The sequence below is a fragment of the Pituophis catenifer genome, unplaced genomic scaffold (assembly GCF_029215685.1).
Source record: "Pituophis catenifer annectens isolate HBS135680 unplaced genomic scaffold, rPitCat1.0.hap2 SCAF_4, whole genome shotgun sequence".
NCBI classification, from domain to species: Eukaryota; Metazoa; Chordata; class Lepidosauria; order Squamata; family Colubridae; genus Pituophis; species Pituophis catenifer.
Genome location: NW_027256884.1, coordinates 76,832,652 through 77,053,743, shown reverse-complemented (window position 1 = coordinate 77,053,743; position 221,092 = coordinate 76,832,652). Strand labels below are relative to the sequence as shown.

The 221,092-nt window shown below is 42.6% G+C and overlaps 1 protein-coding gene across 3 annotated transcripts; it reads left to right on the top strand.

The window, feature by feature from the left end:
• The first annotated feature begins 14,353 nt into the window (after positions 1 to 14,353).
• On the top strand, positions 14,354 to 220,805 carry DYRK1A (dual specificity tyrosine phosphorylation regulated kinase 1A). 3 transcript variants are annotated; one of them, XM_070944306.1, is made up of 12 exons: positions 14,354 to 14,783; positions 72,646 to 72,715; positions 156,328 to 156,527; positions 201,111 to 201,203; positions 202,651 to 202,839; positions 203,485 to 203,632; positions 209,993 to 210,279; positions 213,813 to 213,959; positions 214,062 to 214,202; positions 215,967 to 216,273; positions 216,492 to 216,616; positions 217,575 to 220,805. In XM_070944306.1, the coding sequence occupies exons 2-12, from the start codon at positions 72,706 to 72,708 to the stop codon at positions 218,199 to 218,201; spliced, it is 2,274 nt and encodes a 757-aa protein (XP_070800407.1). In that variant the 5' UTR covers positions 14,354 to 14,783; positions 72,646 to 72,705; the 3' UTR covers positions 218,202 to 220,805. The 3 variants fall into 3 exon arrangements, with proteins under 3 accessions (XP_070800407.1, XP_070800408.1, XP_070800409.1); XM_070944307.1 differs by lacking the exon at positions 14,354 to 14,783 and adding an exon at positions 26,336 to 26,381; XM_070944308.1 differs by lacking the exons at positions 14,354 to 14,783; positions 72,646 to 72,715 and adding an exon at positions 76,388 to 76,448.
• Positions 220,806 to 221,092: the final 287 nt, after the last annotated feature.

Below are 221,092 nucleotides of genomic sequence, written 5' to 3'. Positions count from 1 at the left end.
TTGAAAACAGATCTCTTCGTCGGTAATCGTGGGCAGGATTACGCTGTAAAAGGCTATAGCTGCAGCCTTAGACGGATTTACCTAGAAGCAACCTTTGTGACCTGTGCTACTTCATGCAGAAAGGAACCTAAAGGAAACATTTGCTTTAAAATGCTTTTAAAGGATTTGCGTTTGTTCTTTCAAGAAATCTGATTGGATTAATTCCTATATTTTATTGTAAGTTTCTGAAAAGACCTTTTCTGGATGATTGACAGAAATTAATTTTAGGCTTTTGCGGTTCTTTTGCGTTTATTCCTAATCCACTGGTAGCAGCATGTATACAGGTAGTCCTCGATTTACGTTTGTTTAGTGACCAAAGTTATAACAGGACTGAAAAAAATGATTTATGACCGTTTTAACAACTGTTGCAGTATCCCCATGGTCACGTGATCAAAATTCAGATGTTTGGCAGCTGACTCATTTATGATGGTGGCAGTGTCCTGGGGTTGTTACCGTATGTAATCACCATTTGGTGACCTGTCAAGCAAAGTCAATGGAGAAGTCAGATTCACTTAACAACCATGTCACTAGCTTAATAACTGCAATGATTCACTTAACAACTATAGCAAGAAAGGTCGTAAAATGGGGCAAAATTCACTCAACAGATATCTTACTTAGCAACAAAAATTTTGGGCTCAACATAAGTTGAGGACTACCTGTGTAACTTTCTAACAGTGATAGGACATATTCTAGCAATATTGAATATAAATTAGAAGACATGTTGGACAGTTCAGTGGAAAGAGATGGCTGCTTTAAATTAAATGACTGTTCCAAAATGACCACCAGTTTATGTATTGAAAAAAATGACACGCCTGAATTCCAAATATGTTAAGAGATGTTTAGAATAATACTTATTAGACAATATGTATTTTAGTAAGTTCTTGAAACATAGTAATCTTAAGAGTTCAGTAAATATAAGGATGACAGTGCCTTTACCAATCCAGCTTTCACATACAAGAAAAAAAAATATACAGTTGCTAATGCTGTAAAACTGTTTCCTGTCCAAACTCACATCAGTGTGTGCTGGCATCTCAAATGGAAGCTATCAGCTAAAAAATCAGAAGACTTAAGTTACAGACTCTATAATAAACCACACAAAATGTATAATAAGCTCACAGAAAGGATCCTACTAGGTCAGCCAAAGCTTATCAGGCACAATGTTTGCCGTAGTGGGCATAGATGAGCAAATGATTTGCTTTGAGATCTGGTGTTAATAATTTTTTTAAAGAAATCTATCTTGGACAGCAGCCATCTTTGATAGTTTTCTAAGCTACATTTATCCTATGTATAGGCTGTCACTTCCTTATTTTTAGATAGGATTGTTATGGTGAACTAAAAATCTGAGGAACCATGGATAAGGTTAGAGGGAGATTTTCTGTTCCTGTTTCATACATGGTCTGGATACAACGAGTAAGTCATAAATTACAATAGTATTAGGGTAGCAGGGAAGAAAGGCGACATCCTTGATTTTGCAGAGTATCTTTTTTTAGTATAAATTTGGGCTGCAAAAATTTGGAAGATCGTAGAGATTTGCTGCCATCTAGTAGTCTCCTGGATTTTTTCAGTCCAGGTCTGGTAAACTATACTCAAGCCTCCCATTACTAGCAATCATAAGAAAGAGATAACTTTAAAGTTAGACTTTTGTTTGACACAATAGCTTGAATACTATGTTTTAGTCCTTTAGCCATATAAATGTCATTGGGATTTAGAATAATGCCCACAGATTTTTTTGTTGTTAGAAATGCCTGGTAGGGCAGACCTCAATTTAACTCTTTCCTGTAATAGGAATAGGGAAAATAGCCTTCTCTTTAGTTCAACTACCGTTATATTTGACAGGTCAGAATGGATTAAATGTGATTAATATTCATTATAGTGTTTAAAATTTAGGATTTTGAAATCATTTAATAAAGATATTGGTCTACAAGTAGAACAATATATTGGATGCAAATATGTTGCCCAATCTTCCAATCTGAAGTAGTTTAAACTTATGAGACAAAATATTAGTTGAATTGTAAAATCCATTCAGAAAACTAATAAGCAAAACTATTATAAAATAGATGTAAAATAAAGAAGGGTCTCATCAAAGCAGAATAAAATTGAACTGTTATTGGCTAATAGTTGTCCTTTGCACTTCGTTCAAAGGTAGTACTTTTCAAGATGGATGGCATTACTTAGTGAAACATTGACAACTTCCTAGATTCAGCCCTTAATTATCCATTTGCTGAAGGAGCCAGGTCATATGACTGAGCTTCTGCTATGCAGTACCCTATTCAGTTCCTCAGAATTCAAACGGTGAAATTAAACTCGGAACATCACAAGGCTTTACCTCTGTTATTTTCATAGATCCTGCCCATGCGAAATGTCCGCATTTCCAAATAGTTGATCATCGAAGAAGAATTGTATCCTTCTCTGCCTGATAGATAATTAATCCAAGAAACAGCTCTTGCTGACATATTCTTGGTCTTGACAATCTTTGTAGCATATCCATGTGATAAATCTTTTTTAGCTAATGGGCGGAAGGAATAACCTTGAGGAAATGGCAGAAGAGCCACAATCAATACAAAGGTCAAATAAAAGAGAGCTGCATGCAGGGCAGAAGTTCTCTAACCCGAATAAGCATCTCAAACAAGACCCACCTAGTTCTCACGAAGATAAAGGAAAGGAGGGGGAAAACATATCCAGACTTGCAAGATTCTGTTTATGTAACCTTATAATAAAAATATATTAGCATGTATGATTTTGGTTTCCTAGCCTGGTCTTTTGTAAAGGGCTGACACATTTCCATATTGCTGAGAATTCCCTTGCCAGGGTTCTCATAAATTCTTGTCTTGCTACTTCAGTCTTCTTCCTCTTTATGCTGATGCTGATGTAAGTCTCCTTTTGTTTTAGTGTGTTTTTGAATTCCCCTGTAGTGGTTTATAATCAGTATTTTACGGCTTAATAGTATTATGCAATCTCAGCTAGTTAGATTGGATTCAGACACATAATTTCAATGCCTCAAACCCCCCCCCCAATTTAAAAATGTTTCATAGATGCTGTCAAAAGTTATGAGATACAGTATCAAAATCTGGGTTAAATAGTTCAATTATTATCAGTAATAAATTGATTTTTAAACCTACTTTCCAAATGCAGCAAGAGCTTCGGGAATTAAAATATGAAAACAAAATAAACTAGAGGATTGAAGTCTGAATAAGAATGAATAAGGTCCTAATAAATGGTTTTTGATCATAATATATCATCATTACAATTTTAACATTATTTTGTATTGCTGGATTTACTGAGGTTCTTATGTTTACATGTCTTTGTAATGTAAACTATGTAATATAAGAAAGTCATTTACAGCCTTCCTCTTCTTGTTAGCTGGTTATAGAAATTGAAGTAATTTTAGTCACTTTTGTGGGGGATCAGGGTGACTGATAAAAATAAAACTAAACAGCTTGATCTTCTCAAATAACCTTCTGGCTGAGTTTATTACTCAAATATGGTAGGAGGCAAATAAGCTATCACCAGAAAAAGATCATGTTAGATATACCATAGATTTTAATAACATACATGATATTGAGACTAGAATGGTTACATTTAAAATAGAGACAGTGAAAATACTTGTTTATTGTTATAGTCAAGTGGATCTTCTCATTTAATAACATTATTTCAGAAAAGTTTTGGTAACATGTCGTACATTGTACTTTTCTGGCTGCTTCAAAACTATTAAGGCTGGAGTCTCCAGCTACTACTAGCAAGAGAAAGATGTTGTTAAGGTAATTTTTAAAGGTATCATAGTAATTGAAAATATTTCTGATAAACAGAAATTAAGTGAAGAAGTAAATGGAAACTGCTTGGGATTTTAGGTCCTTGACTGATGACTAAAATTCAGCCCAAAATTTCTGTTGCTAAGTGAGACAGTTGTTAAGTGAGTTTTGCCTCATTTTGTGACTTTTCTTGCCACAGCTGTTAAGTAAACCAATGCAGTTGTTAAATTAGTAATGTGGATATTAACTGAATCTGGTTTCTCGTTGACTTTGCTTGTCAGAAGGTTGCAAAAGATGATCACATGACTCTGGGACACTGCAACCATCATAAATATGAGTCAGTTGCCCAGCATCTGACCACGAGGATGCTGCAATGGTCGTCAGTGTGAAAAGGGTCATAAGTCATTTTTTTCAGTGCCATTGTAACTTCAAATGGTCAGTATATAAACTGCTGAGGACTGCCTATACTTGAAAAAGATGTGGCAATGTCAGTTTCACTTTTACCTTTCACCCAATTTGAACTTTTTAATGCATATTTAGTTTAAGTTTTTTTCCTTAATATACTGAACAAAGAAAATGAAATCACCATGTTATATCAGACTTTAAAACCACATGCATTAAAGATGCTAAAATTATATAATAGTTTTAATTTTGGTTTAATGGTGACTCAAGCTATTATGATTTATAAGCTATGGTTTCTACCTCTGGATATTATGCAAATGCACCCAGTGAAGGTATATTTAGTAAAAACATATATTAATTAATGTATGGTTTACTACAAAATACAAACCATCTAAGCAATGACTGAGTTAATCACAATTTGTTAAATAAGCAAGAATGATTGTTGGTGTATAGATTGGGCATAGCTGCTGAAATCTCATAAATATTTATGGGACATTTTGATTCAGCAAAGAATTAGCTGGCAGAATAAAGGCTCATATTTCAATGCGAATTTAATTTAAAATGTTAAAATATTTGTCTTTTATTTCAGCCTTTCAGCCTAACTGTTTAAATCAATAACTATGGCTACAGAATAATGAGATTTGTTTGTGGCTTAATATGGTCTATGTATAGTACCTTGCTAATTGGGTCTTGTTCAGAAAATCATTATAAAAATCATGGGTTAGCACCACACATATAACCCACCAAAGGGCAATGTGCATATTATTAACTGTCAACTAGAATAATGTATGAATATATACATAAAGTAATGTAAACCTATCCAAAATAATTTAACATAAAATAGTTTAGTGTGGACATAAATGTAGACAATTTAGAATGATATTTTTAACAATAGAAAATATTTTAGATTGTAACCCATCTGAACAGAAGTTTATAACCGTTGCAATATTGTGATTTATCCCCCTAAATTCTATATATTACTGATTTGTTTTTGTTATATTTAGAATAAAAACATTGATAAACCAGTTTTGCATGACTCCTTCACCATTTGTAAATTTTTATTTACACATACTATAGTCTTTGTTAATATACATATTTTCTTGCAGAATGATCTAAGTAAACATTTTGTCCTGAGCTACCCAAAATAGTTTAAAAATAAAAAGATAAAATATTAGTATTTTTAGAAGCAATAAATATCCTAAATGAACTTCATTGCTTGAACTCTTCATGAAATCCAGGGCATTATTATGCTATAAATCTGGGTTCCTTAGTAAATGGATAATATCTGGTATGACTGCTTTGCCTGTTTTAGCTGCTGTTTCAACAGTATTTGGGCAGCCAGCTGCTCTTGCAAAAAAAATCCACAGCTGATGGAATGGAATACTCCTCCCTCAGGTTCTCTGGTGAAGCTCTAGTATGCATGCCATACAAAGCTTGAAAGTGAGAGGGATGGGGGTCATAGCAATTGATGTGTGGTGAGAGTTATTATATGAAAATTCTGCCAAGCACAGTAATGAGGACCAGTTGCTCTATGCTATAGATACAGTAACATCTTAAGCATTGTTGCAAGAATTGGTTAATTTTTCCTGCCTTTCCATTCATAGCATGGTGGTAGGCTGAAGACAAGTTGTAACATTCAAAAATTGGAACAGTGTCCTCCAAAATCTGGAAGCAAATGGACTTCTGTCAATTTAATACCATGACTCTGTGATGAAAAACATGATCTAAAACAGCGGTTCTCAACCTGGGGGTCGCGACCCCTTTGGGGGTCGAACGGCCATTTCACAGGGGTCGCCAAAGCCCTCTCTCGCCCTCCCCCACGCCTTCACTCACCCTCACCCTCTGCCTCTGTTGGATCGCCGGTCGCTTACCCCGCCCACTCCCAATCTATTGCTGCCTCCTGAGTCCCAGCTGATGGCTAGAGGGAAACAAACCATTTAAATTCTTGCCGCGGGGCTTCAAAGGGCTGCCCTACAGCTGATCAGTGTTAAAAGGAAAAAAAAAGAGAAGACCGGTGCCTGCAAAAATAGAAAAAAACAGCCCCTTTCAGCTTCAGCATAGATTAATTATCATAAGTTGATTTGATCAGCCTAGGACTCTCAGCTGATTTGCTCACAGCTGTTTTGCGGAGGGCTCTGTTGCTAGCTGCAAAGAGAGGAGCAGATTTTTTTCCCTCCTAGCTATGCTGAAAAACAAAACTGAAAGTAAAACAGGGTCTTTGCTGCAACGTGACAAAATGAGGCAGAGAGGTAGGTGCAAAACTGCAAACATGGGAAATTTAGGGCAAAAGAGGAGGTTCAAGATTTTAAAACACAAAAGAAAAAAAGCTCTATTTAACTAGGGAATTGTAATAATTGAGATACTATTAATTGTATATTGTGTTGAAAGCAGAAATGGTTAAGTTGTGGTTTGGAGGAATATATGGGGGAAATTATTTGGTTTATTATTATTGGTAAATATAATTAATTGATTTGTAAGAAATTGGATTGCCTGGAAATAATTGGAATATTCATGTTCATATTGATTAATATACAAAAAAGATAGTTATATAACTAATTGATTTATATTAAAATGTTGAATTTGTATTAAACAACTGTATTACATAATTACATAATTAACCAATGTGAGGATGGATATAAAAATAGATGACAATGGGAAGGGTATAATATAGAATAGAAGGGAAAAATTGAATTTGATTAAGATTAGAAATGAGGATGAAGGGTAATATTGGCTTTTTTAAAAAACATAGATGAATAAATATGGCAAAAAGGAAATATAGAAATTGTAAATTTAATTGAAATGACTAAACACTGGTTAAATTTGTGAACCGACCAAATACTCTGTTCAAAGAAAATACATTGTATGTTTGTATGAGTGTTTCTAATTATTGCTATTTATTCATATTTGTTCTCTTTTATTCTTTAAAGTTTAACACTTCATTCTTTATCTTAATATCTTTATATTTGTTTGGGGTTGGTTTTCTTCCCTTTCATCTTTTTTATTGTACAGCAATCTTTCTCCTCAAACCTACCACCTCTCTCTTTTCTTTCCTTCTTACTTTCTCTTCCCCCCTCTTCTTCTCCTTCCTACTTCCTCTTCCTTTCTCCTTCTCCTCCTCTCTTCCTCCCTCTCTTACCCTCACTCCTACTCTAATTTCCCTTCCCTTCCTTCATCCCTCTCTATTGCTGTATCCTTTTATGCATATGGACTACTCAGAGGGCTGAAAAAGTTATTTTTGACTGGTCCTCACACTTTTGACCAGTCCTCAAACTTACGACTGTCCTCACAATTTACGTTTTTTGCCCTATTTTATCACCATGGTAAAGAGAAGCAGTTGTGAAATGAGTGACACGGTTGTTAAGAATGCTGCATGGGCATAAATGTGAGGATGGTCATAAGTATGAGGACCAGTCAAAAGTGCGAGGACCTGTCAGACCTGTCAGAAATGACTTTTTCAGCCCTCTGGTTAGTCCTTTTGTGCATATGGACTAGTCAGAGGGCTGAAAAGGTTATTTTTGACTGGTCCTCGCACTTTTGACCAATCCTCGAATTTACGACTGTTTTCACATTTTACGTTTTTTGCCCTATCTTATCACCATGGTGAAGAGAAGCAGTTGTGAAATGAGTGACATGGTTATTAAGAATGCTGCACGGGCATAAATGTGAGGATGGTCATAAGTGTGAGGACCAGTCAAAAGTGCGAGGATCTGTCAGAAATGACTTTTTTCAGCCCTCTGAGTAGTCCCTATACACATAGCTATGGCCACCCGGTCACATGACCAGCTAGCCACGCCTACCCAGTCACATGACCTCCAAGCCACGCCCACAGAACCAATAGTAAAAAAATTTAGAACCCACCCCTGGTTGGGGGTCACCACAACATGAGGAACTGTATTAATGGGTCGCGGCATTAAGAAGGTTGAGAACCACTGATCTAAAAAGACCTGAACTATTTCCTTGGCAGTGGGCAATCCTGTTCAAAGGATGAAATGACCCATTTTTGTGAAAAAAACCCTACTATGATTAGTATGGATGTGACGCTGTGGACTGGATCAGATAACTCAGTAATAAAATCCAGAGACTTATGCCAAGAATGGAGAGGCATAGGGTTGTAACAGCCCTGCTGATTTCTGATGGTGGAACTTAGCTCTTTTGAGCTGTGGCAAAAGCCTACATAGCTCTTGATGTCTGGCCCTATTTTAGGCCACCAAAAGTCTTTTAACATTCTGTGCAATGTTTTGAACACTCTCCCCATGCCGTGCTCTCTATTGTGGCAATGCTGCAAAATTTCTGTCAAATATGGCAGTACCACTATTTTGCCTTGTACTTCAATGCCTATCTCTCCAACAAATATAGGAATATAGTATTTGGTGGATGCCCCTGGAGGTCATCCATCTGAACTCTCAAGAATTGGTCTAGTGGTTGCTATCTCTTAATCCTGGTGAGCAAATCTCTATGTGGTTGTGTTGCCCCAACAATTCAGTCATCATTTGCACAAGTACACATCAGAAATTAAAGGCTGTAAAATGCTTGCAGTTACTGGAGCTTGGTGCACTAGTAAGTATTCCAGTTTATGGGACAATATATCTGGCATCAGATTTTTTGAGCCTGGGACATACTGGATGCAAAACTCATGAGAGAAAAACTGGCTCCATCTCACTTCCCTGGTGAAAATTACTTGGTCTGGTGCAGCATTTTAGGATTTTCATTATCAATGTTGACATCTATGGATTAACATACTGCTTCAAAAAAAAAAGTATTATTTAAAAACTGACTTGATTGCTAATAGTTCTTTGTTGAAAATCTCAGTTTCTTTCTGGAGCAGTCAAAGCCCTTGAGAAAAATGCAGTTCCCCCCTCCCAGTGCTTCTTGTAAGATAATGGCCCTGAGAACCACATCAGAGGCATCAATCTGAATGGGTTAAGGTGTTGAAGGTGGGGTGGGGCACAAAAACTTGTTTTAACTCCTTAAATGCTGTTTGCTGGGCATCTATCGAAACAAACTTTCCGCAAAGAGTGGGATGTGGGGTAAACTTTCTGTACAAGTTTGCAAAGCCTAAGAAATTCTGAATGTCCTTTGCTGTGCGGGGAACACTACTTGCATTTTCTGGGTATCCATTTGAACTTCTTATGTGGAAATGCAGTAACCCAAGAAATCTAGCTGTTTCAACTCAAAAGCAATTGTTCTAATTTAGTAAAAAGGTGGTTTTCCCTCAGTCTATTCAAGACACTCTACTTGGTGGTCATACTGAGATTCGTCTTCAGAATACATCAGGACATCATCCAGGTAATAGCAATAATACTTAGACTTATATACCACTTCATAGTGCTTTACACCCCTTTCTAAGCAGTTTACAAATGTCAGCCTATTGCCCCCAACAATCTGGGTTCTCATTTTACTGACTTCAGAAGGATGGAAGACTGAGTCAACTTTGAGTCAGTCACAATTGAACTGCTGGCAGTCGGCAGAATTAGCCTGAAGTAACCTGAAATACTGTATTCTAACCACTGCATCACAACAGTTCTTAAAGTACCATAAACTTGTCAATCATATCACTTCTTCCTGCCCATGGGGTAGGGTCAAGGCAACAGAAAATTTTAATTTCTTGATGGAGAAATCTTTCTTAATCTTTCAATAGCTTTTTCTGTGAACTTTTGTGAGAGGCTATTGTCATTTTTCTGATTCTGGGCTGTATTCATATGGTATTCTGCTGCACCCCGGCTGGGGAGGGCTACTTGCTTATGGTAGGGCGATTCTCCACAGTAAAAGCAGAGTACCAAGTCTTTGCACCTATCTTTCTTCTGTGGTGGTTAATTTCTTGTCCCTATTGGGAGAGGACTCCTCCTTTTATATATATATAAAACACCATACAGCACTTTTCAGCCTTTCCTAATAGAGATTTCCAAAGTAGAGTCCAATTTCCTAGGGAGGGCATGAACTCTTCTTTGCTAGATGTATTCAACTCTCTATTAAGAATGTTTCAATATGGAAATTTACACCGACGGTGCAGTTATCCATATTAAATATCCTATTCTAACTCTATGATGGCATGATTCTAATATTTTAGTTGCATGAAGTTCTTTGGATTGGAATATTAGTTATAGAAAAAAATGGTAGCCAGATCTGAAATAGATTGATTTTTCTCTGTGAATTCAAAATATTTTCCACCTAAAAAGACATGGCTGAGACTTCAACATTCAGTAATTAACTCTAAATTTACTTTAGTATTATTTGGGTTTACATCCTGTTCTCAGGAATTTTTTAATTTATCACCTTCTATAATGTGGTTCTTTTAAACATTTCTTATATTTTATTATACATTTATGTGTCAAATTGCAAAAGTTGAATTTTGGAATAATATTCTGATAAAATTCAGCATGGAACATAGTCCAAATATCCAGAACGAATTGTTTATTCTACAATAGGTCATGTTCTAGATACTGTACAAGATTTTGTTTACCTATGGATAAATTAAGTAGAGGTCATTTACCCACTATATGCTGCACAACACATTGTACTAGACCAGGGGTGTCAAACTCACATCGTCACAGTCACTCAGCAACTAGATCCATAGCAGCAAGAGTCACATTAGATAGAAACCATGAATTGATGGTTCAGAAATAGAATTCTCACCTGCCACATTAGATAGGACCTGAAGTGAAGACTATGCAGAAAGGCGTCAGAGACAGTCCAACACAGTGGCAGGGAATAAGATACAGGCAGGAACATTGAACGGCACAACCAAGTATGTAGCATTGTGTACAGGTACATCTGTATAGTGTATAGGTTAGATCCTCCCAAGCCCAGATGGGAGATTGCACAGAATGTTGTGGATAACAGAGCTAAGATCCTGTGGGACTTCCATATCCAGATGGACAGATAGGTAACAACCCAATGAATCAAACATTGTGGTAATATACAAGGAGCAGTGGTGGTGATAGATGTAGCTGGTGCCAAGTATAGCAACATCAGGAAGAAAAATATGGGAAGCTGGAAAAATACTGGGGCCTGAAGGAGAAACTGAACATGTGGAGACTAAATGCCAAATTGGTGCTAGGACCACTCGGGGCTGTAACCCCTAAGCTGGGGTTGAACATCAAAGATGTTTGTCCAAAAGAGTACAGTGCTAGGAACAGCTAAGATGCTGTACAGAGCCCGCAAACTCTCAGGCCTCTGGTAAAGAATTTAAGATTGAGAAGGCACATACCACCCACAAGGGGTGAGAAAAGGAATTTTTTATTTGGGTTGCATGAATTTCCTATACAGCAATATTTTTATTATAATTTGCTTGTAGTAACCAGCCTGTCAAATGGTTAGAAAGCTTCTAAAGTAACAATTGTTAAGAATGTTAATAATGGAAACTGAACTCAGCACAAACACATGTATACATTCAAATGTATCCACAACAATTTAGGATAAGTAGACATAGGTAACAAGCAAGGTAGACATGCAATATTGCAGATGAAGAATCCTCTTTATAGCAGACTGGATAGAATTTGCTCCTCTCCATAATACTCCATTCCATTTCCTCTGTCAGTAGTGTAATCAGTCAGCATTCTGTAATCATTCTGTATTGTCAGTCACCATTGGGATGTTTTTGAAGTTCTTCCGCTAGGAAACATTTGCATGTTTTTAGTGTACTGTTGTTTTAATGTATTCATAACTGGAAATCCATGTTTTAACAACTGATCTCTCCTTTTCAAGCAACCATTCATACATCTGAGCATGAATGGAAGCTGCATTGGTCTGTCTAGTGGCTGACTTGGGAACGGGATGCCCCGGTAAATCCCCTGGGCATGAGATGCCCTGGTGGAGCTCCTAGACATGGGATGGAAACTGTATTGTTGCCCTGGCTGATAACTTGTTTTAGGACAGGGATGGAAGGAATGTACTCCTCCTCCTTTTGGGTTTTTTCAAGGCATCCTTCTGGACAACCTATGAGGGTTACAATTGGGCACATTGGTTTACAGTTGTTACTGCTCCTGTCCAGAGTCAGTTAGTGATAATAGGGAGGAAGTCATACCATGTGTTTGATCATTTGAAGTTGCTACAGTGTTACCTTTTTCTCTACCTCCATGTAATTTCTACATAAAGCCACTGGAAGTGGCTCAGGATGAGGTATCATTGGTATGCCAATAGCCAATTACACATTGGCACTCTGGGCTGCAATGCACCTGATCTAGATTAGGTGTCTAGTCTAGATCAGAGGTGTCAAACTGGCGGCCCCCGGCCGGATGCATCATATACATCCCTGCCAAAATGATAATTCAGCATGGGGAAACACACCCCACAAAAGAACGTCCACAACTGGGTTGTCCTCCTAAATTAACAGCTAGTATACCAGCTGAAGCTCTTCTTGAAGTATAATTGAGAAATATCACTGATAAATATCTTCATCACCACTGAAGCTGAGTATTGCAATGTGCTTTAAATTGGGCTTAAAATTTAAAACTATAAAGAAGCCACAACTGGTGCAAATGCAACATTCCATCTATTAGTGGGTGCCCTATATCACTGGTTTTGTGAAAACTACACTGGCTACTGTAAGGCTTCCAAGTACAAAATACTGGTTTTGACCTATAAAGTATTTTATGGCTTGGCCTCCAAGTATCTATGGGGTTGCCTATTTCAGATAGAACTAACTCACCTGTTCTGAAAGGATAAGTTGTGTGTCCCGTCCACCCCAGGTGAGATAAGACGAGTGGAGTTTGAAGTTCCATTTTTCTAGCTCACCTTCAGTATTATAGAATTTACCTCTGAATATTCAAATGATATCTCCCTAACATTTTGGGGGAAAATGTCAAAAGTTGTTTTGTTGGGGACATGTTTTTGTGGTTTTATATTATTAACCTGATAGGACTTTTTGTTAAGCTAGCGATATAGAAATACCATAAATTAAGACAGCCAATTAGAGCAGAAATTAGAAGTGTGGTCCTCCAGATGCTACTGGATTTCAAAACATCTCACCACATTGTCCATGCTGGCTTTTGTTAACAAAAGTTGTGTGCTCAAGGGATATGAGGTATCTATAGAATTATTTGCACATAAAAATAAAAAGTTCAATGATGAATTAATTCCAGTTGTAATCGCTGATGCATCTTCCAGACATTCCCAAGTTTTGTACCATTATCAGTTGATTTCTTGCAAGAAGCCTGAAGTTTATATACAGAAATTATATTGGTCTCCAGCAAAAATATAGAGTCCCAGGGCCAGGCAATCAATCGTTTGCGCTTGTATAAAAGAAATTGGCCTTCGCAAACAGAGGAACACAATCCCGCATCTTGGATTTACTTAGGTGGTAGTCAGACAGAAAAGATTGCACTCTCCTGCTCCGGACTTGATCTACAAGTACGACGGATATTTGTGCCTGAAGCTATTTTGACTGCTTCCCACCATCTACATCCATAACAAATCCAAAAGCAGACGAAAAAAGGTAGCAGCTATTGCTTGTGCCGAACAGGTTCAGTTCTAACCTTGGAGCATTTTTCCCAGATTAATATTGAAAAGATTTAAGTCCTCCTCATTCGGTCCATTCCGAAAGAAATCCACTTAGATGACGGAACCTAGCGACCGCGTTCTTCCACCAAGGGCTAATGATCACGAAAGCAACCCGTCTCGGAATTTATATCACAGAATTGGGAACGGAATGAAGCAGCAGTCGCCAAGGCGACCAAGCTCCGCCTTCGGCCATGCCTTTCTCTCCTCTCTTCTCAGCACGGATTCCCGCCTGGCATGGGCGGGACTCTTGTGGAGTGATTGACAGTTGCTATAGTAACAGGCTCTTCTCGTCGCCATTTTGTCAGTTGGGCTTTTTTAAAAATAATTTTTCTTCCCGCCCGAATTATAACTTTACGTGGATTATTTTTCCTTCGGATTTCGGTGGCGGAGGGGTACCTTCCCTTTGGACAGTTGCACCGGAACGAAGCGGGACGACTCCGGGAGCACGCGTGTGCGGTCTGAAGTGATCCAAAGCGCAGTTCCTGAGAAGCCGGTTCGGCGGCGGCGCTCAGAAAGGGGGAGGAGAGCAGGCGGCTGGCTGGCTGGCGGCAAGCAGGCAGGGAGGGGGCGCGAGTGAGTTCCCGGGGGCTCTGTTCGGCGCTGCGCCGCGTTCCCCTCTCGCCCGTGCCGCTCTGACTCTCTCCGCTCTCCCTGCCCTGGGCTCAAGCAGCAGCTGAAGTCGCCACCACCGAGCTCTGCCCGTGCCCCGCTGCCGATCGCTGCGCAGGTTTGGAACGCGCGCCATTTTGTGAGCGATAGAAAATCTGCCCGGCCAGGAAACGCCGCGGATCCGCCCGCCGGGCCGGGCTGCCCTCCTCCAGGAGAGGGAGGTGCGCGATTGGCTCCGCTTCGGGGCCAAGGCCCTGGTCCCTTTTGCACGGGCCCCGAGCGTGTCGGGCGAAGTGATCCACGCCGGGTGGGAAAGACTGCGGAGAGGCTGCTGGGCTGGGCCGCTGGCTGAGGAGGGTAATGAACTGAACCCAGCCGCTGCTCACTCCCCTCCTGAATCCCGAGACAGGAGGGAGGCCTTGGTCAGTACAGGACAACTGCGGCAGCCCGGACAGTAACCAGAGGCGGCCACCGCCCCGATATACGGTAAGTGGTAGAGCCTCTAGCAGTGGGCCGCCGGCTCAATGGCATTGGGAGAGAGGGGCCGCTGCCATCTTGAAGAGGGAGCCTGGGCCGCTTCGGTGGTTAGGCAAACGAGGAGGCCGACCTAGCGGAGGGAAAAGCAGACACCGGTTTCTTGTACCCTTTTATTCCCGGTTAGCTTTGCAGGGAAGTTCTGTTCTAAGTTGTGAAGGTGAGGCTGAGGCCTTTTCCCACCTGGGTAATGGATTGGTTCTGGTAACTCGGCGTTGCTCTTACCTGGCCCGAGATGGTGGAGGAGGAAGAAGTTCTGGTCTTTCCGCAACCTTTCGGGCAGGTAGGCAGAAAAATCGGCAGGTTTGAATTAGCACCTGTTATAAGAAGAGACGAATGTAAGGACTAGTCTGTTAACCTCCTAGGTACTGGTATAATCACAGCAAGTCTTCTATTTTTATTCATCTAGGGTCATTGCAGTATATACATATTCTAGAGTCTTGTCACAGGAAGGTCTTAATTTTAATATAAAATGAACTAAAAATAAAATAGATTTAGCAACAAATATCAGCTAAAAAGAGAATTTCACTAGAATAAATGCATTCAATTGATTTCTAAAGTACATTTTATCTTGAACTACACCTACTCAGAGATAAGCATTGATTTTTACAGAATTCTGTAATAAGACTGGACATTCCAGTCAAATCAGATTATTTCTCCATGGAGACTAGGCTATTTATTATACTTTCATTAACTTACCAGAAAACATAAAATATACTTTTATCTTCTGTAAACTCTAAATCAATACTCCATGGTTTTGCCTTACTATTTATACTGAATATATTGTTTAACTACACATACAGTTTTATGTAAATTCTATCCCTGGATTCCACATAAGCAGAAATTGAACTCATTAAAGATACACTTATCAAGGAGCAAATCCTGTTGAAATGAAATAAACATCTGAATATGAATCCTGTACACATAGGAGTTGGATATGTCTTGATTTCCAAATCAATTAATCAATTCTTTGATTAGAACAAAAATTGAACCTCTTCCGGTGTAACTTCATAATAACTGATTAGGACTATGGGAGAGCAGTAAAGAGAATTGATTAGGACATGTAAAAAAGATTCAATCTCAATTCCAAAGAATTGTATGTGTGTAGTTTTCATTCTGAATAATTTGCTAAAAGAAGTTACTGTAGCACAACAATCATTTTATGACATCCTAGATTACATTTTCTTGAAAGTAAAATTTTAGGATGGGTACATTGCATAGTATTTCTGGTTAAAAAGAAGTCTAGAAAGTGGTGTTCTTCGGAGCTGTATTGTTGGAAAATGTAGGTTTTATTGCAGTAAATGCCTTGTATAAAATTATGTGCATTTCAATATTTTAAGTCTAAAGTTGACTTAATTCTAAAAGTGCTATGTCAGTGGCATGCACTATTGAAAATTGCAGCTATTTAATTCTCAAGATCACTTCCACTAATTTAGAGTTTGGTTCATCTTGCAGTTCTAAATATAGTAGACATTATTAGATTTTTAATAAAATTATGTTTGTTCAATTTAGGCTTACTTGATTTTGAACTAAATTTATAAATTCTTTAAATATTTGTTTTGTAGAAATGCAAGAAGAAAAAAGTGCTTGCTATGTGTGCTTACTTAGCAATATATCAAACTTTTAAAAGTGCATTTTTCTTCTTAGTATTGTATTTGGAATTGGAGCCTAACTTCCCAATCTTGTCTGCATGTGTTAGAAGTAAATCAGTTGAGCTTAGTGTACTAACTAAACTAAAATAAAATATAGGATTGAATTTGTAGTATAAACCTAGACTATCTTCCTTTGGAGTAGGCTGTTCTATTTTATTAGACAAAAATGCTTTAATATTGTTTTGAAGTATGTAAAACAAGGCATGTTACAGTGAAATGTAAATAATAACTCAATTCCTTTTAGATTTCCTAACCAACTTTGCTAGAAGTTGCTTTTCAATTGGTTATTTATTATATGTATAATGAATGACTTACATATTAAAAGATTTGTTGCCGATATCTTACATTGTTCAATTATTTTATTAATGTAAACTATCTGGAGTCCAATGATAATGGATATTATTAAATTTTAGCCCTGTCGCTTTATGCAAATATTATAATAAATGTTCTTTATCTTTGAAATATGTGATACATATCTATCGAGATATGTGTAAGAGTAAATTAAGTCTTCAGAGTTAAAAGTTCCTTTCCTAGTACAGAATAATATGATTAAATGCAGAATATAGATTGATATTGATGCTATATTGTAGCTACTTGCACTTGTTTAAAAGTATTCTTAATTATAGAGTGATGAAATACAGAAGAAATCATTTTTATATGGGAGACGTTCAAAGAAAATTTTTCTTTGAACATTTCTATAATATGTACATGTGTGTGTATATGTACATATATATCAGGAATTCAAATTATTACACATTTATACAAGGTGGAATAGTGACAGACGTTATTCAGAGGCCAGCCTAATATATTTTTATTCTGAAAGTAAGTCTTAATGAATTCACTGGTCTCTTCCCTCTCCCTGTAAAAGTGCATGATTTATATTGAATGTTAACTGCACAATCCTGTATTTGTCTTTTCAGAAGTGAATTTATTTATAATCAGAGAAGCTTATTTTCTAGTAAATGTGTAATGTTGCATCCAAGCAGGGCAATCTTAAAATTTCTGTTAGAGTGCTCCAATTTGGAGGAATCTAGCAGATAGTTTTTACAGCTGGATTTTCCTATTTGAGATTGAACCTGTTTCTGTAATAATTTACAGGAGAAATCTGACAATGCTGGGAAGTGTAAGACTGCAATCTAAATACAATTTTTAAAAATGCTTATAATAATTAAATGGCTATTACTCTTGTATTACTTTCAAAACATAGCTTGACAGCCTAATTGGCATAATGTGGATTGAGGCTTTTATATTGGTTATTTATAATACTTATCTTCTGGTTCTTATTAAATATATAGTCAGATAAAGTTTCTTTTATTTAACTTGACATTGAATATGAAAATATGAGGCAATGAAATAATTTAGTTAATTTTCCTATTTTAAATTTTTCATGCTCTGTTTAGAAATATTTTCTTTAATGTGGAAGAGTATGCTATAGCTAGTGAACAGCATGGATTGCAGAATTTATGCATCACAACTGGTTTACTGTATAAACCAGTTACAGTAAACTAAATTGAATACACTATTGCCTTTCTGGAGAATGAATTCTGGCAGGTTATTTATTTAATGTATTTATTTGTTTGTTTATATCTTGCATTTATTATAAGCGAATATATCCAACACTCCTTTTTATTACCTCCTATTAAGTGGATATAGTTGAAACCTTAATGTTTAAAATTTGGAATACTTTGTTTAGTATAATTGTTTGTAAATAAACGATATGAAAATTTGAAAAATCAGTTTTGTAATGCTGATTCTGAAAGGGGTAAATTATTTTTCACAAATACTTTAAGTGGTGTAGGAAAATAAATAAGTTTGTTGAACAAGATATTTCCTGTTGTCTGATAGTCATATATTTTAAATTCTGAATTTTGAAAACTGAGTATAATAATTAAGATTCTGTAAAAATAAACCAAGATCACTACAGAATCAATTTCACTTTTAAAGTTATTGCTGATATATATGTGTGTATGTATGTATATGTATATGTGTGTATGTATGCATGCATGCATGTATGTATGTATATGTTTATTAAAAGTTTCAAATAAAATTCTAATTTTCCTAAAGTCAGAGATTATTTTTCTATTAGGTTGGAGCCAGACTAAATTCCTATTCATTACTTCATTTAAATAATAACTTATTTGTTCTGAGGATTTCAGTATAGGCAAAGTAAACTAATAGGCAGAGCAATTGTTTGTGGTCCCAGGAATGAAAGACTTTCATCATCAGTAGAGGAACATCCCTGGTGTATGTCAGTCTGCCTTGCTATACTTTTAAACTAGCTTTAACCTTTGATTCAGAAGTGCTATATTGTCTTACAACTGCAGGTGGTCCTCAATTTACAAGCATTCATTTAGTGACCATTCAAAGTTACAAGGGCACTGAAAAAAGTGACTTATGACTGGTTTTCATACTTACAGCTGTTGTAGCATCCCCATGGTCATGTGATCAAATTTGGATGTTTAGCAAGTGATTCATATTTATGACAGTTTCAGTGTCCAGGGTCCTCTTGATCACCTTTTGCAACCTTCTGACAAAGTCAATAGGGAAGTTAGCTTCATTTAACTGTGTATTAACTTAACTACAGTGATTCACCTAACAGCTGTGGCAAGAAGAGTTGTATAAAATGGGGTAAAACTCACTCTTGTTTAGCAACATAAATTTTTGGCTTCATTGTGGTTATAAGTAGAGGAATACCTGTAGTAATAAAGTGTTAGTGAAGATTGTACTTCATGTAGATTCAACTGTAATAATGCTAGTTGAGGGAGAGATTTTTTGAGCTTGAGCAGAGATTCTTTGAGCATTTGAAAAGCTGCAAATTTGGACCATTATGTTTGAAAGGACATTATACTGCTGACAGATGCAACAAAGTGCATTATGTTTCAATAGTATCTGTTATATTTGCATGTTTTTGATCAATAATTTTGGCTACTATGACTAGTATATATTATTATCAATATTAGTATAAAGTATTAAGTATTAGTAATAGTTAAAAACAGAAGAGAATAAATTGGAAAAGAAAATTAAACCCTATAATATTATTTTGATCAATTACATTTTGAATAAATAACATACAAAATAGAAAGTGTAAGCTTTTCTCTAACAGATATTTAACACCTCAGTCCTAAATGCATTTTCTTGTAATCAAATCTGTAGCTTTTATCTTGTGATTTTATTTGAAGTCTCTATAAAGAACTCAGTTGAGCAGTGTTTCCCAGACATTGTTCAGAGTAGAGTTCCACAAAAATTGAATAATGATTGTATGAAAAAAAAATCATTGGTTATGTGGCTTCTTGCCAACTGTGTCAAGAATTTATTCTAGAATTTCCTGTCCCAGTCCAGTCTGGGACTGATCTGGTCCAGTCCAATGGTTCTAAAAGTTGAGAATATGGTCTTCTCTTGGCAAAGACAGTTTGCTCCAGAAAAAAATGGTTACTGAGTATAGACACAGGGAGGGAGAGAGAGAGAGAGGGAGGGAGGGAGGTTAGAAAGATGACTGGTTGCTGCCATCTCTTGTGAAGCAGCATCAGTATTACTCTCTTTCCAGTGTGCAATAAGGGTCTGGTACATAAATTTGATCATAAGTGCATGCATTGGTTGGAAAATGATTTTTTAAAATGTTTATTACTGTCTTATTTGCAAATGGTTGCTACTGAAGAAGTTGCTAAACAAGGACTGATTGTATTAGCAGTGCCATTTTAGGGTATCTGCATGATTTCTGCTTTGCTCTTTTTAGGATATTTGCCACTGACAAACAGTACTTGAGTGCAAAATGTATTTGTAATTGCTCTTAGACCAGCTTGCTTATTGAGAATCAAACTTAATTTCTAATGCTCAGCTGAAGAAACTGAAGAAACTTCCACTAAATGAATTTTGGAGTAACCTAATTCAAGAGCGTACAGATAGTCCTTGCATAATAACAGTTTGTTTAGTGACCAAAGTTAAATGGCACTGAAAAATGTGACTTATGACCGTTTTTCACAGTTACAGCCTTTGCGACATGTGATCAAAATTCAGAACTTGGCAATTGATTCATATTTATGATGGCTGCAGTGTCCCAGGGTTGTGTGATTCCTTTTTGCGAACTCTGACAAGCAAAGTCAATGGGGAAACTAAGATTCACTTAACAATCGTTTTACCAACTTATCAACTGCAATGATTCACTTAACAACTGAGGCAAGAAAGGTTGTTAAATGGAGCAAAACTCACTTAACAAATGTTTCACTTAACAGCAGAAACGTTGAGCTCAATTGTGGTCATAAATTGAGGATTACTTGTATAGTAAAATTTGCAGCTTGAATGTTTTTCGTTTATCATGTATAAATACATGAAACAGGATTTTCATATTTTCTTCTAATAGGAGAAAAAAGAAATAAATTGACTTAATGCTATAGGATTCAACTTTCCATCATTACTTATAACATTAAGTGGCTTGTGATCAACTGAAGTAAGAATAGTCATCCTATTCAAAATTATTTGTGCAAAGAAATATGGAGTCAATACTGTATTCTTTTTGAATTCAAACATGAAGTAGCTGTTGTGAGGAAAAATGCTTGTAAAACTAATTAAGGTTTATCAATGTTAATCACTAATTCAAGTTTTTCTTGGTAACTTTTAAAATCTTTAACATTCTATTCAAAATTTTCATTATAAAAATCTATTTCTGAATTTAAACCTACAGGTAGTCCTCGGGTTATGACTATTTGTTTAGTGATTGTTTAAAGCTAGTCTTCGTAGTTCACACTGTCACAATGTTCCTGCATCAAATGATCATGTTTTGTGATGTTCTCTGCAGAATTCTCAGAAGCAAGTCAGTGGGAAGACTTGTCAGGAAGTTGGTAGTCATGGTCATGTCAGATCCCCATTTATTGACCTGTGTGGTTCTCATTCAGAAATTGGCAACTATGACTGCTGGGATTACTATTGCTAAGCAACCTGGTCATGTGATATCACACTTTACAACTGTGGCAGTTACTGATAGTAGTTATGGTCCCAGTTGCCATCGTAACTCATGGAGTACTCTTACCTGTATGAGTTTTAGTAATTTATTTGAAGCTCCAAATTGCTCTGTTGCAAAATAAATTTGGAACCACTATAGTTTAGTATATAAGAATAGAATTAGAATAGAATTCTTTATTGGCCAAGTGTGATTGGACACACAAGGAATTTTATCTTCAGTGCATAAGCTGTCAGTGTACATAAAAAATACATTCATCAAGAATCATAAGATACAACATGTAGTGATAGTCATAGGATACTAAATAAGCAAATCATACTAGGAAACTATCAATTCTAAATACATTTACTTGATATGAAGTGATAGCCAAACTTCCTTATTTAAAATCTTATGGAACTCAAACTAATTAAATTCTGAATAATGTACCATTGAATATCTCTCACATGAAGTTCTGCACATAAAAATTTATGGGTTACATGGCCAGAAAAAGTGATGATGATGGTAGCAGTTGAAATTTTTTAAAATTGATTAAATTCAGAGATCCAAAATAATTCATCCAAATAAGTGTGATGGAAGAGTTTCAGATTCCAATACTTACATTTCATACATCCTGTTAGACATAGTCATAGAAAATAGATTGATCTGGAGTTATGACTAATGACAGTAACTAATCTTAGTTTAAAAAAAAACACAGTTCAGATTATCAATTTTAGCAGAGCTATTGCATCTATAGAAAAGAGATGCTGGAATAAGTAAACATTTGATCTGGGATAGCAATACTATGTAATAGGAATATTTGAGTTGCAGTTTGAAAATATATTCTATGTGTTTAGAAATGAAATTAATAAATGTATGCTAACTGAAGAAGAAATAAAGTTTGATTATGTGCCATCAAGTTTCTAGTTCCTAGTGACTATTTATTTATTCTCTTAACAATCTGTCCCCAATCTGATCTTTCAAAAGTTCCAGTCATCACTACTGTAAATAAGTCTTGCTACTAGTTGTCTTTTTTCTTCTATCTTTCCTAGCATTAGGACCTTTTCCACAAAACTAGGCTTTGCATTATGTATATGCAAAGTAGCATAATGTGTCATTTGTGGCTCAAATGAGAACTCAGGATTGATTTGTTCAATGACCCATTGGTTTGTTTTCTTGGTTGTCTATAATATTCTCAGGAGTCTTCTCTAACACCAAAGTTCAAAAACATCAATATTCTTCCTATTCTTCAGTTTTCACTTCCATAGGGTGTCATGGGGAATTCCATGAGCTGTATGATCTAATCTTTGTAGGCATAGATACATCATAGGTTTGAATATCTTTTCCAGGGCTCATGCGGCTGCTCTACTAAGTTCTTTATTGTTGTTAGTTGTGAAGTCGTGTTTGACCCATCGCGACCCCATAGACAACTTTCCTCTAGGCCTTCGTGTCCTCTATCATCCTCTGGAGTACATTTTATTTAGAGACCAAGTTCTAGTCTATAGTATATTTCTTGACTGCTGCTTCTTTGATTGTTGAGAGTTGATCCAAACAGGCAGAAGATATCCACCACTTAGTATCTTTATTGTAAATTCTAAGGCTGATTATTCTACCTGTGGTCATTAAGTTAGTCTTGTTTTAGTCTCATTTTTAAAAATTTGGCCTTGACTTTTATTACTAGAGCTTGTAGATCTTTTGCATTTTCAGCTATCAGCATAGTGTCATCCGCATAGTACAGGTTATTCATGTTTCTTCCTCCAGTTTTAAAAACATATTTTTCCAATCCTTCATCTGCATATAGGATGTAAAAATAAGGAGAGAGTATGCAGCTTTGTCTCATTTCTTTGGAGCCAGTCTGCTGCGCCCTGTTCTCCCTGTACTTGCTTTCCTGACCTGTGTATAAGTTTCTCATGAGGACAATGAGAACTTCTGGGATTCCCACTTTTCTGAGCAGATTCTATAGCTTAATGTGATTGACGCAATTGAAGGCATTTCTGTTCTCTATGAAGCACATACTGATTTCTTTCTGGTATTCTCCGCCTTTCTCAATTATCCAGTGTGCATCAGCAATAATGTCTTGTGTTTTCTAAAGCCGACTTGAGCATCTGGCATCTTTTTACCCATGTATGGCTCTAATCTGGTTTGACGATCCTAAGCATTATTTTGTTAGCATGTGAAATTAAGAATATTGTCTGATAATTTGAACATTCAGTTAAATCTGCTATTTTTTTGGTGTTGGAATGTAGATTGACCTCTTCCAGTCTGCTGACCATGACGTCATTTTCCAGATTGCTGGCATAGCATAGTTAGAACTTTTATTTATTTTTTTGTTGCTTGCCCTAATTCGGTGAATTCCATCAATTCCTGTAGCCTTCCTACTTGGTAATGACAGTGTTGATTTAACTTCACTTTCTAGTACTAAAGATTGTTAAAAGTAAAGAAATACTTTCTAGGCTATTGTTTCTTAAACTTTTTGCTCTCAGGACCCTTTACCATTTCTAAAATTTATGGAGGATTCCAAGAGAGCTTTTGTTTGCATGAGTAATATTTATTGATATTTACCATATTAAAAATCAAAATTAATGCATCCATATAATTTACTGACTCATGTAAATAACAATTTAAACTATATTAGATATTAATATTAATACAATATATGTTGTGAGAAATCCCTATTTTTAATAAATTAGAAATTTGTTACAAATTAAATTTGTTACAAGTTGAAAATTTACACTGAGAAATGTGACATTGTTTTAAATTTTGTCAAATATCTTCAATATCTGACAAATTTTAATCTTGTGGAATCCTAAGAGTGTCTTGGGGGGACATCCAGAAAAACAGGAGGGGCGGGGAACAGATCCAGGAAATTACAGACCAATCAGCCTGACATCAATACCTGGGAAGATCTTGGAAAAGATAATCAAGCAAATTTGTGAATACCTAGAAACAAACAAAATTATAACCAGTAGCCAACATAGGTTTATCAAAAACTGGTCATGCCAAGCAAATATTCTTTGACAAAGTGACTAAATTAATGGATCAGCAAAATTCTATAGACATAGTATACTTAGATTTCAGTAAAGTACATGATAAAGTAGACCACAACCTACTTCTAGGCAAGCTAGAAAAAGTGGGATAGACAAAACCCATACCAAATAGATTGATAAGTGGCTGACAAATTGTATTCAACCTGAAGTCCTCAAAAGAACTACATCCACATGAAGGGAAGTAAACAGTGGGGTACCCCAATGTTCCGTTTTAGGCCCAGTACTCTTCAGTATCTTCATAAACGATCTAGATGAAATAGAAGGGAAACTCATCAAATTTAAGAATAACACAGCTGGTGAGAACAGCCAACACCCCAGAAGACAAGCTCAAAATCCAAAAAGATCTTGACAGACTTGAACACTGGGCCCTATCTAACAAAGTGAAATTCAACATAGATAAAGTAAGGTTTTACACTTAGGCAAGAAAAACCAACTGTATAGGTGTAGACCAGTTGAACTTGGCTTAATGCCAGTAACTCTGAGAGAGATCTTGGAGTTCTAGTGGCAATCATTTAAATGTGAACCAACAATGTGCAGCAGCAGTTTAAAAAGCCATTCTTTATAAAGCCTTAGTAAGACCACACTTGGAATATTGCATCCAGTTTTGGTCACCACAATATAAAAAAGATGTTGAAACTCTAGAAAGAGTGCAAAGAAGAGCAACAAGAATGATTAGGGGGCTGGAAGCTAACATATTGAGAACAGTTACAGGAATTGGGTTTGTCTAGTCCGGATGTCGGCAACCTGCGGCTGTTTGGGCCCTTTGCTGTGGCTCCCTGTCGGGTGACCCCATCACTGACTGATCCCACCCCTCGCCTTCCAGTCACTTCTCACCTGAGAAGGTAAGGGTTAGGGTTTAACAATAATCAATTTGATTTCTATATACTATACCTGATGATATCCATGTGTAAAGGCAGTGTTTTGGCTGTAAATAATGATTGAAGATAATAAAGTTAACTATGAAAAAATCATGGAATTACAGAAATTGATACGTTGATATTTTGCCTCGTTTTTGTTTCAAGCCATACGCTCCAATTACATTTTTCTCCTTTATGTTTCTAACTTTAGGATTCTAGTCTCCAGTCACAAGCAGCAAATATTGCTTGCATGTTCTGTCAATTTGAAATTAAACTTGGTCATAAACTTGATCTCTTTTTTTGCATTGGTGGTTGGACCATAAACTTGAATTATCATCATATTAAAGGATTATCCTCCATGTCTAACCAATATTATTTGGTTATTGATTACTTTGTAGCCAAGTACTGTTCTTGTTGTTTCCTTCCTAAATATAAAAGCAATACTATTCCTTCTTTGTTTTTCATGTCCTGAGTAATAATCAGTGTGGTCTTCTGACTGAAAGCATCTGGTCTCAGGCCATTATTTGTTGATGTCTAAGATTAATTTATAGCTGTTTCATTTCATGTTTTGTTGTGTTGAGCTTTTCTGTGTTCATGTTTCTTACATTCCATGTTCCAACTGTAAAATTCTGTTTTTGCAGTTCAGATTTTCTGTATGGCAACATCAGCTACTAAACCATTCTGAAGGCTTTAATCTAACCATGTCATGAACACCATTAGTCTGAAAGAAGCATGTTGAGTGCCATCTGACTTGAAGTACCCATTATCTGGCATTATATTATTAATCTTTTTATATTTTCTAACAATGTGAATTTTTTTTCATAAAAATACAGGAGTGTTTTACCTCTGCCTTCTCCTATGTAGTATAAATGTAGCCTTTGCCATTGTCAATAAAGTTATAATCAGTCTCCAACAACTTCCTATAAATGTGTTCTTTTTGATGCTCTTTTTGACATACCTTTAATGACTGCTAATATCCTTCTAACTTACACTCCTGACACTTTTCACTCATCCCTCCCAGGAATATCTGTCCACCGCAGTGTGGCAACACATCAGAACTGGAGGTGAGGGATAAAGTTAGCAGGCTTCAAATTGATAATGCTTTATTATGTAAGTGTTTTGTACTCAATGATGAATTGCTTGTATTATTATCATGGCCTCTGTTCCTCACAATTACCTATGTTTGTATTCCTGGTTCTGTTACAGAGAGCCCTTGTTTAGTGACCATAATTGGAACCAGCAGGTTGCTAGTGCTATAGTTGCTAAACAGAAAATCATGTGACTGCAATGTGCTTACTACCTAGTTCTTCTTTGACCATTAAGCAAAATGCTGCAGTTACTAAGCAAAAAATTGTATTCACAAATTAACAATTTTACTTCTGCCTTCTCTATTAACTGCTTGTTGCAAGGTTGTCTGCAAAGCATACGAATGATAATGTTGGATATTGGAATGATTGTAATTGCAGAGATTGGTTGCACAGATAGAATAGAACTGCATTTTAGGTTTAAATACTGCCTGACAGTACTTTACAGCACTTTCTGGGCAGTTATTATTTGTACATTACCCCCGACAGTCTGGGTTCTCCTTTTACTGACCCTGGAAGGATGGAAGGCTGAATCAACCTGAATCAATTGGACACGGCTCCCTTGTCTGGTGCCTCCCCTGATTTCAACTCAGTCTTCTTGAGTATTTATTTATTTATTTATTTATTTATTTATTTATTTATTTATTTATTTATTGCGATTTATATGCCGCCTTTCTCCCTAGGGACTCAAGGCGGCTTACAAAATGACAACTTCAATACAAATCACAATACAATACCAAATTAAAATCAGTAACCCAATTAAAAAACAATTTAAAATTATACCAGTGTACCCCCAAACGGATCAGTTTAATTGGCGGAAGAGCCACGTCTTCAGCTCGCGACGGAAGGAAAGAAGGTCGGGGGCTGTCCTGAGCTCAGTGGGCAATCCATTCCAGAGGGTCGGGGCTCCCACAGAGAATGCCCTCCCCCTGGGGGTCGTCAGCCGACATTGTTTGGCCGACGGCACCCTGAGGAGGCCGACTGTGAGAGCGCACAGGACGATGGGGGAACGGCTGGAGATGGTCCTGCAAGTACCCCGGGCCTAAGCCATGAAGGGCTTTATAGGTGAGCACCAGCACCTTGAAACGTATCCGGAGTGCCACCGGTAGCCAGTGCAGCTCACGCAGGAGAGGTGTTACACGAGAGTATCTAGACGCCCCCGTAACTACCCGCGCGGCTGCATTTTGGACTAGCTGAAGCCTCCGGACACATCCCAAGGGCAGCCCCATGTAGAGGGTGTTACAGTAGTCCAACCTAGAGGTAACAAGGGCGTGAGTGACCGTGGCGAGGGCATCCCGGTCTAGGAACGGGCGCAACTGGCGCACAAGACGGACCTGTGCGAAGGCCCCCCTGGTTACGGCTGTCAGATGGTCATCTAAAGACAGCCGAGAATCCAGGAGGACACCCAAGTTGTGGACCCTATCGGAGGGAGCAAGGGTTTCACCTCCGATCATTAAGGATGGAATGGAACCTCCAGATCCCGGGATGCCGGCATCCACAGCCACTCAGTCTTGGAAGGGTTGAGTCTAAGCCTGTTCCTCCCCATCCAAACCCGCACCGCTTCCAGGCAGTGGGACATCATGGAAAGGGCATCCCTAGTGTGGTCAGGGGTGGAAATGTAAAGCTGGGTATCATCAGCATATTGATGATACCTCACCCCAAAACCACGGATGATCTCACCCAGCGGTTTCATATAGATATTAAAGAGCAGAGGGGAGAGAACCGAGCCCTGAGGCACACCACAAGTGAGAGGCCTCTGGGAGGATCCCTGACCCCCCGCCCAAACAGACTGCAGACGGCCCGAGAGATAGGAGGAGAACCACTGTAAAACAGTGCCTCCTAACCCTATCCCCCTGAGCCGTTGCAGCAGGATACCATGGTCGATGGTATCGAACGCCGCTGAGAGGTCAAGAAGGACCAGGATGGAGGAGCAACCCCCATCCCTGGCCCGCCAGAGATCATTTACTAGGGCGACCAATGCCGTTTCCGTGCTGTGGCCACGCCTGAAACCAGATTGGTAAGGATCCAGGTAGTCAGTTTCCTCCAGGAATTGAGGGAATTGTTGTGCCACCACGGACTCAACAACCTTCGCTAAAAAGCGAAGGTTGGAGACTGGACGGTAGTTGTTAAGTATGTCAATATCCAGGTTAGGCTTCTTAAGGAGGGGTTGAACCACCGCCTCTTTAAGCGCAGCGGGAAAGACCCCTTCCTTTAGTGAAGCGTTGACAATAGCCTGGATCCAGTCTCCAGTCACCTCCCTGGCTGCCGAAACAAGCCAGGAGGGACAAGGGTCCAGTAAACATGTGGAAGACCCCAGCCTACTCATAATCCTGTCCACGTCATCCAATGAAACAGGCTCAAACTCAACCCAGATGTCTCCACCGAGACTAGGCTCTGTCACCTCAACGGACTCTGTCCAGTCGGAGTCCAACCCGGTCCGAATCTGAGTGATTTTATCTTGCAGAAACTGTGCAAAGTCCTCAGCACGGCCCTGTAAGGGGTCCTCCCTCACTCCCTGATTAAGGAGGGAGCGGGTCACTCTAAACAGGGCCGCTGGGCGATTTTCTGCAGATGCAATGAGAGTGGCGAAATAGTTACGTTTCGCTACTTCCATCGCCACAAGATAAGACCTAATATGGGTTCTTAGTTGTGTTCGGTCAGACTCGGATTGGGAGGATCTCCAACCACCCTCCAGGCGTCTTTTCCGATGCTTCATTTCCCTGAGCTCCGCGGTAAACCAAGGAGCCGCCCGGGATCTGCGTTGGATCAGAGGCCGCAAAGGCGCGATTTGATCCAGGGCCCCCACCGCAGCCTGTTCCCAGGCGGCGACAAGGGTCTCAGATGAATCGTGGGCTAAGGAGGCAGGAAATGACCCAAGCACCATCAGGAAACTTTCGGGTTCCATCAGGTGCCTGGGGCGGAACCATCTTACTGGTTCCGCACCCCTGCGACGGGGGATGGCAGAGGAAAAGTCGAGTCTAAGGAGGGAATGATCGGTCCATGACAGAGGGTCAATAGATAGAGTCCCCTCCCCACGTTCATTTATCCACTGTCCAGAGAGAAAAATAAGGTCAAGTGTGTGTCCTCCAATATGAGTTGGGCCCTGTACAATCTGAGTCAGGTCCATGGCCGTCATGGAGGTCATGAACTCCCGCACCAACTCAGATGACTCACTGGCCGATGGCAGATTGAAATCTCCCACAACCAAAAGGTTGGGGAGTTCCACCGTCAATTCGGCTAAGACATCTAGTAGTGCGGGCAGGGCTGAGGCCACGCAGCTGGGGGAGAGGTACGTGATCAACAGCCCAGACTGAACTTCAGGGTCCCATTTCAAAAGGAGGAATTCACACCCGCCAACCTGAGGAACAGTGACCTCCCTAGGCCTAAGACTTTCCTTAATAACTACCGCCACTCCTCCGCCACTCCCCTGGAGTCGTGGCTGGTGTAGTATCCGGAAACCTGGGGGAGAGTAGAGACATTGAAATAGATTTGGCTTTGTAGAATTTATTCCTGGATTCTCTTCCAATGACTGTGAGGAAAAAATTGTGATATTTTTGCTAGGAAGCGATTTCGGTGGCTCTCCGGTCTGTTGGGAAGCACCCCAGCGGCCATTTCAAAGAGCCCAGTCCCTGCCGTTCCTGCGCTTCAACGGAAAGGGGTAAAGCGCTTAGGTGGCTCAATGCCATTGAGCAGAGCCCCTGGCATTTCCCGCTGCACAGTGGAGGGGACCCAGGCCCTGACCAGTACTCCTGGTCACACTGACAGCGGACAGCGCGCAAAGTGCAGATCCAAGCTGCGGCAGCTATTGCTCATTGCGAGCCTATCTATCTATTGAAGTGCTGGAAAATGGAGGCTTCTGAGCCACCCACCAGCTTTAGGAAGTAAGTGGGGACAGTGGGGTTTCCCCTATTCAATCCCCAGCCTGCGGACAGGGATATTTTAGCCAAGGAGCGGTTGTTACAGGCGCAGCGGCTAGAAGCTGCGCTAAAGCCAGTTCAAGCTCAAAAAACTCAAAGGCAGCGGAAAAGGATGCCAGGAAGCGCCAGAAAGCCATTGAAAGACAACTGGCTAAAATGGAGAAGGCGGCAAAATCCCAGAGCCTGGGAAGCTCTCCCAAGGGAGGTGCTGTCACTTCCCGCCATTTTGCCTGTGCAGCCTTGCAATGCAAGCCTATTGCAACCTACTTGTTATAGCGCCTGGTCACCGGATAGCGCCAGAGAGCAAGTCTCTCCATTTCAAATAGGCACAAATGACAGGAATGAGGTTTTTACTAATGCATCCTGTCTGTCTGCAACATCAAGTAGCTATGCACCTCCTGAAAGAGCTAGACCTCCCTCTGTAGCAACCTTTTCTCCCACAGCGGTGGGGCTCCGTCCAAGGGAGGATCAGGGGCCAGAATTACCTGATCAACTGAGATCAATCATTTCCCAGGCTATAATTCAGGGAATAGCCATAGGTATGCCCTAAGGGATTCAATCCACTCCGCTGCCCTCCAGCGTTCTCTACTTTCAAGCCCAACAGTTGGATGGAGTATCAGAGCACCCCTCCAGGGCTCCTTCCATCCAGAGCAGAGATTCTTCTGGGGAAGAAGATCAGTTCCTGGCTCTATCTGAAGATGAAGGTGTGGCTCCAGAGCCAGCACCTTTCACAGTCCTGTTTCGCCCTGACCTATTTAAGTCCTTGATGCACAAGACCAAGACCATGGCCAATTTGGGACCTGACCCCATTCTTCCAGAGTCTTCTCTGGGGATGGTGAACTTTGGTCACATGCTCTTTTCAGAGCCGACCATTGGGTGTGAGGTGATTCCTTCACCCAAACTTTTCCTGGATGTGGTCCAGAGGCAATGGACCAATCCAGTGACAGGACTATCCCTAACTGCAACCAAAAAGAGGCTCTATAACGTAGCCACAGATCTTTCTGAGGTCCTGCAAACTCCAACTGTTGATGGACCGGTGGCAGCTTTGGCTTCAGCCACGCTTCACTCCACCGATGCAATCAATACCCTCAAACCAGAGGATAAGAAATCAGAATTTTCTCCTGTGCGCTGCTTGGAGAGTCCAAGCATGGGTTAAATCCGTCTGTTCTCCTGCAGGACGCCCACGGCAGTCATGCCTGGGTAGTGACACGGCTGTCATCCAATGACCGAGTCTCCTGGAACTTTCAGCACCGCCCCTTCCTGCTGTATTCCAGTTTTTCGACTCGGTCTGTTCCTGACAGTCGTGTCTGTAGACTTTCTTATAAATTTTAGCTATTTTTGGACAATTACTTCTGCTGCAGCTTCGGGGCTTCTAGGACTGCCGGCTGGCAGCTTCCTCTTATCTGTATGCGCACGAGCTCGCCTTGCTTGCTCCGCCGCAATTTGAAGCGCCCCCTTCGCTCCGCTTCACAGCTGACGGGCATGCCTTGCATTCCGCACCAATTTGCCGCCTCTCAAACCCGGATGGCATTTGAAGAGCGTGATGTGCATTCCGCGCCATTTCCTTGCTTCCTGTCAGTTCCGGACGGCATTGCATAGCACAGTGAGCAGCTTCTCGGCCGGCCAGCGCTAGGGCGGACCCTGCGAATTACGGAGCACCTGGGCAAGCCGCTTTTCAGGTATTGACGGCTTATATTGTCGGCCTTATCTCTGCTCCCCAGCCGATTAGCGCGAGAGCAATTCCGGGCTTATTGCCCCTCTCGTGCTCAAGCCACAAGGCTAGCGAGAAGCCAGTCAACCAGGAGATCGTTTCTCAGGGATCTGGGTGCCATTTTAAGAGCCACATCATTCAAAATGGCGGACATTCCCTCTCAATCAAAATCCAAGGGCAAATGTCGCCATAATGAGGATCCTGAGGAGGGCTCTTCTTCCGGCCACAGGGGCAAGGTCAGGGCTGCTTCCCCCCACCGCTCTGCCCCCCCTGAAGACCTCAGCCCTTACCAGGGATGAGGGCAGGTGCCACAAGGCCATAGAGAAGGCCTTTGAGAGGGCGCACTCCAAAGCAGTTCAGAGTCAGCCTGCTCCATCCTCTCCCGCCCTCTCCACTCAATCTGGGCCTTCTCGGGATTTGTCCCCTGACAGGTCCATTCAAGGGGATAACGTTTATACTACGGAGGTGGCATCTGTTTTTCCATCAAATCCTGGGGATTATCAGGCGCAAGGTCAGCGGTCTCCGAATCCTGCTCAAGATCTGCAGGGCTCGTGTCCTCCAACCGCTGTTTCTCAGCCTTCCCTGCAGGCAGCTAATCTGCCTCAGGACATGCAAGCTTCCCTGGCTGACCTCATCTCAGAGGCTATTCGCCAAGGCATCGCTCGGGGCCTTCAACAGCATCAATCCGTGGCACATTCGTCAGTCAGCAAAAAATCTGAGAGAATGGCCTCTCGCTCCCGTATTCGATCTTCTCCTGAGGAAACCGCTGCTGAGGCCTCTGACCGAGATTCCATTAGTCAGGATTCTCTGTCTGAAGAGGGGGAGTTGCCAGAGCAGGACCTATCAGAAGACGAAGGTCTGGAACCGGATCAGTCAGCATTTGTTGGGCTCTTCAAGCCCCATATGTTTCGGTCTTTGCTCTATAAGGCTAAAATAACCACTCGCCTAGGGATCGAGGACTCATCCTCTTCGTCACTTCCTGTTCTGGCTGATCCTACGTCTGCCCTGTTTCAGGAACCCAGGGTGCAGTCTGATACTGTTCCGGCTCCTAGGTTGTTTTCCGAGGTCTTGAAACGCCAATGGTCCTCTCCCAGCTCAGGATCAATTCCGAACAATTTAGATAAGAAATTCTACAACATGGCATCGGACTTCTCCTCCCTCTTGCAGATACCGACCATAAACTCTCCCATCGTCTCTTTATCTACTCCATCACCTCCTACAGGCCCTTCGGAGGAGTATTTACGACCTGAGGAAAAGAAGGCTGAAAGGACCCTCATCAAGGGTCACCAAGCATCTGCTTGGTTTATCCAAGCTTCCTCGGCTGCATCTTTGTTTAACCGTGCATCCATCTTGTGGTTACGCCAGCTGCAGGATCGCATCCCTGCCTCGGACCACCGTTCCCACCAGGACATTAATAAAATCATCGCAGCAACCGAGTTTTCCGCTGATGCGACACTTAATGCCACCCGATTCTCTGCCAAGGCCATCGGCACTTCTATAACTTCGAGACGCCTCCTGTGGCTCTGGAATTGGCAAGCAGATGCCAGGAATAAATGGCGCCTGGCCTCTTCGCCATATGCAGCTGACAAATTATTTGGTGCTCCACTGGATCCGCTGTTAATTGAGACAAAAGACCACCGTAAGATCCTTCCCTCCAAAACCCGTCGTTCTGATCACCGATCTCAAGGCTCCTTTCGTCCTTCCTCCTTTCGAGGCTCTGATTCCAACTACTTCCAGCACCGCGCTCACCGCTCCTCTTCCTCCAGGGCTCCCCAGCAATTTGGAAACCAGGTCAGACAGGGGCCTCGTTTTGCTTCCAGAGCTTCCTTTAGAGGTGGGAGAGGTTGTCCCTTTAGACGGGCCCGCTAGGGGTCTTTCTGATTCCTCACTGGGTGGCCGATTATCTCAATTTTCCGACCAGTGGGATTTTTCTGTCTCTGATGCTTGGGTCAGGGACACAATTAGATTTGGCCTTAAACTCGAATTTCATTCATCTCCTCCCACCCATTATATCCGTTGTCCCGTTTCTGTGGACCCCGTTAAGAGGGCTAGAGTTTCTCAGGCCATTAACCACCTCCGGTCCATTCGGGCCATTCAACCTGTTCCGTCTCATGAATGGGGCCGGGGTTTCTATTCCCGCCTTTTTCTCGTTCTGAAATCCTCTGGAGGTTGGAGGGCTATCCTTGATTTGAAGTCCCTAAATCGGCATATCAAATACCGCCGTTTTAAAATGCAGTCTCTCCGAACTATTCTGCTCTGCATTAGGAGAGGGGACTTTATGTCCTCCATTGACTTAACGGAGGCCTACCTCCACATCCCCATCTTCCCTTCCCATCGCAAGTTCCTTAGGTTTTCGTATAATGGTCAGCATTTTCAGTATGCTGCCTTACCCTTTGGCCTTTCCTCCGCTCCCAGGGTATTTACTAAGGTGATGGCGGCCCTTATGGCCCACATTAGTTCTATCCCTATTCGTACCCTTTTTTATTTGGATGATATCCTCATCCTATCTAAATCTCTATCTTCGGCCCGTGAGGACATAGCTTTGGTTGTGTCCATTTTACAAAAGCATGGCTTCTCCATTAATTGGTCCAAGAGCCATCTGTCCCCTTCTACGTCCCTGCAACACCTGGGGGCCGTCATTAATTCAACCACACTGCAAGTTGCCCTGTCCCAAGATCGACAGACAAGTCTCTCTGACATGGCTTCCAAGTTTCGGAGGCGGGGCTCCACCTCTCTCCTGGATCTCTCTAGCTTGCTAGGTAAAATGGTTTCCACTTACGACATCATACCATGGTCTCGACTCCACAGCAGGGAGCTGCAGTGGCTGTTACTCCCTTACCAACGGTGCTCCAACAGCACCTCGGCCACCAAAATTGTCCTTTTGCCACCGGTTCTAGACTCTCTGACTTGGTGGACGTCGTCAGCCATTTCCCGGGGCTCTTCGATCGGAGACCGGCAAAGGATTGTTGTCACCACGGATGCCAGCCTTTCGGGCTGGGGGGCTCATCTGGAATCGCTCCTGGCTCAGGGCCTCTGGTCCCGAGAAGAACGAGCCATGAATATCAACATCCTGGAATTGAGAACTATCCGTCTAGCTCTCCTCAAATTCGAGCCTCATGTCCTTGGTCAAGACGTCCTCGTCTTCACGGACAATGTCTCAGCCAAGGCTCATGTCAACCGTCAGGGGGGGACTCGCTCCCGGTCCCTAATGCAAGAGTCCTTCCAGCTGGGTCTCTGGCCGGAGGACCATCTGTCGTCGCTTCGGGCCGAGCACATTTCGGGATAGGCAAACGCCCAAGCGGACTCTCTCAGCCGCTCCCTCATCGATCCGGCTGAATGGAGCCTGAGCCCCCTCCTGTTCAAGGATCTGTGCACCCGGTTCGGCCTTCCGTCAGTGGACCTGTTTGCGGCTCCCGGCAACCAGCAGCTTCCTCGCTTCTTCTCTCGCTTCCCCTGCCCGGGAGCGGAGGCGGTGGATGCCCTCCGGAGTCCTTGGCCGAAGAATCAACTGCTCTACGCCTTTCCTCCTCTGCCCCTTGTTTCCAGGGTCTTGCGGAAGATGGTAACTGAGCGGGCAAAGGTCCTCCTGTTGGCACCACACTGGCCTCGCCAACTGTGGTTTGCCGACCTCTTGGATCTCTCCATCGCTCCCCACTGGAGAATTCCCGACAATCGGATCTCTCTCCAACAAGGCCCTCTTCTCCATCCGGACCCTCGGTCCTACCAACTGACCGCATGGCGGCTAAGCGGCTCCTTTTAGCGAGGGCTCAGGTTCCTCCCGAGGTAATCCCCATCATCCAAGCCGCTCGCCGTCCTTCGACACTCAGGATCTACGGCTCCACCTGGCATGTATTCTCCTCTTGGTGTCGTAAGAAAGGGATTTCTCCTACGGAGGTGTCTATTCCTCATCTGCTGGATTTCCTTCATCAAGGTTTCGAGGCGGGCCTAGCTCCTAACACCCTGTGACGTCAAGTGGCTGCCTTATCGTCGATTCTTTCATGTTCCTCCTCCTCACCTATTACCACCGATCCCCTCATCCGATCCTTTTTGAAGGGTGCTACCAATCTCCGTCCACCCACGGTTCACTGGTTCCCTTCTTGGGACCTGAACAAAGTTCTCTCTGCCTTGAAGGGTCCACCATTTGAGCCCTTACGAGAGGTTGGTCTAAAGTTTTTATCGTTCAAAGTTTCGTTCCTGGTTGCTGTTACCTCCGCTAGGCGGATCTCTGAGCTTGCCGCCCTGTCGGTGCGTTCCGACCTCTGCATCTTTCACACGGACAGGGTGGTTCTTCGCCTTGACCCGGCGTTCGTGCCGAAGATCAACACCATCTTTCACAGGTCACAAGAGCTCACTCTTCCGAACTTCTGTCCCTCTCCTCGCTGTCGCCAGGAGTTCATATGGCATAAGCTGGACGTCCGCAGGGCGCTCAAGATTTATGTGGCTCGTACTGCTACCTTCCCGAGGTCGGAAGCTCTTTTCCTGTCTTTCCAACCTTCAACTATGGGTTCCCGTGTTTCATCGGTTGCCATTGGACGGTGGCTAAGAGCTACCATTGCATTGGCCTACGAGGTTCAGTCCCTGCCGGTTCCTGCAAATATTACGGCACATTCGACAAGGAGCGCCTCCACCTCTGCTGCCTGGTCCACGCAGGCTCCTTTCGATGAGATTTGCCATGCCACAACGTGGTCGTCGGTCTCCCCTTTCATACGGCACTACCGTTTGGATACCTACGCGTCGGCAGATGCTGCATTTGGCAGGAGTACTACAGCAGGTCCGGCCTCTCCCTCCCTAGGAGACATCATGCTTTGGTATGTCCCAGGTATGACTGCCGTGGGCGCCCTGCAGGAGAATGGGTGTTGTACTTACCTGATACGCCTCTTCTCTGTCTGGCGCCCACCGCAGTCAGCCCCACCCGTTCCGGCCGTCCCTGGATTCCGGGGGTGGGAATTTTTTTACTATCTGCTTTATCTCTACAGACACTCCAGTCTTCTGGACAGCCTCGCCTCAAACTGGAATACAGCAGGAAGGGGCGGTGCTGAAAGTTCCAGGAGACTCGGTCATTGGATGACAGCCGTGTCACTACCCAGGCATGACTGCCGTGGGCGCCAGACAGAGAAGAGGCGTATTAGGTAAGTTCAACGCCCATTTCGTCAGAAGCTGAGTTGGGAAATTCTTTGGCCACGCCTCCTCCCGGCCAAGCCTCCGTTTTTTTCAACTGCATCTGGAAGAGAGACTTGTTGAGTTGGCTCTTCAAATTATTGATTAATTTGCTCATAATTGGTTATTTAAAAAAAGAAGAAGAGGAAGGAAAAAAGGACAGCCTCTTTAAAAGTTTTACTGGCAGGGACTGCATGAGGAAGTGAGTCAGCGCTGAGTGCTGCCTTACAGTAGCGATCGGATCGCTACTAAGGCAGCATTGCCACGTGGATCGTTTTGGTGCGGTGAGGTGGCAGAGGCTTGAAAAGGCCACCGCTGCTGTTTGGAGAACCAAGGCTTCGATTCTCCGTCCTTTCCTGGCGCGAGGGAGCCGCAGCAACATCGCCACAGGGAATCACACTTTTAAGCAGGGTGGATAAAAATCAATGATTTTTTAAAAAAAAATCAAAAAAATCAGATTTTTTTTATTTAAATTGGATTTTTTAAAATAAAATGCTTTTTGAGGAAAATATATTACCATCCAAAGGTTATTCCATCATGAAATAAAGATTAGTTTTTTAATTATGTAGAATAAGGCTGTATATGTTTAATTTTTTTGGTGAATAAATTCCATTAATCCATTCACAATGTCATGCTCTTCCAGAGGTTTTTGTAAGATTATTGGGCAGTTTCTCTGCCTACAAAATATTGTCACAGATGTTTGGTTTACTTTTGCAGTTCTCAAAACTGAATTTGACTCAGCAGAGATCACATGCCTCTTCTTCACAGCAAAAATGTTATAACATGAACAGAGTTGAGAAAAAGACCTTAATCCTATTGTTCTACAAACCTATGAATACAGAATCAACCCCTTCAGTGCTAAATTTCAAGAAGTTCAGTGAATAGAATAGAAACAATATTTTTCTGATTGTTTGGAGTGGTATAGATCTGCACAAGAAGAAAGTGAAACTAAGTATGAGGAGGAAGGGGCAAGCAGACAAGCAGTACAAAATGAAAGTGAAACTTTCTGAGCACAATACTTGCACAGCCACAAACAGACAAGTCTTTGGATTTTTTTGTGTGTATGACCTGAGGTTTATCACATTCTTTCCTTGGAGGAAAAAACCTATAATGGCAGCAGGCCGTAAAAGAGACCCAGTTTGGCAATATTTTAATGAAGTTCCTTTACCTATCGGTAAGGCAGGCATGCGTGCAACTGCAAACACTGCAACAAAGAAATGCAAGGCCTGGTGGCCCGAATGAGGCAACATCATGAGAAGTGCTGTGATGAAGATGACCAAAGAAACACATTTGAACAGGCAGGATCTTCAGGTTGGTAAACATTTTTATTGAATCATATTTCTAAAGACTGCCTTGAACTGTCATGTTTGAGCAAAATTATATTTCTTATTACTGCATGTTACTGTCATTTGGTACAGTTATGAAGAAAAGCAAATATTCCTTTTGGGGCAGTGCTGTGTACAATAAGCAGAAATTGTATAAACAATAAAATAACAGCATTGACTTTTTTGTTTAGGGGAATTCACGGATTCTGGAAACTATCCACCTTCAAGATCACCATCCTCCTGTTCTACAGTTTCAGAGTTATCCATCCAGGATAGTGCTTCATTAGCATCATTATCATCAGACACCCACAGCCACATATCACTATCACCTAAAAGAAAGAAAAAACCCTTCCCTCCTGGAACCACCATAGATAAGTTTGTGATAAAAACTAGCAGATTAGAAAAAGAGTTAATTGATGCAAAAATTGCCCAGTTTGTTTATGCAACGAACTCTTCTTTCTGTCAGACTGAGAACCCACATTTCATTAATATGGTTCAGTCACCGAGGCCAGGATACAGTCCACCCCGCAGAGCAGATGTTTCAGGGAAACTGCTGGATAAAATGTATGACAGAGAAATGGAGCAATGTGCAACAGCTCTGGAGGGTAGAATTGTTAACCTAAGTATTGTTGGGTGGAGTAATGTCCACAATGATCCTATTGTATGTGCTTGTATAACAACAGAAGAAGGGAAAGTCTTCCTTGCACAAACAATTGATACGTCAGGAAATGCACACACAGCAGAATACTTACAAGAAGTGGCAGTAAAAGCTATAATAATGTGAACAAAAATTCAAATGTCTAGTACGCAGTTTGGTCACAGACAATGCTTCAAATGTATCCAAGACGAGAAGAAATTTAGAAGAGCAGGAAGGGAATACAAAGCTAATAACATATGGTTGCAGTGCAGTGCAGTGCAGTCTTAGCCAAAGACTTAAGCGTTCCAGAAATAAAGACTAATGTTGTTGAAATTGCTAAATACATTTTGCTGCAGCAGTTCTGAAAAGGATGGGTGGAACCAAGCTAACGCTCCCACAAGATGTTAGATGGAACTCTGTGGTGGACTGTTTTGAGCAGTATATCAAGAACTGGCCTATTCTGATGACAGTTTGTGAAGAAAATCGAGATAAAATAGATGGCACTGTCACGGCCAAAATCCTCAACATTGGGCTTAAGAGAAATGTTGAACATATGCTGAGCATCCTGAAACCCATCTCTGAAGCTTTAAACAAAATACAGAAAAATAGCTGTTTTATTGCTGATGCTTTTGAAATTTGGAAGGAACTGAGTGAACACTTAAAAACAGAACTACACATGGACAGAATTAAATTACAAGCATTAAAAAACGAATGGGACAAGTACTGTCTCCAGCTCATTTTTTTTGGCAAATATTGTCAATATCCAGTATCAGGGTCAAAACTTAAGTGCTGAGGAAGAGGAGTTAGCTATGACATGGGTATCCAGCAATCATCCATCTGTAATGCCAACTATAATAAACTTCAAAGCTAAGGGGGAACCATTCAAGAAATACATGTTTGCTGAAGATATTTTAAAGAAAGTCACACCAGTGAACTGGTGGAAGTCACTTAAGCACTTGGATTTAGAGACTGTTCAAGTAATGATTTCACTTTTAACAGCAGTAGCTTCTTCTGCAGGTGTTGAAAGAATATTCTCTTCCTTTGGACTCATTCATTCTAAATTGAGAAATCGTTTGGGACCCGATAAAGCAGGAAAGCTTGTTTTTCTTTTCCAGATTATGAACAAAGAAGAAGATGAAGATGAGTGAGCTACAGAGGACAGTATTTAAGTTTTTCATGTGTAGGCTGGGCTGACAGTCTGAGTTTCTTAAGATATATATATTTTGTTTAGCCAAATTAGTTAACAAACATGGATGTTTGTTTAAGCAAATAACATATGCTGTAATGTTATTGTTTCAGTTGAATAAATCTATTTAAATTGTTATTATTAAGGTAATGATTATTTTTTTCCTTCCTAAGTACAACAGAAAAGTTGTCCAAATATGAATGATTAACCTATTAAACGGGGGATTAAAAAAAACTAATATGAAAAGTTGTTATTCTAAAAATCTTCATCTACTTGCATATTAAAGTTATACCAGCAAAAATTAGTCTTTATGTAGAAAACTATGATTTAAATCAAGCCTTACTGACTAGTGATTTAAATTGTGATTTAAATCAGTTTGATTTAAATCAAATCCACCCTTCTTCTTAGGGCTGGAGATCGCTGAGAAGCCGTCTAAAGTGCAAGTAGACCATGTTGCCGGCTTCTAGGCACTGATTGCTGGCGTTTGTGGCCGTGTTGTCGGTCTCATGCCATTGCTAGCACGTGGGGTGCTTGTGCTGCTGCTGCTGCTGTTTGCAACTTATATGCATTACAAGCTGTGTTGCCGGTTTGGCGTTAAATTGGTGACCTCAGCTGCGCGGTGAGTAATAAGTCTAGGATTTTCTAGCACAATTCCATTTTAAGTCACCTTTGAGTAATTTTTGGCCTTGCAATTACTTCAGTAATGGCAAATACTAGTGATTCAGAGGGGTCCTCATCCAGGCACCATCAGGCAGGGTGTTCTGCACCTAAAAAACCCAGATTACGTTCCAGCAAGGTTGCTGCCAGTTCTCGGGCTAAGCAGGCCAAACCCTCATCTGCAGCAGTTGAGAAAGATGCTCAAAGAATGCAAAGAGCCTTGGAGAAGCATTTTTCAAAAGCCCAGAAAATAGCTGGCATTTCTACATCTCCAGTACCTTCTGGGAGTCAAAGTGGGCCTGATAAGGAGTTGAATCCAAGTTCACAAGAACAGGTGGATGAACCTAACTGGTCCCCTAATGTGCCTCAGGAGTCATTGGGATTTCAGGCTATTCAGGCAACCATCTTACCGGTGAAGGACCTGTTCCCCTGTCTCAACATTCAAGGGTCCACAGCTATTTGAAAGAAGCTGGCAAGTTATTACCTCCGATGGTCCACAGATACCCAACCTGGGATCTATCAGTGGTTTTACAGGCACTCACATTACCACCCTTCTAGCCTTTAAGGACCACCACTCTCAGACTGTTCACATTCAAAGTTGCCTTCTTAATTGCGATTACATCTGCACATAGAACATCTGAGCTTGCAGCTCTTTCGGTGCACCAAGATTTGTGCATTTTCCACCCAGACAGAGTCATTCTTTGTTTAGACCCACATTTGTGCCAAAGGTAAATATTTGTTTGCACCGGGCACAGGAAGTTATTCTACCAGTCTTTTGCCCCAATCCAAGACATCCGCGTGAAAAATGCTGGCATACTTTGGATGTACGCAGGGCTTTAAAGAGATATATTAAAAGCATGGTCTCTCTCTGACAAACGGAATCCTTATTCGTATCGTTCCAGCCCATGTCTATGGGGAAGAAAGTGTCACCATCTACCATTGGACATTGGCTCAAGGCTTGTACTGCCTTAGCTTATGAACAACAGGCCTGTCCCGTGCCTCGTCGCATCACAGCGCATTCTACCCATAGTGCCGCCTCACAGCGGCCTGGACGACACAGGCATCGATACTGAAAATTTGCAGAGCTGCCACTTGGACTTCTCCTTTTTCATTTGTGCGGAATTACAAATTGGACCAGTATGCATCTGCGGAAGCAGCATTCGGGAGAAGTGTATTGCAGAGAGTCCTGTTGACCGAGGAGACCCTGGACCAATCTGTCTCCCACCCTGTAACAATTTAGTTTGGGTATATCCCATGCTTGGACTCTCCAAGCAGCGCACAGGAGAATGAACGTTGGACTTAGCTTGAACATTCTTTCTATGTGAGCTGCTGGAAAGTACAGTACCACCCTGGCTTGATATGGTCCGGGGTCCAGAAGTGGTCGATTCTTCGGTTGGATTGCGTCTTCTGTTCCTGGTTTCGTTGAAAAAAACTGAGACTTGGCTGGGAGAAGGAGGCATGGCCAAAGAATTTTCCAATAGTCTCTGATGAAACAGACGGATTTAACCGATGCTTGGACTCTTCTGCAGCGCACATAGAAAGAACGTTCAAGTTAAGTCCAATGTTCAATCTCTCCATAGAGTCCATCAGCCTGGGATGTTAAGGCCGCAACTACTGCTTCATTTTTTAATAGGAACTTCTTGCTCTGGCTTCGCCAGTTGCAAGCGAGGATCCCTCCTAACGATGTCAGATCACATCAGGACATCAACAAGCTGGTGGCTGCTGCTGAATACTCAGCTGATGCCATCCTGAATGTGGCGAAGTTTGTGTCTAGATCCATAGCCTCTTTGGTGTCGGCCCGTCAAGTGCTATGGTTTCGCCATTGACAAGCTGATTACAAGAATAAATGGAAATTAGCATCTGCTCCCTTTAAGGGAGGTAACCTTTTAGGGAGGCTCTGGACCCCATCTTGGTTGAGATCAGAGATGAGGGCAAGGCCCTGCCTTCTCTGTACAGGCAGGTTGATTGTCGGGCCTCGCCTTATTTTGGGAGGTGGTCCTTTCGGCCTGCTGACATGGGGCTTGACCCTAATCAGTCTCAGAGATCTTACACTAACAGGCAGGACAGGTCTGGGTTCCAGAACAGACAACTGTTCCAGGATAAGTGGCCATTTCGGGGCTCAGGAAGTCGCCCCTTTTGACGCTTCAGGTAACTTCCAGCCCAACTCTCCCGTCGGCTGTGCAAATGATGTGCAAACAGGCTCAGTTTGGACATCATTCGGAAACTACAACAATGGACACGTGGTCCTCAATATGGTACGGCTGGGCTTTGCACCCGAATTTCTCTCCATAACCCTGAGTTTCTTTTATTTGCTGCCCTGTGTCGAAAGGCACATCAAAAAGAGGCCTCATGGAAATAGCTATTCAACATCTGCTGGCCATTCAACCAGTGTCACAAGACCAAAAGGGGCAGGGATTTTATTCCATCCTGTTCATAGTCCCAAAGAGCTTGGGATGGAGAGCAATTCTAGATCCCAAGTGTCTGAACAGACCCATTATCAAAATGCAGTCCCTCCAGACAATTCTGCATCAGGGAGGGCGACTTCCTCATGTCCATAGACCTCACGGTGCCCATCTTGCCAGGCCATCGGCAGTGTCTTTGATTCTTCTATTCACACTGGCGCTGCCAGTACAAGGCCTTGGTGTTTCAGCCTATCATCGGCATCAAGGACTTTCACAAAACTTTTGGCAGCTCTGGCAGACCATCTTCGGACACTCCCAATCCGAGTCCAGTGCTACCTGGATGATATTCTGACCCAGTCCTCCTCAAGTCCCCGGGCAGAGGAGAAACTTCGGACGACGATCCAGGTACCACAGGACCATGGCTTTTCCATCAACATTGCAAAGAGCCCTCTCTATCTGACCATCCAATTGCTCCACCTGGGACCAATCATAGACACTGTATCTTGCATGGTCTCCCTTTCCCCGGAAAGGCAAGACAGTTTAAGGTCCTTGGCGAGGCGCATCCAGAGTGAAGGTGCAGTGTCCCTGGCACTTCTGTACCATGTCCTGGGCAAGATGGTGTTCTGCATTGCCATTGTACCATGGGCACAACTACATGCCAGGACTCTGCAATGGTTTCTCCTGCTTTACCAGAGGTTCGGCAAGAGCAAGTCACCAGTCAAGGTCCGGATTCCACAGGCAGTACTGCAGTCTTTCCAATGGTGGATGTCCCAGGACATCACCAGAGGGTGCCTGTTCTAGGAGCCTGATCGGCTGGCTGTCATGACAGACGCCAGCCTCTTGGGCTGGGGGAGGCGGCATCTCCGGTCCTTAATTGCTCAGGGCCAGTGGACTCAGGCAGACTTGAGCCACAATATCAACTGGCTGGCAGTAAGGGCAACATACCTGACCCTCAGACAGCTCCAGGACTTCATGTCCGGACACCATGTTTTGAATTTGACAGACAATGTGGCCACCAAGGCACATATAAACCACAAAGGGGGCACCCATTCCAGGTCCCTCATGAAAGAGGCTGAGCAACTAGGCCTCTGGACTGAGAGACATCTGTCTCTCGGGGCAGAACATATCTCGGGGGCGAGCAATGTACAGGCAGACTGGCACAGCAGAGCCAAAGTAGACCAGTCAGAGTGGCGCCTGCACCCCTCCATGTTCCAGGAACATACTGTCCATTTTGGCGTTCCAGTCCTGGACCTGTTTGCCACACCGTCCAAGAGCCAGCTGCCTCGGTTCTTCTCCAGGTTTGAAGCATCGTGGATGGAGGGGGTGATGCTCTTCGAAGCCCATGGCTCCGTGGGCCCCTGTACATTTTCTCTCCTCTTCCCTTATTTCCAGGGGTGATCAGGGAGATTTTTGCAGAAAGGGCAGAGATCTTACTCCTGGCTCCCCATTAGCTAAGAACACCGTGGTTTGCTGACCTGGTCAACCTGTCGGTTGCACAGCCCTGGAGGATTCCTCAGGAAAAAATTCCCTCCGCCCGAAGGCCCTGATCCATCCAGACCCACAGTGGCTGCAACTGACCGTCTGGCAATTGAGCAGAGAGTCCTGAGCCAGGACAATTTCTCCGCCACGGTAATCCAATTTATACAGGCTTCTAGGAAGCCTTCCATCAACAGGATATATATAATGCTACCTGGAAGGCATCTGCAGCTGGTGCTTCAGGACAGACATTGACCCTTCCTCGTTGTCAGTTGCCCAAGTCCTGGAGTTTCTCCAGGAGGGGCTGGACAAGGGACTGACTCCTAACACCATCCAGAGACAGGTGGCTGCACTCTCTTCCGTATTGTCGTTTGGGTCCCTGGAGTAACTTTCCCAACATCCTACCATGTGCAGGTTTATAAGGGATGCAACAAAAATGAGGCGTCCAGTGGTGCACAGGTACCCCACATGGGACCTGGCAAAGGTGTTACAAGCTCTCACTGAGGAGCCCTTTGAATTACTGAGATCGGCTAGCTTGCGCTTTCTCACCTGCAAGGTGGCCTTCCTCATTGCCATCACGTCTGCCAGATAGATTTTGGAGCTGGTGGCCCTCTTGGTGATGCAGGACCTATGTATAGTTCACCCTGACAGGGTGGTCCTGCAGTTGGTCCCTTCTTCGTTCCCAGGTGAAATCCTGATTCCGTAGGCTCAGGAGTTAATACTGCCCAACTTTTGCCCAGAGCCAAAACACACACTGGAGAAAAAATGGCACACCTTGGACAAGAGGAGGGCCCTCCACATATAAAGAGGCCTCATCCTTCAGGAGATCAGATGCCTTATTTGTCTCCTTCCAGCCCTCTAATCTTGGCGGCAAAGTCACATCATTAACCATGGGATGGTGGATTCGGGCCTGTATCGCCAAGGCCTACGAGCTCCTGGCTCTCCCGATGCCTCGGTGGCTTACGGCCCATTTCACCAGAAGCGTGGGCACAACAGAGCCATGGGCAAAACAGGCCTCAATTGAGGAGCGACTTGGTCGTTTCCATCCCCTTTCATCAAGCACTATAAGTTGGACACCTTCGCTTTGGCTGAGGCAGTCTTTGGCAGGCAGGAGTCCTCCTGAGGGTCCATATTTAAAGGAGGACCTTGGACTAGACTGATTCCCACCCGTAACTCAGGCTGGCTTTGGTAAGTCCCATTCCTGGATTCTCTCTCCACCACACTGGAGAAGGGGCATTGGTCTTACGTGATATGCTGCTTCTCGGTGGGTGGAGAGAGAATCCAGTCCCACCTTAGCGACCATCTGGTCCACAGTCTGCGAGGGGATCCTGTTTTCACAGGTCTCAAGTCTCGTCATCGATGTGCCTTTGTCAAAATCTGGGGAGACACCAGACAAGGGAGGCGAGTCCAAAAAAGATGACAGACTCAGTCTCCAGTCAGAAGCAGAGTCACCATCCATTCCTGGATTCTCTCTCCACCCACCGAGAAAGAGCGTATCAGGTAAGACCAACTCCCCTTCGCCCACAAAATGTCTCCTACAAGGAATTTCTATCTTGGACTCATACGGATCTTTTGCTGTTCCAGAGTTGATAGCTCATTTGGGTTCTTAGTTATACTTTACTAGGAATTACAGTAGAAGATTGGGAATGGCGAGTTGTAAATAATTTAAAATAATCACTGACTTAAATAAGATGTACTGGTCAAAATAAAATAAACATTCCCTGGAAGACAAATTCTGTATCTCTCAAATGGTTCAGGCCAGAGCAGGGAGAAGTTAAGCAAACAAGCACAGGAAACTAAGCAACTCAATAATCCAGGTTTTACTCCCCATCCATAGACAGGAGCCTTGATACTCATTGAGTGTAACACAGTTCCGTGCAAAATCAGCGCTGGGAGCTCTTGTCTCCCACATCCGGTTACAGTGGCGTGGCCGGGCCAATGGAATGGAGCTGAATCCTGGGACGCAGAGCTGAAGCCATGTGGGCACCTGAGTGGCAACAGGGGAGAACAGCTGATGAGCGGCTGCGGTGTTGCTGTACTCTTCGTGTCGGCCTTGCACCCCATTGCCTGCCGGTGCCGCCCAGGAGAATGTCCCGTTGGCCGGCGCTGTTCTGATGTGATCCGCTGCCACGGCCTCCGCGGCCTTTCCCGTTGGCTCCCAAGGTGATAGCTCCATGCTCCTCCCCAGGTATGGCGAGCCCCGGATTGGGACTCGATAGGCGGCTCCCCTCTACCACGACCGCACCTGGAAGATAGGAGACAGACGGGTTAGGCACAGCACCTGACATGCATTTCCCACCCGACCCGCCTAGTTTGTTGGGATAGTGCCTTGGAACAAGGTAAGCAGGCACGGGGCCTGCACATCCTGCTCTGCCACCTATGAGGTGTCAGTGACTATGGACCTCTTCCACCATACCAGGTACTGCAGTTTACCCCTATGGAGGCGTGAATCTAGGACCTGGTCTATTTCATATCTGTCCTCCTATACGGGCCCTGGTGGCTGGGGAAGGGCCCGGATGTTGCCCTCCTCTACAGGTTTCAGGAGGCTACTATGGAACACGGGGTGCACCTTCCCCAGCAAGGGTGGAAGTTTCAGTTCCACGGTGACAGGATTGATCACGATCACAATCGGGAAAGGCCCTAGGTACTTGGCCTTAGTTTTTTGCATGGTACTCTTAATCTGAGATATTTAGTGGAGAGGTACATCCTGTCCCCCACCCTGAAACGGCTTATGGGATACACATTTTTTGTTGACCTGAGCTTTATGGATTTCGGCTGCCTTCCGCAGTGCCGTCTTTACATTATCCCACAGTGCCGGTATCCTGTTCGCCCACTCGCCCGGGCTACTAGGGAATGGAGGGTTTTGGAACCACTCAGTAATTGTTGATAGGTGACTTAGCACCACAGATAAAGCTCCACCATGGCATTTGTCCATTTGTTTGCCCCGTTTGTGTTGAGGTGGAATGCTGTGCTGAGGCCTTGGGAGTACTTGATCATGCGCACTAAATCTTGCCAGAACCGAATTGTACCCCCCCTGTCTGATATGATGTGCCGTGGAACCCTGTGGAGACGGTACACATGTCCAATAAACAGCTTTGCCACTTTTCATGCTGAGGATAACCCGGAACACGGCACGAAATGGACCTTTTTGGAGAATAGGTCAATGACCGTCCATATCACAGTGTGTCCGTTACTTTCAGGTAGGTCGACAATGAAGCCATGCTGATCTCCCATGGCCGGAAGAGGTCAGTTACGGCTTGTAAGAGACCAAGCAGTTTCCTGTCCTCTGTTTTGTAGCTGCAGAGACTGGACAGCCTTTGACGTGGCTCTCTATTTCGGCCTTTATTCGTAGCAACCAGAAGTGCTGCCTGGTAAGTTGTAGGGTTTTTAGGAATCCAAAATGGCCTGCTTGTTTAGTGTCATGGCACCATTGCAGCACACCGGGCCTCATGGTGAGTGGCACCTACAGCCTGCTGCTTTTCCATGAAATGCCGTCCTTTTGGGTGACTGTTGGTTCCCTTGAAGCCATGGGTCGGTTGTTCCGACCTTGCACCCTGTTGCCTGCCAGTGCCGATTGCAGCCAGTGCTGCGTTGCCTGCCGGTGCCGCCCAGGAGAATTCCCTGCTAAGGAGTGGCTGGCCAGCACTGTTCTGATGTGATCCGCCGCCGCTGTGGCCTCCCCTACCGACTCCGAAGGTAACAGCTCCATGTTCTCCCCACTCTCCCACCCAGGTATACCAGATCGGGACTCAACAGTATCAAGTACTTGCATGATTATTTTGTATACCCATTGTATTAAACTGTAAACATCATTTTTGTGTTGTGATGTATCATGTTAACTACCCAGAAACAACAGGGATTTTGTAAATCAAACATTTCAATTTCAACTTCATTGGTATTAGAAACATATATTTAAAATGTATGTTCAAAATTATGTATGTAAATACATCTATTGCCCACTGGCTGACATTCCACAATTTTGCATATCTGACTTCGCAGTTGACATGATTTGTAGAACCTGGCTGACCTTCTTGGCATGGAGGCAAGAAAAATTTGGATCTGGTTTTTACTTGGATGGGGGAATACTAGGGTTGTAGGTTACACTGGGAAATCAAAATTATCGCAGAAGAAGGCAGTGGCAAATCAATTCCATACTGTTGCCAAAAAAACATCAGTGTGTCCTTGAAGTTACTGTGAGCCTCATTTGAAGCAAGCTTTGTCTTTAATACTTAATAGTATAATACATTAAGAAGTAAAATTTATTAAATAAGTCATGAGTTGCTTTTGTTGAACTAGATTTTATTTTAAAATGTTGCCCTTTAATTTAGCTGGTCGAAACTGAAATGATGTGACAAAGCTGTTTGGAGAAGCAATCTGAAGGTAGTTTTTAAAAGGCAATCCAAACACTTGTGGAAATACAAAAAAGTAAATGGCTCAAGCATAGGCAAATTCTGTATTTAATATGTATATAGTTAATGTCTTGCATATAAGTTCTAGTTACCATGGAGATAGTAATCTTATATATTTGTGGTATTCTGATAATGTGGCGACTGCTGTGATTGAATGGCCCTCCTTCTAAATATGTATTTAGAAAACTAGAATAATGGTATGCAAAAAGTTTTTATCCCAAAAAAGTCTGATTGTTTCAAACTGAGAAGAAAACCATAGGTTATGAGAGTTTTGTTTCAAATTTGGATTAAAGCTCACTATTTTGTCTTCGGGACAAATGTTAACCATTTTGAACATAGTTTTTAGTATTATGTATATTGCTACTTGGCTTTGGAATTGTGGCTTCTGATAGGATTGCTCTACCCACCAGAGTTCCCTCCCCTAAAGAGTTTTGATGACTTAATGAGGTGATATAACTAAAAATCAAAAGCAGGGGTGAAATCCAGCAGGTTTTAACAGGTTCTGGAGAACTGGTAGTGGAAATTTTGAGTAGTTCAGAGAACTGGTAAATACCACCTGTGGCTGGCCAGAGTGGGGTGGGAATGGAAATTCTACAATATCCTTCTCCTGCCATATCCACCAAGCCACGCCCACAGAACCGGTAGGGAAAAATTTTGGGTTTCACCCCTGATCAAAAGCTCACTATACCAATTAGCTTCTCAATATTCTTCATTAGCTTTGGAGAATTCTCAACTCTCTCTTCCAATTAAATATATGATTTGGTATTGTTTCCTTCATTTTTGTGGCATGTTAGATTTAGAATCATATGGTTTGATTTGAATATAATGTGAAACATTGTTTCCTTTTTAAATATAGGTAGTAACTACATTATAGTAACCATTTGATCATTTGCAAAAAACGGAAATTAGGCAAAACTGGTATAAAATGCAGTTACATGATTGTGGGATGCTGCAAATGACTGTAAATGTGCCTATGTTGCTGAATAACCAAAGTTTGATCACTGCAGAGAGGGCCTGACCACTGGATCTTTGAATTCAGATAGTCTCCCTTTTTTCGGGGTCAGCTGTAACTTCAAACAGTCGCTAAGCAGCCAGTCATAAGTCAAGAACTACCAGTACTATTCCTTTGCAGTTTGGTAAAACATAACTGGTTTCTGAACCAGACTTGATGGCAAACTAGAAGAAATCTAGAAACCTGTTTTACCATCACTAATCTGAGATTGCTTCTTTTTCTTTTGCAGTGTAAAGAGTCAGTTTCAATTGTTAAGAAAAATAAAAATTAACATGCAGTTTTTAAAGAACACATTTTTAAAAAAACAGCTGTTTCTTAGGAATCAAGAACATCAAGTATAATAAAAAATATATTTAAATCAGAAGTATCCCAAAATACTTCCTGGATGCTCTTACCAAAAGGTTGCTTTGGGGTATATGCAGTGGTGAAATGCAGCCAGTTCTATTCAGCTCAGGCGAACCGGTAGCGCCGGTGGCGGGGGGGCTCCGCCCATCCACCCGGATGTCATCACGGCCCAGTTTTGACACTATGTATGTGCATAAAGTCCTGTGCATGCACAGAGGTGTTGCGAGCAAAGCGCACACGTGCTCCCATTTGCAAACTAGTAGTGAAGGTAAGTGGTTTTCACCCCTGGGTATATGGTGTCATAAAATATTAATATGCTACAATTAGATACAAATTATTGGAAGATGGTAAGAAAAGGATGGATTGACTTGTCTGTTCCTGCAGAGACCGAGTTGTCAACTTTTTCTGGCCATGCCCCCGTTGTCCTCTCTGGTCCAGTTTCGGCTCGGTCTCAGCCTGAAGCTTTCTTGGACATCAACAAGGTTTCAGTGAGTTGGGAGTTTTTTTTGGAGCTGCACTTTTGCATCGGAGCTGCGGCTTGCCACCATGCACTCCGATTAGCTTGTAAAGTTGTCAGGCTGCGACGAGTCTTTTCGAGGCTTGCAATAGCCGTGGCATGCCACCACGATCTCTGCGGTGCTGACGGGATCGTCTGCTTCCTCATTTCGGAGCCTTCAGGGCTCAAATTAGCCGTGGCGCATCCGTGCATTTACCACTGAGTGGCAGGCTTGTCAGCTCTCTATTGACAGATGGGGCGCGTGAGCTGTCAGACAGCTCTGAAGTGGAAAAGAAGACCATTGCTTTTTCAGGAGGCTTAACAATAGCCTCCAAAGACATATGAAGTCCTTGCCTAGTTCCGGCTAGGCATACCCATGGCCAAATAGCCTCAGGGGAGGTGCAGAGTCCCTGCCTAGTCACGGCTAGGCACACCCACTCGACAAGTGCCTGAGGAGAGGCTCAGGATAAAACTGGGTCCCTGCCTAATTTCAGCTAGGCATACCCGTAATTAAGGCAATTGCAGATTGAGGCAGTGACCGTCTGCCAAGCACATAGCCTTAAGTCCCTGCTAGCCTTGGAAAGCTTGAAATCCCTGTCTAGTTTAGGCTAGGCATACTAGTACAGCAGGCAGGCAATAGCCAGCAGCAGCAGCAATTGTTGAAAATTTGAAAAAGAAAATGGCGGGCAGAGCTGCTGAACAAAGACCTAAAAAGCAGCTGTCTGACAGCTCTCACTCTAAGGTGGAAGCTGCGCTTAGCGAAAAGGCTAAATCCAAGTCTGAGGCTCCTGGTAATAAGAAGTGTTCGAAAGCTTCTGAGAAGGATGCCAACAGGAGACACAGCCTTAAAAAAAAATTTCTCAGAGCTAAGAAAGGAACTGTCAGAGCAACCCTTTCATCTGACTGAGGGAGAAAATTCCTGCCCTTTTCAAAGTGAGCCGTTGCTTCCCTCAGGAGATGTAATACTACAGGCCTGGTCACCAGAGGAAGCAAGTGAGAATTCTTTTAATTTATCTCCTCAAGATGGCAATGAAACTGAAGTAAACCCCTTTTTCTGCCCAGCAACTGAATTACAGGAAGGCTCCAATGGCAGAAGGGCTGCTTCTGCAACCTTTACACCTACTTCTGCAGGCTTGCGGCAAGGTGAAAATTTAACTTCTGATTTACCTGCTGATATTAAATCATTGATAGCACAGGCTATTTCTCAGGGCATTGCTACTGGATTACAGCACATTCCTGCCCCAGCAGCCCTAACCACTGAGCCTTCCATCAGTTTCCAGCAGGGCCTTCAGACATCAGGGGACCAGGCAGGATACCCAATCACCCGATGCTGCCTCAGATGGTGAGGACTCACTGCTACATGAGGGCCAAAGAGAGGCAGATTTATCTGAGGAAGATGGGTTAACATCCGATGTGCCAGCCTTCACCGGACTTTTCCCTCCTGCCATCTTTAAGTTGATTTTACATAAGGCACGGGTGACATCAAGGATGGGACTAGATCCTAAACTAAAAACCGGTGGGCCCAAGGGTCCCAGTGATCATCTGTTTTCTGAGCCAGCCAAGGTGCAAGAGGACATACCTGGACCACAGCTTTTTATAGATGTACTTCAACAACAGTGGGCACAGCCAGGATCATTTCCGACCCCAAGCGGGCATGATCGACGACTTTATAATTTGGCACCCGAGCTGGCTGACCCACTTCAGTTGCCCAAGATAGATGGTCCGGTGGCTTCTCTGATGTCTTCCTCTCTTGTGTCAGGCGACATAGCTGAAGGGTTAAAAGCTGAAGATAAAAAGAATTGACCTTGCACAAGGCGCACCAATCTTCAGCCTGTGCGATCAAGGCTGCATGAGCAGCCTCATTTTTTAATTGCACCTCATTAATCTGGTTGCGCTAGATGCAGCAGAGGGTTCCATCAAGTGAGACCAGGCTCCATCAGGACCTGAATAAGCTCATAGTGGCTACATAATTCTCGGCTGATGCCGCTATAAAATATGCCTCCAGAACCCTTGCTTCCTCCATAACATCAAGGAGGATGCTTTGGCTATGTAATTGGCAGGTGGATGCTAAGTCCAAATGGAGGCTAGCCTTGGCCCCCTATACAGAGGGCATCTTTTTTGTGAGGCTCTGGAACTGGTCCTTATTGAAAATAAGGACAAACGAAAGGTCCTTCCATTATCTTTTAAATGGGCAGATCGACGTACAACTCCATACTACCGCAGACCATCCTTTTGGCCACCCGAATCGGATTCCTCAGAACACCAACAATTCTTCCCTCAGCGGTCAGAATGACAGCCAGACAGGGCGGGGTTTTGCAACCAGCCTAGACATCATCTCCAGGCCAAACGGCCCTTTCAAGAGGCAGGAAGTCGTGCCTTTCGAGGACCACGATGACTATCCAGCCAATCCCCCTATTGCCGGCCAATTGGCACTTTTTGCACCCCAATGGGAGATGATAACAACGGACCTCTAGGTCCTCAATACGGTGAGGCTTGGCCTCAACCTGGACTTCCTCTCCACACGCCCAAACCACTTTATTTGTTGCCCTGTCCCGAAGAACAACGAAAATGGAGATGCCATCCAACATCTGTTGGAGATTCAGGCCATCGAGGCAGTCCCAGAGAGCTAAACAGGATGGATTTTACTCCATTCTGTTTGATGTTCCAAAGTCTTCGGGGGAGGGTGGAGATTAATTCTGGATCTAAAAAAGTTGAATCTGTATCTGGTTTACAAAAGGTTAAAAATGAACTCCCTCCAATCCATCCTGGAGGGGGTTCGGGAAGGCGACTTCCTGGCATCTATTGATCTAACGGAGGCTTATCTCCATGTGCCAATTCTGCCGGCTCATCGTCAGTTTCTACATTTTTGCTACAAACGTCCACTACCAATACAGGATTTGCTCTTTGGCTTGGCGTCGGTGCCCTGAGCCTTCAGCAAGGTCCTGGCAGCGCTGGCTGCATGCACTCTGGTCGATACCGATACGCCTGCAATGTTACTTAGACGACATACTTATTCAAGCATCCTCTCTCGAGAAAGCGACAGAGGATTTGCAAACTACGATCAAGACCTTACAAGATCACGGCTTTTCAGTCAGTTTCCAAAAAAGTCATCTAATTCCCACCACAAAACTCTTGCATCTGGGAACGGAAATTGACACCATATTGGGACAGGTGTTCCTGTCACAGGACCACAAGGACAGCCTGGTTGCCCTTGCAAGGGAAGAACACATGGTTCCCATAGCCCTCCTAGCTTGACTATTAGGGAAGTTGGTGTCGTGCATTTCAATAGTGCCCTGGGCGAAGCTGCACACCAGGATCCTTCACTGGTTCTTGCTCCTATATCAGTGGGTAGACAGCAGCAACTCCCGTACCAGGGCACAAGTTGCCCTGGAAGCGTTCTGGTCCCTCCAATGGTGGACATCCCCAGCTCTGGACAAGGGCTGTGCCTTCAAGGAGCCCGGCTTCCAATGTAATCACGATTTGGCTGGAGGGGGCATCCTTGGTCCCACATGGCTCACGGCTGTTGGACTCAGGTGGACCTGAGCCACAACATAAGTTGGCTGCTGCTTCGGGCGGCACATCTTGCCCTTCGGCACTTCAGAGACATGATCCAGGAACAACATGTTCTGGTTCTCACCAGCAATGTGATGGCTAAAGCTCACATAAACCGTCAAGGGGGCACCCAATCCCAGGCCCTCATGATGGAAACAGAGCAGCTGGGGATTTGGGCGGAGATGCATTTGCTCTCCCTCAGAGCGGAGCACATCACAGGAGCAGCAGATATACAGGTAGACTGCCTCAGCAGGTCCACAATAGACCATACCGAATAGAGTTGCATCCAGGAACTGACCAAGAGGTTCGGTCAGCCAGTGGTGGACCTGTTCACCTCCCCAATGATTGCTCAATTATCTCGATATTTCACCAGGTTTCTGACACCGGGAGCAGAGGGGACCAACACCCTCCGCAGCCCAGGGGACTGCTATATGCCTTCCCATCTCTCCCCCTTATCCCAGGGGTCATAAGGAAGGTATTGCTGGAGAGGGCAGAGTCCTGCTTGTTGCCCCCCACTGGCCTAGATGCCCATGGTTCGTGGACCTGTAGCCCTTTCGATTTCTCAGGAGAGAATCTCCCTCAGCCAGGGGGTTTTCACCCACCCGGAGCCACAGTGGCTCCATTGTCTTGAGAGGAGTCTCCTGAGGAAGGACAATTACTCCTCCAGGGTAAAACGGACAATTCAGGCCTCCCAAAGGCCATCTATGAAGAGAATTTACAATTCTATATGGACAGCCTTTATTAACTGGTGCACGGGACGGAACTTCATGCCCAACACAGTGTCCCAAGTCCTGGACTTTCTCCAGGTTGGACTAGACAAGGGCCTGTCGCACAACATCATCCGTCGGCAAGTAGCAGCCCTGTCTACGGTGTTGGTCCGTGTGGAACAGACATCTTTGGCTCATCACCCAATCATTTGGAGATTTCTCAAGGGGGTGACAAACCTTAAACTACCTGTGATTCACAGGTACCCCACTTGGGACTTGTCTAAGGTCCTGCAGGCCTTAACATGTGCGCCTTTTGAGTCTACATGGAATGTGAGCTTACACTCTCTGACCTTCAAGGTCACGTTCCTGGTGGCTATCACCTCAGCCAGGCGCATCTTGGAGCTGGCAGTTCTTTCAGTCAGAAAAGACTTAGGCATCTTCCATCAGAATAGGATAGTCCTCCAAATGCATCCGTTCTTCATCCCCAAGGTGAACTCCTGGTTCCATAGGGCCTAGGAGGTCATTTTGCCAGACTTTTGCCCAGGGCCAACTTATGCCCTGGAGAAGAAATGGCATACCTTGGATGTAAGGAGGGCCCTCCAAATTTATATCAGGAGAACATCCCCTACTAGGAAGACGGAGGCACTTTTCGTGTCTTTCCGCCCCTCAAGAGGTGCCAAGGTGACTCCTTTGACCATCGGCCATTGGCTGTGGGCTTGTATAGCTACGGCCTACTAGGTTCAGGCCTTACCGACTCCCAGAGGGGTTACGGCCCATTCTACATGGAACGCGGTCACAATGGTGGCCTGGGCAACACAGGCATCCATTGAAAACATCTGCCATGTGGCTACATGGGCCTCCCCTTCATCCTTTATCCGTCATTACAAATTGGATGTTTTTGCTTCAGCAGAAGCGTCCTTTGGACGGAGGGTTTTGCAACATGTACATGTGGATATGGGGACTTCTGACCAAGTTATGCCCCACCCTTAGGTTGGTCGGCTTTGGTATGTCCCGTTCTTGGACACTCCCAGGAGCTCTCAGGGGAAGGGGCATTGGTCCTACCTGATATGCCCTTTCTCTGAGTAGCTCTGGGAGTGTCCCTGTCTGCAGTCCAGGGGCTGCTACTTAACTTGGTTGAGATTTGATTCACAGCTACGTCCTTGCCGAAACTGGGCCAGAGAGGAGGAGGACGGGGCGTGGCCTGAAAAAGTTGACAGCTCGGTCTCTACAGGAACAGACAAGTCAACCCATCGTTGGACACTCCCGGAGCTACTCAGAGAAAGGGCGTATTAGGTAGGACCAACGTCCCTTTGCCATCGGTTTACATATAAACTACTGAAAGAAAGATTTAAACTAGATAAAAAGATGGGTTTGATTTAGTTAAAAATGAATTGGAAATCTTACTTTGTGGTAGTGATGAACATATTATTACTAAGCTTTATAAAATGTTACTGAAACTGAATTTGGAAAATGAACATGTAAAACATTGTATGATTCAGTGGGCAAGGAATTTTGGATATAATGTGCTTGAACAATGGGAAAATATGTGGATGAAAGGTTTAAAATTCACATTAAACTCTAATTTAAAAGAAAATTTTTATAAATGATGTATTGCTGGTATTTAATACCGCATAAGTTACCTACAATGTATAAAGGTATTTCAAATGAATGTTGGAAATGTAAAAGTAAAGAAGGGAACGTTTATCATTAATGGTGGACATGTGATAAAGAAAAAAAAAATTGGAGTAAGATTCATATATAAAAATGAAACCAGAAACTTTTCTTTTGGGGTTAATGAAAAAAGACTTGGGAAAAAAACCTTTGATCTCATATATATTGACAGCAGCAAGACTGTTGTTTGCACAAGAATGGAAGGACATTTTGATTCCCACCATGGACGAATGGCTACAGAAGTTGATGGAGTTGGCAGAGATGGTTAAATTGACAGTTTTGATCAAAGAAAAGAACATGTACTTTTGTTACCACATGGAGACCGTTTCTGGACTTTGTGCTTGAAGTAGAAAAAAATGAAATTTGGGGTTTTACTGATTAGATTGATTCGTTGTTATAGAAATGGCAAGTTTATATTATTATGGTAAAGTAAAAAATTGAGGTTTGATTTTTAATGCTTTATTATACTGTGACAGATGCAGTCGGAAGTCAACACTTTTTTTTTCTCCCTCCCCTCATTTTTCTTTCCTCTTCTCCTCCCCACTGTGTCCTTCTATTTCGTTTTATATTTTTGTATTTTATTGTATAATCTAATAAATATTTCAAGATAAAATATTAATTTACTGAACACAAAGACAGAAATAGAAACTACTGCAAAATATAAAACTTTCATTATGCGCCCACAGTCTTTTGTCCAAATAGGTGTTTTACAACAGATAAACTGATAATTATAAGAGGTGTGTAATTTATTCCAACTGATTGACTCCATGGAAAATTAGGAATCATCGGTGATCCCTAAATGCCAAATTAGGTATTTCTTCCATAAAACAAAATTAAAACCAGGATATTTACATCTCCATTGTCTTGCCTCTTAAATCAGTTTCTTTTATTTTGTGGAAGTGGCCTCATGTCAAAGAAGTGATTTTTTTGCAATCATACACCCCATTATTATTTATTACATCTGTGCATGTAGATGGAAATCAAGATGGTGCTGAAGGTCAGCACTTTATCCTGTAGCATTCCAGCTTTCTAGTTAATTAAAAAAAATGTAAGAATAAAGAAAAAATTGTGAAATATTTGTGGGCTTTATGTTAAACACAGATTTAAACTCTCATTTGACATGAAACTTTCATTTGAGTAATACTGATTTGTGATGCGGTAGGTGCGTTCATGCAACATGAACTTAGTCTAATGTATCCAAAATGATCTATAGTTTTAATTTCTAAATTTAACTCTTATCCTGTTTTGCTAGTTCTGTCTCTGTAATGGGAACAAAATGATTTCAGTCTAAATTTATCCCTTTTTCTTTCATGGCTACCTGTGGTCCTACTTCTTTACCTGACCTTTGGGCTGTTATACATGATCATAATAGGTTCTTGTTGTATCTGAAATAGGTATATGTGTTATTTGATTAGCAGATTGTTGATCTTGTTGATGCATGAAGCTGATTCATGATAAAATTGAAGAGGCAGTGGTAGGAAGTTCTTATATTTACTCTTTGCCAAGCATTCTTGACAATAAGGAATTTTGAAGGCTCTGCAAATTCTAGATAGCCAACAGAAAATATTCCTACTGAATATACTTGGTAACATGCTTTTAGTGACTTTTTATCTCTAAAACTATACATATCTGTAATATCCATATGGCAAGATAAATTTTAAAGACAATGCTTCTAGGTTTGAGTCATAACACATTTTATAATTTGACATTAACATAAGGGTGTATACATAAGATATATTTTGAATACACTTTTAAAACCCAATTTTATTTCTAATTTGAAGAGCATTAGGAGCAGCACTGCTTAGAAAATTCCATTTCTCTTTTTATACTTGCACTGTCTAGCTCTTGCTGAGGTCAGATGATCAAAATTCCTTTTGTTCCCTGTTAGGAGTCATGGTCTTTGTCAGAACTGCTGAATTAATAAAACTCAGTAATATTTTATAGAACACTGAAGTGGGGATAAATTATTACAGTTTAGTAATAATAAATTATTTTCTTGCCTGGCAAATATTTTGGAAATCTTTCACCTTATAACAGGGGTGTAAAACTCGATTTCATTGAGAGCTGCATCAGAGTTGTGTTTGACTTTGGGAGGCCAAGGTGGGTGTGGCCAGCTCAATGTCGCTTGTGTTGAGGGCGCCTGCAGTGACCCAAGAGCTTTGCCAGTGAAAATGGGCTCCTGAGCTCCGTTTTCAGCTGCAACATCTTACTGAAACCCTCTGCCAAGAAAAATGGACCTCAGGAGGCTCCGTTTTTGCTGGCAGAGGCCCTGTGGGCTGTTTCCTTTGCTGTTTCCAGGGCAGCTCCATGGGCCGGCTCTAAGCACCCCGCGGCCAGATCCAGCCCCCAGTCCTTGAGTTTGATACCCCTGCCTTATAATATAATTCAGTTCCTCTGTTTGTTCCCCTCAGAAGAACAAGGTTTTGCAAGTTTTAAAAATCTAGCTTTATTTGTCTTTTGACTTGCATGCTGGGACCATCTTCTAAAAGAAAGCTAAGATTTGAGGGAAAGATGGGTAAAATTAATTTAATTTAAAATAAAGTAAATTTACAATTTAGATTAATATTAAAAATACACCAGGATTACTCACATATTTAATAGTTTCTCTTTTTGCTAACTTAAGAATATTTAATAGCTTAAGAACATTTGGAGGCTCTTTGTTCACTCTTAGAAATTAAACAGTGTCTCTTGGCTACACCGGTCCGCGTCTGGGCGTTTAATGTTGAAGCACCAAAAACGGAATACCAACCGGCACCAGGAAACTCCGAGTTCACAAAGAATGAAATAAAGTCAGCTCTAAGCATTCCAATTACACAGCTGCCTTTAAAGAACCCGCGCTGACCGCATCCCCACCCCACTCCCTTAATTGCTTAATTGCCTCCTTAAGTGCCTCCGTAATTGCTCTTTACCCGCTCAAGAGCTGGTTTCAGTTCTTGAGCGGATGCAGTGTTTCTGCGGTTGGTAGCCTGGTTTCGTAGTCAAACTCTCTTAGTTAGGTGATGTATTATCGCAGCCTAAACGCATCTAAACCACCACCATCATTAACAAACAAGCCTATCTGTCACCATCCCTAAACCTGAGTAGTGTGTGTGCTCATTCTCAGTTGACATGGCTCCATCGAACTGCCTCTCCCTCCAGTGAGTATGGTGAGCAGAGCAGAATGCGGGCTCGACAGCGTCTGCACTACTATATAGTCAAGATATATATTCCAGGCTGCAGAAGTGTTGATGAGAATTGGCTTGCTCCTCAGCAGATGAAATTATTTGAATAGGTTGATCACTTTCCCAACGGTGACTATGTTTTTTTTATTTCTGCACATGTCACGTGAATGTTTTCCATTAATTCCTTTGCAGAAAAATAATGGAATATATTTGAACAAAAACATTATTTCATTTTAAAGAACACACACACAAACAAACATTTTTAATGTTTTATTATGTTTGTCTTACTTTTGCAAACTTCTTTCAACAATATAATTTATGGTGCATCTATTGAATGTTCCTGGGATTTTGTCAGATTTATCAGGTAGTCCAGACAAGGAATATGACCAGATGAGATTGTGCTACTTTATTGTAAGCTGTGTTAACAGAATCTTGCAAGTCTGAAGGTACAACTCTCCCACTGCCCATTTTACAGCCCAAGAATTTAGGGAGGATCTCTTCCTTCTGAACATCTTGTTCTTCAGTGTGCTGAGCCAAGAATCCAAAGCATGGGTTAACTCCACCTTTCTGCCCAGAGACTGAGTCCTTTAAACTTTACAGCTCTGCCTCTCTTGACTGTGTCCCAGTTTCAACTCAGTCTGAGCCTAAGAGTTTTAGCAAGAGTCCATAGAGCAAAAAGGCAGAGCTAAATTCTTTGGATTCTCAGCAGTTTTTCGATAATGAGCAATACAGCTGCAGCAGCAATCAACTGTTTGGCGCGAGAGCAGCACAGTTAGCAGCAAACCAGCTGTTTGTCAGAGAATAGCATGGTTTTCGGCGAGCAATACAGCTGCCTCAGCATTCAGGTAATTTGCGGGCGAGGATTACAGCCACTTAAGCAATCAGCTGTTTTTTGGCTAATGGAGCAGTTTTGAGGGAGTGATCCTGCCCCTGCAGCAATTAGCTGCTTATCGAATAGTGAGCAACCCCCACGACTCAGCTGGCTTCCCCATTTGATTGGCACAGCCGCTGCAACGACTAAACTCAATCCGGCATAGTCGTAGAGCAACGACAAGGCTCAACCTGGCATAGCCATAGAGCAGCATGGCGGGAGCTTTTTTAAAAAAAATTTTTTTTTTAATTTTCAAACAAAAAACAACATGAAAGCATCATCCTTTCAAACAATTACAGACAGTGTTTCGGTCGGTTAAAATCTTTTTGTGCTCACAAACTCTTCAAGATATCAATATATGACACATGTTTCTTTTCCACTAAGAAAAAAACAAATGTTTACACATTTTATCTTAATTTCATTTCATATATCATATTTCATCTCCATGTTTTATTATCTATCTATCGATAAAATAAATCCCATATCAAATAATATTGTTTATCTTCCTGTTCTCTTATTTCAAATGTCAATTTACTCATTTCAGCACAATCCAATATTTTCTTAATAATTTCTTCATCAATAGGTATCTTCTCTTCTTTCCAATTTTTGGCAAATAAAATTCTAGCTGTTAAAACATTCACAATTAAATATTGCAATTCTTTATTAAATGTCTCTGGTAAGATCCCTAATAAAAATGTCTCTGGTTTAAAGTCAATATGTCTCTTTGTCATTTTTTCAAACCATGTGTGTATCTTAGTCCAATATCTCCTTGCTTCTACGCATGTCCACCACATATGGTAATATGATCCTGGGGTCTGATGACATTTCCAACACTTCTCCGATTTATTCTTAAACATTCTGGCTATCCTCGCCGGGGGTAAGTGCCACCTGTAAAACATCTTATACAAATTCTCCTTATATGCTGTAGACATTGTCATTTTATAATTATGCGACCACAATTTTTGCCATTTCTCTAAGTCAATACCATAACCAAAATTTTCCCCCCATGCTATCATTGAAATACCAGATTATTAAACTTGGAGGGACATGATTTGTTGATGAGATGGCATTCTATGATATAAAGGAACTAAAATACAAGGGTACTTTAGAAGACATCAGATACAGGAAGCTTTATGGTTGAATTGGGAGAAGGTTAAAAAACATCACTATCTGAAGATTCCAATCTGGGTATCTACAATTGAAGCTTTTTCATATCCAGTAATATTTAAAAGGGAACAAATTATTAGATATAGTGAATTATTGGATGAAAAGGGTGAACTTAAAGCAGGAACTAGAAGATCAGGGATGTAAGATGGACTGGTTTTCATATATGCAAATATTTTCTAGATATCGAGAAGATGTCAAACGAGGGTTTTTATAATGTTTTGACTAATTTAGATAAGATTTTAATGGGTTCTGATGACCATGTAATTAAAAAGTTATACGGATATTTGCTAGAGGAAAAATTGGAAGAAGAACAAGTTAAAGAATCAATGATAGCGTGGCTGGAGCTTTTGTTCAGCTCAGTTCCCCAGCCATCTTCCGGCTCATTCAAATAGAGCCAGCATTTGGCACGCTTTTCAGAAGCAGACACCCGGGCTGCTCAGCAGGGGACCAGAAAGCTGCTCTTACAGCAGACAGTAGGAGAAACAAAGGATGGAGGATACTGCTGCCTCAGAGGACCACGAGATGGCTCACGTGAGCGGGGAAGAAAGGGGCCCCCCAGTGCAGCCTAATATTAATCAGAAAGATTCCTCAGCAGCGAGAGCAGGCAGTAGAAGAGTGGCTGCCCGAATAAGGGGCAAAGCCTTGTATTCCAGAAAAGCCTCTAAGGCTGAGGAAAGAGATGCCTGGAGACCCCAAAAAGCTCTGGAGAACGAAATCTTCAAGGCTGAGAGCCAAGCTGAGAGACGAAGAGAGACAAATTCTCCTGGGGAAGATTCCTTCACTTCCCATTCATTGTCTGATCCAACCAGGAAATAGGAAACTCTCAGCCCCCAGATTCGGCCACCAGAGGGCACCAGAGAACAATCCCCACAGCTACCTTTTATAAAAGGCAGCATTGAGGATCCCTTTGCGCCACAGTCAAACAGACTGCTACCAGAGGGTCAGTGAGAGCCTATTTTAAAAAAGAGGCAATCTGTCCCAGAGGCTACATTTACCCCCACAGTGGCGGGGCTCCGCCCAGGGGAGAACCAAGGACCTGAGATTTCTGAGCAAATGAAACTCCTGATCTCCATAATGCAGGGGATTGCTGCAGCATTGCAGCAAGGAAACCAAGCTCATTCTGTGGCATCAAACTCATCCCTAGAGCATAGCCAACACCTGATATTTCAGGTTCATGCAGACTTGGCGAATATTAGGGAACCTTACTCTCCTACTTTATCCATACAGAGTAAGGATTGATCTTCAGTAGAGGAAGACTACTGAGAGAACTAATACTCTCAGAGGATGAAGTATTAGTTCCTGACCCTCCAGCTTTCACAGGGCTAGCCCAACCCTCTTAAATCCCTGTTGTTTAAAGCCAAGACCACAGCCCATATGGGAACTGAACCAAGCACATCAGAGCCAGCATTGGGGTTACCAGACCCAAAGGAGCTCCTCTTTACAGAGCCAACAGTGGAGAGTGAGGAGATCCCTTCATCGCAATTGTTCTGTGACATGGTCTGGAGACAATGGGTTCATCCAGGAACCTACGCCAACCCAAGTGGGAATGACAAAAGATATTATAATCCAGAATTTGCTGAGGAGCTGCAATTACCAACGGTAGACGGATCTGTGACAGCCATAGCATCCTCTACTCTCCTGTCTCGGGACACGGCAGAGATTCTGAAAACAGAGGATAGAAGGGCTGAACTGATCCTCCGCAGGGCTCATCAGGCAGCAGCCTGGACAGTAAGGGCAGCAAGTGCTTCTTCAATAGAGTCTCTTTACTCTGGCTTTGCCAGATGCAAACGAGAGCTTCACCTAATGACCAACGCCTCCAACAGGATATCAACAACTTGATATCCATTGATAGCGGCAATGGAATTTTCAGCTGATGCTACCCTAGATGCAACCAAATTCACTTCCAGGGCCATTGCATCATCGATAACAGCCCGCCGTCTGCTGTGGCTTTGCCATTGGCAGGCGGACACAAAATACAAATGGAGGCTAGCTTCTGTACCCTTCAAGGGTGGAAGCTGTTTGGAGAGGCCATGGAGCCCATCTTGATGGGAACCAAAGACAAGGGAAAGATCCTCCGTTCACTATACAGGTGGGCAGAACGATGCCCCTCGCCTTAATTTTGCAGGCCTTCCTTTCGGCCAACAGAGACAGGAGTGGCCTACTCTCAGAGAACATACCCCCTCGTAACTGATCGCCAGATAGATAGAACCGGATTTTGAGACAGAAACAGACAACAATTCCAGAACAAAAGACCATTTCATGGCTCTGGAGGTCGACCCTTCTGGCGCTACAAGTGACCCCAGGTCCAACCCCCCCATTGGTGGCCGCCTAGGGCTATTCACAAATCAATGGGAGGCAACCACGACAGACACCTCAGTCCTAAACACAAAGAGACCAGGCCTCACGCTCAAATTTCTCTCCACACCCTCAAGATTCTTCATATGTTGCCTCATATCAAGAAACAACACAAAAAGGGGCCTCAATCCATCACCTATTGGATATTCAGGCTATCCAGCCAGTTTCGGTGGACCAACAGAGGCAGGGATTCTATTTAAACATATTTGTAGTCCCAAAGCCCTTTGGGGGTGGAGAGTGATTTTAGACCTAAAAAGGTTAAGCGATCATCTTATCTATAAGAGATTCAAGATGCAGTCTCTCCAATCCATCCTGGAGAGCATCTGGGAGGGCGACCTCTTAACATCCATAGATCTGACGGAGGCATACCTCCACATACCTATCCTACTGTCCCACCGCTGGTTCCTCTGTTTTTACTACGCGGGACGGCACTATCAGTACAGAGCCCTGCCATTCGGCCTGTCTTCAGCACCCAGGGTTTTCACCATAATACTGGTGGCTCTGGCAGCCCACCTCAGGGTGATCCCAATCCCAAATGTCATCTTAATCCAGACCTCCTCCAATCTTCGGGTGGCAGAGGAGCTGCAGATCATAATCCAAGTCCTGCAGGATCACGGATTTTCCATCAATTACGAGAAGAGTCACCTGACTCCACACATTTTACCACATCTGGGGGCGATCATAGACACCTCATTATATGAGGTCTACCTATTGCAGGAGCATCAGGACAGCATAAAAATATTGGCAAACCGGACCTGAACGATCTGGTCAGTTCCACTGGTCCTCCTCTCACAGCTCCTGGGCAAGATGTTATCTTGCATTGCAATCGTTACCTGGGCACGTCTCCATGTCAGGATCTTGCAGTGGTTCCTCCTACTCTACCAAAGGTCCGGGAAGAGCAACTCTCCCACCAAGGTTCAGGTTCCACACAAGGTACTCCAGTCTTTCAGTGGTGGATGTCCCAGGCCATGATAATGGGATGTGGCTTCAAGGAGTCCAGCCACCCAGCTATCACCACGGACGCCAGCCTCTTTGGCTGGGGAGCTCAAATTCGAGCGCAGATCGAACAGGGACAGTGGTCACAGGATGACCTGACGAACAATATCAACTGGCTGAAGCTCGGGGTAGTACATTTGGCCCTCATATCATTCCAGGACAAGATCTCTGGCCATCATATTCTCATTCTGATGGACAACGTAGCCGCCAAGGCACACATCAATCATCAAGGGGGCACCCACTCCAGACTCCTCATGCAAGAAGCAGAGAAATTGGATCTCTGGGTAGAGAAGCACCTTCTCTCCATCAGGGCAGAACACATCTCGGGGATAATGAATGTACAGGCGGATTGGCTCAGCAGGACCACAGTCAACCACTTGGAGTCGCGCCTGCATCCAGACCTGTTCAGAGAGCTATCAGAACGGTTCGGGACCCTGGTCCGGGACCTGTTCACTACCCTGTCAAACAATAATTTGCTGAGGTTTTAATCCAGGTTTGCAACACCGGGGGCGAAGGAGACCAATGCACTCCGCACTCTGTGGCCTCGAAGTCTCTTATACGCCTTTTCCCCCCCATTCCACTGATTCCAGGAGTAATCAGGAAGGTGTTGGCAGAAAAGGCAGAGGTATTGCTCCTGGCTCCTCACTGGCCCAGACGACAGTGGTTTGCAGATCTGGCCAGTCTGTCCGTATTCAGGCCATGGAGGATTCCTCAGAGCAGAATATCCCTCAGTCAGGGGACCTTAGTCCACCCAGAACCACAATGGCTTCAACTGACTGTATGGCATTTGAGTGGGGGTTTTCAGATAGGGCAAGTTCTCTACTAGGGTGATCCAGACAATCCAGGCCTTTAGGAGGCCATCAACCAACAGAATCTATGGCTCGACTCGGAAGACCTTCTATAGCTGGTGCTCCAAGGGCAACATTAATCCCACTTCTGTATCCATTGCCGAAATCCTGGAATTCCTTCAGGACAGGCTGGACAGTGGCCTATCCCCCAACACCATACGCAAACAGGTGGCGGCTCTGTGGTCAGTGTTGCCATGTGGGGATCTGGAGTCCCTCACATATCACCCTATTGTATGCAGCTTCATTAAGGGATCAACCAACATAAGGCCTCCAGTGGTACATAGGTATCCCACCTGGGACTTGCCCAAGGTCCTGCAGGCACTCTCTTTGGCTTCCTTCAATCTGTTACGGATGGCCAGCCAGCATCTTCTCACCTGCAAGGTAGCCTTCCTTGTGGCTATCACCTCGGCTAGACGAATTTCAGAGCTGCAGGCCCTTTCCATAAGGGGGGACCTGTGTGTATTCCATTCAGAGTGGTTCTGTGGCTGGATCCCTCCTTTCTTCCCAAGATTAATTCCTTGTTCCACAGGGCACAGGAAATTATTTTGCCAGACTTCTGTCCAGGCCCAACTCATGCCCGGGAGAAGAAGTGGCATACCTTGGACGTCAAGAAGGCCCTCCACATGTACATCAAAAGAATAGCTCGTTTCAGGAAAACAGTCCCTATTTGTGTCATTCCAGCCTTCTATGCTGGGTAACAAGATCACGGCATCGACAGTGGATCGGAGGATAAGGGCATGCATCGCCAAAGCATATGAGCTTCATGCTCTTCCGTTGCACAGGTGAGTGATGGCCTACTCTACCAGGAGCGTGGCCACTACGGTGGAATGGACAACACAGGCCTCTCTTGTGGAAGTCTGTAGGGCAGCGACTTGATCCTCACCATCACAGTTCATCAGACACTACAAGCTGGACATGTTTGCTTTGGCTGAAGCGGCATTCGGCAGACGAGATCTCCAAAAGGTACATTCAGACCTGGAGACTCAGGACTAGACTGTATCCAACTCTTAGGAGAAGCTGGCTTTGGTATGTCCCATGCTTTGAAATTGGCTCAGCACACTGGAGAAGGGGTGTTGGTCTTACGTAATACACTCCTTCTCGGTGTGCTGAGAGAATCCAACTCTACCCTGGTGACCGCCTGGTCCAGAGTCCAGGAGTGGATAACAAGATCACTAATGCAGCAATTCAACAGCTACGCCTTCGTCAAAGCTGGGACACAGTCGAGAGGTGGGGCTGCAAAGTTTAAAGGACTCAGTCTCTGGGCAGAAAGGCGGAGTTAACCTATGCTTTGGATTCTCTCTCAGCACACTGAGACGGAGCGTATCAGGTAAGACCAATGCCACTTCTATCCACTATGCAGCTACAGGCTATGTTGTCTCTTGACCATTTCTTTAGCAGCAACTCTTTGCTTCATCTTCCAGGTCTTTTCTATATACAGCTAAAGATTTTTGAATATATTTTCAGATTTTGTTGCAGCCTTCCTGAACCTGGCATATTCCTGAAGTACTGGAACTGCAAGTTTCAAAATTCTAAGGCAACATGGCTGATTTTATACAAAAATTGTTGATCATTATTCTGTTGGCCTGCTAAATTATGATTCAGAATTATGCAGGGGAGCTTTAGGTTTATCTTCTCCATCTTCTTTTGATGTGACTACAAGGAGAATATTGGAAGTTTTTATATTAGATTAAGTATAGTATGCTGCAGGGGTGAAATCTAAAAATTTCCCTACTGGTTCTGTGGGCGTTGCTTGGTGGGAGGGTGGCCTGTGACTGAGTGGGCATGGCCTACTCGATGTCATTCACAGCCATGCCCACTCAGTCACAAGACCCCCTCCCACCAAGCCACGGCCACAGAACCCGGTCAGAATATTTTTAAATTTCTTTCTCCTGCAGCTCCGCCTACCCGCCCCATTCCCCGGACTCCTACTTCTCACCTTTCTCCCGCGACTGGCTGTCAGGGAAGGCAAGCGCCCAAAACGTACCGGAGTCGCTCACTCTCCTTGAATGAGCCACTCTGGTCCATGCGCCAGCTGTGCAAGCGCACACCGTTTATTTAATTCAGTGGCATGTTGTGTGTGCGCTTGTGCAGCCGGCGCGTGGACCAGAGCGGCTCATTCAAGAAGGAGAGTGAGCGACTCCGGTACCTTTCGGGCGCTTGCCTTCCCTGACAGCTAGCTGCGGGAGAAAGGTGAGCAGTAGGAGTCCGGGGAATGCACCATTCCCCGACTCTGGGGAACGGGGTGGGTGGGCGGAGCTGCGTGGCAAAGGGCGAGCAGGCAGCGGCTCCATGGCAAGGCTGGAGTTGAGAAATGGTGCATTCCCCGAACTCCTACTGCTCACCTTTCTCCCGCGGCTAGCTGTCAGGGAAGGCAAGCGCCCGAAAGGTACCGGAGTCACTCACTCTTCTTGAATGAGCTGCTCTGGTCCACACGCTGGCTGCGCAAGCGCACATCCAACCTGCCACTGAATTAAACGGTGTGCGCTTGCTCAGCCAGCCGGTGAACCAGAGCAGCTCATTCAAGGAGAGTGAGCGATTCAGGTACCTTTTGGGCGCTTGCCTTCCCTGATAGCCAGCTGCGGGAGAAAGGTGAGCAGTAGGAGTCCGGGGAATGGTGCATTCGCTGACTCCGGGGAATGGGGCGGGTGGGCGGAGCCTTCTACTGCCATTGCTACCAGTTCTCCGAACCACCGGCCATCATCGCTACCTACTCGCCCGAGCCAGTCCGAACCGGGAGCATTTCACCCCTGGTATGCTGTATCAGTCTTAACTGTGATTAATTTTCATTAAGTCACTTTCAAACCATAGATTTATTTGCTAGTCTGTAAAATAGCATCCATAAACAGAATGCTAGTAGTGGGGAAGGATTAATTTTTAAACCAAGGATTGCTTATGTTAATACTTTATTTTGTTCAAACCTGTCAACAGTCTTATCCTAAGGGCCTCCAACCTTATGCCTTGCAGTTTTTGAATTAAAACTCCGAATAGTATGCATGGGCAGTGTTTAGGGACATACGAATTTTAATCTAAAACTTTTTCAGATACTTAGTTTTGAAAGATTGACCCATTGTTTTTTAAATAATCAAAGAATGCTGTAGTCTTATACTGTGCTGTATATACTTTATATTGAAGTCATTTGAATAATGGTTGAGAGGGTTTTGATGCATTTATAACATTTCTAGCCTACATTAATGTTAAAAACAAGTAGTGTGGTGGCCTAGAGGTGAAGACGTTCGCCTCAAAAGGTTGAGAGTTCAATCCTAGGTAGCAGCAGATGTTTCTCTCCTAGGATGCAAACAAAATAATATCTGTTGCAAACTTCTCATAGGCATCAGGAAGGGCATCCAGTTAGTAAATGCTCAGCTCCATCCAGTCGCTTCAACTCTGTTCTGAATTAAGGGACTACAGGGCCATAAAAAGGGAATTATTACTGTTAAAAATAATCCCCAAATGATTATTCCATGCCCCCCAAATTTTGAGCAATTAATTTCAGAAACAAGAAAGAAATGGTCGTTTTTCTTTAGTAGCATCCTCTTTCTATACTGTCACATGTAAATGTATTATTTTTTAACTATGTGCAAATGTTTTGATAAATTGTATCTTTGGTGGGGCAGAACTAACATCAATCCACTGCTTTTAATAAGTAAAAGTGCCATATAAGAGCCATGGTGGGGCAGAATGCATTATTGCAGGCTAATTCTGCTGACTGCCAGGGGTTCATTCCTCACCAGTTCAAGGTTCATTCAGCCTTCCATCCTTCCAAGGCTGTAAAATGAGGAGCCAGATTATATTGGGGGTAATATGCTGATTCTGTAAACCACTTAGACAGGGCTGTAAAGCACTATGAGGTGGTATATAAGTCTTACGTGCTATTGTTATATATCTGCTGTTAATGTCTCATTGTCATAGGGTCTTACTCACTGAATGTATGAGAAGCTTTAGATTGTATTTTTAATTCATTTCTGTTTATTCCATAACATTTTAAACTTTTTCTGAAAGCTTTCTGTTTGAAGTATTTAATATATCCTAGTTACTGAAAGTTAATGTGTAACGTCTGAAATGACAAAAAAATGTGAAAACATTTGGTTTTCAGTTAAAATCTTCGTGGAATTGGGAATATAAGTTTTAAGTGAATTGTGATAATTAATTCATTAAAATAGTTAAAACTTAAAACAAATTATATGGATTGGTGATGTTTAGATTGCTTTTAGATTGTATTAATATAAAAATCCATGTATATTATATGTGTGAAATTATAGAGAAAAATTATAGCAATATGTTGATTTCAAGTGTATTATATGTAGTCCTTGGTTTATCACAACGATTGGGGCCAGGTTTAATGTCACTAAGTGATGCAGTCATAAAGCATGACTTCACATGACTGCATTGCTTAGCGACAACAGCAATCCTGGTTACCATTGTAAACCCAATATTCAAGAATGTGGGGGATGGGAAGTGGAGTATTGCAGCTCAGTAAATGTAGAAAATTTGGGGTGTGGGACATGTGAGTACAGGAAGGATGTGGATGGCACAACACTAGTTTAGGAAAGCCAGAAGGATTTAACAGAGTGACTTGCAATCTTCCCTGCCAGTTTCTCCATTGATTTTGCTTATGAGAAGTCATAGGGAGATCTCAAATGACAATCATATGATTGTGGGGATGCTGCAACTGTCATGTGAGCTGGTTGTGAAGTAGCCAAATTGCAAGTTATGGTGCTGTAACAACCAGAACTTTGTGGCCTGAGTGTTAATAATACTAAATTTCAATTTCAATTGGTTATTGAGCAGGTAGTTGGTAAGTAAGGACTACAATACCCTAAACCAGTGGTTCTCAACCTGTGGGTCGGGACTCTTTTGGGTCGAATGACCCTTTCACAGGGGTTGCCTAAGACCATCCGAAAACACATATTTTCAATGGTTTTAGGAATAATTTTATGGTTGGGGGTTACCACAACATGAGGAACTGTATTAAAGGGTCGCAGCATTAGGAAGGTTGAGAACCACTGCCCTAAACTATGAAGAAGAAACAATGTTGATGTTAAGTAGTAGATAATAATTTTCTTTAAATGGCATTTTTATTAGGCTAGATATCCATTAAAGCTGAATATTTGTTAAAATTACATAAATTCTACATGATGCACATAAAATTTATATAATTTTGTGCAGTTTATGTAAAATGTATGAATATTGTCTTGATTTATTTGCCAAACAATAGAATGATTCTTATTTGAGAATTCAGACTTTGTCCATTACATCTAGAATCTGATCAATAGAGAATGAGGTTTTACTATGCTGCTAAAAAAGTAGAGTAGTTTTTAGCATTGTACACATGACTCATAAAATTAGATCTTCTGAAAAATCCTTGAATATGGAAAACAAGAACGTTCTGTTTAGTGGAAAGATCTGATTGTTCATATACTCAAGTTCACTAATGTATTCTATTGTTGTATGGTAGTATTACTAAGAATAGGTTGTAACAGTAGTGCAAAACAATATAAATAAAACTGGGACCTAATTCTACTAAGTTCTGTTTACTTTATCGATGTAAAGTAGTTAGATGGTTCTTATAAAAAAAGAACCAAAACACTTCACAATCCCTTTAGTACATCTGCTACCTATGTTATTAGTTGAAGTGTGATCAAGATGAGTTTGAAAGGAAACATTCAAGCAAGATTTTAGTCTAAAAGAATGTATTCCCATTAAAAAATTGTAATTTCAGAGTCAGATTATGGTATGAAAACATACATAATAGACATTAAAACTGAATGGAATAATAATACATTAGAAGAAAGAAACTTTATATAGGGATTATGGTCCATTTAAGAATATTTTTAAATTAAAAATATTTATTTTTAAAATATTATTGAACGTCACCTAATGTCACTCTGGATTTATCTGTAAGTAATGATTTGCCAAACTCTCCCTGATCTAGTATGTTTTAATAACTTTGAGGCATAGCTTCTGTTTCCCCATATGGAGGCCACGAATTTTCAAATTAATAATATGGAGAAAAATCTTTTCCATAATTCAGTGTGATACACAGATGTGTGAAAATCTTCTTCTCGAGACCTTGGACAGTTACTAATTCATAGTAACTAGTACTGACATGACTTGTTAAAGGCAGAATCATAGCCTGTTAAAGAATTCTCCTGATATCATCTAACTAATTATTCTTTATGTTAAAGGGTTTGCTGCTGGCCTCTTCCCCCCACCCTACAGGATGGTATGAGATTTGAAAGAAGACGATGCATACAGGTAACTTTTTAAATTTCAAAAATCTGTAAAAATGTTTTGGGATTATTAATACTATACTTTGTTTTTATTGAATTTTAGCTTATAAATAGCTATTTTTCTGTTATAATTAAGTTATCATTTGAATAGTTTTATGTACTTATGGAATCAGTTGGAAGCAGACATTGAATTTGGTATATTTCTCAGTACAGAAATTTAAGTTAAAGCATTTTTATCAGAGTTTGTGCAGGTATCCAGGAAAGGAGAATTCACTACCTCTCTTGGTAATTTAGTTCTGTTGTCAAATTGCTATTACTGTGAGCATTTATTTTTTTAAAAAACATTCACCTCCAATCTGGTTACCTGTAATTTAAAACCATTATTCTATGTCATACCTTCTAGGAGGTAAAAACAAGTATTGATCTTTTCCTATGTGAGGTCAAATGCATATCTAATTTCTTCAATCTCTCCATGTAAGATTTAAATTTCAGTTCCTTGATTATAGTTGTTGCCATACTTATTTGAATCTTTTAAAAATATAATGATTGGAATATAGCATATGTGGTAGAACCTGCTGTTTTTAACACGATGTTGGTGTGCCACATATTAGTTATCACGGAACATAGCAATGTCACACCAATGACACTTTAAAAGGATATCTGGTTCTGTGAGACTCCAAAATTAAATAGAACATAATTATTAAAAATAGTGATTGAAATCATACAAGAAGAGATTTCATGAAAGTTTTTTGAAATATGAGCTGTTTAAAAAATAATGATCTATGAATTTATTCATGTACCAGATCAAAGGTATAGAGATAACTATTCCATTCTGGACTGTAAGCATAATATACCAGTTCTGAAAGCCCTTCAACTCTCTACAAATGCAGATTTAGTTCATTGGATGTGGGCTATTATCATTTAATGGTTACAGAAGCATTTAATAAGTAATACTCCATTTGTTGGCTGCTGGCTGCAGTAACCCTGTTTCTTCACTTAATAATGCTAGCATATATTCTATTTTATATGTTTGTAGATTAACTAAAAGCTTTTTTAAAATATTTATCTCCAAGATAGTTAAAGTTACTAAAGTGGTATATCATTGATAAAAGTATATTAAAATGGCAACTCCAACATTTTGAAAACAAGAAAAGTGTTGGAAGTATTCAGCAATAAATCTGCTTATGGATCATATTCTAGCTTTAGCTGTGGCTATATAAAAGTTCTGAGAAATAGTGCTTACTTTTATTCTTACTCTGTGTTAATAAATACTCCCCCCCCAGTGATTTAAATCACATCAAAACATTACAAAGTAGTTAACAATCCTGCAGCCTGGCATATTTTCTACTAAAATTAGTTTGTAACTTTCCCAGTAAAGATTGTGATAACTTTATTTATCACAAAGTTAAGGACTTTGTGATAAACTAGAGATTTTGGTTAGTGTATTGCATGACTCTAGGAATCATAAGAGTTACATGCTAAATTACATGTATGTTAGATGTAATTCAGTTTCATTTTTTTATTTGCTATCATGAACTTTTGTAACATTAATATTTAAAATACATTTTACATAGAAGTAAAATTCCTTATAGTAAAACAGTGGAAAATGAGAAAAATGAAATGCATTATATTGTAGTATATTTGTCTTTCATTCCATTCTTTTTTTTCCAAATAACTAGAAAAAATAAAGGACAGAAAAAGATGCTAATGTTGCTAATGCAACCTCAACATTAGATCATAATACATGTGGTATCTTCTAATTTCATAATTTCACTATACCTCATCTTTCCCCCTTACATGGGAGAAATATATTAAGGAAAGGAAGAAGTGATGTCTACATTTCCTAACTAGGAACCATGTCTGCAGGTCCTGGCTGAGGCTCTTACTTTGGGCCTCACTTCTTCCTCTTCAGGAGGAATAGAATATGGATGCAGTATGCAGGAGGAGCCTAACATGATTCCTGGTTTTTTTTTTTTTTTTTTTTTGCTTTAATTTATATGCCGCCCTTCTCCGGAGACTCAGGGTGGCTTACAATGCGTTAAGCAATAGCCTTCATACTTTTGTATATTTGTACAAAGTCAGCTTATTGCCTCCACAATCTGGGTCCTCATTTCGCCTACCTTTGAAAGGATGGAAGGCTGAGTCAACCTTTGTGGGATGTAACAGACAACTCCTGTTTCACCTGTGATTCATCCTTCCTATTTAGGATCAAAATGACAGATATGGCCCACTATTTTCCTTTGAAGAGAAAAGATGGACCATAGGCAAAGGATTGGTAAAATAAGCTAAGATGGGAATATGGAAATGGGTAGGCAATATTCAGGAGGGATATCATTCAGAACATTGCAAACTGGATGGGTTGGCCATATAGACTGGGGTTTTCCCATTGTTGATTAATTATTCTTCTTGTGTTATTCAAATTATTCTGTGTTATAAAAATTATTCTCACAATTTTTGTACCAATATGCCTTTTGTGAAGATTCTGTAAAATTAAAACTTCTGGCTTCAAATACATGCTGATTGAAAATATAAAGTAGCATTAGGTGAAGTGGGGCTTTCAATCATACATATATAAACAAGATTATTGTAAACTATCGTAAAATTCCTTGGAGAAAGATTTAAGGTTTTATTTATTCATCAAATTTATTTGCCACCCATCTTGCAGTTCACATGGCTCTTGAGTGGAGGTAATATGCCATTTGAATGTGTAAAAGAAAAGTAGACGTACTTTGGATTTCTATTTTTTTTTAATTTTTTTTAAAATTAAACCAGTGTCAAAAAATAAAACAGAAGAATTAAAACAATGCTTCCAAAAGAAATTTGGAAGATGTATGTCTAATTATGCATACATTTATAGATGATGTTAAGGATTTAAGTGTATTCTGTGTAGCTCTTCTAGGGTCAATTTTTTGACCAAAACAATTTCTTTTGCTTTAAAATGCATTGATCCAGTCTTTAGTTTTCCAATATTTGAAATAACAAACCTGGCATCTAATAATAATAATAATAATAATATTAATTGAATCAATTGCTTATGTTTTATCAGTTTATCAGATTTAGAAAAATGGGTGGTACACACACAAAAAAAACACCAATACCCCTGTGTTGTTTTTAGTGCCTAAAAGTTTTGAGTGACTTATAGAGCAACATCAAAAATTCTTAGCCAAAATAAAAGAAATAATTTGTTGGGCATTGCTATCAACTCAATCAACAGTACCCAGTAAACATATAAGTAGTATATAGTGTATCTTTGGCTGAATGTAGCATCACGTGTGGATTATCTTCATTGGCGAGTTTTTGATAATTTAGTGAGATAGGTTTAAATGACATTCTGTGCCACAGAGTGTTTCAGTGAGAATTCATCAAATTCATATCCCATAATTTCCAGACATTTTTCAAACTTCAAGAGAAAATGCTACACTAATGTACAAGTTTTATAATATATTGAAGAGTTTCTCTTGATGTTAAGTGAAGCAGGTGTGTACAGTTATTCTAAGTTGTAAATAGTTATAATAGTACTTACAAAGGAGCGACTGAATATATCTTATTTGGAACAGCATTTGTGATCGTTCCTTTTGCTGAATATATTCAGCATTAATGGGTTTTCCATTAATAATCAAATCTAATTGTATAAAATCCTCTATCTTCCCACTCCTTGTATTGAACAAATTTATTCTCGTGCTTAAAAGAGGGTGATCGAGGAATGGGAGAAGAGATCAGGAGCCAAGGATTGTTTCCATCTTTTCAAAACTTCTAAAGTAAGTTTTAAGTATGAATTTGTAACAGTAAATATTTCTTAATATCAGGAGGAACAACATAAATTTAACTGATAGGAAGTCCAGTGTTAATGCAGTACACATCCTTCAGATGTTATTTTATTTCCTAATGATTTAATTTTCTTAATTTTAAAAGCATGAAAATAATGATTCAGTTTAGCAAACTTCCATCAAGCTTTGGTTATATTGCACAGTTGCCTAATACTAGATTCTTAAACAAATGCATAAATGAGGTAATTCTTTGCTATGTAGGAAATCAGGTGTTAGGCAATACATTTAGGAGTATTTGTAACAAGAAAAATAATATTAGAGTAAGAATCACATTTTATGATCTGTTTTGTTTAAAAAGAATCTATATCTTATCCATTGATATTAATTATTGCTTGTGCCAATGAATATAGTTAAATTTTTGACATGCAAGGTCGTTTAACGTTTGGAATTGCAATCTTGTGCATGTTTAGTGAATAGTGAGCACAGGATCTCTCAGCAACAGTTCAAAGTTACAATGGCACTAAAAATATGAATGTATGACTAGTTCCTAAATTATGGCCCCATGAGCATGTGATTAAAATTTGGGCACTTGGCAGTCCACACAGTTACAGCTACAGGGGTGCTTTAACTCCCCCCCACCATGTGCCAATCTTCCCCCTATTTTTGCCTTTTGAAGTGCCTTGCACTTGGCTACATACCTCTGTGGCTCCCTGCAGCCACTGCCACCTGCTGCCTGTAGCTAACCTTTACGGTCATCTTCCTCCTGCTGGCCCAGGGTCCAGGCACTGAGTGAGGGTGCAGCTGTGAGATATATGATAACGGAAACTCTCACTCTTGGATTCACCTCCTGCAAAGTCTCGCCCATGGAAGCATCTCTACAAATTTTGGCCCCTGGAAGTGCACTCACAGGGAAGTGAGGCTTTCCAGTAGCCCATTGATCATAAATACTTCCCAGTGTCAGGAGCAAGAAGATGGAAAGCTTAGCAGGGGGCACCAATGGTAGGGTCCTTGAAGTATAGGGTACTGAATGTGACTGTGGTTGGGACTGAGCTGGGATGGCTGGGGCTTCCCAGGGCAGAATGGCTTTGTGGAAGTGAGCTAGTGAACTGCAGTGGGGATGGGCTTTTGCTTGTTGCTTGGGCTTTTTGCAGCCCCAAAGTGGTGGTGTGCCATAAAGCCGTTTAACCACAATGTATTCTTTCACTGGCCTTCCTAAGCTTGTGCTGCATTTCAGCAACCCCTCCCCCAACTTCTGCAGGTTGCACCAGGCCTTCCCACCCCTGCAGCACTCCCATGCTCTGTACGTAGGATTACCACTTCTTCCCGCCTAATGAACTGTGTATCTTGGGGTTATGACAGCAATTGGAATTCCTGGCACAACCATTTGTATGTAATGCAGTCACATGATATCTTACTTCATGACTACATCACTTAGTGATGGAAATTCTGGTCCCAGTTGTGATCTTAAGTCAAGAATTACCTGTAATACTTACCATGCTCTTGTCTATTCTTTCTATTCTTTCATAGGAGAACATTTTAACTACTTTTTCAACAGAAGTTTACCCAATTTTAAGATTTAAATTTAGGCTTTAATAATTTTACTAAACCTGATATACTTTTAAACTGATTTATCTTTAGAAAAGGTCTTTTTTTAAAAAAGTAATGTTTAAATTAGTGATTTTTGCAACTTACTAATATGCTACAAGAAATTTTTAAATAATGGTTCTCATAAATTCTGGGAGGTTCACTGAGGTTCTTTTGTTCATTTCTTAGTCTTTGGGAGATGGAAGGTGCTAGACTGAATTGTTCATTTCAGTTTAATTCAGATGTTTGGAGAATTTGTGGGCCTGTCATTTAAGTTGGAGAACATTGTGTTACTGTAAGAAATCAAGTTTAAACAATCCAAATACTGGTTAATTAATAATTAAATCCTCCTTATTAGTATTAATAAGTTCATTCTGTAGATGATAATTTGTGGAATTTATTATATATAAATTATAATTATAATTTATAACATGTAATATTTAATGAATCTGAAACCAGGGCCATACCTTTGAAAAGTTTTTCCTTCCTTCCTTCCTTCCTTCCTTCCTTCCTTCCTTCCTTCCTTCCTTCCTTTGTATGCATGAAGACGGTATTCATGTACATATACAAATTATTTGATCAATAATTTTTCATTGTTTTAGTGCCTTAGTAATTGAAATGTATAAATGTTTCAGTTATAAACATTTTATTTCATAATACCATAAAAGATGAAAGAGTCAATTTAAGCCATCAAGTCTGCACTTCTTTTTCAGTGCAAGACTGAACTGTGGGTTCTATCTTTGTCAGTTCATGATCTTAATGGCAAAAGGTAAAAAAAAAAAAAAAGTATCAAAAGGGTCACTGAGTAATTTCTAAATTACTTAGATGATATGCAAAGTCCTATTAGATATAAGCCATGATAAGTAATTTTTACTCAGTGCATTGCATCTTTTTCACTGTCTTTCTGATCGTCAACTGGTGGTGATATGTAAATATTTATTTATTTTAAACCGGTAACTGTTGCTTTCCTTATGTAGAAATGTGCCATTTTTATCTTTATTGAATTTGAAATAGTAAGTAGTATGTGTATGTGTTTTCAGTGAAAATGAAGAGTATATAGTATATACAAGTGCACTGCAAGATAATTCAGGTGGTAATTACTACTTAGAACTAAGTGTTATGGGGAGGGAGCTACCTTCTGACTCTTAAAGAAAGTATTCACTGCTGGGGATTTATAGAAAATAGGTTTTGTTTTTGACTTAGAACAAAATGATACTTTGGAACATTTCAAGGTAAATTGTGTTTTATTAAGCTTGAGACAGCTTATCTGTTCTATGTTCTATTAGAACAAATGTCACAACATTTTGAGTGTCATGCCAACAGATTATGAGGACTCCAGTTAATTTGTTTAATATGGCTTCTAACCTTCATCAATAAATATTACCTATCTGAAGTTATGGTTTATTTCTACCTGTGGGGCAAAATCTGACAAAGTAGTAACTTCAGTGATTTCAGAACAAAACTATGGCAAAATACCCAATTCCTATTATATTTTGTTGTCTTTTCTGCTACTTTTTGAGACTGTCTGGTTTGTCTCTGCTTTGTTTTTATAACTGATTAGCTATTATTATTTTTAACTGTATGAAAACTTTTTCTCACAAGAAGTGGGTACAGAACCTGAGCTAGAGTATCACCAAAACACAATACAATAAAGTGATTACTCTCTGTGATTTGGAAATTATATTTCACTTGATGCAGAGTAAAATTGTATTTGTCTTCTTGCAACCAAATCAGAGTGTTAGTGTACTACTTCTTGTCTTTACTGAACACTCAGGGCCAATGTTTATGGTTTCAGTTTGAAAAAGAATGGAAAACCTTAGGATGATCAATTCTTTTAAGAGGGTAAGATAAATTGATGTTCTCCATAGTGGTGGAGACAGCAGCCAGGCATGGCTTATACTCGTCTGTTTAGTTTGAAGGACTGAGTCTGTCAGAGTTGTTAAGTCCTGTCCTTGTTGCTAGGGACTCCCAGCTTTTGACTCAGTCCTTCAGGCTAGACAGACGTGTGGTACTGTGTCACTTGCCATTTCTGATTGCTCTTCTTCTCAAACTTGGATTTCTGAAAATTGTTAACCTAATAGTGAGTGACAGGATGATTCCACACCTGGGTTGAATCGTGCCCATCCCCTGCAGCGAGTTTCGGATTGCCTGTTAACAGGGGTATCCCAGCCCCTCTACTTATTACTATATAACAAAGGTATCTCTGTTGAACAGCAGGCATTCTGGCGCGGCGTGGAGCTTTGCGCTCCCGTGGGGGCTGGGTTTGGAGCCTGTGGAGCGTTCACAGTCCCTGCAGCCGGGACGTCTTGAGTGGACTTTGCACTCCCCAGCAGGCTGGTCGGGCGGCCATTTGGCCTTTCATCTTGCAGAAGCCGCCCAATGTGTTGATTGACTGTTGGAGCTTTGCGCTCCCATTTCACCTGCCTGCTTTCTAGAAGCGACAGCCCAGCTTGATTTGTTTCCCCAGCTTGGTGGCGGCTTTGGACTTCTAAGACAGCCACGTGAGCCTGGAGCTTTAAGCGCTTTGTCCTGCCGCCAGAGGAGCTTTGTGCTCCACAGTTGCTGTCAGGCCGACATTTTGAGCTTCGCGCTCAAATTTCAAATAGTGCAATTGCGCTTTCCAGCTGAGCTCCGCGCTTCAGCCAGAGATCTCCATCCCTTGCTGCCTTTCCTTGCTGGAATTTAAGCCTTTGACTTGTGGATTGAGCCTTCCCTTTAAAAGGCTTCGAAGGAGCATTGTGCCCTCAGTGGTTTGGGCTGCACCACTTTGAGCGGCCATTTTGCAAGGCTTGCCTCTATTGCTGCCTTTTCTGTACCATACCTTACTTCAATGATTGACAGAGCCTGTGTCAGTGCCGGACTTGTTTCAAAATAAACACACACACACACACACACACACACACACACACACACACACACACACACATATATTGATAATACAAACGAAGAGGGATAAAACAACACTGAGCAGGCAGTCTCTATTCTAGATAGGTTAGCTCTATCTCTCCATCTTCCTTTGTTTGCAGTAGGGTTATCACCCTTCGCGTACTATAATAGCCGGAAGGCCGAATCTGCCAAGCAGATGAACTTGGTTCCAGTGGACACATGTCCAGGAACTTCTCAGGTCTGCGCTCCAATGGACAGGGCCACAGGCATCAAGGGCTCATGCTCCCATCATAAACCTTGCAGCCACAGTAAGGCAGCTAGTAGAGGTGAGAGGCGTAGGGATCAAGACTTGCAGAAAATCTGCAACAAGGCCAGCAAGCATGCGTCCTCGGACGTAGTAGCCAGTATTAACTAACATCAGGTATGTATGTATTTTTTTCTTCTGCTTAAAATCTGCTTGAGTCTCCTAGTTTCTCCTATATTGTCTAGTTTCCTTCATTATTGCTTATCTTTTGTTATGAGTTGCAATATGACTACAAACAATGGCATGACAAAGTAGTAACAATAGTGCACTGGAAAATCTGCAAGAAATATCATTTGCTTGCAAGAAATAACTCTGTTGGGACCATAAAATAAAAAAGGCATAGAAAGTGAAGAAGCTAAATTGCTTTGGGACTTTAGAATTCAAACAGATAAGACACCTGTCACATAACACCCCAGACTTAACAATTGTCAATAAGAAAAACACAGAAGTCTTGACTAGTGGACATGACAGTACCCGGAGACAGCAGACAGGCACATAATATCTTTCTTTCAATCATCAATCGGCAAAACAAAGTTTTGAAAAATAGGTTTACAGCTGATATGATGAAATGATAGCACAAAGTATATACTACAAAAATTGATTAAATTACCATCACAAACTATAAAATCATAGACTAATACAAGTAAAATGCTAAGATTTTAAACATGAGAATTAATATAAGGAACATTTTTAAAGTTTACATGAAGCTGTGTCTCTATATTATTTATTACATTGATTTATACAGCAGCATGTGTTATGAATGTGATTCTTGAGTGGCTGATATGTTAAAATAATATTAAAAAATAAAAACTTCCAGTGGTCACTGAGGGTAAAAGCAGTCAAAATTAATGAAAAAGACCTTTCCATGGGCCATTAAAGATCCCCAACCTCTAAGCCAGGCTGTGGGTTGTGGACCACATGCAGCCCTGAATAGCTAATGGCTAATAATGTGGCTCCATAAAATACTAAAAATATTAAAAAATAAAGGAAGTTTGATATTTATATACAGTAACTACATTATATATTTTATAAGTGCCTCAAGATAATTCTTTCTTCATTCAGTGAGGCAATCAAAAGTATTGGACAATGTGCCCAGGCTCTACAAAGGTGAAATACAAATTCAGTTTGTAAATAAATACTATTTATTAAAAGTAATAAATAGATAATCTATCATTTTAGCCATTGTCTGTCCTCTGCAGGACGAAGGCTTCTTCCACATGTTTCCAACCAATACAGTCCTGAGCTTTCTTTTGCTGATTGGGCCTGCAATACTTGCTGATGTCATCAATCCAATAACAATATTCTTTCCTGATTCTAAATTCAAAAAGACTATAGAATCACTATTATATGATGTTTTATTTTGTGGGGGACTTATTTTTCTGTCCCTCTTAGCAAACTATAATTTAATAAACACTCCCCCCCCCCCCCCGTGCTCCAGTTAATTATGTCCAGAAGAGATCCAAACTTCACTACTGCAGAGGAGTAGCAAAAACTCTTCAGCTGAATAACATTTAGCATTAAAAGTGTCAGAGGAAAGGAAAAAGACTGATTGGTTCATGGGTCTAGAAACCATCTGAGCTTGGAACTGAAGCCTGGTCTTCACAGGTTTGCTGATAAAGTTCAGACACTTTTTTTTTCTCTGATATCCTTTATCAAACAGATCATCAATTGTGTTCTCTTCTGTGCATCGTGATATTTTACATATTGTGTAGTTCAAACTGCTTCTGTTATGACTTCTGTCAGAATTTGCTTATAATAGAATCTATAATTTGAAAACACCTTCCTTCCTTCCTTCCTTCCTTCCTTCCTTCCTTCCTTCCTTCCTTCCTTCCTTCCTTCCTGTCTCTGTCTCTCTTTGTCTCTCTCTGTCTCTGTCTCTGTCTCTGTCTCTCTCTCTCTCTCTCTCTCTCTCTCTCTCTCTCTCTCTCTCTCTCTTTCTTTCTCCAAAAAAATCAGAGAATTCTGCAGAATGAGAATCAGTAGACAATTCCACATCGTTCTCTCACTAATGGAACATGCCAACTCCACTCACACCAGCGGAAGAGGCCTGCTACGGATCCTGTCTGCTAAGAATTGAAATAGACAGGGTCAAGGAGAAGAGCTTTTTCTTGTGTGGCCCAATCCCTGTGGAACACTCTACCACCAGAAGCGAGAACAATACTCTCTATTTTGGCCTTCTGGAAGGGTATAATTTTTTTTTAATTAAAGCTTTTCCAGGTGGCTCACTGCTGAAGATGGCTGAAGGGACCAGAAGACCTCATCCCTGTTGTATCCATCTCTTAGCTTTCTTCATTTTGGTTTTAGTACAGTTTTTAATAATATTTTAATCCATGTAGTTATAATATTTTAATATTTTAATTATTTTTTACTTGCGTTATATATAATTTATAAGCCAAACAGAGTCACTTTGGGTGGCATAAAAATTTAATAAATAATAGTAATAATAAAAATTCTTTGGTGGCTTATTACTAAATATCATTGGTACAGTTTCTGATAATCCAAAGGATGGAAGAAAAGTGGTTGGGATTCTAGGTTGATCCTACGTTGCCCGTGAAGGATTTAACAAAATATAGTATAATATTAAAGATAGAGAATTATATTATTTACAGACTTCACATTCAATATTGAAAAAATAAATTTATACTCCTGATTATTGAAGATTTTATGTATCTTGCGTCGTATGAGTAAGTGGCTTGTGGATATGGATTATATATAAACAGAAATAATGTTACAGATGTATAACTTTTGTGTTGTTCTTTCTATATCATGATTCCTGTTCTGCTTATTTAATTAAAAGCACTGAAAAAAGAGAATTATGTCTTTAATCCTTAGTATGGATTAAGATTTTTGTTTATAATGAATTTGGTAAATCATGCAAGATTAAAAGTGGCTTGATTGTATTAAGTTCAACTTGTTTTCCAAATTTGTTGTCACTAAAACAGGCTTGCTTATAAACTGTTATGAATAGTTGGTTGAACATTAAGTCCATGTTTAGAACCTTAGTTAGTTCTTGGAAAAAGGTAAAAAAAATTGTGGGCAGGATAGTTGGAAGTTATAAGAAGGACTGAACTGGCATGTAATTTAATTAATTTAATTAACCTGTTTCCAAGTAACCTGCAGCACTGTGCTTAACTAAAAATATTTGGATATTTTATATATTAAATTTCATTCAGTCATATGACAGTGTTTTGATTATAGTCAGAGTTGACAGACTATGGAATGATTGGAACTTGGAATGCTGAGAGTTAGAAATCTTAGAGCAGCTGGTAAGGTTTTAAAGTTACTTCTATTTTGAAACTCAGACAGCATAATAATAGTTTGTTATTTTCATATTTGTTAATTAAAATATTGTCAGTTTCAAAAGAAACTAACAGTGTATTAAAAGTTCTGTATATTTTATATTACCTTATTAAAATACCTTTCAGTAATGATATATTACGAGGGACATGTTATATGAAATAATGAATATAATATGAGGGAATAATTTGCTTAAATCTCTTAAGATTGAAAAATTTTAGAGTTTGGTATAGTCGGTTAAGATGCTGGGATAGAAACTAGAACTAGGTGAGTTCTCCAGCGCGCTGCTCGGAGAATCCAAAGCATGGGTTATTCTTAGTCTATTAGCCAGAGACTGAGTGTATGTTCCTTTAAATTTCTTGGTCACGCCTCCTGTGCTCGGTTGAGGTCAGTTTTATTCACTCAGTCGAGCTGTGGTCCTTGCTTAACGACCACTTATGCAGCAACCATCATTTCTGACCTTTGACAGCTTCTGACAAGCAAAATCAATGCAAAAGCTGACAAGAAGTCGTAAAGGGCAACCACATGATGTCCTCTTTGAACAACAGCACATGATGCTCTTATCAGTCTAATGAGCAGAAAGGCAGAGTTAACCCCATTCCTTGGATTCTCTCTCCACACACAGAGAAGGAGTGTGTCAGGTAAGACCAACGCCCCATTTCGGTTATTGCTAATGTTTGTTCTATTTGCATATTGCTTAAGTTTTGACGGTGGTGCTCTAAATTTGGTATCTCTGGGTTTCTTCAGTTAAACAGTGTCATTTTTTGGGATCCTGGAAATGTGCCTTCTTTGCCACAGTGCCCTTTGTAATAATAATGGATAGCCTCCATCCTGCTGATATTTTAGGGAGCCCTGAAGACCTGACTCTTCACCCAGGCCTTTATTCCGGATGATTGAAGCCCACTTTTGGATAATGTGTGTTTGCTTTGGTTGTTACCCAGTTGGTCTCATATTTTGTTCTCTATGTAAATTATTTAATTTTATTGTAATTGGTGTTTGCTCAGAGTCAAATGGTGCAAAAATTTAAGTAAATAGGTATTCTGTAGCTCCAAAGTGGTAAGAGAATTGGTACTCTGATGATGTGATGGATACTGTAAAAGTACTGTTTGTTAGTTATTTACATGTCAGAATTTAATCACCTCATCTGATGAGAAAATCTTGGGAAGTCCTCTTAAGAGTCATTCTCTCCATTCTCTGGATAGATGGCAGGGTTCTTTGGCATTTCCCTCCTCCATGATTCTAGAAGATCTTTAAAGACATTTTTATCATCACATATTCAAACTTAGGTAAGTTTTATTGGTGCCAGTGTGGGTTGTGTTTCCTTATTATTGCTTTTATAGATTTATTGTTGGATTGATTATGTAACCTGTCCAATGTCTTTTGATATGAGAAAGTGATCAATAGTATAAAATGAATTAAGTATTCATTTAGACAAATAATTATCTGAGCAATAATTTAATGGTTTGTTTTGAATATCTGTGAACTAGTATATATTTTGTTCATCAAAGTGGCTAAACCAATACTTATGAAGCTTTATTAATTTTTTTCTGCAACAAAAAATTCCTAAGGTTTTAATTTTATTGCTACTTTTTATCATTGCAATTATTTTATGGTTCTATTTTGCTTTTACAATGTTAATAATAAGCTTTTTAAAAAGAACTATATAACATGTTTAACATGGTAAATTGTTCAGCATCAAGCAGGAAGTAAGAAAAAATTGGATAGACCCCCATTGCTGTTCATTAGTATTTATGGGCAAGGAATGCTTGTGATTGACACAGTTTAGTTTAGTTTAGGGAAGTGAGCATGATTATATTTGTCTTGAAAATTATGCATGTTATCTATTGAGGGCCTGAGTAGTTCTCAACAAAGTTTAGGTAATATGCATGATGCTGGAAGAAGTACGGATCTTAAAATCATTTGATTGAAAATCAAAATGGTTATGAAAAATGGAAGAATGATTGCCAAAAACCAGAGTAAACCGATGCTCTGACAGGAATAGAGACATTTTAGTATGAGCAAATTGCTTATAAAGTGATATGAGGCTTATTGTGGACAATAAAAAAGTTGGAAAAATTATGTATAAGAAATGGACAATTCAGGAAGCTTAACTAACTTTGTTCTTCTACAAATGGCTCTTGAGCTGGTTTGGACGTTATGGTAAGGAAGTGTAGGTATTATATATTGATTGAAGATCAGCACACTCTTTCTGTATAGCATTGTCCTTTTGCACCCTGTGTAAAGCATCAGGAGAGATGTACATGAAACAGGGAGAGAGGGAGGAGATATCTGCCTAGCTAGCCAGTTCAGCTGAATGAATTGTGGTGATCAGCGGAATGACAGATGTCATAGCTGATCATCCTCATGGTCTTAAAAGTCATAACCAGATGATCTAAAGAGAGTTAAGAAAATAAAAATTTAAAAATACAAACAAGTATATAAAGTAGCAAAAGGCATAAAAACATTGATAGTGTGTAAGGAGAGGAAAATATGCTACATATAGAGAATAATGGTGTAAATCACATGCTTTAATCTCTTTTGCCTATTCTCACTTTTTCTCTCAGTTTAGGATTCTTCCCTTGAACAGATGTATTAAATGTTCTTTGCTTGCTTGCTTCCGTTCCTTTTCAGCCTGGAGTCAAGGTAAAATTTTTAAAAGGGATAGAGATTGAAGAGCAAAGGGGCAGAGTTTAATTTTTGCACCTAATTGAGGGTGGGGGTGGAGAAAGATCAACAAGTTCACCCCCTCAGCTTTTTTCTTTTTTCTTGAAAAACTATGTCTTTTGGGGGAAGGGAGGGGGTTAAAGCAAGGGAAAGGTTTTGGGAATCTTGTCCTGAAGCTGCCGCCTTTGCATGCAGGGGTTGGCTTTCTCAAGCCTCACAAGAGGCAAGAGAGGCTTGCAGCCTCCCTCTGGCCAGCTGATCAGCAGCCAGCTGATGGGGCAGAAAGGTCTGAGATTCAATCTGCCAAATTGCAGTCAGCAGAAGTATCCTGCAGTACTGCATTCTAACCACTGTGCCACCACGGCTCTTATATAGCTGAGTTCCTTGAGGATCTGTGGTCATTTCTGAAATTACTCTGAAATTACATTGGGAGACAGTATGAGACTTGCAAGGTTGATATCAGCCTTACTAGGTAGACCAGACAAGAAACACAACCAGATGAGCTAGTTCTACTTCATTCTAAAACTACATTAACAGAATTTTGCCAGTGTAAAAGTACAATTCTCCCACTGTGATATTTACAGCCCAAGAAACTAGGGAGGTTGAGCTGTAGGCTATGCAGTTTCTTATCTGACTTTTCGCTAGGTGGTGTCTTTTAGCCCTGTCTCCCAAGGTTTTTTTTCCATGTGTCATTACATTAGCATGTGTTAGTGTCAGACACATGAAATTTTGCTCATAAGATCAATGTGCACATGAAATTGTGCATACTGATAAGAAAAATATTTTTTTTAAAAAAAATTACCATTACCATTTAGTGAATGGTCAGTAAACAAGATATTTGCTAAATGAAGAAATGCTGTATTTACTGAATATGCCCATTAATAATTTTACTGGTGAATTCTCTAATTAGACCTGAACAAGTCCTTCCTTGATAATCTCTTTATAAGAAATTCTATGTTGATAATCAACTTGGCAGAAATCTTCTTCCTAGTATCTCAGGGATAAGAATATTTGATAACCTGTTTCTGGAATTAGATCTAATTAGTTCTCTATTGCGCTGAGGAGAGACAATTCAGGAATGGGTGTTGTTCGTCTGCCTGGAGACTCAGCCTGTCATCTTTTTGGTGACCTCCCAGTTTGGCTCAGTCTTCAGTCAGATGAGACGTATGAATAAGAACAGCTTCAAGCATCGATTCCTGGATTCTCTTCAATAACTGTGACATACAGAAGGGCAAATTAATTGTTGATCGCAGGAAAGTGATCTGTGCGGCTTTCTAGTCCGCTGGAAAGTTGTCACTCCAGCTTCTCTAACAGCTGAGGTTGCCCTGCCATTCCCACGACTTAGCGGAGGGGGGTTTAAATTCCCAGCCGGCTCACAAATAACGAGCCGAGGCCCCTGGCACTATCCCACATTGTGGAGGGGACTCAGTCACTGTCCGGATCTGTCCGGACACACTGACAGCAGCTAGCATGATCAGCGCAACTTCAAGCCGCCACAGCATTTGTTCTTCATGAACCAGTCTGCATTCGATGAGCTGGAAAATGGCAGCCTCAGAGCCCTCTCCCAGCCACCAGCCTCAGGAGACAAACAAGGACAATAGGGATTTCCCTATGCCCTTCCCAAGCGGCAATCAGGGCTCCTTCAGCCAAGAAAAGCTGTCCATGGGGCAAAGCCTAAAAGCCGTGTTACTGCCTATACGAGCAGCAAGGGCTCGTATAGGCAGCGGAAAAAGATTCCAGATGGCGTCAAAAGGCCATTGAACAAGAAATGGCCAAAGCAGAAAAGGCTGCCAAGTTACAGGGGCCAGGGAATGCTCCCAAGGCAGGAGCACTCATTTCTCATCCTTTTGAAGAATAACTGTTGCAGCCTTGCAATGTAACAAGCCTTTCACAGCCAGTCTGCTATTGCGCCTGGTCACCAGATGGCGCCAGAGAGCTAATTTCTCCTAGTTTAATGGAGACATTTGACAGTGCTGATGTTTTTACCAATGCAGCTTCCAATCTGCCTACAACAGGAACAGGGAGGCAGGTTCCTCCTTTGAGGTCAAGACCACCTCCTGAGGCAGCTTTCACTCCCATTGCGGCGGCGCTCTGCCCAAGGGAAGATAATGGGTCAGAATTATCTGATCATTTAAAAATGGTTATCTCCCAGGCAATAGCACAGGGAATAGCTGAAGGCCTGCAGCAAGGGAGTCAGCCCTCCTCCCTGCCCCAAACCATCCCTCATTGCCAGGTTCAACAATTCACACCCATGGCACAAGGGCCCTGGAAAAGGACTATCAGAGTGCTCATTCTCAGGATCATGCCATCCAGAGTGGAGACTTATCTGGAGAAGAGGATCAGGTCCTGACTCTGTCAGAGGATGACGGGTGTTTCCCACCCGTAGGACAGCCCGGCTTTGGTAAGTCCCATTCCTTGATTCTCTCCTCAGCGCAATGGAGAAGGGGCGTTGGTCCTACCTGACACGCTCCTTCTCATGGCACTGAGAGAGAGAATCCAGCCCCACCCTGACTAATATCTGGTCCACATTCTGGGAGGGTTCATATTTTCACAGGTCACAAGCCTTGTCGTCGCTACGCCTTTGCCGAACTGGGAAGTCACCAGGCAAGGGAGGCGTCACCAAAAAGATGGCAGGCTCAGTCTCCAGGCAGAAGAGAAGAGCAACACCCATTCCTGGATTCTCTCTCTCAGCGCCATGAGAAGGAGCGTGTCAGGTAGGACCAATGCCGCATCTAATCACTAATGCAGAATCTAAGGTCAGGGCTGGTTGCTGCTAATAGGGCTCAGCAGGGCTAAGAGGCAATGTTCAAGTTCCTTACTTCTGAGACAGCATTGCACATTGACTTTACAGTAGTGGAGAATGGACCTGGAAACTGTTTTATAGTCTTACCCCAAAATTAACTTATTTCACAAGTACTGTGTATTCAGATACCAAGGAAAGAGAAAATTCTCTTATCAGTGAAGTTTGATCAGATAAAATCATTGTCTGGTCTTCTGCCTTAGCTGAAAGCCAAGAATTGACAAGTTTCCTAAATATTTGTTCTTTTCATAAACATATAATCATTCACTATTTAAAATATTTAAATTGCACCCTCATAGGCATTGGTCTCAAAGTACACATCACTTTTGGTCTAAAATTGATCATCACTGTATTATTTTTTCTCCACAAACTTTGAGGCTATTATCATCTACTTCTTGATCTCTTTTGAAATGATCTTAACCACTAAATTAATTGTTTTCCTGTTTAATAGCTTGTGGATGATATACAAAGCCTAGTTCTTTGATGTAGTATTTGAAACCTTTTGTAATTTTCTTGTCAATGTAATTTTTATAGGGCATATAGTGGGTAATTTCTGTGATTTGAAGGTTTGCTCTTTTTTCTTTTTTTGGTTATACTGCTTGGTTGTTTAGTCTTAGCTAATTTTCTAATGTTTATTCTGCCTCACTGCTTTTTTTATGTGTCACATCTGTTTATGGCATATTTATATGGAGATTATCACAATGATGTGGGCATTAAATTTGCTACAACAATTTCTGCAAACATTTTTCCTTGATACTACATAATGAAACTTGAATTGCACACAAATCACATTGGTGATTTTCAGAGTTGTAATTTAATTATCCATCTTACATATAAACCAACAGGTTTTTAGATATTCCATTAATATATTGAAAGTTTTCAGGATCTTCTTTTTAAAAAATAAAAAGGGTAAATTTTGCTATTGAGTTGTCATGTCAAAATATTTACAAGTAATTTAATGAAACTAATTTCAGATTTAATTTTGTTGCATATAATATGTGAATTACATTGAACATAATTATGGAATATTACTGATGGAATGACTTCTGGATGATGCTCCAGCATACATAATCTCATATCAATAGTTGTGCTAATAGCTTTTTTCCATAACGCTGCTCCTCCAATCCATAGAGCGGGATTTGTCTCCTCGTACTGGGGAATACTGAGATGAGATTTTTTCCAAGATCTGCTGACCACGCCCACTTCGCCTCTCCCACGTCAGTCTTTCTCACTCAGTTCTGGGGAACTGTTGTGTTTAATTTGGCTGCTCTTGCAATTAGCTAATTCCGATACTATTGAATTTTGGTTTTTTTTTTTTTTTCACTTTCACTAATTATTGGCTGCAGGGGGCTGGCAACGTGTCTGGGGCTCCAGGCTGTTCCTTCCCTTCTAAATTCAGCCGTTCCGATCTGACCCGGCTGGGCGGATCGCGCTAATTCAGCCCTCACGCTGAATTTCTTTTAAGGAGCTGCTACGAGGGAGTTTTTGAGCTGCTTGGGACTGGAGGCGTGTCGGGGGCTCCTGATCGCTCCATCCCGACCTTGCTAGGGTCAGCACAGCGTTGCGGATCTGTCCCGGCTGGGCGGATCCGCCTCAAATTTGCCGCCAGCGTTCAGCAGTCCTTCCGCTAAGCTATTGCTAGGCTAATGCCGCAGCTCCGATCCCAGGGCGGCTCCAGAGTCAAGGCTGAAGCGACAGCATACTCTGAGGTACAGGCTAGCTAATTTGACAGCGTTGGCGGTTTACAGCGTGGGAGGCCCCGTTTCTTCACTGGGGTTAGTTGCGGCCGCCATTTTGGATATAAAAACCCTGGCGGCCGCCATTTTGTTTTTTGTCGAGGGAACATCTACAGGCCGCCATTTTGGTCATTAAGGGGAGGCGGCCGCCATTTTAATGACGACTGGAACTGCCAGATCTCAAATGTCTGACACGAGCCTCTGCATTTAGACAGGGAAGCCGCCAGTTTGGTTTGTTTCGTTTGCCATTTCATTGAGGCATTTTACTTACAAGCCTCTGCATTTACAGAGTACTGGTTGTTCCCCTTTTCAGGGGCGGCCAGGTTTGGGCCTCATTACTTGCCACTATGTTCAAACGATGGCTTTAGCTTGCCTGTCTCCCTAATTACAGGTCCATTTAATTTGACTCTGGCCTGTATCTGAGACCTTGTTACTGATTGGCTCTCTTTTTTCCTTTGGTTTCAGTTTATCTTCTGGGCCCTCAACTTACCTAATATGGCAGATCTGGATCTGTCTTCTGACTCCGAGCAAGGGGCAGGTGACATTGCTGTGCAGGGCCATCTCAGAGAGAAATCAAAAAAGGCCAAGGCCAAGTCCGCTCGCTCCAAACGCAAGACTCCTCAGGCGTCTCTCAGCAAGCGCGAATTGAGACTACACAATGTGCTGGAGAAGCAATTTGAAAGAGCAAAAAAATCTAAGCGCTCCGTGCTTCCTTCTGAGGAACCGGGCACATTTGCACAACTCGTCGTGTCTGATGATGACTCCATACAACAAATGGTCACCACGGACTCACAGGATCGCCATGTTTCTCCGGGGCCCTCGTGTTCTGAGCCTGCTCAACCCCCTCTAACCTCGGCCTCCAACACTGGACCTGAAGCAACTTTCACGCTGACTGCGGTTGGCCTTAGATCTGAAGAAACTTTAGGTCAGATGGACCTGCGGTCTATTTTATCTGATACCTTAGCAAAGATACTGGCTGCGAGTCTCCAGCAGACTGTTAATACTGTACAACAGCGTGCTACCTCTGCGGTAGAACCTGCTGGCACCAAGCGTCAATCCAAGGTGGCCAGTTCATCTCTACCTCAGGATTCTACTTCGTCAGAGGAGTCAGACCAGGCACCCGAATGTCCTGAGGACATTGAGTTCTCTGAAGATGAGGGGTTGCCACCGGAAAAGCCCATCTTCACTGGCTTATTCAGGCCGTCTGTGTTCAAGTCTCTCTTGCACAAGGCCAAAGTTACTACCCAATTTGGCATTACTTCTGCACCACAAAACAGCAACCAGCAAACATCGGCTCCTCATGAAGCACTTTTTCAAGTTGCTAAGCCAGAGAAGGACGCAATACCATGTCCTCCTTTATTTGCCGACGTTATTCAAAACGCCTTTGTCCAGCCAGGGTCTCTAACGGCCCCTAGTAGTCTAGACAAGAGACTGTATTGTGCGTCCACGGAATTGGACGACATCTTGGCTCTACCATCGGTGGACTCACCGGTGGCCAATCTTGCCTCTAATTCTACTATGACGACTGATGCATTGGATTCCCTCAAGTCGGAAGACAAGAAAGCCGAGCTAGGTTTTCGGAAGGCTCATCAAGCGGCCGCTTGGGCCATCAAGGCGGCCACTGCCACATCCTTTTTTAACAGAGCCTCTCTGATTTGGCTTAGACAGCTTCAGGAATGCCTTCCGCCTAACGAGAAGCGTATGTACCAAGACATTAACAAGTTGGTGGCTACCGAGTACTCGGCAGATGCGTCTTTAAATGCAGCGAAATTCGCTTCCCGAGCGCTGGCTTCCACCGTCACCAATCGCAGGGTGTTCTGGTTGAAAAATTGGAAAGCTGATTCCAAGGCGAAATGGAAGTTGGCGTCTTCCTCTTTCAAAGCTCCATCCTTGTTCGGCGCGTCCCTGGAACCTCTTCTGGTGGAGGACAAAGAGAAGCGTAAAATTCTTCCGTCTACTTATCGTTGTCAAGACCGTAGATACGTGCCCTACAATCAAAGGCAGCCCTTTCGGGTTTCTTCCGGACCCAGCGGGTCCTACTTTCAACGTTCCTCCTCCACCACAGCTGAGCGAGGTTCCGACAGACAGTCATTTCGGGACCATCAATGCTACCAGACGACGTCCAAAAGGCCATTCAGGGGCGGAGGCTTCCGTGCAGGCAAGAGAGGCAAATGACTCTGTCTCCCCAGGTCCCATTGGTGGTCGGCTCCAACAATTTCACCATCAGTGGGCTCTGTCGACACAGGATGAGTGGATCCGACGCACAGTATGTCACGGACTATGCCTGGAATTCATCGACTCCCCCCCAAGTCGCTTTCTCCGTTGTCCAATCCCTCAACGTCCACAACAACGACAACTGATGGATGCGGAGATTGCCCACATGCTGACAATCAGGGCAATAGAACCAGTACCCAAAGGTCAAGAGGGAGCCGGTTATTATTCAACCCTGTTCCTGGTACCCAAGTTGTCGGGGGGTCACAGAGGCATCTTGAACCTGAAACATCTCAACAAATCCATCTTGTATCACAGGTTCAAGATGCAATCACTGGGATCGATTCTGGCTTGTGTTCGTCGCAATGATCTGATGCAGTTGGTGGATCTTCAAGAGGCCTATCTACACATCCCGATACATCCATCTCACCGGAAATATCTGAGGTTCGAATACAACTCCTGACATTTCCAGTATTGCGCGATGCCATTCGGGCTTTCTTCCGCGCCAAGAACGTTCACCAAATTGGTCTCTGTAGTAGCAGCGACGTTACGGGCTCGGCCAGTTCGTCTTGTTTGCTACTTGGACGACATTTTGGTTCTGGCATCGTCTCTTCCTCAAGCCAAGACAGACATGGAGGCTGTGATTCTTGGGTTTCAAACTCACGGATTTACCATCAATTACAAGAAGAGCCACCTCATACCAACAACACGCCTCCTTCACTTGGGAACGGTGATAGACACGACCAAAGGTCAGGTCTTCCTTTCACCAGATCGGGTTCTCAGTCTACAGTCATTAACTACTCAGATACGCACACAGCGGAAGACTTCTCTGTTTCTTCTGTCCCAACTATTGGGAAAGATGGTGTCCTGCATTACCATTGTCCCGTGGGCACGCAGGCATTTGCGACCACTACAGTGGTTTCTACTCCCTTTTCAGAGGTCGGGCCGCAGCTCATCTCAGGCTCTGGTTCCAGTTCCTCCTCAAATTCGTCTGTCTCTAAAGTGGTGGCTCTCTCCGGCCATTCGGAGAAGGTGCTTTTTTCTGGACGTCGACCGCTTCATTCTGACATCGGACGCCAGTCTTGTGGGCTGGGGGGCCCACCTTCTGGACCAGATGGTTCAAGGTCGGTGGTCGCCAGTGGAGGCTGCAAACAGCATCAACTGGTTAGAACTTCGTGCGGTTCGCCTGGCACTACGACATTTCCAACCCATCTTGGAAGGTCAACATATCTTGATAACATGTCAATCGTGAGGGGGGCACGCGGTCCAGGGCGCTGATGATGAAAGCAGAAAGATTGCTAGCCTGGGCGGAAAGACATACCGCATCCCTAAAGGCGGACCATATTTCCGGACTATCAAATGTCCAAGCGGACTGGCTCAGCCAGAGGGAGCTTGACCCAGCGGAGTGGAGACTACACCCCGACAATTTCAAGGAAATCACCAGGAGATTCGGCCTGCCTCTCATGGATCTATTTGCAACTCCACAAAACACCCACCTGCCATGGTTTTTCACATGTTACCAGTGCGCGGAGGCGGAGGGCTGCAATGCCCTGAGATGTCACTGGCCGCCGGGACTTCTGTACGGCTTTCCTCCAATCCTGTTACTGCACCAAGTCATACGGAAGGTATTAGCAGAACAAGCGGACATACTTCTCGTGGCCCCTCTCTGGCCTCGGAGGCCGTGGTATTCGGATTTGGTGAGTCGGTGTCACAGCCATGGACCATTCCACATCAGCAGGTTTCCCTCAGCCAGGGGGCCATCGATCATCCGGACCCTCAATGGCTCAGATTGACCGTCTGGCATTTGAATGGGTCCTGCTGAGGAAAGACAGAATTTCGGAAAAGGCCATTGAAATCATTCAATTGTCCAGACGTCCTTCCACGAATCGAATTTATCAGGCCACGTGGAAGGCCTTTTCAATTTGGTGCGTATCTCACCACGTTGATCCTACGTCAGCTGAGATCCCTGATGTTCTTGACTTTCTTTTGAACGGCTTGTCGAAAGGCCTCTCTCAAACACATTGAGGCGCCAGGTGGCAGCTCTTGCGACAGTATTGAGATGTGAACCACACCGTTCTCTTTCACAGAATCCAAGGATTCGTAGTTTCTTACAGGGAGCGACCAACAAGTGTCCGCCAGTGGTACATAGGTGCCCCTCCTGGGACTTGCCTTTAGTACTTCAGGCACTTACTTCTCGTCCATTTGAACCGTTGGGATCCATTCCTTTAAAATACTTGACTTTCAAACTTACTTTCCTCCTGGCTATCACCTCTGCACGGAGGATTTTCGAGCTAGCTTCTTTCTCGATTCGCAAAGACTTGTGCATCTTCTATTCGGATCGGGTGATCATGTGACTGGACCCTTCATGCACCCCTAAAGTGAACTCATGGTTCCACCGGGCCCAGGAACTCATTCTGCCAAACTTTTGCCCGAACCCAAGGAATCCTCGTGAGGAAAGCTGGCACACTTTGGATGTCAGGCGAACTCTCCACCGTTACATCAGGAGGACAGAATCCTTTCGATTGATGGAAGCATTATTGGTGTCCTTTCATCCGGCTACTATGGGGAAAAGAGTGTCTACTGCTACTATCGGACGCTGGATTAAAGCTTGCATCGCCACAGCGTATGAATTGTCTGCTAAGTCGTTACCGGGCAGGGTTTACGCACATTCCACACGAAGTGCGGCGACCACGGCTGCATGGGCGACTCAAGCTTCGATTTTGGACATCTGTTGAGCGGCGACCTGGGCATCGCCCTCTTCCTTTATACGCCATTATAAAATAGACTTCTTTGCATCAGCTGAAGCGGCCTTTGGACGGCGTGTACTACAACAAATGGCGTCTGAATCGGCAGCTGGGAGCAGTCAGCCTCCCTCCCTAGATGGTTAAGCTTGGGTAGATCCCGCTCTATGGATTGGAGGAGCAGCGTTATGGAAAACGAACGTTGACGTACCTGAACGTTCCTTTTCGGAATGCTGTGACTCCAATCCATGCCCACCCATCCGGCTGCCTGCCTCCATTACTGACCTGCCTTGTTCCTGTATTGTTCCTTATAGATTCCTCCTGCATTCCTTTCCTTTCGTGAGAAAGACTGACGTGGGAGAGGCGAAGTGGGCGTGGTCAGCAGATCTTGGAAAAAATCTCATCTCAGTATTCCCCAGTACGAGGAGACAAATCCCTCTCTATGGATTGGAGTCGCAGCGTTCCGAAAAGGAACGTTCAGGTACGTCAACGTTCGTTTCAGAGAGACTCTCACATTGAACTGAACAAAAAATACTATGTCTTTATGTACAGTCCATACAGTTTATGTTCAGCCTAGTGAAGCGCCCAGAACATTTACTGTCATAGAGGACAGTTGATTACTTTCTTCTGTAATTAAATTATTTAGATATTAGAATGGAAATGTTTTTTGAGAAACAACTTGAAAGAATAGAAATATATTGCCACATGAGTTCTGTGAATGTGTTCGTAGGGATAGTGAAGATTGAAGCAACAAAAGAATATTAAATAGAAGAAAATAATAACAGTGGCTTATTAGAGCATGAGGCCATTAGATAGCTTGCAAGTTTTAGAAGAATCAAATGTAGAAACATACAGAAATAAGCAGAGATTTGTAAAAGGACAATCTCTTAGATATAGGATCATATGGACAGATATTAAAAGGATTTGAGGACAGACATTATGCAATTAAAGGGATAGAAGTAATCTAAATGGGCTTATATTTAACCACCAGAAGGTATTGCAATGACAATGAATGCCAAATGATAGGGAATATAAGATAAGAACTTATGTAAGTATAACAATTTTAGATTTGTTTGATTGAAATAATTTCAAAAATGTTTTTATTCCCTAAAAATGGATATGTAATGAATATACTTTGAATTTATATAATCAGGTCAACACATAGTAACTTTGATCCATCACAAAAGAGTTGTGTGAATAAATACAGTTGGGTAAGCTTTGTTCTGGGCTGTTTCAGTATAATTATAAACCTATCACAGACATTCTTAATTAAATCTCAAATCAGAGTAATGTAGCATATGCTTTGTATCCACAAGTTACGAGTTTTAGTTATTGGTAGGGTCTCCGGTGGAAAAAAATAGTTTTGTTAAAGAACCTGGAAAAATGTTGCCGATCAGATTGGATAGTGTGCTAGTGATACCATAGATATAAAGTTGATATTATATAATATCATTCTTCAATAGTACTGTGTGCTGTTTTATATTTAGTTTTGGAAAGATTCTTTGAAATATGGCAACTGCTGCACTATCCAAGAAAAACCTCCAGTGCTATTGCAAGCATACAGTATACTACACCTTTCTAAACCGAATCTGAGGCATTATACAATCTTATTCTGAAATACAATTTTCTAACTACATATTGACCATCTGCAAAGCTTGTTCACACATAGCACAAGCTGGTTACTGGTAGTTTGTGTGTGGGGTTTAGCATTTTTTCAATTACATATCACAAAGGAATATTGTCTTTCAGGCATTTTAAAATGTTATTTGCTATTATTAAAGTTTTTGAAAAACTTTATACTGCTATATTTCTACATAAGCCCTGGATAAAACCTGAACTGTGAATCAAGATATCCTTAATCAAATGTTAGTTTGGACTTGACATTTGTGGATGCATATATGGTAGATGGTATGTCTCATTTTTAATCCCCCATCTAAAATATAAGGAATATTAAACATAATTTATTTTGTAAAAATAATAATTGCATTATTATAAGAGGGTTATGTATAAATGTGAACTGCTAAAATATACCTTTTGGTAGTGTTTGTTAAATCAGAGTTTTAGATGGCATCTTGTAGTTAGCATGGAGGTATCTGAAAATACTTATCTATTAATGATCAGACTATTAATTTTACTCTGTGTAATAATTGTAAAAGAGTAGTATATTAAAATCCATATTTATGAAGCAGCTCATGTTTTTCCTCATTTTCAGCGGTAGTTTAAATCAGTTTTAATTTGTAGCCTTATGTTTTTTAGTCAGGTTGGCCAATGTAATTTTATGATACGGGACAAGGAATAACAGCTTTTTTGCTTTTAATATCATGCAGAATTTTGTTGGGGACATAATTTTGTAGCACTAGAAGCTCGGCTGGCACAATACAGTAGTTGCATCTTTTATGTGGGCTACTCTTTGGTTTTTAGATGTCATGTCCCCAGAATCAGGGGTCAAGACTTCTTAAGACAGTGGTTCTCAACCTTCCTAATGCCATGACCCTTTAATACAGTTCCTCATGTTGTGGTGACCCCCAACCATAAAATTATTTTCGTTGCTACTTCATAACTGTAATTTTGCTACTGTTATGAATCGTAATGTAAATATCTGATATGCAGGATGTATTTTCATTGTTACAAATTGAACATAATTAAAGCATAGTGATTAATCACACAAACAATATGTAATTATATATTGTGAAATATTTATTTCTAATTACAAATAAATGAAATTTTGTCTTGAAGCATGGTGTACAATGGATAACGGTTTTAATATAACAATAGTAAACTACATTGCTACGTTTTTACGTCAGTGCGAAGGTTTGAGATTGCTTCTTTCTCACCAGATCAGAAATTCTCGCGGCAGTCTTTGCAAGAGCACAATGAAGATCATCTTCCACAACAAGTCTACTTCTGTATTTAGACTTGATAAACAACAAGCTGGAAAACCCTGTTTCACAAATATATGTTGTTAGAAATGGAAGAAGAAGGCGCAACACAGTCTCAGACAGAACAGGATATGACTGCAAACACTTGATCCAGAATTTTGTAACTGGCATTGTAGAGAAATCTGTTCTTGCTGCATCGTTGTTAATAAGTTCAGTGAACTCCTCTTGTGTTGTCTCAGGAACATCTTCAACTTTGACTGTGAATGGGCTTCTGGCAAATGCAAATGGGGTGTCAGGTAGATTTGGAAAGTATGATGAAATTTCGTCTGCAAGCATGTGCAAGTGTTCTTTCACAGAAATTATCATCGTAATCAGATGTCAGGATGCAAGGACATAATGGCAATTTTGGACCATGATGTGCATGTGTAAATTTTCTGACATAATGTCTATGGAGATTCTCAGTCATCCAGGTCATGGTTGTCCCAAAGGTGCTTTTTCAAGAGGCAACTGGACTTTCTGGTTTCTCCATTGTGGGTGGAGACAGCAGCCAGTATGGGTAATACTCATCCAATCAGCTTAAGGACTGAGTCTGCCAATAAGCCTAAATCCCGTCCTTGTTGCCGGGTAGGCCAGCTTTTGACTCAGTCCTTCAGTTGGACTGGCGTGTGGGTTCTTTGCTCTCTTCCTTTACTTTGTAATTTTCGCTGTTCTATTTGAATTTCTGGTATTTTTGGACTTTGGACTATTTGACTACGACTTGGTTTTTCTCCCTATTGACTTGGCTGACTTGGACTTTCATTCTTACTGTCGTGAGTTGTTACTGGATTTGGGGGCTGGGGGCTCATTTCCCTTGTCATTCTTATCCCGCCCCCTGGGCGGTTAGCTCGCCGAAAGACTGTGCTTGATTACAAGTTTTGGGACACGTTTTTTTCTTCAGCCTTATTGCTGTCAGTTACAGTGCTGTCTCTCAGATCGTGTGCGGCGGCCATTTTGTTTTATCTACGAGACGCTAATCTCTTCAGTGTCGGAGTTCTGCCTGGTGTCTCTGGAAGCCTCCAACAGACTTCGCTTCATCGCAGCCCCTTTCGGGCTAATTAGCCCTTTCCGCTTTCGCAAGAGGATTATTAGAGATGTTTTGCCTGCTCATCGGTCTCTCTTTCGGCAAAAAGCGCTGTGCGGAGCTTGCGCTCCCTTTCTCCGCTGTTTAGCGCTTTTCAGAGCACGGGGCTCCTGGCGGCTTGCCTGACATCGCTATTGCCAGGACGCTTCCTTCTCTGCAGGGGCAAATTTAGTAGGTGCGTGGCCGGCCACCATTTTGTAGCCACTAACATCGTTGCGGCGGCCATTTTGATCCTCATCGATTGGAGGGTGGAGCTTCGCGCTCCTGTTGCGTACACCAGCGGCTGTCTGAGGAGCTTCTTTAACGCTCCCGTCGCCCTATTAGCCCTTGACAAGTGACTGTTTGTGGAGCTCTTGCGCCCCCTGTTATTTAATGGCTGGGCTACTAGTGGGCTACTATTTACTGAGGAGCTTTTCTACGCTCCCTTTTCCTTAAGGGCATATTGTGCTTGGTCGCAAAATTGCCACAATGCCTAAAGCCCAAGCTAAATCAAAACATGGCTCTAAAGCCAGTACTGCTGACCATGGGTATTCGGACTCTGGATCTACGAAACGCCCTGCAGACCCTGTGAAGTCTAGGGAGCCTTCCCCTTCGGCGCGGCCATATCACAAGGCCAATAAACGAGGTATGGCGTCTAGGACTGAGAAGCGATGGGACAAGGTCCTTACCAAGCTCTGTGAGAAGGCCAGCGCTGACCTGGCTTCAAAAGGAGCTGCTTCCTCTCCGGCTATTGACAATCCTGTTCCTACGGATGTTCCTAGGCCTGATACGCCGGATCAATTGTCTCTTCGGGGCTGTCCTGTAACGATTGTGACATCTGACCTTTGGGGCTCGACGAGCTCTCCCCATCCAACAGCTTCTAACCCAGGGGCTTCTCAGGACACTTTGCCCACAGGTTCTGTACCTATCGCCCCATCAGCGGCTTCCAGTCATTTGCTTCCAGAGCAAACTCTTCTCCTGATAGAGGCGGCGGTGCAAAAGTCATTGGCTGAAAAGGGTCGCTTATCTGGCAGAGCTGAATCGGTCATATCCGATTATTCTGTTTCTCCGGAGCAACCTGCCGTCGGGGTGTCCAGACTCGGGCTCCTGATTCTCCCTCCGGTTCTCATTTGAGCCCTCTGTCTTGACAGATGCTGATTACAGCGACTCCGCCTTGTCAGATGACGAAAATTTGCCTCAGGACCAGCCGGCCTTTACAGGGCTCTTTCCACAAGCCCTTTTTAAGTCCTTGTTTAAAGCTGTTAATACTGCTCATTTGTCTTCTCCTGCTGCAGATCCTCTTCCTGGCACCTCTTCTGATTCAGTGGACCTTATGTTTGCGGAACCCTCCAGGCCCATCACATCTACTCCTACGCCTCCTTTGTTCTTAGATGTGGTGAAACGACAGTGGTCCTCTCCAGGTACTGCTCCTTTGCCTTCATTGAATGATTGTAAGAATTTCCATATGGCGGATGAGTTGGATTCCCTTCTTCAAATTCCTGCGGTGGACGCTCCTATTGCCGCCTTGTTGCCTAATGCCAACGTTCCGGGAGATCCCGATGAAGGCCTTCTCCCTGACGAGCGTCGTTCGGACTTAGTTCTCCAGAGGGTGCATCAGGGTTCCGCTTGGGCAATCAGAGCAGCGACTACAGCCTCGTTTTTTAATCGTACCACATTGCTCTGGTTACGACAGTTGCAGGAAAAGTTGCCTCCAGGAGATGCACGGGCCAGACAAGACTTAAATAAAATCGTTGCAGCTCTGCAGTTTTCGGCAGACTCCACTTTGAACGCTGCTTGCTTTGCCTCAAAAGCTCTGGCTTCTACTATTGCGGCTCGCCGCTTAGTCTGGCTCCGGCACTGGCAGGCTGACACCAGACACAAGTGGCGTCTAGCTTCTGTTCCTTTTGGGGGGTCTCGTTTATTTGGTGACGCCTTAGAGCCGTTCCTCACGGAAACTAGGGACAAGAAGAAGGTGTTGGCGCCCGTGTACCGCAGGGGTGACTCATGTTTTTTACCATATGCTCCTTGTTTCCAGTCTTGAGGTGCTGATAGTGGGGGGGTCATTTTCCTTCCCTCCACCTAGATTGTTGAATAACTTTGCCAGGCAACGTGATTCTCAGGATAGACCTCGGGGCAAGCCCTTTAATTCTAAATGGCCCTTTCGTAGGGGAGGTGGTCGTTTCTACTGATGCCGTCAGTAATTGCATCTCGGGCCCTCCCATCGGCGGCAGATTGGCCCTATTCGCCTCCGCTTGGGAGAAGTCCACCTCTGAGAAATGGGTCTTGGCCACCTTACAATCCGTTTTGGCCATTGAATTTCTCCCCTCCCCCGAGCACCTTTGTCTGCTGCCCGCTTTCTCGTAATTCCGAAAAGAGAGCCCTTATGGACGCTGCGGTTCAGCATCTCCTTGAGATCAGGGCTATCCAACTTGTTCCTCCTGGTCAAGAGGAGACGGGATTCTATTCCCGGGTTTTCCTGGTGCCTAAGTCCTCAGGGTGTGTGTGTGTGGAGACCCATTCTGGACCTAAAATGCTTAAATAGGTATGTGGTATACTGGAAATTTAAGATGAAGTCTTTGAAATCCATCCTTGACGGTGTTAGGAGGGGCGATCTCCTTTCTTCTAAAGATCTTACAGAGGCCTATTTACATATTCCTGTTCTCCCTTCCCATAGACCTTACCTAAGATTATGTTACGGGGGGGGGGTTTCATTATCAATACAAGGCATTACCCTTTGGCCTTTCTTCCACCCCCCCGTACCTTTACAAAGGTGTTGGCGGCTTTGGCCGCTTCCCTTAGGGTCCGTTCTGTTAGACTTCTGTGTTACTTAGATGACATTCTTGTTTTGTCCTCCACTCAACAGGCTGTTCTGGATGTTCAGCTCACTTTGGAAACTTTGGCTGCCCACGGTTTCTCCATCAATTTGGAGAAGAGCCATCTGACTCCTTCTACTTCCCTGGTTCATTTAGGGGCTCGGATTGATTCTGTTCAGGGTAGGGTTTTCCTCTTCCCCAGAACGGCAGGATAACTTGCGAGGTTTGGTGTCTAAGATCGAGGGGTGTCGGGCAGTTTCCCCCTTAGTTCTTTCTCAACTTTTGGGGAAGATGATATCGGCCATAGCCATTGTCCCCTAGGCTCAGCTCCATGCCCGGGAGCTCCAATGGTTTCTCTTACCTTTACAGAAGGCGGGCAGAGGCACGTCAACCAGGCCGATTCCTGTTCCCTCTTCGGTGCGCAGATCCCTCAGGTGGTGGCGATCTCCGGCTCTGTTGGGCTGCCTCTTTCTCGAAACCCAGAGGGTGGTGGTGACATCAGACGCCAGCCTTCGCGGCTGGGGGGCCCACTGCCTGGGTCAGCTGGCACAAGGGACGTGGACCGAGTTGGAGGCTCGTCGTCCAATAAATTGGTTGGAGTTGCAGGCAGTTTTTCTTGCCCTCAGGGCGTTCCGCCATCTGGTATCCGGGACACATGTTCTGGTGCTAACAATGTGACAGCCAAGGCGCATTTGAACAAGTTGGGCGGCACCAGGTCGAAGTCCTTGCTGTCTGTGGCCATGAAGTTGGGACTCTGGGCAGAACGCCACCTCAAATCCATTCGGGCGGAACACATATCCGGGGTTGACAATTCTCAGGCGGACTGGCTGAGTCAGCAGCGGGTGAACAATGCGGAGTGGCAGCTCCATCCTCGGATCTTTCAAGACTTGATTCTTCGGTTCGACACTCCGGTTGTGGATCTTTTTTTGCAACATACTCAAACGCCCAATTGCCCCGATTCTTCACCTGGTTTCTGGAGCCTCAGGTGGATGCCACCTACGCCTTCCGGGCTCCTTGGCCGGAGGGTCTTCTGTACGCCTTCCCCCCGATGTCCTTGCTTCCCAGATCATCCGCAAGATTCTCGGTGAATGGGCAGAAGTAATCCTTCTGGCTCTTCACTGGCCCCGCAGGGCATGGTTTGCGGACTTGGTCTCCCTCTCGGTCGCTCCCTCTTGGCGCATTCCTCTCGATGTGGACGCTCTGACTCAAGGTGCCTTGAGCCATCCGGATCTTCCTTGGCTCAATCTGACCGCCTGGAGGTTGAGCGGCTCTCCTTGAGAGGCGCAAACATTCCGGGGGATGTTATTCGGACAATCCAGGCTTCCCGGCGTCCTTCGACGGACCGTATCTATTCGGCTACCTGGCGGGTTTTTTGCTCATGGTGTGACAAGACTGGTGTGTCTGCCCTGCAACCTTCTATCATGGATATCCTGGTATTCCTACAGCAGGGACTCTCTGACGGACTTTCACCTAACACCTTACGTCGCCAGGTGGCTGCTATTTCTTCTGTACTTACCTGCGGGTCTCTCTCATTGTTGTCACAACATCCGCTGATTCGTCGTTTTCTCAAGGGCGCCACGAACCTGTGTCCTCCGGTGCTTCACCGTTATCCTACTGGGACCTTCCGCTGGTTTTGAAGTCACTCATGGGGCCTCCTTATGAGCCCCTGCGGATGACATCTCTCAGGTTGCTGTCTTGTAAAGTCGCCTTCTTGGTGGCGGTGACTTCAGCTCGCTGTATTTCGGAGGTGGCGGCCCTGTCAACACGTGCAGACCTCTGTGTATTCCATGTGGATCGTGTGGTCCTCCGTCTGGGTCCTACCTTTGTGCCAAAGGTCAACTCTGTTTTCCACCGTTCACAAGAACTCATTCTACCGAACTTCTGCCTGCATCCTTCTCATCCTCGTGAACGTCGTTGGCACACTTTGGACGTCAGGTGGGCACTACGAATCTACATTAAGCGGACTGCCACCATACGGGGGGGTGGAATAATAGGCCCTGTTTGTCTCCTTCCTTCCCGTTTCTTTGGGACACAAGGTGTCATCTTCTACCATAGGACGCTGGATCCGGCATACCATCGCTTCAGCCTATGATTTCCGTTCTTGTCCGCGCCCTGTCCGTGTGACGGCCCATTCCAATCGCAGCGCGGCTACGTCGGTGCCCTGGCCTACTCAGGTTTCGTTGCTGGAGATCTGTCATGCAGCCACATGGACTTCGCCAGCACCTTTCATACGACATTACAAACTGGACAAATTTGCTTCGGTGGAGGCCGCGTTCAGACGGCAGGTGTTGCAGCGTGTTGTTTCTAGGGAGGTTGTTTCAGACCAGACTGGTCCCCCCCCCCCGTGTTTCGGGACAGTGAACTTGGGTATGTCCCATACTAGCTGCTGTCTCCAACCACAATGGAGAAGGGGCGTTGGTCCTACCTGAGACGCTCCTTCTCGTTGGGTGGAGACATCAGCCAGACCCTCCCTGTGCGTGTCTGGTCCTCTGTTTCTTCCTGTCTTTCTGACTATTCTCCCACATGCCGAGCCTGTCTCTTCAGTTCTTCGTCAAAAGCTGGCCTACCCGGCAACAAGGGCGGGATTTAGGCTTATTGGCAGACTCAGTCCTTAAGCTGATTGGATGAGTATTACCCATACTGGCTGCTGTCTCCACCCAACGAGAAGGAGCGTCTCAGGTAGGACCAACGCCCCTTTTCTTTGAAGACATTTTGCTTCTTATCGAAGTATTCTTGGAAAAGCACCTTTCTGGCATAATATAAAGTTATGAGGCTAACCTCCTGGAACACAATTTAAACTGTAAATTTACCTTTGGCCCAGAAAGTACTGTGGGTCCTCACCACAATCCAAGTTGTGGAAACAGTGGTTAGGTTCATGCTTTCAACTAAGCCAAAAATCACATCTTTGAATAGCTGTCATTCAAAGGAAGCCTTTTCTGGAAGTTGAAGCTAGACAGCAAGGTGAGAAGTACTTGGGAAATTCATTTTTCTCCATTGAGAGTGGAGACAACAGCCAAGATGGGGTATAACCGCCCAGTCAGCTTAAAGGACTGAGTCTGTCAATCAAGCTAAGTCACGCCTTGTTGCTGGGTAGCCCAGCTTTTGACTCAGTCCTTTCAGCTGAACGGGCGTGTGGGTCTTTTGCTCTCCCTTATTCTTGTGGATTTGTGAATTTGGCTTGATTTCTTGGCGTTTTTGATCCTGGACTGTTGGACTTCGATTTTCTTTTTTTTTTTTTTTTTTTATTGCAAAAGTTTTACAATTACATTTTCACCCCTTTTTTCACCCCCCCACCTCCCTCCCCAAACTTCCCATCCTCCCTAACCCTCCCTAACCTTCCCCCCCCAGACTTCCCTATTAGGTATTCATAACTAATAACACTGATATATAAGCTTGAACCCATCCCTCCCCCTGTATAATTTTTCCTCTTTATCTCTTTACATTAAAATATTTCTAATACATTATTTTCAAATAAAAGCTATTTGATACTTTCTAGTTTGGTATTTGTTCTGGACGTATTCTATCCAGCTTTTCCATTCCCATTCATAAGTCTCTTGTGAACAGTCTTTTAAATATGCTGAAATCTTCGCCATCTCTGCAAAACTAGCCATCTTCAATATCCATTCCTCGATAGTGGGCAAAGCTTCATTCTTCCAATATTTACCTATCAACAATCTTGCTGCTGTTATCATATACAATATCAGTTTTATTTCACCCCGTGTAAAACCCTTAACTATACCCAGTAAAAACAACTGTGGAGAAAATTGAATTTTTTTCCTCAAAACATTCTGCATGACCCACCAAATTTTTATCCAAAAAGCCTTAACCTTCCTGCAGGTCCACCAAACGTGATAATACGTAGCATCTAAACATTCACATCTCCAACATTTTGGCTGAACATTAGGGTACATACATGACAACTTTTTAGGATCTAAATGCCATCTATAAAACATTTTATAAAAATTTTCTCTCAGGTTTTGCGACTGTGTAAATTTAACATTCTGAACCCAAATTTTTTCCCAAGTTTCCAGCATCACTGGTTCTTCAAAATTCTGTGCCCACTTAATCATACAATCTTTAACTAATTCCGTTTCTGAATCTCTTTCTAACAAAACATTATAAAGCCTTTTAATATGCATTGGACCTTTCTCTCTTATATGTCTAACCAATTCTTCCTTATGCAACATAATGCCAGTTTTTTGGTCCTCTTTCCATCTCAGTTGTAGTTGATTATATTGTAGCCAAGTTAAATTAAACCCTTCATCCAACAGTGTCTGGAACGAGAAGAAGCCGAGAGTGAAATTGAAAATTATGCAAGATGTTCCAGAAAGAGGAGGCCTTAAACTCCCAAACCTACAGTTATATTATGATGCAGCAGCTTTAACTTTAGCAAGTGATTGGTTTGGAAGTAAAAAGACTGGAATATTGAATGCAGAAAGCTTTGATCTTGAATTTGGATGGCATGCTTATCTATTTTATGACGACAAAGTAGATAAAGTATTTAAAAGTCATATACTTAGAGACTCTTTGATGAGAGTTTGGAAGAAGCACCGACTCAAATGGGATTATAAAATACCGCTATGGCTGGATCTTGGTCATACTTTGTGGAATACAAATATAATGTCACTCGGGGGGTTTTTATATAAAGAGGTTCTTTTTACAGATGCGGGCAGATGGCAGCTGAAGACATTACAGACACTGTTGGATGAAGGGACTTCGATTTTCTGTCCCATTCTGGCTGTTGTTTGACTTGGACTTTCCTGGAATCGTTAGTTGGTCTTCCCTTTGCTAGCTACTAGCCCTTGGGCTAGCTTGGACTGTTGCGGGGGGGGGGGATTTTTCCCCTGCCTGCCCTTCGTCTTAGGGCTATCTTTTTGTCCCGAGTTCCTTGTGGGACACTATTTGGATTATTTGGACAGCCTTGTGAGGCTTGGTTCCTCTCTGCCATTTTCGTTCACGCCCTTTTTAATGGCGCCGGCCATTTTGTTTCTGCCTCAGTGACGAACGGTGCTTTTTTCTTCGTTTATTGGCGATCTCCCTGAAGCAGCTTTGGACATCTAGCCTGTGTTTATTGACAGCTTTGCCTCAGTGAGTGGCTTTTCTCGCCTCAAATTGGTGGCGTTTTGCGCTCCTAGCGCTCTGTTTGCAGCACGGAGCCCTTTGATGCAAACTGCGGCAGTTTTTCTTCTTATCCAGCGATCTCTGCTGCCCTGGACTGAGGTGTTTGAGCTCCCTGCATTGCTCCTGGCATGGATTACAATTGACAGCCTGCTTCTATTGACTGACTGTCCTCTGTGAATTGCCTTGGCTGGAACTGTATTTGGTGGAGTTTTTCGCTTCCAGTGTGCCGTTTGCAGCACTAAGCGCTTTTGGGCGTCTGTCTGCCATTTTATTATTGCCAGTGCCTTTCGTTTCAGTGGAGTTTTTGCGCTCCCATCATTGCCTCCTGCTTCCTGGCTTCACATACGGCATTTATTTCTGCAGCCATTTTGTGCCTCAGCATTTGTACACTGCAGCCATTTGTGGAGTTTTTGCGCTCCCGCCTCCCTCTGTTGGCTCCTGTTGAGTGCTACTGACATTGTTTGGTGGAGTTTCCGCGCTCCCACGTATTCTTGGCCTTGCTCCATCTGTTACTTGCCTGGCCTACCTCACAGGATGCCTAAGGCTGTTTCTAAGTCTAAACACAGACGGCGAGCCAGTCATTCAGATTCTGGCCAATCAGACTCTACGTCTGTTACCCAGCAGTCTACAGCAGAAAGGTCAACTGTACCTCCGCCTGCTCTTCGGGATTTGCATTCCCAGCATAAATCCTGTAAATCGATGGTGACCTCTTCCAAAACTGAGAGACGCAGGGACAAGGTTTTGACCAAGTTTTGTGATAAAGCCAGCGCCTGTTTATCCTCTTTGGGCACGCAGACAACAACTGCTGTTGGGAACATTGACTCTGTGGAGTGTCCTCGTCCTGGTACTCCTGACCAATTATCCCTCCGGGACAGCACCATTGCCATCTCCACTTCGGATTTGTGGGGCTCTGACTCCTCCACGCAACAGGCTTCATTACCTCCGGCTACTGCACAGGAATCTTCAACTTCTTCCTTGGCCCCAGTTCCGGATCCCTGAGTCCTTTCTTTCCAATTGCGGCTGGATCAGCTATTGCTGCAGTACAAAAATCGATTTCAGCGGGTCTTCATCCTGCCAGTGAGGCTGGGTCTGTGTGTTCTGTATCCTCACCATCTCTGGAGCGACCTGTTCAGCATGAGACTCATTCGGACAAGGCTCCTGACTCTCCTACTTGTTCCCATGTTAGTCAGCTTTCAGCCACCGCTGATGCGGATTACAGCAATTCCGGTTTGTCGGAGGATGAGAACCTTCCTCCCGATCAACTGGCCTTCACCGGACTTTTTCCTCAACCTCTATTCAAATCTTTGCTCTTCAAGGCGGTTAATGCGGCCAAGCTGTCTTCTCCTTCTCCGGAGCTGGTTCCTGCTTCGGCTGCTGGTTCATTGGACCCAATGTTCACTGAGCCGGTCAGGCCCATCACGGCTATCCCTGCGCCTCCTCTCTTTCTAAACGTCAAGCGGCAGTGGGCATCTCTGGGTTCTGCTCCAACTCCCTCCTCAAACGACTGGAAGAATTTTAATGTCACCTCCGATTTGGACGCCCGCATCCAAATTCCTTCTGTCGACGCTCCGGTCGCTGCCTTGTTACTGAACGCCAATGTACCTGGCGAACCTGATGAAGGCCTTCATCCTGAGGAGCGACGTTCTTACCTGGTCCTCCAAAGAGCACATCAAGGGTCGGCGTGGGCTATCAGAGCTGCTACCACGGCGTCCTTCTTTAACTGGACCACCCTACTCTGGCTGCAGTAGCTCCAAGAAAAATTGCCACCTGAGGACATACGGGCCAAGCAGGACCTGAAGAAGATAGTGGCGGTGGTCCAGTTCTCTGCAGATTCCACCCTGAATGCCGCCTGCTTTGCCGCTAAGGCTATGGCCTCCGCCATTACTGCCCGCTGTTTAGTCTGGCTCCGTCACTGGCAGGCGGATGCCAGACATAAGTGGCGCTTAGTTTCCATTCCTTTCGGCGGGTCCCTTTTGTTTGGTGATGCCCTCGAGCCTTTTCTGACTGAGACGAGGGACAAGAAGAAGGTCTTGGCAGTGGTGTACCAGAGAGGGGAGTCCCGGTTTTCTCCTTATGTCTCTCGGCCCCAGTTTCGTGGTGCTGACGGGGGTGGGTTTTCCTCCCTTTCCACTTCTCGTCCCTTTAATAGTTCAGGCAGGCAACGGGGTTCCCAGGATAGGCCTCTCCGGGGTAAGTCCTTTGGGCCCAAATGTCCCTTTCGAGGGGGAGGAGGTCGATTCATCCGTTGCCATAGTTGATTGCTTTTCGGACCCTCCATTTGGCGGCAGATTGGTCCTCTTTGCCACCATTTGGGAGCCGTCCACTTCTGACAAATGGGTCCTGGCCACCTTACGATCAGGGTTGGCCATTGAATTCATCTCTCCCCATCCTCCTTCCTTTGTCTGCTGCTCGCTTTCTCGGAACTCCGAAAGGAAATCTCTCATGGATTCTGCGGTGCAGCATCTCCTTTTGATCAGGGCTATCCAACCTGTCCCTCCTGATCAACAGGGAACAGGGTTTTACTCCCGTGTTTTCCTAGTATCTAAGTCTTCGGGGGGGGGGTGGCGACCCATTCTGGACCTAAAACGATTGAACAGGTATGTGGTTTATCGAAAATTTAAAATGCAATCTCTAAAATCTATCCTCGACGGTGTTAGGAGGGGCGATCTCCTCGCTTCTATTGACCTTAACGAGGCCTACTTACACATCCCTATACTCCCTTCCCACAGACAGTATTTGAGGTTTTGCTACGGGGGGGGCATTACCAGTACAGGGCTTTACCCTTTGGCCTTTCCTCTGTCCCCCGGACCTTTACAAAGGTTCTGGCCACTCGCAGTGCGGCTAGTTCAGCAGCTTGGGCCACTCAAGCTCTGTTGTTAGAAATCTGCAGGGCGGCTACGTGGACATCTCCTGTTCCCTTCATACGACACTATAAACTAGACAAGTTTGCGTCGGCTGAAGCCGCGTTTGGACGGCAGGTGTTGCAGCGTGTGATTGCCTGGGAGGGTGTTTCGGACCAGCCTGATCCCCCCCCCCTGCTTTCGGGACAGTAAATTTGGGTATGTCCCATCCTGGCTGCTGTCTCCACTCTCAATGGAGAAGGGGCGTTGGTCCTACCTGAGACGCACCTTCTCGTTGAGTGGAGACAGCAGCCAGACCCTCCCTGTACTAGTCTGGTCCTTATGTGGTTTTTTTCCTGCTTGCCTTTTGTTCTTCTGTTGTCTATCTCTTTTCCCACATGCCGAGTCTGTTCTTCAGACCTTCACCAAAAGCTGGTCTATCCGGCAACAAGGGCGTGACTTAGCTTGATTGACAGACTCAGTCCTTTAAGCTGATTGGCCGGTTATACCCCATCCTGGCTGCTGTCTCCACTCAACGAGAAGGTGCGTCTCTGGTAGGACCAATGCCCCTTCTATGAGAAACGTAGAATCAAAAATGTTATTTGAGCAGCCAAAGGCCCCCGTGAAGCTTCTGAAATTTATTTTTGAATGAATAGGCACGTAGAATTAGAGAAAGCTATTCACGTATGTGCATTTCTAGATGTTTTGGAAGAAATTTAGACACTAAATTGATTAAAACGCTTCCGGTTTTTTGTGCATTCCTGTCATCTTAGCTATTCTGCTCCAGTCACTCCAAATTAGCTTCATTTATATAAGCCCTGCACTCCCATCTTGTTTATCATTGTTCGAGCCTCATTCCCAGGTTGCCAGAAACCCCATCATGTGCTTCTTCACTAGCTCACAAACAATCCCCATCCCTTTTGGGAAATCAGCATCGCTCCTGCCTCAACCTCTGAATTTCTCACCTGATACTTTGCAAGAAGGGAGCTCTTATGTCAGCGGTTCCGGAAACTGCCAATGCACAACTGATGTCTTGGACCTCATGAACACTGGAGGGAGAAGCGACGATTCCCAGCGCTCGCCTCTTTCTTCCCTTCCTCGGCCAGAGGAGTTACAGTTGTTCCCATTCATGTTTTCCCCGGGAGGGCTGGCTCCTCCAGCGGAATGTTGGGATCCACAGGTGCCATTCCGCTTCATTCGCTCCTCCTGCAGAGCTGAGCCCCTTTCTTTGTTTTTTTTTTGGGGGGGGGTCCTTTAAGAAAGCTGTGGAATTATGTATTCACGTTTAAAACAAAGCAAGCAATCCCGGGTGATCAGATGGGATCCGGAAGACAGAATCAAAAGCCAGCTACATTTCAGCTGGATGTGTTGTGCAGATGTAGCCTTTGTAATTTTTAAAAGCAAAGCTTTTACTACTCACTACAGCTTAGTCAGCAAAGCAGGACTATATGAACCATCATTTCACATATTGTGTTAATCCGCCAACGTTTCTGCCTAATCATTATCATGATGTCATCACGCCGGGTATTCGTATGTGGGCGTATCTGCATGTGGGCGGACCTGCCTGGAGACAGATAGAGGAGCGATGTCTTGGTTCCTAAGACCATCGAAAATATGTGTTTTCTAATGGTCTTAGGCAACCCCTGTGTTCGACCCACAGGTTGAGAACTGCTGTCTTAAGAGGACTTTGAACATGGTATAACCTAGCGCTCTCAAAGGAGGAGGATGGAGATGGTAGGCAACTTTATTACCTCTTATGTGCATCTCAAATTGAATGTGTAGGCAGATTATCTTTCCATGGATTTTGTTACTTCCAATCTGTTCAGCATTCTGAGGCCTCAGAATATATATAAAAAAAAACAGATAAACCTAGCATTTTTAAACTTAGCATTAGCAGGGAGTAGGAATGGAGCTAAGGAATTATTTAGTTATGTCAATTAAGGCTTTAGTGCATGACAGTGGTGCTTCTTAAACTGTGTTTCATGGAACAGCAGTTTCCCAACTAATGTGAATGTGACTGATTCTGCACACAATTTTCAGTTCGTTTCAATACCTAAAAATACAATCCATGAATGTAGAACAAATAGTAATGAATTTCCAAACATTGGACTAAAATGGAAGGTTTTTGGATGAAAGTTCACAAATACCATGAATGTTGAGGAAAAAATGTACTGAAGGTCTTAGCACCTTTCTACAAAAAATATTTGTAGAAGTGAATGTCCCATATCAACTGTCTATTAAAATATGAAATATATTGGTATTTTGAGATTGTGCGATGTTTAAGAAAGAGTTTGAATAACAGAGGCCAGACTTTGCTTCTTGCAGTTCTTCATCTTCTAGCCAATAAAAGTATTCTTACACAAGTGAGGATATTAGGGGTTTTCCTTTATATCACATTTGGGAATTTTGCAGAGGATGATTTAGAAGCAGGGTAATGGACAGAAGCAGGTATTGAGGAATCCTTAGAATATAGAAGACTCAAGAAGACTCAAGATCCAAGTCCTACACATCTATAGAATTCATTGGGCAACATTTGACCAGTCCCTTTTTTGCATCCCAACTTGTATCACACTTTTGTTTGTTGAGAAACAAATAAATGTGAAGAGGGAGAGGAGGAGGATACTGGTTCTTGGTTTTATTAGTACTGTAATCATAAATATGTTCTAAATTTATACAGTAATTTTCAGTGATGTGAAATTAACGAGTTCATCTGCTTCTTTACAGCATTAATGTCTTTGTGAAGCTTCAATGTGAAATAGTTAATAAAGCCCAACCGTTCAAAGATTCTAGGGGTTGTATGCTTTTAATGTCTAGTGGAATTTAGATTACGTTTGGGAATTATACCAGTAAATATACCTGATCAACCTGATTTTTCTCTCTGGACAGTGGATAAATGACCGTGGGGAAGGACTTTTATCGACCCTCTGTCATGGACTGATCATTCCCTCCTCAGGCTGGACTTTCCTACCGCCATTCCCCGCCGCAGGGGTGTGGAACCGGTAAGATGGTTCTACCCCAGGCGCCTGATGGAACCCGAAAGGTTCCTGAGGGAGCTTGGGTCATTTCCCGCCTCCTTAGCCCATGATTCATCCGAGGCCCTTGTGGCAGCCTGGGAACAGGCTGCAGTGGGGGCCCTGGATCGAATCGCGCCTTAGCGGCCTCTGATCTGACGCAGATCCCGGGCTGCTCCATGGTTCATCGCGGAGCTCAGAGAAATGAAGTGTTGGAAAAGACACCTGGAGGGTGGTTGGAGGTCCTCCCGACCCGAGTCCCACCGAACACAACTAAGAACCTATATTAGGTCTTATCTTGTGGCGATGGAAGTGGCGAAACGTAATTATTTCACCACTCTCATTGCATCTGCAGAAAACCGCCCAGCAGCCCTGTTTAGAGTGACGTGCTCCCTCCTTAATCAGGGAGTGAGGGAGGGACCCCTTGCAGGGCCGAGCTGAGGATTTTGCACAGTTTCTGCAAGATAAAATCACTCAGATTCGGACCAGGTTGGACTCCGACTGGACAGAGTCCGCTGAGGAGACTGGGAACATCTAGGTTGAGTTTGAGCCTGTTTCCTTGGATGACGTGGACAAGATTATGGGTAGGCTGGGGTCTTCCACGTGTTTATTGGACCCTTGTCCCTCCTGTCTAGTTTCTGCAGCCAGAGAGGTGACTGGAGACTGGATCCAGGTTGTTGTCAACGCTTCATTAAAGGAAGGGGTCTTCCCCACTGCACTCAAAGAGGCGGTGTTTCGACCCCTCCTTAAGAAGCCTAGCCTGGATCCTGACGTTCTTGACAACTATCGTCCAGTCTCCAACCTTCGCTTTTTCGCGAAGGTTGTTGAGTCCGTGGTGGTGCAGCAATTTCCTCAATTCCTAGAGGAAATAGACTACCTCGATCCTTAACAATCTGGTTTCAGGCGTGGTCACAGCACAGAAATGGCATTGGTCGTCCTAGTAAATGATCTCTGGTGGGCCAGGGATGGGGATTGTTCCTCCATCCTGGTCCTTCTTGACCTCTCAGCGGCTTTCGATACCATCGATCATGGTATCTTGCAGCGGCTCAGGGGGAGGAGGCACTTAGGGATAGGAGGCACTTTTTTACAGTGGTTCTCCTCCTACCTCTCTGGTCGCTTGCAGGCTGTTTGGGCGGGGGGTCAGGGTTCCTCCCAGAGGCCCCTCACTTGTGGGGTGCCTCAGGGATCGGTTCTCTCCCCTCTGCTCTTTAACATCTACATGAAACCGCTGGGTGAGATCATTCGTGGTTTTGGGGTGAGGCATCATCAATATGCTGATGATACCCAGCTTTTCATCTCCACCCCTGACCACCCTAGGGATGCCCTTTTTGTGATGTCCCACTGCCTGGAAGCGGTGCGGGTTTGGATGGGTAGGAACAGACTCAGACTCAACCCTTCCAAGACTGAGTGGCTGTGGATGCCGGCATCCCAGGATCTGGAGATTCCATCTTTAGTGATCGGGGGAGAGACCCTTACTCCCTCCGATAGGGTCCGCAACTTGGGTGTCCTCCTGGATTCTCGGCTGTCCTTGGATTATCATCTGAAAGCCGTAACCAGGGGGGCCTTCGCACAGGTGCGTCTTGTGCGCCAGTTGCGCCCTTTTCTAGACCGGGATGCCCTCGCCACGGTCACTCACGCCCTCGTTACCTCTAGGTTGGACTACTGTAACACCCTCTACATGGGGCTGCCCTTGGGATGCATCCGGAGGCTCCAGCTAGTCCAGAATGCAGCCGCACGGGTAATTACGGGGGCTTCTCGATACTCCCGTGTAACACCTCTCCTGAGTGAGCTGCACTGGCTGCCGGTGGCGTTCCTGATTCGTTTCAAGGTGCTGGTGCTTACCTATAAAGCCCTTCATGGCTTAGGCCCGGGGTACTTGCAGGACCATCTCCTGTCCCGTGCGCTCTCACAGAGTGGGCCTCCTCAGGGTGCTGTTGGCCAAACAATGTCGGCTGACGGCCCCCAGGAGGAGAGCGTTCTCTGTGGGAGCCCCAACCCTCTGGAATGGATTGCCCACTGAGCTCAGGACAGCCCCCGACCTCCTTTCCTTCCGTCGTGAGCTGAAGACGTGGCTCTTCCATCAACTCAACTGATCCGTTGGGTGTACACTGTTATAATTTTAAACAGTTTTAATTGGGGTATTGATTTTAATTTTTATATTGTTGTGATTTGTATTGGAAATTGTCATTTTGTAAGCCGCCTTGAGTCCTTCGGGAGAAAGGCGGCATATAAATCGCAATAATAAATAAATAAATAAATAAACAAACAAATAAATAAATAAATAAATAAATAAGTTTGAGTTTGGATTTCACACATTGTATTTCTGATTGATGTCACATTCTTCATTGCAATAAATTATCCTTTGGAATGAGAAAATGTTGACGTGTCAATAAAAATGTAAATCATAAGACAGTTGGGTAGAGCTGTTGCAGTTAGTTAAACATTATTGAAAATGGTCTTTAAATCTTATATAATTATAACTAAATCATTGTCAGGGCAAAGATGATACAGTGAAATCCAGTTGAGTCCAATTCTTTCTTTGCTTACACCTAATAGACAGAATCTTGTTAGCTAGCGCTATAACCTTCTAACCTAATAGATATACCCTGGGAGATTGTAGGATATGGCTACCCTGAGCCTTTTCCTCCATCCTGCATCCAGTTTGGGACTACACACTCTTTTATTTTGTGCCTCTCTGGATTGTGTTGAATACGCCCTGGAAAGCAGTGATGTGATTGGCGAGACCCTTCTCCACCCACTTCTTCTCCAGCTGCACATTTTATCACTTCATTTAAAGCTTGGAGGTAAGATTTTTTGGAAAGGAAAAAAAAAGGTTTTGATTCATGCTCATGGGAGAAACGAAATATGTATTATTTATGTTATACTGATAGTCTGTTCCAAATCAATTAACACTATGTTCATGACAGATCTTACTTGCATAGTAGAGTTAAACAGCTCTAAAATTGTGAAGTGCTTTAAAGTTGTAAAATAAAATATAAATTAAAGGTTTAGAGGTTAAGAGCAAATTTTAATTAGTTATAAAAGAAAGATGCAACAAACATAGTCAGTAGGGGGGGGTCTACGTATCACTTGAAGTTGTGTCTAGCATAAATTTTTATTTACAATTTCAATTTGGGGTTTCTTAAGTAGAAAATGTAACTTTGTTACGCCCTTCTAGTTCTGTTGGAATGGAAATAGTTTGCTTATTATAGTTAAAGTAATGATTGTCATTTCTTGAGTGAGGGGGTACAATTCCCAAAAACAAAACAAAGCAAGAAAACCCAGACTGGTAGAAAAAGCTGGGACAAGCATGAACTGTTGGCCCCAATCATGGGGCCAAATTTATATATATCTTTTTAATTGTATTTTAATGTTTGTAGTTTATGTTTTTACTTGGCTGTTCACCGCCCTGAGTCCTCAGGGAGAAGGGCGGTATACAAATTTAAAAATAAAATAAAATAAATAAATAAACTGATAGTGATTGATATATTGTAATTATTTCAAGCGCAAGAAAAAATAATGGATTATAGAAGGGGTTGAAAGATTCAATATTCTATCAGAGTCTGATTTTATAGAAGACACTAACTCTTTCCTATTTAATTTGATATCTGGTATTTTGAAAGCCTGTGCTGATCAACTGGCCCCCATCTTCACCCTTTATATTTATAAAAGCGAAAACCACTCACACATCATCACAAAATCTCCAGAACTGTAAAGCTTACAAACGTGAAATTTGTCACGTATATTCCTCTTGGCTTCTAGGTGCTCACTAAGAAAGGATTTTTTGAAATGACCATCAGAGTATTAGGATTTCCTATATTATGATTAACACACTCTGATGCTAAGGAGTTCTACTCCCTCTCCCTACCTGAAAAGAAATCTGTTCCAAATGCAAAACACAAGCAGAGGAGAGGAGTTTCAGTTTCAGTTTTACTTTCAGAGCAGCAAGCAGGGGATAGGATAGGGGAGGCTTCTGTGGAGCAAGCCTGAGAGAGAGAAGGGGATAGGAATTTGCCTGTCTCCGCTGCTCAGCTTCTCTCTCCGCTTTGGCAATTTTTTTGTCCAGGGCCTTCCCAGGGAGGAAGCTGTCATTTCCTGTGCTTTCCTAATTCAGCCGTTAGAGCCTTTGAATGAGCCAAGGCAATTGAATGCTCTCAGCTCCCTGGCTTGGTCGCCAGATGGCACCAGAGAGCAATCCTCTCAGCCACTATTTACAGCATCAGACAGCAATGAGGCTTTTTTGGCTCCACTGTCAAATCCTGCTCCGGAGGTCACCTTTACACCCACAGCTGCAGGGCTCCGCCCAAGGGAGAACAAGGGACCTGAAATTTGCAATCAGATAAGGCTTCTGATTTCTGAGGCCATTGCACACGGGATCGCTGCAGGCTTGCAGCAAGGACATCAGACAGCTTCTATGGCGTCTGACACCTCCCTGCATCAAGGCCAACACCTGGTACCTCAGGCTCAAAGAGACCTGACGTCCTTCCAAGAGCCTTGATCACCCACATCCTCCATGCAGAGCAGAGACTAGCACTCAGAGGATGAAGACCAGAAAGAACTGGTGCTTTCAGAGGATGAAGAGGTGACCCCAGAACCCCCGGCCTTTGCAGGACTCTTGTCCGGCCCTTTTTAAATCCCTCTTATATAAGGCCAAAACCACAGCTCACATGGGAGCTGATCCAAATACATCGGAGTCAACGTTGGGTCTAACAGATCCGAGTGAGTTGCTTTTTTCAGAGCCAACCACACAGAATGAGGAGATTCTCTCGTCTAGATTATTCCTGGATGTGGTCCAGCGGCAATGGGTCCAGCCAGGGGCATACCCACCTCCGAGTGGTAGTGACAAAAATTTTTATAATGTGGCCCCATGCCTTACTGAGGCGTTACAAACGCCAACAATAGACAGCTCTGTGGCGGCCTTGGCATCCTCCACCATCATGTCCAATGACATGGAGGATGCCCTGAAGATGGAGGACAGGAAGGCAGAACTGATGCATCAGGCAGCTGCCTGGGCGGTTAAGGCGACAATGGCCGATTCCTTTTTTAACAGAACCTCCTTGCTCTGACTCTGGCAGATGCAAGCGAGAGTCCTGCCTGATAACCTCTGCTTCTACCAGGACATAAATAAACTGATAGCAGCAACTGAATTCTCGGCTGATGCCACCCTAAATGCTGCCAAATTCACTTCCAGGGCCATTGCCTCATCGGTTACAGTCCACCACCTGCTGTGGCTTTGCTACTGGCAGGTGGACATGAGGTACAAATGGAAGCTAGCCTCTGCCCTCTTCCAGGGTGGCAAAGTATTCGGGCAGGCCTTAGAGTCCATTCTTGTGGAGACTAAGGACAGGAGAAAGGTCTTCCCTATACAAGCAAGCTGTCTGCTGTCCCTCGCCTTATTTTCTTAGGCCTTCATTTAGGCCAACAGACACAGGATTTGACTCCCATCAACCACAGAGGGTGTACTTCTTAAGGCAGGACCGCCAACAGGACAGAATCGGATATAGAGATAGAATCAGGCAGCAATTCCAGGCCAAAGGGAACCTTCCAACCCTCCCATTGGTCGCTTAAGCTTATTCGCTGATCAATGGGAGGCAACCATGACAGATACTTGGGTCCTGAACACGGTGCAAGTAGATCTCAACCTCAAATTTCTCTCCATGTCCCCGAGATTCTTCATCAGTTGCCGCATCTCAAAAAGCAACACCGAACAGTGGTGAAATGTAAAATTTGTTGCTACCAGTTCTATGGACATAGCTTGGTGGGTGTGGCTTGGTGGGGGTCATGTAACTGGGTGGGCGTGGCCAACTTGGTTTTTTTTTTAAAAAAAACATTTTTTACTACCGGTTTGGGCCAATAGGTAACAAAAAATGCTTTTAAAAAGTTTTTTAAAAGGTTCCGATGATCGTGCGGCATAGTTATGATCGTCGGAACCTTTTTTAAAGCATTTTTTACTACCTATTCGCCGGAACCGGTAGTAAAAAATGCTTTAATAAAGTAAAAAAAATGTTCCCACGATCGCGCAGCACAGCTGATTGTCAATTGATGTCGCGTGATCGTCAGAACCTTTTTTTAAAAAACCTTTTTAAAGCATTTTTTTTACTATCAGTTTGCCCAAACCGGAGCGAACTGGTAGCATTTCACCCCTCACACTGAACATTTGGGCCTCTGGGCGAAAAGACATCTTTCCCTCAAGGCGGAGCACATCTCATGGACAACAAATGTTCAGGCGGACTGGCTCAGGATAGCCACAGTCGACCATTCAGAGTGGTGCTTGCATCCCGGCCTATTCAGAGTACTGTTGTAACGGTTTTGTTCCCTGATCCTGGACCTGTTTGCAACACCATTAAACAGCCAGCTACCGAGGTATTATATCAGGTTTGCAACACTGGGCGTGGAAGGGGTCAATGCACTCCGCAGTCCATGGCCTTGAGGGCTACTATATGCCTTTATTCCGCTTCCCTTCATTCCAGGGATAATCAGGAAGGTGCTGGCAGAGAGAGCAGAGATCCTGCTCCTGACTCCCCAATGTCCCAGGAGGCCATGGTTCGCCGATCTGATCAATCTGTTGGTGTCTAGACCCTGGAGCATTCCTTCAGACAGAATCTCCCTCAGTCAGGGAGCCCTAATCCACCTGCAATGGTTGGATTAGGACCACAATGGCTCCAACTCACCATTTGGCATTTGAGCAGACAGTTCTGAGCCTGGACAATTTCTCCAGCAAAGCAATACAGACAATCCAGGCCTCTAGGAGACCTTCTACTAACCGAATTTATGAATCAACATGGAAAGACTTCTGTGGCTGGTGTTCCAAGGATCACATTGATCCTATCTCCATGGCCCAGATCCTGGAATTCCTTCAGGAAGGGCTTGACAAGGGTCTGTCACCCAATGTGATATGCATGCAGGTGGCAGCTCTGTCCTTACTGTTATCATAAAGGAATCTGGAGTCCCTCGTTTAACATCCTATTGTGCACAGCCTCATCAGAGACACAACTAATTTAAAGTGGTACACAGTTACCCCCAGAGACCTCTCCCAGAGCCCTACAAGTACTCTTCTCTGCGCCGTTCGTACCGTTATGTCAACCAGTCTGCATTTCCTCATCTGCAAGGTAGCCTTCCTTGTGGCCAGTACTTTAGCCAGACGAATATCTGAACTGGCGGCCCTTCTCTATAAGAGAGTACCTATGTGTATTTCATTCAAACAGGGTGTTTCTGCAGTTGGATCCCTCCTTCCTTCCCAAGGTTAATTCCTTGTTCCATAGATCACAGGAAATAATCTTGCCAGACTTCTGCCCTGGCCCAACCCACACCCTAGAGAAGAAATGGTACACCTTGGATGTTAAAAGGGCTCTCCGCATTTACATTAAGAAAACAGCCTCTCTTAGAGTCCCTGTTTGTGTCCTTTCAACCCGCTACACTGGGTAAAAAGGTTACAGCATCGACTGTAGGCCAGTGAATACGGGCCTATATCGCTAAAACATACGAGCTTCCTGCTCTTCCATTGTTTCAGTGAGTGACACTCCACTCCACTAGAAGTGCAGCCATGATGGCTGCATGGGCCAAACAGGCCTCCATCGATGAAATCTGTAGAGCAGCGACATGGTCATCTCCATCTCCATTTATAAGATACTACAAACTGGATGCTTTTGTTTCGGCTGAAGCGGCCTTCGACAGGCAAGTTCTCCAGAAGCTGCACACAGACTCGGGGACTTGGGACTTTTTACCTGTGTGCCTTGCCCCACCCCCTGTACCCCAGGGTGGGCGGGATCTTAATTAGGGTTGATTTTGTAGGTGGAGCTTAATTTGATTGCATGCGCTCAAAAACGTGATGAGGCTTCTTTTTAAGGTGGGTCGTCTTTTTGGAGAAACACGGTATTGAAAAAGGACCGGTTAATTGCAAGTTAGACATAAGTGGCAAAAATGAATAAATTTGTGATCTTTGGTTAATTTTGGTAAAATAGAAAGTTAATACATACAAATGCTGATAAAGTGAGAGGAATACACCCTCTTATAAGAAATGAACAAGAAAAGAAAAATAGCTGTGTATAAAGCTGTGTGTCGCTCTTTATGTGGGATTGGGAGTAGGACATTTCAGATAATGATTGAGGGTTTATTTATGAAAGAGAATGAATGGACAAATTTCAAAACAAGTATGGGTAGAGAGGAAATGGAACTGGAAAACATGAGAACTTGATATGATCCCCAAGAAAAGGTAGACAAGTTTAAAGAAGAAAATACAGCATACAGATCAGTAGAGGGACATTGTTGGGAGGATAAAAAGATACTAAATTTTATAGCAAACATGTAAAATACTGTAGATTTAATGAGATGTCCTTTTCTGTGTCTTTACTTATGTTTGTCCAGCATTCTTTTTCCCAATCTTTGTATAAATGTAATAGAAGATTGGTGCGTACACACACACACACACACACACACACACACACACACTCACTGTATACAATTGTTCATAAAATTTAAGAATTACTGTATATTTGGAATAATTTTACTTATTAATTATTATTGGTTCGGCTTTCTTTCCATTCATAGGACAGCTGTTATTTTTTCTGTAAATATTTCCTGTGTAAATATATGAATGAGAAATAAGTTGATATAATTCTATCAGTTCTTAAAAATATTTTCCTGCAATGTAATACACTACAGTTTGAAGTTGCAAAATATATTTACAAATTAAGAGGTAAGAGTAAAATTTCTAAACTAAAGTTAACTTCTAAGCTAATGTATTCATCTTAGAAGAAAACATACCATATTTTAATTTCATTTAATAAGAATTTTAGCTTTTTTAAGTTTTAGGCTTGTGTATTATTTATCTCTCTATATGGTAATTTAGAGTCGACTCTGACTCAATAGAACATAATTGATCAATTAATCACAGGTAATCCTTGACTTAACAACCACAATTGAGCTCAAAATTTATGTTGCTAAGTGAGATATTTGTAAAGTGATTTTTACCCCATTTTACGACCTTTCTTGCCACAGTTGTTAAGTGAATCATTGCAGTTGTTAGGTTAGTAACCCAGTTGTTAAGTGAATCTGGCTTCCCCATTGACTTTGCTTGTCAGAAGGTTGCAAAAGCTGATCACATGACCATAGTACAGGGCAACTGTCATAAATATGAACCAGTTGCCATGCATCCGAATTTTGACCATGTGATCAATGGGGGTGCTGCAGTGGTCATGTGTGAAAAATGATGTCACCTTTTTCAGTGCCATTGTAACTAAACAAACTTGTAAGTCAAGGACTATATTCATGACTCAGATGCTGTCTTTCAGAGATCTGTATTAGCCATGATTCTCTATGAATGTTTCAATCTGTAAACAAATTAGAAGATGGAAATTCTACTTAATGGAAACCAGAAATATATTACTGAAGTAATACAAAATGAGAAAAGACTTCTTTTTGGTTTTCTATAAGTCATGTTTTATGATGTCTGGAACAACAGTCCACACATAGGCCACTTCTGCTAATAAATAAATTAAGAAAGCAAATTAAAACCATTAAACAAAGTAAAAGCAAACATTTGAGAGGGTTAAACCAGTAGATAGATTAATCAGTTTAGCCATTTTTTTCAGACCCCTGTTGAAAGGTGTCAGTTGCTTTCTTCAACAAATATTGAAGATACTGTTTATTCTCTTGGATAAGGATTTCCCTGTGAAGAAATGATTACTGTATTTTTCAGAGTATAAGATGCACTTCACCCCCCAAAGGGTGAAAATGTCTGTGTTCTTATACAGCGTATATTGCCGAAGCCCTGCTCACCCACTGGCCTCCCACCCTTTGGCCGTTTTCAGCATCTGTGTGTCGTGTTTTCGGCTTCTGTATGCTCCATTTTTTGGCCTCCGCGCATTGCATTTTCAACTGATTCCAGGTGCCGGGGATTGTGGTGGCGATCCCCACCACCTGGAACGGGCCGAAAACGTAATGCACAGAGGCAAAAAATGGGGCATGAGTGCCCGAAAATGCAACATGCAGAGGCCGAAAATGTAATGCACAGAGGTGCCAATTGGTGGCAATGTGTTGTGATGATCTTGGCAGCCTGGAGGGGGTCTAAAACGGAGCGTGCAGAGACCAAAAACGCGACATGCGGAGGTGGTGATGGACTGGCAATCCCCACAGCCTGGAACAGCTGATTGGCGGTATTCCGGGAGGCGATCCAATCAGCTACTCGTACTAAATCAGGCTGTGATAAGGTGCTGAAGCTGACCAGGCTGTTTGCTGTTTGCTGTAAGGACGCTAGCCAGATGTATACCGATGGATGCTGGTAGGTAGAGGTAGATTTTTTTTTTTCTTGTTTTCCTCCCCAAAAACTAATGTGTGTCTTATACTCCAGAGCATCTTATACTCCGAAAAATATGATATATAAAATGCAGGTAGTCTTTAATCAGCTTTTCTTACTGGAGGTGCAAGTGATTTCTGTGGCATAGATAACACAGCTGCAAGCCTAATTTAGAGTTCTTATTTTAACTATCCAAAGAGGGGATCACATCTATGTTTATCTAGCCATATATTGAGATGGACAGAGGCCATTCTTTATGTGTCTCCATTAGCTGAAATATACTTTGTAGTAAGAAATAGATAGTTCCTTCCCCTCAGTAAAAAGTGTCCTAATTGTGGAATATCTAGTACCTTCCGTTAATATCTAGCATTTTCAGTTAAAATTGGACACTAATAAGGATGTGTGATTTAAAGGTGTACTGAATTTTTATTAGAAACTGGAATATTTTAAAGATATAAATCTATATAATGAGAATCAGGGTGTCATGATTACAAGTGGGAAAATCCAGACTTAATTCCCAATCTGACCATTAGATTTTATAGATAACAATTGACTAATCATTGAAGGAGAACTGTATAATCTGTAGTAGTCAAAAATACATCTGATGAACTGAACTAATATATGATTTTAAATAAAATACATTAATTTGAAAGGGTACCATCAAATTCCTTCTGGTTTTTGGATTAGTCCACATCTCTAACCTGCCCAGTGTACACTTTCTTGAAGTTCTAGATGAAAAGCTGATTTCTGCCTCAGAAAAATTTCCCATTTGATCTGTAATTGATTCAGTTTTCTAGAGGGTCAGAATAAATTCAAATTAAAAGGCAGGCAGCATCTATGTTTAGCCATAGAAGCAGTGGAACTCAAAGCAAGCCTGATGTTTTCTGGTTTTTCTCCTACAACTTCAGAAGCACGTGGGATAGTAGTCCATGTTGTTATTACCTATAATGCATAAAAATTACCCCCCCCCCCAAAGAAACGTTCATTGCAAAAACTCCAAATTAAAAATGTGTCTTTTAGAGTCTAGCCAAAACTGAGGCTCAGCAGAGAAACAAGCAACAGCTCTGGATTTACTAAGTCTGTAATAAACATACCAGCAAAAATACTTCTTTGTGTTCAAAACTGAGCAAGCAGCCTGAAAGCTGAATAGTGCAACATTTGTAACATAATTGGTTCCATGGTGTACCTGAAAAATAAGAGCACAGTACAAATAGTGTATAACATTACCTTTCAAGGGCTGAAGATGCAGCAAAAATATTAAAACATAGTTGCACACATTTAATAAACAGAGAATAGACTTGGCATTGAAATTTTCTTGAAGTGACCAATTATAGGGCATTGAAACAGTTGATGCCACAGGAATAAAAAAAGATTCATTGCTAGAGACAAAATATATAGGTTTACATGTGTCTATAGATATAGGGAGATACAGTTAAAATAGAGTATTTTAAGATTTTGCATCCAACAAATTTGTTTTCAGCAAGAGTGAAAAGAAATATAGTAGAATAAAGGTAGATATGTCAGAATCAGAGATAGTGTCTCTGTTCAGGGATTTACATTTCTGTCTGGCTACATTTTGATGGTAGCTAACATTTTCAATGATATAGGTAAATATATAATGTTAAAACTATTTTTTATTTTAACATTTTTTTAAAAAGGGGTCTCATAGTTATTCTCTTATTTGGGTTCTTTGGAAAGCAAGTGTGTAATACTTTGGAAACTTAGCAAGTTTTAGGAACAAGACATATTTAACAGGAATCTTCATGCCTTGAAAACTGCTAGGCATATTTGGTTATCAAAAAGTAAGCGTTTAGGTTTTGTTCCTAAATTAACATTGTGTTATAACATATGATGTAACTCAAAAGGGATGATCTGTAGTTGTGTTGCTGTACTCTTGAGCTAAACAAGGACTGATTTCTAGTTTCACCTACTTGAATTATCTGTTTGGCTATTTATTTATTTATTTATTTATTTATTTATTTATTTATTTATTATTTATTATTTATTATTTATTATTTATTATTTATTATTTATTTATTTATTTATTAAATAAATATGTATATCGCCCTACTCCCGAAGGACTCAGGGCAGTGAACAGCCATAAAAATAAAACATGTAAATACAAAATTTAAAATAGAGATAAAACCGATTAAATAAATTTGGCTGAACCATTTTTAAAACCCCAATAATTTAAAACCAAATTTAAAATTCCCATTTAAAAGAGGAAAATTTAGGTCAGGCCAGCTTGATGAAATAGGAACGTCTTAAGCGCGGGATGGAAGGTACGCAGATTCGGGATCCTCCGTATCTCCAGGGGGAGCTCGTTCCAGATAGTAGGTGCCCCCACAGAGAAGGCTCTCCCCCTGGGGGCCGCCAGTCGACATTGTTTGGCCGACGGCACCCGTAGGAGCCCCTCTCTATGGGAGCGTACTGGTCGGTGGGAGGCTATTGGTGGTAGCAGGTGGTCCCGTAAATATATATAAAACTCAAACACATAACACTGAACGGTTTGGGCTGGACAGTTCAGTAGCCTCTGAGATACCTCAAGTTTTAGCTTTCTAAGAGGTCCAACTGCTTTAATAGAAACCAACAATTCAATTTTACAGAGTAGTAAATTGTGACATGAAGTCAGTATAAAATATTTGTATTCTGAAATGAAAATTAAAGAAACTAATTTTGGAAATTCAGCAGTTCCAGGTATTAAACAAAAAGTGAAATATTCATGGTTTTAAAATGAAATTAATTCATCAGAAAATATGATTTTATATTTATTGAATTCTTCGCAGAATGTTTTAAAAGTAATGGAATTCAGTTTACATTAGTGCTATAAGAATCTGAGGTATTTTATTGCTTATATAATTTGGATATTGTCCTGTTGAAACATTGTCTTGAATTAAAATTATCACTTTTGTTAATATAAACTTTGGAAGAAAAAGCTGTAAGTTAATATATGTGAAAAAAAAAGATGGTAATAAAGTTATGCTTCTTCCATGGGAAAATTCCAGTGCAACAGGATGCCACTGAAAAGGCCTCACATGTCATTTCCTTCCAGGAAATTAGAAAATGAAGTAGAGGTGAGTGTAAGTATGCCTTATTGGAGAGGAGCACTCCTTGTTTCTTTAGGGCTGAAGTATACTTCCAATAGGAGAGAAATGTGCTTAGCACTGGCTAAAAGTTTTCAAATCGTTTTCATAGTTTGTATTACAGTTTTCAACTTCCCAAAGGTTAACATTGCCAAGTTTCTTATATTCTGAGTCGATACTTTGGCTGATGTGTTCACAGAATGTGAAAGTGATAGAGATTCAGTATATAGGAACAAGTTGGAGTTCAGTAGTACCTCCCAATTACCACTTTGGCCCATGTGGTCCAAGCCGAAGTCACAGAGTTGAAAGAAATAAAGTTATAAAATACAATAGCCTGTTCAATACTAGAGTTCAATTTATAACGCTCATCCATCTCCTAGCCATTTGTGCTTCAAAAAGGCAGCAAATTGGATATATGTGATCTTGAAGAGAAATGCAAATCTTTTAGAATTCTATTTATTCTTTCTGTTTGAAACATTTGTACAATTAGTGCAAATATTAATATCACTAAATAGGGCTCAAATTTATCTAGAATTTATTTAGTTCATTGTATATTTCTATAACTTTTATTTTTTAAAATCTTCAATCAAAGTAATGACCTGCACTTTCAAATACTCCTGATTTAATGAAAGGTATATTTCGGTTTGCCCAATATTTTTGATAATAAATGTAACAACTAATAATGAAAACAAAACTTTTGGGGTTTTCCTGCATCAGCAAGCAGCCAGCCTCCTCAAAGGGAAGCTGCTCATGTCATTTGCTAAGAATTAACATTGCTAACCATGTTATTGTACATTTTGTCCCCCCCCCCCCCCCTCCCAGGACTTTCCAAGCAGGAAAGTTGTTTCAGAGACTTTATAGATGTGCTCATTGCACATATTAGCACTTCATTTTAAAACATCGCATTTGGCTTCTTCAAAGAGCACAATTAGGTGCTGCAAGCATTTCCATAGCCCCTCTATATCTTTGCCACTTCAGATCCAAATACCTGCATATCTATATTGACAAACAGAATAACAGAGTTGGAAGATTAAAATTAAAAAAATTAAAATGAAAGATTTCTCTTGCATTCCACATATAAATCTGTAGCTTACATTGATTTTGTGCAAAATAGGGTTTTTAAATTGGGAACAATGTTCACATGCATTTAATTTTAGAGAATTATATAATCCCTATAATTCCTAAATTGCCTCTGTTTCTTCTTTTCTTAGACTTCCAAGGTTCCTGGTATTCACATCATCCTGAAAAATATTTCAGATTTGCTTTCTACAAAATATGTTGTTAATAATAACAATAATAATGTTTATTATTACACAGTAATGTGACATCACAGCTGCTACTTCTTTAGTTGGTATTGGCCTTCATTCACATTGAATTCTTCCCAAGAAGCTAGCATATCATAATCTATTAGCATAGTATTTAGATCCAAGTAGTGTGGCCTTTTGTAATTGATAAATGGAAATGTTTGTCAGCGCACAGATTTTCTAAATTCTGTCCAAGATTTTTTGGTATGGCATCCATAACTTGGGATGATAATAGCTGATATGCTATAATCTTTCAATTTCAATTCTTGGTTTTGTGATCTTTTCAATACTTTGTATTCTATTCCACTATACCCTGATATTGCCACATCAATTATCCACACATTCTTCTCTTCAACCACTTTTAAATTTGATGTGTTAAGCACCAAATTTATGTACTTACATCACTTTATGCGATCTTGCATTTGGGTGTATAATCTATTCTTCTCATAAACTTTATATTGTTTATCATCTATTGAGATATTCTCCATAGTTGTTGTGGCTCCGTTACCTGAGCCTGTGTTATCGGCAGGAGAGGACTCCGAGAGTGAAGGAGAGGAGTTGGTAAGGCCTCCCTCTCCAGGACCCTCCTCTCTGGCAATGCCTTTGGTGTCCGCCGAAGGTCAAGAGTTAGGCCCGGGCCAAGCACGTCCACGCAGCCACAGGTGGGCAGTAATGAGGGAGATGAGTCTTGGCTGGATCCTCGGCAGCGTCGCAGAAATAACTGCGCACAACAGAAGAAGAGGCGTGCCAGGGATTAGGCTGAGTCATTGGACCACACCCCACAGGGTATAAAAGAGGTGTGGTGGCCGGTTCAGCTCTGTGACAAGCAAAATACGGATATCGGACGACCTTCTTTGTATTTACTGGATTTTGTTGATTATTATGTATTGGCTTTGTTCCCGGGCGAAGGGAGAAACTCCCCCCTCGTGAGTAAAGAATACCTGGCAGCCAGCCACCGGGTTGCTGCCAATTCTGATACAAGATAAACTGTTGTCGGCTGAGTTCTTTAACTGTTGCCTGTCTGTGGAGGTGCGTGTGTGAGACGGGGACAGAACAATAGTGTGGCAATGGGAGGTGCCAGGCTGGGTTATTCTAGGCTCTAGCTCTATAGACTGAGTTGAATCTTCTGAGGTTCTGCCTCCCTGGTGATGTTCCTCAGTTTTTTCAACTCAGTCTCAGTTTATGGACGCTTTTTACTTTGTTCCAGAGTTGTGAGCTGAGCTTTGAATTTCCCTGGATTTCTTTTGTTTTTAATTTTGATTCTTTTTCCTGGCTTGATTGATTGCTTCCTTTCTTTACAGTTGGGGAGGGCTCTCCGTGGCTACGGATTTGAGCCAGGGGGTGGCCCACATTGGCGCCTCCCACCCTCTCTGCCCACCACCGCGAATATGGCTGTCTTGGGGAGCTTTGTCAAGGGCTAAAATCCCCTCTTTTTCTGCGGTTGTTTTCCACTGCAGCGGAGTTTTGTGTCAGCCGCTGGGAACGTGCCTGCCTCCTTGAGCCTGGGCATGGTTCCCTCATTCCATTTACAAAGGCATTGGTCAGCTGTGCAGCTGACTTGTTCTCCCGCCACTGACGCCTACTGGAGATTAATTGGCCACACCAGCCTTTTCAAGCCTGGCCATGGGCCTTGACAAGACTATTTTGGCGCTGCGCCTCTCAGCTGTGCGGTGGCGCACTCCCCCACCACAGACACTTTATGGAGACGTTGCAGCCCTGCTAGCTTTTGGCAGCCTGGAGTGAGCCACTTCCTTGACTGTTTTGGGTTTTTTTTGGTGTGCGCTGCGGCGCGGAAGGTCTGGCAAAGCCGCAGGACTGTGCTAGCCTGTTCAAGCCTGGCACGGTTTCCCTGAGGATTGAGCGGCGTGGGAGTGACCTTTTTCCCATGCTTCGATCTAGTGGCATCTAGTCTGGGCAGCTTTGATCCCCGGCTTCCCTGAGCTGCCACGTGGCTGGTGGCGCTCTCCGCGGAGGTGTATGGTAGCCCTGTCCGTTAATCTGCCACTTCTTCCTGCCTGTGGGTTCGCTTTTGTGGCCTAACCTGGCTGGCCTGGTGGGCCTGATTCTTCGGACCGTTTGAATTCTCAACGGTTGACAGCCGCTATTTTGTGCTCCAATGGCCATTTTGTTTCCTGCTTCGTTGTTGTTGGATCTGGTGTCAGGCCTTGGGCCCTGTAGCTCCCTCCATAGGGTTAGGGCCCTGCCTATTCCACTGGACTGTCAGTGGGCAGGCTATTTGACTCAGGCTGCCAGTGGATGGTTAAACAAGGGCCTTGCATGCCCCCCCCTTTTCTCTTTTTCTGGCCTTGCTCCATTTCCGGCTTGGACCTAGAGACTGGATGAGGATGGAGGACATTGGCAGGCATGAAGCTTTTTTGGCTGAGGGCTCCTGGTCGCCTCAACCTCCTAGGGTTGGTAGGGCTCCAACCAAATCTAGGACAGCCAGTGTGGCTGCAGCAGCCAAGATAACAGCCAAGGCCAGGGCATGTAGAGGGTCCTCCAAGGCGGAGGAAAGAACTGTGGAGATGAGGCAGAAGGCCCTGACAAGGAATTTGCCAAAGCCTCAGCAGGGGCGTTTGAATGGGGCTTGTATATTTCCAGCATAGCAGAGTCCATGCCTACAGATTTGTCTGTTCAGCGGAGACAGCAGTTACCTTCTATGTCTACAACTGCCTAGCCCTGGTCTCCTGAGGCCCTGGGGGGGGCACACACAGACATGGCCAGGGCCTTCTGGGCCAGCTCTTAAGGCCCCCGAAGCAACGTTCACCCCGACTGCGGTGGGGCTCCGCCAGGGGGAGTTGGGGGAACAGGATGTGCCCCAATTCATGCAGCACTGGATTGACCAGGTGATAAGGTGAGGTATTGCAGAAGGGATTCGCCAGCATCAGCAGTTGCCAGGCCCTGTCTTCCCCCTTGCCCCAGGGATGGACCTTTGTAGAGGATGTGCGCTACCAGGATCCTGGTTCCCCTGCCCATTCCGAACTGAGTTTCTATTCCCAGTTGGAGGGATTCCACGGTGAGGGGGACTTTTCTGATTTTGAACAGGAATTCCTGGACAGGCTGACCTTTAGGGGTCTTTTTAACCCCGCCCTCCTCAGACCACTGCTGGTCAAAGCACGGGCTACTGCCTGTCTAAGGAAGGACTCTATGGCACCTGAGCCTTCCACTGATTGCGGAACAGGACTATTTCCTGTTCACCGAAGCGGCAGTTGAAGAGGACACAATCCCTATCCCAGGATTGTTTCTGGAGATGATCTGTCGACAGTAGGCTTCTCCGGCCAATGCATCTCGGGCCACCGGGCAGGAACACCATCTTTTGGGGGTTGATATGGACCTGCTTAACCTACTACAGGTCCCGAAGGTGGATCCACCTGTGGCTGCATTAACTTCTTCCTTCGTCCTACCACTTAATGTGGAGGATGCCTTAAAGGCAGAGGAACGGAGGGAGAAGATGGTCCTCCGCTGGGCATACCTGGCAGACTCCTGGGCTGTACAGGTGGCTAGAGCAGCATCCTTTTTCACGAGGGCATTCATCCAATGGCTCTGTCAGCTGCAGTCTCACTTAGCGCCAGATGGTGTTCGGGCACATCAGGACCTGTCCAAGATCCTGGCAGTGGCGGAATACACTGTTGATGCAACTTTGACCTCCACCAAATTTTCTGCCTGGGCCATGGCATCGGTGGTCACTGCTCAATATATGCTATGGCTGCGTCACTGGCACATGGACACTAAGAACAAATGGAAGTTTGCCTCTGCCCCTTTTGAAGGGGGGAACTTATTCGGCCAGTCTCTGGACCCTTTAATGGTGGAGACCAGTGACAAGAGGAAGGTGCTCCCTTCCCAGGGTAGACGGGCCAACTTCGACCCGGCCCCATATTTTAGACAGGCCTCCTTTTGGCAAGGGAGAGCTGGGGCAAGCTTTCCCCAACAGCAGTGGCCCTTTCAGTCCCGCTCAGGGTACCAAGCCAATAGACCTGCCTTTAGGGGCAGGAGTACACTGCCACAGTCTGGGAGGCCCTTCAGGGGCTACGCTGGCAGGGGTGCACGACACACCAAGTGACAACAGGCCTCAGGTTCCCATTGGGGGCAGGCTAGGCCTGTTTGTGGACCTCTGGGATGAGATAACCACAGATGTCTGGGTCAGGGAGACGTTAAGAGCAGGGCTGCCCCTCCAATTTCTTTCCCCTCTGAGGCTTTTCCTCCACTGTCCAATTTCAGGAGACCCGGTCAAGCGGGGACTCATGGAGGCGGCTATTCAGCATTTGCTGGATATTTGGGCCATTCAGCCGGCTCCGCTGGAACAGCAGGGGTGGGAGTTCTATTTGATCTTGTTCATCATCCCAAAGGCCTCGGAGGGGTGGGGGTGAAGGGCAATTCTAAATTTAAAGAGACTCAACGACTATGTTGTGTACAGGAGGTTCAAGATGCACTCCCTGCATTCCATCTTAGTGGGGATCAGGGTGGGGGACTTTTTAGCCTCTATAATGGCTCCAATGGCACAATGGCTCCAACTAATCATTTGGCATTTGAGCGGAGAGCTCAAACAACTTCTCCAGCCGAATGATACAGACCATGCAAGCCTCTAGGTGGCCATCTACCAGCGGTGAAATGCACTTACCTTCGCTACCGATTGGGGAGTGTGAACGTGTGTGCCTGTTCTGCGCATGTGCAGAGCCTTGTGCCCATGTGCAGAGAGTAAAAAATGGGATGTAATGACATCCCGGTGGGTGATCTCTTCTGTTGATCTCCTCTTTGTATACTGATACAGAGTATCAATGGGCCCAGATCTTGGATTTTCTACAGGAAGGGCTGGACAAGGTCCTTTCGCCCAATATGATAGGGAGACAAGTGGCAGCTTTGTCCTGTGTGTTATCCTGCAGGGATCTTGAGTCCCTTGCTCAACACCCTATTGTGCGCAGCTTCATCAGAGGCGCAACTAATTTAATGCCTCCAGCGGTACACAGATATCCCACCTGGGAACTGCCTAAGGTTCTACAGGCTTTCTCCTCTGTGTCTTTTAAACCATTGTGTTCTGCCAACTTGCGTCTCCTCAGCTGCAAACTGGCCTTCCTTGTGGTCATCACTTTGGCGAGACACATCGCTGAATTGGCGGCCCTCTCAGAAGGGACACCTGTGCCTCTTCCATCCTAACAGGGTGGTTCTGCGATTAGATCCTTCGTTCCTTCCCAAGATGAATTCCTTATTTCACAGGCCACAGGAAGTAATTTTACTGGACTTTTGTCCAGCTCCGACTCACACCCTAGAGAAGAAATGGCACACCTTGGACATCAGTAGGACTCTCTGCATTTATATCTAGCGGACAGTCTCCTTTCGAAAATCGGAGTCCCTATTTGTCTCCTTTCAACCCTCAACACTGGGTGCCAAGGTCACGGCATTGACAATAGGCCAGTGGATACGGACATGCATCGCCAAAACATATGAGCTTCAGGCTCTTCCGCTACCTCAGCGAGTGACAGCCCACTCCATTAGAAGTGTGATCACTACAGCAGCGTGGGCCACACAGGCCTCCATTGAGGAGATATGCAGAGCAGCGTGGTTCTCTCCTTCGCTGTTTATACGGAATTATAAGATGGATGCCTTCACTTGGCTCAAGCGGCTTTTGGCAGACGAGTTCTCCAAAAGGTGTACACAGACCTGGGGACTCTGGATCAGACTGCTGCCCACCCTTAGGACGTGCCAGCTTTGGTATGTCCCATTCTTTGGATTCTCTTCAGCACACTGGAGAAGGGCCGTTGGTCTTATCTGACACACTCCTTCTCGATGTGCTGAGAGAGAATCCAACCCCACCCTGGTGACCGTCTGGTCCAGAGTCCAGGAGTGGTCAAGTCAGATCAAAAAACACATTCAAGTTAATCATTACGCCTTCGTCAAAACTGGGGACACAGGCATGAGAGGCATAGCTACAAAAGATTGACAGACTCAGTCTAAAGAACAGAAAGGCAGAGTTAATCCATTCCTTGGATTCTCTCTCAGCACACTGAGAAGGAGCGTGTCGGTAAGATCAATGCGCAGCGCTCTCATGGCAAAACGTGTCGGCTAAGACCAATGCCCCTTCTCCATATCTTATTGTCCAAGCTCGTTGTGAAGTGCACCAGTGGTGATCACATGACTGTGAAGTGCTGTGACGATTGAAAAGCCCACAAGTACTAAAATGCCCAAATGTTGATTACCTGACTGCAAGGACATTGCAATAATTGTAAACTGGAGGACTTGTCATAAAGTTACTTTTTCAGCCTGCCTCAACTTTGAATATTTGCTAAACAGGATAGGCATTAAGCAAGGTGAATTTGTATTTATTTTTCTCTCTCTTATTGCAGTATGCTATTAAAATCTTTCAAATGAATTAATGAAGAATTCTACATAGTGACTTCCAGAAAATGCCTTGATTAGTTCTCCATCCTTTTGCAGATGGAGATTCACATCTTCTGAATTATTTGCATTCTTCAAATTATTTTTGGAAAGTTACAGCTGTACTAAACCATGGATGTATGCTTGCCTATAGAGAAACAAATTTTCAAGGGACTTACTGCTAAATTTGAACTAAGTCAAGATGGTACCTCACATATAGAAAGCGTTGCACCTATTCTTTGATGGCCAAATATATGCTGTATAGGCAAGGCGCAGCATTTATAGCCACTAACTGACAGAAGTTCATGTTAGGATCTTACCAACAGGCTGTCTTACTTCCTTCAGAAGGATTAGCAAATTTATGGCTTTCTTTATTTGTATGAGAAACTCCTTCAGATTATAAATATGTAACATTCAACACTGAGCAGTAAATTAAGTATAAAATAGGTCTTAGATATACATAGATATAGCATGTATTAAAATGTATGTAAAATAAATAGGATTAAAACTAGATGATATTCACCCAGTATTGGGCCACATTAACAGAATTTTCTCTCGCCCTGTTAGGAACCATGGTTAACAAGTGGTGGGCAAGGGAGTGAAGCTTCATCTATGCATGTGTGAATCTAGCTTGCGTGTGACCCCCCCCCCCCCGCCATGGAAGAATTGTTTTCCATGAAACTGGTCCCTAGTGCCAGAAAGTTGGGGATTGCTGTTCTATAGGGAAGTCCCATTTTCTTAGATTGTCCTTTAATCTTCCTATCATAGCGCACAATGTATTTAGAGATTTCCACATAGGCCGTGGCTGTTCTTGACTAGGTAGACAATCGAGTGGTTATGACTAGTTGCTTGGTAGCTCCTTACTTGCCTTCCATAGGTCCAGGACAGTCTGTGGCAGGTCCTTATTATGAGGGATGGACATTTTGAGGAAGCTGTTCCTCAATCTTAATCTCAACCTTGTAGGTTGATGGGCATATAATAGGTGTGTTTCTGTAGACATCACTTTAACTCACTGTTTTTGCGCAGCGCTTTCCTGGCAGAACTTTGGAGACAGGACCAACTTTGGAGAGGGGATACCAGCTGTATTGATGTCAGTTTTGGACACCCTGTGACCAGTCTTGCTGTTTCATTTAGGGACATATCCACCTGTTTTGTATGTATTGATCTGTACCAAACAGAGCTGGTATATTCTACAACAGAGTAACATAGAGTTAACGCAGAAGTTCTAAAAATGATTGGGCACCCTATCTAGTGCCTGTTATTTTTCACATAATGATGTTTCTAGCAAATATTTTCTGTTTGGTGGTAAAACAATGGTTCTTAAAGGTAAGCGTATGATGCCAGCCAATAATACCTGCAATGTTCTTGATGGCTCATATTTTTTTTCAAATGGAAAGTGCATAGTTGTATTTTTAGGCAGTTTCACTTCAATTGGTTATCCCTATAGTACACAGGTGTCAAACTCAAGGGCCACGGGCCGGATCTGACTCACGTCCTTAGAACTGGCCCGTGGGGCTGCCCTGGAAACAGTGAAGAACTGGCCCGCAGTGCCTCTGCCAGTGAAAACGGAGCTCAGGAGGCCACGCACAGCCCTCCCGAGCTCCGTTTTTGCTGGCAAAGTGCTCGCGCCATTACAGGCACCCCTGACAAAAGTAACATCAAGCTGGTCATGCCCACCCAGCCCCCTGAGGTCAAATACAACTCTGATGTGGCCCTGAATGAAATCAAGTTTGACACCCCTGCTATAGTATGTAGTCATTAGGGATGGGCTCTATGACAAGTCAGAAAGCTTGGAAGACTCAAGCTCTGTTCCCAGTGACCAACCCAGATTGGATGCTGCAACATCATCCTGGTATGCAAATGTTTACCTTCATTTGTGTAGTCATTAAATTCAAAACCTTGGTCAATTTTTCCTCCACAACCTTGAACTGCACTGCTATGCTATTTCCAGATTGTTGACGTAAGCAAAGCTAGTAGCTTGCCATAGTGGTTGGTCATTGGTGTATATGTTAAACAGCATAGGAGCTAACATGCTGCGTTGTGGAAGTCTATTTCGTTGGATTCTCCATCAATTGTTGTTTCTGAAAGCCAGCATAAAATCTATTTTCTGGTTGGCATTCTATAATTTTTGGGAATTTAAAATCCTTTGTAAAATGAGGGACTTCCTTCAACAGGACCATTTGGTTATCCATATCGTAAGAGATGAGATCTATGAACCTCACTCGTGTGATTTCCTTCAGTTCAAAGCTCTATGTATTGTGTTAGATTGAGAATTTAGTCTGTACACTTTTTGCTGGGTGATACAAGCAACGGTTCTATTACAGACAGACAATTCAGTAATAAATGTTCAAATACCTTGTATAAGTGACTGAGAAGAGATAAGGACCTGTAGCTTTTTGAATCTTCTGATGGTTTGCCTGGTATTAGTATAGCTATTGCACGGGTCTTCCTCCTTATCGTGGGTATCTAAACAGTATTTAAGCACTGTTTAAGTACTGTTCAGTTTATAGCCATAGCCATTCAACTGAGAATTCGCTACCTAGATGATATTGGGGTCAATGTCCAGATGATAATGTTTGAATATTTTACAGAACACTTTTTCTGAATCTCAATATTTGAAACAGTTTTACTCTATTTTATTGTTCTGACACTGTGTTATGATTTGACATTGTTGTTTGACCAATTAATGAACAATAAATTATACAGAGTGCCTATTAGCTCTAGCTTGATGAGACTGAAGACTTACCTTCCAAGGACTGTGGAGGTGAGAGAATTATATAATGAAAAGGGGGCCAGAATTTTATTACTCTTTAATTTAACAAGTAACTGCTTTTACTATTGGATTTATTGAAGAAGGAAATTCTACCAAATACTCTTCATTAAATGGGTATAAAAACCCTATTTCTAAGTCTAGTCTCTATAAATGTCAGTTTTGCCTCATAAAAGTTGCAATTGATTATATTTGCATAGGAAAAATATAACTTTCACTTAAATTACATGTCATTTCTATGTTTTGGTAACAGAACCAGATCTTCCTCAATTTTTGCTTGATATATTGCTATATTTTTATACTGATATTAAAGGTTGTGAGAGTGCATTTCCTTGTAAAGTCGGCATCTCAGACATGTTCTAAAGTTTCAGTTTCTTCGGAGGGATGGGGGCTTCATCTCTTCAAAGGGGTATCTGATTATATCCACCATACATGACTACAGATAGAGATTGCTTTTATAGATAGATACAGATGCTGTTATGAACAGATTGACTGTTAAGCACATTCCAATTTTCATTTCTTCTTCAGTTTCCAGTGCATTAGAAACTTAATACTTAATATCTATATCTATATCTAATTTATATCTAATTAGATTTCTATACCGCCCTACTCACGAAGGACTCAGGGCGGTGAACAGTCACAGGATAAAACACATAAATACAAAAATTTAAAATAGAATAAAAACGAATTAAATAATTTGGCTGAACAAATTTAAAATACCCCATAATTTAAAAACAAATTAAAATTTACATTTAAAAAGGGGAGAAGATTTAGGCCAGGCCAGCTTGATGAAATAAAAAAGTCTTAAGTGCGCGACGGAAGGTGCGCAGATGTGGGATCCTCTGTATCTCCAGGGGGAGCTCGTTCCAGATCGTAGGTGCCCCCACAGAGAAGGCTCTCCCCCTAGGGGCCGCCAGTCGACATTGTTTGGCCGACGGCACCCGTAGGAGCCCCTCTCTATGGGAGCGTACTGGCCGGTGGGAGGCTATTGGTAGTAGCAGGCGGTCCCATAGATAACCAGGTTCTAAGCCATGGAGCGCTTTAAAGGTGATAACCAAAACCTTGAAGCGCACTCGGAAAACCACTGTGAGCCAGTGCAGCTCGCGCAGAAGAGATGTTACATGGGAACGCCACGTCGCTCCCATAACCACCCGCGCGGCCGTACTCTGCGCCGTTTGGAGCCTCCGAGTGCACCTCAAGGGGAGCCCCATGTAGAGAGCATTACAATAGTCCAGACGAGAGGTGATGAGGGCATGAGTGACTGTGTGTAAAGAGTCCCGATCTAGAAAGGGACGCAACTGGTGGATCAGGCGAACCTGATGAAAAATCCTCCCGGTCACGGCCGTCAAGTGCTCTTTTAAAGACAGCCGTGAATCCAGGAGGACGCCCAAGTTGCGATCCCTTTCCAATGATTCGCCCCCAATAGTCAGTGATGGCACCAGCTGACTATATCAGGACATCGGAAACCACAGCCACTCGGTCTTGGATGGGTTGAGCCTGAGCCTGTTTCTCCCCATCCAGATCCGCATGGCCTCCAGGCACAGGGACATCACTTCAAGGGCATTGTTGGGGTGGTCCGGGGTGGAGATGTACAGCTGGGTGTCGTCAGCATACTGATGGTACTTCACCCCGGAACCACGGATGATCTCGCCCAGCGGCTTTACATAAATGTTGAACAAAAGGGGTGAGAGGACCGATCCCTGAGGACCGATCTATACAAAATAATTTATAAATTTTCCTCTTATGCTATTAGAGATTTAAAAGTCACAATCTTTGAATTTTGAAAAGTTGAAGTATAATATTACAATTAGTTGTAAAACAATTCTGGAACAAATCTTGATCCACCTTGGTTCTTTGCTCTTCTTTATTAATATTTTCTTTAGCTAGTTTGTGGTGAGAGAGTGGGAAGCACACTGGTAAATAGTGAGGAGGATAATTCAAAGTATGCCTTTACTAGTTGAATTTCAATTTGTAGATCATTACCACAGACATTTAGAAAGTATGGTAGTTGGCAGATGTAACATATTCTTGCATGAGTAAGGAAGTGAAGATTGATTGATTGATTGATTTGATTTGATTTGATTTGAAAGGCTGCCTGACTTCAAAACAGTTTTGGGTGGCTTACAGTTTACAACAGAAAAGCAATATGGTATTCGACTTACAACCACAATTAGGGCCAGAAGTTCTTTGCTAAGCAGGATCATTGTTAAGTAAACTATTCCTGATTTTTTTTTTACCTGTTTGCCATAATTGTTAAATGAATCATTATAGTTGTTAAATGAAGTACATGGTCATTAAGTGAATCCTCCTTCCCACATTAACTTTGCTTTTGGAAGCCAGCTGGGAAGGTCACAAATACTGATCACATGTTCCCAGGACGCTGCAACCAGCATAAATACATGCCAATTACCAAATGCCCTAATTTTAGATCGTGTGACCATGGAGATGTTGCAAAGATTGAAAATTTGAAGATTGGTTGTTAGTCACTTTTTTCAGTACTGTTATAATTTCAAACTGTCACTAAATGAATGGATGTAAGAAAAGGACTACCTGTAGACAGCAAATTTGTAAATATACAGCTAACTATACCCCATGTGCAAGTAGTCCCCAGAACCACAAGATGGGGGAGGGGAAAATAAACAAATAACGTATTTTTCAGACTATAAGACGCTCCATACTATAAGACGAACCTAGCTTTTGAGGATGAAAACAAGGGGAAAAAAATCTGCCTCTGCTCCCAGTAATTTGCCTCCTTGCAGCAAACAGCCTGGTCAGCTTCAGCACAGCCTGATTTAGCACGAGCAGCTGATTGGCGGTTGGCTCTCCCTCACAGAATACTGCCTATCAGCTATTCCAGACTGTGGGGATCCCCACTGTCCATCGCCACCATTGCTGCTGCCGCCTATCACCACCGCCGGGAATGGGCCAAAAATGGGGCACGCAGAGGCCAAAAACGGGATGCACAGAGGCCGAAAATGGGCCACGCAGAGGTGGCAATGGGCGGTGGCGATTGTTCTCCTGTAAAGTTCCAATTCTTGTGTTCCATGCTGAATATTGTTTTTTCCATTTCCTTTTGCACAAGCATGCTTACAGTTCTGTTTATGTTACTGCTGTTAATGAAATCCTGTATTTCCTTTAATGCAAAATACTTAAAAATTTGTGGAATTTTGGGTGATAATATGTGCAATAGGTATTCTATTGAATTGCAGGGTGGTGGTATACTCTCGCTTTGATGCGGTGACATGGAATTTTGATCAGGCTGCTTGAGTATTTTGTTTTGTTGCCATAATTTAATATTTTAAAAATAAAATGGCATGGTTTGGATGAGAGAAAGAATCATGAACGTCAATGTATTTAAAAAGTGTAAGGTGTAGAGTAGAGGGATGTGATTGTTCTAACAACTGAGAAGCAAAAAGTGTGTTACACATTTATTGCATTTGTATATTGCATGATACAATTTCTAACTTCCCAATAAAAATAATTTTCTTCCCACTCACCAGAGGTTTATTTTTTAAAAAAAAAAACTTCCTAAAACTCATAAATATCCCCTCCCCATTAAATAGTTATGTGAAATATTTAAACAGACTATGGATATGGAAGGTAAGTACTTTAACAAATCATACTCATTTATACAGGAAAAAATATTAATTCAGATTTTTTTCCAGGAAATCCACCTATTTGGCATAACGGTCCACACTATTTCATAATTCATGAAGCATTGGGGGAAAATATCTGCCATGTATATGTGTAAGAAATAATTGTGGATTTGTTCCATTACTGATTTATAATCAACTATAGAAGCAGGAACTGTTTAAAATAATGGGAGTTATGTTGATACAGATTTGGCAGGGACTGTTATTTCTAAATCCATAACACATGAGGCTCATCAAAATCTTTATGAGTTTTGTTGTGTGGATATTAAACACTTAATTTCTAATTTGCTGGGTTTTTAGAGTCTAAATGGAAATTGTAATGCACTTAATATTCTCTTCAGAAACTGGAAGAGTTTTTATTATTATGAACTGTATCTATAACACATGAGTTATGCTGGCTGACACCAACTGGGCTTGGTTATACAGACCCCATAATCCCCAAATATTAGCAAGTAGATGGGTTGCACTATAAATTGCAATGCAACAGTAGGCTTAATGAAAAGGTATTCCAGGGTATAGTGGAAACCCAACCACAAGCAACCTGCAGAGCAGAACAATATCAGGCTGAAATGCAAACATCAAAAAAGAAAAAAAATTGCAGCATAAATACAAACCCTCCTCAGCTAATAAACCATAATCTATGAAAGAAGAAAATTGTAGTGCAGTGACACTGCCTATTCAGCTATTTTTGCATTGGAAATACAGTGTTGCGAGGTGAATTACTCAGGAGGTTTTTTAGTCCTGTCCAAATACTTTGAAAGAGATACTTATGTAGGATCTATAGGAACTATAGAACTATAGGAACACATAAGGAACACCTTTGTATTGTTAAGGCAGCTAGATCTTTCCAGCCCAGTGCTATTTGCATAGTCCTAATGTATATATAACTCTTATACTGGTCTGAGGAAATGCAAAATATAAGGTAAGTTTATATATATGTGAGTAGGGAACAAGGAACAAGATAAAGTGAAACATAACTACTAAACAACATTGTATTCAGTGTTGTGTGCTCGGAGATATCTTTGCTTTTCCTGACCTTAGTACGAAGCATCCCCTGCTGGACATTATGCACATATGTGTGGATTCTTGTTTTACATTTCGTGCTGGAAAAGCATGAGAGGAGATTATTTTGGGTTTCTAATATTTTATTTATTAGAATTATGCCTTTCCTTTCCTGATTAAGCTCAAAGCTGTTGATAGATTTCACTAAACTGTCCTTCCACTACATAGCGGTACTGTTCTGTGCTTAAGAATATTTAGCGTAACATTAAAATGGCCATGTTTGCAGTATGCTCAATATCTGATCTTCAGTTTTTAATCAATCCCATATTATTGAGATGGTGCTCTTAATCATCAGGAACATTTGTTTGTTTTGGGGATTCACAAGTGTTGGGTTTCATTTATTCTTTGTCTTGTCTGTTCATGCTCTTCTTCCTTCAGCTAAAATTGTCTTTTGCTTGTGCATGTGGAATTATAACAATTTTAATGCAGATGGAAATAGTAGGCCAGTGGACTGGAGATAATTCCAGCTGTATCATATTTTCCTCTTCAATTTCTTGTGTTGGTCAGTGATGGGCAAGTGTAGCATTGCTTATGCCTTCTGTTTTTCCTTTCAGACAATTTTCTGTAGCTGATGAAAGCCAGTTTGCACATGGAAAAATAAAATGTCTTAATTCAGTAGTGGAGCTATTTGATTAGAAACTTTTTATAGAAGCTCAACCATTTTTGCTGCCTTTTGAATTATAAAATGATTTATAGCTGGTTTTTTTCTACCTGGTGCTCTAGAACATTGCATGCTTTTATTCATTAATTTAACTTGTTTCATCATCCTTCCAAATATGTAGCCTTCAAATGTACATGAAGAAAATTTTACCCAGTCAACTTAAAATGTTTGGTGTATATTGATTTATATAGGTGTCCTACATTCCATCTGGATGGAATACAGAGTGAGGCAGCAGCTAAAATTTCTGATACTGAAATTTTCTACCCCACCCCTATAAGCCACTGTTCTCTTTGCTTTTCTTAAATTTAAGTACATTATTGATTGCTATAAAAAGCATTCTAAAACATTTGAAATTAAATGCTAGACTATCCAGCAAGGTTTGTTATATTATAATTTATTATATTATTAAGGCAACTTGCTATAGTAGAATTGTATAGTTACAGAGAAATTTTCTCCTGCAGTAGTTAGTTCTAGTTCCTATATAGAGTTTTATTATTGCATTCCCTTTTTGGGGTGGTGGTGGTGGTGAAACATTGAACCTTATTCTAATCCAGCACAGTTGCTACTAATTTTGCTTTAAACTAGAAAGTGTTAATACAAACTAGAAAATGTGACAAAGCTCAATTTCATTTCTTGTTTATTACTTGTTTTCCTATTGGACAAAGAGAAGCAGCTCTAGCCTGGCAACCAGAGCTTGCTATTTGCATAACCTGCCTTGATTGGCCAGCTCTCTGCCAAATGCTTCCAATCATATGGTGTTGTTTTAGTGGTAGGCTATGCTAATTAGCTGCTGTTGCTGGGGTTCAGGGTGCTTTCTGTGTGCTATTCTGCTGCATTGTGTTGCTTGGCCAGAGACATTGATAAATGAGTATTTAATGATCTGCAGCAGTTTCCACTTACTGCAGGCAGACAGAGATTTTAGAACAGGAGAAGAAATAAGGATTTAATTTCTCTTGCTTGCAATTTTAAGATTGTATGCTAGAATTTTTATGGAGATAAAGTATTCTTTAAAAGTGCAGGATTTTATGTTTGGTGTTTTGTATGGTATTTATAGATATCAGATAAGACTAGGAAGTTGCTTATATCTGAGAAATGTAATGCAATATTAAAACAGCAGTAATATAAATTATCTCAGTGCATAAGAACTGCATATGAGTCTCTTGATTTAATTTTGAAAAAATGCAATTGGAAAAATAATTCTTTAAAAATTAATCTGAGCCATTTACAACTTACTTATCTTTTGTAATTTTGGTAAAACACGCCAAATCTATAATACAGAAGCCTTTCAGAGCCAAACTTCCTCAGCCTAATACCTTTTGTACTCCAGTAGTTGACAATTCCCATCATACTGCCTGAGAATTCTGTAAATTGTTCCTTAGGTTGAGGAAGGCTGGTCTATCACTAGTAGGTAGCAAAGTGACATGTGCCATAATTTGGCTTGTTTTGCTTGCTTTCTTATTTTGCTTTGCATTTCTCATTAACAGTTGTCATTTTTTTAAAAAATTGGTAGACTTCAGCTCAGCATTCAATACCATCATTCCTAAATTCTTCACTCCAAATTGATTCAGCTAACCGTACCTGTAGGTGGATTATTAGCTTTTTTAGGGATAGGGATAGGGATAGGGATAGGGATAGGGATAGAATAGAATAGAATAGAATAGAATAGAATAGAATAGAATAGAATAGAATAGAATAGAATAGAATAGAATAGAATAGAATTCTTTATTGACCAAGTGTGATTGGAGACACAAGGAATTTGTCTTTGGTGCATATGCTCTCAGTGTACATAAAAAGAAAAAAACACATTAATCAAGAATCATAAGATACAACACTTCGTGATAGTCATAGGTTACTAAATAAGCAATCAAATCATACTAGGAGACAAATAATATAAATCATAGAGATACAATCAACAAGGTGATAATCGTAAGTAGGAGGAGATAGGTAATAGGATGGGAAGAATAATAGTAATACAGTCTTAGTAAATAGTTTGACAGTGTTGTGGGAATTAGTTGTTTAGCAGAGTGATGGCATTTGAGAAAAACCTGTACTTGTGTCTAGTTGCTCTGGTGTGCAGTTCCCTATAGCGTTGTTTTGAGGGTAGAAGTTGAAACAATTTATGTCCAGGATGTGAGGGGTCTGTAAATACTTTCACAGCCCTCTTTTTGACTTGTGCAGTATACAGGTCCTCAATGGAAGGCAGGTTGGTAGTAATTGTTTTTTCTGCAGTTCTAATTATCTGTTGAAGTCTGTGTCTGTCTGTTTTTTTTGGTTGCAAAGCCAAACCAGACAGTTGTAGAGGTGCAGATGACAGACTTAACAATTCCTCTGTAGAACTGAATTGGCAGCTCCTTGGGCAGTTTGAGCTTTCTGAGTTGGCACCAGGGTGGATAAAAATCAATGATTTTTTTAAAAAAAATAAAAAAAAACCAGATTTTTTTTATTTAAAACGGATTTTTTTTATTTAAATTGGATTTTTTTAAATAAAATGCTTTTTGAGGAAAATATATTACCATCCAAAAGTTATTCCATCATGAAATAAAGATTAGTTTTTTAATTATGTAGAATAAGGCTGTATATGTTTAATTTTTTTGGTAAATAAATTCCATTAATCCATTCACAATGTCATGCTGTTCCAGAGGTTTTTGTAAGATTATTGGGCAGTTTCTCTGCCTACAAGATATTATCACAGATGCTTGGTTTACTTTTGCAGTTCTCAAAACTGAATTTGACTCAGCAGAGATCACATGCCTCTTCTTCACAGCAAAAATGTTATAACATGAACAGAGTTGAGAAAAAGACCTTAATCCTATTGTTCTACAAACCTATAAATACAGAATCAACCCCTTCAGTGCTAAATTTCAAGAAGTTCAGTGAATAGAATAGAAACAATATTTTTCTGATTGTTTGGAGTGGAATAGATCTGCACAAGAAGAAAGTGAAACTAAGTGTGAGGAGGAAGGGGCAAGCAGACAAGCAGTACAAAATGAAAGTGAAACTTTCTGAGCACAATACTGCACAGCCACAGACAGACAAGTCTTTGGATCTTTTTGTGTGTATGACCTGAGGTTTATCACATTCTTTCCTTGGAGGAAAAAACCTATAATGGCAGCAGGCCGTAAAAGAGACCCAGTTTGGCAATATTTTAATGAAGTTCCTTTACCTATCGGTAAGGCAGGCATGCGTGCAAACTGTAAACACTGCAACAAAGAAATGCAAGGCCTGGTGGCCCGAATGAGGCAACATCATGAGAAGTGCTGTGATGAAGATGACCAAAGAAATGTATTTGAACAGGCAGGATCTTCAGGTTGGTAAACATTTTTATTGAATCATATTTCTAAAGACTGCCTTGAACTGTCATGTTTGAGCAAAATTATATTTCTTATTATTACTGCATGTTACTGTCATTTGGTACAGTTATGAAGAAAAGCAATTATTCCTTTTGGGGCAGTGCTGTGTACAATAAGCAGAAATTGTATAAACAATAAAATAACAGCATTGACTTTTTTGTTTAGGGGAATTCACGGATTCTGGAAACTATCCACCTTCAAGATCACCATCCTCCTGTTCTACAGTTTCAGAGTTATCCATCCAGGATAGTTATGCTTCATTAGCATCATCATCATCAGACACCCACAGCCACATATCACTATCACCTAAAAGAAAGAAAAAACCCTTCCCTCCTGGAACCACCATAGATAAGTTTGTGATAAAAACTAGCAGATTAGAAAAAGAGTTAATTGATGAAAAAATTGCCCAGTTTGTTTATGCAATGAAGTCTTCTTTCCGTCAGACTGAGAACCCACATTTCATTAATATGGTTCAGTCACCGAGACCAGGATACAGTCCACCCAGCAGAGCAGATGTTGCAGGGAAACTGCTGGATAAAGTGTATGACAGAGAAATGGAGCAATGTGCAACAGCTCTGGAGGGTAGAATTGTTAACCTAAGTATTGTTGGGTGGAGTAATGTCCACAATGATCCTATTGTATGTGCTTGTATAACAACAGAAGAAGGGAAAGTCTTCCTTGCACAAACAATTGATACGTCAGGAAATGCACACACAGCAGAATACTTACAAGAAGTGGCAGTAAAAGCTATAATAATGTGAACAAAAATTCAAATGTCTAGTACGCAGTTTGGTGACAGACAATGCTTCAAATGTATTCAAGACGAGAAGAAATTTAGAAGAGCAGGAAGGGAATACAAAGCTAATAACATATGGTTGCAGTGCTCATTTGCTGCACCTCTTAGCCAAAGACTTAAGCGTTCCAGAAATAAAGACTAATGTTGTTGAAATTGCTAAATACATTTTGCTGCAGCAGCTCTGAAAAGGATGGGTGGAACCAAGCTAACGCTCCCACAAGATGTTAGATGGAACTCTGTGGTGGACTGTTTTGAGCAGTATATCAAGAACTGGCCTATTCTGATGACAGTTTGTGAAGAAAATCGAGATAAAATAGATGGCACTGTCACGGCCAAAATCCTCAACATTGGGCTTAAGAGAAATGTTGAACATATGCTGAGCATCCTGAAACCCATCTCTGAAGCTTTAAACAAAATACAGAAAAATAGCTGTTTTATTGCTGATGCTTTTGAAATTTGGAAGGAACTGAGTGAACACTTAAAAACAGAACTACACATGGACAGAATTAAATTACAAGCATTAAAAAATGAATGGGACAAGTACTGTCTCCAGCTCATTGCCAACTATAATAAACTTCAAAGCTAAGGGGGAACCATTCAAGAAATACATGTTTGCTGAAGATATTTTAAAGAAAGTCACACCAGTGAACTGGTGGAAGTCACTTAAGCACTTGGATTTAGAGACTGTTCAAGTAATGATTTCACTTTTAACAGCAGTAGCTTCTTCTGCAGGTGTTGAAAGAATATTCTCTTCCTTTGGACTCATTCATTCTAAATTGAGAAATCGTTTGGGATCCGATAAAGCAGGAAAGCTTGTTTTTCTTTTCCAGATTATGAACAAAGAAGAAGATGAAGACGACGAGTGAGCTACAGAGGACAGTATTTAAGTTTTTCATGTGTAGGCTGGGCTGACAGTCTAAGTTTCTTAAAATATATATATTTTGTGTAGCCAAATTAGTTAACAAACATGGATGTTTGTTTAAACAAATAACATATGCTGTAATGTTATTGTTTCAGTTGAATAAATCTATTTAAATTGTTATTATTAAGGTAATGATTATTTTTCTCCTTCCTAAGTACAACACGAAAGTTGTCCAAATATGAATGATTAACCTATTAAACGGGGGATAAAAAAACTAATATGAAAAGTTGTTATTCTAAAAATCTTCATCTACTTGCATATTAAAGTTATACCAGCAAGAATTAGTCTTTATGTATAAAACGTATGATTTAAATCAAGCCTTACTGACTAGTGATTTAAATCAAATCCACCCTGGTCATAAGTCAAGGCACCCATGTGACCAGACCTGATTTTACAACATGTTTTGTAATGGCTGTTAAGTGAATACCATGGTTTTAAGTGTGAACCTATTCTTCTGAATGGCCATTTTTTGCTGGAGACTTGCAAAAAAAAAGTCACAAATCATGGCTACATGACTGCCAGATGCTGTAAATGATGTAAAGGCAAGCCAGTTGCCAAGCTCCCCAAATTTCACATGACCATGCGGGGTTGGGGAAGGTGGCCCATTTTATGATGGGCAAGAAGTGCTTTATGGATATAAAATACCCATTTTGGGCTTATCATAATTTTGAACAGTTGTTAAGTGACTGGTCGTAAGGTGAGGACTATATGTGGAGCACCTGGAATATTACCCCAGGACAGGTTTGAGAGGCTTGTAAATGGCATGGTGGTTGCCTTGAAAAGTAAGAAGATAACTGTAGAGGAACTTTTAGTGAAAGGAGGAAAGTACCGTATTTTTCAGAGTATAAGACGCACCTTTCCCCCCCCCCCAAAAAAGAGGGTGAAAATCTGGGTGTGTCTTATACTCCGAATGTAGCCCTGCCCAGCTTCTCAAATGGAGGTTTCAGAGGCTGAAAAAAGCATCAGAAACGAAGCTTCGGAAAAGATGTCCCCAAACAGAGCTTCAGAGGTTTTTTTCTGAAGCTCTGTTTCGGAGGCTTTCAGATGCAGGAAAAAAAAGCAAGGCACAGAGCTCACAACCAAGGAACCTGTTGCTAAAATTCACCTCTGGGAACAGCTGATTGGGGGTATTCCTGGAGGCTGGTCCACACATCAATCAGCTTTTTTCTTATTTTCCTCCCCAAAAACTAAGGTGCGTCTTATACTCCAGTGCGTTTTATACTCTGAAAAATACAGTAGTTCTTCGCTGCTTTATGTATAGTGTGTACGATAAACAGCTGTGAATTTGTTCATGTATAAAACTAATACACACACACACACACACACACAGTTCATTTAATTATATTTACTCTATTTCGAGTGCCAAAGTCATTTCAAATTGTAAAGAACTTCTAGAGTGCCTTAAGAATGTTACGTTTTTTTATTCATAATATTGTGTGCTTAGACTTTGTTCAAATACGTGTCTTAAAGATTTCGCTTTTGGGGGTAAAAGGCAGCTAAACTAAGGAGCTTGTAGAACAAAGAATGACACTGATATTATTCATGTGCCTTTACTTTGAATCAATATTATATAGGGTAAATTCTTTTCCTTTATTCCAAGAAGGAAATATGTTTGCTTTCTTCATTTTATCCAGGATTGTAGCATTGTTCTAAAACAATCTAGAACCATTTTGAGACTTGATTTTCAATTATTAATGTGCATACAGAGATGACTGGTAAAAATTACAGTGATGAAAAATAATTCACTATCCAATTGTAAATGTTCGCCCTATCCAGAAGTGTAGTATTGTCTTGAAGCAATTTAGAACCTCTTTGAGACTTGAGTTTTATTAATCAATATATACACATCTTATGGTATAAACTGGTACAAACTACAGTGATGAAAAATAATGAAATGTGTGACATTCACATTGCAATGCATAATTTGTCATGTGAGGTCAGGCGCAAAAAACCAGGGCCACACAGGAAGGTTCAGATTAATTGATTTATTGTTAAAATAAACACATATTTGCACATGAATCTTCTCAACTAAAGCTCAGTATCTTATTAGAGTTAGATAAGAGTCAAAGCATTCAAGGAAGGTTGGACTTAGTTGGCTTCTGGCTATGAAATGACTCTAAATTGATCCCTTTTTTAACTCCTTCCCTTGGCTCAGCCAGGCCTTCTCCCACATATTTCTCCCTTTGTATCTCCACTGTGTATACCTGTGAACGCACCTGTAGGTTCATGGTCTTTGTAGTTCTTTCTATTCTGTGTTTTAATCTGGGCATGGAATATGCTTTTACTCTCCTTGTCTGTCCTCCTCCCAGTCTTTCTTGCAATTTAATCTTTGTATATTAATTAGGTATATGAAATTATTATTTTGAATGAAAGGACCATATAGGTAGTCCTCATTTAGTGATCATAATCAGGACTAGAAGCTCCGTCAAACAAAGAAATCCCATTACCCCTACTGTACTTGCTTTTTCCAATTCCCTTGCCCTTTGGAATGTTTGGCTCCCAACTGCTGTATATTACTGAAAAGACTAATCAGTTTCACACCTTCAGCTTTTGTTTCTCTTTTAACTAGACAAACATCCCTTTGGAATGTTTACCTGAATCCTGGGATAACAAAGAATTAATGTTTATATTTATATTCATTGGAGAGAAAAAGATTACAAGAGAATAAGAATGTGCATTGTTGGAAAAATAACCCCATGGTTTTTTTTAACAATGCAAAAGGGGTGCTGTGGAACTAGAAAGAGTGCAGAGAAGAGCAACAAAGATGATAAGGGATCTGGAGGCTAAATTGTATGCAACTAAGAGATTTGGGTATATTTATTTTAATGAAGAGAAAGCTTAGGGGAAGCATGATAGCAGTTTTCCAAAAGGTTGTCGGAGAGAGATCCCACCTCGAAATAAGGATGGATTTCTTGGGAGTGGCAATGATTAATAAATGGAACAGCTTGCCTCCTAGAGTTGTGGGAGCTTCATTGGTGGAGGTTTTCAAGAAAACTTTGACAACCATTTGTCTAAGATAGTATAAGGACTCTTGTCTTGAGCAAGGGGTTGGACCTCCAAAATCCCTTCCAGTTCTATTATTCTATGCTATGCAAACAGTCAGTGTATTCCCCCTTGTGTTGCTGTTCACTCTTTTATAATCCCTTTTTCTCCAATCTCTTCTCCCCCTCTGCATATTTAAGCAATCTCTCCACGATTTCTGTGGGAAATCTCTTCTATGCCTGATCTCTCCCCCCCCCCCCCCAGAGTGAAAAGATTGGAGAAGAAGAGATTGCAAAAGAGTAAGCAGACACATCATGGGGAATGCATCAGCTGTTTGTGTATCATGTTTGCAATTTCCAGTGCCACCTCATTCATTTCAATCTGCATTCCTCATTGTGTGCCTGCTTACTCCTTTGTAATTCCTTTATTTCAAATGTTTGCTTTGCAAGGGAGGGAAAAAAAGCAAAAGGTCAGCCATACAGCAACACGTATTGACTACAATGGCGATCACATGACTGAGGGATGCTAAAGTTGTAGGCATTAGTCATAAAATTATTGTTTCTGCACTGAGCTAACTCAAAGTATCCTGAATGAATATACCTGTACAGTATATATTTTTATGACTCTCACACAGCACAATCCCCACTTGATTTTGTTGGCTAACTTTCCTCTCCTGTTTCTGATGCCATAGTTGTAAACCTTCCACTTTGTAAGTCCTTATTCACCTTCATATATGCAAAATGTTATTACACCTATTCTTTTAATTATCTCTATCTAAGTTAAGATTTCTTGAACAGGGCATAAGTTTGATAAACAGGCCTCAATCTTCTGTAATATGAAATTACAGAAATTTGACCAGATTGGGCGAGCCAGTAGGGACAATTTGAATCAGTTTGCCAAACAGGTAAAAGTCACCCCTGATTGGCCTCGCCTGGTCGCCACTCAAGTCTTCTGGCCGCTCACTGCTCACCTCTTCTGGCTGCTTGCGCAGCCCTTCCAGCTGCTTGATATTCCACAGAATTCAATGTTAAATGCAGCAGAGAGAATCTGAACTTTTCTCCCTCCATTCACAGCAGAGCTGCTGCACCCTGTCCATTTAAGGTAGTCTCCGGGAGGGAGGGGGCTGGGGTGAAATGCTCCCGGTTCAGAAGGTAGCAATGGCGGTGGGTGGTTCGGAGAACCAGTAGCAAAAATCCCTGCGTCCTCCCCCCCCCCCATATGCCCAGCTGAGCCGTACGATCATCAGAGGCTGTTTTTTTTTTACTTTTAAAAGCATTTTTTCTACAACATTTTCGGCCGAAAAAATGCTTTTAAAAGTTTTAAAAAAAAAGCCTCTGGTGATCGCGCGGCTCAGCTGGGATCATCAGAAGCTTCTAAAAGCATTTTTTTCTGCAACCTCTTAAGGTTGTAGAAAAAATGCTTTTAAAAGTAAAAAAAAAAAAGAGTTGGCCACGCCCACCCAGTCACATTATACTCCCCCACCAAGCCACGCCCACAGAATCGGTAGTAACAAATTTTAGATTTCACCCCTGCCAGGGGAGATCATAAAGGGAGCAGCAGCTCCGTTGTGAATGGAGGGAGAAAAGTTCGGATTCTATAATGAAATTGTGTAAAAAAAAATGTAACAGGGATATTGTGTATGCTTAATGTTGTGTGGAGAAAAGCTGGGCAACGATATTCTACTTTTTCTGAAATGAATGCTATTTTAGATGTTTGGGCTAAAATGATTCACAGAAATAGTACACCTCTGTTTTCAGTGCAGAGTATTGTCACATCATTATTGGCAATTGCTTAAAATATTTTTTATAGTCTATCAGTCCATCCATCCATCTATCCATCCAATTTATAGGGCTGCCCATCTAAAAAAAAGTGACTGGATGGCATACAACAAAATTATAAAACAATAATATATCTTAAAATTTACAATCTGAAAAAATTTAAAGCCTGTTATTAAAAGCTTACAGTAGATATTAACAGCAATGGAACCACCTCAGTAAATAATTGGCTCCCCAAAAACTTCCCCAAGAAGTTTTTAATATTCAAGAAGTTCAAAATAAGCACCAGATTAAAATAATATCATTTTCTATTTTAAAAAAATAGAATACTGTCTCCATATTTTAAACCACTAACCTCAAAAAACAATAATGCTGTTATTAAAAAGGTTGAGCTAAAAGTTGATACACTCTGGAATGGAACAGCAAACCAGATTGCCACAAGATTGTTACACATTAAATAACATTTAAATTGAAAAACTAAGTTTGAAAGCATTAATAAAGAAAAATGAAGAGGATTTAAACAGGTTTCTCACCTAAAAGTGAAAAAGAAAAGTTGTTAATGGAGATACATACCAAATTCTCCAATAAAACCTATTGTTTTACAACCAAGTAAAGCAGGTCTATACTTAAGTTGAAAATTCAGTACCTTCTCAGTTGATGTGTACAGAATTGTGTGTATGTATATACACACAATCCTAGCTGTAATGAATAATCAGAGTTGAGGGAGATGATTTTGTTTTGTATCTACTCAAGACATGCACCATTGATTGTTCTCCCATCTCTTTGAAAGCGTCATTCTTTCTTTAAACATAATTCTTAACATGGTGGTAATGTTTATTAATACAGTTTCGATACTAAATAAATATTTTTGATATACATTTACATCTTAGAGAGGGCTGTAGTCTGGAACATGCTTCACGATAGCTAGACCTCTCTAAACTGATCACCAGATGCTAAGCTAAGTGACCTTGTGTTTCTTAATTGGCAGGGGAAGTCATTTCCCTTTGTTCAGCTTTGCTGCTATACCACTGGTTGAGGGGAGGAAAAGAAGATTGTGGCAGCAAATACCAATTGAAGGCAGTAACTGCTTCATCACTCTTGTAGAGAGTAAGGAAGGATGATCTTGGAGGAGGTATGCAAGAGCCATTGCCTAGGCAAAAGGGGCTGACACATTTTATAAGCTTAGAATAGCAGGATAACATTCAAAAGTGGTTCAGGTAGATGCCTGCCTAATTCACTGAACTATAAGAAGGGGAGGAGGTACAGCGTAATCAGACTTGAAAGAGTATTATTATTATAGCTAATCTTAATAAAAGTAGTTTCAGCCTTACTGTGGAGTTTTCTATCTAGTAGGGCTGACAACTTAAAGTGTCTTGATTGGTTGGGATAGGTTTGTTTCTTTCTATATACAGTTTTGTTAGAACTCAGTGCATATATGAAAAACATCTGGTTGGATCCAGATAAAAGTATGTGGAAGATAACAGCTTGAAAGATTGGTTGAAAAATGACAAGTAGATGGGAGTGCTTCCATCTAATCTTTGGAGATTCTCCTGCCTTTTTAGCCACAATCTGGCATTCAGCAAAACTTCCTCCTTTTGGGAGTGGCTTTTTGGGCTAGGGGATTGTGAGAGAATTTGGTAGAAGACACCCATATGTTGGTTGCCTATCTCTTTTCAACTTATTACAGTAAAATCTTGATTTTTCAGACCTCAATTGCAATGAACTTTGCATCAAATGAATCAATTTTCTGATTGATTACAGGTGGCCCTCATTTAACAACCACTTACTCAGCGACCATTTGAACTTATGACAGCACTGAATGAGTGGTAGTTATGACTGGAACTCGTACTTAACACCGTTGCAGCATTATCACAATCACATGCTCACCATTTGCAATCTTCCCTGCTGGTTTCTGCCAAGCAAAGTCAAAGAGAAGTCAACAAGAAGTTGGAAGTCACATGAGGTCCTTGTTTAACAACCTGCACAATCATCCTTTAAGTGCTGTTGCTAAGCACAGTCATAAGATTTTTTGGCTTAATGATGGAGTTTCTGGTCCCAATTAGCATTATTAAATGAAGACTGCCTATAATTTCATTTGTGCAGTGGTGTCACAATACAAACAGCATAATTTATATTATTTGTATAATTACTATATATAACGCAAATCACTTCAACTGAGTAGTTCTGAAATTTATTGATACTGTAGTTATCAATAGTTAATAATTCGGTAGTTTTCAAATTTGTTAATACAAACAGTTTTTGACTTATCACAATTGGGACCAACATTTCCAACACAAGTTGGAACTGGTCAAAAAGTACAAGGCAGTTGCCAAGTGCAAATTGCAATTATATGACCACAGGGATGGTGCAACGGTCATAAGTGTGAACAAAGGTTGTAAGTTACTTTTTCCAAGGCCATCATAACTTTGAACCATTGTTTAAAAAGTGGTCATAAGGACTATATGTAACTGAACTTCCTTCATATAGTCCATTAAAACAAAACTTCATTTTTTTATTTCAAATATGAATTTATTTTAAAATAAATGCCATTTCAGTCGTATTCTAGCCACATGAGAATTATCTGCTGTGATAGGATTGAAAAGAGGAAAATTTATGGAGAAGAAAAATTGATAGCAAACATAGGATTCATAATTACATTGAGTGCATGTTTCATTGCATCCCATCCACTTATTTTTTAAAAAAATATGTACACATAACTTGTGGGCATGCAGTTTTAACTCATTTTGTCTTTGTTTGTTTTAAGTGAAACTTAGATAAATATCTCTATGTCTACATTTAATGTGAGGATAGTTCATAGCTGATATAAGAAAACTATACTGAACTGTTGTGCTGTCATTTCTAGGAGGAGAGACTTCAGCATGCAAACCTTCAACTGTTCGGCTTGCACCATCATTTTCATTCCATGCTGCTGGCCTTCAGATGGCTGGACAGATGTCCCATTCACATCAGCAGTACAGTGATCGTCGACAGCAGAACATAAGCGACCAACAAGTTTCTGCCTTACCATATGCTGATCAGATTCAGCAGCCTCCTACTAACCAGGTACGTTGACTTTAACACTTGTACTAAGATAGCATTTTACTTAAAATAGGGCACATTCTTCTATTAACAGCTTCTGTATACTTCAACTCATCTTTGATGCTAAGAATTTGGAAATATTGGCTTGAAGTAACATACAAATTCTGCTATAAATATATTTCATTTTCTGTAAGGAATAATATGTTTTTAATTTATATTGCCATGAATCACTGTGATTGCAGTAGACTGCACTTTTTGGGGGCAACATAGTTACTTGTAATATTTTGCCAAAGGAGTTGCTTAGCAAAAGTAGTGTAGTCAAGATTCAACTTTTATTCATTTTTCTATTTCATTCATACCTGAAAACGCAACTGTAAAGGTACTAATGTAAATTATAGGAATATACAGAATAACAGAGTTGGAAGGGACCTTGGAGGTCTTCTAGTCCAACCCCCTGCTTAGGCAGGAAGCCCTACACCACTTCAGACAAATGGTTATCCAATATGTTCATTATATTTGCTCTGTTTTAACAGAGCATAAAAGATTTGAGAACAAAATAAGTAGACTTGGAGTCCATCAACTGACAACTGGTATTATCTTAAATATTTCTGTTGGGATTCTATGGAACACTTAGGATCACATCACAATTTTATGTTTGCATAATTTTGTTCTTAATTATCTTCACACTATGTTGAACTTCTTAATTCCTTTCTGTTAGATAGCAAATCTAAATTAGATACAGGTACTCCTCAATTTACAACCATTTGTTTAGTGACCACTTGAAGTTACAACAGCACTGAAAAAGGTGTCTTATAGTTGTTTTTCACATGATCATTGCAGTGTCCCTGGGATCATGTGGTCAAAATTTGGATGCTGGACAACTGGCATGTATTTATGATGGTTGCAGTGTCCCAGTGTCATGTTTTTTACAACTTGCTGACTAGCAAAGTTAATGGGGAAGCCAGAAGTCAATGGGGTGGGAATCATTGATTCACATGTGTGGATTTGCTCACTGTATTGTACTGTGCGGTACAAACAATTGATCAACTTCTCTAATATCTTCATATCTAATGTTGTTGTTACTTGCTTATCACTCAGTAATTGAATCTGTTAGACCAATCAGGCACTGTCTACCTGCAATGTTTTCTTATGTTTTAAATAAATTGTATCACTGCAATATTACTGTGAAAAACTACTACTGAAAACAACAGACTCTTGCTGAATTCTTTAGTTTAAAGTTGCTGAGTGAGCAGCTGTGAACATTTATAAATGTGTTTTAATTCAATAGAAGACCAGATCAGAAGGAAAAGGATTAAAATAGTTTTTTAATACTACAGCTCCATCTGGTGGTCAGACGGAAATCCATTCACAGATCATATTTGCTACTATGGGAAATTAAAAGTACTAAGTTTGATAGAATTCACTCTCTGATCATTTAATATAAAAATTTAAAGGAAATGTTAGTATACTGTATTTGCAAATGTTGTTGTAGTAGAAAAACATTTAGGTTTATGAAATTCTGAAATTAGGTTCACAATTCAAGTAAAAAGTGAAATTTGGTCTTTTTATCACAAGTATATAAGGTCTGTTAAAAACTCACTGTTTATCACCCTACAGTAGCTTTCTAGGCATTTCTTCTGCTTCATCTCCCTTAGTTCTGTCAAGCGCAGGAAATCAAGTCCAGACAGTTCAAAATGAATATAAAGGTTTATTGCAAGCTTATGCTCTCATAAGAATCTGAACTGCTAATGGTCAAAGCAAATTGATGGTAGATAAGAGTCAGTGGAATTTAAGGTGGGCTGGACTCTTGCGGGTATGAAGGGATTTGAGACTGATGATGATGCATTTCATACTTCCCTCAGGCTCAGCCTGGTCATCTCCTATATCTGCTCTTCACTTTGTTCCCCCCTTCCATGGGTTCTTCTGTAGTCCTTTCCTCTTCAAAATCTGAGTTCTCATGGGAACTTGGCAAGGAGGGAAGGAAAGCAGTCTCAAAGGAATCTGCCTCCCCCTCATTTAAAGTCGCTGGCAAACCAGGTAGTGGTTGCTGCAACACAAAAACATTGTTAGAGATTCCCTCCCCTTCCCTGCCTGAAAGTTGAAGGCCAAATGTGAAAGGCCCATTGTGTCAAGGGTCCTGCTTCCCCCTGGTGCAATTAAGAGAGGCTGTTTAATCTCTTCCTCAACAGGTTCCTCAGGTGAAACTGAATGGAGAGCTGGAGCTTAGTGCACCATGGCTTGTCATGGAAAATGCTGGTTAAACTGACAAAACAGTGGCATGAGCATCAGGAGCAGGGGCATTTTCCCAGGAGCAATCTGCAACAGGGAGCCTTTCCAATGATTCAAATACAAATGGCTTTATCTCTTTTTCTAGAGTCTAGTACATGGGTGTCAAACTCATGGCATCACGTTGCCATCATATGATTTTTCGTGACATTCTCCATTGTGGGTGGAGACAGCAGCCAGGACGGGGGTGTGCTCGTCTGTTAGGCTGATAGACTGAGCCTGTCAAAGTTGCTAAGTCCCGCCTTGTTACTGGACAGACCCAGCTTCTGGCTCAGTCTGTCAGCCTAGACAGGCGTGTGGGACTGTTCCTCTTGCTATTTCTATCTTTTACTGATCACATATTGTTGTTGGCTTTATTGGTTTTGACTTGGATTGTTACTGGACTTCTTTGGATTTCGATTTCACACTTAGACTATCGTTGATCTTATTGGTTTGGACCTGGATTGTTGCTGGTCTTCTTTGGATTTCAATTTCACAGTAAGACTTTCCCCCTGTAACGAGCTTCGCTGGTTATCTGGGGTGGTGGTGTTACTTTTTCCCTATTTCCTGAGATTCACATTTCCTTTATTTGACTAAGTTTTGGGGGCTGGTGGAGTTTCACGCTCCCGTTACTTTTCCAAAGCTTTGGTGGCTAATTGGCGGTTTGCGAAGCTTCATGCTCCCCTTCAGTATCTCCCGGTGGCCATTTTGGATCGTTTCGCAGCCCGTTATTCCTCGGCTTGCCTTTCGGCTCCTTTTCCTTTGATTGCTTTTTCGGAGCTGTCTAGTGGAGCCTTGCGCCCCCAGCTATTGTTTGTGGAGTCTCGCGCCCCCAGCTATTGTTTGTTCGGGCATCGCAACAGCTCTTTGCTGTTGCGATGCCCGAACCTCTCAAGAGATTTTGGGCGCGAAAACTGCCTAGCCGCTCTGTCGGCTCTCACTAATTTTTCCTGTCAGCATGTTTGGCGCGCCGCCTTTTCACAGCTTTTGCGACCTTGCAGCAGCATTCTATACGGCTTTGGAGGGGTTTTCGCGCCTCCTTGTCTTGACAGCATAGCCATTCCTTCATTGCGGAGGTTATCGTTGGTGGAGCTTCGCATCCCCCCCTCCTCCTTGCTTGCGCTTTCGCGCTTGCCACTATTAAAGGGCACTACTTTGAACCTGCATGGCTCTGTGCCTTATCATTTCAAGTGGAGCTTGTTTGCGCTACCATTTGTTTGGCTTGTTTGGCTAGCATCCAGCGCCTGAGCTCTCCCGCCCTCGCCAAGTACTATTCTTTGAGGCCTCCAGGCTTTAGCCTGTGCCTCCTGGGCAGATTACCCCCCTTTTTCTGCAACAACTTCTGCCCATTGGCTGTTTGCCGCCTACAACCATTATATTCAAACATGCCCAAGGCTTCGCACAAATTGAAGCACAGTCACAAAGCGGGGCGCTCTGAGGATCCACCACATACAGGGGCCTCTTCGTGCAGTAAGGAGGTAACTTCTGGATCCCTCTCTAAGCCGTCGGGTTCAGACTATTCCCGGCCTCATCGCAAATCCTCCTCTCACTCTCACCCTTCCTGTGCAGAAGCTCGCCGGGATAAGGTACTTCAAAAGCTGTGTGCCAAGGCCAGCGGGCACCAGCAATTGGCCAAGGAGACGACTACGATCTCTCCGCATGCAGCCACAGCATCTGAACCTGGGGTACAAGTGGATCAACTTTCCCTCCAGGACTGTCCTGCGGTGATTCAACCCGCCGATCTGTGGGGCGCCACTGTAATTTCGGATCCTGTTCCAATAACAGATTCTGGCACGCCTCCACCTGCGTTTCAGGTCTCATCTGAGGCAGTGTCAGCACCTCCCCCAACTGAATCTGGTTCTGGTGTGGCACAGCAACATAATTTTCTCTCGCCAGAACAAATCCAACAGTTAATTGTAGCAGCGGTGCAACAGTCATTGGTGTCCCAAGTTCTGCTTGCCCGCAGAGCTGCTTCAGTCCGCTCCGATCTCTCTACCTCTCGGGTGGATGTCTCGCAAGACGACGCGCTTTCCATAGATGCTCCGGATTCTCCCGTTTCGTCCGTTTCGAGCCATGCTTCGTCGTTGGCCAAGGACGTCTCTCATGATTTGGACCTGTCAGAGGACGAGGGGCTCCCTCCAGACCAACCCGCGTTCACGGGCTTGTTTCCCCAAACTTTGTTCAAGTCCTTACTGCACAAAGCTGTCCTTACAGCTCATCTGGGCTCCCCGCCTCCGGCGCAGACTGGCCCTACAACGTCAAAAGGGGCTCTGAATTATCTCTTTGCTGAACCATCCAGACCTATGGACATTATTCCTACCCCCCCTCTGTTCCTTGAAGTCATCCGGAAACAATGGTCCTCTCCCGGATCGGCTCCGACACCCACTTCTATGGACCGACGGAATTACTGTGTGGCACCGGATCTGGCTGACCTTCTCCAGGTTCCATCCGTAGATGCTCCAGTGACTGCTCTCTTGCCGCACGCCCCGGTCCCTGGCATTTCAGATGAAGGCCTCCGCCCTGAGGAGTGTCGGGCAGAGCAGGTCTTGCAATGGGCACACCAAGGGGCCGCCTGGGCTATCCATTCTGCATCGACAGCGTCATTCTTCAACCGCATTATGTTCTTATGGCTTCGTCATCTGCAAGAAAGTTTGGCCACTGAGGATGTCCGTGTCCGACAGGAGCTGAACAAGATCATAGCTGCCACACAGTTCTCTGCGGATGCTACCCTTAATGCCGCCTGATTTGCAGCCAAGTCCCTCGCTTCCTCTGTTACCGCCCGGCGTTTAGTCTGGCTTCACCACTGGCAAGCTGATGCCAGGCATAAATGGCGTCTGGCTTTGGTCCCCTTTTCTGGTTCCAAGCTTTTTGGGGACCCCCTCAACGCTTTCCTCACAGAGACCAAGGACAAAAAGAAGGTCCTTCCGGCGGTCTTCTGTAGGGGCGACGCAAGGTTCCACCCTTACTCGTCCCGTCCCCAGTCTCGTTCCTATGAGGGGTCTTCCTTTTCCGTTCCCTCTACCAGACGGCAAGGGGGTTTTCAGCCTAGACAGCGGGGTGTTCAGGACAGAGTGCCCAGAGGTAGGACATTTGTTTCCATACGGCCCTTTCGAGGGGGAGGAGGCTGCATCTCGGACCCTCCCATTGGGGGTAGATTGGCCCTCTTTGCCCCTGTTTTGGAAGGTACCTCTTTGGATAAATGGGTCCTGGCCACCTTACGATCTGGGTTGGCCATTGAATTTCTCTCCCCCCCCTCCGATGTTCTTTGTGCGCTGTCCGCTTTCTAATGACATCCAGAAACGGTCCCTTATGGAATCGGCGGTTCAGCATCTCCTTTCAATCAGGGCTATTCAACCAGTGCCCGAGATTGAGCAGGGCACGGGATTTTATTCCCGTGTTTTTCTTGTACCAAAGTCTTCGGGGGGGGGGGAGACCTATTCTGGACCTTAAACATCTCACATACCGTTTAAATCTCACAAACCGGTATGTCACATACCGCAAGTTTAAGATGCAGTCTTTGAAATCTATTCTTGACGGTGTTAGGAGGGGCGATCTCCTCTCTTCTATAGACCTCACCGAGGCCTATCTCCATATCCCCATCCTCCCCTCCCATAGGAGGTTCCTTAGGTTCTGCTATGGGGGGCGCCATTACCAGTGTTGGGCCTTGCCCTTTGGCCTTTCGACTGCCCCTCGTACCTTTACTAAGGTACTGGCTGCCCTGGCAGCTTCCCTTAGGGCTAAATCTGTTCGTCTACTATGCTATTTAGACGATATTCTAATTTTGTCTTCTACCCACCAGCAAGCCTCCTCTGACCTGCAGCTTACCCTCCACACTCTGCTGCCCATGGCTTCTCCATTAACTTGGAGAAGAGCCATCTAGCCCCTTCTTCTCGTTTGGTCCATCTGGGGGCTCTGATAGATTCAGTGGCGGGGAGGGTCTATCTCTCGTGTGAGTGACAGGATAGTTTGAGGTCCCTGGTCTCTAAAGTTGAACGGGCTAGATCGGTGTCTCCCCTTGTCCTGTCCCAACTCCTGGGCAAAATGATATCCGCCATCTCGATAGTTCCCTGGGCCCAGCTGCACTCAAGGGAACTCCAGTGGTTCCTTTTGCTGTTGCAGAAGGCGGGCAGAGGCACTTCTCCCACGAATGTTCCTGTCCCTAGAAAGGTAATCAGGTCCTTAGGGTGGTGGCGGTCTCCGGCAATATCCCGAGGTTGTCTTTTTTTCGATCCACAGAGAGTGGTGGTGACAACGGATGCCAGTCTTCAGGGCTGGAGGGCCCATTGTCTGGGTCAAGTTACTCAGGGCACCTGGTACAACATCGACTCCCGTCGCCCCATCAACTGGCTGGAACTGTGGGCGATCTACCTGGCGCTTCGAGCCTTCCATGCCTCATCCAACTCCCACGTCCTAGTTCTCATGGACAATATCACAGCGAAGGCCCATGTCAATCGCAAGGGGGCACGCAGTCTCTCTCTCTCATGTCGGAGGCGTTACGGTTGGGAGTCTGGTCGGAAATTCGCCTCGTTCCGTGCGGAACACATTTCTGGCATCACCAATATACAAGTAGACTGGCTAAGCCGTCAGCGACTAGATCATGCAGAATGGTGTCTCCACCCGCACATCTTCCGCCAAGTCACGGCACGCTTCGGGACTCCGGTGATCGACCTCTTTGCCACATCGGACAATGCTCAGCTGCAGAGGCCATCGACGCCCTCCGCTCTCCGTGGCCTCCAGAACTCCTATATGCGTTTCCTCCAGTCGTTCTGATTTCCCAAGTGATTCGCAAGTTGTTGCTGGAGCAGGCGGAGATCATACTTGTGGCCCCGCATTGGCCACACAGACTTTGGTTTGCGGACCTAGTGTCGCTGTCGATAACCCAGCCTTGGCAGTTACCTCAACCAGAGAACGCACTAACTAAGGGGGCCATGAGGCATCTGGACTTGCAGTGGCTCCTTCTGACCGCTTGGCGGTTGAGTGGCGTGTGTTAGGAGAGGCCAATATCCCTGCAGATGTGATCCGCACTATTCAGGCTTCGAGGAGGCCTTCTACGGACCGAATTTATTCGGCCACCTGGCAGGCCTTTTGTGCATGGTATGGTCAGAACGGGGTTCCACCCCTTCAAGCCTCGATTGTTAATATACTGGTTTTCCTGCAAGAGGGCCTTTCCAAAGGATTTTCTCCCAACACATTGCGAAGGCAGGTGGCGGCGATCTCCTCGATTCTTACCTTCAGATCGTTATCCTCTCTGACCCAGCATCCTTTGATTTACCGGTTTCTGTGAGGTGCTACAAATCTTTGCCCTCCAGTTCTACATAGGTACCCAACTTGGGACCTCCGTTGTTCTTAATTCTCTTACGGCTACTCCATACGAGCCTCTACGGACAACTAGCCTTCGGCTTTTAACGTGCAAAATTGCCTTTTTGGTTGCTATTACCTTGGCTCGCTTCATCTCAGAGATGGCCGCCCTCTCTATCCGGGAGGACCTCTGTGTGTTCCACGCGGACCGTGTGGTACTCCGTCTGCACCCGACATTTGTGCCTAAGGTTAATACCACTTTCCACCGCATGCAGGAGCTTGTCCTGCCCAACTTTTGCCCTCGTCCAACCCACATGCTCGAACGGCGGTGACACTCTGGATGTCCAACGGGCATTGCAGATCTACATTAAGAGAACGGTGGTCTTCCTCAGGACGGAATCTCTTTGTTTCCTTCCTGTCGGTTTCTTTGGGCAGTAAGGTGTCGTCCACGACCATCGGCCATTGGATCCGGCAAACAATAGCCAAGGCCTACGAACTACGCTCCCTTCCGAGACCTCCTCGACTGACTGCGCATTCTACCCGCAGCGCTGCGACATCGGCGGCCTGGGCCACGCAGGCCTCATTGCTTGAAATCTGCAGCCAGCTACGTGGACTTCGCCTTCTCCATTCATTCAGCACTATAAATGGACAAATTTGCCTTGGCAGATGCCGCTTTTGGTCATAGGGTGCTACAGCGGGTTGTTTCGGTGGAGGGTATTTCGGACCAGCCTGGTCCCACCCAATTGTAGGGATGTGAATCTTTGGTATGTCCCATCCTGGCTGCTGTCTCCACCCACAATGGAGAAGGGGTATTGGAGACTTCCGGTTGGTGAATCCCAGCGAAATGGCGCTGTGACAGCGATCGCTGCTTGCAGTGCCACTTTTTTGTTGCGTTTTGGGGTCCCTTCGAGGCGTGGGAGCTTGGAGAGCTCCGCGGACGATAGCGGGGTGTCAGCAAGCAGAGCGGTGAGGAGCAAGCACTCTCTGCTGGACCGACTACCGCTGTCAAACTAACGTGGCGCGTCTGCTTTAAATGGCAGACTTGAAGCTGTGATAGCCAACAAAAGACAGGAAGCAAGAAGATTTCGGTGAAGTTGGTGCCTATGATCATTCGTACTACTCTCCCTTAAACACGCTCGGAGTGAGTTCAATTGGATTGTGCTGGCTGCGTCTGATAAGAAGGATCCTGGAAGGAATTGGCGGCGATTGTGAGGTTGGAGGAGATTGGTGGGAGATGAAATCGCAGACGTGCTGGTGAGACTGAGGATACTTTTAGAAAGGGAGACGGAGCCTTCAGTGGATTGGATTGATACTTTGTTTCGAGCAAACAAACTTTGGAAAGTTAAGAGTGTGGAATAGACTAATTGAATAAAGGAACTGGATTTTGGAAGTGCGGTAGCTGTCAGGACTAACAATAAGATTGTCTCGAGCTGAGAGACTGAGGAGCACTTGGGGAAGATAACGTGGCTGATGAAATCTGAATGACAATGCAAATGGAGAGTGATTGAACTTAAGAGCAACGCGAAGCAGATCATACAGCAAAGCGTGCCTGCTGCATCATTGTAAAAGAATTTTTTTTATATTTTTTGGTTGCTTTTCCCTTCTGCTCTTTTATGACTGAGAGAAGTTATTGAGCAATTAATCAACTAATCAATTAATTAATCACAGAGTTGGGCAAATAACAACAACAAGAAAAAAAACATTAGAAAATTTATATATCTATAAGTATATATCTATATTAATATTATATATATTACATATTCCATTTTAGATAATCTAAATTAACTGTGAACTTATTTAAAATTTATTAAGTACTTTTTAGATTTTTTATTAAGGAATTTATATACGCTATAATCTTTTATATTCTATAATTGGATTTTTCCCTTTCTTCTCCTCCTTTCTTCTTTCAATTATTGATTCTTAATTTTGATTAGCTTTTTATAACTTAAAATATTGAATATTGAGATTGCATAATTAATTATTTATATGTGTACTTAGATTGCTCAAGATATATTAGAAAGTCATCAGTGCTTAAGTGTTAAATAAGAGTAGGTAAAGATAATTTGCTTAAGTAGTGGTAGCAGGTGAGAGGGTTATCTTAGTTCAAATTAGTTTAACTATTAATTGATCAATAAGTGACTTATTACAAGATAGGTTTGTGCAATAGATAAAAATTTGAATTATTGATTTATTGTATTACTAAACAATATTGAATAGTGGAACGGAAGGGAACAATTTAATATAAATTCATTTGATAGAGGCAGTTAAATATTGGTGGATGACAATTTGGAAAAACATTGAAAATATAACAAGAAAACAGAAAAAGGTATTAAAAGAGATGATGAGCTTCTCATCCACGGTGACAAAAACAGGAAAGAAAAATCCTCAAATCCCACGATCACAACGACATCACCTGCTACACAGAAATTGACTGAAGGTTTCTCTAAAATGGAGAAATCAGGAATGCTACCCACAATGCAAGCAATGCAATCAACATTGACAGCAATACAGGACACGATGATTATGTTACAAGAAAAAATGTCTAGTAATCATACTGAATTGAAGACAGATATTAGGGCATTAGATCAAAAAATGATTGGTATACAGGAATCGATACAAACTAATACACAGAAGATTAAAAAGATGGAAGTTAAAATGGAACAACAGGAAAAAAATTTAGATACGGTTGACCAAAAACTGATGGAACAGAACAGGGAATTGGCAGACTCAATTACCCAATTGGAAATGGATCGAGCCTCCTTCTATATCCGTTTCCAAAACATTGCGGAAGATAAGGAAGAAGATCTGTGCCAGGTGATGGCAGAATTAATTGCTGGGGTGTTGCAACAAGATAAATTGGATATTATAAAGGAAATTGACGAGGCGTACAGGGTCCAGACAAATTATGCACGAAGAAATAAATTGCCAAGGGAGGTGCATATAAGATTCGCAAGGAAGAAGGTAAAGGATATCCTCTATAGTATGGCAAGAGATGAGCCAATCACGTATAAGGGAAAGGAGGTGATCATACTGAAACAAATCCCAAGGAGGGTAAGGGAGATAAGGAGAGATTATAGGTTTTTGGCTACTCAATTAAACAAAAGGAATATTCTCTTCAGGTGGATCTTACCAGAAGGCATGTGGATCACATGGCAAGGGAATAAAGTTAAGATAGATAGCTTAGTAGCAGCTCAAGAGTTCCTGGATCAATTACGAGCGTCTGAAGAGGATCAAAGTAGTAAAGAGGAGTTAGAGGCGGAAACATCGAAAGAAGAAGTAACCCAGCAGATAAGAGAGAAAGAAGGGATATCGAAGGAAAAGGAGGAGGAAGATAAGGATAGTAAGGAGACAAAGAAAGACCAAAGTCCACAAAGAGTCACACGTGCCAAGAAGTATTAGGATAGTATACAAAAATTAAGAGATGGATGATTGGAAATTGATATCGGTTAACGTAAATGGCCTAAACGATAACAAAAAGAGGAAAATTTTTTTTACAAAATTAGCTAAACAAAATATGGATATAGTGTGCCTTCAAGAGGTCCATATTAAAAAGGAAAATCAAAAATATTTGGAATATAAGAAATTGGGGAATCTTTATGCATCCCTAGCTGATAAAAAGAAAAGGGGAGTAGCATTGTACATCAAGAAGGAAATAAAAGCCGAACTAAAATATGCAGACCCGAAGGGAAGGGTATTAATGGTGGAAGTTAAAAGAGGCAACTGTCCAATCTTATTAACAGCAATTTATGCCCCGAATGAAAACCTAGGAGACTTTTATAAAAAATTAGGAGAGAGATTAAGCATGATGGATAAGAGCAAGATTTGCATAATTGGCGATTTTAATGGGGTAATAGATTCAAATAGAGATTATAAGGGGACCAAAGGTAAAAAGAAAAAGAGGAAAAATTTACCAAAACCATTCTTTGATATGGTAGAAGAATTCAATCTAGTGGATATTTGGCGGGTTCTGCACCCATATCAGAGGCAGTATACATATTATTCTAATCCTAAGAAATCTTGGTCTAGGATTGATATGATGTGGATAAGCAGAGATATAGGGTTAGATATTAAGTCAACAGAAATCATGCCCAACATTTGGGCAGACCATAATCCATTAGAGGTTAAATGGGAATGTACGCACAAGAGAAGAAATACAAGATGGAGATTAAATAATCAATTTCTAAAGGACAAGCAAAATGTTGAGAAAGTAAAAAAAAGAATTAAATTTATTTTTTGAAGTAAATGAAAAGGAGGCAACATCTAGAGGTATCATATGGGATACAATGAAAGCGTACGTAAGAGGACTAGCAATATCGTATAGTGCACACAGGAATAAGGAAAGAAGAGAGAGGCAGAAGGCACTGATAGAAGAATTAGGGAAAGCCGAGAGGGAACTACAACATAAACCAGATAATAAGGATGTTAAAGAAAATTGGATGGTTATACGGCACAAATTAAACGTAATAGATCAAGAGGAATTGGCGTACAAAATGAAACAAACCAAACAATATTATTTTGAAAATGCAAACAAACCGGGCAGGTGGCTGTCCTATAGGTTAAAAAAAGAAAAAGAGAAAGGCATAATTCATCAATTGGAAGACCCGGAAGGCCACCTCAACAATAAACAGGAAGATAAATTGGAGATTGCCCGAGAGTATTATGCGGCTCTGTATGCGGAAGAACAAATTCCTAATGAAAAGGTGGTCCAATACTTGTCAAAAGAAAGTCTTCCAAAAATCGGGGAAGAGGATAAAGAAATACTTAATAAAGAAATAACGATGACAGAATTAAGAATGGTAATATCAAAACTTAAAAAGAACAAATCCCCAGGCCCAGATGGACTTCCAGGGGAATTTTATAAAAATTCGGATTTGGGAGAAATTTTGTTACCAAAGTTGTTAGAAATTTATAATGAGGCCCTAACAGAATCCAAAATTCCAGAATCATGGAGAGAGGCGTATATTACTCTCCTCCAAAAAGAAGGAGAAGACCCAAAATTAATTAAAAATTACAGACCGATATCCCTCCTGAATACGGACTACAAAATCTATATGGGTATTTTAGCAGGAAGGCTAAAAATAATTTTGAATAAATTAATACACAGTGACCAAAATGGATTCCTCCCTGGGAGGCAAATCAGGAATAATACAAAGATGATAATAGACATATTGGAATACTATGAGGAACACCCGAACAAAGAAATGGCATTGGTCTTTGTCGACGCCCAAAAGGCATTTGACAATCTTAATTGGCAATTTATGAAACAACAAATTATCCAAATGGAATTCGGATCAAATTTTGTCAATACGATATCCACAATCTATCAAAAACAAAAGGCTAATATATTACTGAATGGAGAACTAACTAAGGCTTTTCAAATTAGAAAAGGGGTCCGACAAGGGTGCCCTCTATCCCCACTTCTATTTATCTTAGCACTAGAAGTATTCTTGAGAAAGATTAGGAACAATAATGAAATAAAGGGTCTGACAATCAGAAAAGAGATATCTAAGACACAGGCATTTGCAGATGATGTGGTATTAATCATGGAAGAACCATTAGAATCAGGCACTAAAATTCTGGAAGAATTGGGCAATTACGGGGAGGTAGCAGGCCTTAAATTAAATAAATCCAAAACTAAATTATTAACAAAAAATATGACGGAGGCAAGGAAAAAAGTACTGGAAGAATCAATGGAGATCCAAATCGCCAAGAAGGTAAAATACCTGGGGGTCTGGATTTCATCAAGGTGCTCGGCCCTCAGAGAGGATAATTATTTACCATTGATTAGAAATATTAAACAGGATCTGGAAAAGTGGGGAAGACTACAGATATCATTATTAGGCAGAATCGCGGCAATAAAAATGAGCATATTACCCAAGTTATTGTATCTATTCCGAACGGTCCCTGTTAAATTAGATAAAAAATTCTTTCTGGAGCTCAATAGCATCATCAGGAAATTTATTTGGGAGGGAAAGAAACCAAGGATAGCAATTAGGAATTTACAGGACAAGAAGGAAAGAGGGGGTTTCGGATTACCTAAATGGGAGTTATATCAAAAAGCTGCAAACCTAGTATGGCTGAAAGAATGGGCAACCCTAAGAAATAAAAGACTGTTAACTCTAGAAGGGTATGATCTCCAGAAGGGTTGGCATGCATATCTCTGGGATACTGGGAAGAAGATAAAAACTTACTTCCATAGACATAAAATAAGGGAGATCTTGATACAAATATGGGGAGAGATGAGACAGAAGCACTATAGGAAAATTCCGAGATGGCTTTCCACCATGGAGGCTATAATATATCCAAATGTATTAGAAATGGGTAAAACGTTCAGATACAATGAATTATTAGATGGGGAGGGAACCTTAAAACAAGGGAAGAATTGATGGAACAAGGTATTTCTATAGACTGGTGGCCATATAACCAAATTAAATCCAGATATAAAAAAGATAAGGAGGAATTTGGCATTGAAATGAGCATAAATGGATTTGATAAGATATGGATGGGTACGGACGACAAAATTTTAGCTAAATTATATAATTACTTATTGGAGTACGATATGGCAGAGGAAGTAGTTAAAGAACCGATGTTAGCATGGGCCAAAAATATAGGACAGAATATAAATTTGAACGAATGGGATTCAATATGGAATAATAACCTTAAAATGACAAAGGCGACGGCTTATAAGGAAAACCAATACAAGCTGTTTTATAGATGGCATATGGCCCCAGCCAGGATAGCGAAGATCTACCCCAATTCGAGCCCTAAATGTTGGAAATGTGACCATCAGCAGGGTACTTTTTATCATTGCTGGTGGACATGTAATCAGGCACAAAAATTCTGGAGGATGATATGGGTGTGGATTAGAGAAATAATAAAAGAAAAATTTGATTTTGACCCAAAAGCTTTTCTCCTGGGAATTTTGAAAACTGAATATGCAAAAAAGAAAAAGTATTTAATTATACATATTCTGACAGCCGCTAGAATTTCCTTTGCCCAGTATTGGAAAGAAAAACAAATACCACCTCAAGAACATGTTATTGGAAAAATATTGGAGTGCGCCGAAATGAACAAATTGACTTCAGAAATTAATGACAGAGAAGATTCAGAATTTTATAGCGTGTGGGACATGTGGTACGAATGGATGGGGGAAAGAAATAAAGAAGGTAATAGAGATTAAATTTTAACTAATTAACAAAATCTATATGAATAGTATTAGATTTAGTCTTAGGGAGTTGAGCACTATTATTTTTAAGTGTTTGAAATTAAATCTAGCTTCAAGAAACAATATCAACAAAAGACAAGCAATAATGTATGTAGATGTATATATGTATATAACTGCACCAATGAACCGAAAATGTACCGATTGTATCACTATATGTTATAATAAAATCAAATTAAAAAAAAAAAAAAAGGAGAAGGGGTATTGGTCCTACCTGAGACCCACCTTCTCGTTGGGTGGAGACAGCAGCCAGACCCTCCCTTGGCCAGTCTTGTCTCTATCTCTTGTCTACTTTCTTTCTCATTTGTTTGGTGTCCCACACGCCGAGCCTGTCTTCTTGTCTTCGCCAAAAGCTGGGTTTGCCCAGTAACAAGGGCGGGACTTAGCAACTTTGACAGGCTCAGTCTATCAGCCTAACAGACGAGCACACCCACGTCCTGGCTGCTGTCTCCACCCAACGAGAAGGTGCGTCTCAGGTAGGACCAACGCCCCTTTTCCCCATTCCTGGAGCTGGGGTGCGAGTGGCCTGCATGGGACTCATCTGGCCCATGGGCCACCAGTTTCACACCCCTGGTCTAGTATTTCTTCCACCTCATGTTCTGATTCTCCCTCCATTATGGCTGGTGGTGGAGGACAGCACTGGGATTGTATTGCGCTTGGGGGAACATCGTTGGAGAGTAAGTATAGGTAAAATATTGGATGCACCTTCATTGATGGAGGTAATTGGAGGTGGAAGGCTATAGGGTTGAGAAATTTAGCATCTAGCTTCTTGGAAGATCTTGAAGTTGCTGAGAACCTGGTAGAGAGCCAAACCTTGTCTCCCATAGCTATGGATGGACTCTCCTTGTGATGGGCATCCATTGCCTTATTGTAAGCCTGTTTTGCTTGCTGAAGCTGCTGCTTCAAAAGGTCTTGGGCAGCAAGTTGCTCCTGTAAGAAGTCAACCGCCTCTGGAACAGATGAGTCCAGTGCAGGGTGGTCAGACAACACTTTAGAATGTGTGTCATTCATGGTTTTAAATGGTGTCATTGAAGTTGATGAGTGCAGCAAATAGTTGTAAGAAAATAGGAGCCTTGGTAGTACAGTGGTTTAATGCACCCTGTTATTAACACAGCTGCCTGCAATTTCTGCAGGTTCGAATCTTACCAGGCTCAAGGTTGACTCAGCGTTCCTTCCTTTCTAAGGTAGGTTAAATGAGGACCCAGTTTGTGGGGGCAATAAGCTGACTTTGTATAAATATACAAAAGTATGAAGGCTATTGCTTAACGCATTGTAAGCCGCCCTGAGTCTCCGGAGAAGGGCGGCATATAAATCAAATTTAAAAAAAAAAAAATTCTGCAAGTGGCAATAACGATGGCCAGTTCTCTTGGCTGTAGATGCAGTAACACCTAAAATACTGTTGAGAGAGCTGGTTCATTTCTTTAGCTTCTTCGTTCATGCCAGGGTGATAAGCTGAGGAGAGATTGACCTTGATATTTAGAAGCTGGAAAAGTGCTTTCCAAAATCTAGATTGGAACTGTATGGCTCTGTCTGAAATCAGTGCTGAGACCAAGCTGTGTTAGCAAAAGATGTGTCCTAGAAAAAGTTGGGTTATGTCTTTGGCATTGGGCAATCCCTTGGAATATGAAATGAGCTATCTTGGTGAAAAGATCTATCACCACCAGAATGGTAGTGAAGCCTTGGACAGCAGGTAAATCAATGATGAAATCTAAAGAGACTATGCCATGGGTGGGGTGGTTTGATAGCGGCTGCAAGGGCCCTGCAGGCTTAATGGAAGGGTTTGGCCTCCCTGCATGTGTGGCAAGAGGCCACATATTTCTTGATGTCTGCTGTCATCCTGGACCACCAAAAGTCTCTTTAAGGTTCTGTGCAGAGTTTTGAACACACACCATGCCCTGCTGTTTGATTGTCATGGCAAAAATGCAGAACCTCTTTCCTGCAAAGGAGGGGTGGGGGAGAACTACTACTCTGTCCTTGTGTTTCAGGACTCCTCCCTCCATCAGGAACAGGGTTACAGTATTTGCTGGGGTTTCCTTGAGGTCACTATCCTGTCTGTGAGATGTAGTCTAGTTGTTGCTGAGTCTTTATCCTTGTGATTATCGTAAATCCTGGTAGAGTTGGTAGCTCCCAACCTCTCAGTGGCTGATGGTGGCTGTCAATACTGGAAATTAGAAAGTTGTAGAATTGTTCCTGGTGTTGGAATCTGTTAAACCAGAGCGCATCTGGTTGCAAGAGAGCACATCTGTCATGAAGTTCTTGGAGCCTGGGACTTATTTAATGTAAAACTCAAAATGTGAGAAGAATTGACTCCATTTGATTTGTCTGGATGAAAGCGGTTTTGTTTGTTGCAGGGTGAGTAGATTCTTGTGGTCCACAGGAAAGTGTGCACTTTCTAGGACATGGATCCCCAACCCCCGGTCTGTGGACCCGCACTGGTCTGTGGCATGCCAGCAACCAGGCTGCACAAACAAGCAAAGCCCCATCCATGAGATGCAGGCAGCACACAAAACCATACCCTTTCCAGTCCGAAGAAAAACTTCTCTCCACGGAACCAGCCCCTGGTGTCCAAAAGGCTGGTGGCCACTCTTTTAGGAAGTGTCTCCAGTGTTGGACTGCAGATTTAACAGCAAGGAGTTCCTTATTAAAAATGTCATAATTCCATTTTGGGGCAGTCAGTGCTCTAGAAAAGAAAGTGCAAGGCAGATGGCTGTTTTCTCTCCCTCCTCCTCCCCTTCTGTAAAAGAACAGCTCCAATGGCCAGATCTGAAGTGTCTGTTTGAACTATAAATCTCTGATGTGCCTAGGTGCTGAAGGAGGAGCTGGTGTGCAAAAAGCTGCTTTAACTCTTCAAATACTGTTTGGTGTGTAGACATCCAAGAAAATTTAACTCCTTTCTTTTTCAGTTAGGTCTGGGTATTGGCTTTATGATCGAAATTTTCTGTATAAGTTAGCAAAGCCCAGGAAACATTGGATCTTTGGCTGTGCAGGGGCTTGCCAGTCTATGACAGCTTGGACCTTCTGGGGGTCCATCTGTATACCTTTTGTGGAAATACAGTAGCCCAAGAAGTCTAGTTGTTGCAGATCAAAGGTGCATTTTTCTAGCTTGGCAAAAGTTGGTTATGCGCACACAATCTGATTGCTGAGCTTCATTCTCAGAGTAGACCAAAATATTGTCCAGATAGAGCACCACATCTGAAAGGACTAGTTTATAAATCAGGAAAATACAGGTCCCACATTAACACACCCAAATGGGACCTCTGTGTATTCAAATTATATAATAAAATGGGGGGAAAGTTAGTTGATTAAAGGAAAGGAAATAACTTTCCCGAAATATAGTCATTGAGTTAACAATAGCAATTGGGACCGGGATTACTGTTACTAAGCAATGTGGTCATAAAATGCGAAATCACATGACTGCATTACTTAGCAGTAGCAATCCTGGTTGTCATTGTAACCCCAGACCTCTGCGGGCTGTTAAGCAAAAAAGCAAGGAGCATGGTTGTTTGTGCCGGGGGTGGAGGGTGCAAGCAGGTGCTACAGAGTGCTGTAGGTGTTGTAGATGGGCGCTATGGAGCATGGGCAGGTTGGCAAGGGCTGCCCTATGGAAGGCAGGTGGGTTGGCAGAGCCTGTTCTACAAAGCACAGGCAGGGGTGCTGTGATCATGTGCTACAGAGCATTGGGTACAACCATTCATTTAGTGAATGTTCAAAGTTACAACAGCACTGAGAAAAGTGATTTACAATTGGTCATTGGTCATCGCACTTACAACCATTGCAGCATCTCCATGGTCACATGATCAAAATTTGGATATTTGGCATCTGACATATATTCACAACAGCTACAGTGTCCTGTGATCATATAATTGTCAATTGGTTTCTGCCAATTGGTAATTGGCAGAAACCATCTGCCAATTCTCAGATGGTTTCCAACAAGCAAAATCAATGAAGAAAGCTAGATTTGCTTAACAACTGCATGATTTACTTAACAACTACAGTGGTTCATTTAATAACCATGGCAAAAAAGGTGATAAAACACAGCACATCACACTTAATTACCTTGCTTAGCAAGGGAGTTTTCTGGAGTGCTGCTCCCACTGTCCATAGCTGCTCCCACTGTCCATAGCTGGGATCTTCCCTCAGATCTTATCAGTAACTAGGTGATAGCTGCAGAAACTCTCTCTCCGTTAGGCACGCCTCCTATCCCATAATCCTCCAGTCTATCACTCAGTTACTGACAAGAACTGAGGTGAAATTTGAGCTGTGGACAATTGGATCAGTTATTTCTTGATTAAAACTCTCCACTCTTTCCGTTTAGGCTTTTTTCTTTATTTTTGATTAGAAATTTTTCCTTGTTCGCTTCTTCGAGTTGACAGCAAGTGCCTGGCTGCGGATTGCGTGTGGTGTGGCCGCCCGGGCCGCCCGCGCCCCTAGGAGTTGCAGCCGCAAGATTCCAACTCTTCGGGGCGGATCCGGCTCATTATAGCAGCTGCGAGCGTGGGCTGGGTGAGCTGTATTGCCGTTAACGCCACGGCTCGCTCCTTCATTACTAGCTGCTCCGGGGATTGTGTCACTTCGGCGGTGTGCTTCCCGTGCTCTTATTCTCGACCGGAGGCTTGAATGCTTGGCGCGCAGGATTGCCGCCATTGCTGTATCGCCGGGAGTTGCCCTATTGGAGAAGCGTCGTCCCGGAGGTGTGCCCTTCACCTTATTTCACCAACGGACTGGCGAGCGAGCAGTTCAGGTACTCTGGGCTCCTTATCCACGCCCTCCCTTTCTGATCTGTTGGGGAATAGGCCTCGCTTGTGGACCTCGTTGTGGCCGCCATTTTGAGCCCGGCTTGCTACAGCCGCCATTTTGTCTCCTGCTGCACTATCGGCGCCTGGCAGGCCTTCTGACTTCGGACTCCTACCCTGCTTAGTGGCCCTTGTCATCTGACCCGGCCCCCACCGTTGTGACTGTTGCTGTATATAGTTAATTTCTCAAATTTTTACAAAAATAAAAAAATTAAAAATAATAATAATAATAAAAAAAGAAAGAAAATAATAGTAATAGGTAATAAATAATTCAATAAGACTAATCTCTTATATAAGTAAGGAGACAAGAAGACCGTTCAACCGGATTCCGCCTCTGGTTGAGTTTGCACCATGACAGACTATTCCTTGTCTTCTGATATGGAACCCGAATTGAGCCCAGACCGCAGTGCAACCAAGCGGTCTAAGAAATCCTCTGGGAAGCGGTCTGAGTCATCCAGCTGCAAATCCCATAAATCCAAAGCATCAAAAGGCTTGGATAAGGCTGCACAACGCTGCCATAACGCTCTTGAGCGACAATGGGACAAGGCTAGACGTGCGACAGTAGCAGACGTGGGCCTGGGCGACGGCACTGAATTACCTGCAGCTTCAGTTTCGGTGACTGAGGCCTCTCCACCCTCAAGGTCTCCGGCCTCCTCACCCGACCGCTGCCTTCAAGAGCAAGCACAGCCCGCGCAACCGCTGAGCCTTACAAAAGGAGTCTCACAGTCGCTGCCGGATGTGTCAGAGGTTGGTTTGGCCTCTCTCCAGAGATCCTATCAAGCTCCGCCCGAGGCCACCTTTACACCTACGGCTGCTGGGCTCCGGGGCCCCGTGGCATCATCTGCAGTGATGCCAATGGATTTCCAGGCCTTTCTCTCTTCAGCCTTTTCATCATTTCTGGCGGCCGGCCTTCAACAGGCGGCTCAATTTCCGCCCCAGAACTTCATTCCGCAGCCTGACCCTCAGCCTCAGCAGCCCTCGTCATCGCATACGGATCGGGCGAATATTTCTTGTCCTCAGTCCGAACCGGATCAAGTTGAGGACTGCCCAGAGGATATGGAGCTCTCAGATGACGATAACTTGCCTCCGGACGCTCCGGCCTTCACTGGACTGTTTCGTCTGTCCATGTTTAAATCACTTTTGCACAAGGCTCATATCACGACCAACCTGGGCACTCAGAGTGTCCCCTCGTCGGGTGCCTCGGCATCCACGGGCCCTCACGACTCTATTTCTTTCGTCCTCGCCGGACAAGGATGTTATTCCCTGCCCCAAGCTTTTCCTCGACGTGTTGCAGGCTCCTTGGGGTCAACCTGGGTCGCTTACTTCGCCCAGTACACTTGACAAAAAGCTGTTTTGTGCTGCCCCGGAACTTGAGGATCTCTTGGCTCTTCCGACCGTAGATGCTCCAGTGGCAGCCCTGTCTTCCAACTCTGTGGTTTCCTCTGATCCGTTGGACGGACTTAAGGCGGAGGACCGTCGGGCTGAACTGGCCTTTTGCAAATCACATCAGGCCATTGCCTGGGCGGTCAGAACTGCGACTGCAACCTCGTTCTTTAACAGAGCCTCTCTCATCTGGCTCAAACAACTTCAACAGCGCCTTCCGCCGGAGGAAACTAGACTACACCAGGATATAAACAAGATTGTCGCTGCCATCGAGTACTCGGCAGATGCGTCGCTGAACTCAGTGAAATTTGCATCCAGAGCCTTGGCGTCTACAGTTTCCTCCAGGCGCTTATTCTGCCTTCGTAATTGGAAGTCTGACCTTAAGGCCAAGTGGAGGCTTGCATCCGCTTCCTACAAGACACCTCACTTGTTTGGTTCTGCCCTGGACCCCCTGTTGATTGAGGACCGTGATAAACGGAAGGTCCTCCCGACATCCTACCGCCGTTCTGAGAGGCGTTACACCCTGTACAGTCAGAGACAACCATTCCGTCCCTACTCTGGCACTGGTGGTTCCCTTTCACGCAGATCCTCGTTCACGCCCGACCGCCCTCAAGGACGGGAGTCCTTTCGTGACCGTGGCAGATTTCAACAACAGGGTAAACGCCCCTTTCGAGGCTCCAGCTACAGACAGCCCCGCAGGGGCAAATGACTCGCTCACAACAGGTCCCATCGGCGGCAGACTCCACCTCTTCCATCGCCAGTGGGCCCGTTCCACCAGGGACTCTTGGGTGTGGTGCACCATTTCCTTGGGACTCTCTATCGAGTTTGTGGGGTCTCCTCCGAGCCGTTTCGTGACCTGCCCGGTTGCTGCATCTCCGGATCGCCACCTCTTGATGCTACAGGAAATTGCTCACCTCCTTCACATCGAGGCGATAGAACCTGTCCCCCCCGCTCAATGCAGGTCAGGCTTCTACTCGACCCTTTTCCTGGTGCCCAAGAGTTCGGGGGGCTGGAGAGGCATCCTGAATTTGAAACTCTTGAACCTGTCGGTACGATACCGCAGGTTCAAAATGCATTCCCTACGGCCGATACTGATGGGGGTGCGCCACAACAACTGGCTTCAGTCGTGGACTTGAGAGAAGCCTACCTCCATGTTCCGGTGCTTCCGGCTCACAGGCAATTCCTGCGATTCGAGTACGCCGGACAGCATTTCCAGTATCGGGCAATGCCATTTGGCCTGTCCTCCGCGCCGCGTACGTTCACCAAGCTCGTGGCGGTGGTTGGCAGCCACGTTGAGGCAACATCCAATGCGAGTGATGTGCTATCTCGACGATGTTCTCATACTTTCCTCGTCTCTCGATCAGGCACTTCACGACAGGAACCTGGTCCTGGAGGTGTTCCAACGCCACGGGTTCTCGATAAACTTCGGGAAAAGTCACCTGATTCCAACTTCGAGGCTCGTTCATCTAGGAGCTCTCATCGATTCGACCAAAGGGCAGGTGTTCCTATCCCCGGACAGAGCTCGCAGTATCCTCGACCTAATTCATCAGATTCTGGACCTGGAGAAGGTTCCGCTGGTCCTTTTAGCGCAATTGCTGGGGAAAATGGTGTCCTGCTACAACATCGTTCCGTGGGCACGCAGACACTCCCGAGCGTTACAGTGGTTCCTCCCATTCCAGCGCTCAGGCCGAGCATCATCCAGTCACCGAGTATACTTACCTCAAGTACGTCTGTCCTTGAGGTGGTGGATGTCCCCGTCTCTCCACAATGGCTGCGACTTTCTGGAGCCGGCCAGATTGACCTTAACAACAGATGCCAGCCTCCAAGGTTGGGGGGCGCACCTTGGAAATCTGGTAGCACAAGGTCAGTGGTCTCAAACGGAACGTCTCTGCAGCATAAATCTGCTCAAGTTGCGGGCTATTCGACTGGCACTTCATCACTTCAGGAGTTCGGTGGAGGACCGTCACATTCTGGTCCTCACGGACAATACAGCGGCCAAGGCGCATGTAAACAAGGAGGGGGGCACGAGATCCAGGACAATGATGTTCGAGACGGAGCACCTCTTCAACTGGGCAGAGCGTCACTTATGTTCCATCAAGGCGGACCACATTTCGGGGGTGGACAATGTACAGGCCGACTGGCTCAGCCGGGAGCAGATCGACCCGGCGGAGTGGCAAATCCACCCTCGCCTCTTTCAAGAGGTTTTCCTAAGGTTCGGGACCCCACTAGTAGATTTCTTCGCCTCTCAAAAGAATTATCAACTGCCCCGGTTCGTGTCCCGTTATCCGGATCCATTGGCGGAGGATCGCGACGCCCTGAGGTGTCAATGGCCGAAGGGCCTTCTCTATGCCTTCCCCCCCATCCCTCTGATGTCCCGGGTCATGCGGAAATTGTTATGGGAGAAGGGGGAGATACTCCTCGTCGCACCCAACTGGCCTCGCAGGACCTGGTATGCAGACCTCGTCACCCTCTCTGTGTCGCCGCCATGGGTGATACCAGACCACCAGGTGACTCTTCTACAAGGGGCCATTTGTCATCCAGAGCCCCAATGGCTCCACTTGGCCGTCTGGCATTTGAACGCGTCATCCTGAAAAAGGCACATCTGTCTGACGGCGTGACACAGGTTATATAAGCTGCCCGACGTCCTTCCATGTGTCATATTAATGAGGCCTCATGGAGGGCCTTCTGTGCTTGGGGGGCTTCTCAGCATGTGGACCCCACCTCGGTGAAAGTGGAGGAGGTACTGGAGTTCCTACATTCGGGGCTTAAGAAAGGTCTGGCTCCTGTGACGTTGAGGCGTCAGACAGCTGCCTTATCAACTGTCTTGAAGTGTCCCCCCTACGATTCTCTTTCACACCATCCCCTTATCAGGGGATTTCTCTGTGGCGCTACGAACCTGTGCCCTCTCCCAATAGCGGAAATTTTGAACAGTTCAGAGAATTGGTAGCAGAAATTTTGAGTAGTTCGGAGAACTGGCAGAGTGGGGTTGGAATGGAGATTTTGCAATATCCTCCCAGGAGTGGGGAGGGAATGGGGATTTTGCAGTATCCTTTCCCTGGAGTGGGGTGGAAATGGAGATTTTGCAGTACCCTTCCCCTGCCACGCCCACCAAGCCATGCCCACAGAACCGGTAAAAAAAATTGGATTTCACCACTGATATAAAGTGAAGTACTACTTTAATAAATATATTTTATCTTTTGTGGGGACAATGAAGGATAGAAAGAGATGCTTAAGAATTATGGGGACTACAGAAAAACAAATTAAATGACTTCTTTGTATGTGTTCTGAACAGATACAAAGTGACTGATAGTGACTTTCTCACTGTCAAAAAGATCTTATGGATCTGCAAAGGGATTCATACTTTAAAAAAAAACTTTTTGATAAATAATCTTGATTAAGGAATTACTGCTAACTGATCAGGTTTATGAATAAGATTAAACTATATAAGATGATAAAAACTAAAATTCTAGAATGTTCTCTTTAAACTTTAATCAACCAACAACCTAATTTCTTGTTTACACTGATGGATTCTGAGTCATCTACAACTAATCAGGACACAGCTCTTGTAATCTTGTGCTCAGGGTATAGCAGTTGTGAAGAAGGCATAGTTTATGACAGACATTCTTGGGAAACGGATTGAAAATAAAAATGCGAGTGTACAAATTTATGTATGTCTTCATCCATAGTACTAGATTCAGTTGCCAAATTTGTAAAAAGATACAAGATAAAGCAGAAGGGTAAAACCAAAATTAAACCACAGGAATGTCTATTTTATTTTATTTATTATTTCTATTTTTATGATTGCCAATCTCAATATCTCTGGTAGCTTACAGTAATTTAAAAAGTATTTTAAAACCCCAGAGTACAATACAAAAACCATATAAAACCCATGTAGAGTAGAGTAGAGTAGAGTAGAGTAGAGTAGGTAATATATAGGTAATGCTTGCTTTAACCATTTGTTTAATGACTGTTCAAAATTACGATGGCACTGAAAAAAGTGACTTACGACTAGCCCTCACATCTATAATTGTTATAGCATCCCACAATCCCACGATTGCCATTTGCAACCTTCCCAGTTGGTTTCCAACAAAGTCAGTAGAAAAGCCAGCAAGAGGTCATATAATGCCTTATTTAAGGAGCACAATTGAATTACTGAAACTACCATGGTTAGTAGAGTCGCATGCTGTTTTGCTTAATGATGGAGTTTAAAATCCAAATTAGGGTTATTTATTTATTTATTTATTTTTAAAATTTATATGCCGCCGTTCTTCCGAAGCTCACACAAATAAAACAACAAGAATAACACCTAAAACCAATATGAAAATTAAAATCCCCAAAATTAAAATCTCATAGTTGATCAGGGAGTTTGCTGGAACAGCCATGTCTTCAGGCCAGCGCGGAAAGTGCGGAGATTGGGAGCCGTCCGGAGCTCGGTGGGTAACCCATTCCAGAGGGTCGATGCGGCCACAGAGAACGCCCTCATCCTGGGGGTCGCCAGCCGACATTGTCTGGCCGACGGCACCCAGAGAAAGGCAGCTCTATGTGAACGCACTGAGCCGTGGGAGGCCGGTAGGAGGTGGTCCTGCAAGTATCCCAGGCCCATGGCATGTAGGGCTTTATAGGTCAATACCAGCACCTTGAAGCGGATCTGGAAGGCCACTGACAGCCAGTGCAGCTCGCGCAGGAGAGGTGTTGCACGGGAGTAACGGGAAGCTCCTGTAACAACCCCCGCGGCCGCATTCTGGACCAGCTGGAGCCTCCGGGTGCACCACAAGGGCAGTCCCATGTAGAGGCCATTACAGTAATCCAACCGAGAGACAATGAGAGCTTGAGTGACTGTACGGAGGGCATTCCTGTCTAGGAAAGGCCGCAATTGGCGCACTAGGCGAACCTGTGCAAAGGCCCCCCTTTTTACGGCCGTTAGATGATCCACCAGGGACAGCCATGAATCAAGGAAGACGCCAAGATTGCGAACCTTTTCAGAGGGAGTAAGTAACTCCCCTCCCATCAAAAGTGATGAGGTAACTAGATCAGGCGATGCCGGGATCCACAGCCACTCGGTCTTGGAGGGGTTGAGTCTGAGCCTGTTTCTACCCATCCAGACCTGTACCGCCTCCAGGCACTTAGACATCACGGAAAGGGCATCCCTGGCTTGGTCCGGGGTGGAGATATACAGTTGGGTATCATCAGCGTACTGATGATACCTCACCCTGAAACTACAAATGATCTCACCCGGTGGCTTCATATAGATGTTAAAGAGCAGGGGGGAGAGAACCGACCCCTGTGGCACCCCACACGTGAGGGGCCTAGGGAGGATCTCTGACCCCCCACCCAAACAAACTGCGTACGGCCCGAGAGATAGGAGGAGAACCACTGTAGCACAGTGCCCCCTACTCCCAATCCCCGGAGCCGTCACAGTAGGATATCATGGTCGATGATATCAAAAGCCGCTGAGAGGTCAAGTAGCACCAGAATGGAGGAACAACCCCCATCCTGGGCCCGCCAGAGATCATCCACCAGGGCGACCAATGCCGTTTCCGTGCTGTGGCCATGCCTGAAATCCGATTGTTACAGGTCTAGGTAATCAGCTTTCTCCAGGAATTGCGGGAGTTGGTAAGCCACCACAGCCTCAACAACCTTCGCTACAAAGCGAAGGTTGGAGACAGGACGAAAGTTGTTTAAGGAGGCCGGATCCAGGGCTGGCTTCTTGAGGAGGGGATGAACCACTGCCTCCTTAGTACGGCAGGGAAGACCCCATCCCTCAAAGAAGCGTTAGTAATCGCCCGGATCCAGTCTCCGGTCCCCTCTCTGGTTGCCACGACAAGCCAGGAGGGACATGGGTCCAACAAACATGTGGAGGCTCCCAATCTACCCACTATCATGTCCACTTCCTCTATGGAAACAGGGTCGAACTCAGCCCAGATGTCACCTTCAAGACTTGCTCCCATTCCCTCATTGGATTCTGCCCAGTCAGAGTCCAACCCTGTCCGGATCTGAGCGACTTTGTTTTGCAGAAATTGAACAAAATCCTCAGCGCTGCCTTGTAAGGTATCGTCCCTCGCTCCCAGTTTGAGGAGGGAGCGGGTCACGCGAAACAAGGCTGCTGGGTGATTTTCTACAGACGCAATGAGAGCGGCGAAATACTCCCGTTTCGCCGCTTCCTATCAGGGTCCATCAGGCACCTGGGGCAGAACCAACGAGTCGGTTCCACCTCCCAGCAGTGTGGGTTGGCGGATGGAAAGTAAGCCTGAGGAGGGAATGGTCGGTCCATGGCAGGGGTTGAATAGAAAGTTCCCCCCTACCCCAAGCATTTATCCACTGCCCAGAGATAAAAATCAGGTCGAGTGTGTGTCCACCGCTGTGACTTGGGCCCTGTACAACTTGAGTCAGGGCCATGGCCGCCATGGAGGCCATAAACTCCCGAACCAACTCAGATGTCTCACCGGCTGACGGGAGATTAAAATCTCCCACAATCATCATGTTGGGGAGCTCAACCATCAGTTCGGCTATGACTTCGAGCAGTGCGGGCAGGACTGCAGACACACAGCTGGGAGACAGGTACGTAATCAACAGAGCCGACTGTCCCATTTCAACAGAAGTGATTCACACCTGCCTATCTGAGGGACAGTGACCTCCCTAAGACTAAGACCTTCCCTAATAACAACCGCCACTCCACCACCCCTCCCGTGGAATCGAGGCTGGTGTAGAACACGGAAGCCTGGTGGACATAGATCAGAGAGAGAAAGCCCTCCCTCCGGCCCCAACCAGGTCTCCGTGATACAGGCCAGGTCAGCACCCCCCTCGTCTATCAGATCTCGCACGAGGGGAGCCTTACTAACAACGGACCTGGCGTTAACATACACCAGCCTGAGTCCCGGGCTCCGCACTCCTAACCCCCCAGGGACACAGGCAAAGCCATGAGGGCCAGAACACTGGACCCGCTGCAAGCAGCGAGGGTGTGCCCCTCTGATGTCCTTACCCCCTCTGTTCACTCCACCCGTATGTCTCCCAACCACCACGGAGATGGAACAACCCTCATCCTCCCATGCCCCATCCGGCCTCCCCTCCCTGCACTCCCCGCCAATGCCATCCGACAGGCCAGCTCCCTGATCCAATGGGACCCCCCCCAGGTCCACCCAAGAAACAGCCCGCCCCCCCCTCCCGGAACCCCTTAAAATTTTCTCTAAGAACTTTCCCAAGAAACCCCTCAACCTCCTCCTCACAACATGCCACCTCTCAGGGTTCCAAAGCCCATCATCAAGGTAGGCCCTCAATAGTGAGGAGGGCCAGGCCTATGAGAGGGGGGAGTCTCGCACTGCAAAAAGCTCTGCCACCGAATACATCAAATCAACCAGGATGGGGATAATATCTGGGTAGGGTCCAGGCAACCTAATCTAAAAAGTCCTGGAGCAGAAGAATGGATCTCAGTGTAGGTAAAAATGGGGTCCACTGCTGTCTCACGGTGGTGGGAGGAGTCCCGTGCTGATTTAAGACACTCGGAGGGAAATTTCCAAGCCACCCTCTCACGGTGGCTGGGCCAGATGGACATGGGAATAAGAATTTGATGGTCCGTCTCCTCCGGTGATAGATGTTAATAACAGCCAACTCCATCAGCACCCACATTGTACTGTTCAAGTCACCGTCCGACAAGGGGCTCAGATGGAATTAGAGCAAATCAGGAGAAGCTGAGTAATAATAATCTCACAGGAGGAAAGATGTATGTAAAAAGGGAGAGTTTGCAGCCGGATACAGACCTGAGGCGACTGATCACAAGGCCGATAGCCAGGCCAGAGAAGGGGGAGGGGGGAGGAGAGGCCATCCGAGGCGACCTGATAACCAATCCTTGGCTGTCCTCCGGCCTCTCCAACCCCAGATCTTAATTAAACAAGGACTATCTATAACATATTCTACAGATGAAATATAAAAACTAATCAACAATCAATATAATCTCCTTCCTTAGCCATCAGAACAATTGTATTTAACCAGCTTGGATGGGCAAAGATTGTTTTTGTTTGATCAGTCCATTTGTCTCTTGTTATAATTTCTGTAACAATATATTATCCATTGCTGGCTTTCTGGGCCTGTCGTAACTTCACCCGAGCCCCTTTAGGCAGGCTGTTTCAGGAGGTCCCAGGATGGCCTTTATGGCTGCCATAATGGTCCTATAGCACAAGGCCATGCCATACTTGGCCCACTCCTAGTAATCCCTTGCTTTTCACAATAACATCCGGAGTAAAGCAGGGATATATACTATCACCACCATTGTTTATCACCTATATTGAGAGCATAAACAAGCCAAACCCAGGAATGAAAATAATATCAATGAACTACTTTTTGCAGATGATTAGGCATTGATAGCAAGTACACCTAAGAAGCTGCAACAACATCCTATAGCCAAGATCACAAGACAAATAATATGAGAATCAGCAAAGAGAAAACAGAAGTAATGATAATTGGAAGAGAAAAGCATACCCTAAACATAGTAACAGAAGAAACAAGCATAAAAGTTCAATATCTGGAAACAACATTCACGGATGATGGTAAAATGGACAAAGAGATTAACACACAATGCAATATTAAGGCAAACCAAGTATTGGGACAACTTGCTCCACTTCTATAATAAAAGGCAATACTTATCAGCACAAAGAAGCAGCTCATAAAAGCATATATATCCCCACCTTATGTTACCAGTACCAAACATGGACACTTAGAATAAAATGTAAATGAAAGTTAGTCAGCACAGAAATGAGATATTAGAGGAAAGCTGCTGGAGTAACCAGAAGAGATAAAATCAGTAATGAAACCATAAGAGAAAGAATTGACATAGACTTAAATTGCATACAAATACAGCCACATGACCACAGAGATGTCTTTGGATAGTGCTGGCTCTTTGGCTTAGAAATGGAGATGAGCACTGCCCCTAGAGCTGGAAACGACTAGCACACATGTGCGGGGGAACCTTTACCTTTACCTTACAGCAAATAAAGGGGTTTGCTCACCTAAAGAGGATGTTGTGAAATTCCATACCTTACAAGGCATATACAAAAAGAAGAGAAGATGAGGGAGACCCAGAAAAAGATGGAGCGACAACATCAAAGACAAACTAGAACATCAATTAACGATGGTTGAGGCTGCCAGAAGAGCAAAAACCAGAATCTTGTATCTCCCTCTACATCTGAAGCAGTAAAAGAGGAAGTAAAGAAGAAGAGAAGAAGTGAGTTCTGTGTAGACACAATGGAGAGAGAAAATCCTTTTAAGTGCCATGAAGTGTCAGTCTTCATAGTCCACTGGCATTTAGAGGTAAACCTTGAGAAATATGCAAAACTTGGAAACATTTCCAAGTTTTGCAACTTGCAACTTGGAAACATTTTAATTTTAAAAAATTATGTAACATGATTACAGATCTAACTAAATCTGAAAAAGGTATCCCAAGGCTGGAGCACTCATTTTAAAATGTTCCAGTCTTATTTCACATTCAGAACAACAGTTTTTGCATTTGAAATGGAAGAGTCACACATTTCATGTTCAAAATGTCAAAGTAAAATATTTGGCAACTCACTTTATTCACATTTATCAAGATGTTAAACTGCAGTGCTGTGTGACGACTACATACCGGTAGAATATCCCTACTGTTCTGGATATCCAGACATTAAACATCAACATTCGAGTTTTATAAGGCTGTCAAAGAGAGATGGATTTTTATGGACTGTGACAATAAGTATCTCTTTGCTTTCTACACCAATAGAATGAAAGAATGTTTGTGAACCCCTTAGAATTATAATTCTGCAGTACTGTGACCTGCAGTGTCATTTGAGTTTCATCTAAGTGTTATCTGTGTGTTGATTGTGATTAAACAACACATAAAATAGTTTATTGTGTTGCATCTTTATTGAACTTAGAATCTCAACATTCACTGTTTTTATTGGAAAAACGTATGGGAAGCTTTATATGTAATAATTGATAATACCTCCTTACCTATTAGAACTGTGACTTTGGAAAACTTTTTTTGTACTTGCTGATCAGTCCTGCACATCATCCTTGAGATGTTTTGGCCCAATTTATTTTAAAGAGAGCCTCAAGACATAGATAACCTTTGAGCTTTATGCAGTAAATCCTTGCTTCCAGTCATACCACAGCATTTCATTTGGGTTAACTAACTGAGACTTTAACTCAGCCATTCCAAAACATGTTATTCCTTCTGCTCCAGCCACCTGCAGTATATGTACAGTATTTATGTTTATAGATTCACTGTTGTGTTCATGACCCATATTTTTTCAACTTTGCATGGAGATAACTGGACAATCTCCTTTCAAATTTGCTGATGCAACCCAGAATCCATTGTTCTCTCAGTTGTAAGACTTGGGTCTTGAGATTCCAAATCATCATACATTTTGTACCCAACTGTGAAGCTGTGTGCTTCACAGTTGGGTATAATATTCTTCTCTTGGAATTCAGTGCTTCATTTTCTCCAAATATATTTCTCATTAATGCTAAAAAGTACAACTTTCATGTCACAGAATACGGTTTCACTGCATCATCCAAGTGACTATTGTCAAATCTTAAGACAGGTAGCAATGTACTTTCTGGAAAGGAGTGGTTTCCTCCTAGATATATTTCCATGCATATTACTTTCGTTCCATTTTCCCCTTTGGTAGACTGATGAGCAGTGACATCAGAGAATGTGTGAGTGGCTTATACATTTTTGTTGGTACTAAGGGGTTCTTTACAGCTTCCTTGAGCATTATATTGGGATTATTTTTGTTGGGTTGTAATTCTGAGAAGAATTTATAGTGATATTTCATTTCTCTATTTCTAACTATCTGTAAAGACACAGATAATGAAAACAGACATGGAAAAACAAGGAAAATCTTTGCATTCAGAAGGCAGTTCCAACCTCAAATTGATATGCTAAAAGAAGCTGGATAGATAGTACTCAATTCATAGGAGAACAGATTAAAATAGAAGGTATATATTGAAGGTTGTGCAATAAAGTTGTCGATATTCAAGAATATTGGATATCTTAGAAGATACTGCTTACCTACAAGAACCTCTAGTACTAAAAGATGAAGATATCAGAACTCTGGTCATTTCCAAGTTGGAAATGTGTTGATGGAATTACCCATACCCAAGCAAGCAACAGGAGAATTAGTGAAAGTTCTAACTAATTTATGCCAGCAAATTTGGGGAATGATACAGTGGCGCACTTATTGGAAGAGATCATCTACATTCCAATACCAAAAAATGGGAGACTAAACTGAGTGTGCAAATGATTGTACAATATCCTTAATTTCACATGCTTGCAAAGTAAAGCTAACCGTCATCCAGCGTGGATTAGAATTTTATTTGGAAAAAGAAATGGCAGATGTTCATGCTGACTTTAGGCAAGGCTAAAGAACATGACACATTATTGTTGATACATGCTGGATAATTTAAACAATCAAAGAATATCCAAAAGAAATCCATATGTGCATCATTGATTGTAGGGAAGTTTCAGTTGTATTGGTCACATCAAACGAATATACCGTATATACTCGTGTATAAGCCGAGTTTTTCAGCACATTTTTCATGCTGAAAAAGCCCCCCTTGGTTTATACTCGAGTGAGGGTCCCACTTACCTGTTCTCTGGTGCAGTGCGGGTGTTCTCCGGTCTCTCCCGCTCATCTGCAGGCGCCTGCAGCCTCTGTGGGTGGTCCGATAACTGCTGATATCACCACTCTTCTTTTCTCCTGCACGCCATGGTAACGCTGCATATGCAGTAATGCAGCGCATGCAGTAACATAGTGCGTACACAACACAGCGTGTATATTATTTCCCACCCTAGGCTTATACTCGAGTCAATAAGTTTTCCCAGTTTTTTGTGGTAAAATTAGGTGCCTCGGCTTATATTCGGGTCGGCTTATACTCGAGCATATATGGGTACTTAGAAAAATGGGAACTTCAAAGCATCTCATTGTCCTCATGAGAAACTTATATACAGGTCAGAAAGCCACTGTATGGACAGAACATGGTGAAGTTGGTTGCAATTTTTTTTTTTAATTTATCTGCTGAATATATATAGGAAGCTGGACTGGAAGAACATTAATGTGGTTTTAAAATTTGAGGAAGAAACTGGAAGAACATGAACATGGTTTTAGAATTGGAGGAAAAACATTAATTATTATTATTATTATTTATTATTTATTTATTTAATTTTTAAATTTGTATACCGCCCTACTCCCGAAGGACTCAGGGCGGTGAACAGCCAAATAAAATACATATAATACAAATGTTAAAAAATACAATTAAATAATTGGCCCGGAGAACGAAATTTAAAACACCCCAAATTCAAAAGACAAATTTAAAATTTAGAAATTTTATTTTTTTTTTAAAAAGTTTAAAAGAGAGGTTAGGCCAGGCCGGCCTGCTGGAAAAGAAATGTTTTGATGGCACGGCGGAAAGCTCGCAGGTCCGGGATCCTCCGTATTTCCGGGGGGAGCTTGTTCCAGATGGCGGTTGCCCCCACAGAGAAGGCTCTCCCTCTGGGGGCCGCCAGTCGACATTGTTTGGCCGACGGCACCCGGAGGAGCCCCTCTCTATGGGAGCGTACTGGTCATTGAGAGGCTACTGGTGGCAGAAGGCAGCCTCGTAGATACCCCGGTCGTAAGCCATGGAGCGCTCTAAAGGTGGTAACCAAAACCTTGAAGCACACCCGGAAGACCACCGGGAGCCAGTGCAGCTCGCGCAGGAGGGGAGGTCACATGGGAGCGCCACGTCGCTCCCATAACCACCCCCGCGGCCGCATTCTGGACCAGCTGGAGCCTCCGGGTGATGATGATGATGATGATGATGACACTACACTGATATGCATAAGAAATGCATAAGACCTGCAAACTATAATAGAACTCACAGAGCACAGACAGCAGGTAGAACAACCAGCCTTAGGCTTGATAATTAAAATATTGAAGCAATGGATAGCTTTGGTCTTTTAGGATTAACCATCAACAGAAAAGGACCAAATAGTCAAGTCAATTATCATGAATAGCAATAGCACTTATATACCGGTTCACTGTGCTTTACAGCCCTCTCTCTTTTTTTTTTTAACAAACTTTATTCGTATTTTAAAAAAAAGACATTTAAAACAATTATAAGAAAAACTGACAAGTTTCTCTTAATCAAACACACAAATTACATATACATATACAGTACATATATAGTGCTCAACTTCATCTATTAACTACTTTCTAATGTTATATATACATATATACATACGCACAGTGACTTATTTCCTTCTATATCTCCCTGACAGTGGAGATACAGCCCTCTCTAAGCAGTTTACAGAGTCAGCATATTGCTCCCAACAATCTGGGTCCTCATTTTACCAACCTTGGAAGAATAGAAGGCTGAGTCAACCTTGAGTCCCATCAGGATTGAACTCTTGGCAGTAGAATGCAGAGTTAGCCTGCAATATTGCATTCTAACCACTGTGCCACTACCACTTATCATAAAGATCTGGAGAAGTTGTTCAGATGCCATGATGTGATTATACTTACAAATATCAGAAACATGCAAGCCATAATATTGCCTGTGATATTCTATAGAAAAAAATTAGATTTGAAGAAGCAGGGTTGAAAGAGATGCTTTTGAACTCTGATGTTGGAGAAGACTTGAGAATACAATGGGCAGTGAAGAAAATAAAGAAAAGGATCATTCAAACAAATCAACCAAGAGTTCTTGCTCAAGTGACAAATAATCAGACTCCGATTACCCATATAATAAATAATGTGAGAACCTAGCTCTCTAGAGAAAGCTCTAATGTTGGGAAGGATGGAAGGAAAGGGAAGAATAGGATGTCTACAACAAGGTGAATGGACTTAGTTACAGTGGTGATGGATGCACCATTGGGAGACTCAAAGGATGATGTTAGAGACAGAAGTCATGGAAAAAATATATTTATGTGTGTGCTAATAGGTAATACAATAGGTGAGAGCACATAATCAGCATGGGTGAAATGCTCCCTGTTCGGACTGGATCACCCGATCCAGTAGCGATGGCAGCGGGTGGTTCAGAGAACCGATAGCAAAAATCCAGCCCCTCCCTCCCCCATGTCCAGCTGAGCCGCGCGATCATCAGAGACTTTTTTTTTTAACTTTTAAAAGCATTTTTTCTAAAACCTCTTTGACAGAAGAGGTTGTAGAAAAAATGCTTTTAAAAGTTAAAAAAAAAAGTTGGCCACGCCCACCCAGTCACATTACCCCCCACCAAGCCATGCCCACAGAATTGGTAGTAACAAATTTTACATTTCGTCACTGATAATCAGTATATCTGCCTGGCAGTTAAATTGATGCATTCCTAGTCATTGGAATACATGGGAAATCTACAAGAAATTAAGATCTTATGATGAGGATTTGATTCAATTCCATGATCCTGTTTTATCAAAAGCAGAAGTTGTAACTCATTTATCATTTCATTGATTGTAGTATCTGATTCAATGAGCCCTTAAGAGGGCTTCAAAGACAGTATGTTCAATAAAAATGTGATCCAATATACTGTTTTATGTATGACTTGTTTAACTAGAGCTTATTTGGAGCTTTGATCAGATTGAATGGCTACTATGGATACTTCTAAAAGATTTGCAGGCTGTATGCTTACAGCTGTAAATTGTTAACATCCTAGAGTGACTTAACTTTGTAATGAATCCTTTTCTCTCTCTCTCACCTAGATATTTGTATTAAGTTCCAGGTTATAATTTTCATCAGAATTAAATCCTGGATAATAGATACTTTACTTTGAAGCTATCCCAAGGTTAAGAAGCAGGATTTTTTTTTTTTACTTTGAACGTCTATTGTCATTTTGATTCTTTGGTTAGGTTGCACCCTGAAAGGAAGGAAGGCCAACATACTTAATTGTGTGCTATATTATATTTGTAGACTCACTCAATTTTTCACTCTCCCTAACATGTCTTATAATATCATGTCCCAATCATTTATTTAATGGAAACAGTGTGATGCCTCTGCTCTACCCCAAAGCCCCTCAAATCACCCTTTCAGATCAATTCGGTCAACCAGAAAAAGTGTTTCCTCAATGTTCTCCATTGTGGGTGGAGACAGCAGCCAGGATGGGTGATGCACTCGTCTGTCCTGATTGGTGGACTGAGTCTGTCAAAGTTGTTAAGCTCCGCCCTTGTTGCTAGGGGCCTTCCAGCTTTTGACTCAGTCCATCTGACTGGACAGTCATGTGGGATAGAGTCTCTAGCCTTTTTTGTGAACCTATTGTCTTATTCAATGGTTTGATTTTTCCCTGTTTGGACTTTGGCTTGGAATTGACTTCATTTTGGTCTATGGTATTGGATTTGGTGAACTCTGAGTTTTCAGCACTAGCCCTACCGGGGTAGTTTGCTCTCCCTGGTGGCTGTTAGTGACTGTCTCTTTTCTATCTGTGACGGGATTTCCCTTAGTTTCTCTGTTAAAAGGGTTGTAGCCTTTGTTAGTGCTCTTTTTCCCATTTTATTTTAGTGAGTTTTGGGTCCGGCAGCCATTTCACATCCGTGGATGCTGTTTTTCTCCTTTGTTTTTGACATATTTCCATTGTGGAGCTCAGTGCTCCCTGACACTTTCTTCAACAAATAGCTTCAGTTGATCATACTGTGTGGAGTTTCGCGCTCCCAGGGGCAATTTTGCTGCGCCAAACAGCTGATGCCACTTTCGGCTCTATTTCGGCTCTGGCAGAGCTATACAAGCCAGGCTCGCCTGCGTTTGTTTCAATTGTTTATTGGGATCGGCACTTGTGCCCGACTATTTAAGAGAGCGGCTTGTGCGGCCGTCCGTTTCTGAGCACAGTCGTTTGCAGGTTTCATTTTGGGAGAGTGGCTCTTGCGGCCGCCATTTTCTGCGCCCAGACAAAAATTGGCGCCCTTTTTTGAAAGAGCGGTTCTTGTGGCCGCCGATTTCTGTGGCCCAGTGGGGTGGCTGCCATTTTGAGGCATGTAGCTTTCCACGCCATTTACATCTAGACCCTGGCGTTAAGCTAATCACTCTGTAGCGATCAATCTGAGGTGCGGCTATTGCGGCCGCCATTTTAGCAACGACCAGCGTTGCGGCTGCCATTTTGTTGAGACACCTCACTGTGTTGGATAGTTGTTGGAGGAGTTTTCGCGCTCCCTGCAAGGGCTCTGCCTGACAGTTGCCTCTTCGACTGGACCTTATTATTATTCCGCTATAATCACCATTAGGCGATAGCGTGTTGTTCCCCTGTATTATCTGGGGAAATCTGGTGGCGCTTGTGGGGCTACTCTGGTGCCTTCTTTTCTGCCCTGTGTTTTCCTAAGGTGACTGTGTCATTATGCCTAAAGCAATCGGCAAGACCAAACATGGCCGACAGGCCAGCATGATTGAGCAGTCTTTGGCCCAGGTTTCCTTGGCTGCTCCACCTGCAATGCAGCAGGTCATGCAGGATCCAACACTTAAGAGCACTGGCTCCCACCACAAGTCCCATAGAGGCCATAAAGGCGCGACTTCCTCTTCAAGGGATGAGAAGCGCAGAGATAATGTTCTCAATAAGATTTGTTCTAAAGCCTCTAGCAGTTTGCAGGCTGGTGTACCGACCGGGGAAACTTCAGTGCCACCTCTCCGATCTCCAGCAGAACAGCTAGTATCAACTACACCTGACCAATTGTCTTTGTCTGATTGCCCTATTTTCATCCTGATGGAGGGTTTGTGGGGTGCATCCTCGGCCATTTCAGAACGCCCACTTTTGCAGCCACCGGTGCCGCCTGTTCCGGCACAGGACTCAGTTCTCCCTGAATCCTCAGCACCTCAGTTAATGGGCACTGAGCAATTACAACGTCTCATTGAAGCGGCGGTACAAAAGTCATTGGCAGGACATATAGCCCCATCTGCCAGGGTTCCCTCGGGATGACCAGGGTGATTGCTTGTCTATAATGGCTCCTGATTTACCTATAGCCTCTCATTACGACACCAGTCCTTATTGGAAGACATGGATTTTGGGGAACCGGAACTTTCTCAGGACAAGGGCCTTTCTCCGGATTAGCTGGCATTTACTGGCCTTTTCTCCAATCTTTGTTTAAGTCTTTATTATTTAAGGCAATCAATATGGCGCAGCCAGGGTCAACTTCTGAGCCCGCCCCTCCTCAGTCTGGTCCGGGGAGTTTCAACCCTTTGTTTACTGAACCAGCCAAGGCTGTGGAGGTGCTTAAAAAGCAGTGGGCATCTCCTGGATCAGCGCCAGTGCCGACTTCTACTGATAAGAGGAATTTTAATGTGTCTTCTGATGTGGATTCTCTTCTGCAGGTTCCTCCTGTGGATGCACCCATTGTAGCTTTGATCCCCAATATCGCCATTCCCGGAACCCCGGACGAGAGTCTCCGTATGGAGGAGCGTCGCGTGGACTTGGTCTTACAGCATGCTCATCAAGGCGCGCCCTGGGCTATTAGGTCGGCATCAACCGCATCCTTTTTTAATCAATCAATGTTGCTATGGCTTCGGCAATTGCAGGAGAAACTGGCTCTGGACGACACGAGAATTAGACAGGACCTTAATAAGATTGTAGCAGCGGTCCAATTCTCTGCAGTTGCGACACTCAATGCTGCGCATTTTGCGGCAAAGTCCCTGGCTTCGTCTCTTACAGCGCGTCGTTTAGTGTGGCTTCTCCACTGGCAAGCCGATGCGAGACATAAATGGCAATTGGCTTCTGCCCCTTTTCGGGGGGTGCATTGTTTGGGGATTTTTGTCGAAATGAAAGATAAACGAAATGTTTTACCAACAGTGTATCGTAGGGGTGAACCGCGTTTTTCCCCTTACCCTCATCGCCAGCAGTACTGGGGGGTTGATGGTAGTGGTTTTTCTGCTCCCTTCCCTTCTAGATCACAAGGTACCTTCTATTCCAAACAGCGGAGTTATCAGGACAAATCAGCGAGGGGCTGGCCCACGTTAGGTAAACGGCCCTTTCGAGGGGGAGGAGGTCGTTCCTTCCGACGACGCCGTTGATTGCATCCCGGACCCCCCCATAGGCGGAAGATTGGCCCTCTTCGCCGACCGCTGGGGGAGTACCACGTCCGATAAATGGGTCCTGGCCACTTTACGGTCTGGCTTGGCCATTGAATTTCTCTCCCCTCCCCCAATGCCTTTTGTTTGCTGCCCTTTGTCTCGGAACTCTGAGAAACGCGTTCTTATGGAGGCTGCGATTCAGCATCTACTTTCGATCAGGGCTATCCAATTGGTGCCTGATGATCAAAAGAGGACGGGATTTTATTCCCGTGTGTTTCTGGCTCCTAAGTCATCGGGGGGGTGGGGGTGGAGACCTATTCTGGACCTTAAACGTTTGAACCGGTATGTCATCTACCGTAAATTTAAGATGCAATCTTTACGATCCATTCTCGACAGTGTTCGGAGGGTTAATCTCCTTTCTTCTATAGACCTCACAGAGGCCTATCTTCATATCCCTATCCTCCCCTCCCACAGGAGGTTCCTGAGGTTCTATTATCGGGGCTGTCATTACCAGTATAGGGCTTTATCCTTTGGCCTCTTGTCTGCGCCACGAACCTTTACTAAGATCTTGGCAGCTTTAGCAGCGTCCCTCAGATCCAAATCCATTCATCTACAGTGTTACTTAGACGATACTTTGATTTTGTCATCTTCCCCTCAGCAGGCCTTGCTTGATCTCCAGGTCACCATACAGGCTGTGACCGCTCATGGGTTTTCAGTTAATCTGGAGAAGAGTCATTTGGTACCAGCTACTTGTCTCGTTCATTTAGGGGCTTTTATTGACTCTGTGGCGGGTAAGGTCTTCTTGTCCCGAGAGCGACAGGATAGTTTACGAGCTTTTGCCTCCAGGATTGAAGGGTGTAGGTCTGCTTCGCCATTTGCCCTCTCGCAGCCTTTAGGGAAGATGATCTCAGCCATATTGATTGTTCCCTGGGCCCGTTTGCACTTCCAAGACCTTCAATGGTTTCTCTTGCCGTTACAGAAAGCGGGCAGAGGTACTTCATCCCTAAAGGTGTCAGTTCCCCAGGCGTTGCGCAGGTCCCTCAGGTGGTGGAGGTCACCAGCAATTTCAGAAGGTTGCCTGTTCTTCAAGCCCCAGAGGGTGGTGGTGACGACGGATGCCAGCCTGCACGGTTGGGGCGCCCATTGCCAGGGTCAGATTGCGCAGGGCACCTGGACTGGCAGCATGGCTCTAAGGCCGATCAATTGGCTGGAGCTGCACGCAATTTTCTTGGCTCTTCGGGTATTTTGCCATCTCCTTTTGGGTTGTCATGTTCTCGTCCTTACGGACAACACCACGGCAAAAGCCCACATCAACCAGCTGGGGGGCATGAGATCCAAATCCCTCATGTCGCTGGCCATGAAATTGGGCCTCTGGTTAGAGCACACCACTTCAGTTCGTTGACGTCGAAGCACATCTCCGGAGTAGCCAATGTACAGGCAGACTGGCTCAGCCGCTAGCATTTGGACCATGCAGAATGGCGTCTACATCCCCAGATTTTTCGGGAGCTGGCACTCCATTTCAGCACTCCGGAGGTCGACCTGTTTGCAACACAATCCAACGCACAACTGCTGCATTTCTTCGCAAGGTTCCCATCGCCTCGCGCGGAGGCCACCAATGCTCTTTGATCCCCGTGGCTGACGGGTCTTCTGTACGTATTCCCGCCGACCTCCCTCCTTTCGCAGGTCATACACAAGCTACTGTTGGAACGAGCAGAGTTGATTCTCCTGGCTCCCCATTGGCCTTGGAGGCCGTGGTTTGCGGACCTAGCTTCTCTGTCGCCCCCCCCCCCCTTTGGCGCATTCCTCAACGGGTGGATACGCTGACGCAAGGGGCTCTGTGTCATCCGGACCTACCATGGCTCAATCTGACCGCCTGGAGGTTGAGCAGTGTGCTCTGAGCTTCTCTCCCGGAGGACATTATCCAGACAATTCAGGCTTCCTGGAGGCCTTCTACGGACCGCATTTTTTCGGCCACATGGCGGGCCTTTTGTTCATGGTGTGAGTAGCACGGAGTTCAGCCTCTTCAAGCCTCCATTGTCAACATCCTAGTCTTCCTCCAAGAGGGACTTTCCAAGGGTCTGGCACCCAATACCTTGCGCAGGCAGGTGGCGGTGATCTCTTCGATACTTACCTGTGGTTCTTTGATGTCATTGGCTCAACACCCACTGATTCGTCATTTTCTCCGCGGTGCTACTAATTTGTGTCCTCCTGTACTGCATAGGTACCTGACTTGGGACCTTTCGATTGTTCTGAACTCACTCACGGGTTCCCGAACGAGCCTTTGTGGACGGCTAGCCTCCGCGTGCTATCATGTAAAATCGCCTTTCTGGTGGCCATCACCTCGGCCCGCCGCATCTCAGAAATTGCCGCGCTCTCCATCCGTAGCGATCTCTGCGTTTTCCATGCGGATCGAGTCATCCTTCGCCTCGACCCTACAATTATTCTAAAGGTCAACACGACATTTCACCGCATGCAGGAACTCGTTCTGCCTAATTTTTGCCCTCGGCCGGCTCACAGACTTAAATAGCAGTGGCATTCTCTCGACGTTAGGAGGGCTTTGTGAGTGTATATTAAGAGGACTGCTCCTTTTCACAGGACTAAATCTCTTTTTGTCTCGTTCCTCCGGGTTTCCTCGGTTACAAGGTATCATTGTCAACCATTGGGCGCTGGATCTGGCAGACGATCTCTACGGCCTATGAGCTGTGTTCCTTGCTGAGACCTCCTCGTTTGACTGTGCATTCAACCTGTAGTGCTTCGACTTCAGCAGCGTGGGCCACGCGAGCCTCTTTGCTCGAGATTTGCAGGGCGGCAACATGGACTTCACCTTCGCCGTTCATCCAACACTACAAACTGGACAAATTCGCGTCAGCGGATGCCACCTTTGGTTGCTGAGTGCTGCAGCGGGTTTTCGCTGGGGAGAGTTCTCCGGACCAGACTGATCCCCCCCGGACTCAGGGACAGTGAAGTTGGGTATGCCCCATCCTGGCTGCTGTCTCCACCCACAATGGAGAAGGGGCGTTGGTCCTACCTGAGACGCACCTTCTCGTTGGGTGGAGACAGCAGCCAGACCCTCCCTGTTGTGGTCTTTCTCTCTCTTACCTTCCTTTTCTCTCTTAATATCCCACACGCTGAGTCTGTTTATAGGTCTTCGCCAAAAGCTGGAAGGCCCCTAGCAACAAGGGCAGAGTTAACAACTTTGACAGACTCAGTCCACCAATCAGGACAGACGAGTGCATCACCCATCCTGGCTGCTGTCTCCACCCAACGAGAAGGTGCGTCTCAGGTAGGACCAACGCCCCTTCTCATCCAGAGCACAGAAAGATTTTTTTAGCTAGCATGAATCCTGTTCCTATAGAGACTTCTGGCCAGTTTACTTTTCTAAACTTTATATTAGAAATTAATTTATTTCTGACTTTAACATAAATTTATTTATTTATTGTTTATTAATACAGTTTATAGACCACCCAATTCTCAGTGACTGGGCAGCTTACAATATAGAATTTCAAACATACCATGGTTAAACCAGAAATAAATCTACTCTGCCGTCAAGTCTCTAATGTCATGAAAACACAGAAATGTGGGGCTGCAATAGTGATTGGGACTGGAATTTCTGTTATTAAGTATGCGGTCATAAAATATGACATAGCAATTCTGGCAGTCCCTGTTGCCTTTGTTAAACAAAGACTTCCTCACAATTTGGGGGAAGCTAACAGAAATTTGCAACTCCTGAATAGTGATCATGTGATTGTAGGTTACTGCAACTGTCATAAGTGTGATCTATTTGCCAAGCACCTGGATTGCAATCTTGTGACCATGGAGTGCTGGGATGGCTGGAACCTTGAGGGCCAGTCATAAGTACCTCTCATTCAATGCCATTGTAACTTTGAATGAGTGGTCATTAATTGAGGGTCTACCTGTATTTTCAGCCTGATGGAGTCCTTTTGTTGAGATTTGAGTAACCTGATGATTCTTATAAGATTGTCTAAGGAAATTATGTAGAAAGGATTCATCTTAACTTTTAAAATGTTGCATGTCTCAATGGCACATAGAACTTGAGGAAAACGGTTAGTTTGGTAGTATGAGAAACCAAAACCAACAAGGTAATAATCAATATGCCAGGGTTTTGAAAGTCCTCTGAATAATGGACACAAAAGTTGAGCCCATTCAGTAGATTTTAATAAGAAAGTATATATGAGAGGTAACATTTCTCAAATGCCCCAAACTATTTAGAATAGGGTTTAATAAGAGCAATGGTGGCGCAGTGCTTAGAATGCAATACTTCAGGCTAACTCACTGTTTACTCCAGGAGTTTGATTCTGAGTGGCTTGGGGTTGACTCAACCTTCCATCCTTCTGAGGTCAATAAAATGAGGACCCAGACTGTTGAGGGCAATATGCTGACATGGTACAACCACTTACAGAGGTCTGTAAAGTACTGTGAAGTGGTATATAAGTGTAAGTGCTATTGCTATTGCTATCACTATTAATTTGGTTCCATAACTGAGGGTAGCACACTATTTTGGCCCTGAAGCCTACATATACTAAACAATATTGTGCAAGTGGGAGGGTCAAAGGGTTATCTTCCAGCTTTTTTTTCCCTCCTTAACTCTTTGAGGTAGATGTTCAAATTGTGTTTAAAACTTCAGTCCCATTCTACATTTTAAAACAACTAGTGATGCTTAAACTGGCAATTGATCCTGTGTACTTTGCTATTAGATTTCAGCAGTGTCAGTTAAGGGTTCTTAAATCTGTATGTTACCTTCCTTGCATTAGAACTTTTAACATCATTGCTAATACTGTCAGTGTAGTCTGCTTAAAATTGGTATATCTTTCATTTTGTCTGTCGAATTTCAAAGTCTCTGCTTCTATATTCAAGTTATTTAAGGTTGCATCTTACAATGTCCATTCTGCATTCCTCTGAGTTGAAGGCCCTATTTTATAAAATACTTCAGCATGGCAGGAAAGTCGCCTCTGGACAGAGTTTGATTTGTTTGGAAAAAAAGTAACATGTAGAACTGTAGTTGTATTTTCAAGATACTGTAATGCAAACCTGTAGAAATTACTAGAACAGACTTTCTTTGGATAATAGATGTTTAGGTGGAAGATTCTGCTATTGAAATCCATCAGGGAAAACTACTTCAGTCACTATCTCCAAGTCTCAGCTCCTATGTTTATTTTTATTGAATAATGGCCATATTCCAAAATTTAAAGATTAAGGACAAATTTATCAGGACAAGGTTCATATCTGTTCAATGGAATTCTTGGTGTAATAGCAAAACAGACTGGAAAGGGATACTTTTATTATTTGAAAGGATTTCTTCAAAAGAATATTCATCTGCTTTAGAAACAGTTGCCCTATATTTTATAACCAAAAAGCAATTTAGTTTTATTCTATTTTTAACAGAACAATCTCATAAAAGGGTGTATAAACCAAAATCTACTATACATTCATAGATGTATGTTAGTAAAATAAATTTTAGCACCTGTCATTTTAAATGTTTTGCTTTTTAAATATATTTCTGGTTATTCTTTTGATGATTATATAATATATAATCCATTATTTTTAAATAACATTCTGATTTTATCTGATTAAGGTTATGTGATATACTCGTATAAAATTTAACATTTATCTGATTAAGGTTATATGCGATATTGTTATTTTACAGAGGCGAATGCCACTAACTTTCCGTGATCCAGCAGCTGCTCCTTTAAGGAAACTGTCTGTGGATTTGATCAAAACATACAAACATATTAATGAGGTAAATTTTGCATAATTTATTGAGTTAACTTTTATTTTGATATAAGTTTGTTTATTGTGGCTAGAAAGTGTTTACTAATACTAATATACAAGCTAAATATATAGTCTTAGCTGTTGTTGTAATGCATTTCTTTGGACATTAATTGTTTAATACAAAGAAAACGTTTTCTAAATTTATATTAATAATACAATTACAATACAATTAATGTTGAGTGGAGATATAGTCTTCAAGAGAATACTTACTACTTGAGTAGCATTTTAGAAGAGGAAAAAGCTGCTTAGAACAATATTTAAAATCTGTTTTCCTTCCTTTCTCCCTCCCTCCCTCCCTTCTTTATTTTCATATATAGTATGAATGGCTATTGTCTGCTCTTTTTTTCTTCTAATTTTGCATTCTTAAAATTATTTTTTTCTGCTTTGAAATTATTCTTATTGCAAATTTGTTATAGGCAAAATTACTTGTCTGCTAGAAGAAAATAAAAGCTGTCTTATTTTATGAATAAAAAGTGGGAGATGCAATAAAATACTATAAGATTGATTTATCCACTTCACTTGAATGACAGATAGTGTTTAGACTTGTTTCTGAGAGGGTAGAAAAACATTCATCACCATAGCAAAGCTTTCTTTCATAGATCATAGCCAATATTCTTATTTGCAAAGCTTTGTAACCCTGGATCTTAGGGATTTCCTTTCTTTTCTCTAAGCCAGGTAGAAAGCAGAAAAATGTTTCTTGCTTGTATCCAGATTCCAGCCATGAGAAAGACATTAAATCATTATTGTCTAAAACTGTTCTACAGTCTTCCCCTTCTCTCTGCCATTAAATAATGTCCTTTGTCCAAACACCAATTGGTCAATAATGTAAAAATCAGGACTCTTCTTTATGCAGTGGTTAAAAGTTCAGTATCACTACATAAATAACAGACTCTAAAAATGATATTTTATCCACTCAAGCCCTAAAAATAGATAAGGATAACACAAATGAATCAACGACATTGTACTTGTTCATTGGTATCCAAAGCTACTTTTAGCACAGAGGAGAGCAGTGTTCTTAGTAATAAAATAGAAGACTAATGTCATATAGGTTGAACTATGAATGCATATATTTCTTTGCACCCTTTAAAATTACGTCTGCTTTTGCAAGTTTTGTGCTTCAAGCTTCTTTGATTTACTGAACTTGTATGAAGCTGTTATGTTTCAGCAGCTCCAGATTTGCTTTTAGAGCAGTTGGTCAAGGCTACTGAACAATATTCATACTCTTCTGTAGGTCCTTTTTAACTGAATAAATTATGCTATAAAATAAAAATGCAACCATCTAATGATTAATATCACCATTTTATTTTTATTCACCATTTTATCATTTTATTACCAATTAAATTATCATTTCAATCTCTTTTGCAATAGTGTATGATACAAACTGGCTATGCAATAATTGCATTTCCTAATCTCAGGTTTACTATGCAAAAAAGAAGCGACGACATCAACAGGGACAAGGAGATGATTCTAGTCACAAAAAAGAGCGGAAGGTTTATAATGATGGATACGATGATGACAACTATGACTATATTGTGAAAAATGGGGAAAAATGGATGGATCGTTATGAAATTGATTCTTTAATAGGCAAAGGCTCATTTGGACAGGTAATGATTGAATAATTTGAATAAAAGCAGCTTAAAGCAATATCCTACCCAAGTCATTTATGGGTGGTTTTGATATACTCTTCACAATCCATTTTGCAATTTTTTTTTAGACTATGATGGTGGTGGGGAAGAAAACCCAATTTTTCCATTATACTACCTTGATTTAATGTGTTGATGTGCACAGGTCTGTGTAGAGCTATAGATATTTAATGGATTTGATAGCCAGATAATACATTATACTTCCTAATAGCCTACCAATATATAATGCAACAATATAGTATGCGTATATTATTATAGATACTATTCATTTTAAATTCTGTGTAGATCTGCCCAAAGTCCTATTTCAATTCTTTTTATTTCTGATTAGGCAAGTAGTTTTAACTGTTAGATTTCATGTGATTTGACAAATATAGAATTTTAGAAAACTTTTAATCACTAATTAATTCCAAAAATTTTCAAGATATTTTCCTCCTTTCAAAAATCTAGACTGTTTCTATCTTCTACACAAATACATATGTGTTAAAGAAGTTCTGTTGCTTATAGAAGGCAATTTATTTCAATAATTGTTTTGTCTTTCTAATTAACATGCAGTTGTATCTATTTTGTGTTTTTCTTTTCTACATTTCTGCATTTACATTTCTACAGGTTGTAAAGGCATATGACCGTGTGGAACAGGAGTGGGTAGCTATTAAAATTATAAAGAACAAGAAGGCTTTCCTAAATCAAGCCCAAATTGAAGTGCGACTTCTTGAGCTTATGAACAAACATGACACAGAAATGAAATATTACATAGGTATTTATCTTTTCAAGAGATAGCTTTTGAGTATCTCAGTTTTTATAATGATCAACCATTATATTTTCATTGTCTTTTTGAGGTTATAATATATTTCTTTTAAAAAAATCTTCTCAATCTTTGCAAATATCCACTTTTAGGCTATTTAAGGAGCATCATGTAATAATTTCTATAATTTCTTAAACTTTCACCAGTTATGTATTCAATCTGGATCTATTTTTGTACAGTTAGTCTTCATTAGCTCAAAATTTTTTAGATCCTTTTGGGTGTTCTTTGCAGAAAGTTACCATTATTCATTACATAAAATAAATGGATCTAAGTTTCTTGCTGAAGCTTCCATTGATCTTTTTGATTCATGAATGGAAACTTGATGCCTACATATAATAAGAGCCTTTTACGCAATTGTTCATATTTTGATGGTTCATTTCAGATTGTTCTGGTCAGGATGGATTTGATTTAAATCAAGTTGACTTAAATCACGGTTTAAATCATGATTTAAATCACTAGTAAAAGGCTTGATTTAAGTCAATTCGATTTAAATCATAATTTTTAAAGAGCAACTGTCATCTCTGTCCTGCATCCGCTCTTCCTATGACCCACTGTTAACTCAACAACAGTCCCATTCACTTTAATGGGATGGCTGGTGATGCGGCAGTGACAAAACAAGATGAGGGACCTGCAGGCAGCAGGTGAGTGGATGCCCGCTAACAGGTGCTGCCATGATGGATCTGAAATGACAGGTGCTATATTTAATAATATATTTATAAGCTGCTTAGAAGATTTCACTTTCATTTTTATTGCTTGCCCTTCCTCCTCACATTTAGAGCCTGGTGGTACAGATGCATTTCTCTTCAAACAATCATACAGTTTGTAGTGTACATAGATTTGTAAAACAATGGGATAAAGGAATGTTCCTGAACTTTGTTTTATGATTTATCTCATGGTTACTGTGAAATTGTGTGAATGCAGTGCATGATATTTCAGCCTGCAGAGTTTGGATTCATTGAATGAGTTTACCAGAAATGTAAATATTGCAAAATATACAGCCTCATGCTACATAACTAAGCTCCATTTCATGCTGAATAAACTAAATTATTAATGTATCTTAAATAGAAAACTATCTTTTGATATATGTTTACTCCAAAAGCATTTTATTAAAATAAATTTGATAAAAATAAATCCATTTTTTTTTTAAAAAATTAAATCATTGATTTTTATCTACCCCGGTTCTAGTTGATATATATTGATTAGAAACAGTTTAATGTTAATAGGAAATTTGCCTTTCTTCCAAATTGTAACTCAGGAACATTACTTATTTTATTTATTTATTTATTTTATTTGGCAGTATTTATATGCCACCCTTCTCCCGAAGGACTCAGGGCGGTGAACACACGTTAAAAACATACAATGATAAAATAATAAAATCCCGTTAAAACCAAATTAAAATCAATAAATAATAAAACCCAAGAATCAGCATCAGCCCATTCGTTGGAATAGCCAAATCTTCAGGCCTCGACAGAAGGAGCGGAGATCCGGGGCCGTCGGGAGCTCGGTGGGTAGTTCGTTCCAAAGGGTAGGGGCGCCCACAGAGAATGCCCTACCCCTGGGCGTCGCCAGATAGCATTGCCTGGTCGACGGTACCCTGAGGAGAGCAGCTCTGTGAGAACGGACAGGACAGTGGGAAACAGGCAGGAGATGGTCCTGCAAGTACCCTGGGCCTAAGCCATGTAGGGCTTTATAGGTCAATACCAGCACCTTGAAGTGAATCCGGTGGACCACTAGTAACCAGTGCAGCTCGTGCAGGAGAGGTGTTACACGGGAGTAATGAGGAGCTCCGGTAACCACCCGCGCAGCCGCATTCTGGACCAGCTGGATCTCCCGGGTGCACCTCAAGGGCAGCCCCATGTAGAGGGAATTGCAGTAATCCAGGCGGGATGTAACCAGGGTATGAGTGACCGTGAGAAGGGCATCACGGTCTATGAAAGGGCACAACTGGCGCACCAGGCGTACCTGTGCAAAAGCCCTCCTGGTCACGGCCGTCAAGTGTTCTTCTAAAGACAGCCGGGAATCCAGGAGGACACCCAAGTTGCGGGCCCTTTCAACGGAGGCAGGTACCTCCCCCCCATCAAAAGTGACGGGACCTCTAGAACGCGTGATGCCAGCAACCACAGCCACTCAGTCTTGGAAGGGTTGAGTCTGAGTCTGTTCCTACCCATCCAGACCCGCACCGCCTCCAGGCACCAGGACATCACGGAAAGGGCATCCCCGGGGTGGTCCGGGATGGAGATGTATAATTGAGTATCATCGGCGTACTGATGACACCTCACCCTGAAACCACAAATGATCTCACCCAGTGGCTTCATATAGATGTTAAAGAGTAGGGGGGAGAGAACTGACCCCTGAGGCACCCCACAAGTTAGGGGCCTCGGGGGGGACCTCTGTTCCCCCGCCCAAACAAACTGCGAGCGACCTGAGAGGTAGGAGGAGAACCACTGTAAAACAGTGCCTCCCATCCCCAACCCCTCAAGCCGCTGCAGTAGGATACCATGGTTGATGGTATCAAAAGCCACTGAGAGGTCAAGTAGGACCAGGATGGAGGAACAACCTCCATCCCGGGCCCGCCAGAGATCATTCACCAGAGCGACCAATGCCATTTCCGTGCTGTGCCCACGCCGGAAACCCGATTGATACGGGTCTAGGTACCCCGTTTCCTCCAGGAACTATGGAAGCTATTGTGCCACCATAGTCTCAATAATCTTTGCAATAAAGCGAAGGTTGGAGATGGGCCGATAGTTATTAAGTGAGTCTGGATCCAGGGCAGGCTTCTTGAGGAGGGGTTGAACCACCGCCTCCTTAAGAGAGGAGGGGAAGACCCCCTCCCTCAAAGAAGAGTTGATAATTGCCTGGATCCAGTCTCCGGTCACCTCCCAGGCGGGCGAAACAAGCCAGGAGGGACACAGATCCAGCAAACAAGTGGAGGCACCCAGTCTACCCACAATCCTGTCCACTTCATCGATGGAAACAGGGTCAAACTCAACCCAGATGTTACTCCCAAGACATTCCCCAGTCTCCCGGATGGATTCCGCCCAGTCAGAGTCCAAACCAGTCCGGATCTGAGCGATTTTATCTTGCAGAAACTGAACAAAATTCTCAGCCCTGCCCTGTAAAGGGTCAACCCCCGCCCCCTGATTAAGGAAGGAGTGGGTCACCCTAAACAGGGCCGCTGAGCGGTTTTCTGCAGATGCAATGAGAGTGGCGAAGTAATTACACCTCGCCGCTTCCATCACCACAAGATAAGCCCTAAAATGGGTTCTTAACTGTGTTTGATCAGATTCAGACTGGGAGGATCTCCAACACTCCTCTAGGTGTCTTTCCTGGCGCTTCATTTCCTGGAGCTCCATGGAGAACCAAGGAGTCACCCGGGATCTGCATCGGGTCAGAGGTCGCAAAGATGCGATTCGGTCCAAGGCCCCGGCAGCCGCCCGCTCCCAGGATGCCACCAGTGCCTCGGCCAAGTCGCAGGATTGAGAGGCCGGGAATGTCCCAAGCTCCGTCAGGAACTGCTCAGAGTCCATCAGGCACCTGGGGCGGAGCCATTTTACTGGTTCCACCTCCCAGTGGCAAGGGTTGGCAGATTGAAAGTCCAGTCTAAGGAGAGAATGGTTGGTCCATGACAAGGGGGGCAATAGAAAATTCCCCCTTACCCCGGCCATTTATCCACTGCCCAGAGAGAAAAAACAGGTCAAGTGTGTGTCCTCCCCTATGAGTTGGGCCCTGAATAACCTGAGTCAGGCCCATGGCCGCCATGGAGGCCGTGAACTCCCGGACTGTCTCAGATGTCTCGCCGATCGAAGGCAAGTTGAAATCTCTCACAACCCAAAGGCTTGGGAGTTCAACTGCTACTTTGGCCAGCACATCGAGCAGTGCGGGCAGGGTTGTGGCCACGCAGCTGGGAGATAGGTACGTGACCAACAAGCCCAACTGGACTCCAGGGTCCCACTTCAATAGGAGAGACTCACACCTGCCAATCTGAGGGACAGTGGCCTCTCTAGGACTAAGACTTCCCCTAATAACCACCGCCACCCCCCCCACCCCTTCCCTGGAGTCGCGGCCAGTGCAGCACACGAAAACCTGGGGGGGCATAAATCAGAGAGAGGGACTCTCCCCTCCTGCCCCAACCAGGTTTCTGTAATGCAAACCAGGTCCGCGCCCTCCTCCTCAATAAGATCTCGTACGAGGAGGGCCTTATTCGCAACGGACCTGGCATTCACATACACCAGTCTGAGTCCAGGGTCCCCCGCTCTCGCACCCCTAGGGAAGCAGGATGAGCAGTGGGAGCGGGAACGCGCCACCACCTGAATACAGCGGGTGCGAAGTCCCCACTCCCTGCTTCCATTCCCTCTGCCCCTCCCCACCATCACAGATATAGAATGTCTCTCTCCTCTCTGAGCTTCGTCTTCACCTCCATCCTCATCCATCCTGTCATCCATATACTTCCTTGATAATCATAATAGCGAACTGTTTATAATCAAGTGAATTAATTGAAATTCATTTGATTGTAAACAGTTCACTGTTTAGATTATCAACATATAACAGTTGATATAAGATATAACAGTATTTACCCCATAGTATATTAGCTTTCTCTCATACACTAACTGAATCTACTGATTCAGTCTTTCTGAAGACTCATACACATAATCTCTCATACTCTAACTGAATTAACTGGCGATAATACAGTTCTAAATTTTATGAGCAAGTTATGTACTCAGCACCCCCTTCCCCTTGGGACATTTAAAACAAACATGTATATCATTTTATTAAGATAGAAATGATGGCCCAAAAAGCAGGTTTACCAAGAATAATATTGAATAAGCAATCACATTTCTATTAATGCCTTCAATGTGGCATATATGTTTTGTCCTGGTTTTGTTTCTGAATAGTGTAGAAAGATACGAATGAATTAATATGCTTGTCCTTGGATATATTTGTTGAGGTTAATTATTGCAATGGAATCCTGAATCTCCCTAAATGAAGCTCAGATTTTGGCTTGATAGATGACACACTCAGATTATCAGTTTCTCAGATGATCCAGATTCAGTAGGACTAAATTGCTCCAAGTTACATTGAGAAAAACAAAATAATGTGCTATGTATATGTGTTTTCAAAGTTCTAGTCTTCACTTGTAAAACTCAGAAAGGGTTAGTGTCTGTCATATTTAAAACACAACCTTTTTTCATTAAATTACTGCCTGTAATTTAGTCCACCATCAAAAGAAGCTAGACAGAAATATGAGATACTATCTTCCTGATACTTTCTAAGGTTAGACTAGCCTTTTCTTTATTTAATATATTTTGAAAAATATTATTTCCCCCCAAATATGACATCTGATTGTTTTTACCTAGGCTCCTCATTTTTAGGAGCATTTTCATGCCTTAATTTTACAATTAGTATTTTAATTGTAAGACATGTTAAGGAAGTAGATACCCAGATTATTTCTTTAACAGTGAAGGAGTAGATGAAACTATCAAAACATCAAGAGACACTAAGGCAATATAGGCATTTTTAAAACACTTATAATTATGAAATTATAAAAAGTAGGTTTTTCTGAACTAATGGTAGTTATGTAACTAAAGTTAACTTTATGTAATTCAGAATGATCTAATTACTCTGCTGTGCATTCTGTTGCAGAATGAAATATAATGTATAAAAGCAATTCTAAAGCAACACTAATGAAATTTGCTTTTAAAGTTAATATAAACGTAAGAAATTTGGAAAGAATTTTGTAACAAATTAAATGAAAATATAAAGATACGATAGAAATATAGTAAGATGATGGGGACGAAGTAGAGGACACAATATGTACTCAGATGACACACTGAATGATTAATGATGTATTGTTTGTTTAAAAAAAGAAATTTGCTTTTACATATGTACTTGATTCTAGACAAGAAATTAAAGGCACACATTCTCTTCGTAATGGCAGCAGTATATTTCTTCTTTAGTTGTTGCATTTAGCTCAATCAAATTTTAGTCTAATTTCAAATAGTTTAAGAAGAAAGGTTGAAGCCTCAAGCATAGGAAGTCTATAAATGAAGGAATATAGTTTGTTTTAGAAAAAGTAAGTGCCACCATTTTAATTTTAGCATCATGTGATTTTCAAAGAAAGAAATTACCTATAACTTTTTTTCAAAAGGAAGTTTTTGTGTATGAATATAGAAAAGTAAAAGGATAGTTGTACTTTAAAAAAGAGTTTGGCAGACTTTTGGGCAACCTTTGGAAGCAATAGCTTCCTTAGGGAGATACTTAAAGGTTTGAGACTATACCTGTAATTTAACACCTCCCCCTTCTTTTTTCTTTCAGTGCATTTGAAGCGTCACTTTATGTTCCGAAACCATCTCTGTTTAGTTTTTGAAATGCTCTCCTATAATCTTTATGACCTTCTGCGGAATACAAATTTCAGAGGGGTTTCATTGAACTTGACGCGAAAGTTTGCACAACAGATGTGTACTGCACTGCTTTTTCTTGCAACTCCTGAACTTAGTATCATTCACTGTGATCTAAAACCCGAGAACATCTTGCTGTGTAACCCCAAACGAAGCGCTATCAAAATAGTTGATTTTGGCAGTTCTTGCCAGCTTGGACAGAGGGTAAGTATTACCACATCAACATATTTCAGTATTACTTGTTATTTTATTTTGTTTTGTTTTGTTTTGTTTATATTTTAAATAAATCAGCATACTCCAAAAATAATTTTATATGTTCCTAATTACTACATAAGGACAAAATAAGCAAAATGTTTTTAGTGATAAAGGGACTACCCATATTTCTGCATGTTTCCTAACTAAGCATTCAGAACGTATAGTATAGGTGTATGTAAAGTGTATACATTTTACATATGCAAAATGTAACTATGTAACTATTTTTCCGCTCTTATCGCATCGGAAGATAACCGCCCGGCCACCCTGTTTAGGGTGACCCGCTCCCTCCTCCATCTGGGAGCGCGGGAGGATCCCTTGCAGGGTCGTGCTGAGGATTTTGTTCAGTATCTGCACGATAAAATCACTCAGATTCAGGAAGGCTTGGTCTCTGACTGGGTAGGTACAGGCGGGATGATGGGTGCCGGTCTTGGGACTGCCATTTGGGAGGAGTTCAACCCTGTTGCTCCCGAGGACGTGGACAGGATACTGGGGCAGCTGAACGCGACCACATGTTTATTGGACCCGTGTCCCTCCTGGTTGGTGCTGGCCTCCCAGGAGGTTACGCGAGGCTGGCTCCAGGGGATTATCAACGCTTCCTTGAGTGAGGGTGTCTTGCCATCCACCTTGAAAGAGGCGGTGGTGAGGCCCCTCCTCAAGAAGCCTGCTCTGGATCCGGCTGTTTTGGCTAACTACCGTCCGGTCTCCAACCTTCCCTTCTTGGCAAAGGTTGTTGAGAGTGTGGTGGCGCGACAGCTTCCTGGGTACCTGGATGAAGCTGTCTATCTTGATCCGCTCCAGTCCGGCTTCAGGCCTGGGCACAGCACGGAAATGGCATTGGTCGCGTTGTTGGATGATCTCTGGAGGGCTTGGGATAGGGGCTGCTCCTCTATCCTGGTCCCATTAGATCTCTCAGCGGCTTTTGATACCATCGACCATGGTATCTTGCTGCGCCGGTTAGAGGGGTTGGGAGTGGGGGGCACCGTCCTGCGGTGGTTCTCCTCCTATCTCTCCGACCGGTCGCAGTCGGTGTTGGCAGGGGGGCAGAGGTTGACCCCAAGGTGCCTTGTTTGTGGGGTGCCGCAGGGGTCGGTCCTCTCGTCCCTTCTGTTCAACATTTATGTGAAGCCGCTGGGTGTGATCATCTGTGGCTTTGGGGTGGAGTTCCATCAGTACGCTGATGATACTCAGCTGTACATCTCCACCCCAGGCCATCCCAACGATGCCCTTGAAGTGATGTCCCGGTGCCTGGAGGCCGTGCGGACCTGGATGGGGAGTAACAGGCTTCAACTCAACCCTTCCAAGACGGAGTGGCTGTGGCTTCCGGCATCCTGATATAGCCAGCTGGTGCCATCGCTAGCTATTGAGGGTGAGTTATTGGCCCCCACAGATAGGGCTCGCAACTTGGGTGTCCTCCTGGATGCACGGCTGTCTTTAGAAGAGCATATGACGGACGTGGCCAGGGGGGCTTTTTATCAGGTTCGCCTGATTCGCCAGTTGCGTCCCTTTCTGGATCGGGACTCCTTACGCACAGTTACTCAGGCGCTCGTCACTTCCCGCCTGGACTACTGCAATGCTCTCTACATGGGGCTCCCCTTGAGGAGCACCCGGAGGCTCCAACTGGTGCAGAATGCGGCCGCGCGGGGGATTATGGGAGCGAGGGGGCGCTCCCATGTGACACCTCTCCTGCGTGAGCTGCATTGGCTTCCAGTGATCTGCCGGGTGCGCTTCAAGGTGTTGGTCACCACCTTTAAAGTGCTCCATGGCATAGGACCTGGGTATTTGCGGGACCGCCTTCTGCCGCCGATAGCCTCCCACCGACCAGTACGCTCCCACAGAGAGGGACTCCTCAGGGTGCCATCAGCCAGGCAATGTTGGCTGGCGACCCCCAGGGGGAGGGCCTTCTCTGTGGCATCTCCTGCCCTCTGGAACGATTTGCCCCTGGAGATACGAAGGATATCAGATCCCCGGGTTTTTCGCCGTGCCCTAAAAACCTTTCTTTTCCATCAAGCAGGGCTGGCGTGAACCCCCCCCCCCTGCCTTTTTAGTTTTTTTTAGCCTTTTAAATTGTCAAATGGGTTTTAGTTGAATGTTTTAAATTTTGGGCCACAGTTATATAATTCTTTTAATATATATATTATATATATATATATAATATATATCTCCATGTGGCTGCAGTCTCTATAGTAGTAAATGATAATTCTGTTTGCAGTAGTGCACAGTTAAACTGTTGAACTCTTTACTAAATCTTAGCCAGAATGTTAGATTTGCATTTAAATAACATAAAATAAAATAAAAACAAAAACATATATTTGCCGGTGCAGAGTTTTTATGGCTCAAATAGCAGAGTAATTCTGTTTCAGAAAGCAGAAGGACACAGTTTTGTTTTTGTTTTTAAGGTTTCTTGAAGTTAAAACATCAAGAAAAAATATCCCAAAGAGGTCACAGCAAACTACTTTCATATTGTCAAGAAAATATATAGATGTGGAGTCCTTATTGCTCTCTGGGGTTGATTATTTGCTTGTAGAAGTTTCATTACCCAATTAAGCAATATCATCAGTGCTAGTGAGTGTAAGATTTGTTTATGTACAGTATCTTGCCCTGCCAATATTGGTGTGGGTATGATTTTTTCCTTTGTAAATCCTCGAGTATAGTTTTCTAGTTGATCGTTTGCCTGATATATTCCTTGATTATCTGAGTGTTGGTTGCTGGAGAGGATGTGTTCTAGTCTTTTTGTTTCCTACTGTACGTAAACAGGGAGCAAATTCCACACTTATTTAACATTGATGATGTTATCTATTTGGGTATTAAAATGCCTGGAAGCAAACAGCTCCATAGTTCAACCTTGAGTTAAATAGATTCTCTTTTATTGAAATATATAGATATGTCCCTGTATCACCTGAAGTTGAACTCTGCTTGAAGGAGGCTTATTTTATTACATTGTTTAGAATCTAGTAGCAAATTTATATTATAGTTTTTATAGTATAATTCTACATGTCAGGCACAAGTAATCAGATCTACATGTGAAGGGTTGAATCCTTATTGCATCCTATCTATAATATAAGAATCTCTCCAGACTGCTTGCTCTCTCTTGGGAACAAACAGATAAGGTTCCATGGAACGTGTGTGATTGTGTGTGTGTGTGTCAGAAAGAGAGGGGGAGGAGAGCATCCAAGCTGTGCAATGATTTGAGATTAACCCCTGCTTGATCCCTCCTCCTTTCCTGGTTGGTAGCTTCCCAACATCATATGAATCTTTCACAAATAAAGAAACAGAATTGCAGTCTATGAAGCAAAGTATTGTTAACATTTTCTGCTGCATAATTGCATATTTAACTTTAACCTTTTTTAATTACCAAGTTTTGTAGCATTTAAAATTTTTCTCTCCTTATTTTGTATTTCAAACAAATTATGTGCAATATAGAATCATTACTTTCTAACTAGATTTTTTGGGGATTATTTAATGTCTTTGTTTATAAAATGCAGATATATCAATATATCCAGAGTCGCTTTTATCGATCACCTGAGGTGCTATTGGGAATGCCTTATGATCTTGCAATTGATATGTGGTCCCTTGGTTGTATCTTAGTGGAAATGCACACTGGAGAACCTCTTTTCAGTGGAGCAAATGAGGTATGTTAATATTCATATGAATTTTTATTATGTTGAGTTGCCTATTTCTTAAGTTTTAAATATTTGGTTACGCTTCTAATTGGTTTTCCTCATTTGAAACAGGTTGATCAGATGAATAAAATAGTGGAAGTTTTGGGTATACCACCTGCTCATATTCTTGACCAAGCACCAAAAGCAAAAAAGTTTTTTGAGAAGTTGCCAGATGGCTCTTGGACCTTAAAAAAGACCAAAGATGGGAAAAGGGTAAATAGATATTTTGATCTTTGATCTATATTAATCTGTTTGTAACTATGCTAGCTCTCTTGGCTACGAAACAGAGATGAACACTGTTCATTAGAATCAGAATCAACTGGAGAGGGGAAACCTTTACTTTTGCTAATCCTGATTTAAATGAGAACACTTTTCCTACATAGAGAAATTATTAATTTCTATAATTAATTATTAATATTTTCTACTACTAGGAAATGTAATAGTAAAATAAATGGCAAGCATACATTGGTTTTCAGTCCAAAAATATTTCACTTTAGAACATTGTCAGAAATAAACTATGCAATAATTGTAATTATTTACTCTACAGCTTTTACTAAGAAGAATAAAAACAAAAGTTAAAAAATATAAAAATGATCTGGCATCCCAAACCCTGAAGGGAGCTATATTAGTTTAGAGCAGTGATGGCGAACCTTTTCGGCACCAAGTGTCCAAACCGGAACACGCGCGCCAAAGTACCGGAAACCCAAAGAGCACCTGGCTGGTGCGCATGTGCACGCCAGCCAGCTGGTCTTCACATGCGCCAGAGCGCTGGAAACCCAAAGACCAGGTAGCCGATGAGCACCGGCCAGCTGGTCTTCAGGTTTCCAGTGTGCGTGAAGACCACACCAGAAACCAGAAGAGCAGCTGGCGATAGCGCACCTGCCCACAGAGAGGGCTCTGCATGCCACTGATTCGCCATCACGGGTTTAGAGTTTAAGACACTGGACAACATAGGCACATTCTCTCTCCATCCCTCTCTCTATTTCTCTCTCTCTCCCTCTCTCTCTCTCTCTCTCTCTCTCTCTCTCTCTCTCTCTCTCTCACACACACACACACTTTTGGAAGTTGAACTCACATACTATAAACTTTCTAAACTGGGGAAATTGTAGAGAAATGGTGTTGTAAGCTACCCAGCATTACTTTTTTTTTTTTTGTTATTTTATATTTATTTCTAAATTTATTGGGTCCTCATCTTACCACAGGATAACTGTGGCATATAAATTTAATAAATAAATAAAATATTCATAGGGGAATAGTTTATAAGCATTGATATCTGATCTCTGAGTGGCTGTTGTAATACATAGATGAAATATTAATCTACTGTCATGGCATGTGGAAATGACCTTCAGAGATGCAAGGAAAGATGATATCTAAGGAAGATCGAACAAGATAAGGAGGCTTAACAGTCAGAGAAAGAAACATGCCCTAGTTAGGTCAAAAGAGGCAAAAGATTTATACTTGCAGATTTGCAAATTTGATGTCTACCCTCCCACGTACTTTTAACAGCCTTATTTTGTGGAGGGGGGAGCACTAGGGTTAGGATCAAATAAGTTTATTTGACCATTAAGCCACTCTGGTTTCTCTGGTTTTCTTTTAAAGTAAATGAATATTGTTAATAACTGTAAATGTTTCAGAAGTGACTTGCCATTATCATCTTCCTAGAGCTGAGAGAGAGTGACTGGCCCAAGGTCATCTAATTGGCTTTGTATTTAAGGCAGGACTAGAACTCAAGGTCTCTCAGTTTCTACCCTGATGCCTTAATCTGTACACTAAACTAGCTCTGAAGATTTCAGGGACCCATCCAGGGGTCATCAGGAGTCAAAAACAAAAACCAACAACCACATCGAAAACCAAAATACCCCAAATCAAGGGTAGTTTTTAAAAAAAAACAAAAAAAAAACCAACTGGAAGTATTTATATTGTTAGAAAACTGATCTGAAATAATAAAAATGTAAATAATTTCTAATTTTCTAACAGGAGTATAAACCACCTGGAACCCGTAAACTTCACAATATACTTGGAGTTGAAACAGGAGGACCAGGAGGCCGTCGTGCTGGGGAGTCGGGTCATACTGTAGCTGACTACTTGAAGTTTAAAGACCTCATCTTAAGGATGCTTGATTATGATCCAAAAACCCGAATTCAACCTTATTATGCTCTGCAGCATAGTTTCTTTAAGAAAACAGCAGATGAAGGTACAAACACAAGTAACAGTGTCTCTACAAGTCCTGCTATGGAGCAGTCGCAGTCTTCAGGAACCACTTCTAGCACATCTTCAAGCTCAGGTACACTCGTGATTCCTACAACATTTTGGAAATGAAGTCATTGGAAGAATATTTACTATATATATAAAAATGTTTTTATATTATTTTAAATCTGGCTCTCTCCTTTTTAAAATTCTTTTTTTCCTTTGTAATGAACTTATTTATTATGCTTTCCTGTTGTCACATCAAAATTACTGATTATATCATCTTCAGCGTATCTGTTTTGCTTATGATTAAAGGTGGCTCTTCGGGGACAAGCAACAGTGGAAGAGCACGGTCAGATCCAACACACCAGCATCGACATAGTGGTGGACACTTCACTGCTGCTGTACAAGCTATGGATTGTGAAACGCACAGTCCTCAGGTAGTTTTCAAAGGAAGTTTCTGTTAACTAATTATTGGTATGCTTAAATAAACAAATAGTTCTGCTCTGTGATGACACTACAGCCGTGATGGCGAACCTATGGCATGGGTGCCACAGGTGGTACGCGTAGCCATATTGGTGGGCACGCGAGCTCAGCTCCGGCCCGCATGCATGTGCCGGCCGGCTGATTTTTCAGACCTTCTGAGCCCACCAGAAGTAGCGAAACAGGCTGTTTTCTGCCTCCAGAGGACCTGGGGGGTGGGGAGGCCAGCTTTTCTCTCTCCCCAGCCTCCAAAGCCTTTCTAGGAGTCTGGGGAGGGTGAAAACGGCCCCCACACCCCCACCCCCGGAGGCCAGAAATGGCCCATTTGCCAACTTTCCTAGAAAGGCTCTGGAGCTGGGGACAGCAAAAAACGGGCCTACTGTGCCATCACTTGCCCAGAGTGGGGGGGGTGCACGCGGGGCAGGGCGCATAGAATTATGGGTGTGGGCACGTGTGCGCGCGCCTCCACCCCCCCCCCCACACTCCTGGCATGCAATGACAAAAAGGTTACCCATCACTGCACTACAGTAACAATCTTTTACCAATTCTGCAACCATTATTTTATCATTCAGATAATTATTTGATAATTATTAAAACCAAAATAATTGCCAATAGTTAACTAATGCCAAGCTAATAGTTCCTTCTAAATCACATTACTAAAATTGTTTGAACAGTTAAATTATGCATATTTGATAACCGGGTCTAAGAACTTTTGTAATACTGCAGGAGATAGATACTAATAAGCAATGGTCATGTTTCATTTTTTTGAAGTTTTAAGTTATATTTTTGGCAAGAGATAAATCAAGTTCAGTGTAGTACAAACTTAAGTCTGCTTTGTTTAGATTTTATGACATAAAATAACTTAACCCCTCCTTTGTGTGTGTGTGTGTGTGTTTGTATGTATTGTTGTTATAGGTTCGACAGCAGTTTCCTCCTCCTCTTGGTTGGCCAGGAACTGAAGCTCCTACACAAGTCACTGTTGAAACCCATCCAGTTCAAGAAACCTCTTTCCATGTTACTCCTCAGCAACAAAATGCATTACACCATCATCATGGAAATAATTCCCACCACCACCATCACCACCACCATCATCACCACCATCATCATGGACAGCAGGCCTTGGGTAATCGGACCAGGCCAAGGGTCTACAATTCTCCAACAAACAGCTCGTCCACCCAAGATTCCATGGAGGTGGGCCATGGTCACCACTCCATGACATCCCTGTCTTCCTCAACAACTTCTTCCTCTACATCTTCCTCCTCAACTGGTAATCAAGGCAATCAGGCCTATCAGAACCGCCCTGTGGCTGCTAACGCGTTAGACTTTGGACAAAATGGAGCTATGGACGTCAATTTAACGGTCTATTCTAATCCACACCAAGAAACTGGCATAGCAGGACATCCAACGTACCAGTTTTCTGCTAACACAGGTCCTGCTCATTACATGACTGAAGGACATCTTACAATGAGACAGGGAATTGATAGGGAAGAATCTCCCATGACAGGAGTTTGTGTTCAGCAAAGTCCTGTGGCCAGCTCGTGACTAAACTGAAACAGATTTGTTTCTTGTGTGTTTTTATAGAAGTGGTGTTTTTCCAAAAAAAAAAAAAAAAGTGCAAAGCTGCTTGAATCAGGAGGAGATAGACTTATTGAACCGCTACAGAAGGGCAAAGCTAACTATTTTTTTAAACTTGAACAGATTGCAGTGAAGTTTTTAGAGCCATGTTCATACCTATCCTAGATAGCTTTGAGAAGATTTCTCACCTTTTTGCCCGTTTTAATTACTACAACCAAGTCACATATATATTTTTCCCCTTGTTCAACAGAATGAATATTCAAGAGTTGATCTTAGTTGCAAGCATATTTTAAGGCATGCCCAGAATCATATAAATGGGCATTTTGAGGTTTTTCTTTCTTTCTTTTTTTAATATTAAGGGGGGAGGGGTGGGGAGTAATAATGAATTTCCATTCCCCAAACATACATGAACACAAAAAGCAGTACTGTAAGGAAGAGGGACCCTAAGATTACAAAACAGAATCTTTAGCTGTAAAAAGGATGGTTGTAATGGTATTCATGAGACACATTAAGCATGCTAAGTGGCGGTGATTAAGACTCCTTATCTGAACCTATTGAGAATCAAAGCAGCAATTATATTGGGATTCTGTGTCTCATGTTTGAGGCTACAATCAGTTAGTATTGAAATAAGACTGGTCCTGTAAGTAAGGTGCACTGAGAAGCAATCAACAGGTTGGTCTTGACCAGTCCAGGGGAAGTCTTAAGTGGTGGTCTTTGGGATAACCTTTGGCCTTATGGATTTGGACTCTAAGTTAGAAGAGCCTACCATTTCAGATGCAATCACTTTTGGACATGTTTTTGCAGACAGTCCTTAATGCTGAAAACACAGAGAATGGGTAATTCAAGAGGCCTTTCTTTTAAAATAGACTTTGTGACCCACTTATTGTAAGGTATTGCAAGGTCACTTTGCGTGTGTCATAAAGCTGACTTCCTTATTGGTTGAAGGTCACAGGAGTAGTGGTTTGCTTTTGATGAAAATAGCTACAACTGTGTTCCTCTCTGCTTTTCACTTTCTTTTTTTCCTTTCCTTCCTATGTCTTCTTCCTCTTTTTGCTTTTTCTGGGCACGTGGTTTCTCCACTGTTACTTCTGCACAAAGATGTCTTCTGTTCAACCTGAACATTTTTAAAAATGCAGAATTTTATGTGACTGCTTTTTTGCCTCACAATTATGCTGTGAATTTTACAAATTTTTTTTCTTTTTTGATAATTTATTGTACCAAAGCTGTTTTTATAGCACATAGATGTCTGTAACCAATAATGTAGCAGTTCTGCACTTTGACACAAGGTGTAACTAGACCATTTTTAAATGTCAGTTGAAAATTATGGCTGTACTATTGCTTAAACAAAACTGGAACTGTTGTTTATTCATAGCCAATACATTTACAACAGTCTGTGTATTGAACATGATAGATAGGACATCTAATTCAACACTATAACATCTGTTACATTATAAATGTGTTAAAGCTTCTGAAAGTAAAAGGGACAGTAAAGCCAGAAGCTATGAAACCAGCAGTTAATTTGTTATACCCCTTATTAGCATAAATGTAAACCTGAAGGCAAGACCTTGATTGCATGAACAGATCCAAAACACTAAGATGAGTGAAATAATTATAAAAAAGGCTCAAGTGAAATCTGAGGCTGAGTAGGCTGTACTTAACAGGAGGTCTGCTGCCTTAATTTAACATAATCAGCATGGCAGTTGGCTAAATTTCAGAACCCTTTTGAAGATTTTTGAAATTACGAATACGAACATTGTGAATAAAATAGAGGAATTGGGGTAATAAAGTGGTTATCTTTCCAGATTAACACTGTTTTGCCCTTTACATGAACAGAAGCAGTAATCTACCTCTGCCAGTAAACCAGTTTAAAAGGCCATTCAACAAAATACGGTGCACTTCAGACTGGTTAGTCCTTATAGCAAACTAGGTCGGTTCTTCTGAACAAATTTTTTTCTTTCTTTTTTATAATCATTCCTTATATTGGCAAAAGAGAGGCTGAATGCAGTGGAAGTATGAAAGAATGCTTTAGAAATAAGGAGTTTTTGTAAAGCAACTTTTTTATCAAGGTATCCATATTTATTTTATATTGCGATCTCAAGCCTGTGAATTGATGTTTTTGAACTTCTGCAGTTCAAAAATGTTTGCTGGGCAAAAGGCTGTCGTCACAACAATGGAGCATTGAGCTTAGCAATACAAAACAGAATCCAATATGTACTGCTGTCTAGGAATATAAGGGTAACAAATATGGGTAATTTTTCTTGTGCTGGTTGCCATACCTTAACAAGCACCAAAAATACTGTTTTAAAATTTACATAAAGAAAAATCATAAACTCCAGTGCTTCTGCATACTGTGTTATGTTACAGTCCAGTTTTGTGTGCTTTACTACACAGTTTGGTTACAGGACTTCTGTGCATTGTAAACATAAACAGCATGGAAAAGGTTAAATACCTGTGTTCAGATTGTAAGATCTAGTCCGGACTTGCTGTGTATATTGTAACGTTAAATGAAAAGACAAGCCCTTTGTATTATAGTCATGCAGTCTTATGTATGATAAACAGTTGAATAATTTGTCCTCAGACTCTTTACTGTGCTTTAAAAAAATAACTTAAGATAAAATGTAAACATAGTAAAATCTTCCTATGCAATTAACCTACTTCAAGGCCTGGTCTGCTAGGTATGATTATAGTAACGTGTAAATATTAGAAACATTTGAGACAGATTTTAAGAATATGGAAGTAAAACTTGGAGGTGTAATATATTATTTTGAGTTTTTAATTCAAATAGCAAGACATTTTTTTGAAATGCCCACACCTCTTCTCTGTTTTATTCTGACTGTAAAGCATAATTTTTAGTTTTT

Excerpts from the sequence above, each read along its gene's own strand:
- DYRK1A (XM_070944306.1), top strand. Across the intron at positions 156,528-201,110 it reads AGCAGCCTCCTACTAACCAG|AGGCGAATGCCACTAACTTT; the intron begins GTACGTTGACTT and ends GTTATTTTACAG. Across the intron at positions 203,633-209,992 it reads AGAAATGAAATATTACATAG|TGCATTTGAAGCGTCACTTT; the intron begins GTATTTATCTTT and ends TTTTTCTTTCAG.